Here is a 238,244-nt window from a genome sequence, read left to right as displayed (position 1 = left end):
GTTTAATATTTTTAAGTATTGTTGAAGTTAAGTGTATTGTCGATATTGAATAAACATTTTTTCTTTCTTTCTTTCTTCTTAATAGAAACTTAGATTATAGAAGCTAATCGCATTAACGGGGTTCAACAAATCCATGGCATATGAACTGTATTAAGACACAACACTTAGTCTTGTGTAGTTGATGTAGAGTCAAAATAGTGCTGATTCTGAGAAAATTTTCTCAAAAAGTTTAATTAAAAACCAAAAAATCTAATATTTATTATTTTTGACAACAACTGATATTTAATAAAGTCAGTTGTGTGTGTAACTACTCTTATACTTATCGATAAGGGGAAATCCAGAATCCCTGACTTGAACTAACTTAACGTTTTGTATGAAAGACAAAACTTCATGATGTCATTTCGATAAATCGGAAAACGGGAATCTCATTCAAACCCCACTGCTCTTTAAGGCGGTTCCACTCGCGTGAACTCCTTTGAAGTAAATGAAAGTACTAAAACTAGAGCAAAAAAAGTGCTACAATTATGTATGTTTCTTTGTGAAGTAAAAAAAACAAGTGCTGAATCCTATAATTCGTGTAAGAAAAGTTTTGAAATCGGACTGGAAAAAAAACAAGCGTATGGAAATAGGTGAGTGTGACGTCAAAACGCGTCCATTATAACATTTATGGGACTCTACGTGTTGTTCTAACGTGGTCAGTGACGTCACAAGATTTCTAATGTGTATAATATCTTAACTATTTTTCAGCTTTCTGTTATTATAATATTAAAAATAAACTCATGTTACGATTGTGTATCAAATACTTGTAACTTTAACCTAGGTATTTTATAAAGATGTCGATAAGGATGGTAAGATTAGAGAGAGATATTAAAAATATATAATATTTATTTATTTAAGACGTACAAAACAAAATATACAGTCAAAATATGATTTACAAATACAGTACGATGTTATTCATTTAAATCTAGTCAAAAATCCGTTAAAATATTCAGTAAACTTTCAGATACATTCTAATTCGGTCGTTGCCTACTTCGTTGTCCGCTATACATAAATACATCCCCTCGTTTGCCCTGGACAGATTACTGAGATACAGGTTATGTGGATTGGTAGAATTTCCTCTGTAACAGAAAAATAATTATGTCTTATCGATATCATTTGGATTGTAACAAATGAAAGCACAACCCATTAACGTTAAGCGGGGCTTATTCTCTGCTTATTCCCAAATGGACACGACAGATAAATATCTATCAAAATTCCCAACTGGGCACGAAAAGGTGAAAAGTACTGTCAGAAAAAAATGCGTATAACATAGTTTTTCTTATTTATTAAAGGCATACAATCCCTTTATTACACAGGTCAACAAAAAATCAAAATGAAAATGGTGCCGAGATTCTGATGATAGTTTATTATTAGGTGTGTATTAGTAATAATAAAAATATTTTTCTTTTTTATTTCCTACGTGTAGTTTTGGATCTACCCTCAGTTTTAAAATTTAGCTTTAATCGGTACTTTGGTTGCACAGTTTGTAGTGTTATCGGTACATTTTTATAAATACATTTATTTTAATATCATGTCTGCATTGCCAAGAAGTTATCTCAACAATCAAAATGTATTTTTGTTACATTTGTGATGTGTACACAGTTAAAAAGTTCGAAAATTCAGGCAAGATTTTATTAAAAGTGCTTATTTTTCTTACTTTAAGTCGGAAATTGTGGTTGTATTCAAGCCGTGGATACCCAAAATTGTTTGTATAAGCTGCTGTGAACACTTAAGACAATGTTTCAACGGTCAAAGAATCCGTAACATGAAGTTCAGAGTGGAGAAAGTGAAGAAAGAACAAAAAAAAACTAGTTTGAGCATAAAAAAAGATTTTAATTAATTTATTAAGTAAATTTTGATGGTCCATAAAATAAGAATATTAATAAAAGCTTTTGATTTCTTATGTTCGATGGACTATTTGGAACGATCTGCGTGGATTTTGTTCGTTGAAATTACAAAAAATTTTTTCGGTAATCACTAGTCCAGTAACTACCTACTCTGAAATTGTTAGACATGCCTTAAAAACTCAGGATGTAATAATGTCCATCAAAGGGCACTACCTCCACAGTCATCTCGATCAATTCCCAGATAATATTGGTCACTATAGCATGCTATAGCTAAGAACAGCGGGAGCGATGCCATCAAGACCTAAAAACCATTGTAAGAGAGGCACCATGGCAGATGGGATCGGCATATGATGGCTGTTTGCTGCTGGGGTATATGTAACGCGATAGTCCCACTACACCTCATTCACAAAAGTCGTAGAAAAGAAAGTTTTTGGGCACTTAAAAGTATAAAAAACGCTGATTTTTGATATTTTTCTATATACGTCAAAATCTCGAAAACCACACGTAGGAAATCAACAGTTTTGCTACTAAAGCAACCAGTATAGGTCCTCAATCAAAAAAAGTATACAGTTCCTTGGCACCAAAACCAGTGTTGACCAGTGTTATCATTTCTTTATATTCTCTACTTATGAAATTATAATTATCCATCTGACTGTATTTTCGGATTTTCTCTAAGCATAAGATGGAAACGTGGCCAGTTGGTAATTTTTGTTTTACCCTGTTCCTGATAAGTCCTTGACATTTGATTTCATAGGACGTGGATCCTATGTCTGTGTGATATCTGGTAAGATAAAATCACCGGAAATAAGTTTTCACCGGAGTAACGTTTATTAGTTGGATAGTCTTGTATCAGATTACATTATATGCAAGACTTTATCAGGAACCCTTGAAAAACCTAAATAATAAAAGTTATAGTGTAAAAATAGCATTCAATTGTTTTTATTAAGACGCAATAAAAACACTTACGTACTATCTACTCCACGCTCTTTAGGTACATTACGTTTACTATAGTCATCTTTGTTAAATAATTATTATCAAGAAAAATATTTCGAAGGTTATCATAACGGACACAAATACTCGCAATAACTTAAATTCCAGTTACAAAATGCGATATTATTACTGGGATATTCATATTATTCATACATTGCACATTTTGTAATTTTAACCAAACCCATTGACCTAACTTGATAACCCAAATAAATAAAGAGCAAGAACTGTTGTCGAATCTATTATTAAAGGTGATTTTTATATTATTTACATTGTAACTATTAGCCTAGGCGCAGACCATCGATTTTTCGTCGGCCGATAGTTTAGTCGGGCAGTTGCTCAGTATGGGCAAGTATGGAAGTGCGCACATTACACCGATTTATTTGGCCGATTCTTTATACAATTTAAAATCGGGCACAACTATCGGCCAGCTAAAAATCGGTGGTCTGCGCCTAGGCTTAATATATTAATTTGAAACAATTGACATTAATAGACAATCGCACTTAAACTAATACGAGTTTAGCTTCCACAGTGTGAAGCCTTTCGTGCCGTCGGCCGTCGCTCGATCTATTCACTTTGTAATACAAATCGATCGAGTTAACTGCGCACCTCACTGCCGTGACGTCACATCGATGCTCTGGTATGGACGGGGCACACGCGGGGAGGTGTGCAAGGGAGTCTAATTCCAGCGAAGTGCGCAATTAACTCGACCGGGTTGTACATGATAGTAGATTTTAAACTTTCGCGTTCAATTTCAACTAAAATATGCCGCGAGCAGCCTGTCTGCTTGTGACCAAGGCTGCAGCATAGCAGCGGAAACGTCAAGCCGTACATTAATGTTACTCATTCATAAATGTCGCGTTAAGACAGGGATGTTATGGATATCGTAACCGTAACCGAAACGTTCGGATATAATATTATCCCTATATCCGTAACCGTATCCATAACCGAAACTACATATCCATAACATCCCTAGTTAAGATCCGTGTCTTTCTATTTTACATACAATGTAGTAATCAACAACAAACCTGGATAGAACTGTGGTTTTGGAATCGGGAGCTGTGAATTCCCATCGAGTTGTAGGTTCTGGGTTGCCGTACAGAACTTTGCAAGAGAGATTGATGTTGCTACCAGGAGTGACTGTCATCTCCCTTGCCTCTGGTGGTTGTATGTATGGGGCCACTACACAATAATAAAAAAATATTATTTAATCGCCCCCGTTGTCTATTGATAAACACCAATCTAATGCCCGTTTTCACCATCAATCTTTAATTTTTAAGTGACCTTTATGAAATTCGTCTCTGAAAATCGTTTAACTAAAGTGATAGTTAGGGAACGGATAGAGTAGGCGCACACCGTTGATTTTTAGTTGGCCGATAGTTGTGCCCGATTTTAATTTGTATGAAGAATCGGCCAAATCGAATCGGCGTAGTGTGCGGACTCCCATACATGCCCATACTGATCAACTGCCCGACTAAACTATCGGCCGACGAAAAATCAACGGTGTGCGCCTACTCTTAGGGATTGATGGTGAAAACGGGCATTAGATCCTGAGATCCCGGGTTTCATTTCCAATGGGGGGAAATGAAGATGCAACTCTGAACGGAATAAGATGTGGAACTTGACGCCATAGTAACTTTTTTTAGCTCAAAAGTACCAATCCAGCAATGTAACACATTTAGTTATTGGAAGGTGGGATAGATTTCATAGAAACCCTGCCATCATCCTTTTCAGCTCCATTTAGTTGGTGATAGAGCTTTTTCTAAGGCCCACCCGCATAGATTGGTTGTCACCATAACAATAACAAAAGATTTAAATTGAATATGGCGTTAGATTGCTAACAGCTTCTCGAGTTCTGTTTATACCTCAAATTAAGAAACACTGATATCAGAAAAATAAATAAAGTAACATTTCTTACCTAAAACATTTACAGCGACAGTCTTCTCTGTTTTTCCAACTGAATTTTCCGCTACACAACGGTACTCGCCTGAATCTTTCCACAGCGCTGAGAAACTGCAAAATAAGATTGCAAAAATTCCCGTGTTTCATATTTCAGATTCTCAATATCAAAATTAGGCTTTCCATTTGTTATTTTTTTAATCTTGCTTTCTGTTTCTATTCACAAATTGCTACAAAATTGTATAAACTACTTAAAACAATGCTAAAATAAAGAAAATTTAGTTTCTGCCATGCTAATAAAAATGTATATAAAACTGACAAGTCAAGAAAACAATATTTTCTTTTATTTTCTTAACATTTTAACGATTCATCATCATCGACGTCCACTGCTGAACATAGGCCTTCCCCAATGATTTCCATATTGCCCGGTTGGTAGCCTGCATTCAGCACCTGCTTCTTAAATTTTTATTCCACTCTACAAAATTCACAAAAATCCGAAGCTTACCGATGTGTATAACGGTCATCAACAGTATGTCTATCATCCATAGGCACCACAACACCCCCTTGCGTGAACTCCCAATGTACCGAGGCCTCGGGTTCCGCGTCAACCTTACAAGGGAGGTCCACTGAGTCCCCTTCTTTTACCACCACTATTCCTTCATCGCTGCTAGATATGATTGGTGCATCTGCAGATTTGGAAGACTTTATTTATTTTGGTGTATTAAAAATTGACAATTTTAAATAACTTGAAAAAATCGAACTGAACTGCCTAAGGCGGGAATCGAACCCACGACATTTCGCTTGCCGGGTGACTGCTCTTCCATCTAAGCTATTTAGACACTGGATGAACCAGTCGACATTTTCAAGTGTAATAATAGTTAACCAATGGTGAACGAATGAGGTCAGTATCATAAAAATTCCCCAAGATATCAAGATGAGCGATAACTTTGACCTGGTTGTAATAGAACGCATCTATTGTAACAATTAATCCTTAGGTTAAACGTGACTATTCCCACCTCTCGTACCACAGCTGCAACTCCTGTGTAGCCAGGATCTACAGCTTGACCGCAATAAAAACCCAACCAGTGAAGGTCAAATTTGTCCCGAATCCTTAGGTTGTCAATAAAAAGGATTTGCCTGCAGACAATAGAGGGCCCCCGCTGAAAATCAGTTTCGAGAAGCCTTGGCGCGGTCTTGATGTATGCTGAGCCTTTTTGTCAGAGGGGCACAAGCAGCTTTCTGTCCATTTGTGTATCTCTTTCATTATGTACCTATGTCTTACCTGCTTATATGTCTTTCTTTTAAATAAAAACTATTCTATTCTATTTGAAAAATGTCTTACATTTTATATTAACAGAAATTTCTTTCGAAGCTTCGCCAAACATGTTGGTGGCCACACATCTGTAGGTTCCTCTGTGCTCTTTACTGACTACCGAGATCTTCAATTTTGCTCCGTCTACATACACATCACTCGGCACTCCCACAAAATCATATTCATTAGGGATTTTGTATTCCCAAGATATCTTTGGTGGAGGATTGCCTCTAAGAACTCTGCAATGAGGGTATAAAATAATTTATTATTAAGCACAGTTACAGTACATAGTATCATCCAATAAATATTTTTGCAATTCCATAATCTCGAACTTTCGTTTGTTCTGTTTTTCCTTTCTGGTAACAGCAGTCAAAGGGAAATATTGGTGACCATGTAAAAATTTTCAAGTGGTTCAACTTGGTATGTATGTTACGGTTAATGTGATAAATTGAAAATTATTTATAATAACCGGTTATTATGAATAATTCCCGACAGTCGCGGTGAAAGTGATAAATTAATCACATTTAACAGTGATTATTTTAATAATTCAACCTTAGTACTAACAAATTTCATAAAAGAGAACAACATCTTGTGTACGTGCTCGTGTATAGCCAAACTTTTGAACGTTTTGATATTATATATTAATATAATTTGGCATAATGAGTTTGGAATGTTTTTTGCATAATATTACTTTTCCATGATGCCTATAACATAATGTTTTGGTTTAAAGTGAAAAATAGGTTAAGGTGCGGCGGGGGTGGCCCTTGGGCCACCCCTAAGCCGCCTATTTAGTTTTATACACACATAAATGACCTCATATTAATCACATTTACCAAATCATGCGGTAATGAAGAATGTTCAATAATTTTGTTTTTTAGCTTTCTGTATTCTCTGTTAAAAATAAAAAATACACGTGAAAGAATTATTTCGATACGTCAATTAGTTTCCAAGATATTGAATTTTAAAAGTGCGGGCGGCGGCCGGCCCGCCATTTTATGCGCGTGACGTCATATTACAGTGACTGGCTCATATTTGTATGGGTGGAATCTTGCAAGCTGAATTAAGACCCACTTCCAGGCAACCGATTAAGCTGAAATTTCGCAAACACATGTGATTTGGATGACCATGCAATATTATGATGACATGGAGCTGATCTGATGATGGAGCTGGAAGGTGGCCATAGGAACTCTATAATAAAACGACTTAAATGCATCGAGTTTGGGCTCGTTCGTTTTGTATTGATGAGTATTTTAATTCTATATAGTAATCAGGGTCTAATGATGGAGCTGGAAGGTAATTCGCAATAAAACGACACAATCGCATCAAGTTTGGGTTTGGTTCAATTTTAATTTCTGTGATGGGTCTGGGTGTTAATAATTATGTATAATAAGTTTGTATTTACAAAAAAAATGTATTTAAGTAGGTATGTTTATATCCGTTTTCTAGTGAGCGGACACTGTGAATGTACGTCACGCGGGGTCACGTGACCGTCGGCGGGACTCAATATTTAAGCGAACTTTGAATGCTTATAAAATCATAACTACTGGGTATTTTTGAATGAAATAAAAACTAATGTATTTGTAAATGTAAAAGCACAGTAAAAGCTTAACTGTAACATAGGTTTCAAGTGATTTTGCATACCTAGTAACATTCTCAATTATTCATAATAACCGGCGATTATTCATAATTTTCACATTTATCACTTTGACCGTAACATGTACAAGTACTAGTAAATATTATATTATAACTTTACCGGCATTCTGTATCGAAAAAATCTCCAGGCTTGAGATCTACTTCATAATTATCAACATCTAGCTCTGGAGCCTCTGAAATGTAAATTGGTAGCACATAATTAGTATCATAATATCATACCTAAATGTTTCAAAATTTTCAAATTCTTTGTGATCAAAATACTTACCTAGTCCCGAAACAGTGACTTCAGCTTTAAATATTTTTGACTCGATTTCGTTACTTGCCTTACACTCATACAAACCAACATCGTTTAGTGTCATGTTTTTAATAACTAAAACATTCTCATCTTTCACAACTTGTATATTATCCGAAAAGTCAACGGAAGTATCATTATGAGTCCATTTTATTTCTGCTTCGGGGTATGCATCTACTTCACAATACAGTTTCCCTTCTGAGCCGTATTGGAACGTTTCGTCTGAAATTTGTGATTATTTTATTACCTTTTTCCCGCGGCTTCACGCTCGTGGATTCATAAATCGTTATCAATTATAGCGTTCAGAATACAGATGTGTAAAAAATATATTGTAAAGTTTCATGAAAATTCGTTGTACAACATCCATCCAAAGCCGCAGGCAAAACCTGGTTTACAATAAATTATTATTAGGAAAACTAAAAAACTACTGACATCAGTATGCCCTAGCTAGGGGAAGCCGCTTCATGGTTGTGAATAATTATCTTGCTAAATGTAATCTAATATCTTTTACATTACATAGTATCTAAATATTTTGTATCGATTGAGTCCAGATTGCTTACATTGTAGACATAATTAAAACCGCTTAGCTACTCGTATGCTGAAATAATGCGGATGATGATCATTACAGCAATATTTTATTAACCTCTGCATAACTTGTACTGAGGCTATTAGATTATAGAAACATCCCATAGTCAGCTTTGTAGTCTCAAACATTAATAAGTCCACAAGGTGGACCGACGACATCATAAAGGTAGCAAGGAAGGCGCTGAACGCAGGCCGCTGCCCGCTACCAACCGGTCAACATGGAAATCATTGGGGGAGGCCTATATTCAGCAGTGGACGTCCTATGGCTGAAATAATGATGATGATGACCCACAGCCTTCAATAGGTATCATCTGGTATCCTTCCGTTTGGCCAAATTACTTTTCGCCAAATTTCACTTCGCAAACAACTTATCGCCAAAGTTTCATTTCCCAAATGAACTTTTAGCAACTGTACTTTTCGCAACTAATTCATTTGGTCAAATTATCATTTGGCCAAATTTTACTTGGCAAATGTTTATTTAGCAAATGTTTTATGTTGCCAAATATTATATCCCAAATAATTTGTTTGGTCAAATTGACACTTCACATACTTATCCACCGTTACCCACAAAATAAAATTATAAGGCACATNTTAGATTGCTAACAGCTTCTCGAGTTCTGTTTTTACCTCAAATTCAGAAACACTGATACGAGAAAAGTTAAATTACTTTATAACTATATTTCTTACCTAAAACATTAACAGCGACAGTCTTCTCTGTTTTCCCAACTGAATTTTCCGCTACACAACGGTACTCGCCTGAATCTTTCCACAGCGCTGAGAAACTGCGAAATAAGATTGCAAAAATTCCCGTGTTTCATATTTCAGATTCTCAATATCAAAATTAGGCTTTCCATTTGTTATTTTTTTTAATCTTCCTTTCTGTTTCTATTCACAAATTGCGGCAAAATTGTATAAACTACTTAAAACAATGCTAAAATAAAGAAAATTTAGTTTCTGCCATACTAACACAATAACTAGGTACATAAAATAAATATATGTATACATCACAGGGGAAGCAAAAATCATTAATTCAATGGAAATGTTATCAAAAATGTATGTATAAAACTGAACATAAGCTAAGAAAACAATGTTTTCTTTTATTTTCTTACCATTTTAACGATTCATCATCATCGACGTCCACTGCTGAACATATGCCTTCCCCAATGATTTCCATATTGCCCGGTTGGTAGCCTGCATTCAGCACCTGCTTCTTAAATTTTTATTCCACTCTACAAAATTCACAAAAATCCGAAGCTTACCGATGTGTATAATGGTCATCAAAAGTATGTCTATCATCCATAGGCACCACAACACCCCCTTGCGTGAACTCCCAATGTACCGAGGCCTCGGGTTCCGCGTCAACCTTACAAGGGAGGTCCACTGAGTCCCCTTCTTTTACCACCACTGTTCCTTCATCGCTGCTAGATATGATTGGTGCATCTGCAGATTTGGAAGACTTTATTTATTTTGGTGTTTTAAAAATTGACAAATAACTTGAAAAACTGAATTGCCTAAACTACTTAGACAGTGGATGATCAAGTGTAATAATAGTTAATCAATGGTGAAAGAATGACGTCGGTAGCATAAAAACTCCCCAAGATATCAAGATGAGCGTTCACTTTGACCTGGCTGTAACAGAACGCCTCTATTGTGACAATGGAATCCTTAGGTTAAACGGGACTATTCCTAGCTCTTGTACCACCGCTGCAACTCCTGTGTAGCCAGGATCTACAGCTTGACCGCAATAAAAACCCAACCAGTGAAGGTCAAGTTTGTCCTGAATCCTTAGGTCAATGAAAAGGATTTGAAAAATGTCTTACACTTAATATTAACAGAAATTTCTTTCGAAGCTTCGCCAAACATGTTGGTGGCCATACATCTGTAGGTTCCTCTGTGCTCTTTACTGACTACCGAGATCTTCAATTTTGCTCCGTCTACATACACATCACTCGGCACTCCCACAAAATCATATTCATTAGGGATTTTGTATTCCCAAGATATCTTTGGTGGAGGATTGCCTCTAATAACTCTGCAATGAGGGTATAAAATAATTTATTATTATGCACAGTTACAGTACATCGAATCATCCAATAAATATTTTTGAATTCCATAATCTTGAACTTTCGTTTGTTCTGTTTTTCCTTTCTGGTAACAGCAGACAAAGGGAAATATTGGTGACCATGTCAAAATTTTCAAGTGGTTCAACTTGGTATGTACAAGTCCTAGTAAATATTATATTATAACTTTACCGGCATTCTGTATCGAAAAAATCTCCAGGCTTGAGATCTACTTCATAATTATCAACATCTAGCTCTGGAGCCTCTGAAATGTAAATTAGTAGCACATGATCAGTATCATTAATATCATACAAATTTTAATGTTTCTTCGTGATCAAAATACTTACCTAGTCCCGAAACAGTGACTTCAGCTTTAAATATTTTTGACTCGATTTCGTTACTTGCCTTACACTCATACAAACCAACATCGTTCAGTGTCATGTTTTTAATAGCTAAAGCATTCTCATCTTTCACAACTTCTATATTATCCGAAAAGTCAACGGATGTATCATTATGAGTCCATTTTATTTCTGCTTCGGGGTATGCATCTACTTCACAATACAGTTTCCCTTCTGAGCCGTATTGGAACGTTTCGTCTGAAATTTGTGATTATTTTATTACCTTTTGCCCGCGGCTTCACGCTCGTGGATTCATAATATCGTTATAAATTATAGCCAATATGATACGTTCAGAATTCAGATGTGCAAAAAATATTATGCAGTTTCATGAAAATTCGTTATACAACATCCATCTATCCGCGAGCAAAGCCGCAGGCAAAAGCTGATTTACAATAAATTATTATTAGGATTAAAATTTGATGACACTACAAAACTACTGACATCAGTATATTCTCTAGGGGAAGCCCCTTCATGGTTGAGAATAAATTTCTTACTAAATGTAATCTAATATCTATTGCATAAGAGTATAGAATACATACAAGTATGTGTTATGTATCGATTAAGTCTACATTGCTAACATTGTAGACATAATTAAAACCGTTTAGCTATGCTGAAAATAATGCTGATGATGATCATTACAACAATATTTGATTAACCTTTGCATCACTTGTACTGAGGCTTTAATAGTTTAGGCAAATAATAGAACATCCCATAGGCAGCAGTTGTAGTCTCAAACATTAAATTTAAATACCCACCAGGTGGACCGACGACATCATAAAGGTAACAGGAAGGCGCTGGACGCAGGCCTATGTTCTGCAGTGGACTTCCTATGGCTGAAATGATGATGATGATGATGATGATGACCCACAGTCTTCAATAGGTATCATCTTTAACTGGAAAGATCGTAGAAAATAAAAAAAAACCTTAAATATGTTACATAAACTTACTTTGAGGTGTTTGAAGCACATTAAATGTAAAGGTACGATTGGCGTATAAATCAATAAACTTTTCATCGTTTCCATCTCTGTTTTTGGCTTTACAATACATTGTATGGTTTTTTGTAACATTCACTGTTACATACGACAGGTAAATAGAAGGTATTTCCAAAAGTAGTTCCTGAAAACAAAGAATAAAAGTTTTCACCAAGTTTCAATCATAAGGTACAGAAAGAAATGTCTATTCTTTTTACCTCTGTAGTATACTTCGATTCTTCATTATCTACCCACACAATTTCAGGTTTTGGGTACCCAACAACCTTGCAGACTATCGTTGCATTAGTACCAAAGTTTATTAGGTTATTCTCAACTTCTAATATCTCCACCACTGGTTTTGACCATACTGGACTGCGCACTGAAATAATATGAAGTTATGGGATTATACCATACTTTCGTTCCCACCACTACTATTTCTATGTTCAAGGATCCTAGGATGTAAACCACCGATCCTCTAGTACAGTGTTTTTCAACCTTTTTCATGACACGACCCCCTTAGCATGAAAAAATTTTTGGCGACCCCTCGACCGTTCGCTTTTTTTTTCATGCGTTTTTTAATGTTGCATAGATGTTTGTAGGGACCGAATACTTAAATCCATACAACATTTGCATAATTAGATTTCGGATTAATTTTTTTTTACTGAAGTAGTTTTTACGACCTCTCGCGACCGTATAGAGGCTTGGACCCACAGGGGGTCGCGACCCACAGGTTGAAAAACACTGCTCTAGTAAAACCCAACTCATAACGGTCGAGTTAATTGCACACCTGGCTGCCGTGACGTCACATCGATGCTCTGGTACGAGCGGGGCGAACGCGGAGGTGTGCTAGGGAGTCGCATTCCAGCGAGGTGCGCAGTTAACTCTATCAGGTTGTAGTATATTTATGTTTCAGTAAATGGGTAAATGATATCTTTGAACCCAAAACGCGAACCAAATAATAACATTTCCGAGCATAAAACTTGGAATGGACATATTTCTACTACAAGGCAGAAGAAAGATTCTTACCCCCTTACTAACCCTTAAATTGGCACTCATTGAACCCTTGCTTCAAAAATGGTCAAATTTGGGATTTAGGTATTGTTTTGATAGATTAAGAAAAAAATATTTTCTTTTTGAAAAAAATTCAATTAGTATAGAAGTTATGACATGTCACTCAAAACGGACATTGCCAATTATTTAGCATTACATCCATGTCACTTAGGGCGGACATTGCTAGTTTAGGAAAACAAATGTAAAACAACTTTTATTAATAANTTTGAATTTGAATTTATGTTCTTATGTTTGAACCCAAAACGCGACCCAGATTACGTCGTTGACTTTGAAAACCTCGTAAGTCGGATTTTTTTTTACCAAAATCACTTTTTAATGTTTATAAATGTAAGAAAACCTCTCAACGCACATTTCGAGCTCATCTATGTATATTCGAATCGGATGATTGTAGTGCTATCTATCGCGTTCAATGAAAACCTCGTAAAATATTCAGGAGACTGTTTTTTGTCTCTCCTGAAAAATTTTGTTTTCGGTACCTACTTACTCCCTCGAGGTTTTCACTCCTCTACGACGATAATAGTATTTCCGAGCATATTATTATACAAGAAACTTGAAATGGCCTTATTTCTACTACAAGGCCTATGGCAGAAGAAATATTAGACTAAAATATGCTAGAAGTTAATCAGAAGACTTACCTTGTGTTTGCACATCTATCACTTTGCTTGTGGTTGTCATTTCTTTGTACGATGCATCTGTTCCATGGATCTATAAGGATTTAAATTTTAATAAAAAATATTTCTGTTATCCCTCTAACAAGTAGGTAAGTATTTATTTAAAAAAATAGGTAGGTTTTTACTAATTAACTCTTAATCTAAATTCTGCGAGCTCGTAGAGATGAAGGCCCTTCTCGATTGACGACCACGAGCCGGAAGACGTAGTGTGGGCAGGACTGGGTGGACCGACGACCTGGTGAAGGTCGCGGGAGGTGCCTGGGTGGGCGGCGCAGGACCTATCGTTGTGGAAATCCTTGGGGGAGGCCTTTGTCCAGCAGTGGACATCATTTGGCTGAAAATAACGAATGAATCTAAATTACATAGTACAGTACCTACTTATTATTATTCTGTGATAGTACCTAATATCTACTACACTGGCATAAAAATCGACCCACCCGCGACAAGCACTTTCAAACGTATGCATCCCCACTTCCCACCAATATTACTATACTATATTACCATTTAAAAGCCTAGTTCTAAACTTCATTTCATTAAAGGAAAGGTTTTTACCCCAAAAATGTGTCTGTAGAAGAATCCAGAGTCACTTCTTCAAAAAATAGGTAGGTTAGGTTAGGTTAGGTTAGGTTAGGTTAGGTTAGGTTGGGGTGCGATGGTGAGGGACCTCCCCGTGGTGCATCCCGGGCAACGTCCGCGTGTTCTGTCACGCGAGCGGCTGACTCCTCACCGGCGCGGCAGGTCGCGTCAACTCGGCCGGCCTGTCGGGCAACCCGTAACCCCCCAATGGAGGGGGGCCGGGGGCCCGGCTACGGAAGTCGGGACCAAGACAAGGACAAGTCTATAAAACCCCTAATCCTAAGGTCTGGCGGGGGCCGAGGGGATGAATGGCTGGAGGGCATCTAGCATGCTACCCCGTCGTGGAGGTGGGGCAGCTGCGCCCGTAAGCAGACACACAGCATGGACGCAAAGAAAAATGTTAGTATACCCCAGGAGGGTACCGGCAATGCCGGAGAATCCCTCACCGCCTCGGCGGTCTCGGCTCACGTATCTGGGGGAGCCGCAACGCGTTCTGTGCTTTCAGCAGGTGGAAAGGAGAAGGAGATAGTGGTGAGAGTGGAGAGGATGAGACCTCCTTCCTTTGATGGGACCAGGCTCCGGGCCATGTTCGGAGGTCCTGCACCGTCGAAGAAGCAGGTTGGAAAAACTGAGAAAGTCGCCGAGCGTGCGGTCGAGACCGCTCCGTCATCCAGTCGGAGCGCGACTCCCGCGCGATTAGGCGGCACGGTCACCGAGCGGGAGGACGGGGTCACCCGATTAGGTGGCCATACCGGAAGTGACGCCCCAGGATATGACTCTTGGACGGACGACGGCGGGTCGGACAGAATATCTGCCTGGTCCGTCGAATACACGGACGACGACGACGTTGTGTCTCAGGCAGATAGCGTCGATAGCTCCCTGTCAAGGGCGGGCGTGAAACGCTCCTTGCCTAGAGAAGAGGAAGAGGATGAGGAAGAGACTGACAAGGTACCTAAGCTGTCCAGTGGGCGGCGAGGGCGCGGCTCCCGCGGTCCTCATATTAAGAGACCGCGCGGCCGTGGCAGACCTCCCAGCACGGGTGAATATGTGGGCCTAAAGGCCAGAAAGGCTGCCGAGAAGGCTCTTCAAAAGGAGCTGGACAGGCAGGCCACACTATCGGAGACGGAGGATATGGCTGTGTCCTATTNATTTCAGAATTCAACCCCTAAAAGGGGGAAATGGGGTAAAAATGTCTAAAAATCAACATGAGTATTTATTACTGATACATGGCGTTGTCCGTTTTAAGTGACATAACATTTGTAACCTTGAAATGAATGAACAAAAATCGATATTTTTTTACGGTTTTGGCTCTAATCGTCAGTTTTATTCGTTAATATTCAAAAATCAGTCAATAAAGCACAAGAACAAGTGTAATACCCACAGTGTTGCCATATTTATCAACAGCGAAAACTTGACCTTGCTGTTGCAGTTATTCAACTGTCTTAATTTTTAAAATTCGCGGTTTTTTATGGAACTACTGCCCCGTGTTTCACATAAAATATCATGCTTTTTATAAAATATCCCTTGAAAGTCGATAAATTGCTTTAATTTAGATTCTGTAGGCAATTGTTTGATATGTCCTTTATAACGGACAGAAACCATTTAAGGGCTAATAATAAAACTTACACGCTCGTTGAACAGTGTTTTAAAGTGACGTTTAGTATGGAAATGTCATTTTAAAACAGTGTTCAACAACTGTGTTACATTTTATTAGAAAAATTACTTCTTTAAATACTTACATTGTGCTTGCACATCTATCACTTTGCTTGTGGTTGTCATTTCTTTGTATGATGCATCTGTTCCATGGATCTTTAAGGATTTAAATTTTAATAAAAAAATATTTCTGTTAACCGTCTAACAAGTAGGTAAGTATTTATTTAAAAAAATAGGTAGGTTTTTATTTATTAACTCTTAATCTAAATTCTGCGAGTTCGTAGAGATGAAGGCCCTTCTCGATTGACGACCACGAGCCGGAAGACGTAGTGTGGGCAGGACTGGGTGGACCGACGACCTGGTGAAGGTCGCGGGAGGTGCCTGGGTGGCCGGTGCAGGATCTATCGTTGTGGAAATCCTTGAGGGACCAGCAGTGGACATCATTTGGCTCAAACGAACGAATGAATCTAAATTACATAGTACAGTAGTTACCTAATATCTACTACACTGGTCATCATAAAAATCGACTCACCCGCGACAAGCACTTTCAAACGTATGCATCCCCACTTCCCACCAATATTACTATACGAGTACTATATTACCATTTAAAAGCCTAGTTCTAAACTTCATTTCATTAAAGGAAAGGTTTTTACCCCAAAAATGTGTCTGTAGAAGAATCCAGAGTCACTTCTTCAAAAAATAGGTAGGTAGTTACGCTTGAGTCAACTTTTATGGCTATAAAACTGTTAAGTTGGGATTAATCGATATCCATCTGTTAAAGAGGACACGTGAGATCATTATTTGCTTTTATAACCATAAAAATGCGTCTAATTGATCCCAGAGGTGAGCCCAAAAGACAATGCCGGAAATTGGCGTCTTTTTTTTTTCGCGCGGCCATCGACCAAACCTTGTTTTTTGATTACAATATAGTGTAATAAACCAAACTTACTATGACATGTATACCTCTAAACTCAGTCTGAACTGAGTTACGAGCATCAGAAGTTTGATGATTTTCATACTAGATTTGCTGTTTGCGCACAAGTTTTGTAAGAAATTGCAACAAAATAATGACATTGTATGTGTAAACAAACAATACCATCCATTAAAGGCTCCAGACATCAGTATGCAGCAGAATCAGTGCAATAAAAAAATAGCGCAATATTTTGTTACAAAACTTGCGCGCAAAAAGCAAATCTAGTATGAAAATCATTAAACTTCTAATGCTCGTAACTCAGTTCAGACTGAGTTTAGAGGTATACATGCCATATTAAGTTTGGTTTATTACACTATTTTGTAATCAAAAAACAAAGTTAGGTCGATGGCCGCGCGAAAAAAAAAAGACGCCACCTTCCATACAAAATCTGGCATTGCCATTTATTGTTGGGGCACCATGATTGTGTCAGTAGAAACTAGTTTTCCTGTAAAACGTAGGTGGGCCAATTTTTGTGATGACCAGTGTATTTAAGGGGTTACCTACGCCATATCGAATGACAAATGATCGAAAATCAAAATATCGAATACGTTTCATCGAACGATCAAAATATCGAACGATCAAAATATCGAAAAAAAAAAAAAAAAAAAAAAAGGTTAGGTTAGGTTAGGAGTCAACTTTTATGGCTATAAAACTGTTAAGTTGGGATTAATCGATATCCATCTGTTAAAGAGGACACGTGAGATCATTTTTGGTTTTATAACCATAAAAATTCGTCTAATTGATCCCAGAGGTGAGCCCAAAGTGAGGTCTTTTTTCAAGTTTTTCAAGTCACATTTATTGTATAGGTATGTTCATCGTTTATTAGGAAATTAAATGTGTTTTTCTTTAAGGATATTTATTGGGCTTTCAAATAACACCAATATTGTTAGGGCACCATGATTGTGTCAGTAGAAACTAGTTTTCCTGTAAAACGTACTAAGTAGGTGGGCCGATTTTTGTGATGACCAGTGTATTTAAGTACTATTCCCTTGAAAGCTTAACCGAAACTTAAATTATTAAGCCGTAAATTCTACTTACCAACATTTTAAATGAAGAGTTTTCTACAAACACATTAGTCAAATAATACCCCTCACGAACTTGACTCTCTTCGATGGTAAGCAGCTTTTTTTCGTTACTATCTGTCATTTGCAGTTCAATGGAAGTAATTCTGAAGTTGTAGGCATTAGGCGCGACTATGAGAATATAATTTTGACGCCCTGTAAAAGATTTGTAGGTCACTTTCGTACGTAGTTGGTTACGGGAGGTACGGCGGGACGTCCGCGGAAGGCGCCTTGGTCGTCTCTAGTACCCAAGGCGCCGACCACTATGCGGCAGAGGGAACACCCCAGATTTTTAGTGGGTTCGAGCCCCACTTAACCTGCCGTCCCCCGGCGGTAGGTATGGATAGGCCATTTTCCTGTGCAAACTAGGGCGACAGTTTGAGTGAGGCTGCGGCCAAAGCGTGGGGATACGCACGTGAACGACTTAACGGCACCTTGCGTGCTGCTACCCTAATCGCCACCCGAGGGACCCGTCAGGTTTTTAGTGAGAGCCCCAAATAACCCACCAGAAACCCCGGACCAGTGGATATGCATTTCATTCAATACATTTTTCTGACGCAAAAAGAAAATTTGTGTGCAAACTGTAAACTATACAAGCACTATGGAATACTGCGTCAGCAGTGCTTGCAAAGCTGAACTAACTTAGCTTAGCTCTTGGTCAGCAAACCGCTTACGCTCGGGTAGGTACTACAAACCGGTAGAGTTAACTGCGCACCAGGCAGCCATGACGTCACATCGACGCTCTGATACGAACAGGGCAAACGAAACACGGGGAGATAGGGTGCGGGCCCTTTAGGTTCAAAACGTCCAATTCAGACGTCCAGAACAGCTAGGGACTGGAATTCGCTGCCTGCTGCTGTATTTCCTGAACACTATAATCCGGGCGTTTTCAAGGCGAGAGTGAATAGGCACTTACAGGGCAGATATGTACTATCCTAGACTGCATCTCACTTAACACCAGGTGCGATTGCGGTCAAATACCTGCCTTGTCTAGCATAAAAAAATAAAAAAAAATTCCCAAAATGTCCAACGGTTTCAAAATGTTCAATTCCCGGAATGTCCAATTCCTAAAATGTCCAGTTCCCGAAAGGTTCAATTCCCAAAATCTAGTATGGGTTTGTTAAATAAGTCCTCATAGCCTTTCTTAAAAGTAAATGGGAAGGAGAATCGCATTCCAGCGAAGTGTGCAGTTAGCTCTATAGAATGTAGATTCGACGCCCAATAGTGTTTCTAGAAGCTAAAAGTATTTATACAGCTGTAAATACCTGGCATAGGCCTGGTGGTAGTTTCTTGCAAGCTATTCGGGATTCTAGTGGAGAAGCCATACTGGTACGGAACTTGACTCTTCTTGTAGAACGTCAAAGATGTAAGTCCTTGGCATCTGACACTTATCTGATATTCACCAGGTCTTAGATCTGCTAGCCGGACTACCTAAAGTTACATACAATATATAGGGTAGACATGATAAGTGATCTCACTCGATTATTCATAAACTATACATGATATCAAAAAACTGGTTACTGATCCTTCATAAACTATACAAGATATGTATAAAAAACTGGTTACTGATCCTGAAAGTGCTTCACGAGCTCTATTAAGTGGTATCAATAAGTTACATACTTATAATACACTGGATCTATCAGAAACTTCAATGTTTCCAGCTTCCATACATTTAGTATGATTATGAATAATCGAGTGAGATCACATAATCAAGAGCGGTTAGTTTAGATTAGGTTATCTTAAAAGGGTACTCAAAACGTTCGGTCCTTACCAGCGATTGTTTCGTATCCACAATCTTCTGTAATTCAGGATTTTTGTGTTCTGAATCAACTACTTGCAATGTAGGGTAGTCGCCAGAAATGGCTATCATAAAGTCTGATGTATAAGCATCCACGTTGACCTATAAACAGATTTTGTCAAGTAATAGAATTTGGCCAAGTTTTAGGAATAGGCGTTTTAGGCGATTATCACACTGCACCGCGCTCCGCCGCGGTCCGCGTGGCGACATAATAACGAATCCCGCGCGCAAACGCGTTGTCAATGTGGTGTGGTACTTGCATATTATTATAATGATTAAATCTGTCGTCCCGCGTACCACGGCGGAGCGCGGTGCAGTGTGATAATCGCCTTAATGCTATATTAGCTGAAGTGATAATAATTAACGGTACTTTGTTTAATCCTAAAAATATTATACATTACTGAAAGTTAATCATCATAGAATACATACCGTAAATTGTTTGTATCCGGTAAACGGTTCATGGTTGATGACGTCATTCCAATCGGCTCTAATCATTTCCTTCACATAATTAAATGCCTGTAATAATATAAGGATTATGTATTTCCAATTCCATGTTGTCCTTATTGAATAAGGTTATTATTAAATCCTCAGGCAGGCCTCCCTCTAGGTGGACTGACGATCTGGTGAAGGTCGCGGGAGGTGCCTGGATACGAGCGGCGCAGGACCGGTCTTTGTGGAAATCCTTGGAGGCCATTGTCCAGCTGCAGCAGTGGACGTCTTTCGGCTGAAACGAACGAACGAAGTAATTGACCAGACTATCTGCCATTAGGTATTTTCGATTTGTCTAGATTAAATTAAATGTAGATATTATTAAATGATAAACAGAGTGCAAGATCAATACTAACACGCGTTAGCAATAAGCATTACAATGTTGCACTTCATTGAACGGATGTTTGTATAATATCACTGAATAGGTACTTTATGTAATAAGAAGATATGCATGCATAGTGCGTGCATAGGTAGGTAGTTCAACGACACTAGCGGCCGCCCGCGACTTCGTACGCGTGGATCCCGTTTTACCCCCTTAGGGGTGGAGTTTCGTAAAATCCTTTCTTAGCGGATGCCTACGTCATAACATCTACCTGCATGCCAAATTTCAGCCCGATCCGTCCAGTGGTTTGGGCTGTGCGTTGATAGATCACTGTCAGTCAGTCACCTTTGAGTTATGTGTATTTAGATAAGCCTAAGTTCGTAATTAGAATACTCTTCTACCTAAGTACTCTAATATTATAAAGAGGATTATGATTGTTTGTTGAAAAATTCTCCGTTATTTCTGATGAACATAGGCGGTACGAAGTTCACCGGGTCAGCTAATATTATTCTATTTGAGAAAATATGAGAGTAAAAGTAAACTTAATTGAATTTGTAGGAAATGGACATACCTAGGTACCTAGTTAACCGTTGCTTAATGTTAATTTTTTAGTAGAAAGTTTTACTTAAGTTTTACATACCTTTCTCAAGTTAACGGCGTCAAACTTGAAGACGGCTCCGGAACAAGACCTGGCGATATCATAGTACACGTCTGCGTAACCCTGAGTCCTGGGTTCGGACCCTGAACAGCTGCCGCTCAGAAATATCACCACCTGGCATGAATAGGTGTTAAAGCCTGGTCCGTGAGCACAGCAATATAATTACGCGCGAGCGTTATGGATGGGTAGCTTGGGGTCATTGGACAAAATTCTCACGGACCAGGCTTTACCAATAAAGATGATACCTAGTTAAGTATTATTACATTAGCCATTAACGCCCGTATTCACAAACATTACTATGAGGTCTCACAGTGCGCGTAGACGCACAGGAACCAATCACAGAGCTCTATTCAACGCTGTGCGTTCGATTTGCAGCTTCACTTAAGCAAGCATCGTTTGTGAACACGGGCGTAAGTGTCGGATTCAAATAGTTACCCAACTGGTAGGTAACAGTTGAAAAAAAAAAAACATTTAATCAAAACATTTAATCAAAAAATAATTACCTGGCTCTGGGTGGTTCTGCACAAATTCTGTATATCTTTCAAACGTGTGATATCCTTGGCGAATGCGTCCGTGAACACGTAAACGAAGGAGTTCGGCCGACTAATTTCTAAAGCTTTGTGTATGCCCGCCAACGAGTCCTCTGGACATTGATTTCCTCCTCTGGCTGAGATGCTATGAAAAATGTCTACCATATCATCAGGATTTGTTGAAGTTAATGGCGGACCAATATCTGAAAAAACAAGTTTTGAATAGTTACCTTGGACTCAAGTTTTAACAATAATTATTACGAGTATTAGCAAAGTATGCTGGGCTAACTTGCTGTTCCCGCCTAAATTTTTTTTCCGCAAGGAAATTAAAAAAATAACTTTAGGTTTGACCTACCAGTATTTGGCCAACTTAAGCTTACTTACTTAGAGCAGTTGTTTATTTTATGGAAAAGGTACTCAAAAACGAAACTTTCTATTTTCTGCGTTATTAACCCTTAAATACCTAAGTCTTAAATTTAATACTGATTAATTTTAGTCGCTCCTTATAATTCATGAAATAAAATATTTAAGAACTTAAATCTCCTAATAATTAGTTATATTAAAACAAAAAAAAGAAATAGGAATGACTAAACAGATTTTGATGTTCACTGTCAGATAGCTTATAGTAAATTAGAAAATAATTCATTAATTTTAATAATTATCATTGAAATCTTACCCGGATCATTAAATGGCACGATGATAAAGTCGTTAAAATCTGGCATATTTTTCATTACATCAACAACTGAAGCTATATTTATCTTGATGATGTCTATTTCAACCTGCATAGAGTCAGTTGTATCGAGAACAATTGTGAAACTTTTTCCCGACACAAATTTTAGCGCAAAAAGCGCAAAATATATTACAAAACACTTCGAAATCATTTTGAATAGTATCTATAAATGTTAATTTTGTACGAATGCCAAGCTTGAATAAGTACTACTAGCGGCTACTTTTATTAGAACTGATTATTACAATGTAACCGTTAAATTAAGGGTCAGTCATCTCTAACAAAACTAATTATCTGTCGCAGTTTTACTCGTTAATTTGGTCCATCCTAATCCTAGTTTAAGTGACAGGCAAAAAAGGCAAACTAAACAACCTACATAATTAATTACATCCTAGTCTCATTTATAAGGAATTATACTATTTTTAATTGGTTTTTGCAACTTCCCTTTATATGCAACTCTGTAGTGAAACCAAGTTTATGTTTTGATAACCTTTGACTTAATAAATAATTGATTACTAATTATTTATGGTTGATACTAATAATAACTTATGATAATTAAGTCCCCAACTAATTAACTATGTAGGTACCTACTTACACTCCACAGCAAATAAATCGCACCACCCGCGACAAGCATTTTCAAACGTATGCATCCCTACTTCCCACCAATATTGGCACCATTTAAAAGCCTAGTTCTAAACTTCATTTTATTAAAGGAAAGGTTTTTACCCCAAAAATGTGTCTTTACAAGGATCCAGAGTCACTTCTTCAAAAAATAGGTAGTTACGCTATAGCCATTTTTTATGACTATAAAACTGTTAAGTTGGGATTAATCGCTATCCATCTGTTAAAGAGGACACGTGTGATCATTATTTGGTTTTATAACCATAAAATTTGGTCTAATTGATCCCAGAGGTGAGCCCAAAGTGAGGTCTTTTTTCAAGTCACATTTATGGTATATGTTAATCATTTAATAAGAAATTAAATGTGTTTTTCTTTAAGGATATTTATTGGGCTTTCAAATAACACCAATATTGTTGGGGCACCATTATTGTGTGAAAAGAAAATCTTTAAAGTTCGCGTTGCGGGTGGTGCGATTTATTTGCTGTCGAGTGTATACACTCCACAGCAAATAAATCGCACCACCCGCGACAAGCATTTTCAAACGTATGCATCCCTACTTCCCACCAATATTGGCACCATTTAAAAGCCTAGTTCTAAACTTCATTTTATTAAAGGAAAGGTTTTTACCCCAAAAATGTGTCTTTACAAGGATCCAGAGTCACTTCTTCAAAAAATAGGTAGTTACGCTATAGCCATTTTTTATGACTATAAAACTGTTAAGTTGGGATTAATCGCTATCCATCTGTTAAAGAGGACACGTGTGATCATTATTTGGTTTTATAACCATAAAATTTGGTCTAATTGATCCCAGAGGTGAGCCCAAAGTGAGGTCTTTTTTCAAGTCACATTTATGGTATATGTTAATCATTTAATAAGAAATTAAATGTGTTTTTCTTTAAGGATATTTATTGGGCTTTCAAATAACACCAATATTGTTGGGGCACCATTATTGTGTGAAAAGAAAATCTTTAAAGTTCGCGTTGCGGGTGGTGCGATTTATTTGCTGTCGAGTGTAGATTACTAAGGGTACCTACATAGTAAAAGTTTTTTCTTTATTCTTCAAACTGGGATTGAATTACAATACAAGTCAGCATGCAATGCAGTAATGAGTTCGAATTCTCGGGGACAAAATTAATTACACATAACTGCCATCCTACAAACAAACGCGGCATAATTATTTAAGGAGTAAGATAAAATTCTCGTTTTGAAAATGTCTTAAACAAGAGAGCATTATTTGCAGTCTCCTAAAAGCTTTTCTGCTCGAAACTTCGCAGCATGAACTTCTTAATTAATAAACGAAACTCATGCTGAGCTCAATAAAAACTAATCGTCTCTGTGGCGCTTCAATTAAAAATAAAACTGTCAATACCGAAATGTCAATATGACATTGACAAACATGACAGATTGATTGACGAGAGCAGTGTTGCCAGAAGGTTACTTTTGNGCGACTTCGTATGCATGAAAACGCGTTTTCGCAACATTTTTCATTTTTGCTCTGCACCTATTACTTACTCGTAGCGTGATAGTATATAGCCTATAGCCTTCCTCAATAAATGGGCTATCTAACACTGAAATAATTTTTCAAATCGTACCGATAGTTCCTGAGATTAGCGCGTTCAAGTAAACAAACAAACTCTTCAGCTTTATAATATAAAGTATAGATTTAAAATTATTCAGTTTTAGCATCCTACCACAGAATAAGTAAATCCTACCTACTAATGTTGTAAGTAAATGCGGAACTTTGTGAGTATGGATGTTTGATACTCTTTCACGTTAAAACTACTAAACGGATTTTTACTTACACTTGATAAACTTTACAGTACCTAGATAATATTTTTTATACATGAGAATAGCATAATAGAGGTAGGCTCAGCTTTTGCCTACGGCTTTGTCCGCTATATGTTTATATTTATTTATAAAAAAAGATAAAGTTACGTTAGTAGGGATAATTCATAACGATTTTGTCAAAAGCAAGTAAAGCAGATTTTGAAATAGTCTGAAATAGTACCAGTACCAAGAACTTATATTTTTTTCGTTATCCAAATGTTAATATTATTTGACATACGTTTAGGTGAATACCTAACTGAATAGTTTGGCAATTTGCCATTCATTCAGGTACTCCAGTCCTTCTTAAATGTTATAAAATTTTATGGCTTTTAAATAATTTTTGCCAGGGGGGACAACAGTCCTCAAATCATTGATTAAAAATCTAGTCCTGTTGTCTCCCCTAGCCTAGGGGGGCCAAGCAGGGGGGACAACAGGACTGCACCGAAAATATCAAATTAGCCCGTAATCCTGAATCCTGATACATAAAGTTAGCCAATTAATTTAACACAGGTACGACTGTACTCAGTGTTGCACTATCAAATGCAATTGTCGCGCCACTATGCCAGGGTTTTTATGTTCCTGGTCAGGCTATACTTCCCGTTTTTCCATTGAGCTGAAATTTTGCATGTCTACACAGGCATGCAAAATTTCGTTTCGTTTCGCACTAAATAATTTAATTTACACGTGTTTTCATGCTATGGCCAAGTCAATATATTTATGTAAAACGTTAAAGATTTCCTGGACTGGACTGGACTAAATCCATGGATCTCACAACTGTTTACCGTAGAACAACTGAGTAGCGAGAGTTGGTTTTTTGACAAGTATTGTTTTTTTGATGGGTTTGTATTACAGAAGACAGAACGTATGTGTACCTAATGGGATAATAACTGTTTAAAAACACGATTAGATAAATTTTGCTCTATGGATAAAAATCTTAATTATACGACCGTTTTATAATAATAAATTCTTTAAAATCACAATGATATCAGTATTTATTTACCTCTTTGATTTCCTGACTTGTTTAGACTTACAAAATTTAAATATTTATTATTAACTTTTTGATAATAATGTGAAATAAGTTACGAGCTCTTTGATGGACACAGATATTATAGATAACGTTTAAAAAATGGCACGCTCGTTTTCACACATTTCATTCTATTTATTTAACCTATCCATATTTATGTGCGGAAACGTCACAAAATCAGAATAAATTTTAATTTTTCCATCCCGCATCATAAAAACTAAAAAGTCAAAAGTAAAATTTAAAAAGTAAATATTTTTCATAAACAAGCTTTTGATGCTCTAAAAAGAATAAAATAAAACATAAATTCTTTCAAACCCATCAACTTATTACTTTTTTCAATTTAAAGATAAAAACTTGTCGCGGGATTTACTTGTATAAAAAATACATTAATTACGTAACTTGATTTTGCTAAAAGTGATCTGAGAAATAATTACCTTTTAAAAAAAATAAAACCGACTTCAAATGCGTGAACACAAAAAAAAAACTAAAAATTAAAAATATTGCGTATAAAAAAGTTCATCCCCAATTTTCCACCCTTGAGGGTGAAATATTTTCTTCAAATTTGCATGAAATCACCCTTTTGATTAATACCTATTCAACAAAAAAATAATCGTTCAAATTGATTTATAATCGGCGGAGATATTGCGTATAAAAAAGTTCATCCCCAATTTTCCACCCTTGGGGGTTGTTTTTTCTATTATTAAATTTAAATGGGACCACCCTTGAGGTATTACCTATACGTCGAAAAAAGATTTGTTCAAATTGGTTCATAATTGGCGGAGTTATCGCGTAACAAACATTAAAAAAAAAACATACGGGTCGAATTGAGAACCTCCTCCTTTTTTGAAGTCGGTTGAAAATAGGTAAATTATACATTATTTCTATATTATATGTATGATGTACTGTCTTAGATACGATACAGCTACGGATTAAGATCGTTTAGTCGACGCAGCGTTGAAATTGTAAAGATAAATGCAGTTTGCGCACTCACTACGCGACGTCAAGCAATAAAAACCTAAAATTCGAACGCCAACTTTTTGCTACAACGCTCTTAATCATTTCCACCCTGTATTGGTTTGATTAGGTTATCTTAAAAGGGTACTCAAAACGTTCGGTCCTTACCAGCGATTGTTTCGTATCAACAATCTTCTGTAATTCAGGATTTTTGTGTTCTGAATCAACTACTTGCAATGTAGGGTAGTCGCCAGAAATGGCTATCAGAAAGTCCGATGTATAAGCATCCACGTTGACCTATAAATAGATTTTATCAAGTAATAGAAGAAGATTTGAAATACTTTGGCAAAGTTTTAGGAATAGGCGTTTTAGGCGATTATCACACTGCACCGCGCTCCGCCGCGGTCCGTGTGGCGACATAGGTACTAATAACGAATCCCGCGCGCAAACGCGTTGTCAGTGTGTTATGCCGCGCGTGTTTTCTATACAAATCTTGCATTATACTTGCATATAATGATCAAATCTGTCGTCCCGCGTACCGCGGCGGAGCGCGGTGCAGTGTGCTAATCGCCTTAATGCTATATTAGCCGAAGTGATAATAATTAACTACTTTGTTTAAACCTAAAAATATGATACATTACTGAAAGTTGAATACATACCGTAAATTGTTTATATCCGGTAAACGGTTCATGGTTGATGAAGTCATTCCAATCGGTTCTAATCATTTCCTTCACATAATTAAATGCCTGTAATAATACGAGTATAAGGATTATGTATTTCCAATTCCATGTTGTCCTTATTGAATAAGGTTATTATTAAATCCTCAGGCAGGCCTCCCTCTAGGTGGACCGACGATCTGGTGAAGGTCGCGGGAGGTGCCTGGATACGAGCGGCGCAGGACCGGTCTTTGTGGAAATCCTTGGAGGCCATTGTCCAGCAGTGGACGTCTTTCGGCTGAAACGAACGAACGAAGTAATATAAACTGGCTCATAGAAGTGCATGCAATTGAGAGGGCTTTGACCAGACTATCTGCCATTAGGTATTTTCGATTTGTCTAGATTAAATTAAATGTAGATATTATTAAATGATAAACAGAGTGCAAATCAATACTAACACGCGTTAGCAATAAGCATTACAATGTTGCACTTCATTGAACGGATGTTTGTATAATATCACTGAATAGGTACTTTATGTAATAAGAAGATATGCATGCATAGTGCGTGCATAGGTAGGTAGTTCAACGACACTAGCGGCCGCCCGCGACTTCGTACGCGTGGATCCCGTTTTACCCCCTTAGGGGTGGAGTTTCGTAAAATCTTTTTTATCGGATGGCTACGTCATAACATCTACCTGCATGCCAAATTTCAGCCTGATCCGTCCAGTGGTTTGGGCTGTGCGTTGATAGATCACTATGTCAGTCAGTCAGTCAGTCACCTTTGAGTTATGTATATTTAGATAAGCCTAAGTTCGTAAGTAGACTACTCTTCTACATACTCTAATATTATAAAGAGGATTATGATTGTTTGTTGAAAAATTCTCCGTTATTTCTGATGAACATAGGCGGTACGAAGCGAAGTTCGCCGGGTCAGCTAATATTATTCTATTTGAGAAAATATGAGACTTAAAGTTAATTTTATTTGAATTTGTAGGAAATAGACGTAGGTAGTTAACTGTTGCTCATTTTAGGCTGAGTTGCACCACCTTATTTTAACCATACTTAACATTAATATTAACCGGTGTTTTTTATATGAAGTTTGACAGATTTTTGACTTTTGTCAAAGTTCAAGTAATATGGTGTAACTCAGCTAATGTTTCAGTTAAGTTTATACCTTTCTCAAGTTAACGGAGTCAAACTTGAAGACGGCTCCGGAACAAGACCTGGCGATATCATAGTACACGTCTGCGTAACCCTGAGTCCTGGGTTCGGACCCTGAACAGCTGCCGCTCAGAAATATCACCACCTGGCATGAATAGGTGTTACCAATAAAGATGATAGTTATTATTACATAAGCCATTAACGCCCGTATTCACAAACATTACTATGAGGTCTCAAAGTGCGCGTAGACGCACAGGGTGACACACGAACCAATCAGAGCTCAATTCAACGCTGTGCGTTCGATTTGCAGCTTCACTTAAACAAGCATTCGTTTGTGAATAGGTAGGTACCTACGGGCGTAAGTTTCGGAGTTAATTAAGTGCGATTCAAATACCCAACTGAATAGGTAACCGACTAACATCAAAATTGAAAAAAAAAAGAGAAATTCAAGCAATAAACGGTTACAAGTAAAAAGCAAGCAAGTTTTAATTAAGAAGAGAAGTTTTTTGTTAATTATGGTAATATGGGTAACTCGAGTAGGTACCTAATGTGTGCAAGGCAAATCGCATGTACCTACCTATTATCGAATCCAGTAGTTACTAGAAGATCCTATTTAGTATGAAACATGCTATTATGAAGCACAAAATAATTCATTATTATTTTTATCATAAGTATAATTAAAAGATTTCATTAATGTCTAAATAATTACCTGGCTCTGGGTGGTTTTGCATAAATTCTGTATATCTTTCAAACGTGTGATATCCTTGGCGAATGCGTCCGTGAACACGTAAACGAAGGAGTTCGGCCGACTAATTTCTAAAGCTTTGTGTATGCCCGCCAACGAGTCCTCTGGACATTGATTTCCTCCTCTGGCTGAGATGCTATGAAAAATGTCTACCATATCATCAGGATTTGTTGAAGTTAATGGCGGACCAATATCTGAAAAAACAAGTTTTGAATAGTTACCTTGGACTCAAGTTTTAACAATAATTATTACGAGTATTAGCAAAGTATGCTGGGCTAACTTGCTGTTCCCGCCTAAATTTTTTTTCCGCAAGGAAATTATAAAATAAACTTTTGGTTTGACCTACCAGTATTTGGCCAACTTGAGCTCACTTACTTAGAGCAGTTGTTTATTTTATGGAGAAGGTACTCAAAAACGAAACATTTTATTTTCTGCGTTATTAACCCTTAAATACCTAAGTCTTAAATTTAATACTGATTAATTTTAGTTGCTCCTTATAATTCATGTTATAAAATATTTAAGAACTTAAATCTCCTAATAATTAGTTATAATAAAACAAAAAATATATTAATTAGAAATGACTAAACAGATTTTGATGTTCACTGTCAGATAACTTGTAGTAAATTAGAAAATATTTATTAATTTTAATATTATCGTTGAAATCTTACCTGGATCATTAAATGGCACGATGATAAAATCGTTAAAATCTGGCATAATTTTCAGTATATCAACAACTGAAGCTATATTTATCTTGATGATGTCTATTTCAACCTGCATGGAGTCAGTTGTATCGAGAACAATGGTGAAACTTTTTCCCGACACAAATTTTACCGCAAAAAGCGCAAAATATATTACAAAACACTTCGAAATCATTTTGAATAGTGTTTATAAATGTTACTTTAGTACGAATGCCAAGCTTGAATAAGTACTACTAGCGGCTACTTTTATTAGAACTGATTATTACAATGTAACCGTTAAATTAAGGGTCAGTCATCTTTAACAAAACTGATTATCTGTCCCAGTTTTACTCGTTAATTTGGTCCATCCTAATCCTAGTTTATGTGACAGGCAAAAAAGGCAAACTAAACAACCTACATAATAAAATTAATTACATTCTAGACTCATTTATAAGGAATTATACTATTTTTAATTGGTTTTTGCAACTTCCCTTTATATGCAACTCTGTAGTGAAACCAAGTTTATGTTTTGATAACCTTTGACTTAATAAATAATTGATTACTAATTATTTATGGTTGATACTTATAATAACTTATGATGAGTCCCCAACATAATAATTAACTAAGTAGGTACCTACTTAGATTACTAAGGGTACAAATTAAAAGTTTTTCTTTATTCTTCAAACTGGGATTAGTATGCAATGCAGTAATGAGTTCGAATTCTCGGGGAAAAAATTGTTGAATAAATAAAAGATATTAATATCTAATTAATTACACATAACTGCCATCCTACAAACGCGGCATAAATTATAAGAAGTGAGATAAATCTTGTTTTGAAAATGTCATAAACGAGACAGTATATTTTTTTCCGTCTCCTAAAAGCTTTTCTGCTCGAAACTTCGCAGCATAAACTTCCTATAAACGAAACTCAACATGCTGAGCTCAATAAAAAAACTAATCGTCTCTGTGGCGCTTTAATTAAAAATAAAATTGTCAATACCGAAATGTCAATATGACAATGACATACATGACACTATGACAGATTGATTGACAAGCGAGATCAGTGTTGTTCTTGATACGGCAATTGCCGTAATATACGGCATTCAGGCATCTTAGGCACCATAAATACGGTATACGGCAGCACTTTGATTACCGTATCAAAATATACGGCAATTGAGTAAAGTAGAGTTTTTCATGAGTTTTAGTAAACAAAAAATAAATATTTCGTCTAATGGAACGCAAAAACTTGTAAACCATAAATGAAGTAAAAGCGCCACGAAAAGAAACGCCAAAAATGCAACCATATCTCCGAGATTTTAATGTCTAAAATCGTTATTTCCTCATTTTGGTAGATTCTTCACTTTTATTCGGGTAGGTTCTTGGACTAAATTATTCAAAACCTTAAAAAGTGAAGAATAAAATAAGTAAGTTTAAAAGTAGTATACGCATAGTACATAATACATCACTTGTATTTTTTTTAATTTAAACCTTCCAAATAAACATTTTATACAATACGGCAATTTTCTTAGTTTTCCTTAAAAATCCGGCAATTTTAGAATTAGAATACGGCAACCCTAAATTCGTCAGGAACAACACTGAGCGAGATTGTGAGCACAGATTAAGTAATTGTGAGCGAGACAGTGCATGCAAATTGCTCAGTGTAAAAGCGCAAAAAATATTGGATTGATTGTTTATTTTACAGTTTATCAATACTGTATAATGTCTTTCAATACTAGTAATTAAAAAACACGAACAATGACTTCAAAGTTACCTCCTTACATATTGCACGAGTTGCCCGATATCTCAGAGTATATCAAATTCCCTCTGCTAAGTGTTCAGCGGATAAAGGTCAGTCTTTCTGGATTTACTCCATTGGCAAATAGTCAAAACTATTAAAATTATGCTATAGTTGCATTTGAGAATCATTAAATCGGAAGAGATGCTGTTTTAACCATCAATTTTAAGTCATTTGCTGTAGAGTTCACTTGTAACCTTGCTTATTACATGAACCAATGATTATGTGGTAATTTAATACAAATCTGTCGCATGCATGTGTAACAATACAATGAGGTAGTAATCACCGATTCTATGTTTATCTGCCAACTAGTACTAATCTGGGAAAATGCAAATTATATTGTTTTTATTCATCATTTATTAGAAAAGTCCTAGAGTTAGTTCTAAGGTAAGTACCTAAGCTAATTTCAATTGATAAACATGCAATCTAAACTTGTTTTACCGGTTTATAATTAACTCACATAATTAGGTACTAATTTCCAGACTTTCAGTGCCAAATGAATCATTGGCACATCCTTTTGAATTTAATCAACCATGAAAAACAACTTTTATTTATGTACCAATTTAATTTAGAGTACCTATTGTACTCTAAACTTAAAAACTTATACATACTTATTAAATTAATGTGTTAAATTGTTATGAATGATGAGTTAAAAATTGTGTCTTAAAAAAATCATAGCGATAAGACCTCCTATTTGTACTTGTCCATGTGTTTCTTTTATTTGTTCTTGTTGTGGTGTGCATTAAAGTTCTATTATTATTATTTTTCAGAAATCACAATTTAAGCAAACTATCACGTAAATCAATTTTATCATATGCCTAGATGACATAAATAAATGTCACCTAGCACTTATAATTTTATTAACATTTAGTATTTTAATGTTTCAGTATACGTGTTTCGATGTTTCAAGAACGTTGATAGCGTTTGGAGCCACAAGCGGGGGCATCTACGTTTTTAACAGATGTCCGTGTGAATTTATACAGCTTATACCAAATAAGGTGAGCATATTAGTATCAAGTTTTATTTTGTTTCACTTCATTTGTCTAAAAGTAAATTATAGAATTCTCAAGCAGAATTATTAAGAAACATAAAATTTGTTCACTACATGTTGTGACGAATTTGAATTGGACTCTTATTTTCTTTAAACTTTTTAGAATAATAAGAGTTTGCATCTCAGTGCTATTATACTTTCAAGATTTATAGTAAAAAAGTTCAATTCTCCAATGCATTAGTTAAAGTTACAACTTGTATAATTTCAGGATGGTGCAATAACTCGGCTAGCCATATCAGCAGCAGAGAAACACATAAGTTTTGCGAACGGACGAGGTATTGTTACGGTAACAGCATGTGACCAATCATTGAGTGGTGGTCACTCTGCGGTGACGTCAAAAGAACACCAGGGTAACGAAGTCACTGCTATGGTATGGAGTGCTAACAACATGCTGTTCACTGGTGACGATGTGGGGAAAATATCTGTGCTGCAATTGCAGAGCTTTATTGTAAGTTCTTTTTCTATTCAAAACACTAAAATTTATAGTGTGTTCTAAAAGCTTAAAATATTATTTTGGTGTATTTATTTAAAGCTTTTAATGTGATTAAAATTAATGTAATGTAATTATTTTATATGTTTCAGGCTAAAACAATGTTCCAAAGTTCATCCCAAACAATAATGAGCCTGGATTCTCGTATTTGTCAGTTAGATATCAAAGCATCCATGTTGCTAGTGTCCACTCTTACTCGGTGTTACATTTGCGACACATCCCAAGAGCAATACAGGCAAATAGGACAAAAATTAAGAGACGGCGAGTACGGCGCCTGCTTTTACAACAAAGAAAAAACTCCATTTAACACAACACATACTAACCAAGACGTTACCGAAGTAAAAAGGTACAATATTGTTGATGTTGACACAGGTTTTGCTGTTAGCAAAGAATTAGAAAACACACTGATATACTGTGCAAGACCATCTTCCCGGTTATGGGAAGCGACAATAGATGGCACAGTTAAAAGAACACACCAGTACAAACAAGTTTTAGCCAAAAACCCTATGACAATCGTGTCACTAGAGTCGTATACAAATGAAAATATAAGCAGAGAAAGTATAAACGTTGAAGGAGAAAGTCAAGCAATAAATTTTCCAAGGATATACAGCGTTGATAGTGCCATATTTTCGTTTAAAAGAGATGCCCTGTATTTCCTGAATCTCAACAATGTTGATGACACTATGTGGTTTACGTACAAAGATATAATTGACTGCAAAGTGTACCACGACATGATATATTTATGGCTAGCGAATGGCTCACTTGTCACACTGAGGTATATGAAACTCCAAAAGTTTTTAGTCAAATGTTATATTGATGAGAAATATGTACTCTGCACAGAATTATGTTCACTCTTTAGGGATTATTTACTCGAAAATGATTTGTCTGATAAACTGCATATCTTAGTTGGTTTAAGAGATAAGTTACAAAACAAGGAAGAGTTGAAAAATATTGATGATGTTCTAGAAAAATTCGACAATCTGAAGACCAATGAAGCTACGCAAATGAAATCTGGTATTTATGTTGTCGATAATACTTTTCACCAGTCTACTCTCCTCGAGGAAGATGTATCGAGCCAAAAATTTAACGATGACAATATGTTTACTACTACACTTTCGCCAGAAGCTTTGCAAGCATTCAAAGATCTCAGCGTAACAGTCTCTGACAAATTTAGTTCAAGCAAAAAAATATTGAAAGAGAAATGGGAAGATTTTGAAGGAAAAATGAAAAATCTCAGCGCAGAAAAGCATACAATCCAAGAATTGAGACTCCCTAAACGAATTATACCTGATATTATAGCTGATACCGAATATGAGCCCAACTTATTAGATGATGATATTATCTACAAAGAATCTAGTCAAAAAGCCATAGAGATAGAGGACATAGACAATAACAGCATAGAGCAGGACAAAGTGTGTAAATCATTGTACCAATACTATAGGTTAAGTTTAGTGGGTAAGGAATCTGAACGACCGAATTTAGTTTCTACTATCGAGAGCTATGCCTGTGATATTAGACAGATCTACGAACTTATGCTACTTTTAGAACAATACTGCGTTTCTGTGGGAGACGCGGATGAATCTAAATTTGTTTCAAATAATATATTTTTAATCTATTTATGCTGTAGCAATCGCAAGAAAGAATTATTAGATTCTATTATAGAAGACGAGGAGTTGTACAAGTATTTTGTGGATTCGTGCATATCTGTTAATATGAAGACGCAGAAGTTATCGAATATAGGCTGCGAGTGTGGTTTTCCGTTGCCATATACGAGGACAAACCAAACGCCAGTATTTTCCGAACTGATTGACGAGTTCATAGAGCGGCAATGGTCGAGTCAATGTCGCGAGCAATGTTACGAGACGTGCAGGAGAATGCCATATCTGTGGAGGAAAATATTATACCTTCGGAGGAACGAAGATCTGTTGAATGTGCTGAGAATACTGTTGCAGATGCTTGATGAGAGTTTGCTTCATTCCTTTTTGCCTCAGTTCACGTTAGAGAGCTGGGATAGAGCCATTCAGTTGTATGCTACGTTGCACGCGAATATGTGTTTGAATTGCAATAAAAAGTTTCATCATATATCTGTCAAAGATATGTTGAGTTGGGACGATTTGGGGGCGTTGATCATAAAGTCTGTGGGAGGGAAAAATGCGGTGAACGTGTTAAGAAAACACGCGAAGTTGATTGACCTCGGAGAGCTGTCTATGAAGTTCTACCACACGGCTATGCTGGTGGCTATGTATGAGAAATACGACGTGACGATCACTAGTCAATTGACAGAGACTTTGTACAGCGCGTATGAGTTCGAAGATTCTAGAGCGGCTGTAAGTTTTTTTTTCATTATTATCTATTCTATAAATACAGATTTCTAAAATTTTGGTCTTCATAGTTATAATAATATGTAGTGTACAAAGTGGTGATGGTAGCTAGTAACTTTTTCCAAAGTCAGGTGTTTCATTCTGAAAATCACCATTTTTGCTAAAAGATACCACAAAAGATACTATGAATTTCTAATTAGAAAAAGTACCATTAAGGCGATTATCACACTGCGCCGCGCTCCGCCGCGGTACGCGGGACGACAGATTTCATCATTGTATGCAAGTACCTCAGTTTGTATAGAAAACACGCGCGGCACAACACACTGACAACGCGTCTGCGCGCGGGATTTTTTATATGAAATCACGCGGACCGCGGTGCAGTGTGATAATCGCCTTTGTTAGTCTAAGTTAAGAATTGACTTTCCCATTGATGAGAAATTTCAGCTGATAATTTAAAATATGCAGATACTTAAACAAATATTGTACTATTTCCAGATCTGCAGTCTTCTTCGAAACACTGTCAACGGTCAAATAAAGAACACAGCCGTACCACTTATAGTTGCTGCGAAAACCGACCATTGGGGTCTCACACCACCCCACGATGCAGTCCCAATAGCCAGCGAAAGTTCAAACGAAACCGAAACCGTATGTAACAAAATCAAAGATATCTCCTTCCTAGATATAGTAGATAACTTGTCAGATATATACAAACACGATACAGATTGTACGCTCTGTGGACTGCCTTTACAAAATGAAGTGTTAATACAAGATGGCGGTCTGTGGGTCTTCAAATGTGGACACCTTTTTCATGGAGCGTGCTTAGATGTTAATAAAATTAAGCTGTGCCCTACTTGCCCTAAATGAACGTAATTTGTTAATACATTTATGGGATATTTGTGAAATTTGCGCAAACTGTAAGGCTAAATGTTTGCATTGCGTTTGGTGCAAGAAAAAGTAGGCTTTGAAGTAACATTTTCGCAAATAAGTGCGGTCCCTTTTCCATAAATAGGGTATTTTATTTGACACCGCCAATTAATTGACATACTAATACTAGCTTGTGACGTCACTACTTTGTCAACTTAATTAAACTAACCAAAATTAAAATGCAACCAAAAATCTTAATTGACAAGGAATTTAAAATTAATTAAGTTTTTAAGACCAGAATGAAGTTTATCTTTAAAATAGTTGTGCTTAAGAATTATTGGCAAATGGTGTCAAATACCCAGCTTGGTCAGTGAAGTGATGGAAAGAGAAATATCAATATGATGAATGATTCAAAGGTATTGTATATAAAAGGGAGATATCTTGTTTGTGCTTAACCTTGTAGGTTATAAGCAGAGGATTAGTACACTAAAATCAGTCTTGCCTTAGTAACTCGTACTTAATAAAACTGCTTATTATTTAACCGCGATGATATTTATTAATAACGATTGGTACTCTAATACAAATTCATTTATAGAAAGCTATTTTACATGTCCCAGTATTACAATATAGGCCAGTGCTGAAAAGAAGCAGCGTTAGAAAATCAGTCACTATTTATATTTATAAAATAAAACGAAAACAGTAAAATTTGAACATGAATTTGATGAATTTCCAGCGGCCATAGTGCTGTTTTGAAGTTTATGATTGATTACCCTATCGATTTGTTTTTAACACGTCTTTAATAAAACGAACATGCAGCTGTAAATTAATATGCTAATTAACAACTCATTTACAACATGACGAAATAAAACCTAAAAATCTATTTCTTTCATGTACGAAAAATATAATTTTAGTTAAAGATACTTTAGTCAATAGTTCAAGTTAACTGCCGAATTATTTAGAGAAATGTAGGCTGTTGCTTTCTATTACTTTCTGTAATATTATCAGTATTACATTTAAAATTGAACAAATAATGATAGATAATGAGATCACTCAATTAAATGGTATTTACGACCTTATTCCGTTGACTTTATGGCAGAGAGCTTGATAAATATTTACTAGACATTGGAATGTATAACCTATAAATATATCTATAAATAAATATATTATGTATAACCGAAAACTACCATAATTTTATTATGATATTAACCTTGGCTATGTAATTTTTTTTATTGTTAAATTGTGCCATTTAATGCGTTGCTGGGCACATTTGCTAATGTATTGATTATTGATTATGAATTTATTAAACAACGATGGTAATAAGCTTTCCAATTGTATAATTGGGTAGAAAGCAATTTCTTTGACATTCACATAATAATCATGTCTAGTCCCAACTATTCTGTAAAGACTGATTTATACGTAATTATTAAGTATTTAACTAAAATTTAAACTTAATTTTAAGTGATCAAATTGCATCGTAAGCTCTTGTTTACTATGAAACTGCTTGTCAAAACGTGTCAAGTGACAAGCCCCGCCCACCAACTTAACAGAAAAAATTACTAAAAATTTGGTTACCTACTTATCTACTTAATACGTGTAAATCAGCCTTAGAGTAGGCGCACACCGTTGATTTTTAGTTGGCCGATAGTTGTGCCCGATTTTAATTTGTATGAAGAATCACCCAAATCGAATCGGCGTAGTGTGCGCACTCCCATACATGCCCATACTGATCAACTGCCCGACTAAACTATCGGCTGACGAAAAATCAACGGTGTGCGCCTACTCTTAACGTTAAGTGGAAAAAATCGAAACTAATAATAACCCAGTATTGGTAGTAGCGCCCTCCTGTTAATTTCATGTCTGGGACACTTTAGTGTTATCCAACTATAACAGGTTTTGTACTCAACATTATTCCTCCCATGGTCTTCCTACAATTTAAGTTACTGCCCTTTTTAATAAATGTAAGTATGGGCATTGGACATGTATGAAAGTGCGCACATTACACCGATTTGGTATCGGCCGATTCTTCATACAAATTAGAATCGGGCCCAACTATCGGCCAACTAAAAGTCGGTGGTCTGCGCTTAGGCTTTCATATTATATTATGTACTCCATATTGTTAATATGATATTGCACCAGCTTACATTTACATAGGCTTCAAATGTTAAATATAAGCAGTTTTAATGGCTTTTCGTCTTGGGTGAAGCAATTTGTCATTATTTTTGCGTTAGAAGGCACCGTTTTAAAAATCGCTCACAATAATTAAGAACGCCTTTAAGCAAACATATTTTCGCGACTCTATGGTATTGTTCGAATACCGTAAATTATTGTACAATATTTCATATTTATTGCGACTAGGCTAGTGTATGTATTTGTAACATTTTTCCATGAGAACCCTGTACCATTATACCAAAAATAACATATTTATATACGTAATAGATCATGACGTGTACTTAAATTTTATAATTTTTAATTATCTAGTATAAACGCGGCTTATTTTACAATCCGTAGCGAAATGCATTGTTTTGTAAATATATTGTATAGAGCAAATATTTTTGTAAGTGCAATACTTGTAACCATATCGTACTGAATTACCTATTCTGATACTTACGTGTTTAATATGATATTTGAATGTACTACCATTAATAAATTTTACTATCTAAATGCAACTGTATTTTTTAAATTAATTTTTCACTTAATGTTAGTACTTCCTTTAACTGAGTCAGCCTACCTACCTATACAAACTTGACTTTTAAAGTAGATATGGGATAATTTACTTAAATAAAATAACATTGTACTTACTTGTACTCGCTCCAGCAGCATAACACCCAATTTAAAACAACTTATCACTTCACTAACACACACTTTAGACACAAAATATAACAGAAAGTAAACTCCATACTAAGCGCGCTTGAGCCACGCACACATAGACACCGCTCACGTACGCGTTATCAAGACTGTCTTGGACGAATGCGAGGCGCGACTGCGTTCGCTTGAGTGACGCTGCTCACGCGTTTGTGAAATTATTTTGTTTGTGAGAAAATGAGTGAACAACAAAAAAGGGGTATTATAACATTTGTTAAGTAGATGGTTGCTTACACTCAACATTAAAAACTAAATTTTCGTTTTTTAAACTACCAGTTGATTCCGGGAGGTAAGTAAGGTATTTATTTGTATTTCAATAGTTCGTTTGACGTTGACAAATTGAAATCCAACTCAATTATTAGGAATATCGAAGTGTTTTAAAGAGGTTTTAGGAATTATTGGATAATAGTGTCAACCACCCAACTACATACTACGTGATACTACTTCCTTCTCGTGTATTTGTTTGCAAACTATTACTATAATAATAAAGTACTAAACATAACTACATAATAATATAAATATAATGTGGATATCTGTTATTGTCTTTCTTGCATAGTATTAAGAGTTACATTTTTCTATCACAACGAAATAAACGCAACACATGAGAATACAACCCTAGCGCGACGGCCGAGCGCAGGCTCGCGAAGCGAAGTACATACATGAGTTTACCTTCTGTTATATTTTGTGCTTTAGACGTCCGTTCACGACGGCGGTTGGGCATCGACTGACTGTCCGGGACTTGAATCGTAATAAGGTGAACTAGCGAATGAATAATTGAATAGAATGAATGAACTGAGTGATTGGTCGTGATGAATTCTTTGTTTAATTTGTAAAATTCAGGTAATACAGGCCAGGAAAGGTCTTTATATGCTTTTCTTTTTTTTTTTTTTTTTTTTTTTTTTTTTTTTTGTTTTTGTTCTCGAGCAGTGGTGTTTTGTGCTTTTCTTTTTTTTTTTTTTTTTTTTTCTCTTTATTTAAGGAGCTTTGTCAAGATGACAATGTCGCTCCATTAGATACAAACTTTAGGTACAATATATCTAGGTAATATTTTAGGTACAATGTATTTGTGTCTTATTGTCTAAAATTGGGAGGCTAAAAAGCTAGAAAAACACAGNAAACACACTGATATTTTTAAGGTATTTTTAATATACTTTCGGGTTTTGGCACAATTTTTAAATGATGTGACCTGGTTTACACTAGGTAATAAAACCTAAACCTACCTACTTACACATTTGAAAGATTTCGAATGCTAAGTTACACTGGTACTGGAAATAACAAACCGATTTGTGAATTTAAACTAAAAAAATAACAACATCGGGTTTAAGTACATTTCGTAAGTTAAAACTGCCTAAGTAACACTTAGACCATTGTACAATGTATGGCAAGTCGTTCGTTTGAAATCAATCTTAAATAAATAGAAACAGGGAAAAGTTACATCGAGATCTACACAGAACTAAGTGTCGACCTTTAAATAACCGCAACTAACGTTTACACCAAAATATCGCTTATTTACAGGAATCAACATAAAAATAAATAATTTAACCGCACTGTCTAAACTTACACATTTACTAAGAATAATACACACTACCTATTACGATATTCACGTACACATTATTACGCATACTATATTAACACTACATTTCAGTATTACTGGCATACAGCTTAACATACAGAAGAAACAAAAAAAAACAAGTTTTATAATTAGAAAAATAAATAACAAAATTTAAAAAATGGCAATCAACGACTTCGAGAAACAACCTAATTTGATTTTACAAGAAATATCTATACAAGTTGCTATTCAATTATCATTAAGTAGATATTATGCTTGTACATGCTACAGCTTAATTCTATAATCTACTATATAAATTGCACGATTTGATAAAGCGAATATCTTGAATAAATTTAAAATTATTATACAGAACGACAGACATGACAGTTTATTATTGTAAGTAAAGATTCAAACTAATTATGGCCTGTATTATATGATACGACGCTAAAACTAGACTCAAAACTAAATTTATAGATATATTCAAGATCATAATAGGCAGATCTCAAATATTTGACCAGGTAAAAACTCCTATGTCCTACTTAGGAGCTTTTAATTCGTGAATTAAGTGTCGATTACATAATACGGGCATAACTAAGTATGTTTGAAGAATCTATTTTATTTTACTGTCTGTTTGTCGTTCTATATGGTCAACCCACAAAATCGGTGGGTTCATGTGTCAAAGCAATAAAATTGTCTTTACTAAATATCAATGAAAAGAATTGACACAGTATAAATTGACCACCTACCCTCTGGTTCTGGTTACATATTCATACACATTAGGTGATTTTTTTGTATTTTCAATAACTAGCATTTTTACAAAAACCGTCCATTACAATCGAGAGTGATTATGTACTATAGGTATGTATTAATTTCTTAGGATACACGACCACGAGGTCGTAATAGCTACTTACTTCGAACAGATCTATTCTATGAGTATTTATTTATTTATTTATTACAATCATTATGCTTTAATAGATCTCACTGGATTTTAACAGTTTTGTGTTCAAAACACTTAAAATTTTCAAGCCTTCCGCTTCAAATTTTTGGTTTGATACATTTTCATCGCTTAGTTCTAGAGCATCTACAATATTACAACGATTAGTTCATAATCTCGAGCTACTATTTTACATGGCCACACAATATTGATTCATAGTTAATAACTTAAGCTACAACTATAACTTACTTCATTATTTTAGCCAAACATTGATATAACCGTTAAATATTTATCTACAAGAGGAATTGTACTTATTTACAAAATCCGATCATCCAATTTATATGTCGCCCTAGTTCTTAATGAAGTAAAGTCAACTATATACATTTGTCTAATTATCTACGTGGTTTAATACATGTTTGGCACTTTCATGGGGTATTGTGTGCCGCAAGCCTATTTAATGACAATAATATTATTAGCCGATTTTTAGGGCTCCATTACAACAAAGATACAGAATGTACACCCGTTTAAAATCGTGATAAAAATATAACATTTCATTGTCGAAATTTAAAAAGAAAATGAACACAGGGTGTACGTCCCATTTTCTTAATTCACTAATGGAATAATCTCAAAATACAATTGTACGAAAAACGAGAGATCCAATCTAACTGGCTAAAACTGACTCGCTAGGTCTAAAGCGAGTTCTCGCGTCTACTAAAATCACAAAAGATTACATGAATTTAATGAGATAATATAGAGATTCAAGTTTCCACATCCGTAACTTACGCTAAAGTCTTTGCATAATATAACACTCGACAAATCGGTGTAACTTCTAAGCTACCCACCGTCAAAAAGGAGATTGTCATCTCATTTTTGGCGCCGTTTTCAAAAAGACAAAAGAGTGTGACTTGGGGTTGTTCCAATCCAAACCTGTTGGAATTCGAACTGGCACACTCCACAAAATTAAAAAAACAACCGATTCGTCTGTCAGCGTGGTAGGTCTCAGCTTACCAGGGGTGGTGAGAGGGGGGGAGGGGCATAGGCGCGGCGTGCGGGTAGGGCCAGCCGCGCGCCGACCCTCAATCCTCCTCGCCAGGGGATAGCGGGGGGGAGAAACCGGGGTTCATGTAGTTCCCCCCGTTGGGAGGGGGGGAGGAGTTTGATGGGCCAGGGGAGGACAGCGAAGGGAGGAAGCCAAGCTCTCCAGCGCCATCGCGGCACCACAGCTGCCGCATCTCTTGTCGCCGCGAGCGCATTAGGTTCTTGTATTCCGATATCCGCATCTTCTTGCCGTCTACTATGCATGTCCGCTTTGGCCGAGGTCGGTACCTGGAAGGGTAAGAAAATGGTAAAGTTTAATACAATATAAGTAACTGCTATGGTCTCCAATGGGATTACCATGGCATCCATAGCCAGCAAAGCTATTCAACAGGGATTAAAAAATAAAGTAAAGGAGGAACTTATCATTTTCATCTACTGAAAATTACTTAAATTCATTACTCTGGACAAAAATGCTCATGCTCGTTCGTTCGTTTAAGCCAGTGGTTCTTAACCTTTAAGTCATGAGGGACCATTTTACCAAATTTCTGTCTTAACAGGGATCACCTCATTGAGTAATCGGTCAAAACCAGTTTGACTGCAAAAATCAGTTAAAAGTGGTTTTAACCAAGGTGTGCAAGTGCACTTCGTGGACCACTTGGAATGTCTCCAGGGACCACCAGTGGTCCGCGGACCACCGGTTAAGAACCACTGGTTTAAGCCAAAGGACGTTCACTGCTGGACAAAGGCCTCCCCTAAGGATTTCAATAAGTGGGCGGGGCACATAGCTCGTACAGATGGCTTATGCTCATCACGTCATAATTTGCTCTCGTTAGAATTCGAACGAAATTTGCAAATCCTTGGTTCGTAAACTATCTGACCAAGTAACCATAATTGAGGATCAACTACAAGTACTAGTGCTTAAACTCAAACTTCTTAACAGCGAAAGATTCTTACCTATAGTCAGGGTGCTTCTCCATGTGAAGTTTGGACAGCCGCGACTGTTCCTCGTAATACGGCTGCTTCTCCGCATTCGACATGGCCTTCCACCTGGCCCCCAATATCTTGGAGATGTTAGAGTTGTGCATATCAGGACAGGCCTTCAGGATTTTCCTGCGTTCGTCCTTGGCCCAGACCATGAAGGCGTTCATGGGCCGCTTGATGTGAGGTTTGCCGGCCTCGTCACGACGCGGCTGGCGGACTAGCTTCGCCTTGTCCACTTCCTCTTGGGGAGACTGGTTCCATGATGCTGGAATTGAGAAAAACATCGATTAAGATTAAGATTTCCTAATCTATCTTGGATATAGGACAATCAGGGTTTACTCGTATAGCCAGTTAGATGTGCATCACAAAATTAAGTCAATCTCCTAAACTAAGCAAAATCGAAGAACATACGAAGATGATTTGGATACACCTTGATGTAAGGAATCAAAATTTTAGCTTTGAACGTCAACTCCCTGGCCATACTGTATATCTAACCACACACTTCGTTTAGCTGTCATGACTGTGAGCAGGTAATTACTAACTGGAGTAAGTCGATGTCAGATATGAGGTTTATTCATAAAATATAGTTTGAAATAGTAACAGAACCGGTGGCTGTAAAGATTAAATTGTAAATAACATAAAACCAATAAATCATACACCGAAATATTTACAACAACCAGTAGCAAAAAACCATACAAAATTACTGTTCCAAATAGTGTCGTAAAGAAATAAAATACATGACGCACATCTCATTCATTGGATAATGAAACAGATAAACCTCTGTGTTTACGTCTTGTAAGTATTATTATTACCTACGCTACAATTTTATTAAAGTTGAACTACTCAATAGGAAGCAGAGTTAAGCCAGTTGTAAATTATCGGGCCTGAGAGCCGTTTAAAACAATCGTAAAATGAGATTATGAACTACTTGAACGAATAGCATTAAAGACGTGTGCTCTAGCGCAGCGTTACAAGACACTGAGGTGAAACGCGTGCGAGGGATCTGCGAAAAAAGTATAGTCGCAAACAAAAGTTTTAAATATTTATGATAACGTTGACAGCTTAGAATATCTTTCAGTAGGCCTAGACATAGAAATAACAGACATTTTTATTAATACTCGTGTAGACATGTGATATCGACCGACTTTAGTTTAGGCATATTTACGGCGTGACCTAAAAATATTTATCTACCAACGTAGGTAATTCATAAAAAGGTTAAAATTAAATTTGATTTGTTTTCTAAAACATCATTAGTACACTAAAATTTTGTACCTACCTGTAGGTAATGTTCCTTATTTTATTTCCATCTCAAGACAAAACTCTAAACTAAGAGATTAAATAAATTAAAAAATACAACATCCTTTGTACAAGATCACGTTTTAGAGAAATTCTTTATTTGTAAATCAACAGGTGTTATGGGATTAGTCTATTTTACGGCGCACGCGCACAGTTAAGGCTATTTTTACGATGACGAATTAATTCATTACAATATTATAATTAAGATTCACATAAACTCTTCTTTCTAAATATAGTTTTAAACTTCGTGCGGTTGTAAATTAAGGTTTTTATTTTGAAGTATTATTTTGTCATTAGAATACATCAGATTTGGATAATAAAGAAGTATCTGACGAATGGTTGGGTTTCTTTTAGCTATAAATTATAATTTTATAATAACAATTAAAGCAGTAGTTAATGTTATGATTTTTTTCTTTAGCAACTGACAAAATAATGACAAAAAAAGTCTTTCAAATCACCAGTCTAAGCTCTTCTTATTTAGAAAACCCTAAGTACTGATTAAGCCCCCTTATAATCCTCAGAATACAGAAATACCAGCTGTTTATTCTAATAGTGTCCTTACAATAATAAAGTGCAACTAAATCAAATTTTAGTGTCCACGCAAATAGCTCGCGCGACGTAAAACGCGTTTACACTAATCAAATCGAATAATGATTGCTACTATTTTATAACAAGATTCATAAAGGCACTTTTAAGCAGGGATGTATTGCCACTGTTAGTGTTCATCATCATCAGGTCATTCAGTCTTCACTGCAGGAGTACTACCTGCTTTAAGTACCTACTTGAAGCAAATTAATAATTTGATTTGAACTATACCACCTTATTCTACCCCACTTGGGTGAGGTCTTTGTCCTGCAGTGGGACGTATTACTTTGCTTTGCAAGGCATGTAGTTACCTATATTTAGTTTTAATTTTCTTCTAAAAGTTTTTCACTGTCATCCTCCATACTGGTAGCTGCTGCAGCTGTAGGTACTTATTCTAGTACTTTTTTTTTCAAACGATTACAACAATGTTGTGTAGTTATAAAATTTTTAGCGTTAAGAGTCGCATCTCAAACTAATTTGTAATTAGGCAGTTCGATTTTTTCAAGTTATTTATAATTTTCAAACAATGTTGTGTTCCGGCAGTTGGAGATAAGATAGCCAGTTCCTCTGTGGTTGAGGATTCCGGTTGAAGAACGCTTCTACCTTCAGCCTGATCATCACTCTCTACCCTGAGATGCAGACCAAGAGCTTCCTCATGGATAAAAAGATGTATTTTTTTTACAATGATAAAATCATTGTCATCCCCAACTCACTCCCATCACTACCAAATATGTGGGTCAGATGCGCATCCGCTAGCATTTCGCTGACGGATCGGGCCCGCTCCGATTAATAAGCGCGGATACGTCCCGCTCTCAGAGCGCATTCCGCGTATTAATTTGACACGCTGTTAGATAATTTATAACATCCTACGGCTGCTGAGATGCGACGGAACGGACTGTCGCGCGGATTTTTTAGACATCTTTTGTTCATCATCAAACTCGATGACTGGACACACGTGTAATAGAAAGAAATAAATTATGGGCATATTGTATCACCAATCAATTGACATAGGTACTTTTTACTATTTACAAAAATTAAGAATAAGACTAAGAAATTCATATAATAATGTTCATTACATATCAAATTTTCAATACATTTTCTTATTAATTTATTAAATTATTTCTTGTTAAATTAAATTGTCTGGTGTTCCCCATATTAATCATAACAATAGAAATCATTGTCGATTTCATATTTATAGTTTAAGCATAACTTTAGGCGCTTTTATATTTTGTGACACAACATGCTTTAAATCTACCGACCATTCTAAACAAACATCAAGTTAAAGTAGATTTTTGTTAAAAAATAAAATAAAACATTAATTTATCTTTTCTTATGAGAAAATAAATGTAATTCGTGTATTTTATTTAACCTGATAAGTAGGTACCTATGTATTAAAAATCGTCGGAGTTTACTTTTATCAAAGGAGCTTTAAACAGTTTGGCACTTGTGCGCCCGAGTGTACCGAGTAGGGATGAACGGAAGTCTGCTTGGAGCGATCTATTTCGCATTTTACGCGATCCTTTTGTCACAGCAAATGATAATTTACATAGGCCGAGGGTAAATGACCCTTTTGATTGTAGATTATAGTTAATGATTTTATGTTGACTAGTTGTTGGTAGAAACTTCATTTCTACTAACCACGGACAATCTTGTGTTTTGTACTAAATTACACTTAGGCCAAAGTTATAAAGTTGTAATAATTTTCAACCGGAAGCAGTCAAATCGCAGAATTCAAATTTTGCCTTCCCATACAAACTTCCATGGGACATGAAAAGGCATTTTTTTGCGATTTCCATTGCAGTAAATGTTTATTTTTATGATTAATTTATTAAAATTCTTGTAAGTAACTAAGAAAAAATATAATTTAGTGTCTACATGTTAGGTACTTTCACTGTTAATGTATAAAAACATTGAATAAATAAGTACACTTCAGGGCAGTATACAGGGCGGGCGGGCGGAAGTGGGCATCGCGAGCGCCATCTATTTCGCGTCCCGCTCGTCTTGTTGTAGAGGAAGCCGAACGACACTTGCGATTTTGTAACCATCCCGGATTGGGAATGAGCCAACTATTTAAAGTGCTATTTGTTTTATTATTCGCATGATGTATGGCTATTCGAAGTTTTGGCCGTTTTCGAATTTGTATGAAATATCAATAAAGAATAAATAAATGTCTATTAAAGAGATAACTCATGAGTAGTTTTTTATGTTTAGTAAAACTAAAACATTAATAAATTCGTATTTTTCTGAAAACTAATGAGCGACTGGGGAAATAGTGAACTTAAGTTTTTTAAACTGTTAATATTTAATGAGTCAAAAAATGAAAAATAAGCTAATGTTATAAGACCAAACAGCAATAACTAAACAGATTCTGATAACATCAAAGGTTTACAACGACCGACATACGCTTCTACTTCTAACTGAGCACCGAATTACCATTATAATCTTAAAACCCACATTACAAGAAAACAAATTACAATGGAGCCGAAATCTTAGGAATGTCATTAAGTAACACCCGTTTTAAACGCCACACAATATACAGGGTGGTATAGAAAACATTTTTTAGCTAGGTTCAGAAAAAAGTTTATTTTTTTTTAATAATTCTTAAGTAGGTACCTACTTGTTTAAAAAATTATGAATGAAATGTAAGAAAGCACCGCGTAAAATAATAACTTTCACATTAATTATGAAACTGAATCTGTTGATAGGTATTTAACATGACAAATGCCGTAATAAAATCACGTAATAAGTACCTACTTGCGTTTCATTAAGAAATGATTTACATTTACGTCATTCGTTAACACTGACACCCTGTATAACGTGAGCAATAAAAATAAATCCGAAAACTGGTACGACAGTTTACGAAGCCACATGTAGATTATATCAGGTATAATTAATTTCTTACGTATACATTGCTACATCTCTCAATTCCATACACTCAGATATCTGGGCAGGCGGTGGTTCTAGCACAGTGTAGCTAAATGCAGTAGACTTAGTAGGGAAAGTGGTTGAAAACACTATTAAATTTTACGTTTGTTGTAGTTTTTGATAGGTTGAATTTCAATATTTATTATATAAAAAATAACGTAATTAGAGATTGAATCGGGTTATAAGTGTTCTTTTACGATAAAGATCTTGTAGTTGCTAATAAATCATGCGGGCTGCGTTTACTTTGACCCGTTCACAGAATCATAGAATGCACCCAGTGTGAAACTTTTAGTAAAAAAAAAAGGAAACCGTGACATTATTACCCGTCTTGTTTTTATAATTCGGCCAATTGAATTGAAATAATCATCATAATTTCAACCATAGGACGTCCACTGCTGAACATAAGCCTCCCCCAATGCTTTCCATGTTGCCCGGTTGGTAGCGGCCTGCGTCCAGCGCCTTCCTGCTGCCTTTATGATGTCGTCGGTCCACCTTGTGGACGTCCCACGCTGCGTTTGCTTTAAATTGAAATCACCCATTCAGATTTGGTTTTTGCTCAAGAACATGTTTTATCTTAGTAAGCCTACTGCGTTTGGTTACACTGTGGCTCCAGTGTCCAGAGTTATTACGGGCGCAGTGATATTTTGTCGAAATAACGCATTTTGTGTGAATTTAGCTGGAAACTGTGCTCGTAGGGTTACCATGCGTTGCGTCGGTAGAGTAACGGACACAATAATAAATTAGTTAACCCATATATTTCATTAAATATTGCTTACGCAGTTCGAGCTTTTGATTCTGAAAGTAATAACGTCACTTTGATGAGATTTTAGTCAAATTAAGAATGTCTATTTCATTGTATTGGATAAAAAATCGTACTTCTTTGTTTGTAAGTACATACTAGCTACGTGATTATTAATGGAGCTACGTAAAAAAAACTATAGACTGAAATCATGTCTGTAATAATGTTTGAATCCGACATCGAGTTATCAATTTGGTGTAACTTTTTTATCCTAAGAAACTATTTTTTAAGCTATGGCGCACTGTTAGGGTCACACACACAACCAGTGTCCTTAATTAGCTGCTTAATTTCAAACTCTATTGCTATCATCCAGAAAATATTGGTAGCCCTAACGTCCCATATTGCCTCAGCATTATACCTAACTGTTCCTAATACAACGCGTATTAATTATGTTTTGCAATTAAATGCGAAACATCAAAATGCTTGGCGGCGATACGGGACATTTCTTCATTTTAGCATATCATGACATTATACCTATTTATCTAATTCCTTGTTTATTTTGGTTTCTGATATTTTGTAATACGTGAATCCAGCTCAGTTCAAATTGATTTTCATACTAAATTGTTGCCTGAAGGAATCTGTGTGACGTATTAGGATTATTAATATTATCTTAGAAAATCTTATCGGTTTATTCGTGTTACATTAAGGGGTCATTAATTGCACGTGAAAGTTGTGTAAGATGTACTTATACGAGTGTTTCAGAACAGTTTTCCATCGAACACTAAAAGTGTGAACTTATGTTTTATTACGTTACTTTTCCAGTAAATTGTTTGATTTTTTTCAAAGAATATTAACCTTATCAAGGATAATGTAGGCTTAGGTCTCAAGTTTTTATTAACTACATCGTTCGTTCGTTCGTTCGTTTCAGCCAAATGACGTCCACTGCTGGACAAAGGCCTCCTCCAAGGTTTTCCACAATGCACGGTCCTGCGCTGCCCGCATCCAGGCTCTTCCCGCGACCTTTACCAGATCGTCGGTCCACCTAGTAGGAGGCCTGCCCACGCTACGTCTTCCAGCCCGTGGTCGCCACTCAAGAACTTTTCTGCCCCAACGGCCATCGTCTCTACGAGCTATGTGCCCCGCCCACTGCCACTTGATTTTAGCAATTCTGCGAGCTATGTCGGTCACTTTGGTTCTCCTGCGGATCTCCTCATTTCTGATTCGATCACGCAGGGAAACTCCAAGCATGGCCCGCTCCATCGCCCTTTGGGTGACCTTGAGCCTTCTTATGAGGCCCATAGTAAGCGACCACGTTTCAGATCCATAGATCAACACTGGCAACACACACTGCTCGAAGACTTTTGTCTTGAGACACTGCGGTATTTCGGACGTGAGTATATTGCGTAGCTTCCCAAACGCTGCCCAGCCGAGTTGGATTCGACGATTGACCTCTTTCTCGAAGTTGGCCCTACCTAACTGGACTGTTTGTCCCAGGTATACATAATAAATTGTCAACAACTTCGAGTGTAGAGTCTCCAACTTTCAAAGGAGTGGGTGCGACACCGACATTAGACATGAACTACATTAACTACATAGTATCAAAGTATAAAAATCTCAGTAGTTTTCAAATCCCTTGAGTAACATACTGTATAAGTACCTAATCCTAATTTTTTCCAACTGTTTGGCAGCACTACTTATAAAAACATTTAGTTACAAACAATCCACTTACATCGTAATTCGCTTGTTTTAAAGCATTCCGCGTCTGGAGAAGATGTTACAAAGCTGTAACACTATTCAAATTATCTCGGCCAGATCAAAGGGAGAGTGACAGTGTGAGACATTATTCAATCAATAAAAAGCCTCGACTCTTTCAAACTTGACAGCTGGCTGTATAAACAATTCGATTAGACCGCGGACAATATTTTTGGAACTCCTGCGTCGGTGTGACGTAGGTGTGACGTCATAACAATCTGATTCACCTACTGAGTATCTAGATCTTATACACTCGGCATCAAATAAATCGCACCTCCCGCGACAAGCATTTATCAAACGTATGCATCCCCACTTTCCACCAACATTGGTACCATTTGAAAGCCTAGTTCTAAACTTCATTTCATTAAAGGAAAGGTTTTTACCCCAAAAATGTGTCTTTACAAAGACCCAGAGTCACTTCTTCAAAAAATAGGTAGTTACGCTATAGGCATTTTTTATGACTATAAAACTGTTAAGTGGGGATTAATCGCTATCCATCTGTTAAAGAGGACACGTGAGATCTTTATTTGGTTTTGTAACCATAAAAATTGGTCTAATTGATCCCAGAGGTGAGCCCAAAGTGAGGTCTATTTTCAAGTCACATTTATGGTATATGTTAATCATTTATTTAGGAATGAAATGTATTTTTCTTTAAGGATATTTATTGGGCTTTCAAATAACACCAATATTGTTGGGGTAGGTACCGTGATTGTGTCAGAAGAAAATCTTTAAAATTCGCGTCGCGGAAGGTGCGATTTATTTGATGTTGAGTGTAGTTTAGATTTATTAATTGCTTGTTGTTTTAGGAGGGATTTCGTTTTGTGGAAGATTCCTACCTTCGTTAATATGTTGGCTTTTAGACTTTAATTGAACCTACCGTAGGGTTGAACTTATTTGATTTAAGTATCTTTTCATATTACGCATCTATAACTGGCCCTAAACCACGGTAAACGGAGTTAGTGCTAAAGTGTTATTTAAAATTGACACCTTTTAATGACCTTTAACTGGTCGACAAACATCGTAAATCTGTAAACAATCAACGGCAATCGTAAGTGAAAGTTATAATTTCATCATAATTTAGATTAAGGCAGTTAGAAAATTAATGAATATTAATCAAATTCGTTTACATTTGAATTGATACAACAGCGCTACTGATGTTTTTCTTACGAATAACAGTAAATAACGCGCTATATGGCACCTGGCTTCTGGTCTATAAAGATAAATATAATGGTGGAAAATGTATAATACAGTAGGGCCAGTAAAATATGATAGCTTTTTTGGTGAAATCGCTCCCATTACAACTAGGTACTATTAGAGGCCGGTAGATCTATTCCCATAAATAAAACACTGAATACTCAGCTTTCACATTATGTTGCCTTATTTTTAATACAACTCGTCACTTAGCACAAAAGCGCGGGGAGTTATCACCGCGAGTCCCTCTATTCTAACGTTTGATTCTAGCGTGATACGACTATAACAGCATCTCATTGGCCACAACGATACTGTTATTTTAACGTTTTAGATTTTTCATAATTAACAGTCATAGGAATACAGTGACACAGTAAGTTTAGTTAGATGTGCCATCGTCTGTACCTGTGCCTGAAGGCATAGTGAAGCAATCATGCATCTAACTAACTATTGTTAACTATAGCTACGTATTTTCTAGGCTTTTCCAATAAGTAGGTATATCGTAGCCTCATCATTTTTTATACATATAGAATAAGGTAGGCACTTTAAGTGACATTCTTTCTAGCATGGTATATTATACCTAGCCTGTAAGTGCCTTTTCTCGCCTTAAAAAGGCCCAGGTTATAGTGTTCGGGAAAGCCAGCAGAAGGCAGCGAATTACAGTCCCTAGCTGTTCGCATTATAAGAGTCATGCCCGTTAAACCATCAATCCCTATTTTTTAAGTGACCCCTATTGTAACACATAACAGGAATTTTGTTTACATAGGGGTCACTTAAAAATTAGGGATTGATGGTTAAAACGGGCATTAGCAAAACACTTAGTGCGAGCTGGTGGAATGATAATCCAAAGTTTAATCACGCAGTTTTCTTTTCTCCCTGTTGCCTTGAGGTTACTAACTCTACTTCGTGTGTAGTCAATAAGTAAAATTGTGTCACCAACAAACCTGTTTTAATTGTTTTCCATCGTTCGCACGAGTGAGTCAGCGTTAATTGGAGGAATTTGAATTAATTACAATAACAAAATGGATTCTGTCACTATTTTATGGCTATGATGGAAAAACGTACGCGTGTGTGAAAGGTTGTTATTATGTCAATAGTAATGTAATTGATAAAGAATAATGTTATTCATGCATAAATTAGTTTCATATGACTAGAAACATTTTCACAGCTAAAGAGTTAAAAAAAAAACATGAGAACGTCTTTTGCATTATTTATTATGTATCTGATACGATAAAGGTTTTTCTACTTTACCTATTAGATTTTCTTATGAGTCATTGTAATATTTATTGTCTTAAAGACATTTGTTATTTTCCGCATTGTGAATATGGATGTATATTAAAAGTACAATGGGTTTCCACTTCCATTTGAGACAATTTTCCGAATGGTTTCTCGTTTAGAATAAAATCTATTGAATTTTCCGCTTTTAGCACATTGGAAAATTGCATGTACTCGTACCATGTACCATGGGTCTTACCAAAGTGCATTGTTCAATAATCCTAATATAGGTATTTGTAAATAGAGGATATTGTAATATTAGTATTGACTTTGTTTAAAGATATTTACAGGTGCTATCGGAATTAATTAAGTGCATTCTTACTTTTTTATGCATAACAAGGCAGGTATTTGACCACAATCGCACCTGATGTTAAGTGGGATGCAGTATAGGATGGTACATATCTGGCCTGTAAGTGCCTATTCACTCTCGCCTTGAAGATGCCCGGATTATAGTCTTCGGGAAAGACAGCAGCAGGCAACGAATTCCAGTCCCTAGCTGTTCGCATTATGAAGTAAACTGTAAAGAGTAGTTTTCTAGACTAGATATAACTAAATTACTGCAACACTAAAAGGCTTGATTGATAATAATCTGGTATTACTGCACCAAAAATCACAAATAGTACAGTAACTTGTTCTTCAACAAACATCCTGTAAACTTTACAGTGTAAAGTGTTATTTAAAAACTAAAAATATTGAGTCTATTTATTTACTGTTTGAAGTTCATCGACACATTTGTTTATTTCAAGCACCAGATATCAATTAAGCCTCTTAGTATTAATAGTAGCATTGAACTCTACAAGTTATTTTCTATTAGATGTGTTGAGAGCGAGATGCTTCTCACGCCATATTGTTTGGTTCGAAATTAGGAACGACTTTACTTTGTACAGTTAGCGTTACAAAGCTTGTGATACCTACCCAAAGTAGCCAAATAGTTTGCAACAGGTCTTTGTAACAATTGGGATAACGTTTTGCTATCAACTTTTTGGCCAGTTTGGGTGTCACGAACTACACTCGACATCAAATAAATTGCACCTCCCCGCGATTCAAACGTATGCATCCCCACTTCCCACCAATATTGGCACCATTTGAAAGCCTACTTCTAAACTTCATTTCATTAAAGGAAAGGTTTTTACCCCAAAAATGTGTCTTTAGAAGGATCCAGAGTCACTTCTTCAAAAAATAGGTACCTAGTTAAGTATGGCTATAAAACTGTTAAGTTGGGATTAATCGCTATCCATCTGTTAAAGAGGACACGTGAGATCATTCTTTGGTTTTATAACCATGAAAATTGCTCTAATTGATCCCAGAGGTGAGCCCCAAGTGAGGTCTTTTTTCAAGGCACATTTATGGTATATGTTAATCGTTTATTAATAAATTAAATGTGTTTTTCTTTAAGGATATTTATTGGATTTACACCAATATTGTTGGGGCACCATGATTGTGTCAGAAGAAATTCTGTAAAGTTCGCGTCACGGAAGGTGCGATTTATTTGATGTTGAGTGTATTTTACGCTGACTGTACCCACACATTACTACTCTGAAGCATTAATATCGAAAAAAGTGAAGGCATTTCGAATGCCTTTGCTGCAAAAAATGAATCAAATGACAAAGATGGCTTTAAAGCGCGGGAATTCCACCCCGCAAGGTGGACCGACGACCTCATAAAGATGTATCTATACTAATATTATAAATGCGAACGTAACTCTGTCTGTCTTTCTGTCTCTCTTTCACGCCTAAACCACTGAACCGATTTTAATGAAATTTGGCATAGAGATAGTTTGAGTCCCGGGAAAGGACATAGGATAGTTTTTATCCCGGTTTTTGAAACAGGAACGCGCGCGATAACGTTTTTCTGTGACAGACAAAATTCCACGCAGGCGAAGCTGCGGGCGGAAAGCTAGTAAATAATAATTAAAAGATACATACCATTAACTCCAGGGTTGTACTCCTCCTCTTTGGACATATACTGCGGGCTCTCCTCCATGGGAGGGTAGGGCACGAATCTCGGCAGCATGATGGACGAATGCGCGGGCGACGGCGAGCGCTGCTTGCTGAGGTTGAGCGGCGCATCGGGGTCGGGGGGCGGGGAGCGGGCGTTGGCGGTGAGCTGAGCCAGCTGGGCGGTCGCTGGCCAGGGCGAAGATGACACCACCTGGAAGATTTGGCGCTTTAGAATTTGAAACTCTTCAAGGCGAGAGTGAATAGGCACTTACAGGGCAGATATGTACCATCCTAGACTGCATCCCACTTAACATCAGGTGTGATTGTGGTCAAATACCTGCCTTGTCATGCATAAAAAAAAACATCTAAGGCTGAGTTGCGCCACCTAACTTTGACCGTGACTATGACGATAACCGGTGTTTTTTGTATGGAGAATGACAGATTTTTGAAGTTTGTCAAAGTTAAAGTAAGATGGTGCAACCCAGCCTAAGAGTTTTCTAGCGACTTGGCCCATTTTTAGCTCCGTCCACGGAAGTCTTTTGAAGAGGCTTTTAATATTTAATGACACATTTTATTCTAAACAGCTTGTCTATCAACTTAGATGGAGTCTTCCGTCCAGTGACTTGGCCCACTTTTAGCTTCGTCCATGGGCCAAGTCGCTGGTTTGAATTTTTAATTCCTTCAGTGACTGAGCCCACCTATAAGAAATTAAACACCAAATCAACATCTACTCTAGAATCTTAGAGTTGGGCCCAGTCCAGTCACTGGAAGAAAAACTATATAAAAATTCAAACCAGCGATTTGGCCCGTAGACCAAGCTAAGAGTGGGCCAAGTCATTGGAAGACTCCATCTATGATAGATAGGTAAGCTGTTTAGAAAAAAATGTGTCACTAAATATAAAGAATTGACACTTCGGGTTAAGGTAAGTATTACTTAGGTACTACGTTTATTCGTACGAAAAGCAAAATTAATTCAACTAACAACGAATTTCGACTTTCTCTTCTTCATTTTGTAACATTCAATCTAAACTTACTTTTTTACTGATTTATTATGACATAAATTTTTTTTATTACATTTAGTGATAAAAGTACTTTTGAGTGATTGTTATTTATTTTGTTCCAGTTTTGTCCAAACCCGAAGAACTAGTTGCCCAACATCACCTAAATCTTCTCTACGCATTATGCTAATCTCCATATTAAATTACTTACCATAATAAAACTAAATCAGAACTACACAATAAAATTGTCAAACACAATTTGTTATATAAAACAGCCGCGGGCAAAACCTAAATTAACACGAATAATGTGAGGAAACCGACACTTGAAACTTTTAAGAAAGTTGCAAGTTTAGTCCACCGGTCTTGTTGAACAATCGGACTCATCTTTACGTAACTATCTATTACTGGGACCATCAAACGCAATGTTTATAGTCAAAACTCGATGACAAATGGTGGAAGGGTACACCGAAAAAGTTAATTATAATTTTACATAACAAACACCGGTTTAGGCTTGGTAATTAGTACAACAACTTTCATTTCGAGCGCTTCTTCAAGATCTGTAAGGTGTTTTGCGTGATGTAACACATGCTTTAGTTACAATCGCTGACGCTCTAGAAACCATCTTGTATTCTAGTTTTCTATCGCGCATAATTATAATCAAATACAATTTACATAACAGTTATTTAGAGATCATTTTGGTAATAAGGACTTGGATTTAACAATGGTAAGTCTATCTGTTCATTTCTACGATCAATTCCCATTTTGTTGCAATCTGAGCCTTGAATGCTGACCATTTGTTCTCCAAACAATGCTTTGAAATCGGGTTTGGTAAACTTGTCTTTATTAATAGTTGTAACATGATCGTTGGGTGAAGCAAGATTCTTTTCTCATGCCACGGCTGGTGCATCTTGGGTTGCATAATTAGTATCAGGTGAGGTAAGAACTAATAGATGCTCTGATGATGTATAATAGACGTTACCTAACCGCAGAGATGTTAACGACCACTGTTCGAGCGAATTGTAAGTTGCGTACGCGGATTTGCAAATGGACACTTAATTGGTTACATTAAATGAATTAGAACAAATGCTCAGTCTTGATTAGCGATGGGAATCGCTTGGATTAACTACAAAATTTTGCACTTGTAATCAGTTATGATGTTCCTTTCAACAAGCAACCGACTTGCTTTGTCCTTTATATTTTCCTTATCAAAAAAGTCTTATCTAATCTTACATTTGGAGGCGCCGCGCGGCGGTGGCTGCGGTCTCATCTGCTCCAGTAAGTAAAGGCAGCAGCGCGAGCGGCGGCCCATGCTGCCCAAGCCGAACCAGCTCCTGCTGCTCAGTGTCTACAGTCCCCTGACTTACGTTTGGAGGCGCCGGCGGCGGCTGCGGTCTCATCTGCTCCAGTAGAGGCAGCAGCGCGAGCGGCGGCCCCGGGTACATTCCATGCTGCCCGCGCCGAACCATCTCCTGCCTCCGAAGCTGCTCCTGCTGCAGTCTCTGTATCTCCAGCTCGGCCGTCACATTGCCGATGTTCTGAAACAAAAGAATTCAAAAATTCTGTACCGTTCTTTGTTAAATGCTTACTTACAAGTGCTACATTTATGATTCTACTAGCTTTCCGCCCGCGGCTTCGCCCGCGTGGAATTTTGTCTGTCACAGAAAAACTTTATCGCGCGCGTCCCTGTTTCAAAAACCGGGATAAAAACTATCCTATGTTCTTTCCCGGGACTCAAACTATCTCTATGCCAAATTTCATCAAAATCGGTTGCGAGGTTTAAGCGGGAAAGCGTAACTAACAGACAGACAGACAGACAGACAGACAGACAGACAGAGTTACTTTCGCATTTATAATATTAGTTGGGATGTAATAGATTCCGGTAAAGCGTTTTTACTTAGTTTTTGACGCTGTTAATATGATAATAAACATATTCTTGGCGTTATTATGAAACTTTACATGGATGACCACCCTCATTTTGTATAATAGTTTTAGCTACCGATAAATAATTTACTCGTACATGAGTCTTGTTTCATACTTCAGGACCACGTTAATAAGGCACTTGCTACAAATTACGGGACGTTTTACATGTTTTGAAAATAATTACAAAGGTACAAATGAGAGTAAAAAATTGGTTTATAATATTTATACTTACAGGGTGTATGAAAATAGCGCAGTAATAGAAATTATGTAATTAGATGTTGAAGCAGCAACTTTTTACTATGATGATACATCGAAATCGTTAACTATTATATCGATACTTTGATGGATGATCAAGTAAGATCACGAAAAAATGAATTTAATTTCGTCATGTGGAAAGTTGTTGTTTAATTAGCATACCTATAAGACCGCATCTAGTACAGTTTTGAGGAGTTTTTTGTACACCCTGTAAGTATGTAAATAATAGAGCGGTGTGTAATGAATCCTGAAACGTTTAGTGCTCCCAAGAGTGTTAAAACAAAAGAATCCGACGCCGACTGGTCCGAGACCTCGCGCTTTCGGCGATCACTCTTAACGAAAGATCTTTCCTCGCGAAATTCGTCCTCATAAAATATTACACACTTAAGCCCCATCGCGACAAAGAAAACGCCAAAATGCCCGCACAAATCAACTGACGGACGCGCACTAAATCTCCACGGCAGTAAAGCAAAGTTCCAAAAAGACATACCGATTAATTGCCCGAAGACTCGTGACGAATAACACCATATACATTTTATCGGCTCTTCATTAAGACTGCATTGAATTGTTAATGGTTGTACGAGTAAGACGTTATAAGGTGACGAAATTGAAACAGCTCGACGATGGGAGCTTCCGCGCGAACGATCGTTTTGATGCAAATATGAAAAGAGCACTTTAGCATTTCTTTCGCAGTCTGACGCGAGGCATCCGAGTGAATCATGGCGGTGGAGATGAAAAAGAAAAAGCACTAATGGAAGACAAAAGCGAATGCATAAATAAACATGACATAATCGCGTGTACGAATAAAAAGAGCGGGCCTGTAATAGGTATCCCCGCGCGACGCCAGCGCCACCGGTAATCGACCAAGTTTTTCCATCGGCCTGACAAATTGCCCTCATAACCGAACGGATTAAACTTTTTATTAAAAACAACAAACTGAGCATAATGTATGGGCGTAATCGGCAAGGGACAGATGTTCCCGAATAACGTACGCGATTTATCTAATGTAAAAAGACTTTTATTTAATAGCTCGGCGGAGATGTCCTAGCAATTGGCGCTTATATTTTACAGCCGACCGTCGTTTTGGCATTTCGACCGCGTTTTGATAGCATTATTAATGTTCGGGATGATATAAAAATGAGATTTTTGATAGAGGTGACCAGCTGGCGGCTCAATTTATTGTTGTGGGGCACAGGTGGAGGTGGAGCGGGGATGATGGAGTGGCTGCGATTAGAGTGCGACAATGGAAGTTCTGCCAATTGAACAGTTGGGCGCGATCACGTGCACGCGCCGATGTCCGATCAATAAACATGGCGGCGGTATAAATAAACCGGGAACACATACGTCACTTGTCACAGCATCCTTGGCCGAGCTTGTTCACAGAAATGACGAATGGGCGTACAATGTATTAAATTCTATAAATCCTCATTAAGCTATTACCAGAACCGCTGACGATGGAGATGAAAGCATGGATTAGAGAGCACATCAAAAACAATAAGCCGTGGAATATATTAAGGACAAAGACATCCGAAACGACGGCCGGACATGCCATGACATAATTTATAAAGCCGGCGCCGATATCAAAATAGTGCGTTCCGTGGGGCAGGCGATTCTAGCCTTTTGGTGGTTGGGTTAAGACTATTAGTGCGGTAAAAATGGCGAGATTAGGCGAAAATGCGGGACGGTGTGTAATGAAACAGACGTCACATTGACGTAAGCGATGCAAGATCTTGGGTGAAATCATAATATTTACTGTCACCGGTGGACACGTCCTCGTTTCTGGATAGATTATTCTAATCGTAGAATTGGGTTTTGAGTAATTCAGATGTATTATCGCGTTGTGTAATCCACTAACGAAGGCTGGTGCCAGTGGTCTACCGTGTCTGCGAGATATGATGGAGTGACCAATAAAACATTTTGTAATTTCTGCTAATTCTGCGACATATTATTTAACTTCAAACTATGTATAATTATAATCAATTAGAACATTCTCAACGTGAGGAATATGAATATTAATAACGTGTAGTGAGATTGAAAGATTATTTATTTCTGAATGGCCTAGAGCTCTTTGATATTATTAATATGTGTCATATCTTATTTTTGAGTCTACTCCACTCATTTTGTGGAGCTTTCAAAAGAATTTTATTGTGTCATTTAAATTCTTTCTCATTTGCTCTTTTAATGCAAGACAGGAATTTTAATTTGTGATGATCCTAATTAAAATTAATTTTGCTAAATATAGCAAAGGCAATTAAAGTGAAGTAAAATGTTTAAAAAGGGCTCGATGCTCTTTGCACTTGCGTAATAGATTGCACTGGGTTAAACTTTTATGAGATTGCTACGATCGTTTTCAAAACATTTTGAACCCTACTCTCTTAATTTTAAGGGGTGTTTTGGTTTTTTTTATTGTGTGTCCCAAGCGGCATGCACTCAGATACAAAAGTGTTGATAATTTGAATAACGCGGGACAAAAAGGGATTACAATCGGCCTGGGTCGCGCAGGGTTGCCGCGGAGGGCATTACGGACAGCGATGACATATCAGGATGAATCGCTAATGCATAGCCCTGGACAGGGGATGTGTGGAGTCCCCAAATATACTCAACTTATTTTTCTATAATTTGGAATTAAAAATTTGAAACAATCAGATACCTTGTGCTAACAAGGTAATTTGATAAAATATTATAGTTTGTCATCTTATCATATCTATCTCATCATTAGTTTTTATTAATTGCTAGATGAGTTATTGTTTTCCTTATAGCTTTTCGCGTAGCATATTTGTAGATGCCTTATCAGATTTATCTTACCTATTAAAAGTTTCTGTGTGGGAAATATTATATCAAAAAATATCTGAGTCTACACTCAGAAGAGAAGTCATCTGAGCATTTAAAAATTAACCTTATAAGATAGTGTTTGTAAGGCACTAAATAGATTTACGTTAAAAAAAGAAAAGGAATCCTACAAGATAATTTATTATCATAATAATTTACTGCTCATTTATATCACTAACAAGAGAAAGAATACCCATAATAATTTCAAAACAAAAAAATAAATATTTAAGGGTCTCCACGCCACTTTGTTCCAGTTTAAATGCATTTTAATATCGACAACAGATTGCACAATAATGCTTTGAATTAATTACGCCGCTGAGTTGCAGTATCGGCGTGTTTTGATGCGCGTGCGTCGGCTGACGACCCATGGGAATTGTTCTTGTACATTTGTAATTCGTTTTGTGTTGCCAAAAACAGTTTGAGTTTAATAAAAACAATGAGTACTTATCAAGCATCTTCTTTTACTATCATGTGGACACTTTCCCCGGGATAAACTTGACCTTCACTGGTTGGGTTTTTATTGGCGGTCAAGTTGTAAATTCTGGCTACACAGGAGTTAGGCAGTGGACAGATTTTATTTGACATGAATTAACAAGACTAACTTACCTACTCTTTTCTTTGAATAATTAGATACTTAAATTAATACCTACTTACCCAATTTTTATCTTTGCTAAAAGGCGAGTTTTAGATTGTATTTTTTGACCACTAAACTTGTATTGTTAACCACTTTGGTTTATTTCCCCCTTAGGAAAAAAACCGTAAATTATATGGTATATCGAAATTGATAACTAAGGCTGAGTTGCACTTGCACCATGTTACTTTAACTTTGACAAAAAATCTGTCAAACTCCATACAAAACGCACCGGTTATCTATCGTCATAGTTACCGTTAAAGTTAGGTGGCGCAACTCAGCCTAAGTATCGTAGAATCTACTTAGTCCACTTAAAAGTATTTCCTTCTGCAAATATGTATTAAAAAAAGTTGAAAGCTTCGAAAAATAATCAACTCCTACAATGTAGAGAATAACTCTCACCGACAGTTTATCCAAAACGCCAATATTTCGGCTGTCAATACGCAAAACATGGTTTTCACAAAATCACTGTTACAAGCCAATTAAGCTGTCAGTGCGATTGTGAAATTGCAGCAAAGGGGAACGCACACGGGTGCGTGCGATCAGTATTTTAAAGCTGTATTTATTTTCAAAATTAAGTTATGAAATAAAAAAAAACTCTTAGAGATACCACAACGGTAAAGCTTTAGATATTGAAGTTTTGTAGATTAGAGCTACCTAATTATTTTCATAAAAATATTTAATACGAAGTAAGAGTGCAAGAGCCCGTAAACCCGAAATATTGCGATTCAAATGCAATCGTACCTATTTGGGCGAATTTTATTAAAATTGAGTTTAATACATAATTTAATTAGCCGTATCTGTGTAGTCAAAACAAAAAATCTGCCAAGGTAAAATACCAAACATTTTTCTATATTTAGTGAAAAACTAAAACTAATGAGCTTTTTTGCAGTGTTATAAGCACTATAATAATTACGCAACAAAGTTTTTTTTTACTATACAGTGTACACCCATCTTTACAAGTTTTTCGCCTTCCCCGCGGGGGTCATTTATCGCTACATAACTATATTTAGGGTCCAACAGAGGGGTAGCATTGTTTGTTTGTCTGTCATATCGCTAATTGAAGAAACTCCATACAAATTGTGAACTTGTACCAAAATAGATTTCACCCTAATGATGTTACGTTCAATTTGATTTCAATACATCAAAATTGGCAGTAATTTTGTTGTTATTTTACTTTATAGGATCAAATTGAAATGTAGGTACGAGAATCTGAATTCTTGAAATTGGTTGTTAAATTAGGCATTTGTGTAGTTTAAGTGGACTATGATATTATAGCGTTATTGAAAGCAAATTTTGTTAAGCATTCATTCAATAATTCATTGCTTGTAGGTATTTGTGTCTGTCTTGTTGGTAATCCTAAGTAAATAAAATTAATCCAATGATTTACAAAACAGATAGAACATAATTTTTGAGGGAGACATATTAATTTTAAGGTAACTAAAAAATAGCAAGTAACGTTACTTGCTTTCTTTTGTTACCTTAAAATGCAAGAATTACCTATTCAGGGCCCTCGCTCACGGCGACTTTTTGTAGCGATGTAGTCGCGCTCGCGCTGCTGTAGCGGCGTTAGTAGCGCGTTGGCATCACTTCTGTAGTGCGTTGCAAATGCGACTAACGCGCGTTAGAAGCGATGCTGTAGCCGTGAGCGAGTGCCCTTATTCTCATATACGTTAGGTACATTACATCACGCGTTAATTACACTTCTATTGATTGGCACGTCTACACTTAATCTTAAATCATTTTCCATTACTTCGATTGCGGTTCTATTCAACAATACAGATTTCCACTTGACCATCGATTCAATGCTGGATGATTGTCAGTTTCTGCTAAACAGATGCTATCGCTGCCATACTGCGCACGCTGCAATGATTATGCACAGTTTGCAACGTAAAATATGATTGCACGATGACTATTGCTTTGTCTGAGCTTGTTAATGTCTTATAATGAAAAAGGTACATTGTTGTGAGGAGGAAAATGAGATTGTTATTTTTAAAGGATGCTTTAGGGTCTAACTGAGTTTTTATTATGTTGGAATCACTAAAATTCATTTTGATTATGATTAAAAACTTAGTGGCTTGGAAGACGGCCTTGAATGTGTTTTTTCTACATAACAAATCAATACATTACTAGTTTTTTCATTTTATCGTCCGTCCACTGCTAAACATAGGCCTCTATCAATGATTTCCATATTGACCGGTTGGTAGCGGCCTGCATCCAGCGCATTTCTGTTACCTTTGTGACGTGTCGTCGGTCCACCTTGTTGCGTTTTCATTTTATATTACATTAAAAAAAACAGAATATTTCTGTTGTAAATGAATTATGAAGATAATTATATCGTTGCCATGTTTTCGGAAATCAAATGCAAATAAAAATTAAACAACTCTAAACGTAGAATCAAGAGACTCCCAAAAAATCATCAAACCTCCTTCTAAACAGCAAATAAACAAAAGGGAATCACTTCTCACCCCCAAACCACAGAGCAGAGTGCGTTCGACGCGTGCGCATCGATGGAGCCCTCGACTTTTGTTGTCTATGGTTGCCGGCACACAATCGTGTCGGTCACGTGTCGTGATCACATCAACGCTAATTTGGATGTAGTTTTTTTGGTATTGTTTGAGAGAGCCAGTCTAAACAATGGGAAAGAGAAAATGCTTTCTTGTATTACTCTCGTTCCCACTGCTGCAACTCCTACGTTGCCATGATCTTCCACTTAATTGTAAATATACAAATCAGTAAATGCAAAGTTCTTCCCAAAACATCAATCAATCATGTTTAAAAAATTTATTATGTTTAAAGGTTTGTATTCATCATACTTACGAATCCGCAACCTTAAATAAATGAAGGACTTATACATTCATGATAACATAATAAAGAAATTATTAAAGAGATCATAGAATTGGCTAAAATTATCTGTGGACAAGGTCCACCGCTAGTGACGTAATAAATTTAAGAAAAACTACACTATAAATTATGTGATCAATAAAAAAACAAACTACCTGATTTGCGATCAATAAAAGAATCCTCAAGCCCTTCAATAAACAGAAGTGTCGGGGCACGTGCCGATTACACGATAGAACCAATGCTCCGCTAATTTGGACAAAGCCGCGGGGGACGACTAGCTAGCGGACAAGTGCCACATTCTACTTTCAAATTCAAATTCTTTATTTTTTTGTTCAAGTGCCACTTTGATGTTCGATTGTTTTACATAAAAAATAGTAAGGATTTTTAGTTCATTGTGTAGTGACTAAACAATAGCAATCAGTCGGTCCGTTCGAAAATTCATTTACCTAATTATTAATATTAAAAGTTTTTTAGTTGTCAAAAATAATGAGCAATGATCACAAATGAAATTCCAGTAAATCAAACAGTTAACGCAGTAATGGAATATAACTGGTTATAAAGGCAATAATTAAATTATAAACTACAACAAACATTAAAGAACTGAGATAGAGGTTATAGGTCAGAAAAAGTACCTTTTAATCAACACTATTTTTAAAGTTAACTAAAAATAAGATACGCTAAAGGTATAACAATAAACTTAAAGATTAACTTATAAAAGACTTCATAAATCAGAATTAAGCTCCCGCACAATGCGGCATCTGTTTTTAATTTTTTACGAACAAACTAACAAAGCGTTGGTGACATCCGGGAGACGCCATTTAAGTTATTAGAAACATATTTGTTTACTCATTTATTTGTGTAAAGATTTGGCATTTAACGGTATGGTTAGCGCCATGTTTTAGGAATATCATGATGAGATCAAGTCAAAATTATTTACAGTGTTTTGTTTTGTCGGAGATAGAATATTACCTCTGACAAAGCAAAACACAGTAAGTATTCTACTTCTACTAGAAAAATACTCCAATAGATGTTAAAAGTATTCATGGGAATAAAAATAGCTAATAATTACATGTACGTAATGAAGATGATCTAACTTTCAGATGGTACAGACGACAGCACATAAAGTTAGCAAATTAAGTATTTAACTAAGGTAGAAGTAATGGTTTTGGCCATCATTATACCCCGGCACCGTTTGGTCACTCAAAATTTTAACCAATAAGTAACTGGCCAAAACATATTCAGTAGCCACAAAAGGAGTCTCTACCTATTCTATGTGCTATTTTGTAAAACAAACGTATAGTCAGACTTGCAGTCTATTTTGTCTATGTATAGTCAATAAGTGTAGCTGGCCAAAAACATGTACAGTAGCCACAAAGGGGAGGGTCTCTACCCTATGTGCAATTTTGCAAAACAAATGTATAAATCTTAACTTTCTGTGCTGTCATCTATACCTAGACAAAAACATGGCCCTGAATCGCTCCACGCACCGCACTGGCCACTCTACCGTGAAAAATGTATCAAAACAACATGACGATAAACAAAGCTACCAAATCCGGGGGGACCGCCCTCCCAGCTCAAACGGCAAAACATCCCCAACCCCCCCTCCACAGAATACGAAGGCACAGAAGGTCCTATCACGCGTACATCATAGTCTAACATAACGGTTAGGTTTGATTTAAACGGAGGCAACATAACCCTGAACTTGACTGGCACTAAAAATGCACCATGTTTATAAAAATCTTTAAGGCTGTGTTGCTCATCTTACTTTAGCTTTAACAAACGTCAAAAATCTGTTATACTCCATACAAAAAATACAGGTTATCGTTATTGTTAAGGTCAAAGTTAGGTGGTGCAGGCAACTCAGCCTAAGTCTATGAAGAAGAAGCGCCAAGTTTCTCTTTTATGTTTTCGAAATATTTTCTTCCCGTTAAACATCTTTTCCACTAATCTTTACGATGGAAAGAATCCTATCTTTTCTTATCTAATTTTGTATGAACAATCATTGACCTTATGAGTCCGTGATAATGAAGTATTTGGCAAGATTGTAATAATCACCTTAATCCTTTAAATCGATTGGAACTAGTGTCAGTGATTAATCTATACTATCTATACTTCTATTCTAATATAAAATGCGAAAGTAACTCTCTTCCACGCCTAAATCACTGAACCGATTTTGATGAAATTTGGCAGGGAGATAGTTTAAGTCTCGGGAAAGGACATAGAATAGTTTTTATCCCGGTTTTTAAAACAGGGACGCGCGCGATAAAGTTTTTCTGTGACGGACAAAATTCCACGCGGGCGAAACCGCGGGCGGAAAGCTTAATATAGCGGAGTTACTGCGGGTAGTTCTACTTTGTACCCTCTACCCCCCTTTCTCGCCTGTCTTGCCTCTTACCTCTCTTGCTTATTCCCGCTGCTCGTCCTCTTCAGTATTTCTTTTATTCCTTCCTCTTATGTTTATTTTTGTTTTCCGTTAGCCAGCGGAAATAATAGCGTTGGGAGTTTGTGGACATGTTTTAATTAACATTTCATTAATTATTATGAAGATGATGAACTTTATTTAAAAATATGATTTGCATCAAGTGTTGAACTTAATGTGAACAATAATTAAATTAGGTAGGTATGAGATATTTATTATTCTTTATGTTATATTTTGTATTCTGGGTTACAATCCTGGCCGGGCTAAGATGCGCGCCATGATAAAATCTTATTGATGATTTTAGACGACAAATATATTAGTTTATCGACAAATGTATTAAAAATCGATATAAATGCATCGATAAAAGTTTATCGTGGCGCGCATCCTGGGCCTATAGGCGTGACAAACAACTTAATCATCTCAAATTTTCTAAACTATTCGTATGATGTATTAATTAAAATAAAAAACCTTCGATTTCTATTACTAATAGGCCTTCTCCATAAATTATTCTGCGAAATTAATCCGAGAGAAGTAATTTGTCAACAAATGATGACATGTGAAAATATCTTTCAACTAAGGGTTTTAGAAAATTAATCTTTGGAGTTATTTTAATCTTTTAATGAGGATTCTAAAATAAATCTGCTTGTCGATAGTAGATGAATGTCAAATGATTAAAAAGATTACGGATTTTCCAGAAGTGTCGTTTTAAATATGTATTAGTTCATACATATGGATGGCTTGTTATTAATGATTTAGCTTCATTGTTGTTTCATTTGGTTTATTAATTGCCTTTTTTAGATCTGACCTTATTTTCTTAACAAAGTAGGTGTTATTAATAAATAAAAGATCGTGATATTTGATAAGGTGACTAGTTTAATAAATGATCTTTTATTTACTCAAAGAAAAGGAAACATCTTAAGAAGTGTAGATAATCGTATCTCTTTAAGTAGGTTTAGGTAGTTATTTTTGTTCGTAACAAAAACAGTTTTCTTTCTTCTTTTCTTTCAAAACTTTGACCATCATCGTATTCGTCTATATTCCCCACAAGAAAATAATGCAATGGGAAGAGATACTCTACATAAATTGCCGTCGTAAATAGGTATTTACTATAACTTCTTGAGAATCAAACACTATGCTAAAGTTCATTAAGCTACAACCACACAATATTTTATACTTATTGTGTGTCCACATAAATAAATGCATGTCCACACAATCCCATCCCCTCCCAAGATGACCTTTTGTCGGCGCAGGAGTGTAGTGCCGTCATTATTCCGTCCGCATTGAATGCAATTTACCTCGTTTCTCAACGGAGCGAGATAAAATAGCGAATCGTAGGTTTAAAAATAAAACTCCGTTCTATTAATTAAAACGTCTAACCTACGCACTTGCGGTAGTGATGGGACTGGCCTTTTATTCTTGCATATCGAGTAGTTTAATTTCAGTCCGTTATGTCGAGGATTTACTTTCAATCGCGTTGGTAAGCCTTGTAAGTAGCGAATTTTTCTAGAATATAAATATAAATACTATTATTATGGCTCTTGGATTACCTAAATCTTGATTCTGAAATTCTCTATTTTTGTTCGTGTGTATTGTATGTTATTAAAAGAATGGTTCAGCAATAATATTTAAGAAGTAGCAATTTTTCATCTGATTGATGATAAGCTAATTACATGGATAGATACGACAGTAAACTTAAAGTTAGGATGTCGTGCCCTGAGTGCCAGAGCAACTGCAGTCAGGAGGATTTGATGAATGCTGCTGACAACGCCACTCTTGTGGCGGAGTTTTGTGCTGACACTGTGTAGGCTTATAGTCGACACGAAAAGAAGAAGNTAACCTACACACTTGCGGTAGTGGTGGGACTGGCCTTTTTTTCTTGCATATCGAGTAATTTAATTTCAGTCTGTTATGTCGAGGATTTACTTTCAATCGCGTTAGTAAGCCTTGTAAGTAGCGAATTTTTCTAGAATATAAATATAAATACTATTATTATGACTCTTGGATTACCTAGATCTTGATTCTGAAATTCTCTATTTTTGAACGTGTGTATTGTTTATGTTCTTAAAATCATGGTTTAGCAATATTATTTAAGAAGTAGCCATTTTTGATCTTATTGATGGTAAGCTGCTTATAATTATATGGATACGACGGTACACTTAAAGTTAGGATGTCGTGCCCTGAGTGCCCGAGCAACTGCACTCAGGAGGATTTGATGAATGCTGCTGACAACGCCACTCTTGTGGCACAGTTTTCTGCTGACAATGTGTAGGTTTGTAATCGACACGAAAAGAAGAGAAGGGTAGGAAATAAATGTCCCTTTTTCAAAATGGCTTAACATGTTCCTGAACAGACTGCAATTGCTAATTTAAGCATCAAAAGTTCATAATTGATTACAAAAGAGCACGCTCAAGCCAAAAATCTCTAATCAGATACCGGGACCTTATCGATACCAAATCTTAAATCGATTGCATCACATCACCCACCTGCCCATCACTTAGCTTCACCCACCTATACGGTTTTAGATCACAATGTTCATTGAGGGAGTATTTTCGCCGAGCAAACAAATCTATTCGAGTCCGGGTTCCCCTGGCCTTGTTGGTATTTTTGCAGACGAACCAGATGTTTTGCAGGAATTTTGACTTTTACGGACAATTTATTGGGAATTTGCATTAATTTTGCTTTTCTTTAATTTCGTCATTTTGAGAGCGAGAGCGCGGCATTGTCTGTTTTTTTATTTGCCTTTTTAGAGGACGCCGGACTTTAAGTCATCTCAAAGTAATAAGATGACCTAAAGTCCGAATTACTTATCAAAAGTACAGGTGACGTTACTTCAAGTTACAAAATGTGGCCATCATAGGTAGTTTATATTAAGATCTAGTTTGCAACAGAAATATCTTATGTTCTGTCGACAGTACAAAAGATAGACACGTGACAAACCTTTGATCCAAAACTTAAGTTGGAATTCTGGAATATCAGAGTTTAGGAGACTATTTTCCTCTTTAACATGACATCTGTTTTGTAATTATGAGGTTTGTATAAACCTCCAGAGGCGTTTAGCATGGCTCTATAAGATTTAAGAGCTTACCCTATGAAGCACTTCCTCAAATTCCTAACTGTGATCCTCAGAGATATATTTTTACCACATAATACTTTAAAACTCAATAGAAAATACTTTCCATATTAAAAGTACATATAATGTAGTTTCCGTTCAAAGCAAACACGGCTACTTTCTCCAAACAGAAATGTTATTATTTATTAACATTTCACTTACACATAAAACCTTTGCGTTAAGCTTTGTCGACATCAATGGCCGAAGTCGCGTAAGTGCGAAGCCGCACGAGAGAAAAGATTAATAAGGCTTAGCGCACACTCGCGGCACCTGTCTTTTGTCGCTAATGGACGCCGGCCGTAATCTCACGGGGGCAGGTGAGGGTGAGTGGTTGCTTTTGCACTATGATTGTTTCTGTCATGAAAATAAAAATATTTTTANTATTTTTGTAAGGAAAATCACAAGGGTCCTACCAAAAGTACATGAACTTAAGTGTGCTACCAAAAGTACTTCTCAAAATTTAAAGTTTTAGAACTTGTCTATAACTAGTTTTACTTATCTCGAGAAGTTACGAATAACTCGCAACATCTTAAATTAGCCCAACATCCGAAAAATTAAAAGTTATATTCCGGTTCCAGCCAGTTTGAGCTGGTTCGAGCTAGAAATAATTGGAGGAGACTCGAGCTAACCGGGCGGATGCGGTAACAAGCGGGCAAGGATGGGTAACAAGCCATGAGGGTAGGGCAACAACGGCACGAGGGAAATCTTGGAAAATTGCTTCATTTTTCGATTCAAACTCAAGAATATTATTCAGGTAAGTAACTACATTTATTTGCTTGAATCATAAATAGTCTACTCATGAGTGTCTTTACTGTCACTGACTGACAACTGAGTTCGACTAAAACTGTTTTGTAAATTGACGAATATACAAATTGAAATCATCAAGCTTGAAAATTAAATTCATGACCAAATCGTAGAGCGAAGTCTAAATCGGATAAAGATTATCGGAAAGAGAAAAATCCTGGAAAATTCCTGAAAATATTTAGGTTGGACACTCTACGCGTTGGTAACGAGAATGCAGCCAGGCAATAAGTAGAAGAGATGCGCCGATCCTTTGTGCCGACTCTTTGGTATTGGATCAAACGTTGGCCAACTTAGTTTGGCCAATCATTATTGGGACCAACTCAAAAAGTCCTTATCCATACTTCTTTTCGCACTGTTGCGGTTGTATGTACGTTTAAGATGAATGGACGCGTTTATCAAAAGGTCGGAGTCCTTAGCTCTCCCCTTTATGGTCTGATGGTGTCAATTGTTGTCTATTGGTGACAATCTCGGCTTTCCAATAAGAGGCATGTTCGCTCATTTGCGTCAGCTTTTACTCAATCCACAGATCAATCTTTATCATTCAATACAGCTGTATTTGTTTGGTATTCAGAAAATTGTTTAGTAGGAATTATTTTTGGTATCATTAAGTTATTTATGTGTTCATGCTACAATAGAATAACAACTTTGACCTAAAACATTGGATATTCTTACTTTTCTTTTTATTTCTTTCCAAAAGTTTAGTCTAGACAGTCCGTCAACGGATTGCTTTTTGTAAACAGCTTAAAGCCGAGTGCACACGACACGGCGACGAGTGAAGCGCATCCATCTCACGCTTGACGAATCATTGTATCGAACACCCACTAATGTGTAGCGTGCCTGATTTATCGAATGCCATTAATTTTGTGTTCTCATTTCAAAAATTTGAATACAAATGATTGTTTACACAACAACGTTTTAAAGTGGCATCCCAATTTTTAGCGGCCAGATATTTTTAAAAACTGAAATGTTCGTGTCAAGAAAAGTTTAATTGAAAAATTTAAATTTCGAATCAGAAACAAAACACGAGGCTTGTAGTTAATAAAAGTGATTAAGGATGTTACAGAGTGGATTAAAAGACGCTCGGTTCATTAATAATTCGATTGAAAAAATAGACAAAAGCAACATTGGAAGAGGCCGCGTTGAAATCATAATGCGTTCTGACAAAGCTTTAATAAACCTATCAACGCTTCAGATACGCTTTAATATCTAAGCGTTTGAAGGAATTATTATAACTCAATCGGCGGCTGTTCCCCACGTGCGGGTATTTACAAAGATATTAACCTTTTGCCGTCAACAATAACCGCTGCGTGTAAATATTTGGGTAACAATCCCACCGGACCGAAATACCTAACGTCTTTTTTAGTTCACGTATAAAACGTAGGCACTTGCCGGTGGAAGCACAGTGGAAATAGGCAAAGAAGATTCACTAGAAATCCTCTAAAAGTTGAACATTAATTCGGATAAAAAAGTTAATTCAAGCTCAAAAAGTTACGGAGAATGTTACACAAGAAATATTAAAATAAATATAGGCAGCCCAAATGTATAATTATTACTATATTAGGTTTTTGGCAAGACTCTAAAAATAATAACTTTTCACAACATTTTCTCATTATTTTTAGTTTCTAGTTTTGTATATACTCTATTGTCATTTTTTGACGTTTTTATTGAACAATACGGGCCATGTGTAGAAGAAAAAACGTAGTTGTGTTTTAAATTTTGATATTTTTTCTTTGCGGTCGATACCAGCCAGTATTTAAAAACTTTTTTACTTTCGTTGCCAGGTGCTTGAAGAAGTTACTAACTTTAATTCTATTATGGTAAAATAAACAACAGTCTTTGTGGCTACCGAAAGACGGTACAATAAATGTGCGCGATCGAACACTTAATAAAATAACAAACATGGCTGGTCAGTGTTACTGAACGGATCCAAATACTTCTTTTAACTAAACACTGGGCCTTTGTCTAGTCGGTACAGTATAATGATAGATCTGTTACATTTTAGTAAGTACATCTTTTTGGATCAGGAAGATTACATCTGTTTGAAGATCAGTGACCGTTATTAGGAAGATGGTACTTGAAAAGTACACTTACGCCCGTATTCACAAACATTACAGTCTCACAGTGCGCGTGGACGCACCGGGTGACACACGAACCAATCACAGAGCTCTACTTTAACGCTGTGCGTTCCATTTGCTGCTTCATTTAAGCAAGCATCGTTTGTGAATACGGGCATTTATATTTCTGTCATACATAGTGAAATAATTTAGCCAGAGAACGAAAATAGAATAGTCTTTAATGCCAAATACCTGAAAAATTTAAAAAGGCTTTCATTCTGCGACGATTTTTAAATCTATTCAGACTTAATGTGGTGGTATGAATGTTTAATATTTAATTAAATCATAAGAGATTGTAGCGTTTATCAATATTAGCTTTGATGAGCTTTTGTATTAAAAATACGTTTCAACATGCTATTCTTCTTCGATTTTATTTATGACGTTCGTTCGTTCGTTTTAGCCGAAAACGTTCACTGCTGGACAAAGGCCTCCCCCAAGGATTTCCACAAGGACCGGTCCTGCACCGCTCGCATCCAGGCACCTCCTGCAAACTTCACCAGATCATCGGTCCACCTAGTGGGAGGCCTGCCCACGCTACGTCTTCCGGATCGTAGTCGCCACTCAAGAACTTTCCTGCCCCAGCGGCCACCAGCTCTTCGAGCTATGTGCCCCGCCCACTGCCACTTGATTTTAGCGATTCTGCGGGCTACGTCAGTCACTCTGGTGCTCCTCCTCTTCATGACGTAAGCAAAAACAATTGCAAGCGTTTCAAAACACAATCCTCGTCTCCACCGCATTACCTTTATCTTTACATCTCGCGAATTTAAAACTCAATAAAGTCCCAGATTTGTCGGCGCCGATATCGGCCAAAATGGCGGCTGTCATTTTAAAGAATCCCTTCTTCCGTCGCCGGCGAATTTAATAACATCTTCGCTTTCTTTATTAGTTATTTTGAAATCTCTTTTAAGTTAAAGTAAGTTTATTGCTAGTCCGATCAGGAATTTCAATCTCACATCCTGAGTTGGCCGGCTTTGATGTGACCGATACAAAACAATATCGGCCTAATTTGTATTGGGTCTTGGTTGTTTTTTGAGGAGCAGGATCGTTCACACCTTTTTGAATGGTGATTCTTGGAGTGGTTGTACAGACGGGATGATAAGTTTCGCTTGCGTGTACTAAATATGCGATGGTATACAATGGGCGTGTTTTCATTACAGATCCGATGGGACATTTTTGCTGTAAAGTAGTACCTATTACAAGTAGATAAGATGGCGGTATTTAGCATGTGTTGTCGTAAGTCCGTACTTTAGCAGCTGCTGCGGTCACTTTAGTAATGTATTATGTCAACGTGAAATTGAGAACTCTTGTCAGTTTATAATTTAACGCGTTAGATTGTAAACTAACAGTGGGTTAGATTAGGTTAGATTGTAATTAAACTACGTCAGATTATAATCTGACAGAATTCACAATTTTACGGTGACATATACGTAAGTATGTCTTAATGGGATCGATAAACCGCAAGAAGTTAGTGGCTGGGATTCATTCAAATTGGTTCATTATTTATTTTACCAGTATACAAGTTCTGGGACTGGGTTAGGTATGGGCTATTTTAGTCCAAGTAATAAGTTTGGACTAAGAACTGTTTTTGGACCTATTCCCGTATCGATTTGACATCGGCGAAAGGTAGCTTGATGAGGTTGATACTTGAAGAAAAACAAATTTAAAACAACTAAGCTCGGACAAACTTTATAGAATTTCAATCCAACCCAATACACACTAATCTTATTAACTGTTTATAACCCCTAAATTATGATTAATTTAGGGTTAGTTGATACTAAACCATACATTTCACTTTGCCCCCTCACCTGTGAGCACAGTTTGTATGCTCGTGTATGGATTGTATTTTTATTGTATGGCCCGGACTGCGATGGGCGGGCATTGTGTTTGGTCACTGGTTCGAATCCCGACGCCCATTTTGCGGATATATTCGGGATGGATGTACCGTTAGAAAAAAAGTAAGTTTTCAATTATATGAAGTGTTATAGGTGTAAAATGTACTTAGATTTAATAATTTGTTTCTGAACTACCTTGCTCTACCTTGATGTTCTGTGAAATAAATATGTAAGAAGAGATATTTGAACAAATACAAGTAACACGTGGAAATTTTTACAAAAAAGTTACATTGTTTTTTTTAAATATTTACACTCAGCAAAATATTTTGGAAATAAGTACGGTGTACGGTCTATGTAGGTACATAGATGTACCTACTTTTTTGAAAAAGTCAAATAAAAACTGATTATTATTATTTACTACTTAAAAATTTACACCGTACTTATTTCCAAAATATTTTGCAGAGTGTAGATATTCAAAAACAAAACAATGTAACGTTTTTGTAAAAATAACTAAGTACCAACCAACTAACAAACATCGTGTAAGGTTAAATTGATAAGTTATAAAACTTTTTCAGCTACATTAATATAATTTTTAATTGAAAATAAATACAAAAACCTTTTTTGCTATCGCTACAACTACTTAACGTGGAAGTAATATTGACTAGTGGTAGTTCAACTGAGCCCTGCGGATCGCAGACAAACTTGAAATACATTAGTTGCGTATGTTACAGTGTTACATTTGATATCGATATCGAAATGGCTTTAAAATGTAAGCTAATGGTTAAAATTATACTAAAAGTCAAGATAGCAATCGTTCGAGAACCACTTTTTGCCGATATTTAACCACATGTCATTCAATATGACAATTAGGTAGTTATTGTAACTACGGATCTAAAAAGGGCCCAAAGGGAGATACTGGCCATTAACAAAAAAAAAAATAGAATGAACGTAATTGTTTTAAACAGTTCTTTTTTCAAATTTTTCCAAATATAAATTCAAAAAGTGCTTTGTCACTGCCAGTATTATTTTAACCTTACCACTGCTTCGGGACAATAATAACCAGTTGTGATAAGAAGCAGTACGAGAAACTCAGTCAGTTTTGGGTATATGCAGAAAAATCTCATTTGATGATATAAACAGATTATAAGCAATCTAATATCTGCNTTCACTAGAAATCCTCAAAAAGTTGAATATTAATTCGGACAGAAAAAGGTAGTTCTACCTCAAAAAGTTATGGAGGTTTTTACACAAGAAATATTAAATAAAGGCAGCTTATAAGTATAATAATTACATTAGACACTAGTTTTTTGGGAGGACTCCAGACTCCTTAAATTACTTAAACTTTCTCATTCTATGTTTCTAGTTTCGTTCTCTATTGTCATTTTAGATGTTTTATGAAATAATGCTGGCCATATAGAAGAAAAAACGTAGTTGTGTTTTTAAATGATATTTTTTCTTCAGCGGCCGATGCCAGCCAGTAACTAAAAACTTTTTACTTTCGTTGCCAGGTGCTTGAAGAAGTTACTAACTTTAATTCTATTATGGTAAAATAAACAACAGTCTTTGTGGCTACTGAAAGACGGTACAATAAATGTGCGCGATCGAACACTTAATAAAATAACAAACATGGCTGGTCAGTGTTACTGAACGGATCCAAATACTTCTTTTAACTAAACACTGGGCCTTTGTCTAGCCGGTACAGTATAATGATAGATCTGTTACATTTTAGTAAGTACATCTTTTTGGATCAGGAAGATTACATCTGTTTGAAGATCAGTGACCGTTATTAGGAAGATGGTACTTGAAAAGTACACTTACACACGTATTCACAAACATTACAGTCTCACAGTGCGCGTGGACGCACCGTGTGACACACGAACCAATCACAGAGCTCTACTTCAACGCTGTGCGTTCCATTTGCTGCTTCACTTAAGCAAGCATCGTTTGTGAATACGAGCTTTAGATTTCTGTCATACATAGTGAAATAATTTAGCCAGAGAACAAAAATAGAATAGTCTGTAATGCCAAATACCTGGAAAATTTAAAAAGGCTTTCATTCTGCGACGATTTTGAAATCTATTCAGACTTAATGTGGTGGTATGAATGTTTAATATTTAATTAAATCATAAGAGATTGTAGCGTTTATTAATATTAGCTTTGATGAGCTTTTGTATTAAAAATACGTTTCAACATGCTATAACTATCGATTTACAGGAAAATAATTCGTTCGATTTTCTTTATGACGTTCGTTCGTTCGTTTCAGCCGAAAGACGTCCACTGCTGGACAAAGACCTCCCCAAGGATTTCCACAAAGACCGGTCCTGCGCCGCTCGCATCCAGGCACCTCCCGCGACCTTCACCAGATCGTCTGTCCACTTAGTGGGAGGCCTGCCCACGCTACGTCTTCCGGCTCGTGGTCGCCACTTTCCTGCCCCAGCGGCCATCAGCTCTACGAGCTATGTGCCCCACCCACTGCCACTTGATTTTTAGCGATTCTGCGGCCTATGTCAGTCACTCTGGTTCTCCTCCTCTTCATGACGAAGCAAAAACAATTGCAAACGTTTTAAAACACAATCCTCATCTCCACCGCATTACCTTTATCTTTACATCTCGCGAATTTAAACCTCAATAAAGTCCCAGATTTGTCGGCGCCGATATCGGCCAAAATGGCGGCTGTCATTTTAAAGAATCCCTTCTTCCGTCGCCAGCGATTTTAATAACATCTTCGCTTTCTTTATTAGTTATTTTGAAATCTCTTTTAAGTTAAAGTAAGTTTATTGCTAGTCCGATCAGGAATTTCAATCTCACATCCTGAGTTGGCCGGCTTTGATGTAGCCGGTGGTTGAAAACAATATCGGCCTAATTTGTATTGGGCTTTGGTTGTTTTTTGAAGAGCAGGATCGTTCACACCTTTTTGAATGGTGATTCTTGGAGTAGTTGTACAGACGGGATGATAGGTTTCGCTTGGGTTAGTAGTAGTTTCGCACGATTTTCCTTCGCACGAACGTGCGAAACGTCCTCTTTTAATATTTTTTTTTTTTTGTAGGCGTTTCGCCTGGATGTATTAAAAGTATTAAAATCGCGTGCGAATCGACTCTTTTTTGAACTAGTAGTATGCGATTACTAGTTCTCAAAGGGGTTGATTGGCACCCGTTTTTAATACTTTTGATAAATCCGGGCGAAACGCCTACTAAAAAAAATTATGATTGAAGGAAAATCGTGCGAAACTACTACTAACCCTTTCGCTTGCATGTACTAAATACGCGATGCTATACAATGGGCGTGTTTTCATTACAGATCGACGGGACATTTTTGCTGTAAAGCAGTACCTATTACAAGTAGATAAGATGGTGGTATTTAACATGGTGTTGTTTAGTAAGTACTCTTGGCGTCCGTATTTTAGTATGGTGTCACGGCTGCAGTTACTTTAGTAATGTATTTATGTCATGAACGTCTTAATGGGATCGACAATCCGCAAGAAGTCAGTGGCTGGGATTCATTCAAATTGGTTTATTTTTTTCTAGTTTACTATTATCAAGATTGCCTTAGGTATGAGACTATTTTAGTCTAATTATAAGTTTGGACTAAAAAATGGGGTTTTTTGGGCTTATTCTCGTATCGACTGACATCGACGAAAGGTAGATAATGAGGTTGATACATCAAGAAAAACAAATTTAAAACAACTAAGCTTGGACAAATCCATCCAACCCAATGACTACACTTATCTTATTAACTGTTTATAGGTAACCCCTAAATTAATCAACTAAACCATACATTTCACTTAACCCCCTCACCTGTGAGCACAGTTTGTAAGCTCGTGTATGGATTGTATTTTTATTGTATGGCCCGGACTGCGATGGGCGGGCATTGTGTTTGGTCACTGGTTCGAATCCCGACGCCCATTTTGCGGATATATTCGGGATGGATGTACCGTTAGAAAAAAAGTAAGTTTTCAATATGAAGTGTTTTAGGTGTTAATGTACTTAGATTTAATAATTTGTTTCTGAACTACCATGCTCTACCTTGATATTCTGTAAAATAAATGTAAGAAGAGATATTTGAACAAATACAAGTAACATGTGTGGCCATGATCTATGTACCCACTTTTCTGAAAAAGTCGAATAAAAACTGATTGTTAAAAATGTACACTGTACTTATTCCCAAAATACTTATTTTGCAGAGTGCAGATATTCAAAAACAAAACAATGTAAAATTTTTGTAAAAACATAACTAAGTACCAACCAGCGTTGCCAGTTTTTTTTTTCGCCAAGTCGGGACTTTGGTACTTTTTGAGTGAAAAAACGTATATAATCAAAGGTTTTCAAATATTTATCTTTTTATTTGACTTAAAATTACGTTTACGTGACAATAGATAGCAAAAGTAGCCATAGAAAATGTATTTTAACAGAAAAATAATGTTTTAAATCAGTATGGCTAGCATGAAAATCTTTCGAGTTCAAATCGCCATCAAAAGATTTAGTACGAAAACTACAACAATGGTTGCACTTGCACGAAACTTATTTTGAGTATCAAAATTGTCACGTTATCGTTTAATTTGAAGGTTGAGTATCGAATTTTATCGGATACGCAAACGATTCGAAGACGAAAGTTGTTCATGCTAGAGGTACAGATTTACTCTATCATTAAATTCGTCTTTAGAATAAAAAAAGAAAAAATATCGAAATTAAAAAAGTTGTATTATTTACAATAATATGGCGTTTCAAACAATAGTCTGGTGAAGTGAGTGTTTCTCTCCGAAAAGCGGGACCGAGCCTGTCCCGCGCGGGACATTTAAATTTGATTAAAAAATCGGGACGTCCCGCCAAAATCGGGACGTCTGGCAACGCTGGTACCAACTAACAAACATCGTGTAAGGTTAAATTGATAAGTTATAAAACCTTTCCAGCTACATTATTAAAAAGTTTAATTGCAAATAAATACAAAAAGCCTTTTTTGCTATCGCTACAACTACTTTACGTGGAAGCAATATTGACAAGTGGTAGTTCAACTGAGCCCTGCGGATCGCAGACAAACTTGAAATACATTAGTTGCGTATGTTACAGTGTTACATTTGATATCGATATCGGAATTGCTTTAAAATGTAAGCTAATGGTTAAAATTATACTAAAAGTCAAGATAGCAATCGTTCGAGAACCGCTTTTTGCTGATATTTTAACCACATGTCATTAAATAATATGACAATTAGTTATTGTAACTACGGATCTAAAAACAGCCCAAAGGGAGATACTGGCCATTAACAAAAAAAAATAGATTGAACTTAATTGTTCTAAACAGTTCTTTTTTCAAATGTTTTCCAAATATAAATTCAAAAAGTGCTTTGTCACTGCCAGTATTATTTTAACCCTACCACTGCTTCGGGACAATAATAACCAGTTGTTATAAGAAACAGTACGAGAAACTCAGTCAGTTTTGGGTATATGCAGAAAAATCTCATTTGATGATATAAACAGATTATAAGCAATCTAATATCTGGATAGTATACATAATTATATTATTATAATTTCTGTTACTAGAGGACCAGATCATAATTTTCGATGAAAACCATTGATTGAAATCAAATGAAATTTCAATAGGAGGGCCCATCGACAAAAAAATAATCGCTTCTCAAATAAAAAAAAACTCATTATCCCAAGCTTTTCAAAAAGAAGAAACACATAATCCCCTCAACAAGACAAAAATTTCAAAGACAAATAAGTCATTATCTCAAAACGTGAACATCAAAGGACCGATACCGATGAAGAAAGAAAATTGCAAAAGAGAAAATATCCGAAATTAATTTTCCTCTTGTAAAAGATACATCTCTTTGATAAACTTTCCACAATAATTTATGCAAGCGGTCAGCTCAATGGGGGCTTTTTTAATCTTTAAATGACGCTTCTTCAGAATAAGATGTTTAGGATCGACCTCTTTATGTACGTTCTTCCAATACGTAATTACTTTTAAGTAGATTTTTATACATTTTTTGCCGTAACTGTGTTCTGATATTCATTTGATTTCTTTTTTTACAGCTTCTTTTCAATAAAGCCTCTTTTATGGCGATTGTTGTCTCTCAACTGTCGATTCTGAGAAACAATTTGCCAACGTTATCAGTGTTCCAAATTAGGCATAAACCTGGCATAAACAACGTACTGTTATTATGTCAACATTATCAAATATCTCCTAATCAGCCAGTACAAATTCGTAAATCGAACGTGTAAGTCTACACAAACATTTATTACAGCCAATCGCTTTGCTGGCGGAAAACAAATAAACACGCTCACCTAATTTGCAAAACGGCTTAACGCACAATCAACGTCAAAAATTCCAAATTCGAACTCCTTTGATTCTAGAACGATTATGTACCGAACGCTAATATAACGGCCAATTTAGGAAGACCTCCCCCACCTCTCTGTGTCCTCACGCGACAGAAGAGGAAAACTGAGTGAAATGAAACGTCGAGGGTCCAACGTAAATGGACGTCTTTAAATTCAAAACAAGCAGAGAAATGTAAACAGACAATCAGTAACAATTTTAAAGATGGAATTCGAACCGGGCGGGGTGTAATTTGGCAATCGCTTTGAGTTCAGCTATTTGACTGATAAAGGAATATAAAGGCAATGAAAGTCTGTGGAAATAAATATTTACTATTCACGAAATTTTCCCATTTGTTTGATTGAGTTTCTTTGTGTAGTGTAACAAGCTATAAATGAGGATTTTCTTTAGGGGTCAAAGCCAAAGGAAAACTGTTTTAATATTTGAAAATATGATCGTTTTTCAAAGGCGGAATATCAATATTTGAAAGCTTATTAAGTAAAAATAACTGGAAAGTTTTTTCATTCATTTATTTTTATTTTCAGCGGTTATAAGGAACAGTAATTTGACTATAATGAAGAATTAAATTCTTGTTTACTTCAATGTGAGAGTTAACCCTCTTTCATTCTGTATCAGCAACGTAAATTCCAAACAGACACCGTAAGAGAGCCAACCTCAAGACCGACGCTCCCGTTAATTGCCATTTTCCGCTCTATGCCAAAGTGACAATCAACCCTAATTCGGGCNGAAAAGGGTTAACCCGCTTTCCGCTCCCGCGGCTTCGCAAACGGAAAGAATCGGCGCAAACAACGCGTTTGAGACCTTAATCTGTTTTGTTAATTCCCGACGTCTCGTTGGCGCGTTTTTGCCCCAGAATGTTTAGCTCCTGTTTGCGTTCGGCTGTGGAGGGTTTGTTCTCGCACAAATGGAAATTCCAATTTGGAAGGCTCCGATTTGAATTTAGAATGTTTTGTTTTTTATTTATAAACAGATTTTTTAAAAATATCGAGTAACTTGAAAATGATTGAAATGAATCTTTTGCTTGATTGTACCTGATTGTGCCGCGACAACCAACATCAAGATAAAATAGTCTTTTTGTTTATTTATAAGTAACAATATAGCCTGACCAGGAACATAAAAACCCTGGCATAGAGGCACGTCAATTGCATTTGATAGTGCAACACTGGGTACAGTCGTACCTGTATTAAATTAATAGGCTAACTTTATGTATCAGGATTCAGGATTATGGGCTAATTTAATATTTTCATAAATTAACAAAAAATATTATAAAACAGGTAAACTGGTTTAAATAAATTAAATGAAACCATCAATCGAGCAAGTAGGATTTTATTATTATTCATCAATAATCAAATTCTAAACTTGAATATTCAACTACAATGTCTGCTCATGAACGCTTCAAAATCGGTACTTCTTTCCCAATTCCATAAAATTCAACACTTACAAAGTGACAAAAAACTTTAAAATAGGTAGTTGAAACAAACCACAGCTAATAATTTTCATAGTTGACTGTACTATACGATAAACATGTCAGTCAATTTGACAACCTTTGTCGGAAACATTATTCAATGAAAATATTGTCCGAACCCTTAGTATTTCTCTTCGACAAATACTTTAACACATTGTAAACCACTTTTCTTTCACGACTATAAAAATATTTTAGCAATTTAATTCACAAAATCAATTGCGCACATTTAAAATAAAGTTTGTTTACACATTGACAACAATAGACTGACATGTAAGGTGACATGTCAATGAAGTTTTCAGTTACTGTTGCCATTAAAAGAAATTAGTACCATTAATTTTCCGCAACATGGCGAGGGTTTTTATGTTCCTGGTCAGGCTATACATAATGAATGGTCAAAATAGAAAATCAATAAACTTATCTTCTTCTCATTGTAGAGAACTTTATCATCTAAATATCCATTGAACTCTACCCTAAATCAGAATTAAACTGTCGTTAATTCCTTACACAGTAGCGTAGTTACGTCATCATGCAAATTGCCGTCCCTTCCCAAGCACAAGACTGTCTTCAACTTACTGCTAATTAAACAAAGTACGTCTTTATGATTCGCCCGTTACGTAGGGGCGGCGTATTTGAATAAGCACAAATTGTCAAAGAGATTTTATCTAGTTAAACAAAGATGTACCTTCTGTTGGCTTTTGCCCCCGCCCGAGGGTGCCTATTTAATAGGATCGGCTAATACGCTTGATGACAACCCTGTATTAATAAACACAAATATCTCTATCCCTTTCTGGGTGGAGTGAAACGTATACGCGTGAGCAGGATCAACATTGCGATTATGGCTGCGGTAGGATTATGTTAGAGTATTCTTTGTGCGGTTATTATTCGGATTTTGGTATTATTGCGTGTTGTTTTGCGCATTACAGATGTACTGATAAGGCTGAATGGGCGAGGGACTGAGGCTTAGTTTTATCGAGGCATCAATCGATTCATCACGCTTTGTTACTAAGTTTTGGGATACACAAAAGGTTGCAATCAGAATTTTTGCTACGTAATGAATTAGGAATATACAATGCAATATTATTATGTTGGTAGAGTCNGCTCATGAACGCTTCAAAATCGGTACTTCTTTCCCAATTCCATAAAATTCAACACTTACAAAGTGACAAAAAACTTTAAAATAGGTAGTTGAAACAAACCACAGCTAATAATTTTCATAGTTGACTGTACTATACGATAAACATGTCAGTCAATTTGACAACCTTTGTCGGAAACATTATTCAATGAAAATATTGTCCGAACCCTTAGTATTTCTCTTCGACAAATACTTTAACACATTGTAAACCACTTTTCTTTCACGACTATAAAAATATTTTAGCAATTTAATTCACAAAATCAATTGCGCACATTTAAAATAAAGTTTGTTTACACATTGACAACAATAGACTGACATGTAAGGTGACATGTCAATGAAGTTTTCAGTTACTGTTGCCATTAAAAGAAATTAGTACCATTAATTTTCCGCAACATGGCGAGGGTTTTTATGTTCCTGGTCAGGCTATACATAATGAATGGTCAAAATAGAAAATCAATAAACTTATCTTCTTCTCATTGTAGAGAACTTTATCATCTAAATATCCATTGAACTCTACCCTAAATCAGAATTAAACTGTCGTTAATTCCTTACACAGTAGCGTAGTTACGTCATCATGCAAATTGCCGTCCCTTCCCAAGCACAAGACTGTCTTCAACTTACTGCTAATTAAACAAAGTACGTCTTTATGATTCGCCCGTTACGTAGGGGCGGCGTATTTGAATAAGCACAAATTGTCAAAGAGATTTTATCTAGTTAAACAAAGATGTACCTTCTGTTGGCTTTTGCCCCCGCCCGAGGGTGCCTATTTAATAGGATCGGCTAATACGCTTGATGACAACCCTGTATTAATAAACACAAATATCTCTATCCCTTTCTGGGTGGAGTGAAACGTATACGTGTGAGCAGGATCAACATTGCGATTATGGCTGCGGTAGGATTATGTTAGAGTATTCTTTGTGCGGTTATTATTCGGATTTTGGTATTATTGCGTGTTGTTTTGCGCATTACAGATGTACTGATAAGGCTGAATGGGCGAGGGACTGAGGCTTAGTTTTATCGGGGCATCAATCGATTCATCACGCTTTGTTACTAAGTTTTGGGATACACAAAAGGTTGCAATCAGAATTTTTGCTACGTAATGAATTAGGAATATACAATGCAATATTATTATGTTGGTAGAGTCTGTGATGTAAAGTAGAAAAGACTTTTAGTTTTTCAAGTTTAAATCATATTCCTATATTGCTTATTATTAGAATCACCCAGAAATACATGAGTAGCATTTCATTATTATAAACAACTTAAAAAATCGAAGTAATCGGGAGGAATCAAACCCACGATTATAATTTAGTTAAGCGTCTTTAAATGCTAAGAAATTTTAACAAGCTTTTCATTATGTTCAAATAAATATGCCCAGTGACAAAAAAGTTCAGCGATCTCTTTTGTAAAAAAAAAACTTATCTTTCCCCCTGTTATCGTTTCGTAATTGGAAGTCGCGTTCGAAAAACAAACACGAATCACTAAGTAATTAAACAGTGTTGCCACTGATCAACGTTTTTTCGACAAAGCCGCCGCGATTGTGCCGCCCCCAAGGCAAACTATCATCAATCCCAATTAAACGCGACCCTCGTGAGAAAAACCACACAAAACGATCAAACGGATACAAAAACCACTTTTGAACCCCCCTACTTTTTAAATACGGAGATAGCGCCATTTTTGCGTCATTAGTGGTGACATGGCGCGCTGCGTCATGGAGGCACGATTTGTCTATGGTTATCGCATTTTTTCAACGCGTCGCTAATCGCACACGCACAATATGGCGAATCCCGGCTAATGTGACGGAAGAAACTTGGACTGATAAGCTGAAAGCGAACGCTGGATGGACACTTTTTGTTTATAATTTTTCATGTGCCAGCCTGAGGAGTGATGATGTGTGACGCAACTGTCTTAAGTTACGAATTTTAGTCTAAAATCATGTGCTGAGCTGGCGTTTCTAAAAGCAGAACCATTATGTAGGACCTAAAATTAAGATCAGTTAACTTCCACGTATCCGTGGATGGTCCTTTGTCCAGCAGTAGATGTTATTCGGCTGACACGTAATTTATTCTACGTTTACATTTCAATCCAAAAAAAAAAAAATCAGACAACGCAGTCATTCATAAATCGATAACTAACGTTAAATAGGTACCTAGGTAAATTCCATTTACAAAATATTCGTGCAAATCCAGAAACAAAAACATGCTGTTCTGTTTGTCCACAAAGCAAAGCATTGCGCAGTTAGCTGGTTGGAAAATAAAATAAAAGCTTAACGTCAATATTTTTAAATGTCACATTTGTACTAAAAAATAATATTTGTAAAGCGAAGACTGAATCCAGCCAGTCATAAAACAGACCTTTGAAGGGAATAACAAAAATGGCCAGTTCTAAAAAAAAATAATTGCGTAAATTCAAATTTGAATTTGGAAAAAGAACGCCGCGCACAATCAGAAACAAAAGGCACGCGCTGTTGAGCCCCGTCGGCGAGGCAAAGGCAGCGTGTCAGCCAGTCGGAAGCCGTCGAGGCCGCAGAGCCATTGCCGTTGTTCCGAAGTGCACTTGCTCGCTAATTGTTTGCAGAAAGGGTTCCTCGAGTATTGTTTGGATGAGTTTTTTTACGGTCTGCATAGGAAAATATTTTTTTAATGTTTGCCATCCAGTTTTAGGGTAGCCGGGGCCTTGTGAGCTTTGAAGACCTCTAGTATTTTAAGATGAGGTATACCTATAAGGCTCTTTTCTGAATTGAGTGAATTCAATCTAAAAAGTTAAATAGTTAGAAGATGGACTCGCTCCAGCCAAACATCTCCATTCAGATACCGGGCCTGAGTCTTGTAAACAACTCTCGTGTTAAACAACTTCAATATTGGCAACTAAACTGTTATTTAATCCGTCATTTTAATTAAAGAAGCTTTCAGACAACACAAAAAGTAAACTTTCCATGTTTTTAAAAGTATTCACGTAAAAACTATTAAAAAAAAGTTATGTCCGTAGTCCTTTTTTGCCAACGCTCCCCTCTCTTGCGCATTTCACAGCGGCAATTTTTCTCTAATTAAAATTATTCCGATTGTCGTGCACGTTTGCGGTGGCGTCGCGTGCCACTTACTGTGAGCCCCGGCCTCCTCTCGTGTAGTTTTGGACCCGTGTTTTTATTTGAGAGGCAGTTCAGTGCGTATCTCGCTTTTGTTTTTTTTTTATGTGAATTTTCATTGGTGATTTTCGGCTAGTTAAAGCGGAGAATGTAGTCGTACGCGAAGCGGGGTTACCTACGCCATATCGAATGACAAATGATCGAAAATCAAAATATCGAATACGTTTCATCGAACGATCAAAATATCGAACGATCAAAATATCGAATGCTCAAAATATCGAACGTTCAGAATATCGAACGATCAAAATATCGAAAGTCGATATAGACGTTTTTATTAAATTTCATCACGCATCATTTCTTCAAGTTTATAAATTTTGAGAATAATGTCCGTGGGGACCTATTATAAGCCTAGCCTGTCCCAAAAAGGATTTAGTTCAGAAATGATGCGTGATGAAATTTAATAAAAACGTCTATATCGACTTTCGATATTTTGATCGTTCGATATTCTGAACGTTCGATATTTTGAGCATTCGATATTTTGATCGTTCGATATTTTGATCGTTCGATGAAACGTATTCGATATTTTGATTTTCGATCATTTGTCATTCGATATGGCGTAGGTAACCCCGCGAAGCGTGTTAGTGGACGGATTTTTTTAATGGTTTTTATGAATTTTGTTTATGTAGGTATTTATTAAGCTATAAGGTGACACGACAACCCTTGGTCTAACAGGATTGAAATATTTTCCTCAGTTACTTGTCTCATTTTGATCTTCAACACTGAAGAAAAGAACTAAGGAGGCGATGATAAAATTTCTTTCAAAATTTTTAATTTCACCAACGTAGAAATTAACTACTACTCAGTGTATTTAAATTGAAAACTATTGTAGAATGATAAGGTAGCTTCATAATTCATTTGAATCTTGAGATCTTTCAATGATGCGAGTTCACACAAAACCTCTAAGCCGTAATGTCCCTACCTCATTTTCTTTAAATAACCAAACTCCTCGGCCGAGGTTATAAAAATGCCGTATCAAATATCCCGTCTCATTATTTAAATAACAAAACGCAGATATAAAGGCCCTAAGCATTCCAAAATGTAATAACAGAACGCGTTCGAGCCAGTGAGAACGAAACGCAACGCTAATTAACAATTTGGGTTTAAAAAAAACAATTTTCATCTCTTCTCACCTTGTAGTAACTCGATTCGGGGAATTATTATCTCACTAATGCCCGCTTGAGCACTAGCTCGTAATTTGTAAGAGATATGGAGACCGGGAATAACCGGTACTAATCCAAAACCGACGGTATTAAGTAAACTAAACGGCCAGTTCGGTGACATTGTTCTTTTTAAACAGACGCCATTTTGTATTTGAAGAATGCGTTATCGCCGCCCCATCTCGGCTACTAATTACCACTCTCTATCCACTTCGGTACATGAAACTTGATCATGTTCATTATTAACGATATTCTTACTCTAAGATGACAAATGGGATAGAAGGAATTCTCCTGGAACGTAACAGCTGACAGTAATCAAGATAAATATTTTTAATGCTCGATTTTATCTGAAATACGAAAAAATAGTTCAGTAATTAATTCCATGTTTGAAACCGAGCATCGCCTCGCACATTCTAATTATTGAAAGTAACCTGCCTGTATGATAAATGAGGTAAAGACAACCCGACATTGTTCGGCGGATAAAGGACCTTTTGTTTATGGTAAAGACAAAACCGAGGCTTGTTGTCTATTCCCCGCTCGCTCATTCTTTTGTCGACCGGCGAGCTGCATTGTCGTTGCGTCGGAATCATTAAATGTGCGTTCAACAAAAAACGCTTGCAAATATTTGCGAAATTCTCACGGCATGAAAAACGTTGCATAATTTAAACTCTTTAGCCCGCCGCCTTCGCTAATGCAAATCGTTTATATCAAATGTTTATATTTGAGAGATAAAACGGTCGAAATATATTACGGTTATAACTTTATACGTGTTTTTAAAAACTAGTGAGGCAATAAAAATGGTAAAGCTATTTTATTGCGCGATTTAGATTGAGAGGTACCAGTTTTTAATAAATAATTTTTCAGGTCGCATCTAATGTAACGGTCACGGAATGTATGAGAATTTACATGTAATTAATAAATCTTGTATTGGCTAATTAATTTGGGAATGGATGTGTTTTAACACGATATTTTGGCTTGTCGATTGTGGGGACCGGTTTTTCAATCATGGGAAAGTGTTTAGCGCCGCGCTTACCGGGTGTAATATGTACGAACATGTGGTAGGCTGTCGAGAACTCAGATTTATTGGCGTTTACACTGTGATAAACAAAATGCTGAGAATATTAGAACGTTTATTATACCATGTCGAAATGTAAATGCGGTGGTTAATAATGTCACATAATTTAACTCAACAGTATATCAAGAAAAAACATCGCGAGGNCAAATAAAAATATACGTGTCCAATATTTTTTGATATTAAACATTACGGACTAAAAAAATTTTTTTAGGCAACTAGCCTATTGTCATTTTTATGAATAAAGATATATGAAGAAAAATTGGGTGCTTTTTTTCATATCATTTTTTCCAAAACTTATCGATACATCTATGTGAACCGTACGAAACATACCCATCACTAGTCACATTCGTTTGACAGCCGTCATTCTAATCAAGCTATATTGGATAGACTATAATTGTCATAGTCGAAAAACAATCGATATGAATCGATTCTTACCGATAAGATTCATTTTGGCAACACTGAATTGAGTGTTAAAGACAGGAAGTTGTAATTATCACATAAAGTACTATTTAAATTGGATTTTTATAAAGGCAAATTGATACAAAGTTACACTAAGTGAATACTTTAAAAATGAATTAAAAATTTTTGGCAAATTCATATTTTCATTAGCAGCTTGTCCACGCCAGGCCAGAAATGAACATTGTCCTTTCCATTATTTTCACACGCTTTAAAACCGAGAATAGCATAATTTATTTCGATTCAAAATAATTTATCGACTCTATATTATACTTACAGAATACAACTATTTTCACAATCATGATTTTCCAATTAAACTTAGGTACTCTTGTTTATCTAATAATGATGATACGTGACTTACACTTAGTACCTACGTAGTGCTAGATTACGTACGAGTACCTACATGATTTCACGGCATTAATACGAGAGTTCTTATCTTGTATTATTTGTAAATGATCAAGTAAATACTTACAACAATTTTTTTACATTTCAGGCTGATTTTGAACAGACAAATCAGTTTAAATATCACATAAATGACAGTTCCATAAATATCGGTATCGATATATCGACATCGAATCCAGCGCGTCCCTACTCGGATGAGCTGCGCGCGCGCATCACAAAGCCTCATTGTGCGCCCATATGGGAAAATCGCCTGTTTTGTCGCCCCCATTGTGCTTGACGGACGGACGGACAACTGAAAAGACGTTGAATGCTTATGCAAGCAGGAAGGACTGAATGCGGTTTATGCTAAGCGCTCGCCGGACATTTGTTTCAATACACCGAGATATTTGTTAGACTTTGTTGTATATCGATGCCGTGTTGAGATGTTTTGTTTTGTTAAGGCGCGAGACACGATGTGTTTAGTGAGTATTTGTTTGTGGAAATTAAGAGTAAGGACTTTGAGTCATACAGGGTGACTATTTATGTGAATACAACAACACAAGACACAACTTTATTTCAATTTTATTTCAACCTTTTGCTACTTTGGGTGTCACGAACCATTTGACGCTGATTGTATCTTCTAATTTAACTTTTAAGAGTAGGCGCACACCGTTGATTTTTAGTTGGCCGATAGTTGTGCCCGATTTTAATTTGTATGAAAAATCGGCCAAATCGAATCGGCGTAGTGTGCGCAGTCCCGTATGGGCATGTATATGCCCATAACGATCAACTGCCCGACTAAACTATCGGCCGACGAAAAATCAACGGTGTGCGCCTACTCTAACAATAATATTATTTCATATTTTGGTCAGCAAGTAAATAAATATTTGATTCATTCATTCAATACAACATATTTTATTTTATGTCATAATGTTTCCTCGATTTTTTACCGGGTGGCTCTATAATAGGCAATATTATGATGGCGCCAAAAATACTGGCATTACTGGCTATAAAATATTGCGTGTATTATTTTTGCCGATCGTTATCAAGTTCCGTACTAGCTAGTCCATAGGTTAGACAATAAATTACATTAATTGGCCATAATGAGTTTTAAATTCAACTAGAAAATATATTGCACTACAAACATGATTTTTAGTAACAACTAGCGGCCGCCCGCGACTTCGTACGCGTGGATCTCGTTTTACCCCCCCTTCATCTATCTTACGCGGTTCAGATTTTTCATACAAATGTTATTTCCCGCTAACTCCCGTTCCCGTGGGAATTTTGCAATATCCTGTTGTAACTAAGCTTTAAGTTTACTGATGTACCTGCATGCCAAATTTCAAGCGTCTAACTTAAGCGGTTTAGATTTTTCATACAAAAGGATTTTCCCGCTGATTCCCGTTCCCGTGGGAATTCCTAAGTAATCTATAACCTGCCCAGGAGTATGAAGAATAATTGTACCAAGTTTCGTTAAAAACCGTCGAGTAGTTTTTGTTTCTATAAGGAACATACAGACAGACAGACAGACAGACAGACAGACAGACAAACATTTTACTGATTGCATTTTTGGCATCAGTATCGATCACTAATCACCCCCTGATAGTTATTTTGAAAATATATTTCATGTACAGAATTGACCTCTCTACAGATTTATTATAAGTATAGATATCTTTTTTTTTTTACATAAAAGCTAAGTTTGCTAGATCATATTTCTGTTCCATGCTAATTTTATCTCTTCAACATATGACCTCTTAGACATTCAACTACCAAATACGCGTTTTCTGCACATAAATAACTAATTTCCACCTACTGAAAGACTACACAATGACAGTTTTATCCCATAATAAAGACCAATTGGCGAATCGAAGTCATTGGTCGTAAAACCAAATGCTGTGGAATTTTGAGCCTAGTTGTTAAAGGCGTAAAGGTCGGTGTTTTAATTTATTCAAATGGGCAGAGTTAATAAAATAAATAACGATAGTAGATAGTTCACACCGCCGATGTCCAGTCCCACGCTTCGGTGACAGCCTGCTCATACGATACTTCCAACTTTATGGATTGTCCATGGTTTAGGAAAAATACGTCGACAAAAATTTAAAGATTTTTAATTGCAAGGTGAGGATTTGCAGTAGAGTCTAGTTTATCAGTTACTTAAATAAAGCTTTAGCCTAAAAACTTAGTAATTTTAAAACTCCATTTCCCTCCCCGAGGTGGAATTTTGATAAATTAGTGCATGTAATTTGGTGCCAAATAAAAAAAATTTCTTTCTTTCTTTCTTTCAAATTAAGTCAAAATATGTTTTTTTAGGGTTTATGTTCCCCACTACAGGATTTAGTAAATATTTTATTAATCATACATTCTTACTTACTTACCTCTTTTAAGAAAGCTATACGAGTAAGTAGTTTAATTTATTATTGTCACAATATTAATGGTAGGTACCACTATGTAGCTGCAGATAGGTAGCTAGTTTAAGTTAAATAAAACTAATTTTCCAGAGCAGTGCTCAGAAAACACCATCTCAAGCCCTCTCTATTAATAAATCTCTTCAAATTTAATATAGTAATCAGTCACAAAATTAAACAAGAATCTGCCGCAATCAATCAGACGATTTAATCTGTTTCTATAAATTATAACTTTATAAATGACGTTTATCACCGATCTTCGCCATTCCTACCGTTACAAAAAAATTCTGAGGTCCTACTTAATCGAGCCTAAACACCTATTAAATATGAAAAATCTTGTCAGGTAAAGAAGTTAATATTATTATGATTTATCTATGAGTTGACCGGTATACTAACGTGTTATAAGAAAACTGATCTTATCAGTTTACAATACATCTAAATCATCAAATGGGAAGAATCTTGCTTAAATGCTTAGTTTGGTCGCCTAATCAGAGATTTATTAGTAAAGAATGCATTTAGAAATGGTCAAAGATAGTGACAAGATGGGATGATTAGGGGAAATTCTTATTTAAACACTTTAGTTGCTTTATTAAGGTTTTCGGCGCGGGCGCACGTATGCGAAGAATGCGCTGGAACGTAACCCGACAAGTTTTTGGTACTGGGCTACTACGAAAAGTTTACGTAGTTTCGGGTTCACCTGTCACCGTCATTCACGCTGGCATATCGCTTTGGGTGAGAGGGATGGTAACATTCGAAATTTTGGATAACGTTTTTCGAAATAACCCCGCTGCTTTGACGTAATGGGTCAATTCTCAGTCCTGTACTCCCGAATACGGAAGAACTTGGCGTATTTTAGGTAGCATGTATTATCCTGATAATAAGGTTCATAGTCCTCTCAGACTACTTTTTGATTTCTCTAATTGAGCCGAGAGCGATTTCCGTCGATATCGAAGTAGGAAAAATGCTTATTTCGTACTTTTCGCCATTGAAAATTACGTTTTTATTCTAGCGATATCGGAGATATCACTTTTCAAAGGAGAGTCAATAAAGAGAGAGGTGTAGAGAAAAATCCTTTGTTAGGTTGCATACTTAGCGTCAAATAGTCACCCAAAGTGGCCAAAAAGTTGAGAGCACAATCTACTAAGGGTTTTTCTTTACTTAAGTTACACGTTAAAAAGAGATTTCACGAGAATCATTTTATATCATCTTCTATAGATGATTACGTTGAATAACTAGTATCAAATATCTCAAATACTTCTATGAAATCTGATGAAACTAGCTTTAGAATGTATGGGTCATTTTCCTCAAACTGGACTGAAATAAAACACTTGAAACTTTAAGTATCATTAATACATCACTGTTTATTAACAATTGAGTAAACTCTCCGGTTACCCACTAACTTTGTGATGCATTTTTAAACTGCACTCGAAAGTCAACCATAACTTAATGACATAAGGTTCATAATAATCTGTTTTGTTAAGTTGTAACTCCTTTAATGGGCTTACTTTAGTAATGCAATTAAGGGAGCGATTAAAAGTAACTCTGGTTAGTGTGGGAACACTGTGTTAATTACTTTTTGGGACTCGGCGATGGCCGAATGTCCCGATTTATCTGGCGATAGCGTGGTCACTGTAACGCTTGAGTAATGTCACAGATTAAATAATAGTTAATGATAATGTTTTCGGGGTTGAGAACGGTATTTGTCTTTTTTAACTTTACATCTACTTTTGTTGTTTTTTACTGAGGTAGAAGAAGTGACTTTATAAGGTAATCTAATAAATGAAAGCTTCTCCAAATGAGTTAGCATCAGTTTTTTCAAAGAACAGAAACGTTTGAAGAATTGCCCAGAAAAACATAAAAAAATAAATCATTTCTTTTGTCCGACGCGCAAAAAAGTAAATTAAAAAAATGATTTTTTTAAGTAGTTAGGTACATCTTACCCATTGATAGCTGTCTGTAACCGCTTCTCTTACCTGAAAAAAGACAATATAAATATTCAGACACGGTAAACTATCCAATCAATCAATAACGTTAAAAAGCATAACTTTTTCATTCAAACGACAAAAACAGTCGACAGCTCATCAGACTATACATTTTTATTGAAAAGTAGCTCCTATTCCAGCCACATAAGATGTCACATTTTTTGTTGTCATATAACGTGTTACAAATGAGTTTTTATGCGCCGGTCAATTGACCGTCGTGTCGACTGGCCGTCATACGTTACTACATTAATCGCGTCATTATAAAATCTTCTTATTTTCTTCATAAAGTGCCCAGACTGAAAACTAGGCAGCCTATAATAAAATCCCCATGTCCGCGGGCTGTATAAGCGCCACTAATGAGCAATATTCATAATATTGTGAGCTCAAAAGTCTTGTTAGGCCCACATACAGGGTGTCGCTTAAGGAGCGGCTCTATTAAATTCTAACGCCGTGGTCTAGGCCATAAGCGGAGCGGTAGTCAAAATGTAGTTTTTTCAAAGAGCCTAAAAAAGGTTACAGTTACAGAAGTTACAAGTTTTTCCTTTTACTATGAATACCGACTTGACCAATCAAGAATTTGACAACTGCCTGCGAAATCCAGATGTGACAGTTACATTTATGAAATCGCTTTGCTCCACGGTCTTTTTATTATGAATGTGCTTGGATAAAGTTATATTTGTGACAGTTTTGATTCCGATATCACTTTCGCTTCATGTAGCGACATACAAAAAAACCGAAGCGAAGCGATTTAGGAATCAAAACTGTAATGCATGTAATGTGACTTTGTCCAGAGGTCATCTCAGAGAAGGATCGACAGATTACAGTTCGACATCAAATGCTACATACCCTTAGTTGTCACAAGTTATTACACACGATAGAACCCGTAACACAAGCATATTAATTGCTTACTTTGGGGCTAGAGCGCTGTGTGATATTGTCCAAAGATATTATTGTCCAATTCTAATGCTTTGCTCTGTAGTAAGCTTTGTAACAGATTTTTAATTCCTTTTTTCTTTTGCATGTTTTAAACAACCAAGTCCGACCGCCAAATATTTTCCCACGCCGCTCGTGACTTGCGCCGGTCGGAGGCATAACGGTGCTCGCACATTACTCGCAAAGCCTCACATGTTGCCCTCTGAATGCACAAAGACGTATAATAATCATAAGGCGGTTCGCAATTAAAAAATTTAAGGCACTTTGTAGAGCTGCCCTTTGCCAAGAAGTTTCATTTCCACGCGCAGTTTAAAAAGAAAACTTTATTTTTAATTTTCAACCCCAGCCTCTTTGTCGAGACGCAAAATAATCGACGATTATGTAGTTACGTATAATACAGACCGTTTATAAATTATAAACGTATTGTAATAGTTTTTGCTACTATTGCCACCCAGGCACTAAATAGATGTAATTTAATAGTTTACTAGTAACATAAGATAATATGATCGTGTGTACAACAGTGGCATTTCAAAAGCTTTTTTCGCGTAATAAAATATTAATTAAGGCTACAAATTTATGTATAAAAAAAACTTCATAAGAATAATTAAGGGGCGTACAAGCGACATGCCATGTTGTTATTTAATGTAATGGCCGTAATTCGTCTCTTTACATTTACCTAGCAGGTTTTTGTCTTGTTGTTAGTTTAAAAATCTTTAAGTAGCCTTTTATTACCTACCGCAAAGTCAGCGTCATTTTGTATTAATGTGAAATAGCTAGAAGTATTTTTATAAGTCTAAAAATAAACAGATGGTGAATAAAATGGCAGCTCATCAAGTAGGGCTAAATATGTATTTTGCTAAAAGATATTAAGGCGATTGCTGGCACGAAAGTTATGTCACCATTTTGTATAGTATTAATGTAATTTACACAATATTACACAGAAACATGCACATTTAGAAAACCTATAACTATACTCAACATCAAATAAATCGCACCTTCCGCGACGCGTACTTTAAAGAATTTCTTCTGACACAATCATGGTGCCCCAACAATATTGGTGTTATTTGAAAGCCCAATAAATGAACTTCAAGAAAAACACATTTAATTTTTTTATAAACAATTAACAGATACCATAAATATGACTTGAAAAAAGGCCTCACTTGGGGCTCACCTCTGGAATCAATTAGACCAATTTTTGTTGTTATAAAACCAAATAATGATCTTACGTGTCCTTTTTAACAGATGGATAGCGATTAATCCCAATTTAACAGTTTTATAGCCATAAAAGTTGGCTTAAGCGTAACTACCTATTTTTTGAAGAAGTGACTCTAGATCCTTCTATAAACAAATTTTTGGGGTAAAAACCTTTCCTATAATGAAATGAAGTTTAGAACTAGGCTTTCAAATGGAACCAATGTTGGTGAGAAGTGGGGATGCATACGTTTGAGAAGTGCTTGTTGCGGGAGGTGCGATTTATTTGATGCCGAGTGTATTATCATGTCTCTTAGTAAAAAATGTTTTAAAAAAAATATTCTAACGATTCAATCTTTCATTTAACAAGCAAATACGCGTCTCTTGAGCTACGGATGCGGATGTCAAATGTCGACAATATTAGAATTTTATTGAGATTTCTTCAGAAATAAAGGTAAATGGTGTTTAGAGTTCCGTAGATAATCGTGAGTCCTAAAGTCTTGTTTTTGAAGAACGGTTATATTCATAAAATGGTAATTGTAAAAATACCAAACCTGTGTCAGGTCAGGTTTCATGGGACGCTTCAGGCTTGTATGTACTTAGATATTTATGCAGGCATTCTTCCGGAGGCAATAACCGGCGCTATCTTACTACGCATGTCTCTCCGCATTTATTATAACGTCACTTTTACTATACGGAACCATATGCAAAACTCTCCGTAAACCCTGTTATACAGGTGATTTAACAGTGTGACTCACCTACGCCCTAGCGTCTAAAGCCCTCTGTCATCGGCGAACGTCAACACGCAAAATGGCGACGACACGGCCCTAACGACCCACCCCGTAGACAGATTTGTGTGGACACCTATTTTGGTGACATGGAAAACTGTGTTCGCCACTCGAATAATAAAATTTTATTGCTTATTTTTGGGCTGTCGTAATTTTTTTATGTAGGCGGCCCGTGGCTACTGATGGCTAAATGTTAAGTGTCAGTGTAAATTTGGCGCGAACGCCACTTTGTTGATGTACACATTAACTACATGTCGTTTGCTGCGTGTTCTGGGGGTTACGCACGCTCGTAAATGGATGTAATTACATTTTTCGCCACTGATACATTTTGTAAGGTGAATATGCAAAGCATTTTAGTACTTATACTTACGTGACAGCAATGAATAGTACTAGACTGTCACCCTGTATTTTAATTCCAAGATCTAATGACTACAAATCCAGCCCATTCATCATGTCTCTTCTATGAAATGATACGAATAACAACGTGACATGTGTAAATGTATTATTTAAAAAGTTAAGAAACCTCTTCATCTCATTTAAAAAATTAGAACATAATCATGCCACTCACAATTTAAAAACAAAAATTCAAGATTCGAATCTACTTTCCCGCGCGAACTATTTCAAACAGACACAGATTAACAAACATCAGAAGTGTCAGTTCGCGGAATCATCACGGAATAAAGCGATCGGTTTTGCAACGGATAGGGATACCGGGAAACGTGTTACGATCTGGGTCAGTGATTCTCAACCTTTTTAACAATATTGGACGTAAGCTTCTAACCACAAGTTACCTTGGACTTTTCCATACTGTCTAGATCTTCTATTTGTTATTTATAAAAGAAGCTATTAAGCATTATGTCAACCTAAAGATACTTTATGAAGACTGGCCATTATTTAAGTGACCGTTTTTTCTGATTATAGCTAGTAGAAACATTTTGCTCAATATTTGGTCACTGTATCAGAATTTTTCTATTCGATTCGTTTTACGTTTGAGATTTACTATTGCACCACAAATGTTGGGAGTCTCTGATCGAGACGGATGCTCACCCAGCTCTTTATTATTCCAATAACAATCCTTAATGAGTGCTCTGGTCAAACGTAAATAGCGACTTCATACATTTGAATGATGCGAATGTAAACTCTGCTCTATGGGATAGTCTGTGGAATAGGGCTGGCAATACCTATTTTTGCAAATGATTTTTTTATGGGACAGGAGGCAAACGAACAAATGGATCACCTGACTATAAGTGATTACCGTCGCCCCTATCCGCCCCTATGGGCAACGCACTTGGAACTCCCTGGAAGCACTGGGTGTCTACACCCGTAGCTTCCAGGGAGTTACAAGTGCGTTGCCTGTCTAACTTCTTACTTAGGGCTCACATAAAATAGTAGGTAAGAAATGTAGGCATGTAATGTTATTTTAATGAACAAAACAGTACTGATTATAAATTATTCTATGATTCCGTGTTTCATAAGTAACCAATAAATTAATCAAACACCTACACGTTTGCTATAAACTATCGTTGGAGGATATATTTTACGCGAAATTTAGTTGTCAGTTGTAAAATATGCAAGCTTTCCTTGAATGGCAATAATTAAAATGTTACTAGAACTCTAATAACTGACAATAAAATCGAAAACTTAACATGTAGCTTTAAAGTTATCTAACTTTTATTCTGAGCTGGTGGTAAATTAATGAAGAAGAAAGTTTACTGTGGGAATCCTTGGGCCGGCCCTTTGTCCAGCAGTAGACATGGCTGAAACGAATGCACTAGGAAGCAATGAAACAGCTTTCTGGGCACGTGTTTAGCTTGATATTCTTTTGTCTGTACCTCAGGTCAATCAACATTTAATAAACATCAGTTTTTTTTATACGCAGCGTGTGACGTCCTCCCACAAGGTGGACCCACAACATCATAAAGGTAGCAGGAAAGCGCTGGACGCAGGACCAATATATCAACATGGAAATCATTGTGTGAGGCCTGTGTCTAGCAGTGGACGTCCTATGGCTGAAATGATGATGATGAAGATGATGATTTTTTTTAACAATTGGTATTCACCTTGAATAGATATTAAAACACTATTTTTACCAATTTCAGTGTACTATTACAGTTTTACCAACCCTATACAGCCGCGGTGGAGATCAAAGATCCACCTCGTACTTTGTTTACGTTTACGACACACGCCGGACGTCTATTGTCTCTGGCAGATGGTCATCGTGAATGAGGATGGTTTTATAGACAACGCGGATTTGGAAGGGTTAGATTTAGACTTTGATCTGTGTAGGAACGGGAAGACCGGGTCATATCGGACGAGAAGACCGGTTAAGAATGATTTTTATGTGGTGAAATGAGGTGATCTATCTACTTTCCAAATAGGAATATTAGATTTTTTTTTCAGAAATTAAAGCACAAATATCATGATCATTATTTTTGTCACTGTTTACTGTATAAAATCGTTTTTATAATGTCAGAAGTACCAACTGATCTCATGTAACAGGTTTTGTTATTAATTAGAATGTTTCGGAAAAGTTTATCTGAAAAAAAAAATCAAAAATGATGACGCTGAAAGTGCTATTTTCTATGAAAAGTTTCAATGGCAAAATATTCTGTATGAAATTAGTTTTGTATTGTATGACTTCATAAGAATTCTAAAATGATGATGTCATGTAAACAATAACTAATTGAGTTATAATAATTTACATAATAACCTGACTACATAGTCTACAAAGATATAAGTATAACACTATTTATCAGTTAATTAAAGGAAAATCAATCCAAGAACTACACGAGCCGTCTTCCATTACTGTTGTCTTAATCCACAAATCAATTTAACTTGTAAAAACAAGTCGTGATTACATTTCTTTGGAAAACGTTTTTATTGGAACACGAGCCTCCATTTTGATTACAAAAGTGATTGAAATTCTTAAATTACAAGTCTTTGATTTCGGATTGACTTTGGAAGTTGTTTGACTCGTGAATACTCGTAATAAATAGGCACTGGTCATTTTCTGTTTATCTTGGTAAACGCTTCAATTGCTAATGGAAAATGTTAGGTAATGTTATTTAACTTGCATACTCATTATAGATTTAATACTGTGATCGAAACTTTGAATTATTACTTGTTAGTCGTTGGTACGATTACTCTTAAAATTTCTATGATCTAATAAATGATGTAGGTAACTAAACCACGGTGCATAAACTGCAAAAAGTCCTTTAATATAAGTCCTTTAGTACAAGATTTGCTTAGTTTGGGACTATAAGCGTAGTGTAAAACGTCCAAAGCTATTTATTTATTATTATTATTAAGTATTTATCTATATATATAAAAATGAAACCCGTTTCGCGTTGTCACGGCATCACGTGTGAACGGCTGAACCGATTTCGATAATTCTTTTTTTTAAATGTTTGTGGAAGTCCAAGGATGGTTCTTACGGAAAAAAATATTAAGAAAATCTCTACGCTAAGGCGGTACGAAGTTCGCCGGGACAGCTAGTTTATTATAAAAGGACTATGGAGTTTAGTACCTACTTACTTTCGTGTACATTTCCAATGTTTGGTAAAGACTTCGATGAAAGAATGGACTCTCCTATTGTAAAAATAATGAACTCCTGAAAATTTCGTGGACGTCATTTTTTGCTCGTACCTAAGTGTATAATAATATTAGCAGAATAAATACATGACTTTAGTGACCTTTTATTCACATTCGCCGTAAATCACGGACATGTAACAATAATGTCGTTTAAAATAAAAATTATTTTGTCTCTCTGTCTTTTTGGATTCCGTGCAAGGGTTGTCAGAAGATGCAATAGTCTGAGAAGTGATACATAATCTGTAGATTTATATAGATCGTTTCCTTTTAAAGTTTATTTCAGTAGGTTACTAGTATTTTAATTGTTTCCAATCAGTATTAATTTCAAATCTAATTCAATTATAAGTAATTACTAATTACTAATTACCAGTTTTGAACTTAATTATTTTATTACTTTCAGATAAGACTTAATAACATTTAGATATACATAGTTTTAGGATTGCAACATTTTCACATGTCAATTATTGTCAACCCTATGCGCTCGCGCATATTTCACTCAGCAGCCGCGCCGAACTTCCGAATATTAGAAATAGGTGGCAATAACGCACAGAAACAAATGAGGACCGCGGTATAAAATGCTTGGGTACAATAGCGCTCACTAGTGAGGAGCTAGTGGTTGGAGCAACTAGAGTACACGATTGTTACGTTAAAGATTTTGGCTGAGTTGCACCACCTTTGACGGTAACTATAATGATAACCGCTGCTTTTTGTATGGAATTTAACAGATTTTTGACGTTTGTCAAAGTTAAAGTAAGATGGTGCAACCCAGCTTTAGTGTTTGTATTATGAAACATGAGACTAGGGCAGCGCGACTTTCTTGTATTTTTGGAATTTGGATATTTTTTTGGAAAGGACCAAAAATACAGACCATTGACGTTAGAGGATGGAGTTTCGGGTCTACTTAAAAAAAAAACATGAATCCTATATAGTTATTTTCAAGTAAATATTCTTCGGTAAATTCTTAGCACCGTTGGAATTTTTTTTTACTGGGATTAAATATTTTCCATAAGTGGCTATTCAGTAACAGGCAGAACTGTAGTAGTGAAAGAAAAAACAATTACAAATTCAAGTCATTTATTTTTTTATCTCCACACGTACTCGAGTCCGGTACTACAAGGCTCATCACTAGTGCTCACTAGTAAATCTCCCCGGTGACGGAATTAAAAGTCGAATTTGAGCCGGCCGCAATAAAGCAGGCGGCGACGGACAAACGTATCTTTCGCAGTAGATGGGTGAAATTGGAGAGCTAATAGTGGAACACAAAGGGATATATTGAAGTCGAGCTTTTAAATAATACGAAATTCTATGAAGTGGTGTAGGTATTGGGAAGGCCTATGAAGATAAAGCTGATGATTTCTAAACTAAGATCTAAAATTAATAAACGTGTCATTCAGGTAGATAGGAGAATGGACGTAGAAAAGGGAAAGAGCATCAGTGGTATTCAGAGATAACTAGTACTTACTTAAGTAGATGCCACATGGGAACCAAAACTAATGAACCTTCACCATCGTAAGAATTTTATTGTAGATCCTGTTTATAAAGGAGTGCTTATTTACTCAAAAAGTCAATAGCAAAGAGACCAAATCCGGAAAACGAATCAAAAAAATATTTTATAATCTCCACCCAATAACTACTTGTTTAATAATCTGTGCAAAACTGGGATGTTTACTAAAAAAAACACAACAAATCAGCGTGGTCAACTACACACGATGGGGCCACAAAAAGTAATGGCCGCTTAGTAATAGCCACCCCTGACGCCTATTACATAAATCGGAATCGCGTGAAAACGTTGATCACCTCTGCCGACAGATACTTTTTAATAATATTGGACGTAAGCTTCCAACCACAAGTTACTTGGACTTTTCCATACTGTCTAGAGCTTCTATTTGTTATTTAATAAGAACGCTATTATGTAACAAAATGTTGACCTAAGATAATTTATGAATACTGGCCATTATTTGCATGACCGTGTTTTCTGATTATAGCTAGTAGATACATTCATATCAATATTTGGTCACTGGACCAGAATGTATCAGAAGTTTTCGATTAGATTCGTTTTACGTTCGAGATTTACTATTCTAGCATTGCACTATAAATGTTGGGAGTCTCTGATCGAGACGGATGCTCACCCAGCTCTTTATTATTCCAATAACAATCCTTAATGAGTGCTCTGGTCAAACGTAAATAGCGACTTCATACATTTGAATGATGCGAATGTAAACTCTGCTCTATGGGATAGTCTGTGGAATAGGGCTGGCAATACCTATTTTTGCAAATGATTTTTTTATGGGACAGGAGGCAAAGGAACAAATGAATCATCTGACTGTTAAGTGATTACCGTCGCCCCTATGGGCTTCCAGGGAGTTCCAAGTGCGTTGCCTGTCTAATTTCTTACTTAGGGCTCACATAAAATAGTAGGTAAGAAATGTAGGCATGTAATGTTATTTTAATGAACAAAACAGTACTGATTATAAATTATTCTATGATTCCGTGTTTCATAAGTAACCAATAAATTAATCAAACACCTACACGTTTGCTATAAACTATAAAGTGTTCGTTGGTGGATATATTTTACGCGAAATTTAGTTGTCAAGTTGTAAATATTCAAGCAAGCTTTCCTTGAATGGCAATAATTAAAATGTTACCAGAACTCAAATAACTGACAATAAAATCGAAAACTTAACATTTAGCTTTAAAGTTATCTAACTTTTAAAGTCACCTTGCTGTGTTAGTTATACCTGTATGTAGTGGACTGTAGAAGCTGGTGGTAAACCATATTTTATATCTTATAGCTTAATAAAGAAGAAAGTTCACTGTGGGAATCCTTGGGCCGGCCCTTTGTCCAGCAGTGGACATGGCTGCAACGAATTCACCTAGGAAGCAATGAAACAGCTTTCTGGGCACGTATTTAGCTTGATATTCTTTTATCTGTACCTCAGGTCAATCAACATTGAATAAATATCAGTTTTTTTTTGTGAAAACGCAGCGTGGGACGTCCTCCTACAAGGTAGACCCACAACATCATAAAGGTAGCAGGAAAGCGCTGGACGCAGGACCAATATATCAACATGGATGGAAATCATTGGGTGAGGGCTATTTTTAGCAGTGGACGTCCTATGGCTGAAATGATGATGATGAAGATGATGATTTTTTTTAACAATTGGTATTCACCTTGAATAGATATTAAAACACTATTTTTAGCAATTTCAGTGTACTATTACAGTTTTACCAACCCTATACAGCCGCGGTGGAGATCAAAGATCCACCTCGTACTTTGTTTACGTTTACGACACACGCCGGACGTCTATTGTCTCTGGCAGATGGTCATCGTGAATGAAGATGGTTTTATAGACAACGCGGATTTGGAAGGGTTAGATTTAGACTTTGATCTGTGCAGGAGTGGGAAAACCGGGTCATATTAGGTTAACAATTATTATTATGTGGTGAAATGAGGTTATCTGTCTACTTTTCAAATAGAATAATACCTATTATATTTTTTTTTAGAAATTAAAACTCATTATGTTTTTCATTGTTTACTGTATAACATCGCATCATAAAGCCAGAATTACTAACTGATCTCATGTAACAGGTTTTGTTATTAATAAGAATGTTTCGGAAAAGTTTATCTGAAAAAATATGAAAAATGGTAACACTGAAAGTGCTATCTCTATGAAAATTTTCAATGGCAAAATATTCTGTATGAATTAGTTCTGTATTGTATGACTTCATAAGAATTCTAAAATGATGATGTCATGTAAACAATAACTAATTGAGTTATAATAATTTACATAACAACCTGACTACATACTTAAAAAAGATATAAGTATAACACTATTTATCAGTTAATTAAAGGAAAATCAATCCAAGAACTACGAGTATACGAGACGTCTTCCATTACTGTTGTCTTAATCCACAAATCAATTTAACTTGTAAAAACAAGTCGTGATTAGATTTCTTTGGAAAACGTTTTTATTGGAACACGAGCCTCCATTTTGATTACAAAAGTGATTGAAATTCTTAAATTACAAGTCTTTGATTTCGGATTGACTTTGGAAGTTGTTTGACTCGTGAATACCTACTCGTAATAAATAGGCACTGGTCATTTTCTGTTTATCTTGGTAAACGCTTCAATTGCTAATGGAAAATGTTAAGTAATGTTATTTAACTTGCTTACTCATTATGGACTTAATACGGTGATCGAAACTTTGAATTATTACTTGTAAGTCGTTGGTACGATTACTCTTCGAAAATTATTTGATCCAATTTGCGATAAAAGAACCTAAAGGATGAGTAGTTATGTGCATTGACAGCAAAAATCCTAAATCAAAGACTATGGAGTTCAGTCGTTTGACATTTATCTAAGTCCGTATGTTTAGTACAGTCAACTTAATTCTACCGCCTACTTTCCGACGTTTTGTAAAGTAAAAATAATTAGGTCCTGAAAATTTCGGGAAGTCATTTTCTACTTATACACTACCCCTTATTAATAAAAGTTACATCCTAGTTGAACTCTGACTTAAATTGTCATTTAGTATGGAAATGTCATTTAATCCAATGTTCATCCTATAGGTGTAACTTTTTATTTTTTAATAAAGGAGTACGTGTATTTAATAACATTAGCAGAAAAATAGATGACTTTAGTGACCTTTTTATTCCCATTCGCCGTAAATCACGGACACGTAACAATAATGTCGTTTAAAATAAAAATTAATTTGTATCTCTGTCTTTTTGGATTCTGTGCGAGGGTTGTCAGAAAATGCTATACATAGAATCTGAAGTATTACTTTTGAGGACTCTTGGGGTTGTGTTCTTTTAGTTATTGCTATCAGTGCTTTTTTATTTATCACTATTGCCACTACTAATAATTTTAATATTCAATATTTTCAAATTCAATTGATAGTAATCACTAATTTCAAGCTTGTTTATTTTATTACTTTCAGATAAGATTTAAAACATTCGATACAATATTGTTTTTATTACACCTGTCAACTGGCAACCCTATGCGGGCGCGCATATTTCACTCAGCAGCCGCGCCGAACTTCCGAATATTAGAAATAGGCGGCAATAACGCACAGAAACAAATGAGGACCGCGGTATAAAATGCTTGGGCACAATAGCGCTCACTAGTGAGGTGATAGTGGTTGGAGCAACTAGAGTACACGATTGTTACGTTAAATATTTAGGCTGAGTTGCACCACGTTTGACGGTAACTATGATGATAACCGGTACTTTTTTGTATGGAATTTAACAGATTTTTGACATTTGTCAAAGTTAAAGTAAGATGGCCCAGCTTTAGTGTTTGTATTTGTAACATGAGACTTTTTTGTATTTTTGGAATTTGGATATTTTTTGGAAAGGATGGACTCAAAAATACAGACCATTGACGTTAGAGGATGGAGTTCCGGTTCTACTTAAAAAAACATGAATCCTATTTAGTTATTTTTAAGTAGATATTCTTCGGTAAATTCATAGCACCTTCGGTGATTTTTTTTTACTGGGTTAAATATTATAATTGTCCATTAGTGGTTATTCAGTAACAGGCAGAAATGTAGTAGTAAAAGTAAAAACGATTACAAATTCAAGTAATTTTTCTTTCATCTCCACACGTACTCGAGTCCGGTAGTACAAGGAACATCACTAGCGCTCACTAGTAAATCTCCCCGGTGACGGAATTAAAAGTCGAATTTGAGCCGGCCGCAATAAAGCAGGCGGCGACGGACAAACGTATCTTTCGCAGTAGATGGGTGAAATTGGAGAGCTAATAGCGGAACACAAAGGGTGTATATTGAAGTGAGCTTTTAAATAATACGAAATTCTATCAACTGGTGTATTGGGAAGGCCTATGAAGATAAAGATGATGATTTCTAAATTAAGATCTAAGATTAATAAACGTGTCATTCAGGTAGATAGGAAAATGGACGTAGAAAAGGAAACGAGCATCAGTGGTATTCATAAATACCTAGTAGGTACCTTACTTAGGTAGATGCTACATGGGAACCAAAACTAATGAACCCTCACCGTCTTAAGAATTTTATTGTAGATCCTGTTTAGAAAGGAGTGGTAATAATAAATCAAAAAAATCAAAATTAAAGAGTCCGGAAAACGAATTAGAAAAATATTTCCACATCTACACCCAGTAAATATTTAATAATTTGTGCAAAACTGGGATGTTTACTTAACCGATTGAGTCCCAGACGGCATTAATTAATGTCATAACAATTGATTATCTATTGTGTCTAGATTCGCGGAGCTTGAAGGATTAAAAAAAACACAACAAATCAGCGTGGTAAACTACACGATGGGGCCACAAAAAGTAATGGCCGCTTAGTAATAGCCACCCCTGACGCCTATTACATAAATCGGAATCGCGTGAAAATGTTGATCACCTCTGCCGACGGATCNGACAGATATATGACGAGCCGAATTACTGCAGCGGTGCAAGTAATGGGAGAATGGGCAAAGCTGTCGCATTATTTACTCAATAACTTAATTAAAGGGTTAATAAACAATTAAAAAATAAAACGCCGATAGAGAGCAACAGCTGTACTTTTTAGATTCGGAATCGTACAATTAGTTTGACATACAATATTCGTATAGAATGAGGGCTATCGTTTTTATACTCAACAGTTGGCACCCCTGGCGATTGACAGGACCTTAGTCTACAGTCATCGCCATCTTGATGAGTGCAAATGCGATAGTCCTCCTACCACTTTCGCGCTCACCAGTTGGCGCCACTGTCTTCGCTACTAGCAAGTGACAGGACCTTACTCTACAGTGGCGCCAACTGGTGAGCGCTAAAACGATAGCCCCCCATTGATATCGAATGCATAAAAGTCTTGAAATAAACTCTGATATAAACTTTTTTTACGCACAACAAAGCAGGTATTTGACCGCAATCGCAACTGGTGTTAAGTGAGATGCAGTCTAGGATATTTAAACAATGTTTAGCAGAATTCTTGCTTTTTACAGGTTGGTCGACTATAAAACAGAATTTTATTGTCACCAATATTACTTTTTATTCAGGGGTGGTCAGCAGTGTAAGTATAATTGTCAATTTGTAATTGTCAGTCGTGACAATATAATAAATCGGCGGATTGTGGCAAAATGTTGATCACCTCTGCCGACAGATCTACGATCGCTCAATTGCTCTAGCGGTACAAGTTGAAGGAGAATGCGAGTTTTTGAATCGGTCCAGTAAGAATAATTGGCGATTTATAACTGTTAACTGTGACAGAATAAATTGGCAGATTGTGGTAAAGTTTTGATTGTCTTAGGATTGTTGAAGGATGAATATCTTGCAGAAATGCAAAATAATAAGAGAATGAAGTTGAATTGTTAGAGCATTGATCTAAGTGAGAACATTCAATGAGACGAAGGCTATAATTAGCTTTTTCAATTAGGTACAATATTTTTTTTAAGAGCAGGTAAAACGTGTTTTTAAGTAGTTTGAATGACTCGAATGATGTAGGACTTACAAACATGTAACATTGATGATTAACATGTAATTGGACAAAATACAGTCGAATATATTTTGATTGTACGGCTCTAGCTATTATGACAAATACATTTTTGAATCAAAGTAAGATCAAAGAAAGTTTAAAAGTAGGAAATCAGAAATATTGTGTATCTGTAGTCGTGTAATATTGCATTATATTTAAATCTATAGTTTCATCTGATTGTAAGATCTTTACACCCCTTGACAAGTTTACGCATCCGGTGTTTGGGGAACAATTGATCGATTTAATACATTCCATTCCACGGAATAATATTGTACTTGTATTTTTGCTCTAATTCTACGAATCTTGTTGTTTTTTCGCTCGTAAAATAACAATTTAGTGGGTTCTATCACAATGAAAGGAAATACAGTAGCTACGATTTGCTTGACTTTTTATCTTACAGTAAAGGTCTTCACAGTCGAAAATGGGCTCTTTTTAACTTTTCTGGTGCTCTATTTTAGTTATCGTGATGACAACGATGAAATAATGTTGATTGGATAGTGATAGTGATTGATGACAGTCGATACCATGCTGCTTATTTTGTCAATCGAGAATTCGAGATTACGTAGAGTTAATAGGTACGTTCGAAAATTCAACAACAGTATTTGTCGGGCTGCAGGCGGTTCAGTATTAGTATATGTACGGACGACAGCACATCAACCTAAACACAGTGGCGTCTTATCTCGTTGCATTACAGGCTATTTTGCAACAAAAATGTATAGGTTGATGTGCTGTCGACTGCACATAGTATTAGCTATTGGTCTGCTATTCACTTGTTTTCGACATGATAAGGTAATCAATTGGATAATGCTAACATTAAAATGCGCTACTAACCTATGTATTTTTACGTCCATTTGTAAACTAGAAAGCTCACTTCACCTATTTCCATTGTGTGCCAACTTCCTCAGGTTTTTATTGTCTCATTTCTGATATGATTTACATTTCCGTCTCTTAGCCGGATAAATGTTGTTCTGTTTATGTGAACGTGCTACAATATATTTTGTTTTAAACACATAATATGCTTTGTTTGACAAATACAAATAAATTGATGCGTTCCTAAATTCTGAGCACAATCATGACCTGGAATTTGCGGTGTTTTATAAACATTGGGTGTATCAAGTACCTATTTATCTAACATTTAAATTGGGTAGTGAATATGATTAAATTATTATTCACAACAATTTAGCTAGCTAAATAAAATGCTAGAATAATTAGGCAAAATACTTTAAAACTGTCATCTATTTCACTACTTTTGTTTTGTTTATAAGTTATTTTGTATTTCTTTTTCATGATCATTTTCTAAAATTAAAATTTTTTCGTTCTTTTTTTGCGGTTGCAATCCTCTTTTCAAAATCTCAGACGCAGCCCGTACCAAGGTACGTCAATAATCGCGACAAAAATTATCGCAATCGATGGTGTTCGCATCACGTGGTAGAGGCATTGACGGTAAGAACATTTTCGGCTGCGCTCGCGTCACCTGACGGACGGACGGTATCTGACCTTTACAATGAAAGACGCCGCTGTATCTTTCATGCGGGTCCGTGGCCGAGTCCCCCAGTTTTCGACGCACCCGTGGTCGACGCCCCCGGTCAGTTAAATTCGATTTGAAGCAATTTTTAATCAAATGTACAGTCAGGCACAAAAATGTTTATAAACGAATAAATATTTATTAGGCCAGTAGAATTAAACACAAAAATGAATCTAATGAAATGAAAATAATTCCTACAAAAGTTTTTTGTTTCTTACTACTGCTGGTTTTGGGTTAAAATTTTGCTCTCAGATTGCATAAATAGCGTCAAACATGCATAGTTTAGTATAATAATTAGCTTGTGAAACATTTTTCGTTGACTGTACTTAGTGCAAAAGCCGAAAAAAATATGATATTAAATTTATTTAAATCGGGGGAGTCCACCACGGGTGCGTCAAATACTGGGGGACTCGGCCACGGACCCTTTCATGCCGGCTTTGCTTTCTCCGTAAGGGTGGGTGTCCATTGCGTGGTTATCGCGGGGTATAGTTTAGTGAATTGTTCATTTTAACATCATCCACTGAAGGAGCACTACCCTCTCTAATTTACTAGAGGCGAATGGAGGATTAGGTCTTTACTCCCCCTACGCTGGCCAGATTGGTTGTGGAAACTGCTAGTTATTATTTAAGGTTAAATATGCGCAGTATTTTTATAGCTTGGAGATTGTATTCTTTTTTCATACTATGTCTAGTATTGGACTGGAAAAAACTAAAATGGAATCGAAAGCTGACGAATTAAATTTTAGCAATCCCATATACATGTTCATATTGAAGATACAAGTCTACTATTGCAAACGTTGGTAAGAAATACAATTATAAGCCATAGCAATTCAGAATGCCGTAGCGTAATGCATCTACTGCAACTGTAATCAAAACCAAGAAGTAATTTCTTAATCGAAATTGAAAACAAGTCAATAAAATGATAATGACATGCAAATACTTATCAATTAACGCGAGATTTCTCAATTCAGTAATTCTATGTTAACTGTTCTAGCTGACTAGGTAATATTTAGATACTAAGAGCTTCTAAAACAGTATGTAATATACAGATATTGTACGCTAAATTTTTACTGTTGTTTTTTAAATAACTATTTTATTTCCATGTTACTTAAGTGATTTTCGAAACAAACTTGACCTTCACTGGTTGTGTTTTTATTGGCGATCAAGCTGTAGATCCTGGCTACACAGGAGTTGCAGCGGTGGGAATAGTCCCGTTCGAGTAATTTTATCAAGATCCAAGTCATTGCAGCCAAAATAGCATTAAAATTTAAACAGTGAATTCCAATTTAAAGAAAGAAATTCATCTTCTTCAATCTTTTTAATCTAAAAATTGAAAAGCAAATTAATTGGCACGTATGAATCTTTTTTCTGATACTGTCACTATAACAAATATCAAGCTGAAAGAGAGAGTTTGTTGAAAAAATAATTTATTTTTCAGTTATCTTTCTTTTATCGCTACGCCCATCTGGAGTGTGGGCCTTATTTGGAAAGATTAAGTAACAGGTCCGATGATAAATCAGTGTCGAGCGAATGTAATGCGAATATTGAGAATATGCGAACAATTCAATGGGAACGGAAACAATCGCATTTAATTAATTGTTTCTTAATTACCTTTAATGTGTAACTTTGGAATTAATGGGTTTTTAAACATAATACAGATGTAGAGTGTTATGGTTCTTATAAGGTGTTTTGTGTTTTAATTAATTAATAACTTAATAATGTTAATAAAACAAGTAAGATAAATCAGGCTTTTTAAAATACTTCAATGCATACATAGGTTGGATATTGTCAAACTTTATTAGTCAGAAAAATTAATTTAATTACGATTTTTTTTTAAGGAAAATGTATATCAGTAATAATTTTCTATAACAAGTCTTGTAGTAAGTAAATCCATTTATTGAAAATTCCCACGTCACTGAAACGGCTAAAACACGAAAAACGGCGCTTGAAACAACGCATAGCTTAAATAACGCAATAAATATCGTCAAGTATTTTAAGAACTAAAGCCGAATAATGGGCATAGTATCCCCGTTCCGAAACACGGTCGACCACCAACAATGGTCTGGCAATTAATAAAAAGTTAAAACATTTCTTTTTCTGGAAAAAAAGAAAAATAACCGGGCAAGTGCGAGTCGGCCTCACGCACCGAAGGTTCCGTACTTCCATACAAACTTATAGTTATGTTTAATAATATGAAAGTACCTACTTGGTTTGTTCCAGAAGTGTTCGAGTAAAAAACACGTTTTTTGTATAGGAGCCCCAGTTGAATTTTATTTTATTATGTTTCTAGTGTTATAAACGGCAACAGAAATACATCATCTGTGAAAATTTAAACTGTCTAGCTATCACGGTTCTTGAGATACGGTCTGGTGACAGGCAGACAGTAGTCTTAGTTATAGGGTCCCGTTTTCCCCCTTTGGGTACGGAACCCTAAAAAGAAAAAGAAGTTCCAACTCCCGCGCGTCAAACGGAACGCATCACAAATAAACGCTCATCCGCGCACTCGGCAAGAGATCACGTTCCGTGCATTATTTTGATGTATTCAAATTTCGAACACGACCGCCATTTTGTTTCCTCAAAATTAATTGTGTCACGAAGTACGTGAGAGGTGCTTTACCGTAAAGTGAGTCAGAATCGTGAACTGGCCACTACTTGTTTGCAATACATTTACTTCCATTGTACTTTGGCTTTTCTTTCTTTTCGAAACCTACAGATGGTAGTTAATTAATATTATTTATGTCAATGACTTCTGAAATTCAATCTTCTGAAACAAAAGTCATTTATCGGATTTGATGGCTGTAGAATTGACTTACTCATTATTTGGACTTGAATCTGTGCAGCACTGTTTGAATTGAGGTTTAAGCCTCATTTCATAATTTAAAATTGAAGATGATGTATAGCCTGACCAGGAACATAAAAACCCTGGCATAGAGGCGCGACAATTGCATTTGATAGTGCAACACTGAGTACAGTTGTACCTGTGTTAAATTAATAGGCTAACTTTATGTATCAGGATTCAGGATTATGGGCTAATTTAATATTTTCATAAATTAACAAAAAATATTATAAATAGGTCTATCTATCTATCTATGTCAGNACGTTCCGCGCATTATTTTGATGTATTCAAATTTCGAACACGACCGCCATTTTGTTTCCTCAAAATTAATTGTGTCACGAAGTACGTGAAAGGTGCTTTACCGTAAAGTGAGTGAGAATCGTGAACAGTGTGCCTAACATGAGTTTACGTTAGGTGTGCTCGCTAGCGACTGCGTAAAAAAATGACATTAATTGTATGACATATTGTGCAGCGCCCCTAGCGGCTACTTTCAAGAAACAAAATCTTCATAGCGATTTTTGACGTACTCGCTAGCGAGCACACCTAACGTTAACTCATGGTAGGTATGCTGGCCACTACTTGTTTGCAATACATTTACTTCCATTGTACTTCTTAGTTTGGCTTTTGTTTCTTTTCGAAACCTACAGATGGTAGTTAATTAATATTATAATTTATGTCAATGACTTCTGAAATTCAATCTTTTGAAACAAAATACATTTACGAATTTGATGGCTGTAGAACTGAAATATGCCTTACTCATTATTTGAACTTGAATCTGTGCTTATGTTTGAATTGATGTTTAAGCCTCATTTCATAAAATAATGTAGTCGATGTATATTCATTTCGCAACTCCTGGCTAAAAACAAAATCCTGTTCGCAAGAAAAAAATAAAAAATAATTTCTAAATTCATNAAATTCAAAACTCGGAAAATGCAAAAGAAAGCTTCAATCCGCCTTTCAAGAACAAAATACTGAACACTTTTGTGTCGGCGGAGAAAAAAAAAAGGAAAATGAAAAGTCCGATTCATCCCGCTCGCCGGGATCTATTCAGCAACAACTTATTAAATAAATTAACCACAAGTTGCTAGAAAAGGAAAAACTAAGCGGTTCTCTCATTTACTCGCGGACAAAGCGGGTAATTCCTTAAAACCCGGCGGTATTCTGTTCCGCTCAATGCGGACTGTAGCGGAGAAAGCCCGCAAAAATAATTGGAAAGTGACGGGAATAACCCCCGAGTAGGGGTGCGGGAGATGAAATATCGATGATATTGGTGCTGTCGAAAAATATACAATAGCAAAATAATACACAACGAAAAAATGTTCCTTAACTTAGTAAATAAAGGAAGTCAAAAATGTATTAATTCAGTTCGAACAAAACAATTGAGTAATAAAATAAGAGAAAGTTATTACATTTAGGTATTATGAGTCATTTAACTTTTACAAAGAGATCAATCAGTGTAACCATTAGGTACTATATTATGTTATTGTATTGTGTAAAGTTCACGGGTTGCTTACATTATAATATTATGCATGCTGTGGTTATCGTTTGTGTGGGAGCAGTTAGCTAGAGACCTTTGGCTTACTTAATTTTTTAATTGTGTTTAATACTGTATCTCATGTTGATAGCCCAATAAAATAAATAAATAAAAATAAATAAACCATGGCAGTCAGCGGTTATGTAATATCCTCAATGTTCTTGTAATTAGGACATAATTAAACTAAACGAAAGTTTAGTACAAGTTTCGTTTCGTTCTTCACTGATCAAAGTAGGAATCCAGGCGCAATAAGATACGAAAGACATATTTCATAATACTCCTACAAAAAATGCGTAGTGTAACTAAATCAGTGGTATGGGCATTCAATCGTCAACCACCGTGGCGTACGGACACATTATTAAGCGCGCTATGTAGACAAGCGATGTGCGAGTGTTAACTAGAATTTTACAATTAGATATCGACATCCTCGACAAAACAGCGCCGCACTAGCCGCCTCGGGAGCGCGGCCCACATTCCAAGTTTTCATCATTCTCCTTGCCTTCCCCCGCATTGTGTCCGTGGGAACCTTTATTGCCTCCATAGAAAACCGTGAAAGCCCAAGAAAAGCATTTGTGTACACTCGCCTCAATGGCGCTGACAAAAGCCGGCTTCAGCGTTGATTCCGTACAGGCATACCGGTTTCAGGGCTTTTCAACATTTCCCGATTCGGCCAACTCTATTCGTACGGTCTTGTTTTGTATCGGTAAATGAGTTTCGTATTCGAGAAAGGTTAATTTACTTTTCAGTTATTTGTTGCGGCCCTTCACGTAAAAGGGTCGGTTTATATTTGGGATCTTAAATAACGGTATTCGGAGATAACGTTTTATCCGGATTCGGCGAATTTTGAATAGTAAAAAGCGGTTGAGTTGTTTGATTATACGGACTGGGTCATGGAAAATTTCTTTACCGCAAATATCTATTGATTTTACTGATCAAATACTATAATATTTCTCACGAGACTAAAACTGACTGACCATATTTTTCTACCTTAAATGACCAAATGAGTTAGGATAGCTTTTGCTTAATCTTATTCTTGCTAAAAGAAAAAAAGTCAATAATACTATCCCCATCTTTTTATCTCACTCTTTACTTTCAATTCAAACAAACTCCGTCGCCTAACTTTCGACGTACTCCTTTATTAATTAGTACCCAAACAGAATTAAGACAAACAGCTAAACTTGAACGTTGACACAATTTCAAAAACTCCGGACTTCTTGGGTAACTAACCGTGCACTATTTAATTATGGACACCCACCCTCCTATGGAAGGGGCAGAAATTATTTCTCAAAGGCTTCCTTTATGAAGTAAAACTTTTTATAGTACGGCCACTGAAGTCCACAGAGTACACTAAAACGTCTCCATATTATTCCTTTGAAATGTCTCTGTAATGGATGCGAATTTAAAACATATTAATGTTTGTTTTTCGTTTCTTTTGGCCACTCGAGTTTGCTGAGATGGTTATGTGGAAAGTTTTGCGAGTAGTTAGCTGTGCCCGTGACTTTACATGCGTGTGATCTTTTTTAAAAGTAAAGCCGTAGCTGTTGAATAACTATTCAATCATAGAGGCCTAGAATGCGCGTCGCGATTTTATCGCGCCATTTTATCGATGTTGCGGGATAAGCCCATAAATTGACGTCTAAAATCATCGATAAGATTTTATCACAGCGGGCATCCTAGCCTGGCTGGACTGTAATTCATAAAAAATGTGACTGGGTTAAGAAAAAAGATCAAGCTGAATTTCAGGATCAAATAAGTAAGTGAATCCAAAATTGTAGATTAGGATTGTTTGTTGGTGAAGTGACAAAAATGAAAAACTCACACCATAGGTTTTCCATTGCTCCTGAATAAGACCTTGTATAAGACACTGTAGACTTTTACATGAAGAGATAATGTAAAAAATAGGCTATCTGCATAAGTAGGTATCTAATTACAATAAATGCAGTCAGCTAAATACGTTGTTTATAATGACACTAACATGAATATTTTTTACCAATACCTAAGCATCAGTAATTGTAAATTGTAAGTGAAATGGACATTGGACAACAAACAAAAACTATCATCTTTTTTAATCTACTACAAGATATAATAAACGGTTTTGCTTTTAAAAAGCGACTCAAAAAAGATCAATTTGCAATATTCATACATTTTCTGTTCGTCTAAGTTTAATTGTATATTTTTTAGGAGTATGCTTATTAAAATGCAGTCGTATACTTCTGAAGGACATAATACTTACTAATTACACCTTTTAAACAAACTTTAATAAGAATTCCTTGAGCCAAGTAAATTATGATAAACAATCTGATATGCTTTTTAAATTTGAAAGCATTTGAAACTTGTTTTAATTAAATTATGAAAATTCTTACTCTCAAATAAGGGAAAATGGTATTAAGCTGATAGCGATAAAGTAACTCTGGTATGCAACTACATTCTAATAACTTGACTAAGCTGACATTAGTATTAAGAAACAACTTAAAAATAAACAAAATTAAGCCTGGATTAGTGACTTTAAAGCTAAGTTTTAATGAACTCCAAAAAAGATATAAAATAATGAATAACGTGATGTTTCGTGACAGTTACATTCCACGCGGCCACGTAGATTCGATATCACTTCGCAAATTTTCGTTGTTCAAGTCGATTTTTATAAAGATTTTATGTTAGTAAAAAGGAATCTGATTGTTACTTTGTAACATTTACTGCATAGGAAATACAGGTTTTATTTCAATTAAGTATGCGCAGTACTTTTGACCAGTACTGATATAAAATAACAAGTATGAACGTCATTATACAATGATAACTCTTTTACAAACTTACAGTAGTCCAAACAGTATTTCATACGTAACTAAAAACGACTCCTTTCCGAGTTGACACCACATTACAACCAGCTCACAGTGTTTAGCAACTAGAAGCTATTAAAATTCTAGTTAAGAGCGCGGCTTTTAATTTGTGCTTAACATGTAGGTTTCCTGCTAAGGGCCTCAGCACACGAGAACAAGTGCATTGCGACAAATGTATGCAGACTGAATGTGAATATAGCCAACTTGATTTTGTCGTCGAATAATGGCATCATTGTGTCATGCAGTTTTTCAGTCATTTTCTAGACTGATTGTCGTCTGAGTTCTATGATTGAATATGTTTCGTGAGTATTGTAACTATTGTAGTTATACTTTATGAAAACAATTTATTATGCCATTTAGGAGTTTTCTTAATAAGACTTTCTCATGTTGCTGTTTTTTCATGTTCTGCTGAAACTACGAAAATGTAAATAATTTTAGTTACGAACATCATAGAGTCTACAGTTGACAAATAATCACGAAATAATTGTATTTATTCTGTGACGATGTGCAAGCTTAATTATTCTGGATTAGGTATTCAGAATTTAATGAAAGGTACTGTAGTTGAATTAGCCCGTTGCGAGGTCAAGAAAGTCCAAAAGTCGTCCGTGTACTAACACCCTTAAACCCTGCAAGTGATGTATGGAGTTTCGTATTGGAACAAATAATGTAGGCTGCACGTCACGCTTGACTGATAGTGCTGTCACGGGCTAATCGAGAATAGCTCGATTGTGCGCAAGATTTATCGATTTGCGAACAGCATTTTGTATAATTCATGTTGACATGTTAACTACAAGTTTATGTAAAATTATTTTTGTTTTAACCGACTGCAAAAAGGAGGAATTTATCAATTGGACTGTAATATTATTTTATTAGCTGTCTATTGTGACGACGTTTAGTTTTCCCGACTGCACCAGAAAGAAGGAGGGTTACTCATTCTGTAAAGGTTACGGTTTAAGAACTTTATTTCTCATAAGAATTAACAATAATTCACTTCCTGAGAAACATTTCAATTTAAATTATTGGTTTACTTCATTGTTATTTGTAATACTTTTAGCTGGAACAACTGAACTTTTCATTTGCATATCAGTTGTTACAATATATTAGTAACGCATTAAAACGTTGCATCGGGATATAGCGGCCACTATCTAAGCGTTCGGATACACGAATAAAAGGTAGCGGGACACAAGATTGAGTGAAATGGCTCAAATCATTAATTTACAAGCGTTTGTATTTTTGTTATTTATATTCTATTATTTTGCATAAATACTATTTTCTTGACATTTTATCGATATATGTTATCCTCTTCTTACACTACATTATGATGTCCAACGCTAGGAGAGTTTGAGAGGTACGTATGCTGGTATCTCTTAAACTCTCCTAACGTTGGACAACGAACTTTATTTTACCCCAATTAACGCCCCATTATAATCATGGAGTCCACAGGAAAACTTTTTTGTCGAAGAATGTTTTTGTCAATGAGTATCATTGACCATTGTAAAGTTAGAAGAGTTTTAGCGTTTTTCGTTAAGTCAAATTATAGACATACTAGCGGCCGCCCGCGACTTCGTACGCGTGGATCCCGTTTTACCCCCTTAGGGGTAGAGTTTCGTAAAATCCTTTCTTAGCGGATGCCTACGTCATAACATCTACCTGCATGCCAAATATCAGCCCGATCCGTCCAGTGGTTTGGGTTGTGCGTTGATAGATCACTATGTCAGTCAGTCAGTCAGTCACCTTTGATTTATCTACTTTTTTTTAGACTTACTTCTACTTTTTATGGTCAAGAAAAGACCCGCTCCCGCTTCGCCAGTGCACATGGCCGGGTCCGATCCCTAACGGTAGGCAGCGGGTAATCTGCCCCAGCGCACGATTTCACCTTTGTCGCAGTAGCGACATGCATTAATGGTACAATAATCTATGACTAGCAATCAACCTCCGTATTTATATGAGCCACTTAACTTTTATATCTTTGTGTATTAACACTGTTTATGTCCCGCTTTTTAGGTTTTTTTTATGGCAACGAATATGGGATTTGGTGTTAAAGAGGTTATTAGATTTTAAGGTGTCCAGTTTAATATTTACAAATGTTATTATACGAAATAGAAACGAAGATAAAACTCTTTATTACAACTTCGTCTATTTTTAGATAAAATGGCCTTAATTGACTGACATCTTGTCATTAAATCATTTCTAATATCATATTGCACTAAATAAGCTTTAATACATAAACGAATGCAATTTCCTTTATTAGCAACTTTGTTAAATCGAATCAGGAGTCGATTCGAACTGTTGGTTTAACCGGTCGACTTATCTGCCGTAATAATATTCCGATTTATCATCGTCGATATCGATGTAATTGCGCCCAGCCCTAGCTCATAAATGGAAGAATGTGTTGCAAAATTTGACGCAGCCATGTCGGCGGACCGGCTTGAAAAGCTAACGGCATTTTAATTTTGCATCGGTCTCGTTTTCCATATGTAGGAGAGTTTTCTTGACATTCTTAGGCTGTGCACACGTCTATCGAAGTAAATGTAGGTGTGAAGTTGAAAACATAACTCTCGTTAGCGCAGTCGGGTAAAAAGGAAAAATATTATTGTGTTTAATTATCTCTGTTTGTTCAATTATGCTTTAGAAGAACCCAAAATAAGAATCTAAATGTAGATTACAGTTAAGTAATACACATACAATATTTTTCCATTTGATTAAGTAAGAGTTAGTTTAGCATACTGTGTTTTTGTTTTGTTTAACTCTAGTATATGTATAGCTTCTTTTAAAACATGTCTCACATCACAAAAATTACACCAACTACGTGCTTACGCCGAGAAATAAGTATCTACTTAATTAATCAATTAAACCATAACGTAACCCAAAATACGAATCTAAATATAGAGTTGCTATTTGTAGAATCTAAATACACGGATAAAACCGTTTTCCGTTTGATAAAGTAAGAGGTAATTCTAAAAGATATCGCTATTTATAAAACTTAACAATTAAAACATGTCACACCCACGGTTTGTAATTAGATCGGTGTATTTTATATTAGTCCATGACGCATCGCACATGCGCAGAGAACAATCTACAATCGCAGCTCTGTCAGCGAATAGAAGAAAATCCCGCCACAAAGGCGGGCCTGTTTCCACCGAGCATTGTGCCAGAGCGAGACGGCACCACCTCCCCTCCCGCTCCGACAAAGACGCCGCGCAAAAGAGATAGGCGTCACAATAGACAATTGTTATCCCTACCACTAGAATTTGTACTGCCCTAGTCCCAACCAGCACGCCAGTTTCGCTCTAATTTCACAACAAATTAAGCTTAGATTCGCGTGCACGATGATACGGCTCAACGTAGCCAATAATTCGATTCGCCCGTTATCATTGGGAAAACAATGGTACAGTGTAGGTATAAAGTTAACGATGCGTGCAGAAAACTCTTTGGACGATTAAAATGGGCGTGATTTGGACGCGTCGTATCAAACGAAACGATCATTCGTCATATTTCAAGTGTTAAGTGGCATCCTGTGTTAGGGAAATGCATTAACGTAATTTGGCGTAGTGCATTACTTTTTAAAATTCTTTTTCCTCTTTTGTCAACGTGCCAGTAACTTTTAAATCGTAAATCATCGTAAACGAACACATTCCACAGTTTAAATCGCGGTAACTTAATCGAGAAATAGAGGCGGCGCGGCGGGGTTGCCATGTGCAGTTTATATTTTTAATTTAAATCAAAAAGGTTGTCACCGTGACCGTCGGTCCTTTAGTTTTCTTTCACTAACTAATTGGTCTGACATGACTCACCCCTGGATGTCATAACAGCATATATTTTTAATTTAGGTCTTTTTTAAGCGACTCGTTGACACGACACGCACTTTTTGCGGTCGGGCGATGTAGTGAAAATGACAGACACCTTTTAAAGAACTGCTTTAGCGTGATGCGCTATAATGAAGAAACGTGGTTTCTGATGTTATTTAAGTTTATTGTGAAGGCAAATAATACTCGTATTTTATTTTAATTAGAATAATCATTTACAAGTGTATTGCTTTTTCAAAAGTTTTAACATTACAAACTCGATTAATATGAACTCTAATTATTAACAATCAATATACCTGGCCTAGGTTAATACTTTAAAACGCATCCTGTTAAAAACTGAACCTACCTATGTACCTACCACTGGTTACGTTTTCGTTAATGAAGTTTATAGAAATTCTCTCAAATGAATAATTGAAAATTCAAGATTAAAAGATGTCTGTTATCTGTATGTTTTCAGCAACAGTAAAGCTGGAAGTAACGTAATTAATTACCCGATGAGAAAAGTGCGCTTTCTTTATATTTAAAAATGGAACGCATTAGAGAGCGCATCTAACAAAGATGGCCACTGGATAATTTATTTGTTTTTAATTTTTAAAAACGGAACGAGGAAGCGAACCAATGAGACGCGTCCCCGGCTGATTGTCAATTAGCGACATCAAACGGGCTTTTTGCGAATTAAGCGCATGTTTTGTGTTCATTTTTTGTCCGTCCGCCGACGGGCGCGGGCGTTTGATGCGTTTTTCCGTTTGGACGTTTCATTTTCATATTTCCGCTGTCTGGGGGAGGGCTACAATGCTTTATACAGTTATCGGGCCGCGTTGCGAATGTTTAATCCGAATGAGTGCTCGTTCAGTTGATGGGGAGCGCTTACGAGCTATTATGGATTGGCTAATTAACTTCCAGTAATAACTAATTAAGAGGTACTCGTTTCAATGAGTACATATCAGCACGATCATCAAAATAAATGAATAAATTTATCTATTATTATCTTTAGCGTCATGTTTTATTTTAATAAATAATTTGACGATAAGCATTCTTCTCTTCATGCCGCCAAGCCCGTCGAAGCGTAAATAATTAATGGTTATTTTAATTGTTTCTGAACCAATTACCATTTTTAGGTAAGACGGTAATCATGGTTGTATACTTTAGTGCCAAATTCATTTACTAATTAATCATTGCGCGTTACTGATTGTTACGCTTGCTTACTTGGTAAATTGACCATTACCGTGCGCTTAACCTGTACACAACCCAATAAATCTTCTTTGCACATTTTCATAATCATTTTGAATTTTAAATATGGAAGCTAGTGTGTTTTCGTTAACAAAACACGACGGGACTGGTGCATTTCAATAAGAGTTCGATTTCCGAACGCACTAAAACAAAACTGTCTGGCACACAAGAACACAACAGGAAGCCGGTGAAAAAAGAAAAACAAACCGGCCAGTATCGAACGCGCCTATTCGCAATCCGGAACGGAGTCAACAAAGGGACGTTCTGTATTTGAAAAAAGCGCGCGAACGCGAGCGGCCGCCATTAGCTGCTCCCATTTGCAGAGCTGTATAGACCGGCCTCTTCAATCTGTACAGGCAACAATACAGGGCTGTCATTGCTTCCATCTTCCAATCAACAAAACGAAACAAAAAAGATAATTGCTTCGAACTTTTTAATTAGTCTTTTTCAATCTGGAAAAAGCTGGAAAAATACATAATAAAACTCATAAAAAAGTTCCGATTTGTCTGTTGAACAATAATTTATATTATTTCAATCCAATATCAGAGGTAACTATTTGTACGATGTTACACGCTCATTAGTGTAATGTATTCGGACAAAACTGACACGGTTTTTGTATTCATCTAAATGTAAATGTATGTTTTTTATGGAAATATAAACGAAAAAGAAAGACATTAATATACTATAAGTAGTGTCTGCACTCTGCATGTCCAGTACGTAATATTTATATTACTGACGAGGATTTTGTGAATGACATGAAATATACTCACTCAACCTTAAAGCACACAATGGCTTAACACGCAAAGTTAAATATAAACATTTGTCATTGTATTAGGTACGTTTCTATCAAACAAACCCGGATGTAACTACAAACCGAGGGTACTTAGAGCCAGCCCTGAGGGGCAAGTATTGTGATGAGAGTTTTTATCGCCGATTCATTAGTACGAGTCTTTGTAGGCGCTAGCTCGATGGGAACATTGATTTGACGAGAGATCTTCTTTGCAATTTATTTGCTGTACTCTTTGAATACTTTGTTTTGCTATTTTAAAACTCTTTGAAAATCAAATCAACCTTAAAATGCTACAAAGATAAAAAATGTAACGTAATATATCTATACTACACCCTGTATTTATAATTACGTTTTGTGAAGATATTGTCATATTTAGGCGAGAACATTGGAGTAAAACAAAAGAGACAAATGAGAACCTCCTCTTTTTATAAGTCGGTTAATTACTTACTATTCATTTCACAATAGGTACTTATTGGTTATGTTCCTTCTTTCCTTTCATGTGTACATACTTACATTGTTTAACGTTATATTTTATAGGTACTTGTGGTCTATTGCATTATCATTATTAGACACGTCGTCTAGTCTGAGAAAATCCTCAGCCATTTTCAGAAAAACAAATTCGTCGCCGACATTTTATTGATACAACCTGAATTAATAATTAAGACCGCTACAATCAAGTAAACTTTTAAGTCCAAATGAGATTTGCGAACAAAAAGCTTTGTGAACTCAACCGGAGTCCATTCGGGTACAGTCGGCCCGGAACAAATCTAATTTACAGAAAGGGTAGACAAAAAGGTCGAGGCACAATAAAGAGGCTCGTTTTGGTGAGCTACCGCTTTGTGATCTTGTGTTTGGTAATGTTTTACAATAAACAAACGAGATTTTGTTTAGCCGAAGTGAACATCGCTTATTTTCAAAGCAATGGCAAAGATTACTTTTCTTTGGTTTAGTCTTAAGACGTTTGTAAATAGGTAATTAGAAAGGTATAGTATCACAAAAACGTTTCATTCGTCATTTCAGTCACAGGACGTTCACTGATGGACATGCCTCCTCCGATGATTTCAATATTGACCGGTTGGTAGCAGCTACCATCCAGCGCCTTCTGCTACCTTTATGAAATCGGTAAAAACGTTTTCCTCTCGTAAATTAGAGAGCGAGAGAAACAATCTGTAGAGGAAATTACATGACCTGATGATGGTAAAGATGATCCCAAAACTAAGTTACTTGATGGCGTGTACAGAATTTGTTTATGGCAGCTTTATGAACAAAACGCCATCCAACGATCTAAATATGTCACAGATACGAGTACTAAACAACAACATGCAAATGTGTATCATACATCTCAGCATACAAGGTCAGTCTGTCATCCAAATAAGCCATACCCTCTTGAACTTTAGATTTACAGGCATCATTGTCAACGTCCGAGGTCGAATTGCTCAAACTGTCAACTCCATTTAAGTTTTAAACAATAAGGCTGAATTGCACCACCTAACTTTGACCGTAACTATAAGCCTAGGCGCAGACCACAGACTTTTAGTTGGCCGATTGTTGGATCGATTTCCAATTTGTATGAAGAATCAGCCGATACCAACACCTAATCGGTGTAGTGTGCGCATTTTCATACATCTCCATACTGATTAACAGCCCGACTCAACTATCGGCCAATTAAAAATCGGTGGTCTGCGCCTAGGCAAAAGATAACCAGTGTTTTTTTTTGTATGGAGTTTGACAGATTTTTGACGTTTATTAAAGTTAAAGTAAGATGGTGCAACCCAGCCTAAGTTGAGCGAATGGTAGAGGCCTAATAGGGAACAGGCCCTCGCTCCTTGGACTGGGGCGTGACCTCGCATACAGAGAGGGACAACAAAGGTGACAGTAATTAGTTGGAGTTTATGAATTTTTGATTTTGTTTCTAATTTTTGGATTTATATTTTAACAATTAACATTTAACAATCAATTTGTTTCGTAGATGAGAATGAATTCAGGACTGACTGCATCCTACATTGCATAACATACCCTATATTTTGTGCCCGGTAGGTAATTCGAGGCGACTAAGTGACAAATATGCGAAGATCAGGCCTTCCCCGAATGTTTGACAAGCTTGAGGATAGGATTTGGATTAGAAGTAAAGTAAATTGGAGAGAAAGGTGTTCCTGCAGTGGACTAAATTTCCTATTGAAGATGGAGTATTTAACCTGGTTTACTGGGGTCGAAATACGAATAGAGAATTTTGTAAAATAAATATTTTTTAATTTTCACACAAAATTAAGCACTGGAGCATATTGTGTAGTTACAATATCTGCTATTATACAAGAAAATGGATAGTGTGATGTGCTGTCTCTGTACTTAGTAATAGCGACGCGTCGTCGTCGGTTCGATTCCCACCTTAAATAATTGGATATTTCAAGTTATTAAACATTCAATAAATTCGTCGTTATTTGACATAAAGTATAAAAACTTACCTTAGCATGCTCCTGCTGCGCCAACAGCTGCTCTCTCACCATCTGAAGCTGAAGAATCATCTCGGACAGCTGCCTCTCTTTCTCCAGCACGCTCTCGCCAGCCAGCGCTTGCAGAGCCGCCGCGTCGAGCACGCCCCTCCGGTCGCTGGGTCAAGAGAAAATGGTCAATTTAGCGGGTTTTTAAACAACTTTGAATCTTTTAGAAGAGAAAGATTTTTTCTTGACAAAAGGGCTGCGTTTAGTCATAAAGGCGGTGGAAAAAGGATGAATTTCATAAAATCAAACCGTGGTGAAATACTATAAAAGGGATGAGGATCAGTTAAATGGCATAAATACAGTGTGAGTCACGTTAAAGTGTACATATGAAAATGGATGAAACTAGACCTATTTTTATCGACAAAAAAGAGGTCAAAAATTTTTTGAGATTTTTTTTAAATTTTTTATAGATTTTTTTTTCTTCCAATTACTAATTGTAAAGAAAACGTAATAACTTTTAAACTAAGCGGTATATCGTGATAAAATAAAAACAGTAATAATGCTAAATAACAGGCAATACTAAAAAAATACATAAAATACACAAAAAAGGCCAAATAATAATAAAAAATTATACTTTTTGAAAAAATTCTGCTTTTAAATTCGTGTTTTTTTTGTTATTTGATAAATTTCTCCAAAAAATGCCCCTATAACCGGTGGTTTTTACTACTTTGTATTATTCTCTATCGTATTACCTTCGTAAAACCAAAAATCGCATGTCTCTGTCCCTATCACAACATTTGCAATGATCGTTTGAACTAAGCCTCTCCGAGCGCGCTATTCAACGCTTCGTTAACAACGAAACTGAAAATGGCTCTAGATTTGTAATTTTGATAAAGACAAGTTAAATTTCAAATAAAAACAAAAGATTTCAAAGTAAAATAAGCATTTTAGTTAAAATTAAAATTTTCTCTACCTGCAGCGGAGAATAATGTTGTGGCAGGCCTTTGTTCAAACGCTCATAGCAAATGTTGTGATAGGGATAGAGACATGCGATTTTTGGTTTTACAAAGATAATACGATAGAGAATAATACAAAGTAATAAAAACCACCTGTTATAGGGGCATTTTTTGGAGAAATTTATCAAATAACCAAAAAAACACGAATTTAAAAGCAGATTTTTTTCAAAGAGTATAATTTTTTTATTATTTGTTGGCCTTTTTTGTGTATTTTATGTATTTTTTTAGTATCGCCTGTTATTTAGCATTATTACTGTTTTTATTTTATCAGGATATACCGCTTAGTTTAAAAGTTATTACGTTTTCTTTACAATAAGTAATTGGAAGAAAAAAAATTCCATAAAAAATTAAAAAAAATCTCAAAAATTTTATGACCTCTTTTTTGTCGATAAAAATAGGTCTAGTTTCATCTATTTTCATATGTACACTTTAACGTGACTCACACTGTATAATAATGAAGTAATTTAAGGCATTTTCTCTCAACGGCTAGGGGTAGTGAAGCTAACGGTTGCTAGGTCAAAGGAAAATGGTCAGTTTAGTAAAACTGTTCCTTTAATTGAGAAGATCTTTTTAGATTAGAAGGGGCAAAACATAATAAGCAGTAAGTACCTAAGTATTTATTTTTATCTACCCTTATGATGATTCGAAGTGAAGATTTTATTATGGATAATTATGTGTAATGCAATTTAGATATTATTTTCATGAGAAATACGTTTGTAGAATTGGACTTATTGTACACGGATTTTCGTCATCATTTTTGTCTTCCGCAATGATTTTCGTTTGTAAAAAACAAGTAACAAACTTTGAACAACACATTTATGAATAAATTGGCGATTCTTTTTAATTAAAAAAACTTTTGTAGTATAGGAATTAAAATATATTTCGAGTGATTATAGTTTAAGATAGAATCGTAAACAAATTATTACTTTGAGAATAAAATTTGAAGTGTATATTATACTAATTAATAAAAATACAAAGATAACGGAGTAAAAAAATATACAAAGTTCTATTGGTTAAAATTAATTTTAATTCAAAACCAACAAATGAATGAATCTCCACGAATCACCTGTGAATACATTATGTCATAAAATATGGCATTAAGATGTTTGGAATTATTAATTAATGAATTTATATGTATTAAATAATTATCTATGGCACAATCGCGATGCTAACTATGTTTTGTAATAATTAATAGTCTATCTTTTGTGGTGCCAAGAGAAGTATATATTTAGCATTATTGGCAGAGAATATCTTGCATTATGTTTGTTCAAACACATGCATAATTTTCGCATAAAACAAGCGAGGTTGCGATTTGGGTCATAAAAATTAGGATTACTATAACGCATAATTAAAGCTTAGTGAACTAATAAAAATAGATAAATAGTTTAATTTTAGGATCTTTTATCTGTGTGTGTGTGTTATTTAAGGATACAAATAACACTACTTGGATTTCAGTCTATTTACATGTAGTTTAATAGTATAAAATCTTGCTTAGGTACATTTCATAGCTATTAGTTATCATGACAGTGATATTATTATGTTGACCCCTGTATTGGATGCAGTCCCATAAAAAGGATAGGTCTTAGTTAAATGAACTATCTAACTGGGAACTGAGGGTGGACCCTAAGGAAATATTTCATTTTTATTTATTTATTTATTATAGAAAAATATAATGTGTACATACTTTATACATACATAATAATAAAGACTTATCTAACAATCACTGTATCTGCAATTCAAAGCGGATTATTTATCTCATTGTTTACCGATTGATACGCATTTTACGACAAATACAATACAATGTAACAGTTGACGCGTACACAACCGTTAGTATAATCAACATCAATAATAGATACACTTTTGCAGAGAATACAGTTTAGGACATACAGTTCAAAACTGTACACTTAAACATAGTGCTGACTGTACATTGTTCGTAAAAACTGACAAACAGATCGATGGCGGATAGCACAAAAACAAGCGCACTTGCATCAGAGGACATATCAACAAACTATTATGTAGCCCTAGCGAGTTACTTTATCGCGCCACGGTACTATGTGAACTCGAACGGTTTAACGTAAAAAGGTAGAGTTAGATTCCATGCAGTTTAAGCACTAATATGAATCGCAAAGTTGATTCGGTAAAAACGTGTAACTAATTTATACGCTGTGCGTACACATGGTTTGTAACACTACAGTATTTAAACAGTATTTTATTAAGCTCTCCTTACACGAAAAGTCAAGAAAAATGGAATATGTTTTACATGAAAATTCTGTATCCAATATTATAACCTAAGAAGCGATTATGGTGCTGAATTACTATAAATATCTGTATAGGATGTGTTCGATAAGAAGTTTTTGTTTTTTTTAAGCACTAGTTATCTATAGGAAATCGTTATAACATAAAAATCAACCCCACTCTTTGCAACTATTCTTTCTGTCAATTGTCTTCTATTTAATTAGATTTATTAGAGCGCTATTATTTAGTAGTGTCTTAAACCTTTACGTACAGTGTATTAGCATCAAAAACTATAACACTATCGCTCTAATATCTCAAAACTAAACATCCTTGTTACATCCCGCACCAAAAGTACTGATTACGGGCCTGCATTATTAATACGCCGGTCCGCGGCTTCCAAGATGTTATGACGTAACCCCACTCTTTGCAACTATTCTGTAAATTCTGTTTGTGAGCATGCCCGCTTTGATGAGAGCGAGTTCGGTTTGTAAATACTGGAGATGCTCTTTTAGTTTTTAGGTGCAGTTGAATAAAATAGTGAATACCTAGTAGTACTACACGCAGGCTAGGACTATTCCAAGTCTTAGTTATAATATTGGGTCAAAAAACTTCAAACAAAATGGATCTTTGTTTGTTAAGTGTTATTCGCGTTGCACTCACTGACTGGAGGGAAGACGACCTTTAACTTCGTCGAGGAAAGACAAAAAAAGACTAAAGTCCGTGACATAATGGTACCTATCTACTAAAACTAGCTCGCTGACACTTAAAATAATTACTTTAAAAACTCGTAATCACGCGTAAGACTGTATCTTGCTAAAATGGCGCCCAAAGGTACAGTCAACATCAAATAGTTCGTGACACCCAAAGAAGCCAAAAAGTTTGCAACACGTTTGTGTTACAATTTGAATAATAATAATAGTCTCCATCCATAGCCCAGTAACCAGTCCATCCATCCTTCATCCATATCCCTAGTCTATTCTCCAATAACTGCAATAGCTCCTGTGCACAGGCTGGGGATGGTCTCTGGCTACATCCCATGATAGATCCAGCATGTGCACCACTTTCACTTTTGTCGATTATTTTGCGCTTAAGACGGCCTCTACGTGTTGGATCTGTATCCCCACGCAAGCCTTATAAAGGACAGGGCCACTTTTGACCCGTGAGCTCTAAAGCGTACAAACATAATAATAATATCATTTATTTCAGATAAACAGTATCCATATCCAATAAGGTTGTGTTGTTAACTTTGCAGACTTTAGGTATGACGAACTATTTGATGCTGACTGTACAACAAAACAAGATGGAGACACGCGTACAGATTTCGCTGACCGTTACACGTGTTAACATACAATGCTGTTGTTATAAATTTTCCTTTATACCGAACTACTTTCTCGGCTCGGCATTGCGTCCAAAAAATAATTGGAACTCATTAACTTCGATATTTGTCAAAAAAACAAAACCTTCATTTTTCACTCGTCTGATTGGGATATCTTTTATAATATCAGTGCAGTGTGTTTGACGAAAAAGTGCGCGGTAATCAAATTGTCCTATAACAATTAAAGAAAGTGCAATAATATTCTTAAAACTTAGGTGCCTAATTATAACAAATGTCATTAAATTTCATGACGTAGAGCATTTTTGGAATGTTGAACAAACGTATGAATTTGTTAATATGTAGTTCAAAATCCCTTAAATATAAGAAAATGACCATTATTATTAAGTCACTTCTTTACTTCTGACTGTGCAGCGAACAATTTAATATCTACAGGAGAAACCTTTTTCAGTATATTGTCAAAATGACAATCAACACATTCGATTGCACTCGCCTTGTCAATATTAACGTGCCCTCGCTGAATTTAGCTAACTATATCAAAATGCCGCACCTTAAATTAACGTGTGTTGTATTGTACAAAAACCGCGTTGCGAACTCCAATACAATAGAGTTGTATGGGTTCAGTAGAGTCAGTTCATTTTCACTGTGTTCTTTATTATTATTGTATTTTATACGTTTGATTTATTATTGCTATATTTTTTAACCCACTTTATTATAGATCAAACGATTTTCTAGTTTTTGATAATCTAATTTCAAGTTGCTTATAGAAAAAAAAAATAGAAAGATAACCAGCCAGGTTCTTTTGACTGTAAGTTTTTTAAACACTAATTTTAAAAATAGAAGAACACAAAACTTTCGTGTTTTTTTTTTTTCATTTTTTGTCACCCGAGGTTTTATTTTTGTCTCCAGCCAGTACCTATATTTTTATGTAACACACCTACTGATACTACTACACTTGTTTGTATTAAGCCAATAAGATGCCGAAATAAAAGTGGTATCGATCGTGCAACACTCGTCCTGTCACTCAATAGTGTTGTGCTTTATTTTCCTGTTCAGTGATATTGTCACTTGATATTTGTGCTATTGTTATGCAAATACTGGTATCTTATGCAGTAAGAAATAGGGGCTATTTTGCAATACAATTGTATTTTCTGACGTGCTATTGGCTGTACTTATTCATTCAGTAATAATGTGAACACTAATACAAATGTGACGCAAGAATAAAGGTGCATTTTTTTTTAAAACGATGTATTTTTTTTACTATTACGTTCGTATTTATTATTTTAAGTCTTTGAAGTATTTTTAAGGATTTTGAAGTCAAATCCCATTGTTAAATCACTTAGGCCTTCTTGAAAAGACATTTACTGGGACATGGAATAGGTTAATAGTTTAGAATAATAGGGATACACAGTAGTGTATCCCTATTATTCTAAACTAACCTATTCCATCATTGTGTGATTGCGGTCATATACACGACTTCTGCTGCGTAAAAAATGTCGTAAGTAACCAATATCAAGAAAATATTAAAATACCATTTTTAAAAGTATAAAATGTGTTACTTTCTCAACTCTAATTTGAACTCTATTGTCCACTAAACTCCCCTAAAACAATACATTAGTGACATTAACTAGTAAGTTACTTATGAGGGGAGAGGGGAACTAATAGAGCAATCGGCTACCACTCGATTTGGAGATCGAATCATCCGATTATTCCGACTCGGATGACCCAATCGATTCTTTTCATTAGTGATGTGTTTTTGAAGCGAATGTTTTGTTAGTTTCTAGTGTAAATACAGGGTGATAAGGTCAGGACTTAAAAACGTAACATTTATGATATACCAACATTTACTCGTATCCGCGACTTAGCTTAATTTTAGCATTTAGGCTAATCTGATACTAGCTATAACATTGTAGATCTTGATAAAAAATATTTTCAGTAAAAAAGTAACGAAAATACATCCATCTACAATGTTTTTTTCATTTAAAATATACTCGTGAGTATAGAAATTAGCTAGACGTGCCATCTTCTTGACTTACTTATGTGATTAACATAACTAATAATTTACATTCACTTTGTAAAAGCTTCATAATTTTCATTAATGAACATTAGTTTTTCTCCAGGTATGTAGTACCTACTTAGTACTACTTACAAAATTCCGGCCACAAATTTATCAAAAAATAACTGTTGGAACACTCAATGTTCAATTGCCTTTATGCACCGCACGCCTGGTCATTGTATAAACAAAAGTTACTTTTAAGATTTAGTAAACAGAAGGATGCAAATCGGGTCCCTTAAGGGTTGTCTGCTGCAGGGGTGGTGTCATTAAAATGGATGCCAAGGGTTGAGCTGACATTATACAGGCCGCTCTGTATGCACGCGGAACATGTAAATTTTTAGCTTGTAGAACAGGTTTGAAAATATAGTGCAGTTTTATAATGTTTAAATTAGTAGCTACATTTAATTTAGTTAAACTGTAATGCTATAAATATCTACATATTTAAATAATTATAAATTCAAGTTTTAATATAACGAAAGCCATTAACTATATTTAAGGGTTAAATGTAGGTAATCAAACAATTTAATAGCAAAAAATTAAAAATAATATTTTCAAAGTACGCTTTCAGTATTACCGGGATAATAATTTTTCTAAAACCTTAACATGAATCCAAAAAATATCAGATTGCTATTTTTGATAGTTAACATTGAAATGGCAATATTTATTAAAACCACATTTCAGTTCTGATAAAAAAACAAACACCCTGTATGTATACCTATACGTGACAAGTTTAAAAAAGTAATTTTGTAAAGCTGCTGTCGGCACCCGCGCCACCTGACGGCCTCATAAACAGGTTGTAAGCGAGTCGGCGACAGGGTTCCGTACAAATTGTTATTAGGATCAGTTATGAAAAGCACGATAAGGATTTCCATGACTGTTCTATATTATGGGCTCTAGTCTGGTTTACTACTACTGCTACTAGTAACCCAGATTAAAAAGATTTAAGGTGATGGCAAACTTCAGACAAAACTGCTATTGAATTGTATAAGAAACTACGAAAACACTCACAATTGAATGTTACCAGAGAGCTTGTAATTTAATTTTAGTGGTGTAAGTATTAATATGGTGTAAGATTCGTTGGTTATCCTTAATTAAGAAAATCTTTTTTTTTTACTGTAGTTTAAGCACATTAAAAAGATATTTGTTTTGAGACTCAGCAGAAAAATGTTACGAAAGGAAATTTTCCAAGAATGACACATCCTATTCATCAATTCGCCTTTTCTCGCTTTTCCATCCGCCCACCGAACTCCAAAACTCAATAACCTAACTTCATTCTTTTACATTTGAAACTTCTTTGATTTCCTTCCCTATTCGATTTTCTTTGACGTATTAGAACCTTCATCAAATGCAAAAATGATTGCCCTTGCTTCTGATAGGGATTCTTTTTATGAGTTTTTTAATAGGTATTCTCTTTTCGGAATTAATTGTGATATAATTAGGAAGAAACCACCGCCTTTGTGGGAATGACAACTTTTCAATTTAAAAAACTGAAAACACGGTTTTAATTATTAACAACATAAAAATCCAAAAATCATCAAGACCCTGGACATCATCTAGCATTAAAGTGCTCGAAAAGACAAATCCGACGAACCCAAACTCGACGAGTTTCCGCCGTTTCGTTTAGGAGTTCTTTTGGCCACCTTCCAGTCCCATCATCAGACCAGCTGGTACCAAAATATTGTATTGTCATTTCTAATCTACATAGCCAAGTTTCATGATGATACAAGACTTAGAAGTGCGTGTAATTCAGATTCTAAGATTCCATTACATAGTTAGTTACATACACGACGACCTAATAAGAGCGTGTTAAAAACGAAAAAAGGACAATGGGCAAATTGGTACCCGGCTCCAATAGATATGTGTCTAGTATCGTTTGAAAGGTCTTACCAAGATGAACAACTTTTACTATGACCACCAGCCTCAGATCTGGTTGTGTACGAAGATATACATACTTTTTTGCAGAATGGTACCCGGCTTCAATAGTTATGTTTGTAATGTCATTTGAAAGGTCTTATAGGTGTACCAGAATCTCATGGCAAACNTAGAGTTACATTCTATGTAGTTTAAGCACTAATATGAATCGCAAAGTTGATTCGGTAAAAACATGTGTAACTAATTTATACTCTGTGCGTACACATCGTTTGTCACACTACAGTATTTAAACAGTATTTTATTAAGCTCTCCTTACACGAAAAGTCAAGAAAAATGGAATATGTTTTACATGAAAATTCTGTATCCAATATTATAACCTAGGAAGCGATTATGGTGCTGAATTACTATAAATATCTGTATAGGATGTGTTCGATAAGAAGTTGTTGTTTTTTTAAGCACTAGTATCTATAGGAAATCGTTATAACATAAAAATCAACCCCACTCTTTGCAACTATTCTTTCTGTCAACTGTCTTCTATTTAATTAGATTTATTAGAGCGCTATTATTTAGTAGTGTCTTAAACCTTTACGTACAGTGTATAGCATCAAAAACTATAACACTATCGCTCTAATATCTCAAAACTAAACATCCTTGTTACATCCCGCACCAAAAGTACCGAGTACGGGCCTGCATTATTAATACGCCGGTCCGCGGCTTCCAAGATGTTATGACGTAACCCCACTCTTCGCAACTATTCTGTAAATTGTGTTTGTGAGCATGCCCGCTTTGATAAGAGCAAGTTCGGTTTGTAAATACTGGAGATGCTCTCTTAGTTTTTAGGTGCACTTGAATAAAATAGTGAATACCTAGTAGTACTTCACGCAGGCTAGAACTATTCAAAGTCTTGGTTATAATATTGGGTCAAACAGCTTCAAGCAAAATTGACTTTTGTTTGTTACGTGCTATTGGCGTTGCACTGCAGGGAATTCGACCTTTAACTTCGGACTCCTATTTAATTTTATTCGTCGAGGAAAGAAAAAAAAAACTAAAGTCCGTGACATAATGGTACCTATCTACTAGAAACTAGCTAGACACTTAAAAATGACAACCTTAAAAACTCACAATCACGCGTAAGACTGTATTTTGCTAAAATGGCGCCCAAAGGTAGGTACAGTCAACATCAAATAGTTCGTGACACCCAAAGAAGCCAAAAAGTTCGCAACACGTTTGTTACAATTTGAATAAGGTTGTGTTGTCAACATTGTGGTCACTTTGGATGTGACAAACTATTTGAAGCTGACTGTACAACAAAACAAGATGGAGACACGCGTTCAGATTTCGCTGACCGTTACACGTGTTAACATACAATGCTGTTGTTATAAATTTTCCTTTATACCGAACTACTTTCTCGGCTCGGCATTGCGTCCAAAAAATAATTGGAACTCATTAACTTCGATTTTTGTCAAAAAAACAAAACCTTCATTTTTCACTCGTCTGATTGGGATATCTTTTATAATATCAGTGCAGTGTGTTTGACGAAAAAGTGCGCGGTAATTAAAATTGTCTTATGAGAATTTAAGAAAGTGCCATAATATTCTTAAAACTTAGGTGCATAATGATAACAAATGTCATTAAATTTCATAACGTAGAGCATTTTTGGAATGTTGAACGAACGTATGAATTTGTTAATAGTTCAAAATCCCTTAAATATAAGAATATGACCATTAATATTGAGTCACTAAAGTCCTGGTTTTCACTCCTGATTGCAGTGTACAAATTAATATCTACAGGAGAAACCTTATTCAGTATTGTCAAAATGACAATTGACACAATAGCTCGATTGCCTTGCCAATATTAACGTGCCCTCGCTGAATTTAGCTAACTATATCAAAATGCCGCACTTTAAATTAACGTGTGTTGTATTGTACAAAAACCGCGTTGCGAACTCCAATACAATAGAGTTGTATGGGTTCAGTAGAGTCAGTTCATTTTCACTGTGTTCTTTATTATTATTGTAACGTTTGGTTTATTATTGCTATATTTTTAACCGTACTTTATTATAGATCAAACGACGATTTTTGCACTTTTCTAGTTTTTGATAATCTAATCATCACATTTTAGGTCTAATTTCAAGTTGCTTATAGAAAAAAAAAATAGAAAGATAACCAGCCAGGTTCTTTTGACTGTAAGTTTTTTAAATACTTACTAATTTTAAAAATAGAAGTTTACAAAACTATTGTGTTTTTTTTTTCATTTTTTCTCTTGTCACCCGAGGTTTTATTTTTGTCCCCAGCCAGTACCTATTTTATGTAACACACCTACTGATACTACTACACTTGTTTGTATTAAGCCAATACGATGCCGAAATAAAAGTGGTATCGATCGTGCAACACTCGTCCTGTCACTCAATAGTGTTGTGCTTTATTTTCCTGTTCAGTGATATTGTCACTTGATATTTTTGTGCTATTGTTATACCGATAGCATAAATCATAGACGGCATGTCAAGCAAACACTGGTATCTTAAGTAGTAAATAATAGGGGCTATTTTGCAATAAAATTGTATAGTATGTGTTGTTGACTGTAGGTAATTCATTCGGTACTGCTGAAGCGTGGCGTGGTGTAATGTGAACACTAACGTAAATGTAAAGAATAAAGGTGCGATTTTAAAATGATTAATTTTTTATACCATTACGTTAGTATTATTTTTTCTAGAATATTTTTAGGGTTTCCGACATCAAATCATGTAAGTCTGCTGGTGATACAAAAACAAATTATCAAAAGGCTAGAGGGATAGTTTTTTACTAAGCAAGTATTTAGCACCCTAGATTGCTTTTCACTTAGCATAAGGTGTGATTGCGGTCAAATACTTCTGTCTGCTGCATAAAAACGTGTTAAAAAGGCGATATAAAAAAAATTATAAGTTAGGTATAAAATGTGTTGCCTTTTCAACTCTAATTTGAACTCTATTGTCCACTAAACTCCCTTAAAACAATAAATTAGTGACATTAACTAGTAAGTTTGTTATGAGGGGAGAGGGGAACTAATAGAGCAATCGGCTACCACTCGATTTGGCGATCGAATCATCCGATTATTCCGACTCGGATGACCCAATCGATTCTTTTTATTAGGGATGTATTTTTGAAGCGAATGTTTTGTTAGTTTCTAGTGTAAATACAGGGTGAAAAAGTCAGGACTTTAAAAACGTAAAATTTGTGATATATCAACATTTACTCGTATCCGCGACTTAGCTTAATTTTAGTATTTAGGCTAATCTGATACTAGCTATAACATTGTAGATCTTGATGAAAATATTCTCAGTGAAAAAGTAACGAAAATCCATCCACCAACAATGTTTTTTTCATTTAAAATATACTCGTGAGTATAGAAATTAGCTAGACGTGCCATCTTCTTGACTTACTTATGTGATTAAAACAACTAATAATTTACATGAACTTTGTAAAAGCTTCATAATTTTCATTAATGAATATTAGTTTTTCTCCAAGTACCTAGTACTACTGTTGCTGGCAGTTTGGCCAGCAATCCTTTTTGATAATTGTTTATGGTTTTTTACTTTTTTTAATATTGTTTTAGATTTATGGATTTTTGAAGTTGCTTTTTGTACTCTCTCGTGTTAATGTTTTGAGCTGCAATATACCTACTGTTTTGGCCCTTTTTTGGAGTTTCCTTGCTTCTATAATACGGCCTATCACTATAATACAGTCCACTCCATCGTTTTTAACAACTACTTACAAAATTCCGGTCACATAATCAAAAAATAACTGTTGTAATACTCAATGTTCAATTGCCTTTATGCACCGCACGCCTGGTCATTGTATAAACAAAAGTTACTTTTAAGATTTAGTAAACAGAAGGATGCAAATCGGGTCCCTTAAGGGTTGTCTGCTGCAGGGGTGGTGTCATTAAAATGGATGCCAAGGGTTGAGCTGACATTATACAGGCCGCTCTGTATGCACGCGGAACATGTAAATTTTAGCTTGTAGAACACGATTTTAAATATAGTGCAGTTTTATAATGTTTAAATTAGTCCCTACATTTATTTATTTAATATTTAATGCCAAAAAATCTACATTTTTAAATAATTTATAAGTATAAAAATTCAAGTTTAAATGTAACGAAAGCCATTAACTATATTTAAGGGTTAAATGTGATTAAATAATTTTAATAGCAAAAAAATTTAAATGATATTTTGAAAGTACGCTTTCAATATTACCGGGATTATTCATTTATTATGTGACTATAATTTTTCTAAAACCTTATTATGAATCCAAAAAAAATATCAGATTGCTATTTTTGGTAGTTAACATTGAAATGCCAATATTTATTAAATCCACATTTCAGTTCTGATCAAAAAACAAACACCCTGTATGTATACCTATACGTGACAAGTTTAAAAAAGTAATTTTGTAAAGCTGCTGTCGGCACCCGCGCCACCTGACGGCCTCATAAACAGGTTGTAAGCGAGTCGGCGACAGGGTTCCGTACAAATTGTTATTAGGATCAGTTATGAAAAGCACGATAAGGTTTTCCATGACTGTTCTATATTATGGGCTCTAGTCTGGTTTACTACTACTGCTACTAGATACTTTTAGTGATTTTGTGACATGTTATTGCGTAACAGATTAAAAAGATTTAAGGTGAAGGGTAGCAAACTTCAGACAAAACTGCTATTGAATTGTATAAGAAACTACGAAAACACTCACAATTGAATGTTACCAGACAGCTTGTAATTTAATTTTAGTGGTGTAAGAACAATTTAAGTATTATTATGGTGTAAGATTCGTTGGTTATCCTTAATGAAGAAAATCTTTTCTTTTACTGCAGTTTAAGCACTTAAACTTATTAAAAGATATTTACTTATTTATTTTGAGACACAGCCGAAAAATGTTACGAAAGAAATTTTCCAGGAATACCTGTTATTCATCTACTCACCTTTTCTCGCTTTTCCATCCGCCCACCGAACTCCAAAACTCAATAACCTAACTTCATTCTTTTACATTTGAAACTTCTTTGATTTCCTTCCCTATTCGATTTTCTTTGACGTATTAGAACCTTCATCAAATGCAAAAATGATTGCCCTTGCTTCTGATAGGGATTCTTTTTATGAGTTTTTTAATAGGTATTCTCTTTTCGGAATTAATTGTGATATAATTAGGAAGAAACCACCGCCTTTGTGGGAATGACAACTTTTCAAATGATACCTACCTTTGAAGGTTTTTAAAGAAATTGATCACTTGAAGACAATGTCAGGGAATTTTTGCGATCAAAATTCAAATTGAATGCTTTCTAGGAAATCGAACGGTGATAGAAATTCGGAAAAATGATCTTTGATGTCGGTTTGGGTTTGGGAAATTTGAAATAAAAAATTGTATAATTACGAAAAACAAAAAAAAAATGGACGGCACCAATATCGGATACAAATAATAAGTTACAGTAATAAAGTTTACAGTTAACAACGTCATTATTGGCGTTTATTGGTTAGGTACAATGTACTCGTATGATTTCTTTTATTTTTATAAATTTGAAAACAATGTTGTTTGACTGAAGCGCTGTTAAGGCGACATTTTTTTACTCACTTGGCTAAAAAGTTTAAAATACATTCACAAAATATCTTTTGTGATACAAAGTATCCTTTGTAGCAACTTGTACGAAACAGATAAAGTCACCACGACCAAGTACAGTTAACCACACTAACAATTAGAACATTTATTCCTTTGTAATAAGGTTTCAATTCCAATGAAAAGTCAGCAACAACAATAAACCCGTCGCTAGGGCTGTCTACATCATCGCGCATCAACTATTCACGAGCAGGGTTGCCGCCGACACAATTTGTGACAACAATAAAAAATCCCTTAACGCGAGACAACGGTAACTGCTGGGTTATTCGTCTTGCTCGCCCCTTGTCGCGGACGTTGGATTTCAGAGGATATTACCAATTTTCCAAGACACGAGAATGACTTAATTTTTCGACATGATCCTTCTAAGATCTTTTTCTTACAGTCCATGGGGAAAATAATGCCGTATGTAGAGTTGGGAATTTTCCTGTGTCACGGATTATGATTATCCCCTTGATACGGAAGGAACATTTCCACATTAGTTATCATCAGACATGATTAGGTAATGTCTCTAAAAATTATTTGACCCCTGGGACTGCGGGTGTCTATGGGCGACGGTAATCACTTACCATCAGGTGATCCATCTGCTCGTTTGCCTCCTGTCACATAAAAAAAACTGCATCACAAGAAGTCATGACAATTTCTTTTATCCGTATTACTTTTCCTTATTTACTTTTTTTCATTCTATTGATTAAATTATTTTTTAATTAAGTTCAAAGTTTTACTTTAGCTTGAGTCAAACTAAAATTAAGTCTTGGAAGTCTCATCTTTTTAATACGGAGTGAAACTTATCCACACAATCCTTTCCACAATGCTCATTACTATTTCACAGGGCGGTCGTCTGTCATGCCGCTGCGTTTTTATCGACGTGCGGGAGTCGCGCGGCCGCCGTGCGGGGATTGATGGCATTTTAAATCAGGTTAAGGTCAAGAATGGAGGCAGTATTGTGTATAAAGAATGCATTGAGTATGTATTCAGGTAAAAGTGAATCATGCTTCAAGATCTTGGGATGAGTAATTGTACACAAGACGTAAAAGAGGGATTTACTTAAAACAAAAGCAAATAGGTACGCAAAAATGTACATAAAATAGAAGAAAATAATAAAACGGAATACAGTAGCAAGCTTGTTAAGAATAAATAGTCCAATCAGTAAAATTGCACTTTCACAAGTTGTATGGACATCGCAAACTATTTTCCCGCGTCGACATTCCATTTGTATTTCAAACAGCCGCCATTTTGCAACGAAAACATTTCAGCCAGAACCGCTCACCCAATATTACCCTTATAAATAAACTGGACTCCGATTCTGTGATCAATAAAAATACATCCGGAACGTTCGCATGAATTCTTCATTTGAAATTGTATGACCAGCCATGTTAGGGCATTATCATTTTTAGTGCTCGCCACACTGGTATATTCAGATGGAATTTTTGATGCACTGGCGACACAGCCGCGCTGCGATTGGCCGCCCTGAATATTGTATGAACCAATCACGGGACTGCGCCCGTTGCATTCCGATTTCAAATGTACGCGCGGATAGTGTTGTCGGTTGGTCCACTTACATTTCGCCCATTTGCCGCATTTGAATACCCGAAAATAACTGGGAATGATAACTGGGTAAAACATGGTTTAAAAATATAAAGCTAGATTGAGAAGAAGAAAACATCAAATAAAGGCATGTAAGAGTATGCACTTTTGTCGATTTTATTTTTCACATGCCTAGAGGTAACTTAAAATTCATTTCATTCATACAACTACAACTATTTCAAGTTACACTAATTAAAAAAAAAAGAATCAAAAATATTTATTCAATTTAGAATTTTAGACCACAAGTGGCACTTTTTAGTTATTGGTATTCTACTATTCTGCATTCACCACATCACTACGTACAGTCGGCGACAAAGTCAGGTACGAGTATTTCGCAATGTAATCGAACCACGGCATAATTTCGTTATTTCGAAATCTGATTAGTCTCGTGGACACGCTGAAGTAAATGATTCGACGATTAACTGCATTATTGAATAAACTGGACTTGCTTGACAAAAGTTATTTGATAGTCAAATGGATAAACTCAATGAAAGCAGAAATCTTGCGAATATCAACGAAAAGGTTATCAACGTGACGTAGGCTTTTCGATTATCGTGTGGGTGACGTCACAATCACGAGCATAGACAGACAGACATCATAAGTTGTCTGTGGCACAATCGAAACCGTAGCCTAAGGTGCTTCAAAAAAGGAATAATAAGTCTTGAAATGTTACATATGAAGAAGAAAAAGTAGATAGATTAAAAGAGTAGAAGTTACAGTGTGTACTTATAAGATTTTTATGTCGATATTAGAAATTGATTCTTATTTTTAAACATTATAATAATGTTTTATTCTTTACAATGTTATAATGCACCAAGTTATTGTTGATTTATAGTCCGCTGACTATATTTTGGTCATTCGCTAAAAGTAATAACCGATAACCTATGGCTTGGCCGAAATTATTGTTCCTTTATTGTTTGCATTACTTATCTGGCTTAATATAAATAGAATTAGATCATTTGGGTGAAAACAACCTGATAATGTTATGACACATTTGTGTTGTCTACAATAATGTGAAAANAAATAATGCATCGTTTGAGATACAAACCATTTTGATACGACTCGTAGTTTAGTTATTATTCAAAAATTTCACTAAATCTCTTCTCCTGTAAAATTGTGTTTTGTCGATTGCGGCTTTATTCCAGGCACCCATCGACTTATATTACGCGTCAAAATTAATAACGATAATTATATTTTATTTTAGAACAGAAAATTTTCAAACTAACTGTACCCAGACCCACACTTAAGTACATCTTACATAATTAAAACAATATGACCACAATCAGTCTTCATATTCAATAAGCGTTTAAATAGACAATTCGCACAATGGCCGCCATTGTCACAACCATGTGTGGGGCAAATCTAAGCAGAAAGCCATTTAGTCATTGGCCATAAAGAGTTATTGTGCGCACAAAGCTTTATTGTCTGTGGTCCTTGTCGATTGTCTTGCGTTTGCGCATGACATGCCTCGTTGTGTCACATCCAGTTATTATTAGGTGTGCAGGTTTGCCTTGGCTAAATTGTTTTGTAAAGATACGTTGGTAGAAGATTCCAGTAAGGCATAAAGATAACATAATATTTTTCAGTACTATCACGATATAACCATCAGAATATTTACTACTATCAGTAAGGTTGACTGATAGATTGCAACGGAGGGAAGTAGATATTGTAATTCGAACTTCTTCTACATTGTTCTGATTAAATTCGTTGCGGGTTCCAAGACAGTTAGCTAACCCACTAGATTTCTTTACTCTAACTTCACTGGTTAGGTTCATTGGAGGCCAAGCTGTAGATCCTGGCAATACAGGAGTTGCGATGGGAACTAGATGTGGGAATAGTCCCGATTAATCAGTTAGGTGATATGTGAGGTGATGATGAACCAAACTTTTTACAGTTGAAGAGATCATGGAAGATTACAGAATGTAGTTCTTTAAAATGAGTTTTAATAACATATTTCACGGTCACTTTTGCAGCAGCATGTATCAAACGTTAAAATAAAATTTCGCAATGATGGATATCATCAAAATAATATTGTTTATACTTACAGTTGGCGAGATTCTGTAAATAGTTTCAGTTGGAATAACCTTGTTGCATCAGTAAATTATTTGAGCAAAGAATCGCGTTGGATTTAAATATAAATCGTTGCAAATTAATCGTTTTCATGAGGTGTATTAGGTTTCAGATATCCATCTCCATGGACCATGGCCTAGTATAGTTAGAGGTGTTCTGTTCCAGTCCTGGGATAAATTTCCAGCTGGGAAGCAAATTTATGAATCATATTATGACATAGTTACAATTTGGATAAGTCCTTATGAATTTGATTACAATGATAGTATGAAAATATAATTTCAGATTTCATGATAAATCAGAGATGACAAGTTATAATACAAGAAGGTGACTTAAAGATGAAGCTTCACACAGAGCAATGTAAATTTTGCACCAACGAATACCTATTACACAATAATGTCGATATGAACAGAGTACGGAGCTATTTTAACATCGCTAATGACCACGACCACTAATCCAAGAGATTCTTGCACAAAAAAAGGACACTGCAACAGGTAAATGAATAAAAACCATTTGATGCAACATGACTAATGTGCCGAACAAAAGGCCAGCGCTAATGGGAAAAAAGTTCAAAAATTAAGACGCCAATACATCGTGAGGTTTACAAAAACATTGTTGAAGTCTAAAGGCCCCGGGTGAGGCATCACTCATAACAACAATAAATAAGATATTCACATTAACTAATGTTGCCGGCCTCTTATAATTTGAACAGTTACATTGTGCTTTCAAAATATATATCACTGTACAAATTACTGCTCGACTATTGTTAGCGTTTTGGTGGGGCTGATGAGGGTATAGCCCAAGAAATAAGTGAAGACAGGTTCACGATTGTAGCACTCTTGTCATGCTTATGCGATGTAAAGTGACTTGTCATTTCTGTTTTCCTAAAAGTAGAATAATTTCCCTTTTAACAAGTTGTAGTTTTACAGCGGAGTGTCTTATTTCATGATGTTTTGGTATGGCAAAAAAGATAGAGAAATTCATAGGCAATCTAAGACTTTTCCTGTCTGACTGAACCTGATCTCGAAAAGAAGACTTCAACTTCACTCCACACATCCGTTGATAGCATGCCAAACTCTTACACTGGCTGAATAACGGTTGTTATAATTAAACAATCTTTTTTACACCGCTTCAAGTCGGAATTTAGCCACTATACCACCCCGAGCTCCATAACGAAGATGGATATTTTATTTTATTTATCTAATGCGATAAACTCTACATTAAACTTACTTGTGTAAGTCTAAGAGATTGTTCTCTTATACCGCTTGAAGCTGTAACTTAGCCCTTATATAACTTCGAACTCCATAAAGGAGATATTATGTATTTTATTAATTTATCTGCTGGTATCTCAAACTGTACAATTTAATAATCTAGTGCTATAAACTCTATTAGACTACACAATCTCTTATACCGCTTAAAGCTGTAACTTAGCCCGTATACGACTCCGAGCTCCATAAAGGAGATGGATCGGGCCACATTACGCCGCGTCTTAATCCGTCGGCGATTACCTTCATAATTAGTGCACCGCCCCAGGACAATGGGTGAGCATTTGTCTTAATATATTTGAAAACAGTCATAACCATTGTTTTTGGAGTATACAGTCGTTTGGACAATTGGTTTGAACAATAAAGTTATTACTTTGGTCTTAAGGAGAAGAATAAAGTTCATTGCGGTAATTTTTTTGTCAAAAATGTATTTTTATGCAATACTTAATCTAGCTTCCCTAAGAGGAACCCTTTATTCGACAAGATAGTGATAGTAACACAAGTTTTTATTTACCTATGTGAATTCAATAGAAAAAGACCAATTAACAGTGTCATATTCTCACGGACCAACGCGAGCGAAGCTGTAATAATAGTTCTATAACAATCCACTTTTTAGAACATTGCAATTTGATTAGTTTTACACCATGTTACAAAATACACGTTTTAAATCACTAATGTGATTAATTTCAACATGAAAGCTTGTTAAACAAAGTCACATGATTAGATTCCTGGAATTCAGTAGACGTATCTACCTACATACTTAATGATATTTGTGTATGGTTTTTGACTTTCACATTGAAATTGAAATTTACAAGTCAATATTTACCAGAGTATGTAACAGAAATTAGCTACCAATATATCAAAAAGTCAAATCAACTGGCGAATTAACAAATAAAGGTAATATAAAAGAGATATAACCGCTGTAATGCTACGGGGAATGACACTTTATCTATACATTTTAAGATTTAGGGATGTCGTGTAGGCAACTCAGGGAGAAATAAGTATGCGAACATCAGGCCTCTCCAACCCGTCTGGCCAGCGCGGCGTGAGAAGTGTAGGCCATATCCTCCGTTTGTTTCTGATACATTAGAGAGGGTCGACCTGTAGTGGGAGACTGAATGACCTCATCATCATTTCAGCCATAGGACGTCCACTGCTGAACATAGGCCTCCCCCAATGCTTTCCATGTTGATCGATTGGTAGCGGCCTGCGTCCAGCGCTTCCCTGCTACCTTTACGATGTCGTCGGTCCACCTAGTAGGTGGACGTCCCCCGCTACGTTTTCCGGTACGCGGCCTCCATTCCAGAACCTTTCTGCCCCATCGGCCGTCAGAATGACCTGATGATGATGAATAGAAGTTAATAGGTTCACAAACCAGAATCTAGTTTCCACTGTATACAAAACAATGTATACCATAGTAACTGAACTAACACATCCGTGACAACAATCATAATGTAAACAAAGGCAATTAATTATATGAATTATAAGATAAAGGGGTTGATAAGCCGCGTAAATACAAATATTGACATAGTTCCACAGTGACACCACCTTAACCTCTTATCGCCTATTATTAAACTATCTGGATCTAGCGTTATTGTCACCTAGAGTGATATAGACGCACTAACTGGGCCTATTATACAGCATTACACCACTAAATTTAAAACTGACGTGTAGTTTTTGCTAAATAACCTTTTATACTTCGTTATCCTCAAAGTAATTGCATGATTTTTCAATATTTGAAATTTCAAATTTTCTTGAGGCTAACATGTACAGACACCATGTCAGGCTAAATATTGTGGTATCTTAAATTATGTTGTTATCATCTGTACTATTTAGTTTTTGTGTTTGTATATCTGTTAAATTGTAAGGGGTAATCTCGGGATCTACAGAACCGATTTTGAAAATTCTTTCACCAATAGTAAGCCATATTACTGCTGAGTGTCATAGGTTATATAAAAAACCGAAAAATTTCACGCGGGCGAAGCTAGTATTCAATAAAAATTTAGTACCAAAATATTAGGGCAAATTAATATTGTTCCATTAGTATTTTAATATTAACTTTTAGACTTAGCTTAATATTCATACCGAAAGCAATCCCATACAACTTCCAAGACAGCACTGGTGTCATAAAAAAACTTTGCTAATTTTGACACTAAAAACAAAATGGACGGAAGCTAAACAAGCTCTGCTCGTAAATCTTCGTCTCATTATATGTACCTCGTAATAACAGTTCGCCGGAGATGGTCACCGACATAAACCCAACTAACGCCGTAGACAATTAGTCGGCGTAATAATAGAGAACAGTGGCGGCCGACCTTCTGCAAGACGGTTTACACGGCGCGATGTCGAAAATATGGTGACACGATTTGAGTAATCGTATCGTATCGTTTCAGCCAAATGACGTCCACAGCTGGACAAAGGCTTCTACCTGCTCCTACTCCTTCAAAGAGGATTTGTTAATGTATTTTTGTAAAACAGCCATCAAATTATATTTTTCGATAAAAAATGCAAAGAAAAATCTGTGTTCAGCATGCTTAAAAGTGATAGACTCACATAAAATATGATAGGTAACTCTAGTTACTGATTTAAGAGTTCTTTCAAATTAGACGTTTTGAGACGGGCGTTTGTCGTCCGTTTGCAGGACCGCACACTGAAAATTGTATGACAACTGCGTTGGAATAAAAATGTCAGTCAATTACCAACAGAGTGCGCGGTCTTGCAAGCGGAAGACAATCAGAAGAAGAAGAAGAAGAATCATAAGCGTATAAAATATACATTTTTGAAATTCCATTATTCCAATGTCACGTTTTACTAATACTCATTCTTTCCATTAATTTTTTTATCAAGAATAACGTTAAAACCAAGACACTATATTAATATTATATGTATCTATAACGCATCGCATAGTCCAAAGTCGTATCGAATCGCGAGACTCGTCACGTAACGTGACATACGATTACACGACACGTCACAACATCGTCCCGTGCAAACCGCACCCTGAAGTGCGTTTACAAGCTAAATTGCACCAAGATAATTACCGTCCGGTGCTAATCTGTGTTGTGTATTAGAATTAACTGTGTTTTAAATGTGGCTACTGCTAACAATAAACAGTAACGTACGGAGTTAATTGTCTTGTAGCGCTGTTTTAACACCTATTTGAGTTAAGTCTAAAGGAGCAAGACAAATCGCTTGATGTTGTGGGAAAGATATACTTAGGCTGGGTTGCACCATCTTACTTTAACCTTAACAAACGTCAAAACTCCATACAAAAACACCGGTTACCGTATACCTACGGTTAAAGTTAGGTGGTGCAAATCAGCCTTAGTCGAGTTAATGATAACCCAATCAACGAATTTTCGTACATTAATTGCCAAAATTCTTTAGCAATCATCAATACTATTGCATTTGATAATGTCTGGATAATTTGAATATCATTCCACTTTGCAATACAATTTAAAAAAAACGGCCATTCTGGAAATCATTAAGGGAGGCCTATGTTCAGCAGTGGACGTCCTGTGGCTGAAATGCGTAATACAACAAGTAACTAAATTGCTTTGTAAAAAAGATAAAACTTATGCTATCACAATTTACTACGTCCATATTTCATATTATATTGTACGCAGACCAATCATCCTCTCTATTAAATCTCAAAAGCGTAAGGATGAAACCAAAAATAAACCAGCAAAATTAAACTACCAAGTGTTACATAAAAACCGCAAATAAATCCCTGGCAGCATCAAAATGGCGATAATCCACACTATTTTAGTTTAACGCTCGAACAGTACATTTACTGCCATCTTATAATTTACAGCGAATGAAAATTTATGAAGCGAACTCTTGCCTACACTGTGGTAAGGTTTTGCTTAAACTGTCAATAAACTTAATGATCCCCCGTGGGTTAATGAAAAGCGTTATCGGGTGCGCTACGGGTTAAATGATTTCCTAATAGGTTTTAATTATCAGTGTAATGTTCGCGGTAACTTTGTCTTGGGATATTTTGCAAGAAACCATTAAAGTTACGGTTTGCTTCAACGTTTCCCAGTCTAGCTTAAAGGCTTACCAATCACATTATAGTAGGTACATTTAAGTAATTATAGTTGTTCTAAACCTACTTCATAACTGTCTGAAAATTGGACATCATCTAACCAGTATTGGCTACATAAGAAAAAAAAAGAATATCCCAGATAAAACCTAAAATTCCTGAAAAATATGTAAATAACGGCTCAAAACCAATATTTTTCAAGAATTGCATATAATTTGATGCTAAATAATTTTTTTTCGTTCTTCCAAAAACATGATTTCACGACTATACATCGTTTTCATGAAATAATTTGATAACGTCTCGCGTCTGAATGATACAATATCAGCTACATTAAGAAAAATATTATGTTTATCATGTGACTCATCACAATACTGTTATGTATTAATGTTTTCACAAAACGATTTCGATATAATTCTACCTACTTATGTCTCTTACTCTCAAATGAGATGCATACTACCTAAAATTAAGCTCTTGTCGCTGTAAGGTTTGTAGTAGTGACTAAGTTTCTTGCGCTGCTTCTTCTCAGCACTGGCCCATTTATTTTCCCGAAGCAGTGGTAGGGTTAATACTTGGACGTGTAAAGGTGCTTTTTAAAAGCGTAAAGTATTTGCAACAATAAATTAGTTTTGTGAGCTTTTTAGTACAAAACAACACTCAAAACTAGGTTAAATCTCAGTAATAAAGTCTGTTCTGTGATTGGTATTATTATTGGACAAATTAAATATCTTAATCTTGAAACTGAAATACCCAAGTTTTCAGCTTCATTCTGTAATACCTAGGACACATACTGCCCCGTCTGCTGACACGACATCTTAGTGCCGTGCCTATCATTTTAAATGGAAACTAAGCAGGTAGTTAACTAATAGTCGTTTCGTAGTTTTATAGGGTTTGCGGTGGTCCTGTACATTGTTTTTAATGAGCTATAACACGGTTAATTAAATACCAAACGACCGCCACTCGGTTATATTTTACGGACGCGTTGACGTATGCCGTTAATAATGTCGGAGTCACTTCGAGTTCGGACAATGGCGGCTTTTGTTTGTTTAAGATTTGTTTAAGTTTATTTTATCCCAACTAATATTATAAATGCGAAAGTAACTCTGTCTGTCTGTCTGTCTGTCTGTCTGTCTGTCTGTCTGTCTGTTACGCTTTCCCGATTAAACCTCGCAACCGATTTTGATGAAATTTGGCATAGAGATAGTTTGAGTCCCGGGAAAGAACATAGGATAGTTTTTATCCCGGTTTTTGAAACAGGGACGCGCGCGATAAAGTTTTTCTGTGACAGACAAAATTCCACGCGGGCGAAGCCGCGGGCGGAAAGCTAGTGTAATCATAAAAGACATTGAAAGACACTTTTTATCTTTGATCGTCAAAATAACTCTTAAGATGAGTTGCACCATCTTAATTTAACTTAAACAAACGTCAAAAATCTGTCAAACTCCGTACAAAAAGCACCGGTTATTGTTATTGTTACGGTTGAAATATAGTGATGCAAATATTCAGCCTTAGAAACTTTTTGTAAAAAAAAACCTCTCCGGATTCTTCGAATTCCAAAGCATGATTGAAACAGATCAGACAGAAGGAAAGGTATCTTCATTATCTAATCATAAAATAATATGTACATATTTTCCAAAACGTTTTTAGACTACGTGCTCGATAAAGCAAATTAATATTTGATGCCTACTTTATTAAAATGCAATCAGATCTTTAATTAAATAACATCATTCGATACGACTACGGAACAACAAATCTTTGTGACATAACACTTCAGGAGCATTATTTTAAGATGACAACATTCTTATCACTCCCATTGACCTGTAAAAATACTTGATAAAGGCTGCAACAGATAAAAAGATCATTCTAGGTTCATTTTGTAGGTAGACAAATAATGTAGCAAATATTTATACATGCATCTCGATAAATGATTTCCGTATTATCGTCTCGGGTAAAATAACAATCCGATGATATCGGAAATTGCCGTATAGGTGACCATTTATTGTCAATTAGTTGATAAGGTGCTGGCACTGATTAGTGAATAATCGATTTTATGTTCAGTGATTAATGCGTGACTTTTCCGATTTACTGATTCTATGATACTATTTGTTCTCGATTAGTAGCTAGTTAGACTTTGGATACAATTGATCAGTCTTTATGATTATGATGTGTTTGATTCATCTGCCGTGTTCTGCCTACTTTATGATTTGAAATTATCGTTGTACAGTAATTTTGACGTTAGGGTGTCGCGAAATTTACTCACGATCTTCTTCACACCCGAAGGATTAATTCCATATAGGTAGGTCTGTGTGCTTACCATGAGTTTACGTTAGGTGTGCTCACTAGCGACTGCGTAAAAAAATGACATTAATTGTATGACATATTGTGCAGCGCCCCTAGCGGCTACTTTCAAGAAACAAAATCTTCATTGAGATTTTTGACGTACTCGCTATCGAGCATACCTAACGTAAACTCATGGTAGGTACACAGATAGGTATTAAACGTCAGTAAAATACGTATGATATAAATATTATTTAACTAAAAAGAAACAGGTTCTGGGAGTTCCATATGTATAATCCTATCTGTAGGCTCCAACTAGGAATCAAACCTGGATTCAACATTGAAAAAATTCATCAAAACATGCTTAAAACACTTACTTGTTCTGTTTAACCGGCGTCGTCGACGGCGTAGGCCTCTTCTCTTCTTTGATCGTGCTGTTATTCATTTTGGAAGTCAGCCGCTTCAGCACGTCATCCATCGACCGCTTGTGCGGCGCCGCAAGCGACAAAGCGCTGTTGTGGTTCAACAACGAGTTATTATTGTTACAGAGTCCCAACACCTTGGCCTCAGCACCTGGGCTGCTGCATTCTGAGGAGCCCCGCCGTCTGTTCAGATCGCTGACTTGGTGGAGCCCTAAGAACGACGATGGGACTAGAAGGTTGTTTGTCATGTCTAGATTTTCGAACCGCTGCTTCTTCGTCGGTCGCTCCTCGTCGAACTGGTCTTCTTCGCTGATGGAGGTCCTGGTGGAGGAGCAGGGGGACAGCTTGAAGTGCTGCTCCGGGTCGTCGGACTCGTGGTCGAAGTCGGCTGGGCCAGCCTCTGGTTTTTCGTCGGCAGCTCCGTCTTGCAATTTAGAAGGCGGCGATTTGCGTTTAGATGACATGTTTCTGGAAAGAAAATTCAATGGTTAATCATTTGAAACTACCTTGATTATTTTAAAAAGAGACAGTAGCTTAAAATAACAGGAATGCTACAAGTAAATGTTTACAGTTCATAAAACAGAATTTGATGTTTTGAACATGACCGTAAGTACTTTAGTAAGTTTACTTTATTAAATTAGTAAGGCTGAGTTGCGCCATCGTATTTTAACTTTGACAAACGTCGAAAATCTGTCAAACTCCATACCAAAAAACACTGGTTATCGTTGAAGTTACGGTCAAAGTTAGGTGGTGCAACTCAGCATGAGACTTCAATGTTTAAATCGTAATAGCAAGTGTAACCAAACCCTCATAGTAAAAGTATTGATTACAAACGTATACCTAAATAAATAGTACGAGTATTTTCTATCGGCCATTTTCTTAGTAAAATGCAATAGACACAAACCGAACTGAGACTGACTTTAATGCAATTGAACGTGTCAAATGAGAGCCTAAGCACACAATTAACCAATCTACAATTAGTGTTGTCAAACAGCGGGTTGGACGTCAGCCGTAGAGCCGTCGCGGCGTCGGTTGACACTCGGTTCGTTAGGTCACGTAATTGGCTGTTAAATGTACTGATTGCTTCTGCTACTTGGCTCAAGGTGTCCAGAGACGCCAGTCTAAGAAGATCTGTAGATTTGGCGGATTTTGGCTCTTAAAGGTACAGTAAATAATTGTGTGTAAACTAAATAGGTAACTGTGTAGATACTCGTAAGTTACTAAAATTTTAAGTTATAAGTCTCTCGTGGTAAGCAAACTAGACAGTAGGTACCTGAACATCATTTCTTCAAGGGTGTGACGAGGGGCAGTTATTCCATTCTAACCGCTTACTTTGAAATGTAAGTACCTAACGCCCGCCAATAAATTAGACTTGTAGACAGACATCTACTTTTTTATTTCTTGTACATAATAATATGTATAAGCTTACGTAGAGAAAAAAGCCTTTATCTTTATAAGCTCTATTTTAATGATTCTCTATTTTTTCCATTTACCTAAGTAGAACAAAGTTGACTGTATATAAGAAAATCGCACCTATTTCAACTACTAGATGTATCACTTAACCTTCTTCGGTTGATGTATTTGTATATAACACGACTTGCCGTCGTCTGTGTTGGAAGTATACTAATAAAAGAGGGAATTATTTGAATTTAAACACGGTTTATTGACGTCCACACGGACGGAGAGAGCACAGAGAATACAGAGTTGCATAGACAAAAGTATGTACTTTTTAATTGAGGCAAAGGGCGGTGTTTACATAAATCCTGCAGTCTGTACAAACATAGTAAGTTCTAAACTAGCGAATAAACGGTCATTTTCCTCAGGGTTCACACTCCTCAACCACAGCAAAGCATCGACAGAGCTACAGACGTCTTATTACTTGCGACAACAGTGAAATCAGGGCTGTCTCCGTCTGGAGCTTTGATGTCTGTTTATCTTCGACTTGTACTTAATTAAGTGTTTACTGAATTCAATAACGCCATGTTGATTTTGACTTTTTTGGGAGCTGCTTTGACTGCAAATTGTGTGTATAAAGATGGAAAGTTCTTGAATTCAATTTGATTTGAAACTAAAAAAATTAAGTAATTGAAAATGATAACAATTAATTTTGTATTCCAGGTGTCTTCAAGGAGAGAGTGAATAGGCACTAATGACAGAAATGTACTATTCTAGACTTAGGCTGAGTTGCACCACCTAACTTTGACCGTAACTATAACCGGTGCTTTTTGTAGGGAGTTTGACAGATATTTGACGTTTGTTAAAGTTAAAGTAAAATGGTGTAACTCAGCCTTAATCTCACATAACATCAGGTATGATTGCAGTTAAATACCTGCTTTGTATTGGATAAAAAAACTAATTCTATAAATCAACTTTTGAAGAATTATAAAAACTTTACAAATACATATCTCATTGCTAACTTTAGGTAATGTCAACCAAGTTGTTACTTGTTTTTTTCGAGACACGAATGATTCGATTTAACAGAAGCGAAAATCGATATCGATTATTCGTTAATATAGGCCGGGACAAAGTGCAGGAACGTTAAAAGGCCCGCTAGCACAGTGACGCGAATTGCATTACCCTCCGGAACAAAGAGGGGAACACGGAGCTACGACCCGTCTGAAAGGGAAGAACCTAGATTAAAATTAGTATTTTTAAAAAATAAATAAAAAATGGAATGGACTTTTTGTGAATGATTTTAGAATTCGCATTAAAAGCACCTTGCAAAATGCCAAGTTACTACATACTTTAAGCGGAACAAACATCATATTATTTTGAAATTATAATAATTGATTATTACTACTTGTCTAACCATTGTTCACATCTCTTTTACTTTATGATAGATTGATTAATCTGTTAACAAGGTATAAACAGGCATTTAATTGTTTGTTAATGTTAATTGTTTATTTTTATTACTTGAATTAGCTCATAATGACTGACGCCATAGAGAAGAAAGACCACTACTTACAGATTTGTAACTTAGAATAAGATTTTCAAAATTGATTATACTTTTCGTAGCTTCATGTTACAGATTCGATTTCCTCGGGTTGTGGCGCAGTGGGTATGATGAGTGGCCAAAGCAGATAATTTGAAACTAAATAGTAAGTAGTAAGTAAACGGTAGAGTAAGTATCTAGATAAGTAGATCATTCTTGTTGAAGATAAATTAAGTAAAAAAACGAAAATTTCAAAAATCTGCAAAATCGAAAATTTGCGGCATAAACGGCTGTATCTTTTGATTGCGTTAGCTTAGAAGTTTGATTTTTTCACAGCTTCAAGGGACAGTAGACCTGAGTAATTGATATAAATTTCAGCTTCATACCTCCACGCGTTCCTGAGAAAAAGGGTCTTGACAGACGGACGGACAGATCCTATAAGTTACAAAGTGATCCTATATAAGGGTTCCGTTTTTTCCTTTTGAGGAACGGAACCCTAAAAATGGTATCTATGGTGGTAATTGACTTAGGTACCCGTGAATGTTATTAACTTTGTTTCATGTTGTTTCATTTTCTTTCCAATCTATTGATTGTAAACTTCTTGTAGCTAAATTGAAACATTCTGAGTAAATTAGCTATACCTATACCTATTTAAATAAAATTATTGCATCGTCACGTAACGTAGCATATAATAGTATGTATCATGGAAAATTTAATCCATGAACGTAACTATGTAGTTAAATTTTAATTTGCAACATTTGACTGACAGACAGGTCATGTGCGCTTACGTCCGTATAAAAAGTTATTTAAATATAAATCACTATTAATAAATCTGTTTAGTTATGGGGGATAAACGAAATCTTTCCGAAATAACAAAACAAATTAAAATCAAAACTAAAACAGAGCCCAGCTGATTTCAATTTAGCTGGGGCGTCGACAATGACGTAAGCAAATTGGCGGCAAATTGTTTTGGCTGAACAAAACGACCCCTCCGGTGTCGCAATCGAATGAAAAATCATAATATCGCATTTTCTGCTTAGTTATGTTTGTTTAGTAGTACAGGGTTGTGCCAAAGATATTTTTTTACTTTAAATACATTGACATCTTTTTTTTAATACACTGACAACGACTAGAAATTAAATTGAAAAACTAACTAAATAACAATACATGTTCGCATGATAATTTTTTACTCATGTGTCACGACATAATATATTTTTTCATGAACATGATTTTTTCCTAGTGCTATGTTCCTACTAAACTGTTATTATAATTTTCTAAAAGAAGCTTTAAAATGTAAATCATTACACATAATCACTTAATTAATCAAGAAAAATTAACGTAAATTCATGAATTGATTAATAAAAAAAAATCTATTGTATTTTTTTAATTTTCCAAAATACTAATTAAGAAACAAAAGCCTCACATAATTAATCTAACAATCTGTTAAATTAATACGCGTGCTTCAACCCATTCAGCATAATCGCGCGGTTGACCGTGCCGTGACTAATCAGNCTAATCAAGTTGCGTATCGATTACCAGCGATCTATTTCGACAATGCAATTGATCGACATAACTATCACCGGAATAGTCTACTGTGGAAGATGTACGTAAATAATAAAATATCCAATTATCTATCTTAAACTGACGCCCGGGACGCCCTACTCGAACAAAAATTGGCACTTTAATTGGTCTTCGAAACCCCTAAGTCATTTAAAAATACCTATACAACGATACCCCACACGAGGGGGTAGAAGATGAAAAAAAAATTCATCCCCAGTTTACATGTAGGCGAGCTACCCTAAAAATTTTTTTTTTTTTCAAAATTTTATTCTACCGTTTTGTCGGCGTGATTAGGTATTATACATACCTCCACAAAATTACAGCTCTCTAGTGCCTATAGTTTCCAAGCAAAACCTCGGACGGACAGACGGACAGACAGACATGACGAAACTATAAGGGTTCCTTGTCAGGACTATGGAACTCTAAAAAGGTTTCTTTAAAATATCTAAGATGATTACACCAAATGTATTGTCATCATCATAAATGTTTACTAAGAGATTATTTTAAGAATTGATAATTGCTGAACGGTCCACATTGTAGACTAAAACATGACAGGTTTATAGCGTTAAAAGCAGGCATTTACTATTCTGGTATTGTAAAAGTGAATGGGCTATGAAGACCGCTGCCTATTAACTCTTTAAAAGAAATCTAGAGTTACTAGTACACCCGTAACATCTCGTACGCTAAAATAATTTATACAAGATATTCCGTGCATCCGTTAGAAATTAATCAAGCTGGGACGTAGTGACGAGTGTCCAGCCGTTCTATTAATAAAAGGAAATTGGTCGCCATCTTAGAAGCAAGGAGGTAGGGTCATATGGATTAAGTCATATGGGCTTCGGAGATTGGTTTCTAATCGGTCAGGACATGCAATATTGCTAACTGCTCAATATTTGATTGCAGTAAGATTTTTGATATATTTTTATTTTTTATGACTCAAAGAAGAACGGTCACGCCCCATACAAAAAAAACCCAGACCCGACAGAAACGAGACATACATCAGTTTTTTTGTCATGTCTTAATTAGTTAAATTATATATTTTTTATATTCGAAATCTATGTATAACACCAAAAATTACCCTTTGTTTTTGTTTAGGCGTTATACAAAAACTAATACAAAATGCCTATTTATCACCATTATTGGTAAATGTATGTACCTAAATGTCTATTACAGCTGCTATGGAATGTATCTAGGTGACCTGGAGATACAACCGAATTATACAGGGTGGTTATACATATGGAACGATAAGTGATCTCACTCGATTATTTCTAAACTATACAAGANAAAGGATGATGGGCATATTGGGCGTTAAACCAACAGAAACAAAAAGTATACTAAATTAAAGCTTAATACTAGTACTTCATTTCATAGTATGACAACAATCCTGAAATACGCGGGGATACGGAGATAGAGGTCGTTGAATATGCAAAGTTTCCATAGTATTTCACATCACATTAGGGTAATAAAAATAGTATTTGGTCAATTAGATTGCTTTTATCGATCATATTGAGAGTATTGTATCATATCTTACTATCGATTCTATCGATTTAGTAAGTATGTATACCGAATAAATCATGATCGATTATTCGATTACAATAATCGATTATATTGCTGAAAATAAGGAATTGAATTAACAATCAAATGATAGTAATGATGGTAATCAATAAAATCGATTAATCGAATTGTTAATCGGTACATCGATATTTGGAAATATCGATTAATAATCGATCCGTGATCGATTATGCGACAACACTACAACTTAACTGCTAGAAATCCCCTTGAAACATGACTGTGTTCATGTCCTTTCTCTAAATGGTACCTAGGTATGGTCCTACGCTTATAATATAGAACATGGTTTAAGTATGTACCATTTATTGGCCCCACTCCTGAACTGTTGGACATAATGATGGATAAATAACCTAATGTATTTAAAATGTAAGTAGATAAGTATATTAATTAAAAATATTTTTTGTTTACGCAATAAAGCACCTATTACACATTATGTCAATTTCCAAGCAAACCCGGGAGTTTTTGGTAGTTATTTATATGAAAATATATTTCTGATATTAAGTCCTAACAAATAATAGTAGTTATATTTCTGTTGGTTTTACGCCCAGATTCCATAGAAAAGTGCCCATCATCCTTTATGAGTTAAATTATTGTTTATTTGAAAATTGAAAATCTGCCAGGTTAATTTTACTTAAACGTTTATTATTTATTTATTTGACATTATAAAACTTTGATTCTCGACATGCCTTACTCCAAATCTTAACTTTTCGCCAATCTATAAACCATTTCAATGCATAGGAAAAGAATTTTTAATTATCAGAAGAATAGCTTTTAAAATAATGAAAGAACAACATTGGTTTATTTGGTAACTTAAAAAGAAAACAAAAACGAATTAAAAAAAATCAGTCACTGTTTTAAGAAAATTTTTGGCATTTTCAGAACGTTAGAAACATTTTTTTATTATTGAGTCACAACCCTAGCTCAGCTGCGAGTTGTATTAAGGTGTCTTCGTACTATGACGCGCACTTACCCCTTATAAGGAGGTGCGCTGACGTCAAAATGTGGCCGATATGTAAAGCAGCCGGTCCCATGAAGAAATTACGCGGGTATGCAATAGCTTTCCTATCCTGATGATAAGTTAATTATTTAATTGGACCGTGTGTGGTTCCGTAGGTGGTTGACTTAGCAACTATCTTCATTTTTCACTCTAAGATATCACAGCAAAAAGTCCTACTATTATTAGAAATGCGAAAGTTTGTGGATGTTTGTTACTCTTTCACGTAAAAACTACTGAACGGATTTTGATGAAACTTTACAGTATTGTTGTTTATAACCCAGAATAACATATAGGCTATAATTTATAACGATCTGTGACAAAATAAATTTCACGCGGATGAAGCCGCGGGCAACAGCTAGTAATGAATATTTTCATGTATGAAGAGGTCTGAATAATATAAAAATCTAAATGAAGAAGAAAATCCACCACAAGGAAATCTATGATTTTAAACTTTCGCGTTCCATTTCAACTAATAGAGAAACACATCAAGCCGTGAGTACACATGTAACTCATATAAAAAATGTCACGTTGAGACCCGTGTTTCTCTATTTTAGTTTAAGGAAATCTTTTTTAAAAGAAAAATCGTTCAATCATTCTAAATTTTTTTCTTAAGCCAACATTTAAAGGTCTTGTAGGCGACTAACCATACAATCAAGCTCATACAGAGTGTCGTATCATACAGTGTCATATTTTGTCACATTTTTAATCCAAATCCTACGAACTAAGATTACTTATACGGTTATAAATCGCCTGCTACGTAAGTTTACACCTACAGACGCTAAAAAGATAAAAAGCCTTATTCTAATTCCGAACGCTACCTCCATTTTCCACTCAATAATGACGTAAACTAATAAGAAAACAATTTCTAAAGGAGCGCAAGAAATATACAAATCCAATAAGCGCGGTGCTGACAATGAAAAATAAGATTTAAATAGAAAATATTGTGAGCGCACGTAATCAAATGAAAAGCTCTGTCGAGGAAAAACGAGAAGCTTTCTTCGGTGCCGATAACTGAATTATTTCTATTCTATAATAAGTTTATTTACAATGAGAGAAAATGCTGCGATGCGATGAATTTTTAATTTTGCAGCTTTTTCTCTAAGAACACGCAGTCACGTTTTTTGAGTGCATGTTTTAGAATCATTTAGACGTGGTTTTGACTCATTTTCACTTAGATGGTCCAAAATAATTATGAAACATTTTTTTGCACTTCATGGTTAAAATTTTGGATCGGATTGTAATATTTTTCTTTTTTGGTCAAAAACAGTAAAAAAAGGCGTAAAGAAAGAAAAAATCCAAATATCCCCACAGGTGGTATTCGGCCGGAAATTAAATGTATAAGAAAAGAAAGAAATCGAAAGAATTGGCAATGAACACATTGACTCAAAGACCTCGCAAATGACACGTCATTTTGACATGTCAAAACAGCGCTGCAGTCACACAATCGCCCTCTATTGGGCTGGGGAATTATCGGAATTACAACTCCCTACGCAAAAACTCCGAGTATTACAAGTCTAATAAATGTTGAAGATATTATTGCTGGAAGTGGTATTTACTATATTTTTGGTTTAAAAAATGCCAGAAAAAAAATAGACTAAGGGAGAATATTCGCATATTCGTCCCTTAGTCGCCTGTACAATTTCCACGAATTACTGCGAGTATAAAACTGTAACTCCGACATACTTTTTTCATAGGTACTTTACACCTACAATCCTACATACTTTATCGTGAATCAATTTACTGTTGGATAGTTTATTAAATCAAATGCTAAGGATACATTTGGGTTCTTTGTAACTTCATCGTTTTACACAATTTATTTTATTTTGTGTCTGCAATATTATTTTGCTTTGTGTTTGAATACGGTATCTGAATAAAGTATAAATAATATCTTATGGCTCATCCAGCAGGGAATATATCTGGGTGTAACATTTTCTTGGTGCTGACAATGGGGGAAATTACCCATCGGGCGCGATAGGCCGCGACGGGCGGGCGGCTAGTGTTGAGGCGGACTTCCGGTTTTTTTTCGTGACTAGCTTTTTACGATTGTAAGATGTAAAGTAGTTTAATTTTACATAATCTTAAAAAGATAATATGAAGACACAACAAGGTCAACCAGTTAAAAAAAGGATACCTAAGTATTATATTTTTCTCTTTTTCCGGGGATGAATGACCTCATTAAAGTAGTAGTAAATGGATAAAATTAAATTCAATAACACTCTTAACTCTTTTCATCCTAATTCAAAACTTTATTTAAGTCAACTTGTACTATGATTCGTGAAGTAAATTTTCCAACTTATGCATTGAGCGAAATACATAAATATGTATGTATAAATAAAGAAAATTATAGTCCTACTATTATATTCTTGCGGGAACTAGAATTCTTTCTGAATTATGTGTATTTTTGTTTATTTATTATTACTGTTTGATTTACTGTATTTTAACACTATGCAATAATTATGTTCATTCTTAAAAGTACGCAAATTTTGACTTAACAAGGAATATCTTACAGAAGCCGTCTCCACCCTCTTTCTTTCCTCTGAGGGCAATGTCGACATTACGATTACTGCAAACAATGCAGTTAATACGCGTGAACAATGGCCCAATCAGGGGTAATGGCCCATTCGGTCTTAGGGTAGGTAAAGGTAAAAATTGCCGCTAAAAATAGATATTAAGGTTTGGAGACAGAAAGATTAGGGACTACCAGCTGTACGTAAATGAAGCAAGATAAGGATGTGAATTAAAATATTATCGTCATACAGGGTTACCATGTAGACTGTAGAGCAAACTTTGTAATATGGGTAATAGACCATCATTAATTTTACTCATATTGAACAATGTCCAATCAGGGAAATGGCCCATTGGGTCTTAGGGTAAAGTTAAAAATTGCTGGCCAAGAATAGATATTAAGGTTTGGAGACAGAAATATTAAAGATTGCCAGTTCGATAGAAAGATTAGGGGTTGCCCGCTGTACGTAAATGAAGCAAGATAAGGATGTAAATTGAAATATTTTGTCGTCATAACTTAGTTACCATTTAAGGCAAGCTTAACATGGGTTAATAGACCATCAACTTTACCAGATTTTACACATTGGAATCTCAGTTGGTCAGTTGTTAAAAAAGTTGTCAACGCATGGCACACTATAGTAATTTTCATCATCATCATCATCATCATTTCAGCCACAGGACGTCCACTGCTGAACATAGGCCTCCCCCAATGACTTCCACATCGCACGGTTAGTAGCGGCCTGCATCCAGCGCCTTCCCGTAGTAATTTTGGATCAGTAGAAATACATTTTTTTATCCATAACGAGGAAGCTCTTGGCCTGTATCTCACCTGATGGTAAGTGATGATCAGGCCGAAGGTGGAAGCGAGCTTCATCCGGAATCCTCAACCACGAAGGAACTGGCTATCTTACCTCTAACTGAACACAACAATGCTGTTAACATTGTTGTTATGGCGACAGACTTAGGTAAGATGGTGGTAGCTAGACAGGTGGGCTTAGAACAAGCCCTACCACCAGCATTTTTAAAAAGTCTAAAAGGTTAAAGATTGGAAATTAAAAGACACATATTCTATGTTAAGTTTTTGTACATAATACAACAATCTTTGTAACTTGCATTTTTAATTATTACTTTCTTATTATTTCTGTTTGTCGGCCGTTTGGTGTAGTGGTTCAGAACGGACTACTATGACGAGAGGTCCCGGGTTCGATTCCCGGCCGGGCAGAAATTGAAATGATGAATTTTAATTTCTGTGACGGGTCTGGGTGTGACTATGTATAATATTTATGTATTAAAAAAAAAGTATATAAGTAGTATATCCGTTAAGCTAGCACCCATAACACAATCATTAAGTTGCTTACTTTAGGGCTAGCTGGCGCTGTGTGAAATTGTCCAAAGATTTATTTATTTATTTATTATTATTTATTCTGTTGCATTTCAAAAGAGAGCGTTATTCTCCAAGTTTCCATTCAAACTCTACTGTAACTAATTATGTATTTTTACAGCATCCCGAAAAGGAATGTTTCAGTTTTCAAGCCCTGAATGGGTTCGCAGTGACCTAAGGACGCGCGCACAATGGCCGCCCTCATCAGGGCCTCTTGTCTGCGCGTAGTCTGTATACCCCTTAATTGTTACGTCTTGTATTGACGCCGCTTTATTTAGGGGAAAAATTACTGTTTTCGGAAGGTGAGCTCTGTTTTTTGGAATATTTGAGTGATTCGTCTAAGTCTGTTCTTAATGTTACTTTTTTGTAAGGTCTACGTATTTTAAAAATATTATTTTGGTTGAGATACATTTGTGTGTGTTTCACAATTGCACACAGTCACACACAGTTTTTGTTTTTTTAAGTGATAGTGATAGTTTTTGTTTAAGATTTCAGTCGATGAAGGCACTTCAAACAATTTAACTTCACAAAGCGAAATGTAACAAACTAAATACGGCAATCAAAGCTACGATCAAACCGCGCTGTTTGTGAACAAACAAATAAAAAACCGACAACTTTAATGGGAAATTACCGAAAACCGTATTGCAGGGGAAACATCGAACAAGGATAAACATACAGTACAAACATTCAGTAGGGTTGCTGTAAGGAGGACAAAATGTCCTCGTTAGTTATGATAAGATTAATAATTTTGCAACAAAATTTAGTCTACTAACGTTATCCTGTCCAGAAACCGATACAGACACAGAAGCACAGGTCAACATCCAAATGCGGGAAGCGCAGTACTGCAGCGCACTGGTGGACAAAACGTTGTGGAATCTAGGGATTTCCACCGATTTTCCAACGAAACCAGTACTTTGTCCACCGGTGGACTGGAAGAGTTACCGACACAATGAAACACAGGGAAGCGCCTGGATGCGGACAGCGCAAGACCGTTCGTTGTGGAAATCTTTGGGAGTGGCCTAAGCCACATCTGTCACTGTGGACGTCCTTGGGTTGAAACGACAACGACACAACAAACTTACTGCTTCTTTTTATACTGTGGTGTAGTGGAGTAGTGCCGCCGAGTCAAGAAGGCTCGCTTCCGCGCGGCTTGACGGCAAGGAAAACATTCGATAGCTTTTCTGGTGCTTGAGCATTTTTATCCATTCTCCGCAGAAGTTTTACTATGAACAGATTTGTAAGTGCTGAAACAAAATGTACAAACGCTTTTGCGAGAATTTTTTCCATTTTTCTCTCGGCGTTTGCTGCTTACGATATTAATTCGTTTTCAAGTTAAATCTGTTATGTGTTTTCTCCTTCTGTCTAATCACAGTTACTAGTTTTGTTTTGTTACGTTGAATAGACTGTATGATGACAATTATTCAAGTTCAAATCTAAATTACAATTTACAGTCCTCTGAACGCATAGTCAATGATTAAGAATACATATTTTATGACTAGGTATATTTAGCAGTAAAAATGATGCTGACATTATTAATTACATAATATAAAGTAGTTTTACAACGCTGCAACTCCACCCATTTGCCTAAAAAAGAAATTGCCTTCACCGCATCATACTTTTTTAATTTCCCATCAACCACTGTCACATTGTTTACATCATTACCCTCGACTCCCCTCCCGTTTAAAACAAACAAGTGCGCATCCTTTGACATGCAACACAAACAATTGTCCAAATCATAAACAATGGTTCGCATCGCAAATATTATCTGCTACCCGCTCAAAGTATCCCTATATAATGAACCATTCATACTGCCAAACAAACTCCAACCAACCATATGCAATAATTCTACACGACCCAGAACACCACCATCAAGTCCCAAATCCCAAAAGCGTCACAAAGGAAACTAAATCTAAAACAGATCACATAAAACACAAATTCAAATGACGAATCAAATAGACGTAAATCCTTGAGCGTCTGACAAAGAACAGAAGCGATTTCACGACATCAAAGTGGAACACGACATATTACGCTTCAAAATAAACACTAGAATAAATACGTCGAAATGTTTGTTCCGAATATTCGGCGTCGGGGGTGATCATAAATTATCTGTTAACAGAGGGTAGTTTCCGAAACCCTTTTGATGGTTGAGGATTAATTTGCTGTTTGTGCGTGCGTTTGTGTACAGGGATTTGCAATTAATACGAGCGATATCGGAATAGGCGTGTACAATGTAGCAGGTTATATCGTCGCCGTGAACGCACAATAAACTTTCTAACGAAGTACGATTGTTGCCACTGAAATTCGAGAGGTTAAAAATGGTAGCCTATAATTTGCACATAAAACACATCCTAATGGCGCCGTACGTGATCACTTATTCGGCGGACTCACAAAGAGACATCTTCGTCTGAAAGCTGACTCTGATTTAAATATATTATTCTTGTAATAACGGGAGCGACCGAGGGACCCATTGAAGTTGTAGAATACATTATTTTAATTCGTACCACCTCTTTGTGACCCCATCAGGGAATTAATGGATTCAAAGCCTTCTCTTCCGTTCGACAAAGAATAATTTGCTAAGTAAATGAACGGGCAGACAATCCTGTTACGATCCGAGTTTTGTTTCGATGGAAGATTAAAGAGTGGCGGATCTGTGAAAGGGGCACCTTTCAATCCGCCCTTTGTGCGCGTTATCTGTGTTAATTTTGGGTCAATGAAAAGCACACAGAACAATTTCATTATTAGCAGTGACTTGTGCTTTCGCTAAAGCTCAAGCAAAATTAAATACTTGGTATCGAGCAAGGGGTTTGGTACCCGTATTGCGAATATTTTCTGTTCCTTAACTAATCGTAAAATGTACGTCACTGACAATATCTGCTGCAAACTTTATATTAAATAACTTATTATCTGTAAATAGTAATAGTTTTTATCAAACTCTTGTTATGTCTCGTTAAGTCGTACCTATAACCCTTCTTGTTGAATAGAAAATCTTTACCAGTAAAAAACTAAACTGGGAAAAGAAATTTTAGGCAGTTCAATACAAAGTTCTGTAAAATAAAACCAAAATCCAATCCCAATTAACAAATACGTCCATTCATCTGTATTTGGTTTCCACTGCGAAAGTATCCAAGTTTATTACTTAGTCATCAAAACGGGAGTTGTCGATGCATAGCTCTATTAAGATATTGCATTTCAGAATAACATTGGAGCAATAATCTAAATTGAAATAGGTTGTCCAAGTGTACGGACCGGTCCGATTCAGTATTCATCGAGAATGGAGGAGCTATCACGAATTATTGTCGAATCTCAAGGGTGTTTTGGGGGAATTCGGACATTAGTTAGTCTGTTACGGAGTTACTATGAGGGTAAACGTCTTTAGGTGAAACGAGATATTTAGTGTTTATGTCATTATCAATACTACTAGGACTATTATTATGAATTAGTTATTTCATTGTCATTATTATTTGAATTAGTTATTTTACAAGCTTTTATTTATGGGTCGATTCTCAATCCATGTTGGCAAAATCTATTATCCTTATAATTATTAATACTTTTTTCTATTTAATTTTATCTTTTTTGCTTATCTTACAACCTTTCACAATAAATTTTTTCACTGCTTATTTCAAACATACTTTCAAGCAAGTGAGATTGAGGTCAAACGCAAATTCAGAAACGTCATATAAAAAGTTACTACAAACACTCAACATTAGACCTCATACGCAAAGTGGACATCCAAAGAGCATCCCTTCTTGAATCGTTGGCGACATCCGAAGGGGAACTAGTCCCGGGTCGCGGTCGCTTATTGTCGACGTCGACGTCTTGCGACATCGAGCTGACATTGTGGCTCACTCAATGGTCTGCTGATTCTGAGATCTTGGCTCCAATGAAGTTTAGACAAGGAAAGTTAATGGACACAATTGGAGAAGTCTTGGTCAGCAAGTTCTGTAAAACTGACTGAGAATAGGTAGGCAGTTGTTTTATCAAGATATGAGAATAAGTGAGTTTTAAAATTGGAATCAACTAAGGTAGACTTTGAAAACAACAGTCTTTGATCTCCTACAGATAGATGAATCAATCGTCGCAATACAAAATACACGTTGGTACGTTTTTACACAAGCACTCACTCATAATATGATTATCAATTGGTATAAGTTACAATCTTTACGCCTCGCTCACTCTGCCACGCTTCTGCTGTGAATCAAAGCTCAAGCGACGTGTTTAACAAAACTATTTTCAAACGAAAGCATATCCTACATNCACGATCTGCTTCATAATTCACTGTGGTGGTCAGGTCCATCCTGGCTGTCAAAACCAGCTAATTGTTGGCCCAAAGGCAGGTTTCTGACATGTAATGAGGAGCAAGTTGTGCGTACTGAGGAGCGCCATTCAATTGTACTGATGACCGACCAAAAAACTGATGAACAACAGTACTCAATTTTTGACATGTTATTAAAACGTTTCTCATCGTTAGAGAAAATAACTCGTATCGTTTCCTACATCCGTAGATTTCTACATAACATTCGTTCAAAAGATCCGAGTCAACGTCTCAGCAGCTCAATTCTAACTNCGGGCAGACAATCCTGTTACGATCCGAGTTTTGTTTCGATGGAAGATTAAAGAGTGGCGGATCTGTGAAAGGGGCACCTTTCAATCCGCCCTTTGTGCACGTTATCTGTGTTAATTTTGGGTCAATGAAAAGCACACAGAACAATTTCATTATTAGCAGTGACTTGTGCTTTCGCTAAAGCTCAAGCAAAATTAAATACTTGGTGTCGAGTAAGGGGCTTGGTCCCTGTGTTGCGAATATTTTCTGTTCCTTAACTAATCGTAAAATGTTATTTATTACGTCACTGACAATATCTGCTACAAATAACATCTTCAAAACTTTTAATTATTTAACTTAATATCTCTTAATAATAGTGTTTTATCGAACTCTTGCTCTGTCTCGTTATATCTCGTATAACCCTTCTTGTAGAAGAAAACATTTTTACAAGTAAAAAACCAAACTGCCAGACATTTTTAGGCACTTCAATAGAAAGTTCTGATAAAATAAAACCAAAATCAAAACCCAATTAACAAATACGTCCATTCATCTGTATTTGGTTCCCACTACGAAAGTATCTAAAGTTATTACTTAGTCATCAAAACGGGAGTTGTCGATGCATAGCTCTATTAAGATATTGCATTTCAGAATAACATTGGAGCAATAATCTAAATTGAAATAGGTTGTCCAAGTGTACGGACCGGTCCGATTCAGTATTCATCGAGAATGGAGGAGCTATCACGAATTATTGTCGAATCTCAAGGGTGTTTTGGGGGAATTCGGACATTAGTTAGTCTGTTACGGAGGTACTATGAAGGTAAACGTCTTTGGGTGAAACGAGATATTTAGTGTTTATGTCATTATCAATACTGCTAGGACTGACTATTGTGTCATTATTATTATGAATTAGTTATTTTACAAGCTTCTATTTATGGGTCGATTCTCTCAATCCAATATGGCAAAATCTATGTATAATGCTCATATTAGTGCTGTTTTTCTATTTTATTTTTAATTTTTTGTTTCTCTTACAACTTTACAACCTTTTACAATCTATTTTTTCACTGCTTATTTCAAACTTTCTTTCAAAAAGTGAGATTTAGGTCAAATGCAAATTCAGAAGTTACTACGAGTATTACTACAAAAACACATAAAATTGGATCTCTTACGTAAAGTGGAGATCCAAAGAGCATCCCTTCTTGAATCGTTGGCGACATCCGAAGGGGAACTAGTCCCGGGTCGCGGTCGCTTATTGTCGACGTCGACGTCTTGAGACATCGAGCTGACATTGTGGCTCACTCAATGGTCTGCTGATTCTGAGATCTTGGCTCCAATGGAGTTTAGACAAGGAAACTTAATGGACACAATTGGAGGGGTCTGGTCAGCAAGTTCTGAAAAACTGACTGAGAATAGGTAGGCAGTTGTTTTATCAAGATGTGAAAATAAGTGAGTCTTAAAATTGGAATCAACTAAGGTAGAATTTGAAAACAGCAGTCATTGTTCTCCTAGAAACAAATTAATCTATCGTCGTAATAGACAATACACGTAGGTACGTTTTTACACAAGCACTCACTCGTATGATTATCAATTGATATAAGTTACAATCTTTACGCCTCACTCCACCTCACTCTGCCACACTTCTGCTATGAATTAAAGCTCAAGCGAGGTATTTAACAGAACTATTTTCAAACGTAAGCATAGCCTACAAGCCTGGTAAAACTTACATGCTTAGACCTAAGAATGACTTTGTCATGAGAAGGGGCACGACATAAACAAAGTCTGATTACCCCACAAACAACGCTCACGAACACATCAAGGCATTGTGAGACGACTCAGAGAGCATTACCGCCAATTATCATTACAACCGCAGCGCTAACTGCCACAAAAACTTACAAAATTAACCCGAAAACACCGCTAACCGCTCGCTTAACGAAATGTTTAGCGCATTACTTGACAAACAACCGCAGATTGTGATTGTGACTCCTTGGAAGGGTTAATAATGGCGTGGGATTGTGACGGATTAGAGATGGGGCAAAGCAAGTATGAGCTTGACGATACTCGAGTACGTTACCCTTTTAAGTCAGCAAGTTGCAGTACTTAAGCTTAGATTTAGGGTAGGTAGCACATAGTGACATAATATACGAGTATGTGATAAAATGATTATAATAAGTTATTAGTCTAGTCTAGTAATGTTTTTAACAGAAGTTTTAAAACTTTAGACATTTTGTAATTAGGTAGGCTTCCTATAAGTGCAAGCCATAGCCTAAGCGGTCACAGGAGGCCACGGTAACAATTAATTTCTATTGTGTTTCGAAAAGTCTCGATTCGCGAGTACTTGAAGGGCTTACAGCAGGTATCGTAGGTAATGTAGGGCCTAAAAGTAGCGTCGAAAAATTTTTTCAGCAGCAAATTATAATATTCTTCATTTAGGTCGCGTTTGTGTCTTGCCTTGTTACATATATTTAACTGGTTTATTTCGAGACTGGATGTTACTTGCTTATAAATATAATACGTTAGCAGCACACCACTAGCCTCAGCTTAGTAACTTAGTTAGAAAGCGCAGATTGAGCCATTGTGTGCTCTCGTAAACAAGGACTTGGATTTGGCTCTGGAATTGATGTGTGATGTCGGCTTGAATTAGCACCAGCGACTCGTTTGTATGGAAACACATACAAAGGCTACCGAATGTATAGTTTTGGGTTATTTGATTAAATGCTATTGATCGCGGATTCTACGATTCTCTTGGCGTACGTCACTATTGGATTTCAATACAATGCCAGGCGTCATTAACAGTTAAAGTTTAGACAGGTTTATTGAAAGGTTAATGTGATTGTCAAATGTAATTTTATAATTCATGAAGAACATAGTTTTTAAGTATTTAGAAATCACGATTGCCTCAGATGGGATATACATCAAGGTATGGGACGACTACGAACTACGAAGACATTTTGGTCTTCAATTTCAACTTTATTATGATACGAGATAGTGTCATTTGTCTATGGAATACTACGTTGGTCTTTATAGTCTTCGAATATTGTTACTAAGTCATTAAAAGGCGTTAATTACTCTTGCTTTGTATACCTTAACCCTCAGTTTGCATGGTGACTAAAACTTACGTTAATTGTAAGGTGGAGACCCAGGGACTCCATATTTCAAATGAAGAAAAAATATACTAATACTTATAAAAGTAATATATTTTTTATTTGGTAACATAATATGGTTAATATACTATGAATTAGAAACAACAGAAATGGAAACATTAATTAAAATTCATTTAAAATATAAAATTTTCATGAAGTCGTAAAAATGACATAAAAATCGACATAGGCATTTTGTACCTCTTAAACTTAGAAAAAAAATTAACCAAATTTTTTTTTCTTTCTAAAGTATGTGGGTGGACAAACAGTCTTCNCGATACTCATACTTGCTTAAGTCAGAAGTTAAAGTACTTAAGCTTGCATTTAAGGTAGATAGCACATAATGTACGAGTATGTGATAAAATTATTATAAACTATAAGTCTAGTCTAGTGATTTTTTTAACAGAAGTTTTTTAACTTTAAACATTTTGAAATTACGTACTTCCTAGTGCATCAAACCCTAAGCCATAGCCTAAGCGGTCACAGGAGGCCACGGTAATTGATTTCTATTGTGTCTCGATTCGCGAGTACTTGAAGGGTTTAAAGTATCGTAAAGGGCCTACAAGAAGCGTCAAAAATTTTTTTCTTCAGCAAATTGTATGTTTTTATAATATTCTTCATTAAGGTCGCGTTTGTGCTTTCCCTTGTTGAAGATATTCAACTGGTTTATTTCGAGACTAGATGTTACTTGCTTAAAATACATCAGCAGCACACCACTAGCCTCAGCTTAGTAACTTAGTTAGAAAGCGCAGATTGAGCCATTGTGTGCTCTCGTAAACAAGGACTTGGATTTGGCTCTGGAATTGATGTGTGATGTCGGCTTGAATTAGCACCAGCGACTTGTTTGTATGGAAACACATACAAAGGCATCCGAATGTATAGTTTTGGGTTATTTGATTAAATGCTATTGATCGCGGATTCTACGATTCTACTCGTGGCGTACGTCACTATAGAATTTCAATACAATGCCAGGCGTCTTTAACAGATTGAAAGGTTACTGTGATTGTCATATGTAATTTTATAATTCATGAAGAACTTATAGTTTTTAAGTATTTAGAAATCACTATTGCCTCAGATGGGATATACCTACGTCAAGGTATGGGACGACTACGAACTACGAAGACATTTTGGTCTTCAATTTCAACTTTATTATGATACGAGACAGTGTCATTTATCCATGGAATACTACGTTGGTCTTTATAGTCTTCGAATATTGTTACTAAGTCATTAAAATACGTTAAATTATTTACAGAAGCATCATATAAAGTTGTCTTAATAAATTCATCTTCGTAAGCCAAACTAAACAAAATTGACCTTTTATTTTTCGGATCGCTTTGGCTAAGAAAAATAACCTTTGTAAAGCTCTAGAAGGATTAACCTCGATCGAAGATTTGGGTCCCCTTGCTCAAACGGTATATTATAGGACAAACACAGGGCAGACCGCGGCCCCTGCAAAAATAATATGTGGCTGGCGCTAAATTATTCACAAAGGTGTACTACTGGCTCCCGGGGCAACCTTATGAATAATATATAAATCATTCGATATTATCCGATGTCAACTTTTGGTGTTTTCCTATGGTAATTTTTTCTGCTTACTATAATTTAGTGGGCTACCAAGTGGAGGTTTTATTTTTTTATGCAAACACGCACTGCCTAAGCTTTTATGGTTAGCCGTTAACTTACTCTAATTTTATATTTGCGAGTTATTTATGCGACAGAGCGTGATGAAGAGATAAATTAATAAAGCCAAGCTATAGCGTGACTGAACTGAACATTGAATTTTGCCAATGATAGAGACAATCTAGAGAAATTTGTTTGAGTATAAAATGGGAATCCTAATCTTTTTAATCAGAATGCAAAGACTTCATAATACTGTATAGGCACATTTTTAGTCTCAACGAAGAAGCTCTTGGCCTGCTGACTTGATAACAAGTGATGATCAGACTGAAGGTGCAAGCTTTCAATAAGATTTTGGAACATTCAGCGTCAAATAGTTCGTAAATCCCAAAGTGGCCAAAAAGTTGACAACACAACCTTATTCCAATGAGGGCTATCGTTTTTATACTTAACAGTTGGCACCCCTGGCGATTGACAGGACCTTACTCTACAGAGGCGCCATCTTGATGAGTGCAAATGCGATAGTCCTCCTACCACTTTAGCACTCACCAGATGGTGCCACTGTCTTCGCTACTAGCAAGTGACAGGACCTTACTCTACAGTGGCGCAAACTGGTGAGCGCTAAAACGATAGCCCTCATTGTAACAAAGACGTGTTGCGAACTTTTTGGCTACTTCGGGTGTTTCGAACTATTTGACTCTTCTCGATTTTGTCCAAAACTCTACCTCGGACTTTATTTCGTGGATGTTTATTCTTGCATTTAGATTTAGCCTGTTCGGTTTGGATTAGGTTTATAGCATTTTCAAATGGGCAATAAATCTTATTCGATGGTGAGTCACTGCTCAAAGAATAGTGCAGTTAAATCTATAGTTGCCAATGTTATCATCAGTTCAGTACCATCCCAGACACCTTCATAAAAAGGCTACATACATTGACAAATGTAAATCAATTCAAATACGTGTATAGAGATGAAGGAAGGCTCATCGAGCTAACTAGCGAGAACATAGCTTATGTGCCGTTTTGTCTAGAGTGGAACGGGCAGCTCTTGACTGTACTAACAAATTGTATAAATCAAATGGTATGCTTTTTTATGCAGAACAAGGCAGGCATTCGACCGCAATCGCACCTGATGTTACGTGAGATGCAGTCTAGGATGGTACATATCTGCCCTGTAAGTGTCTATTCACTCTCGCCTTGAAAAGGCCCGGATTATAGTGTTCAGGAAAGACAGCAGCTTTCAATAATTTTAATAAGAAAAAGTTTTTTTAAAAGTTCTCAACTGTTACAGTCTTTTTAAGACTTTGTAACAGTTGAGTATTACTGGAGATCACATTTTAGGTAAGAACTGAACAGCGATTTTTACCGCTAGCTAGAGTAGCATGCTCTAGACAGATTTAATTATAATAATTGAATTAACTCCAAGATAAAAATAGGTTGTCTGACAAAAGCTGAACTTGCATCCTAATATCAGATGCGAGTTGCAGCAAACCAAACACGTTTCTGCGCCGGCGGCGTTGCGTAAGCCGCCGTATCTTGGCCATCTTTGTCGCGTAATAACCGAGCTTCCTTGATTAGGATCGAACAGGTTTACCNGGTTTACAGATTTAGGGGGATGCCACACGGTGCGGTGCGGCGCCTCACCGCAACCATTTTGCCGCATCACTGTACACACAAACACAAGTCGTTGACATAGCCCGACGGATTAGCAAGCTGAAGTGGCAATGGGCAGGGCACATAGAACGCAGAACTGATGGCCGATGGGGCAGCAAGGTTCTGGAATGGAGGCCGCGTACCGGAAAACGCAGCGTGGGACGTCCACCCACAAGGTGGACCGACGACATCATAAAGGGAAGCGCTGGACGCAGGCCGTTACCCATCGATCAACATGGAAAGCGTTGGGGGAGGCCTATGTTCAGCAGTGGACGTCCTATGGCTGAAATGATGATGATGATGATGACTGTACACATGGTGATATGCGGCGCCGCAACGGCAACGTCTCTCTCAGTCGAAGTGCGGGGTGTACCTGCGGTGCGGCGCCGAAACGCACCGTCTGGCATATCATTGACTTTAACATGCAGGACGCCGCACCGCGACCGCACCGCACCGTGTGTCTTCTCCCTTATTTAACATTCCCGAGACTCCGATTCGATTCAATCGATTAGGCTCTAACAGATGGCTAGAAATAAAATTGACGATGAGAAATTAAATATCAATTAAGAACGCAAAAAGTTGATGATTTTTAAGAAAAAATATCGATTAAACGGCGCCTAATCTTAATTCTATACTAAACTCTATTACGATTATCGTATCAGTTTTCAATTTACAAGTATTCTGTACTATTAATAGTACCTTATCAATTAATTATATCAAAATGAGCGCGGTTTTTATAAGAACATCTTTGATGCACATGCCAGTAGCGTTTTAGTTGCTGTGGTTATTTTTTAACTTTGTTTTAATTAATAATTACATTCTAAAAATGATCGCTTAGGAGCAAAAATAAAGTCTTGTTTTTTGGAATCATAGAACGGGCGTTCTTTGCAATATTTTTTCTATATAAACAACCTGTTTGGCCAGCTGGGGAGTAGGTAAGACCAAACTCCATTGGCCCCATCCTCCTGCATCATCATCATAATCATCATCTCAGCCATAGGACGTCCACTGCTCCCATGCTGCACTGAACATAGGCCTCCCCCAATGCTTTCCATGTTACCCGGTTGGTGGCGGCCTGCGTCCAGCGCCTTCTTGCTACCTCTATGATGTCATCGGTCCACCTTGTGGGTGTGTCACGCAGTCCTCCTGCAGTGGAGTCTAAATGACCTGATGATGAAGATGGTATCATCTTAATCCATCTCCAATAAGTTTTTAATCCATCAACTTTTTCCATCTCACTCTCANCCCTCGTACACATAAGTCGCTGACATAGCCCGACGAATTAGCAAGCTGAAGTGGCAATGAGCAGGGCACATAGTACGCAGAACTGATGGCCGATGGGGCAGCAAGGTTCTGGAATGGAGGCCGCGTACCGGAAAACGCAGCGTGGGACGTCCACCCACAAGGTGGACCGACGACATCATAAAGGTGGACCGTCGACATCATAAAGGGAAGCGCTGGACGCAGGCCGTTACCCATCGATCAACATGGAAATCATTGGGGGAGGCCTATGTTCAGCAGTGGATGTCCTATGGCTGAAATGTTGATGATGATGATTGTACACATGGTGATATGCGGCGCCGCAACGGCACCGTCTCGCTCAGTCGAAGTGTGGGGTGTACCTGCGGTGCGGCGCCGGAACGCACCGTCTGGTATATCATTGATTTTTAATGCGAACGCCGCAGCGGCACCGCTCCGGCGCCGCGCCGCGACCGCACCGCACCGTGTGGCTTCTCCCTTATTTAACATTCCCGAGACTCCGATTCGATTCAATCGATTAGGCTCTAACAGATGGCTAGAAATAAAATTGACGATGAGAAATTAGATATCAATTAAGAACGCAAAAAGTTGATGATTTTTAAGAAAAAATATCGATTAAACGGCGCCTAATCTTAATTCTTTACTAAACTCTATTACGATTATCGTATCAGTTTTCAATTTACAAGTATTCTGTACTATTAATAGTACCTTATCAAATAATTATATCAAAATGAGCGCGGTTTTTATAAGAACATCTTTGATGCACATGCCAGTAGCGTTTTAGTTGCTGTAGTTATTTTTTAACTTTGTTTTAATTAATAATTACATTTTAAAAATGATCGCTTAAGAACATTAAAAATAGTTTTCATTTTTTGGAATCATAGAACGGGTGTTCTTTGCAATATTTTTTCTATATTATCAACCCGTTTGGCCAGCTGGGGAGTAGGTAAGATCAAACTCCATTGGCCTCATCCTCCTGCATCATGATCATCATCATCTCAGCCATAGGACGTCCACCACTGAACATAGGCCTCCCCCAATGCTTTCCATTTTGCCCGGTTGGTAGCGGCCTGCGTCCAGCGCCTTCCTGCTACCTCTATGATGTCATCGGTCCACCTTGTGGGTGTCTCACGCAGTCCTCCTGCAATGGAGTCTAAATGATCTGATGATGAAAATGGTAACAAATTTAGTCAAATTTGTATTAATGTATGTAGTAATGGCCTAGCTTAATCTACTTATTGCTAAGCGCATAGTATAATAAAATCATGTCTAGAACGAGTCAATGATTTTTCGTATGACTTTACCGATTTTGGCCTGAATAATATATTTTTCTAAGTTATCTATGAGTGGTCCCAGTTGCCGGAAGAAACTTATTTATTTTTTACGGATCCGGCGACTGGGACCGCGGTCCCAGTTAATTGCGGTCCCAGTCGCCGGAAGCCTCCATCTTAATCCATCTCCAATAAGTTTTTAATCCATTAACTTTTTCCATCTCACTCTCGCACCCATCTCAAGGTGAGCAAGAGAATCCGAATCCGAAATGCCTTCGGCATAACTTTCATTGTCTACATCGACCTGTATAATTTAGTATAGCCATTAATAACCCCAGACGTGTTGCCGCGAAACGTCGGATTTATAGTTGGGCGATAATTAAGACATGATTGTTCCCTCAGCTTTCACTCGCGTTGAGCTTCTAACAATGTTGAGCTACAATTAAGTTCTATACACGAGAGCGTAGCGTGAGCGCACAGACGGGCGGTTGGAACTAGACAGTTTGATATTTATTTGTTCTAGTTAAAGTCAGCGTCAAACAGTTCGTGACACTCAAAGTGGCCAGTTAAGGTGACAACACATCCTTATTCCAATTTTAAGAAAGACGTGTTGCGAACTTTTTGACTACTTTAGATGTCACAAACTATGTGAAGGTGATTGTACCACCAGAACCAGAAATTGATCGGCCAGATCTCTAAATATTACAATGCTAAAAATAGGTACCGCTAAATATTACAGCAAGTCAGCTTAACATTTGCATGTGTGCTGAAAATTATTAAATAAAAGAGAACCATTTGCAGAACATGTACCTAATTAATTAGACAATACCAAGAAAACAAGAAACCATTAAGATTATTTCAATAACTCGTGTAAGATAAAAAATATCTACCGCAATCTTTATGTTATATAATTTGCGCAGTTTACACAAATTAATATTTGGGTCACTTTTAATTGGATACAAAACAAATTCACATTTCCAGCTTATCACTGAGAAGATTCTAGTGCATTAAAATAACTATCCTGACCATGACAAATGAAAAAAGTCGGTGAGCAAATATGACACTCGCAAAAATGATGAATGTGTCACATGACCTAATTCCATAAAAAAACAACGGCTAAGATAATAATTATTCTTATGTGATTATTGTCCCGTGAAACTGTGACATGCACGCAATCCATCATTGGCAACGTAAAAATTAAATGTCAAGGTGCAATGACGTATTGTTACTTACATAAGTTAATTAATGTCATCATTATTATGGGTATTTTATAAAAGTTGGGCGTGCCTTTGAAGATTGTATGAGCGGTTACCGGAACATTATGGACATGAAAAATTATAATTACTGTCAGCATTAATTTTTTAAGTAATCATCCGATGGTACACTCATCAGCAGGTTTAAACAGCTTGAATAACTTTGAACTTTACTTATGATTTAAAATAAATTGTAGCTTATAATTTTATTGTAGGTTTATACGGTGTCTACTTTACTTAAAATAATAAAATCGTTTCAAATATTCTACGTCGAGAACATCACTCAGTAAATAAATAGTACTACGCACTACGTAGTCTTATTTTAAAAGCGCGTGGTAATTACAACTTCGAAATTCGTGCGGTTAAAAAGCGAGCGTTTTTTTAACCGCCCGTTTGCTGCAACTCACCACCGTCTTGCTTGAACCCAATAAGTGTGAGATGAGGTGGAATAATCGATTCGACAAACAAGAGGGCGGCTCGATTCATCGCGACACTATCGAGACATCGGATTAGAATCGATTTCCGTGACGTCTGTGTTTGTTATTGGCATTATGCGTTGAATGCCTTTGCGTTGGTTTTGTAAATAAAAAATCCACCGTGTTTTGTTTCCTTTTACAGTCAGCATTAATAAATAGTTCATGCCACCCAAAGTAGCCAAAAAGTTCGCATTACGTCTTTGTTACAATTAGAATAAAGTTTGTGCTATCAACTTTTTGGTCATTGAGTGTCACGAATTATATGACGCTGACTGTAAGTATGAGTATTTTGCTCAATTATTGACCTTTGTATAACTAGAAAACCTAGATAGAAAAACATGTCTTCATTCCCTTAATAATACATTTTCTAAGAAAATACCTTACGATACGTACCAAAGCTCTTAAAGCGATTGGTAAAAGAAATGTTTGACCTCATATAATGACATTATTCCACAGTAAGGCTTCGACATCAAAACGCTTCATCAATGAAGTTGATTACGTCACATCAAAGGTCCGACAGAGCATTGTGTTATTTGTAATAACTATATTTCCATCGGTTTTCTCTGGGGATCACCGTTGGGGTTCGCGGACGGAACCTCACGGGTTTATAGCCAAGATCAAGGTTTAGAATATTAACGGCGATTTAGCTGTGAATTTTAACAAAAAAGTAAAAAAAATAAAGTTAAGAAAATAAAAAAAGTACGCAAGATATTTTTTCGACGCTGAACGTGCAAAAAAAGGTCAAAGGTCATCATGAAGCTGACCTCAAAATTAAAAAATCTATTGATTACATAAATTTTGGAAATTCCTACCCGATTCACGCTTGACAATCATGCATTTTGTTGCCGCTGCCTTTGTTGAAAATTTACTCCTATTGTCATAATCTTAGGGTAAATTTTTGAGCATGATGGATGGATAAGATCGACAGGTGTGACTGCACAGCCATCTCTTTCTACAGCTAATTGGACAGAGCTGTCACTATTAGCCGATGCGCTGTCAAAGATTTTGAGACGCACGTTGATAAGATAATTATAATAATATGCACGTAATGACGTATAGATTGCCGATGTTTGAATAATAATATGATAAGCAGCTATTCTCCATTACAATTTGGAACCTAGAGTTTAGGATGGTTAGTAAAAAATGGTCTTACAATGACTAGCTCGGCTCATGTGTACAAAATAGCACATAAAAAGTGTACAAACTTTACTAATTGTAATCTTTGCGATACATCATAGTATTCAGGAGTTATAATATTATCTAATGCTATCTTGATTTTTTTTCTACTAGATTTTTTGGAATACCTACGTAAGATTGCAAATCATGTAGGTATCACAATGTTAGTGATTACAGTTACAGATGGACGTTTGGTACCTAACATTTCACGAAAAATGTACTATTTAAACAGATTTGACTAAATAAACTGTAATATTGGTTGTACATAGTTATAGCTCATGATTATCGTTAAAGTACGGAACTTTCACTTCACATAAACGAAACAGCGTAAATAAATTAGAATTAATTAAATTACATTTCTTAGAAAATATGAATTAAAAAGTGGCAAACGAAGTGACATCAAAGGCTTGCCCATTCGTGCGCACCGTCGCAGGCGCATTGGCAAACGAACAAAAACATTGTTTAATGCGTCTTATTAACGAAAGATTTATCTCCTGCACTCTCCAAAATACATGGACCGAGGATCTTTTTGTCACACTCCGATTTGGCGCGGACTTTTTAATTCGCTTGTTATTTTTATGATGAAATTAGGAAGAAATGTTTATTTTGACGTGCGTTATTTATTCTATACTTGTTATTTATGACGGTTGGGGGTTTAAACAAATCCTACATATACATAATACTTGTACTTGTAATATCACCTGGAAAAATATCGTCCAAACATTTTCGTACAGCACTACAAATTATCACGCTAAAAAGTTATAAAAAGGCGATTATTTCAAAGAAAAAGAAGTTATTTCTTACCAAGCACCAATTTTATGACATCTTCATAACATTAGACATAGTTCGCTGTGATCTTTTTAATAGCAAATTGACTTCATAGCAAAGCATCCTTTATGTCATCGCAGTATCGAAATTCTACAAAGCTTTTAACAAACTAATAGACACTGTTCTATTTTTTAGCATAACTATTTATTGTCTGGGCTCTTAAGAGCCGCCGGCGCGGGCGCATCACTCCTTCAGTTGTAGTAGAAAGAAACGCAGAAGGATTTGTAAGAGAAAGTAACGTAAAAAAGACGAATAAACGTCGACAGAAGTGACCTTTTACAAAATGACAAATATCTCCAATGGATTTGGAACCTTTGTACTTTCCTTAGAAGGTGTAAAACCAATTGACAAAAATTCAATTTGGTGTTTAAAACTAAGGTTAAAGTTCGCGTTTTTGACGTATTATCTTATGACTTGAATTCTGACTGCACAAAATCCTGATTATAATGGAAACATTGGTGGATCTTCATTGGTATAAAACCTCCACGACATAATATCTTAATACTAACAACAATAAGTTTTAATACTAACAGCCTAAGAAAGCAACCAATTCTGGTTCACTTTTGCATCAGTACCGAGCTTACTGATCGATGTTTACCGAAACATTGTTTACTTTACCGTGACAACCGCAGAATTAAAACACAAAACAATTTTAACATCACTTGCGGATTTATCAAAAGAATTATTTCAATACAAATGGGATGACTTGGCAGCGGTTCTGAGACAAAGAAATGACAAATAAAATTATCGAAAACTAGTAACTGGTGGATAAGGATGAGAAAACGTTTGACAGGAATTTTCAAACATAAACTTTCAAAACTGTTGAAAATGTATATGCTGTAGAAGATATTGATGGAGCTAGTCTTACGAATTAAATCTCCATTAACAAGTAGACTACCTACAGACTATTTTTAACAGAAAGGCGACTTCTAACTTTAAGTAATATTAGTTTAGTACCTACAGGGCTCAAAAAGTCAGTTGAAGAAATGTTTTTCATGGTCTTTTAATTCCTTTTATTGAAGCTAATTAATTCTGCCTGTAAAAATACACAATTATGGTACATAATTCAATCAGGATACGTCTTTTGCTAGTCCTTCAACGTGTCACCACTTCCCATCCCTAGCGACACTTGCATACATTGTCACAAATATGATACACGTGGGCGCTTGTTCATAGAAACACTGTCATATAACTCTTCTATTATGATATTGTTCCAATGACAGCACGAGTCCGTCCCATCTCTTTGTTGGACTTTGATGTTTGCTTTGTCCATTGATGATGGCTAAATCGTTAATTATTGTTTCGGTTTATACTGTTATTACTGATTGAAATGTTTAGATTGGTAGGATACTAGTTTCTGGGAATTCGTGCCGTATTTGTTGATAATGTTTTGTGTAGTCGCGTGGTAGGGCCTTTAACAATTTGAAATTTCCCAGTTTTATTGAGCCGCACTGTCACTTCAGGGAAATATTTTCCCCAGGGTTGATTTAGGCAAGCATTGCAAATTGATTTATTGGTAAGTATTTGTTTTTGACCTGTAACACAGGCTTATTTACCTAGCTCAGGCTCCGGTCTCACACACTCATTAATGAGTTTTCTTTAATGTATTGTATCCTGTATTTTTGTGTGAGAAATAAATCATTATTATTATTATCATTATTATTTTTAAATTTCTTAACTTCGAATTTGTATGTTATTACAATTATAGTGTATGTCAGTTGTTTGATGATGTCACCATACATTATTGTTGTGAAGTGAATACCTTATCAACAAGCTTCAGCATAATTGAAAAAATGTTAAAAAAATCTTGATCATTACGGAAAATTCTGCAACAACTTCCTGTAGGTTTAAACTTTTCATGTAAACTTCCTATTGTGAAGTCGAGTTCTTTAAAATAATAAAACTTTTCACTCAACGCTCGTTTGTTATTAAAAATAACAGTGCATATTTCACAGACATAGGAAGCGGATGTTGATACATTGACTGTGTGTCTGTCTGTTTAGAATCAAATAAAACAACACGCTTACTTTCCCGAATGAACTGAATTAGCTAATCGTAAAAGATTTATATGGATCAAGGCTGCAAAGATATGTAAAGAATAGTATAATTCGTCATTTACATCATTCCATCTTATGATAACATAGACATTGTTTATACGATTAAAACATAGTAATTCGTTGTTATTTTGACGTGCGCATACGCAAGGACAATGGAAATCTATTGTGTGAAGCCATCTTGCTTGTGACATTGTCAAGAATTCTAGATAATCATTCATAGTTCGTTTATTTACTGTGGGCTAACGCAAAACTTGTAAATAGGGATGTTATTTGTTACTCAATATGCAAAAACCACGATTTTGATTAAACTTTACAATGCAACTTGCTTAATTTAAAAGCTAGTTTTACAAAAATCTTCGCGGACGAAGTCGCGGGAAAAGCGATAGTGATCGTGACTTAATTGCATTGAATCTTTAATAAAAAAAATATCTTAATGGCTTGTACATGAAAATCAACAGTATAAATATCCAAAGTGCATATTATCATTATGCAAGATAGCCAATACAATAAACTAATTGATACAACAATTAAATTATAAACAAAAAAAGTCACGACACACGACTTTACGAACAATGACAAAAATAAACGATAACCAGATAACCCCACAACAGTGTTTTCACAAGAAATAGGAAACGACAATCGGCGAGATAACCTAGAAATTACATTATTTCGCAACAATAGTTCTCTATGCCTTATCGGTTACTATACGAAGAATCAAGGTCTATTAATTATTCTATTGTAGTCATAGTAGAGATACTATTTTATAAACTTCAGCAAGTTAGAACTTTGGTAATACTAATATGAAGCAAAAAGGAAAATTTGGATTTGACAATCGTTTCACATTTTCAACGTAGGTAAATATATTGTTTTTGCTTTCACATTTCTCTTTGTTTTCATTAAGATACACTATGTTACCTACAAAAACACTTAATTTCGGGGCTCTCATAATTAAGTAATTCAAGATTATATTATTTGTTCATGCAATAATATAAGATGTTTTCGAAAAATAAAGATGTTATTACACGTGACTCGGTACAAAACAACTGTGCATACATAATTATCTGCAGTAACCCAAATTTAGCATAATTTAATTGATAAAGCAGAGATTGGAAACAATAAAATTGACACAAAACAAAAATTTTGTTTATCTTCGGGTCAGACAGACGATTGTCTGACCCATATTTATTATGTTTTAAATTAAGACAAACATACCAGATAAGAATTAATAAAAACGAAATTAAGGTGAAACATTACGAAAAAACAAGAAATGGAAATATGTATTTACTAAACTTACAATGAAAATTTTTGTCATCTTTTTCTTCAGCAATTCTACAACAAATTTTCCTTTGTTGAAATTACTTCACAGTATCTTGTATTGAATTCTAAAACCTTCAGACAGTGAGATTTATTTTAAACTGACAGGGAAGATGGCCAGATTGAATAACATCATCTACTAAGCCTCTAAGAAATTTCAGCTTTCAATACAAAGGGAACCTTTTTAGATTCTTTAAAATGTGACCGGTCAAGCCCAACGGCCGAAAACGTCTACCGTCAACAAAAGCATTGTGAGGAAGATGTAGCATTAGCCTTTGTCGTTACCAAAGCACGTGTGACTACCTCACCTTTTGTACCACTATTTGCATACCAACTGGTCCTATACGATATTAATCAAAGGTTTTATTAGTGAACATCAAAGAGTACACACAATGCTAAGATCTCTTATAAGGTACCCTCAATACTATTGTTAGTTTTGATTTATGAGCCGCCACTGTTGTTGGGCCACTCGCATTGTGTTGTCAGTTTTTGTTTGGCCCTCGCCGACATTGTGCCAACCCCTCGCTGGACCATGGACGTCTACCGTGATCTCACTTTGATGCTCTAACGTACAATGCCCTGGGCCAGTTCATTTGCATTTTTAGATTCACTGATTTCTTTAAGTTGACCTTGAGCAGTGCTTATCTAATTGGAATAGGAATTGTGCCTTTATTGATATACTCGTATCTTTTACGTGCCAAAGTTGATGATAGTTTTTATTCTTCTCTAGTAAAACTTGGAAAGAATTATATTAATAGTTCTATGAGTAAGGCTCTATCCACTTCTTTCCCTCCCTTTTCTGGCAGACAAAGCTGATGTGGACAGGGCTGACAATATTTCAAGTTCTATTGAATAAAATTGATTTCTATTATTTTTCTATTAATCTTATAAATAGACGCCTAATACCTGATAGTGTCTTATTTTTGCAATATCAATTTGATTTTTTTCTTTAAAAATCTTCCAAACACTTTTTTTTANTAAGTTGACCTTGGGCAGTGCTTATCTAATTGGACTAGCAATTGGGTCTTTATTGAAATATCCATAACGTGCCAAATTGTAGTTTTTTTATTCGTGTCTAGTGAATCTTGTACCTACAATATTCCTAAAATATTTTTATGAGTTAAGCTCTATCTTCTTCTTTCACTCCCTTTGCTGACATACCTACAAATATTATGGTTAAGGCTGATACATTTTCTTGACCCATTTAATAAAATTGTTTCAATTTATTTTTCAAAAAATCTTAATAGATAGACGCCGAGTCTTATTTTTGCAATATTAATTTGATTTTTTCTTTACAAATCTCCCACTTTTTTTTCCTAAACATTATTGGCATGTCGACATTGTTGCTATCCAATCACGCACTTGTATTCGCTACTTCTGCGATGTATTATCAAAACAAATTTCGAATTCCCCACCGTCCTTTGTCCTCCGACTTAAGCCCTTGACCGCGTATTGTTCCTCACAAAAGCTGTCTGGGATTGAGTCCGCCCGGTCTCTTGTAATTTTCATGGTTCAATCCACGCATTCACGCTTTACATCTCTCGCTTCCAAATCATTACGTTCCTTACCTTTGTACGGCCTTTATTACGCAGTAATACTTCTTTGTACGAGCATTTCTTTATTAGACACCACATTGCGGCTCCCGTTCTTCGATTGGCTCTTAATCTTTTTTCACCGCATGTTTTGTCAGTATGTTTGCGTCATCAATACTAATGATTGCAACAGACAACACAATAGTTATTGTTGTGTTTTAAAGGGTTACAGATTCTACATCGTCATTAGATTTAGTTAGACCGACGTTTTGGTAAATAATAATGGTTGTAGTCAAATAAATCACAACGTGATTATTTCTTTTCAACGTGCTTAATATTACAAAAAATAGAAAGAAGTTTGGGGTTATAAGCGTAACAGCAATAGTTTTGTAAGAGATCGTTGTTCGGACGATGTTTTGTTCATATCGAAATTGAAGTCATAAAAGTTTCATTATAATCTCCTCGATAGCAGAACAGTCGTATGATTGAGCACTGCGCGTACGTAGTGCGCACTATCTTGAAATTATAAAGGGGAGTGCACACTGACTGAAACACGTTTCGATTTTATACGCAATAAAAATGTTACCACGACATTAATGTTTTGATGGCTTTTATGAAACCACTGATAAGCTAAAGATACAACTTATAATAAATTCGAACTTATATTGTATGACGCGTTTAAATAAAAACGACATGGCTTGTTGATGTAGTTACACGAAACTAGTTTTGCATGGGACGTGACTAAAATCCACATAATCTATTGATGTGGAGTAGGTATGTAGGTACTTAGCCAAACAACTAAACAGAAAATGATGTTCATTTAGTGCTTATTATAATTAATAGTTAACCCGGCGCCAATGACGTGAAAATAATTGCAAAGACGATGACCCCGGGTCATATTGACCCACATTTCATCGATAATTTTTCAGGAAATTGTACAAGTAATCTTAATTTTAATTACTGTCTATGTATATAGAGTTCTTTACTGAGCTAATAAAACAAAAATAAAACGAATACATGAAATAAATAATTTTTTATGAATTTTTAAACAAAACATGAAAAAATCATGTATAGAAACACATCTGAGTCTGTATTTTTTGTTTTTGGTAAAGATTTTTAGTATTAATAGGAATCAACAATGTTATATAGTGAAAAAGAGATAAAATCAACTTTTTATATGCAGATACAATGAGATCAGTCTTCTACTTCATCATTCAGAGCCATGGAACTGCTGCAACTGGTGCAGTGTGTAATCAAATGGTCTGGGGATGTAAATGTGGCAAGACGCACTTGCCGGCGTCGTACTAATGCAAGTTCGATATTATCCGAAGACTGAGTCCCCATTACTTGCGTTTTTTTCACATTCGTTGCCATTTCTAAGTTCTGGCTATTACAGCCTGAAATTCTTCAATCTCGGAATCCGACTCTTCCAGCAACGCTACATTCTTGCTGGGTCATTTAACAAAGACATTTTGACTAGAACTTAAAAAAGAACAACATAAGCTAGCACTAAACACAAAATAAGCGAATAAAAGTAAGTCACAAAATCACCGCGCCACCGATGACGCCGGGTCATAATGACCCGTTTTAATTTGAAGCCTGTGTATCTCGCTACGCAAGCGGAGTCATAATAAGTTAACTAACGGAATAGATTTAGGGAGGTTCTATCTCCAGCTATACGAACGCTCGAACCACAAAATGGACGCAAAAAAAAATTATGAACGTTTGAAAATGCCTCGGGTCAATATGACCCAGCGTCATTGACGCCGGGTTAATTTCCACTAGTAAACTTCATAAAACTAAATTCACTGTAAAAATTTCTGGAATTGTGCCTTAGTTGATAGCTGTAACAGATCCTGCGCAGTCGCAGCGTGCTTCATCCCCAGTGTGTCCTGTCCCTTATTCTAAATCCGTACACAATCCAGTCATAAAATATGGCTCCAACAATAAAACAGGAGTGCTCGCTCTACTCCACACTGGCGAAAGTGCTCCATATTCTAAGAACGATGATTTTATTACTGGGAACAGCTTAATTCCTTTATCCACAAATCTATAGTGATCCTAAAATTTTGGGCCATTTTTAGGGCACACATGCCCTAAATATAACTTGCCCTACTACTGTTTCGGGACAACATGATAATGTCAGCTGGTGTAGAGAAAAAACAATACTAGAATGTATACTTTTAAATGCTTCTTTTGCTTTCTACTTCGTGAAATTCAAAACTGTTTTCTTGTAAATTTGTAGCTGCAAACCAGAGTTTTTTTCTATGAATGCTTTATTATTTGGTTTACAAGTGAAATAATTATTTGTACTGTTCGAATGATGTTAGTTACTTTTCTATTTTTTCTTTTATCAAAACGAATTTACTTGCATGTACTGCAACGATCGTAAAATACATCAAAACAATGGCACTGATTATTATTTATAAGTATTGTTGAAATCGTATCTCATTAAAAATAGAGTTATCACTACAAAAGATATGTTGTCACTGACAAATATTACCCATAAATTAGCGATACACCACTTGTTACACCAATCAAAAATATAACACAAAGAATTTCAGAACAAAAGTCTGATCATGCGACTGCAATAAATTCATCCTTCATCGTAATCTATTAATTCGCTACTAACACAGAAATCGTGTGTTCTCGTATACATTAACATGCTTCTACCAGTAAGAATCATGAGATGTATCTGTCAGCACTAAATCAACCCAGAACAATGTTGTTCATACCAAAATTACCACTTTATTGTTGTTTTTATAAATTATTGCATACATATGATCTCTTTTTCTTTTGTGCTGGCACCGGTAGCATCCATCATGCTTGCTGTATTATTGTTTCAGTCTTCGGAATGCGGGGGAGTGAGAGGGGAGATCACAACATTAGTCATAGGATTTGCTTTTGTTTCATGGGAATAGTGGAGGATTAGGGGCTCGGAGTGGTATGGCGTTGGGCTTGACGACGGAGTTAATTTCGAAGAAAAAATATTTGAAGAACGTAAACATTGCAATTGTACGTCCAGAAGTCCTATTAAAAGAAAGGTCTATAAGACAGGGACATCTCGATTCACGTAAAGCACATTCTGTTGCTACTAGAATATCCTAGTGCTCAACGTTTTCCTATTACAATAATTATAATTTAATAGTTAACTGTTTTGTTGGCCAAACATGGTTTAACAGAATTACAGAAGTACCTTGTTGCTAAGGTTGTTTACGAAGATTAGCAAATGGAATTAAATAAATTATAATAATTTTCAACTGTCTATTAGGTACTGCACGAATATGTACGTAATTTTTCCGCCTTGAAAAAGGAAATATTTTGTGTCATTGATTCAAGTGTTTGTCAGTCAGTATCAGTTAAAAATAAAATCGATCCAGCGCTCCGTTTTCACATTAAAGAAGAACAAACACACTTTCACATAATTAATTACATTAAAATGGATAGTAAGAATTTGCGAACTTTAAAACCTGTTTTAAAAAAAGCTACTTATAAACCAGATAAACATGTATATGTAAAATATAATTAAGCAACCTTACAACATTAAACCGTCAATAAAACAGTGTTAATAGCTAAGAATAATTAAATCTGCGTACATTAAGAATCACGGACGGGCATTGACTAAAATACCCATCTGAATGAGAGTTATAATATTCGCGTCCACAACCAAAATAAACCAAAAGCTAACGGAAGCCCAGTGTATATTATTAGATACGACAATTCTATTATTTTTATTCGTAACACATCTTGGAGATCTGCTCGTAAATCTGTGGTGGCAGACGTTTCCACCTCTAATAGAATGGAAATAGAAGGACATAGGGAACTGAATGAGCTACCTCAACAAGGTAAAATCAATATTGTTCTGCCCAATCGAGAAATTTTGTAGTTCTTCCGTGAAACATTAGAACTTCGAAGGCTTGAAACAACCGAATGATGAAATCCAAAAAAATAAAGTAATTCAGGGGCATGTTTACGTATTCATTCACTGCCTACAATTTTGGGTCTATTCTGTACGTTAGAATGTTTTTGAATTGAGAATCAGTTTTGAATTGAAAATCATATTATGAAAATTGAATTTCAAAATAAAAATGAATTAAGATGATCTTTGTTTTTATTTACATCAAACAGCAAAATGATGTTAATCTAGAATACAATCACGAAAATATATCTAATCCAACTGGAACCGAATCACAATATCTTTTTAACTGAAATATTTCCATTAAAATAAAAGCTTCTACAAACGTAATAGATTCGAGACAGACGTCTTACAATTAGGGATTGCAATCGAATATTCGAATATTCGAATATCAACTGGAACCGAATCACAAAATCTTTTTAACTGAAATATTTCCATTAAAATAAAAGCTTCTACAAACGTAATAGATTCGAGACAGACGTCTTACAATTAGGGATTGCAATCGAATATTCGAATATTCGAATATTCGAATTTTTATTTCAAATTAGTATTCGAATAGTAAATTTTCGTGTATTCGAATATTCGAATATTACAAAAATAAACAGAAAAAATAGTAAAAGGACGACTTAGTGTTTGTAAATACAGTCGGAGGCATCAAATACATATCACCCGCTAAAAGAATTAGTCATGATGCTTCCGACTGCATTTGTGAACACTAAGTTGTCTTGTTTCTGTGTTTTCTGTTCATTTTTACGTAGTTGTGTTTTTTGTTTTTTCAATCATATTTTTATTATTCGCAACTTTGATACAGATAGTATAAAAGAGGCGATGGAGCGAAACCAAAGTTCCAAATAACTTCAAAGAGACAACTCTATTGAGCAAAGTCAGCTGACGATGCTGAAGACGGCAGACGGTAACGTCAACAAAAGCCGAGGTTTTGGGTGAGATCGAAAAGATTTATGGACAGCTATATACCTCCAAATTTGTTAATAGCTCAGGAACAGACGCAAGAGCTAGGTCAACATCCCGTATATCAGCCTATACGAGATTAGGAAGGCTCTCAAACAGCTAAAGAACAACAAGGCACCAGGTGCTAACGGGATAACCTCAGAGCTTCTGAACGCAGGTGGAACACCGATACTCGTTCAGAGACTCTTTAGCTCCGTCTTACTTCAGGGAACAACGCCAGAGGCATGGGATAGAAGCGTGGTGGTGCTCTTCTTGGACTATGACAAGGCCTTTGATTCGATCAAGACTTAAGCACTGCTGCAGTCTCTCCGACTATCGGTATATCGAGGTGCTAAAATGCCTGTACAGAAACGCTACCATGTCGGTCCGTCCGAGTACAGGAGCAAAGCACGAGGGCGATTCCTCTGCGGCGATGCGTGAAGTATGGATATGTTATATCTCCGAAACCGTTGACCGCTGCATTGGAAGGCGCTTTCAAGCTCCTTGAATGGAAAGGATTCGCCATAAATAACTATCAATGGCAAATACATCACTCAGCTGCGGTTTGCTGACGATATTGCGGTCATGGCAGAATCGCTTGAAGACCTCGGCACAATGCTCGAAGACCTTAATCGAGTCTCCCAACAGGTAGGCCTTCGGATGAACATGTACAAAACGAAGCTTTTGTCCAGCGTCCATGTTTCGGTTGGAGCTCAATTCTGGAGACTGTTGACAAGTATGTCTACCTCTGACAAACGATTCGGCTAGGTAGATCAAATTTCGAGAAAAAGGTAAATCGTCGAATCCAACTTGACTGGGCAACCGAGAATAGAATAGGCCTTATAAATAAGCTCAAAGTTGCACAGCGTGCTATGGGGAGGGCTATGCTCGGTGTTTCTTTACGAGATCGAATCAGAAATGTGGAGATCCTGAATATTTCTTTCTTTCTTCTTTCTTAAACGAACTATAGTCGCTGACATAGCCCGACGGATCAGCAAGCTGAAATGGCAATAGGCAGATCACATAGTACGCAGAACTGATGGCCAATGGGGCAGCAAGGTTCTGGAGTGGAGGCCACGTACCAAAAAGCACAGCGTGTGACGTTCACCCACAAGGTGGACCGAGGACCTCGTATAGGTAGCGGGAAGGCTGCTGCAAACCGGTCATTGTGAAAGTCATTGGGGGAGGCCTATGTTCAGAAGTGGACGTCATATGGCTGAAATGATGATGATGATGAGAATTTTATAACTGTTTTAAAAACTGTATTGTTAAATAGTTAAAATATAGTTCCCAAAGCAATAAAACCAGCCATAAAAACATTGGTATTTTAAGTACTTTTCATTTTTTGAAAGTATTCGAATATTCGAATAATATTCGAATATCACTGGAAAAATATTCGAATATTCGAAATAGAAAATTATCGAATATTTGCAACCTCTACTTACAATAAAGCTAATGATCTTGCTATTGGATTTATTTAAATATACCAATTTGATTTCCTCAGTCAGTGTCATTTATAAAGACCACTTGTTTGACTTTTCTTGCCATTATGACCGGGGCATCTTTCATCCGGATCTCCATTATACAGGGTGTCATTGAAATCATTGGCATTCTTTTGAAATAAGATTCACTCGTGATACATTCCCCAAATACGCGACAATTTCAATGAGTTTTTATTGTATTTTTTTATTATTTATTATTTGCATTAGTTCTCTTAAGAGTTTAAAACGATTGAAAGTCTAGCACATTAGACTATACATTTTGCTGCAATGTAAGTTCTATTACATCGAAATAAGATGCCACAGTGTTAAGCTTGATGTGCTGTTGTCTGTACAAGGTTTTAATTATTGAAATTTTACTTCATTGGATTATCTCATTTTTGGAGAATGTATCATGTGTAAAGACTTATTTATTTAATTAAAAGTTATTTTAAAAGGATCGTTAGTTCGATTCAGTAAAATGACGTCCATTGCTGGACAAAGGCCTCCCCCAAGGATTTTCGTAAAGAACTGTCCTGCGCTGCCCGCATCCAGGTTTTTCCAAAGTTCTTTAAAAGGATGCCAAAGATTTGAATTTCACCCTGTATTTATATCGTTCCGTTCATTGTTTCATAATAAAGCATTAATTTTGTCAACGGCCTCCACGCTTGGACGGTGCTCCAGTATTAGAACTTCCGTTCGCGTTGGAACAAAAAACATTGCAAGCTGGGCGATGATGGCCGAAGAGTTTTGGATTGTTATTTAAATTAAACTGAGTTTTCTTTCTTCTTTGTAAATTTTTGGGTTTCTAGATCATTAGTGTGAAATTATCCTTTTGAAATAGGTAGGTACCATGTAGGACATGTTATCCAGACACGAGTTCTAAATTTAGATTTCAAAATTATTTTCAAAGAAACTAAGTATTAAATTGCTTTCAATGAAACCATTCTTATAAGATAAAACTATTCAACAAGGAAGGAAAATAAAATATTTGCAAGAAAATACTATAAATATCTTGGATCTATGAATAGTTTAATGTATTAATGGAATATTTTCACCTGTCATTGAAGAAAAGCAAAAAACTCACCTGTCGTATCTAAGAGCCGTATCGTATTGCAACACTTTAAGATCAAAGCGAAAGTGCATTGACTTAGAATTTGGACTAAACACGAAAGTAATGGCCGACAGGAATGAGCGAACTAAAGTCATTATTGTCGAGTAGGTAATCCAAAACCAACACATGTGTCACATATCGTCCAGGGTTGCGCCACATGTGAAGAAAAAAGACAAAAATCTGTTGTCACTACTCCCTAAGGTACGAACAATGCTGTATTCAAATCCTGTTGGGTTCCAACAGCAATTTTAAACCTTACCAAAAACTAATAAGGCAGATATTCCTAATGAAGATGGAGGATTTACGGGCGATTTCACAGAAACAGGCCCGTTTTGTGATGATTTTTTGCTCAACCTTCCGTAACCTTTAGCCTGTGACATGGATTGTAGATTAGGCATATTGTTGACCTTTTTTGCCGTCGCTTCTGCACGTGTAGTCTTTATTTTTTGTCGGCTTTTTGTTTTTGTTGATTGTACAAGATTTGCATGTGTACGAAACTTCGGATTTCGGTTGGTGGGAGTTGGGATTGAGGCTGTCGAGATTTTGAATGCATTTCAGATTGAACTTGAGCGAGCTTATAACGCAAAAGGATTTATAAATTATACTCTTACTTATCGCTTTATTCATAAAAATCAAAACAGTTATTTAATTTGAAAATAAACACCTTTGTTTTTTGCCTCTTTTCTAATTGACAGAAATTATTACAGATTTATTAAGTGCTTTAGTTTTTCGCTTTTCTTATTAAAAGTTGTTAGTTATTCGTATGTTTACTAACCAATCTCGAAAGTGCGTTATAAAATTTCTCCCAGTACATTTGAACCAAATCAAAATGTTGTAGACATTTTTATATCACTCGTTACACTAAACCGAGCGCCACTGGTACATATCTGGCCAATAAATTTAGTCGGTCATAAATAGAACTATAAAAACATACAAGAGATACATTAAGACAATGTTTCGTTTGCCCACAATGAGAACATTATAGTTTAATTGATCCATACAATCAGTATTCTGTTGGTTCTGCCCACTGTGGAACAAAGATGTTTATTCTCTATGGCCCAGACGTCTGCCAACACTTGACCAGAGACAAAATGCCTTTGTAAAGTCTGTGGCGGAGGCGCCATCCGTAATTCAATATGGTTTTTGATCAATTAGATTTTTGTGATTACAGAGGTATTTTAATGAATGACGTAAGACTGATGAGCTGTTTTTAATTATGCTGATAAGTATTAATATTATCTTTTTATTAAGACTATAGTATTGTAACCAGATGTGAGAGTTTATTATATGAATTTTAGTAAAAAAAATTATTACATCCAGTTCATTCATTGAGTCAGCTAATTGATATGTGTTTTTGATAGATTAAACAATGAAACTGAAAACCGTAACGAAATAAATGTAAAATTACGAAATTGGAACAGCAGTTTCATGCTCACTTACCTTAAATTTATTCGGGCACCCATGTACTCCGTTTAAGAATTATTGATAAAGATTTATAAAATCAATTACCTGAAACAAAGTACAAAAAATATTAGACAATTCAATAACAAAATATGTAAATCGAATTACCCTCAGATACCCGACACTGATTCCGACAATCCAATAAAATTAATAGTCAAAGCTGCGCACAGTGGGCAGGCCACTCGAAAAAATCGGCAAAAACGAATGTTTAGAAATTCGATATTTTTTCGTGCCAGCGTTCCAGATGCGCTAATGCAACGCATGTGTTCAGTTAATCTTTCAGTACAATGCGCTTGAGTGCCCTACGAATCGTTGTCTTGTCCGATTTTATTTCTGGAATCAATTCTGTGGCTTAGAAGCTTTGGGATTGATCGATGCTCTCTTGTTTCTCGTTTTGTACGTATTGATTCATAAAAGCGTATTACTAACACTGCAATGCGAGTTGATTTTATTTTTCTTTGTTTTTTTTTTTCACGCGTTGTGTATTGGACGAAATAGAAGACAGATTAATGATAAAGTATATAAAAAGCAAATAAATGGATGATTCACTTACTTTAAAATATAATGATGAACTATGACCCGTAGCCTCTACTAAAAGGGGTTTTCCGGCTGCTCTGACTTACAAATAAATCAGACTTGACAATTTATCATTTCGAAAGAATTATCAAAATATAGTTTTTTTAGCAATGATGTCTAGAGACGTCACTTTCGTTCGTGATTGCTACATCTTGATACTTCTTTAGAGTGAAAACAGTGGTACCTACTCTTTAGGGAATCAGTAACAAAAAACTAATACACATTGTTTACAGCCACTAACTTATATTCAACCTCCCCTTATGAAGTCAATCCATCTCATGGCATCATCAGACCAGATCATTAACCGTTAAATGTCATTGGAAACAATGGATTTAATGACTGTAAAACGAACTGTCATCCGATATTTTCCGAAGTTTAGTGACAGTAAATCTTTCGACAAAGCTGTAAAATGGGGATAGAGGAGTTTTGGAGTCCGCCCTATTTATTGTAGAGTGTACGGATGACAGCACGTCAAGATAAACACAGAAGACTCTAATGTAGTTGTGTTAAGGGCGAATTTGCAACAAATGTGTATAGTCTGTGAGTTCTCGTCTGTACATACGAATACAACAGGCCTAATATTGAGCAAAGAGTTAAATGAGAATAGAAGAATGATTGTATGAAAAAAATTAAGAAAAACCAATGTTATTTTCCCAATTTTCCGTTACAAAGACAACTTTACATATTAACTTACGCTCCAGCGGAAGTCCCGAAACAAACGCGTTTGATTGTTATTATTAAAACAGTTTTCCATAAAATTGTACTATCGCTCATGTAACTCCGTTATATTTATCATAAAGAGTTTAACGAGTTTACGCATCGAACGATAGTTAAATATTCTCAGGACCACAGTGTAAGTAAATACAGTAGTATCAGTAGGTAGTAAAAATAATGTTTAACAAACCCGCAGTAACAATAAACTGGCATCTTTTTGAAGCATTTGTGAGTTATGTTTTAGAGTGAATATCGTTGAACACAGTGTCTACTCTTCTCTCACTCTCTACACTTCAGTTTGATAGGGCATAGGGCGTAGTTACTTTAGGGTTCAGTATTTTTTTTAGGCAATTGGAAACTGCACTACGTCAAAGTATTCAATGAGAGAGTCTAAATAAAACTCAGCACGAACGTATTTTTAAGAGAAAACCGAGGTAAGTAGTCTAAACAGTTACTTCCAAGCTTTAAGTAAGAGATACTACTTTTCGTATTTATATTGTGACAGGATGCAGGACTATGGGCGCGTTATTGTAAGAACAATGTGTTTTCTTTTCAACGAATTTAACCTTTGTCGTAAAATTCAAGTTTCATCATCTTTATGCACGTGTTATAAAAATCATATAGGCACTTACTCCTGTCTTATATTGACTACAAAGTTCATCTGTACTACCGAATCATAACAATATACTGTAAAATTGCGATTATTGTTATCAATGTCCGGGAACCCAGTGTGTCGTCGCCTAGTCAAAGTCTGGACCAAAACTCAATTACATTTTGTTATAACGTCAGATTTTTCCAGAAACGCAGAACTTTCTATAAAAGTTCCCATCGGAATTCTCTAATTAATTCTAAATCAATCCCGGTACAATTCTAAAGCAATATGTCAATCGGTGGGTTCCGTCAGGCTTTTTTCTTTCTCAAACAAACAGACATCGTGACGGGACGTGTTTACTTTCAACTGTCTAGAGGTACAGTCTGCAACAGAGGTAGAATACAAAATGTGCCTTGTTACCATTGATATAATGATTAATTTGACAAGCTAAATGTATGATGATTGTATAATTTGCTTGTATAATTATATATCACATCGGTCGTTGTTTGCGCATTATCTTGATTGCTGCTGTGCGGGCGTTTTTATATTGTTTTAAGCTCAAATTTTTTGCTACTATCCAGTTTTTTAAGAGAGAGACAAGGCAGAATAATTTGTCTTAAAGCAGTTTTGAATTTCTCCGCCCAGAAACCTTTTTTGTATATTCGAATGCCGATATTCAAATATTTGGAAGCTATAATTAGTGCAGATCTTTGTACCATCAAATCTACCTTGCCATACAAAACCCTTTCTCACACATAACAACACGTAACCAGAGCACGTGTTTCTGCCCATTGTAGATATTATAATGGGCATTTCCTCCCAACAGTGGGGTCAAATGTGCCATGACAATTGTACAGGAAACTCTTTATTTTCTATCCCGCGACGAGACGAGCAAGCACGTAGATCGTACCTGCCGATTGAACCAACAATAAAATTGATATGTATAATATATATTACAATAGGGAATAATGACAAAAGTATTTGAGCAAATAAACTTGAGAAAACTTTCTAAAAAAATGAATATAAGTAAGTAAAATACATGTTTATTTGTTAAAATAAAAACATATTTCAAATTCTACAGAGACGAACACAACGTCTTAAAATTAAGTCATCTTGGTCTATGTTGACGATTTGATTATGATTCGTCTTGACAGACCCAACGATGTTCACGGCAGCTAAAGCACTTATCGCAACTATGACCTAAAATAGCCCTCTAATCCACTGCAGGTCGAGGGGTCCCCAATTCCCCTGGTGCCCAATCGAGGGGTAATCAAGTAAAAATAGGGGACTGGACAAAAACAAAAGTCAAGTATTTTCTTCGACTTGAAAGTTTATCAAATTCTTTTTCTTTAGTTCACCTCCAAAATGATCCCCAACAATAGTGCTTCCTCAACATTCAATCGCCCTCAGTAATTGTCGTGTAAGTGAACAATAAAACACGTGCTAACAAACAGAAGGGTTCGGGTGTCAAACAATAGGGCGAGTGGAATCGAACAAGTTTTCTTTTGTCGATCAGCGCGTATGGTCTATGTGACGAGATATTGAGTCTAGAAATCCTCCTTTAATGAATCGAATATGTTTAATAAAAATATGCAGATATTTTCCTGTATCTACATATTCTTATTTAAATATCTTTGAAAGTAATCTTTGACACACTGTCTGATCTAGTTTACAAAATGTTACTGATAAGGACTTTAGTGCACAGTGGTCACTTACTGATTGTTTTTGAGATATGCTAAATAAAAGTCGTCCAGTTGCTATTTGAAAATGTATAAATATATGATTTTAATCACTGTGCCAATTGCATAGCAAAATAAACTTAACCAAAAATATCTTAGTCATGGTACCACTGGTACCACACCCTCAAGATATTCCGTCCCACTCGTTTCTTTCAGTCTGAAAGAAACGGAAGACCGTTGTCTAAAATGGACAATTTGCACAATGCTTAGAAGGGTTCCGTCTAAAGGGCACACACTATTGTCGCCAGCAATGAGGTTTATTTAGCATAAAAATTGGAATAAATTCACTTGGAGGGTGTGAATTGTAATAAAGGGTGATAAAGTACTTGGAACTGACGGAAATAAAACGTATTGTTGCAAGGTCATTCATAGTAAGTCAACTACATCCGATTAGAAAAATAAATAAGATTCCAATACAATTCTTGTACCTACTAGAAATATCCTATAAAATATGATTGTAATGAGAGAGATTAGAAACGAGTGTGGATAAAAAAATACGTATGTTTTGAAACCGCATTTATAGTTCAATAACTGTATACGCTACCAGAGTATAGGCTCTATTTATCTTTTGGTTTTTTATTTTTATTATTTTCTAACTAAAACAAACCTGGGCAAATCTGTTTGCATTTACTCTACATATTACACAATGTAATCTCCAATGTCGTGTGCTTATTATTTTATAGTTGTTCATAATGCAATTAAAACCGAACCTCATTAAAGTTGTTACGTAAAAATCACACCCATATAATGAGGATAACTCGTAATTATAGTCATTGACAACGTCTCAATGCTACAACTTTATTACATCTGATTACAATACCTAAGTACATAATAATAATAGTAAAACATCGTCCCGACGCACTTTAAAGTTATTTAGATATTAGCCGAAACAAAACCTGATAGTGAAATAAGAAATAGTGAAGTACGAGTAGTTGTAACTTACATAAGTTTTTCTTTCATGAAAATCAGCATATTAAAATGGTTTTTCACCTTAAGTCNAGTTTGCCTCTCAGATGAGGGGACATGAACCTACGACATTTCGCTTTCCGAATGATTGATCTGATTACTGAGTTATGCTGATAGCTGAGCTATAGATTTACCAATATCTCCGTCACACAGTGGTCAGAGGTGAGACCAGTCTTACAAAACCACATAGCAACAACAAAAATTGATTCATACCTACTCATTAATTCCTTTTGCCAATCCGCACAGTGCTCCGCAACCCAAAAACCGCGGGACAAAATAAAATTCTCTTTCAATATCTAAGTACGAACGTTATTCAGCATTTCTATTACATATGTTATTCACAATGGGACGAACAAAGAAGACGCGGAGACGTGTTGGGAATTAATAAAAAAATCGAGGGCATACGTGGGGTGGGGTTACGCTGCTGTGTCGGGATGTATTGTGTTACAATACGGAGTCGCTACGTGAGCGACCTGTTTAATTTTGACGGGTGTCGTCATGATTTTTGTCTGCAAATCGGTTGGGTGTTGCTTGTCAATCAGTTGGTACGGACGATGGCACATCTTGGTAGATACTGTGACATTTAATGTGACTGTAATAAGGTCGACTTTATAACATAGGTAATTTGATAATACTTTCGACTGTACAAGTAATTTAGTAGCGCTACAAAAAAGTTAAGCACCGTTTATAAATACGTTTTTTTGCTCCAGCACATTTATCGATTTCCAATCACACAGGATTTTAATCATTCACCTAACCATGCACTAACAATAATTATCAATTTGTAAACTTAGATAATTTATCGGTCCTAAATTATACAGGCTTACATAAATACTTAGCTCTTGTTGATTTTTGATGAATATTTAAGATACTGAAGTTACTTAACTATAATTTATTGTGGATATCAGTATGTAATCGACAATCTTAACTTAATAAATAGTAGTTTAGTGCGGGTCTCATAATATGACATAGTTACTTATTGCGTGGCATAAAATTGCGAAATTACCTCTAAACATCCTCGTAAACCTACTTTTACATGGTGACCAACGTCTGGGAGATGTTTATAGTATCTACGTAATATTTACTTAGGTGTTTATTATAATTACGTGCTATGAAGTTTTCTAGAACTTTGCGTTACAATCAAAAGTAATCTTTTAAGTCTTTTGAGACCACGTGATTTAATAGTTCGCGTCATAAAATAGTTTCTAATTTATATTCCTCTTTGCGCAAACCCCTAAAGATAAACTAAACAAAAAACAAACTAGCTTACATCTCTCACCTCAGGCTAACTAAAAATTACACTTCAAAACGTATCAAGGTAAGTACCTACCTATAATATTTTAAATCGTAAACTTGTTAGAGCTTCATACCCAACCGAAACGTTAGATTCGACATAAAGTTCTCGTAGACAAAACCACATCCTATCGATATTTTTCGAATCCATAAATTCGTTATTAAAACTAACCACATCTTCTCTTTACGACTACACAGTAACTTTGACGTTGCCTATTTAGTATTTTTGTTTGGTTAAATAGTTTAATTTTTTTATAACCAACCATCCGGTGTTCTATGGTTTACATTCGATTGGATTTACGACTGTTTTCATTGCGGGCACTGTTTAATATAAATATCTGAGACGGTTTCCTGTTGGTTAGTAACAGAAATAATATTTATTAAAAACAATTGAATGTATCCTAGTTTCTATTTACTGCAAGCATTCGGATAATGCGAAGCTTACCGGCTCTAAGGTTATCTAAAAGTAATATAATAGCAATTTATTGTTAACTTTATACGAGCTTCAAGACCTTAAACACATGCTAGAGATACTTGCCTTTAAAAGCCTTGCTTTATGCAAAATAATAGGGTAATAAAATATTACAGTTTAATAAATATTAAAACAAAGTTAAGCTCGGATTCGGCTCCTTCATATGGAGGCAATAAACGAGATAGCTTTGATAATGTCCGAAAATTACATGGTGCCTGAAACAAGTGAAATCCTTGATCATTAATGTATTATTATAATAAACAATGCCGCCATAAATTCGAAGAAGTATTTTATAAATAATATAATTGCACACCCAGTGGTGCATCGCTTAAAAAATTGTCTGCCCAAAACATATAATTACTGTATAAAAAGTGACCATTAACTGATATCTGTCACCGAGCGCGAGCGGAATTACGCCTCGCTCTGTCGGTAAGTGTGGATTTTATTCCATAAATAAACTGGAATCCATTTAATGATATTTATTGCTTCTAAGATCTCTAGATCTGGACTAAAAAAAGAAATAAATGATTGAAAGACTTGAATTGCTAAGTAATTGAATTTCTTCAATGCATAATTTAAGAATCAGAAGTGGCCATCAAAACGTAAGTTACAAAATGGTGTACTAAGTTCGGAGAAACTTAAAAAACCCGAACACAAAATAACATTTTGTAAGTTAATAAACGCAATAAAATGCCATCTAATGGTTTCCAGCAGTGACTGACTTTCGTAATTCACCCGTAGATGCTTCAGTCGTAATCCCAAACGCGTATCGTTAACAAATTGACACATTTTTATTGCTCAAAAACTGAGGTCATTAAAAGAAATTTAAGGTCGAAATAAACGGGTACCGCGGCCGACCAATTTCGACAAACAACAGATCAATTCACGTTAATTTACCACCTACTTAATTTAAAATTTTAAATGCGGCAATTTGGGCGTCAACTTGCCCAGTCAACAATACGGCGGGTTTAAATTTTGCGTTTATGGAAGCGGCAAGAGAAAAGGATGGCAATTAACAATTGTCACATGGGATTCGGGAGACAGTTAGGCGATTTACTTAAAAAAAACTCTTTGTTGGAGGCTGTAAGAGGCTAATTAAGAAATCTTGCACGATTCAGGATCCTTTAAACAGTTAAAAGCTATTTACTCAAAAATTCTTAAAAATTAATAAAAATTGTACTTTGTCTTCGAACAACTAACAGAATCTTTTGGACATGAATACAATTATAACGCCAAATGATATTCAAAAACAAAAATAAATGTGTTATAAAGATCGATTAAGTGAAATGGGCTCCAAAGTGGTTTCCAGCTGATACATTTAAAAATAACTTGTAAGAAGGCAATAAATATAGTAAAGACAGTGTCGTTTTAAGGGAAAACGATTCTGAAATCTCCAGTGGTGAACTCATTAAGATAATGTTGAATACATAAATACTAGATTAGCTTAGTTTGACCTCTGAGGAATAGATAGTTTGAATAGGATCATAAGGTAGTTGTTTATTCTCTTAAGAAGATTATGGAATTTTAATATAAATAATACTGATGCTTAAAAGTGTAGTTGAAACATTGTTGATGATCTGAAGTCAATACACTGGAGACCGAAGATTTGAAGTGATTATTAATTTGTGATACACAAATTGAATGCAGTGTAAGATAATAAATTCTATATTAAAGTTAAACGAAATAATTTGAATGTAACTTACACAAAGATGATCCTCGTGAGATTCCAATCACAAGATCCCAAAACGAGTTTAGAACTTCAAAAGTTTATGATCTATCTCAGGGTACAATAAAAATGCTTTTAAGTCAAATTAGATCATCGCTATCTTGACAATAGATACGTAATAAAATTAGTCCAGTTCAACGTTCTCTACACTAATTTAATATGGTAATGATCATGAATAAAATATATCTAAACGGTTCGCGATAAAATCCATAGATGCATTTTGTCGAGAAGTAAAATTTTATAGATCCTTAAACTTTAGGTTTAAAACTTTAACTTTAGGTTCACTATCTGTTCCTTGATTTCCTTTTACCATAATAAGATTATTGCCTAACTTAAAGATAGTAGGAAGTTTTGGTTTAGTACCTGTCTTTAAGTAGAAGCTATTGTGTGAATTTGCAAGAAGGCTATTTTGCCTCAGAATAGAGATCGCATGATTTTAAATTTTCTTAGAAATCATTATACCTAAGGTTGTCCGTGAAGTAATGTTTCACAGATCATGATTAATTTGTAAAGATAGCAATATCAATTTATTCAAGAGTACGGTACATATTAGAGTACCTTCATCACTTACTGTCTACCTACCTACCGATAGGTACCTCGAGCTAAAGCTCGCTCCGTTTTAAACTGTTGATTTTACATTAGGTATTTTGTATTACAGATGTTAATACCTACCCCGCTTGTATTAATATTCTTAATCAAAAGCACTCAAAAGTCAATGTAGGACCTAGGTAACAGCCATCAACACCACAATGGTTAATTGAATCCGTAATGTAAAAGTAAGTCTTGAAGATGTTCGAAAAACTTTTATTATTTTAAACTTACCATACTTGGACATTTTAATTGACCGCCATCAATTAAAATTTGCATTTTCTTATCTGATCATAAAATAAAAACAGGCAATAACGCAAGAGTAGATTAAACTTATTAAGTGATATCACAATAATCGGTCCTTCTCGTCTCATTTCGTACAAAGTTACTATAAAAACCACAATATGTATTGTATAAGAACCAGTTTTAATTGAATGGTAACTGCGAAATGTTCTAACGCGCATCAAAAAGATACCACAATCTTCTTTGCGAGAGGGGAAGGAGTAAAAACTTTTTGTCCAACGCTGACCGTTACCGGCCCACTGGGCACGTTTTGACATGACAATTTATTTTGGAAGTTATGCGAAATATTGTGCAATTTCTTATTTAATATTAAGTATTTTAGTTGCATACTTACTTAATGCTGATACTTTCAAAGATTTTATTAACCTGTTTAAACTTAGTGAAGCTCTGTCACTATTTTAAAAAGAACCTAGTTTGAATGTAACAAAACATTTTCAAAAGCTGTAATTGCTTAGAAATAATCAAATCATGAACTTACCTTCAGGTGCGTTATCATTGTTCCTTTCGCTGTGACTGACATGAGAAAAAATCAGCTACGAAACCGAACGGTGAAACGCAAATAAAATAAACTGAACTAGAAATAAACACAGTCTGTCCAATCACATAGGCTCTTTGGCATTATTTCCTCATGGTCTCCGTCCGTAAAAAAAAACCACACACACAAACAAAACACAAATAAAAAACAATAGTTCTATCACTGAGTCCGCGGTAACAGTTCGGGCGCGCGATCTCGAGCGTTCGCAGTCGGAATCGGAACGCGCGTACGTCCGCCGTTCGCGGGCCGTCGATACACAATGCTGGCAGATCGAAGCGGGCCGACAATACGCGCGCGCTACAATAACCGCCCCCCGCCCCCCGCACACGTGCGACAAGGACGCACCGACCTAATGTCACTGCCCTGCGAACAATGCCGTCCTTCGGCGGCATTTGCTTCCACAATTTGAATCAAACATACTTAATTTACAGCTAATCCTGAAAACTGAACACATAACCTACCAAGATCCATCAAAATTTATATGAGTTGTATTTAGAAATGGTCTTACAATCAATTGTCTATGCGGAATAACAGCTTTCATCCCGCGGAATCTATACAAAGCCATCAGCCCATCCTTTTCTAGCGGGCGATGTGTGCGTGCCCGAGCGTGCTCTTTCCCGCTCGCGCGCATTCTTCGCGGGCTAGGCGAGGCGCTGTCCCTCTCTAGGCTCCGCCCAGGCGAGCGTCTTTAGCTGATCGCACAGTGTGCGTGGAGCGGTGAATAGCCGGGCATTGTGAAATTTTCGCACACCACAATGCGACTCAGGTGGGTGTGCGCTGAATCTATGAGGGCGTTTAAAAAGTCAATACAATCTCTGTTACATTTGTATTTGAGGAGAAAATTTTCTTTCTTTCCACAGGCTAACTGGGCGTGTTGTTCTATTGTGTCGTGAGGCGTGGCCAAGAAAACGGTCTATTGTGTGACGGGGTGCGATTGTGCGATTGGCGAGTTCCATTGTTTGGGACTATCTCACCGGACGAGTTGCGATTGTGAAATATGACGCCCGAATTATTCATATTTTTAGCTCGTACTTTGTCGTGTAAAAAACGGACGACACTGAAGTAACAGCTGCGCAAATTCTTGGCGTTATCTATTAATATCCTCTGGATAATTCTAGCCAGCGTAAAGATAAGGATTGCATGCCCTTTCAAGTAAATAGTTCGCTTTAATGGTAATTAGAAATACCTTATCGTTGTTAAAAGTAGGAACTGTTGAAGTAGGTTGTCACCTAATTAAAGTAGCAACTAAATTATTTTTACGGTCGTTAATGTAAAGTATGCACATGCATAAACATGAATTTTCTACGTTGAATGCAGGTTTAAAAGAAACTTCATAAATACCAAACCGTAAATCTGAATAGGGAAAATTTCCACGAGTATGCTTTTGGCAGTGTCATCGTCATTTTCATGTGTTTAAGGTTTGTATTTACAACATGCATTATGTTAATGTAGGCACCTGTTACGGCTTTATGAATATGTAAACGTTAATACGTCGCTACAACATCGACCGGCGGTTCTAAGCACGTGTGATCGTCCAAATTTTATCTCTGTAATTATAAAAATTATATTTGTTAATGGGCTATTTTATTTGCTTTCGGAATCTGTAGCCGCATTACATCTAAACTATTCCTACGTTACAAGAAACGATCAAAGCTATCTGATAACGTAATAGAACTGGAAATGATATTTTGAAGGCATCGTAATATTGTTAACAAGATAATATCGTGACATGAATAGCTGGTTCTTGAGCTTTGAGCACTTAACAAATATTTCGACATCATTACTGATGAAATATAGACGTGTATTAGCAAGTTGTGCATAATATTTTTGTAAAACCATTGGTCTGTGAAGACGATAAGATAAGTGATCGACATAAAACTATGTTTAAGACAACGTTTAGCTACAAGTAAGAATGTTTAGTAACACAAAGTAGGTACTACAAAACTTAATAGTCGATATTGATAGTAACAGAGGTGGGTATTTCACGCCTGACAGACTTGATTAGGTCAGACCATAAATTTACGTCGGCATTAATATTGATATGATATTAAACGCTCCAGCGTCTTTAGAGGACAATATGACCCACATTGAGCGCAGCGCAGGCGTGGAAGAATGTATGTCTCGGGGTATCACCCCCACCCGTGTGGGGGGTTATACTCGTATTATCAGGGGGTTCCCCCTTCCAGGCTTTTATTAGCTGTGTTTCCTCGGAAAATAGCTTTTTGTGTTGCCGTTTAGTACTTGTTTTGTATGACGTAATGTATTTCTTTTTTTTTGTAATTCGTAATGTTTGCTTGCTTTTCTTGGAATGATGTCTTGATTATTCATTGTAATGTACTTTTTTGTATTAGGTATTCATAATCTGTGCAAATTTTTATAACACTGCTATGCTATCAGCCGTATTTTACCATAGAAGGCCACCTTCATGGCCTAGCAAGAGCATAATGCCATAAATCGAGTTACCTTTTAGTTTAACTGATTTAAATTTTGTAACGTAAAACAATGTGTCGAAACGTCGAACCTTTTTGTTTTCCTTTCTTTTAGCCTAACCATTTTGTTTGACCAAATTTTTATCTAATCTACCAACTTTCAGATCTCATTCAAGTGACAATATAAACTACCAGAAACACTTGATATTTTCATCTAGAATTTCAAGAAGCTACATAGGTACTACACATGTAACGTTCCAGGTGAACATAACAACCCGCCCAAAGATTATCGACGAAGGAAGCCGCGGCAATTACTTGATTGCTTCTGTGTTGTTCGGGGCTACGCCATGTTTGCGGCTCCTTTACAACTTAGTTTGGGAGCTATTGATGATTGTATTGAGTTGTGTTCCGTTTTGTATTTACGTTTGAGATTGAGAACTTATGTAAATTGGAAATCGTGTCTTTGTTTGTATCGTGAAGATTAGGTTGTTTAAATTATTTAAATGTAATTATAATTAAATCATATTTATTTGCTTCCCGTCGAGCTTTTTGGAGGCTCCGAATTTTTGAGATAAAAATTTCAGTCTATTAATCCGTGGTTTAGTCATTACTACTTCCTACTGCTGATATTTCGCAAAGTAATAAACATGAATATATGAATAATATTGACCATCGCAACATCAATCAATATCACTTCATTACATACCTAACACAAAATTTCCAAATCCGTAAACCCAGTATCCATTTAAAACGGCCCGCTTGAAAAATAATCCGTCTATTTCTTTACGTCAGCTTGTCTTACAGAGCCGGCTAATTGAACGAAAAAAGCTAAACCTAAACAGAAGCGGAAACGCCACAATGCGACGAAGATTGGATTCAAAGCCGATCTTTAAATAGATAGCGCGGACGCGCAAAGTGACGCCAATTAGTAGAGGAGAGGTGCCTCTGTAGATGTTAGGCCTTTCGTCCGTCGGTTGGGCTAACACGATTGACGCTCGCTGCTAAATCGGTCGGCTTGGGGCCGACAAAGTGCGCTAAAGGTACTTTTGATTGGAATGTTCTGAGTAAAGCAACTTGTGCGGACGATCGGGATGTTTATTGAGTGTCTAGGGACAATGTTACATGTTTCAGTTACTTGGCAGCGCAATGTGGTCACGAATATAAATCTACCATAGGTATCTAAAGGCACTATTTTCTATGTGATGGGTTTTTTCTCTGATAGGTACTACTCTTGCACAGACGACAGCACATCAGACTACCCATTTTTGTTGCAAATTTGCTTCTATTACAACTGCGTAAGACCCCACAGTGCTTACCTTGACGTGCCGTTGTCTGTACTTCAGTAACTTTAAAGTTGATAATATTTTTAAAAACTATACCATAAAATACAAAGTCCTCATCTCTTTTCATTTTATTAATCTTTGTATAAACCATGAAGATGTGCACACAAAAAAATCGAAGAAGAAATAAGAGTTTTTAAGCTTTTACTAAAGGGTATGACTGCCATTCTTAATCCCTACGCATCCCTGACAGTATTGGCAGTAATAACGAGCTCCCACCTGTCAGTGTCAACATGGTAGATGTAAAATGCATTGGTTCTGTATCACTTATCATGCATAATTTAATATCGTCCGTTCAAGCACTTTACGATAGAGACAAGCTCAGTGTTAGAAAAGCAACTAACGTAGGCCATAGCACAGTGATTAAAAACGACAACTGTTAAACGAGATATCTTTCCGGAATAATTTCTTTTAACTTAAAAATGGTTAGTTTTATATAGTCTTGCAATTGATTCGGAACTAATTTATGTTGCCAATTAGATCCTACTTGTATTACCTAATTAATTTCCTTTCATTGAATCATTGGAAAGAAACATAGCAATTACTTTTGATTTGACAACTTTCAAATTTGGAGTGTGTTATTGATGACGACTTATGGTTAAAGAGGCAATTCATAGCTTAACTATATCAATATGAGTCCCATAAATTATTATGATCCCCAATTTATTAATTGCTCAGATGAAACATTCTGATGGGGTTGTAATTACAAGTTCATTCAAATTTCACATCTAACTATCAAAACACTGCATCCATTTTCCTACAGCCATAACCAAATGACACTCTCTGAAATACACATTCGTTTAATTCTAATTCACTTGCGAAGTTGAAGATTGTTCCGCCATATCTCATGGATTTAATACCCCTCGGCTTGATAACGAGTTCGTTTCACCCTTCCCCTTGTTTTGTGTCTTCCCATAACGCACACATAGAGTTTGCTTTGAGTTTATCTTGTAACTTAAGTTATAAAGGTAATGTAGATGAAGGGTTTGGAATCTGTAGGTGTAGCAGAAATTTGTGGTTTGTAAGTGCCAAGATGGATATATTGAGAATTTTAGAATATCTAATTTTAATAGAATAGAGTAGTAAACGTTTAATTTGCTGCCACATGAAAATACATAGAACAACAGAGCAGACATTACAGTATCAGTCATAAGATAATAATATTTGAAAAAGAGTTAAAATCAGGTCTGGTGCTGGATCTTTCGAAATACTTAGCACTTTAGGAGTAAATGTATTTGTATAGTATTATTTTTCTATCATACAGATTTTCAGCAAAATCTTGAATTAATTACCAGTTCTTAATTAACGGTACTTAGAAAATAAGGCCTAAATCAATAGCTTTCATGTTCCCCACTCTTTACTTAGTCTCACCCCCATTGATTTATCTCAATGTGTAAAGTAATAACATTTGCTTGTGCTGAATATGGAAGTAATAGTGTGTGTTGATTATCATACTTACGCTCCACACGAAATATTTGATGAATTTTGATGACATACTCTTACAAGCAAGTTGGGCTTTGATCTTTCGTGCCGTCTTTTAATTATGTTGTTATTAAATTTTAGTTTCACTCTCAGTGATATGTTATGATGTAATGTCAGCACGCCCATTATCAACAAAGTTTCCGTAGTAGGTATGATCACACTTAATTAGAGTTATTAAGATTGTTTACATCTTTATAAAATTTTACTTGAAGTTTTAGAAGGAGGGATCATATTCACAACTTTTGGATACATGCAATCGAAATGAGAGCAGTGAATTGATAATTTCCTCTTTTTTTTTTAAAAAGAAGACATGAAATTGCGAACACCTAACCAACCAGTAAATACTACAAAGTAAACTTTTAAGATTGTAAATACTCGTAGTAACTCAAGAATATTGTCCATTACAGCAATATGGCGATGTAACTTAGGATTACGAGAAACATTAGATTTAAAGATAACATTAGTGCATTTTATGTTCGACCATTGAAGGTTATCGGGTTTACATCTTATAAGAAGACTCACAAGCAGCATTACTGACCATAGTACATAAGGCTACATTTTGGTTGCAAAATAGCACTTAATTCAACTAGATAAGATGTTTCAGTATTAGCTCGATTGGCTAAAAAAAATTGTTTGGCTGATTCTACTGTTTAATTATCCCTAAATGTTTACATCCTTTTTGCCAATAAGTACCTACTATACCAATTAATTAGATGTTTATAATTATTTTAATTTAATAACCAAGTTTGAAAAAAGTTCTACGTTCAACCCATACTAACATAAATTACGTATCCACAGTGCAAAATGTCTAAATTTTTTTCGATGTATTTTATTAATTAAAATATTATGCTCTTTATATTGTTTATTAACGTATTTCCCATCTAAATGTCTATTAGTATTAATCATTATACCAGCACCTGTTAAACAAGGCTGCAAGATTTAAAACTCGGGTGTCCTTTTAAAATCACAGCATGAACATCGCTCATGTTCATTCACTTACTTACTTTTCCGTAAAACGTAAAAATATCCTACCTCAAACGGGCCATTAAGCGAACTAATCCTCATTTGTACGGCCAGTGGCGCCCCCTACAATATTTCGTCCTTATTTTCGTCTAATACAGATGATGTCCGTTCACTTAGTGTTTTAAACGATGCTTTTACGGAAAAAATAACCTGCCATTTCCATTTGGGGCACTTAGGGAGTGATTTTTTTAAAAAGAATTTATTACCAGTCCGAATCGTTCTAATGTGTTTGGGCTTTTAAAAATATCGGATCCGCTTTAAGACGTGGATTTTGTTCGTTAACGGTAATAATGTTAGGACAGTTTGCGATGAGTGTAAATTAAAGACTTTTCGTTCACATAGATCGTTTTACTTAGCTTAATTACTGTGTTAAATGTATTTTTTGTGCTCTGACAATATAGTTCAGATTCTGACCTCATCTTTACTTTTACTAAAAATGCGTGAGGGTTACTTTTTATTTCAGTTTTAACAGCTATCATGTATTTTAAAAGAACACCTCAAAATATCCTGGCAAAATAAACGTTGCTCATTACCATTAATCTCCTCAGGTCGTAATTAACAAAGAGTTTTCAAACTTTAGTCAATTGACATAAGTGAATAACGATTAATTTAATTTCGCTGCCGCTTGTAACCAATATATGTTTTACATTAATTAAATACATGGAACTTATATGTAGGGGATTAATTAAATTAATTATTGAAATATGGGCATTAAATTTTTTTTTTAAATATTGCACCTTTTGGTTTCTTTAGAGAATTTTTGCCCAAGAAAAAAACACTAAGCACCACTGGGCGTAGCGTTCTACAGGTGGCGACGACAATAGGGTATTGTGCGGTGGGCGTGGCCCATTGTGTCCGCCGACCAATCAAAGCGCTCCGTTCAACAATAGCGCGCCGAATTGGAATGCCGCGCGGTTCTATTGTCGGATTGGCGACGTCCGCGTTCTGCATTTGAAAATTTCTTCATTGTTTGAATTTGAAAATAGAATACGTGACGTAGATTGGGCAGGGTTTGTACGAGATTAAATATCATTTGTTTTTTTTATCTTGTGTGTTAAAGTGACACGATTATGTAAAAGGTTACAAATAGGAATTTGAATAATTTAATATTTTATTTCACTGCAACGTACTCTCATATCAAGTAACTTTACTCTTGTTAATCAAATAGCTAGTTAGGTATCTATTTAAAAGCTGAGTAAGTAAGAGTTCCAAAGACACGTAAAAAGCCAAAACGCTCAGAACCTTTCGCCCCTGTCTGGTAGTTTAATTAAGATGCAATAGCCCTGTGTCCGAGCCGGAAGCGACGGTGTCACGGAGTGATCGCCCCCGTACCACGAGTAAGGAATGGCTAGCGATACGATTTGCGAAGTGAGGTTCATTTCATGGTACGAGGTTTCGATGTGCTTGGGAAATGAGCTAAATTAAGTTGAGCCATTAGATCCTGCATTTAACTTACCTTATATTGATGGTAGCAGTAATTATTATTATCATATTTTTAGAAATTTGCTAAACTTACGCGCTTTAAGTGCTTTATAATGCCTGCTTGATGATGAATTAGTAGTCTTGAGGGGCTTGGTTTCGATTCTCTGATGGAGCACACAATTACAAACACACTTATGGAATGCTAGACTATCCAATAAGTAGGTACCTATGTAAGATGATTTCATGCAAACCGGATTATAATGCATGGTGTTTATTTTCCCATGGCTATTTGTACAAAGCCGTCAATAAGATTCCCATGGAGGTTAGTTATCAATAAATTTATTACAAGCGATTATCGCTACCGTTTCTTCTAATCTTAATTCTTACAACCATTTTGTGTGTCATTATAATTAGCATACTTAATTTAGATAACAAACACTTAAAACTATTATAAATTAACAATAAAGGTAGCTTAGTAGGGTTCCGTAATTTTTAAATAACTCTATATGCACCTTACAACGTATCGTAACGTATCTTTATTTAAGTTAAACTACTTAAGTAAAGTTCACCTAGTGATGATAGAAAAATATTGCCAAATGATCCCAAAAAATTTAATTACCAGTCTTTTTAAGATAATCTTAATAAAGCAAATTGATTCCAATACTTCTATTGAAACCGCACAAAGTACCATCTCTTCAGTCTTTTCATTTCGAATAAACCCATCCACGCACACTAGGTTAAATTTTAAAAACAACCGTCCATTTTACGTGACCTCCCCTGCCCTTCTCTTTAATACTTCTTAATACGACCATGGGAGTTTAATATGAAGTGGTAGAGGTCTTGCTATATTGGTGTTCGGATATCAGTCCTGCAAGGTTTTCCTTTGCGGTCGTTAGTCTCTTATTTGCTTTGGAATAGGGTTGAATTTAAAGTTTTTAGGTTTTACCAAATTTGTATTATGCTGCGGTGTAAGTTATGTGTAGACCCCCTTTCCTCATACTACCCACCCCCTACGTCTTGGAACTGCTTAGTCTTGCTCCTATAGACATTTTGTTTGCCTTTTATTCTTGTTAGCTTTCATGTAAGATAACGTATGTGTAGCGTTAAAGATACAACGCTTGCTTTTCGGGAAATGTTTTGTGTGAATTAGTTAAGTCAGTTTTCTAATAAAGCAAGTATTCAGCTAGAAGGTAGATCTAACTGAAGCATGTCATACTAACGCCTGTCATATTCACAAACATTATTATGAGGTCTCACAGTGCCCGTGGACACACAGGGTAACACATGAACCAATCACAGAGCTCTATTTAACGCTGTGCGTTCGATTTGCTGCTTTACTTAAGCAAGCATCGTTTGTGAATACGGGCGTAAACATCGTATGTAAGTGCTACTCTGATATTGTGCTTCGATATTGTCCCCAAAAGGCCCTCAGATTCATAAATTTGCAATCGAAAACTTTTTTCCCAAAGTAGAGTCGACAATGTCAGAGAGCTATCAATTTTTATTGCAAAATCAGTCTTATTACAACTGATTAAGATGCTACAGTTTCTAGTTGTATTAAACATCTGTTCACACTTGAGACTGCAACTTAAGATGTTGGGGTTCTTATAAAAAATATAAATTGCTTTGCCATGTCCAAAAGACGGATGAAAAGTGACAATAAATTGTTTGGACATTTAACGTTTAAATTTTGACCCTCGAATTAGATTTTTTTTGTGATGGTAGTTTGTACATACAAGGGATGAAGTAAGATTTACTTGGTTTCGGCCAAATGACGTCCACTGCTGGACAAAGGCCTCCCCCAAGGATTTCCACACGATCGGTCCTGCGTTGCCCGCATCCAGGTAGGTACATACTTACTACCCGCGGTCTTTAAGAGATCGCCGGTCATTCAAGACCAAGATTAACTTAGTTCGATTATTATGCATAATATCTTGAATCAATCTATTACTAATATTATAAATGCGAAAGTAACTGTCTGTCTGTCTGTCTGTCTGTCTCGCTTTCACGCCTAAACCACTGAATCGATTTTGATGAAAGGCATAGGATAGTTTTTATCCCGGTTTTTGAAACAGGGACGCGCGCGATATAGTTTTTCTGAGACAGACAAAATTCCACGCGGGCGAAGCCGCGGGCGGAAAACAAGTACCAAATAAATACAGAGTTATTAATACACAGACTGTGAACAATGTTTATAATCTCTCGTTAAGGAGGTCCTAGTTTGAATTCTTGGACGGGACAAAAAACAGAACTATGTATTATTGTTCACAAGAGCTCTTAAAATAATCAATACGTCAATTTTAGGGAAATTTCAAAGCATCATAACGATTCTGTCGTACGTTTAAGTGTTACAACGACATTTAAGTAGGACTTTAAATTATGCACTTAAAATTAAATTAATGCAAAATTAATTATGTATCCCCAGACCAGAAAAACAGTTATTAAACTTAAATTATTATGAAGTAATCATTTACAGTGGCAGAACGATTATGTAACCACAAACACTGTTGACTCAGCTAAGCTTGTCCCGTCTGTTGGTGGACATAATCCTCAAAGGAAAATTTTAATCGGCCAACAACCAGGCTGTTAATTGAGGCACAGACGCACAGTGTTAGGAACGTTCTGAAACGCACTTGGAACTCTGTTGAAACTTAGGTCNTCGATGACCTGGCAACACTGGGAGTTACGGAAACTCAAAATTTTGGGACATGGGTGGTTTTAAGGAATTGTTTCACGGGATTGGGTTAAGTTAGAAAAAAAGTAAAAATGGGGTTCGGCGCGGAAAATGGTCCAGATTAAGGCAAAAATGCAAAATTTTGGAAATCCAAGATGGCCGCCAAGCGTTCACCCGTTTTCCTAAAGGAACTAAATTCTCCATACAAATTGTATGCAGGGGGGCTTAGCTAACGTAGAAAAAGGCGAGGCCGAAGGCCGAGCGATAGTTTAAAGCCTGTGAGTCGCCATAGATTTATTTTTAATGCGTCAAAAACGGACAAGAGCGCAGTGACAGCAGTAAGGCGAGGCCGAAGGCCGAGCGATGGTTCAAATCCCAACAGTCGCCATAGATTTACTTGTGTTGCGTCAAAAAAGCACAAGAGCACCGTGACAAACGAGAACGCCCCCTGTAATTTTTGCGAGGCCGGAGGCCGAGCTCCGAATGCGAGGCCGCAGGCCGAGCGCCGCGTAGGGCGAAGCCCGGAGCGGCCAGCATCGCAGATCTAGCTTTTGTAGCCCGCGTAGCGGGCGACCAAAGCTAGTTTTTAAATAACTCTACATAGGTAGACTTCTTACAACGTAGTTATTCAATTTATTTTCATAACCTTTATAAATATTGAATTTTGTTTTTATCCTTGAACATTTCACACTACTTATTATTTAATAAGTTTATCTACGAAAGTAGAAAAGTACCTAAATTGATTGCCAAATGACCCAAAAAAACTTAATTAGCAGCCTTTTTAAGATAATTGTAATAAAGCAAATTGATTCCAATACTTCTATTGAAACCGCATAAAGTACCTACCATCTCTTCAGTCTTTTCATTTCGAATAAACCCATCCACGCACACTAGGTTAAATTTTAAAAACGCAACCGTCCATTTTCACGTGACCTCCCCTGCCCTTCTCTTTAATACTTCTTAATACGACCATGGGAGTTTAATATGAAGTGGTAGAGGTCTTGCTATATTGGTGTTCGGATATCAGTCCTGCAAGGTTTTCTTTTGCGGTCGTTAGTCTCTTATTGGACTTGTAATAGGGTTGAATTTAATTTTTGTAGGTTTTACCAAATTTGTATTATGCTGCGGTGTAAGTTATGTGTAGACCCCCTTTCCTCATACTACCCTCACCCCCTACGTCTTGGAACTGCTTAGTCTTGCTCCTACAGACATTTTGTTTGCCTTTTATTCTTGTTCGCTTTCATGTAAGATAATGTATGTGTAGCGTTAAAGATACAACGCTTGCTTCGGGAAATGTTTTGTGTGAACTAGAGTTCATTTTGGTTGATTTTATAAGTGTGTGTGTAATTTGCTTTATACAAGGAACTGATGGGTTATCTTAATAATTATTTTTATTATTTAAAGTACTTAGGTAGAGTAGGTAGTAGTTGGTACTGTCTAGGGTTCGATTCCTGCCCAATACAAACATTTAGGTACTTCTCTGTATGTAAAAGTCACTTTTCTATTAACATGTCTTATATTTACGATTAGCTGACCCGGCGAACTTCGTACCGCTTATGTTAATCAGAAATAATGTAGGTAGGTACAAAAAATATCTTTTAAACCTTCAAAAGCACACATAATAGAAATACCATTCATATCATAAAAAGAAAATCGTAAGAACTAATTTCTGTGCATGAGTTGTTTGTTCATGGTTGTAGTTATTAATTTATATTAATTATTATTAGAATCTTAGCTATACATAAGTAATGTAATTAAATAATCTGTCTAGGCTATCTATGTTTAAAATTACTTGTTACGTTAACCGATTGTTCCTGGGCGAGCTGCGCCCTCTACCTCAACTGGCATCCGCAGAATACCAGTGGTCGTGATGCGCTCTCTGCCGTCACGGCGTATACTGAGCTGATGCCATTTTGGTGCTTGTAGACGTTCTGTTGTCTAGTTTTAGTTATTATCTTGCTGTGTACCTACTTGCATCGAATAAATATTTTTCTTTCTTTCTTTCTTTCTTAATGGTGAAAGATTTTTCAAATTGGTTTAACAGTTTCGGAGCCTATATTATTCCCTTCAAACAAACATTATAATGTAGGTGCTACTCTAACAATGCTTTGATATTATCCCTAAAAGGCCATGAGATTCATAACTTTGCAATCGGAAACATTTTTGTGTTTAAAGTAGAGTCGACCGGATTTCAGACAAATGTTTGTTGCAAAATCGGTCTTAATACAACTGATTAAGATGCTACAGTTTCTAGTTGTATTAAACATCTGTTCACACTTGAGACTGCAACTTAAGATGTCGGGGTTCTTATAAAAAATATAAATTGCTTTGCCATGTCCAAAAGGACGGCTGAAAAGTGACAATAAATTGTTTTGACATTTAACGCTTTTGACCCTCGAATTAGATTTTTTTGTGATGGCAGTTTGTACTAGGGATGAAGTAAGATTTACTTCGTTTCAGCCAAATGACGTCCACTGCTGGACAAAGGCCTCCCCCAAGGATTTCCACACGACCGGTCCTACGCTGTCCGCATCCAGGTAGGTACTTACTTACTACCCGCGGTCTGTAAGAGATCGCCGGTCCTCCAAGACCAATATTAACTTAGTTCGATTAGTATGCATAATATCTTGAATCAATCTATTACTAATATTAAAAATGCGAAAGTAACTCTGTCTGTCCGTCTGCCTGTCTGTCTTGCTTTCACGCCTAAACCACTGAACCGATTTTGATGAAAGGCATAGAGTTAGTTTGAGTCCCAGGAAAGGACATAAGATAGTTTTTATCCCGGTTTTTGAAACAGGGACGCGCGCGATAAAGTTTTTCTGTGACAGACAAAATCCCACGCGGGCGAAGCCGTGGGCGAAAAACTAGTACACAAATAAATACAAGTACACACTCTTATTAATACACATACTGTAAAAAATGTTTATAATCTCTCGTTACGGACGTCCTAGTTTGAATTCTTGGATGGGTCAAAAAACAGAATTATGTACCTATTATTGTTCACAAGAGCTCTTAAAAGAATCAATACGTCAATTGTAGGGAAAATTCAAAGCATCATAACGAATCTGTCGTACGTTCAAGTGTTACAACGACATTAAAGTAGGCCTTTAAGTTCTGTACTTAAAATTAAATTAATGAAAATGAATTATGTATCCCCAGACCAGACAAACAGTTATTAAACTTAAATTATTATGCAGTAATCATTTTACAGTGGCAGAACGATTATGTAACCACAAACACTGTTGACTCAGCTAAGCTTGTCCCGTCTGTTTGCGAACATAATCCTCAAAGGAAAATTTTAATCGGCCAACAACCAAGCTGTTAATTGAGGCACAGTGTTAGGAACGTTCTGAAACGCACTTGGAACTCTGTTGAAACTTAGGTCAAGCTTAGGTTCTAGTGATATTGGTTCAAATATTCAACTATGAAACGCACTGGAGATACGATTCAATCTCAAGTTCAGATCCTGGACTAATATTGGTTCAAAAATCACCCTAACTATTGTTTTTAAAATTTCGTGATAAATAACTTCATTATTTTTGACAGGTTTTAACGCGATACTCGGTTAGGTAGTAATGAAATACCTTTTTGTATTTACCTGATTTTCGACCGGGTTGCACCGGCTGTGGCCACAAAGTGAATAACCTCTAGTAACTATGTATTATCTAATTTGTGAACCAAGACTGCATTAGGTATTATGAAACGCTCTGTAATTTTATATCATAAACAGTTCATTCTATGGTATACAATAATACATTTTATCTNTTTTATCTCCACATTATGTAGGTACTAATATCAAAAGAGGATTAAAACCTCCGCATTCCAAAGGGCTGGTCAGTTCCATCTCCAAATTGGAATTTATTTGATATCCAAATTTTGCTCATAAGCAAAGATGCCGTCTTAGGGAGGATAATTGCACCCTCGGAGGAGGCAGGGGAGTCAATGAGGGTTGTCTATGTGTATTAATACGAGATCATTAGGGGAGGCTGGGCTCGATTGGAAAGGTACCGTCAATGAGTGAAAGTGTGTTGGACTCTGAGACAATTAAATGCAGTGACTGAGTTTCTTGCGCTGCTTCTTCTCAGCACTGCCCCAATTATCGTCCCGAAGCAGTTGTAGGGTTAATACTGGGACGTGTAAATGTGCTTTTTAAAAGCCCCTTTGCAAAAAAAAAGTATTTTTTAGTGAAAAATATAATTTAAAAAAAAATTCTACATACTTTAAAACAATCATGATGAATTATTATTGTTTGTTTAATTACATTAATCTGTTAAATGTGAAGTAAAGGACTGTATTTTAAACAATGTTCATTAAAAATATTATGGAAGCCTCAGATTAAATTAACTGAAACAATGACTCTAGCAATCGCAAACCTAAATCTTTTTTTGAGTTTGTGTCCAATTTCAAATCAAATCAAATTAATTTATTTGTTAAAATGTAGAAAAAAAATTAATACGACATAATACGTGAAAGAAACACAAAAATAATAGACAATAGTGTATTTTCACTGACTTAGCATCGTTTTAGAATTCAAACCTTTATATTGCGAGATTGATTACGTAAGTCGTGTTGATTTGTAATAAAGGGCTTTTTTGCAAAGTTCATAAATGCTCATTATTTTAATAGAAGCCTTTTTAATTTGATATTTCAATAAAGAGATAAGCCTTGCGTAACGCTACATGTGAATAAACGGTCACAAGAAAGCGAAACAAAACGCACGAGTGATTACAAGTGATTCCATTGCGAGGAGGGAGATGGAGCCAAAAAGTAAAAAATGGAAGAAGACGGAGGAAAAGAGCAGTTGGGTCTTTGTGTGCCACCCCACTGCGGTAGCGATAGCAAAACAATGTAAAAGTAAAAAAAAATTTTTTTTTCTTTAATTTTTTAAGCTGACTCATAAACAGAAGTAATTATTTTCGGATACGGAATGACGGAATGGAACGCCAGCACCTAATTGGAAATAAGTATGATTAAGTTATTAATCCTTAGAGAGGAGGCCTTTGTCCAGCAGTGGACGTCATTTGGCTGAAGCGAACGAACGAAGTTATTAAAATAATAAGTTTGCAGTATGTCCGTGTAATCCCTACTGACAACACAGGTATGTCATTAAATTCATAATTTACTCCTGCAAGCTTTATGTGACCGAGTAAGTTGTATCTTTTTTCAGTTCGGATTTATCTCTAGTACCTACAAAGCAGTATAAAAGACACAAAAATGTAAAACAAAAAAAAAGCATATTACCCATCGTGATCTTTCTTCATTAGAATCTTTATTTAAAGCTTTTAAATTAACTAGGTACACGGTAAAGAAATTATACATCAATTTATACACTAGTCAATAACTAAATAAATATATAAACTGACCTTTTTGCTGTCTTTACAAAACAGATAGAACTTTGTGAAGCTCGCTGTTGGGGAGGCAAAATTAAGAGACACTTTGTGTTGATTCATAAAGGAATGCGCACATTATACGTATAAATACCCAGTCGCAGTGTGTATACATCTTTAAAGAAAAACTGTAGCTAAGAGTTGTATACTTTTATAATAATTTAGGTTGGTGACGTTTTTCCAGAATACTGTAGGTACGGTCGGTGTCATTTTATTACACATAATAGAGAAAAATTGTTAGGAAATGTTGATAGGACATGAATTGAAATAATATGAATATGTGTGAGATTTACGCCCGTATCCACAAACGTTACCATGAGGTCTCACAGTACGCGTGGACTCAAAGGGTGACACAGGGACCAATCACAGAACTCTATTCAACGCTGTGTGTTCAATTTGCTGCTTCACTTAAGAAAGCATCGTTGTGAATACAGGCGTAAGTGTTGTATACTTTTATACTCAGAATNTTTTATCTACACATTATATAGGTACTAATATCAAAAGAAGATTAAAACCTCCGCATTCCAAAGGCTGGTCAGTCCATCTCCAAATTGGAATTTATTTGATACCCAAATTTTGCTCATAAGCAAAGATGCCGTCTTAGGGAGGATAATTGCACTCTCGGAGGAGGCAGGGGAGTCAATGAGGGTTGTCTATGTGTATTAATACGAGATCATTAGGGGAGGCTGGGCTCGATTGGAAAGGTACGGTCAATGAGTGAAAGTGTGTTGGACTCTGAGACAATTAAATGCAGTGATACCTACATGGTTCATTCAGCGATGGTGATTTAGACAGGTGAAACATTTCGTTTCATGAATACAACTTCCTAAGAATAAAAATATTGAGGTGTAAAAATCAATCACTTTTTTGTGCTTTCATCCTTCTAAAATAACAATTAATAAACTTTCTCAATTAACCTAAACAATAATTTCAAATACTTATTACTTTATTATTTATTAAACTTTGTGAAAAATATTACATGAATTGCATTGCGTTTATAAAAATTATACGACATAATACGTGAAAGAAACACAAACATAATAATACAATATATTACCATCACTGGCTTAGCATCGTTTTAGAATTCAAGCCTTATATTATTGCGAGATTGATTACGTAAGTCGTGTTGATTTGTAATAAAGGGCTTTTTTGCAAAGTTCTTAAATATTTATTATTTTAATAATCTTATAACTAACATTTTCAATGTATCGCTGTTGGTTTCTATAAAAAAAATAGAAGCCTTTTTAATATGATATTTCAATAAAGAGACAAGCCTTGCGTAACGCTACATGTGAATAAATGGTCACAAGAAAGCGAAACAAAACGCACGAGTGATTACAAGTGATTCCATTGCGAGGAGGGCGGGGGGAGATGGAGCCAAAAAGTAAAAAATGGAAGAAGACGGAGGAAAAGAGCAGTTGGGTCTTTGTGTGCCACCCCACTGCAGTAGCGATAGCAAAACAATGTAAAAGTAAAAAAAAAAATTCTTTAACTTCGTGAGCTGACTTATAAACAGAAGTAATTATTTTCGGATATGGAATTACAGAATGGAACGCCAGCTACTAATTGGAAATAAGTATGATTAAAAGTTATTAATTGGAGGAGGCCATTGTCCAGCAGTGGACGTCATTTGGCTGAAAGAAGTTATTAAAATAATAAGTTTGCAGTGTGTCTATGTAATCCCTATTGACATACACAGGTATGAAATTAATATCATAATTTACTTAATTACTCCTGTAAGCTTTATGTGACCGAGTAAGTTGTATCTTTTTTCAATTCGGATTTATCTCTACGAATACCTACACAGCAGTTTATATTTAAAGCTTTTAAATTAACTACACGATAAAGCAATTATAGATCAATTTATACACTAGTCAAATAAGTAACAATAATTTACCGACTTTTTTGCTGTCTCTACAAAACAGATAGAACTTTGTGAAGCTCGCTGTTGGGGAGGCAAAATTAAGAGACACTTTGTGTTGATTCATAAAGGAATGCGCACATTATACGTATAAATACCCAGTCGCAGTGTGTATACATCTTTGAAGAAAAACTGTAGCTAAGAGTTGTGTACTTTTATAATAATTTACGTTGGTGACGTTTTTCCAGAATACGGTAGGTACGGTCAGTGTCGTTTTACCACACATATAATTAGAGAAAATTGTTAGGAAAATGTTGATAGGACAAGGACATATTAAATTGAAATAATATGAATACTTACGAGTATGTGTGAGATTTACGCCCGTATTCACAAACGTTACTAAACGTTACTACGTTACAGTGCGCGTGGACTCACAGGGTGACACACGGACCAATCACAGATCTCTATTCAACGCTGTGCGTTTGATTTGCTGCGTCACATAAGCAAGCATCGTTGTGAATACGGGCGTAAGTGTTGTATACTTTTATAATAGGTATTTACGTTGACGTGACGTTTTTCCAGAATGTGATACAGTCAATTTTCTTTTTAATATAACGTGTAGAGTATTTTTTTATAAAGAGCTTTTGAATTGAAATAAAGGAGCTAAGTAAAGTTCAAGAAAATAGTCATCATTTTCGAATAATGACCACGTTTTCGGAAAACGAAGACCGATGACCTCAAAATAGCGCTCTTTAGCTTTGCAATTGAGATGTTTATGATACTGGATAGTTTTTGGATTACGATATGAAAGAGTGTAAAAATGAATTCACTCATATTCAGAAAAGTATTTTTAAGACTTCTATAGGTAGTTTCAAAGAAAAAATGTAAGCAATCCTCCTCATTTATAATTTTAGCGTTTTTCTCCAATCTAATATTGACACTGCAGCGATCCGGGGAGGGGAGCAAAGCGAATTATGATAATTTATTGGCCATTAAGCATCATTAATTAAAGCCATCTCGTCTAATGACGCGTGTTTTGGCCACAGTCGGCTGGTAGGAAATAGGATCTGGTTGGCTTAATAGTTTGTGGGAGGGTTATTATTTAAATAAGATAATTGGTTGATTTTAAGCATGTTTTAATAAGGCATTATATGAAATTGCAACTTAGGAAAATGATAATTTTTTGCATGAATAGGTATAAATACTGACGTTTTGGTTTGAGGCTATGGGAGCAATGTGTAGATAATTAACATCCAATGATATTATTATTTTCTTATGTTTCATTCGTTCGTTTCAGCCGATAGACGTCCACTGCTGGAAAAAGGCCTCCCCCAAGGATTTCCACGTAGACCGATTTACCTAGATAATATTTTCTTAAGAATACTATACATAATATATGTATAGTAGTAAGTCCTGTTAACGTGGTAAGCTAAAAGCTTGTGTTATGAGTACCGCAATAGTCGAGCGGTGCGGTGGGATTAAAACTTGACCTGTGGTTGAATAGTGGAGAATGCCACCCGGCTTTAAGTCCGCTACTACTGTACAGTGAAAACCCGGCGTTTCTAGGATCTAGACACCGACAGTAGACTATTAGCCTATTGTCGCTCATTGTATTTTCTATACTAGCATAAACACTATTTTAACGAAAACCATAATTTCGATCATAAATAGACCCATTTAACGTAACACACGTCTACCAATAAATATGATCCCTATAACATGTGAAACAATACTATATTAAGCATAGAAGCATTTCAGCTTCCCCGCTAAGTGACAGTCGCATAAAATGCTTTGAAAAGTGACAGCTGACAGTTTACGGTCAAGAAAAACAACAAACAACAATGTAACGCCTGTTTAATTGAATAAAGGCGGACGTCTTACCTTGAACTAAGCTTTCCTTTATCCTAAGTTTTGGGTTTGGGGACAATGTAAGATATAATAAATGCTAAGCTATACCTACATTTGATATTGAGGGTGTACTAAAAAGTACTAAACAGTTTTCCACAGTTAAAAAAACTATTTGCTTTCGGCGTGATAAAAAACATGTTAGTCGGTAAATGCGCATACTAACTACTTTCTTATAAGACTGATAAAATGTGCAAATGTGGGTCTAGTTCACAATTTAATTTCAAAAAGTCCAAAATATGCGACTTTTGCCAGAAAATGCCTCTCACTCGTGTCTACAAGGCCTGTGTGTGCCTTTAAGGTTGTCAAAATCTTTATAAACCTGCCCTTGTAATCTCCACAATCGCCTCGCTTCCACTACACCACTGGCTTAACCGCTGTTGTCTTATTGGAAACCAGATTTAACTCAGACAATTGACTTTGTCGGCCATAAGTCAGACACAAACGGACGCGGTGTCATTGTGGGCTCAGTATTTATTAATTAACACGGGGACATTGTCTTGGACAACCGGTTTGTGTTCGAGTGACTTTGGGCATTGTTAATCGGGGATTGAATTTGTGTAATTATGTTAGAATTATAAATTAGGGGTAAGTGTCAGAAGTCGACGGTAACTTGGCGAAAATTTTCAGGGAAAACATCGCAAGCAACATACTCTAGTAATGTGCTAGAAAAACTGTAAACGGTTTTTTTTAAGTTTCTATTTAAAAGGTGTTCAATTTTGGAATCGAACCCAGTACCTGGCTATAAAGAGAGTCAAAATATCTGATGGTAGGTATGAAAGAATGGTACTGCTAACTGCCTACGAAAAACTGTTAGTCCTATTAAATTTAACGATCAAAAATATTTTAATCTTTGTTAGAAGTATGTATTGATTATAATATCTAGGTAGGTATCTTCATTCACAAAATGTTTGTGCTGGGAATCGAAATCGCGATCTTCAGTCACTGCACTGCGGCAAATCAGCGAACTAGCGATCTCAAGCCACCACTAAACCACACGGTAAATCAGCTGTCAAACATAACGTCATGTTTCATCCATTATTAGTAACTCATTAATACCATGCTTTTGTAAAATTAACTAAAGTTACTACCTTTCTTCCAGCTCAAAACGGCTACTCACTCACGTCCTGAATACCTAATAACTGTAAGATCAATTATAATGTAATTGTTAGTGCCTATCCGTCTTACTCCGTCGGACTTCAAAGAGGATTGTTCTAGATAAGATACTAATGGATCCTGAGTTGCATTGTAAATGATGTCAGAGTAACATCGGGGCAGGGTTGGCAGTCTATAAAAGATTTATTGTTACCATTATCTACATTAATATTATAAAGGAGAAACTCTATTTAAAAATCCAGTTACTTGAGTTTGACCCGTGAACCAAGATGAAATGGGCCAAGTCACTGGAAGACTTAAGAATTTGATTGTTTGTTTGTATTGAATGCGCTTCGAAACTAAAAAGATCTTTCGCCATTTGAAACCTTTATTATTTCTGATGAACGTAGGAGGTACGAAGTTCGCCGGGTTAACTAGTAAATATTAGCTAGGGAAGCAAAGCTATATGTAATTAGACAACGGGCATAAGAAATAAGATGATAACAAAAAGACCAAGTTAGTATTTTTGAAAGAACTGAGTTTCTTCCGACACTTTTTTCAGCAACATTGTTGTTGTTGTGTTTGTCTTATTAGAATTATAAGCAACATGTTTTAGTACAAGACTTGTCATAGCTGATACAGTTTACGGATCTTCAATAAACTAAGTTTTAAATCCATATTATTATAAGAGTTAAATCGAACCTTAAGCTTTGCTTTACAATGAGCCTTGCAGCAGCCCTGAATTGTGTTCTGACATCCGCGTCTATACCGGGCAAGTGTTCCGGGAACGGCACACCACGCGACAACAATGCTCTCTTGTTGTTGTTGCGTTTGTGTCTTATTGGAATTATACGCAACATGTTCTTGTATAAGACGTAGCTGGTACTGACACTGGTAAAGTCAATGTTGGAAAAAAAGTGATCGTGGTTCTTTAAAATAGTCAGTTACGTAGCCATAGTATTGATTTGGTATAGCGAGCTTACTCGTTTGGATGTGACTCGTTGGGAACAAGCGTATTCAACTCGTAAAAGGTAAGTTTTTAAACAGTAAGAGTGGAATTCATGATTCAGCATATTGGTAGAGAAGCAACATATTATCATCTACCTCTCTGTTCTATAGATTTTGAATCTTTTAATCTCTACGACCCTTAGAACATTCAAATGATCCAAGGCTAAAAATCTTTTAAGTTATTTATACCCTTGGCACAAAACAAGACCGATTGTACTTGCAACAACACTGCCATCTCCCAGCATAATCATAATAGATCGGGGTTATCTATGACATAACTTTATGAAGTGGGCAGCGCTATTAGCGGGACGCGCGCTGTTGTCTATAGTTAACCTGTCACCTGTCACATGCGCGCGAAAACATGCGCGTGCGCACCGACATCGTTTCCGCTTATTATTGCCGCGACGTCATACGCTTTGTTTCAGCCGGGTATAGTGGGGTGGGTGATTGTCACTTATTTTACTTTGATGAAATATTCAGCTACTGTTCATCATCATCATCACCATACACGTCACCAATAGGGTAGATCATCATATAGGGTGGTGACCTGATCCACCCTATATTGGTGACGTGTCCACAAACGAGACTAATCCCAGTTTTTCTTTCCCCCCACTGCAATTCCTAAACATCCAGGATCTCTTTAAACCTTCAACCAATGAAACCCTCATCCAGTAAAGCTTGTGTATGATAAATATAGGAGGAGTTCGAAATCTAGCTAACAACTTCCCTCCGTTGCGGGAGACAAACGACTCAAAGGGTATCATTATCATCATCAGGTCATTCATTCTCCACTATAGGAGCTCGATCCTCTCTTATTGACAGGCAAATGGACTGGGGTAATGAAAGAAAGACGACAAAAAGTACGATTATTATCATCGTCAGTTCATTCAGTCTCCAATGCAGTAGCACAATCCCCTCTTTCTTTACCACAGAAAAATTGAGGATTTGGGCTACACTCCCGCAAAAAGATAAAGGTATTGGTATAACCAATACCGACCGCATAACGGAAAACGCAGCGTGGGACGTCCACCCACAAGGTGGACCGTCGACCTGATATAGGTAGCAGGAAGGCGCTGGATGCAGGCCGCTGCCAACCGTGCGATGTGGAAGTCATTGGGGGAGGCCTATGTTCAGCAGTGGACGTCCTGTGGCTGAAATGATGATGATGATTGGTATACCCTTCTACATAAGCCAATGCAAGCCATCCCCCCTACAGTATTATCGGGCTCGCACACGCATAACGCTATGAATTATTGTGATCTATTCTCAGCCTGCTCTCTTAAGAATGGACACTGCTCGCTATAGCAAAGTATACTATGGATCGATGTATTGACATTAGAGAGGGAAAGGGCAAATTTAGAATGGGAATGCACCGTCTGTTCGTGTTCAGACGCTGATTTATCGTTTATGGATTTGTTATATCTGTTGTGCGAATATGGATATTAATACGCGGTCTAACAAAGGATGAATGAGGTTTGATATTGAATTTCAGAATTTCAGGCGGTTCGTTCAGTCTGTTTGTTAATGAACACTGGATGGTTGTTTAACTTCGGATTTGTTCACCACATCAAAAAAGTGTTAATCTTTTTTCAGTTCTTGTTAAGTCTACTCTTCCTATTCACAAGTAAAAATGTAAAAAAAGAAACGAATGTGATTTTTTTACTGCCTCATATTACGGGACTGTACCTTTCGTTTCCATCTCTGCAACTCCTGTGTAGCCAGGATCTACAGCTTGACTGCCTCAGATTGCAATATTGACTTGCTTTGGAATGCATCACTTTAATGTTCACGAAGATGGCCCCTATCCGTACCATTATCAACGATACATTCATCACACCCTCATACTTTCTCCAAAGATTTAAAACCGTTTTTCATCATTCCCACAAAATATCCTTCATTACAATCCATTACTCACATTAATAAATCCCGCTGTCATGGCTGACTGGGATTGTGTCCGTAACCGGAGCGTCATCCCTCAGCGCTCATTACGCTGCGTGCGCGCACGATAATATTTTTTCAGCGCGCGACCGGATGCGCGTCGCGAAATGTCCTGAAGCGACGCGTCCGGTGGCGGTTGATTTTGTTTTGTTTGTTTGACATTATTGGAATGTTATTTTTGGTTTAACTGTAATTAATAATGATTTCAGTCTAGTATCACATAAATTGTTGAAAAGGACAATGGGCAAAATGGTACCCGGCTTCAATAGATATGTGTCTAGTATCGTTTGAAAGGTCTTACCAAGATGAATAACTTTTACTATGACCACCAGCCTCAGATCTGGTTGTGTACGAAGATATACATACTTTTTTGCAGAATGGTACCCGACTCCAATAGTTATGTTTGTAGTGTCATTTGAAAGGTCTTACCAAGACGAACAACATTTACTATAGCCACCAGCCTCAGATCTGGTTGCGTTTGAAGATAAAGATACTTTTTGTGTAACCTAAGTATCATACAGTATGAAGGGGGACGCGCTCGGGGCAGGGCACCGACGAGATGGTCGGACGCGGTGAGGAAGACGGTGGGCGGGAGTTTGCATCATGCGGTCCACACAGCTTATGACCGCAGTCTGTGGAGGAACACTATCTGTGGTCGCGATCCTCATCAGTGAGGGACCGAGGAAGAAGAAGAAGAAGTATCATACGTGTTCATCGTATGGTACTTTATGCGAGGCAGGAAGAGTTTACTGCTCCACCATCCTTCCTTAACTCTATAATTATTGATGGGGATAATTGTGAAATAAATGTTTTTATTTAAAGAAGTACTACCCCCTTATTAATAAAAAGTTACACCTAGGAAGAACCTAGGATTAAAATGACATTTCCATACCAAATGACAATTTAAGCCAGAGTTCAACTAGGGTGTAACTTTTATTAATAAAGGGGTTAAAGTTGTATTACTTCTTAAGGGTTTTATTTTATTATGGGTTGCTAAAGCGAATAAACCCACAAGACCCAATAAGTCCACCCACAAGATGGACCGACGACCTCATAAAGATAGCGGGAAGGTGCTGGATGCAGGCCGCCACCAACCGGCCATTGTGGAAATCATTGGGGGAGGCCTACGTTCAACTGGACGTCCTATGGCTAAAATGATCATGATGATGATGATGAAAGCGAATAAAGGGCTAATAGCTTGGGTAGTTCATCGTAGGTACAATCCTTTCCTTTTCAATGCTTCTTTTAGTTATATTAATAGATTGTAGTCATAATACATACTCGTATACATGGATGATTGTGTTATACNATGGATAGTTAACACTGTGGCCGTGTGTACTTATTTCACTTACTTATTTTTTACTTGTTTAACATCTCTTTAAAAAATTACATAATTTTACCCCAAAAATGGGGGTGTCACACAGCGCTAGTAACACTAAAGGGGGTAGAGGGGCGCGGGAGGGGAAGTATTTTGGACACAAGTTGCCGCGTAGAAATGTTATCGAACACTCCTTCTGGTTTGTTCTGTATTCTGAGCTTTTATAATAGGTATTTACGTTGGTGACGTTTTTCCAGAATGTGATACAGTCAATTTTCTTTTTAATAGATTTTTTTAACGTGAGCTTTTGAATTGAAATAATATGAGTGAGACAGGAGCTAAGTTCAAGAAAATAGTAATCATTTTCTTTAGCTTTGCAATTGGGATGTTTATAATATTAGGATAGTTTTTGAATTACGATATGAAAGAGTGTAAAAATAAAGAATAAAATTTTCACTCATTCACATTTACTCAAATTTTAAAATGTATTTTTTAAGACTTCATAAAGAGGTAGTTTGAAAGAAAAAATGTAAGCGATCCTCCTCATATCATTTTAGCGTTTTTCTCCAATCTAATATTGACACTGCAGCGATCCGGGGAGGGCAGCAAAACGAATTATGATAATTTATTGGCCATTAAGCATCATTAATTAAAGCCATGACGCGTGTTTTGGCCACAGTCGACTGGTAGGAAATAGGATCTGGTTGGCTTGATGGTTTGTGGGAGGGTTATTATTTAAATAAGATAATTGGTTGATTTTAAGCATGTTTTAATAAGGCATTATATGAAATTGCAACTTAGGAAAATGATTATTTTTTGCATGAATAGGTACGGACGACAGCACATCAACCTAAACATAGTGGCGTCTTATCTCTTTGTAATACAGGCTATTTTGCAACAAAAATGTATAATACTGTACAAACACTGACGTTTTGGTTTGAGGCTAGGGAGCAATGTGTAATTAACATCCAATGATATTATTATTTTCTTATGTTTCGTTCGTTCGTTTCAGCCGAAAGACGTCCACTGCTGGACAAAGGCCTCCCCCAAGGATTTCGACGTAGACCGATTTACCTACCTACATAATTATTTTCTTAAGAATACTATACATAATATATGTATAGTAGTAAGTCCTGTTAACGTGGTAAGCTAAAAACTTGTGTTACGAGTACCGCAATAGTTCGTGCGGCGGGATTAAAACTTGACCTGTGGTTGACTGGTGGAGATTGCCACCTGGCATTAAGTCCGCTACGGTTCAGTGAAAACCCGGCGTTTTTAGGATCTGACCCCACACCGACAATACACTATAGGCTATTGTCGCTCATTGTAATTTACTATACTAGCATAAACACTATTTTAACGAAAACCATAATTTCGGTCATAAATAGACCCAATTAACATAACACGCCTCGCATCAATAAATATGATCCCTATAACATGTCAAACAATACTATATTAAGCATAGAAGCATTTCAGCTTCCCCGCTAAGTGACAGTCGCATAAAGTGCTTTGAAAAGTGACAGCTGACAGTTTACGGTCAAGAAAAACAACAAACAACAATGTAACGCCTGTTTAATTGAATAAAGGCGGACGTCTTACCTTGAACTAAGCTTTCCTTTATCCTAAGTTTTGGGGTTGGGGACACTGTAAGATTATAATAAATGCCTACTAAACTCTACCTAAATTTGATATTGAGGGTGTACTAAAAAGTACTAAACAGTTTTCCACAGTTAAAAAAACTATTTGCTTTCGAAGTGATAAAAAACATGTTAGTCGGTAAATGCGCATACTAACTACATTCTTATAAGACTGATAAAATGTGCAAGTGTGGGTCTAATTCACAATTTAATTTCAAAAAGTCCAAAATATGCGACTTTTGCCAGAAAATGCCTCTCACTCGTGTCTACAAGGCCTGTGTGTGCCTTTAAGGTTGTCAAAATCTTTATAAACCTGCCCTTGTAATCTCCACAATCGCCTCGCTTACACTACACCACTGGCTTAACCGCTGTTGTCTTATTGGAAACCAGATTTAACTCAGACAATTGACTTTGTCGGCCATAAGTCAGACACAAACGGACGCGGTGTCATTGTGGGCTCAGTATTTATTAATTAACACGGGGACATTGTCTTGGACAACCGGTTTGTGTTCGAGTGACTTTGGGCATTGTTAATCAGAAATTGAATGGGTGTAATTCTGTTAGAATTATAAATTAGGGGTAAGGGTCAGAAGTCGACGGTAACTTGGCGAAAATTTTCAGGGAAAACATCGCAAGTGACATACTCTAGTGATGTGCTAGAAAAACCGTAAACGGTTTTTTTAAAGTTTCTATTTAAAAGGTGTTCTATTTTGGAATCGAACCCAGTACCTGGCTAATAAAGAGAGTCAAAATACCTGATATGTACTGCTTACTGCCTATGAATAACTGTTAGTCCTGTTTAAGGATCAAAATATTTTAATCTTTGTTAGAAGGTATACCACCTATGTATCTATCTAGGTATCTTCATTCACAAAATGTTTGTGCTGGGAATCGAACTCGCGACCTTCAGTCACTGCACTGCGGCAAATCAGCTGTCAAACATAACGTCATGTTTCATCATAGTAATTCATTAATACCATGCTATTGTAAAATTAACTAAAGTTACTACCTTTCTTCCAGCTCAAAACGGCTACTCACTCACGTCCTGAATACCTAATAACTGTAAGATCAATTATAATGTAATTGTTAGTGCCTATCCGTCTTACTCCGTCAGACTTCAAAGAGGATTGTTCTAGATAAGATACTAATGGATCCTGAGTTGCATTGTAAATGATGTCAGAGTAACATCGGGGTAGGGTTGGCAGTAAAGAAAATAACTTTATTTTGGCAACAACAAATTCAGGCAACATAGACATACACAAAAAAAAAAAACTAATTGCCAAAAAAGGTCACCCTCTCAGTAACATCTTGACAGTGGGTGCCTTTTATGCAGCGTTACACAGCAAAAAAAAAGAAGAAGAAGAAGAAGAAAATAATAATAAAAACCATAATATTCAATAAACTAGCTGTACCCGCGACTTCGTACGCGTGAAAACCCGTTTTCGCAACATTTTTCATTATTGCTCTGCTCCTATTGATCGTAGCGTGATGTTTTATTCCTTTCTCGATAAATGGGCTATCTAACACTGAAAGAATTTTTGAAATCAGACTAGTAATTCCGGAGATTAGCGCGTTCAAGTAAACAAACAAACAAACAAACTCTTCAGCTTTATAATATTAGTATAGATTTATCAAGTATAAATAAAATAATCAGTAAAAGATTACAATATCAGAAGAAGCCATTACAATATCAAAAATGTGAAATAGAGTCTGTCTCTATGTTTCTTTGTTTATAGGCAGAGATTGTATTGCGAATAAATAGAATAAAATAATAACTACGCTTCGTAGCACCATTGTAAGTCTCGAATAAGCAAAGCTGAGTCTCTTCCGACACTTCTTCTCAGCACCAACCGATATGGTGTCTCGAATGATGGAAGCAGGGTAGGTAAGTTATATTGGAACTTTTACAATTATGTATGTAATCTGAAAAAGGTCTGCGTAACAAAAAAATGATTTTTTGCTTTAATGTTATAAATTTAGTTATTTTCAAGGCTGGTATTGTTCTAAACATCGAAGTTCAACCGATTGCAGATTGAAGAATCCATGTTTGAGTTACAATCAAATCTTAAGCTTGGCTGTGTTCCGGGAACGGCACACGCAACAACAACGCTCTCTTGTTGTTCCGTTTGTCTTATTGGAATGATACGCCACGGTTTGACTCCAAAACGTATCGCAGGTGATAACTGGTCTAAATTGATAAACTAAGGTTTAACCATGTTTGATTCAAATCTTAAGCTTGGCTTTGCAATGAGCCTTGCAGCAGCCCTGAGTTGTGTTCTGACATCCGCGTCTATACCGGGCAAGTGTTCCGGGAACGGCACACGCGACAACAATGCTCTCTTGTTGTTGTTGCGTTTGTGTCTTATTGGAATTATACGCAACATGTTCTTATGTCCGTGCCGAAGCTGACATCAGTGCAGTTGTTGACGAAAGAGAACCTCAAAATTTATATGAAATTGTATAAAAGATAGAGTTTAAACAAATCAATTGTACCTACCAAATATGTTAAAAATTAAAAAAGAGCAAGGCAATAATTACCAGTTAAGCAAGAGATGTATTATAGTGATTGCTGATAGATTTTTTAAGTTTGAAGAAAAATTCAGCTAACTACCAGCAAGACTCATTGTATCCGACGCTTTAATAACGAATCGACGCTTAACATTTTTCCAATCAATTTTTTTAACCTACCAGTCAATCAATTATTTTCCTTTTATACATTTTTCGGCATATCAATTAACCTTTCAAAACTCTATGAGACCCTTTAAAACTCCACTTGATAAAAAAAAATTGTTATTTATACCCTTGGCACAAAACAAGACCGATTGTACTCGCAACAACACTGCCATCTCTCAGCATAATCATAATGGATCGGGGTTATCTATGACATAACTTTATGAAGTGGGCAGCGCTATTAGCGGGACGCGCGCTGTTGTCTATAGTTAACCTGTCACCTGTCACATGCGCGCGAAACATGCGCGTGCGCACCGACATCGTTTCCGCTTATTATTGCCGCAACGTCATACGCTTTGTTTCAGCCGGGTATAGTGGGGTGGGTGATTGGTCGCTTTTTTTAAGAATATTAGTAATTTGTTACTAATAATCCCTCGTACTAAGCTATGCTTGTGTCACGAGTTCGATCACGATAATAGTCGAGCGGCGGGATTCGAACCCGCGTTCCTCGGATCACGAGTCGGCCAGTCCGACCCGACTAGTAAGTGGCTTATTATCATCATCATCATCATAACACGTCACCTATATGGGTATTGAGGAGGTCGGGATCATATTGGTAATGTATACTTATCCCAGTTTCTCTCTCCCCCCACTGCAATTCCTAAACATCCAGGATCTCTTTAAGCCTTCAACCAATGAAACCCTCATCCAGTAAAGCTTGTGTATGATAAATATAGGAGGAGTTCGAAATCTAGCTAACAACTTCTCTCCGTTGCGGGAGACAGATGGCTGGAAAGACATTATCTTCAACGTCAGGTATTCATTCTCCACTACAGGAGCTCGATCCTCTCTTATTGACAGGCAAATGGACTGGGGTAATTAAAGAAAGACGACAAGAAGTACGATTATTATCATCGTCAGTTCATTCAGTCTCCAATGCAGGAGCACAACCTCTTACCAGAGGAAAATTGAGGATTTGGGCTACACTCCCGCAAAAAGATAAAGGTTTTCTTATAACCAATACCGACCGCGTAACGGAAAACGCAGCGTGGGACGTCCACCCACAAGGTGGACCGTCGACCTGATAAAGGTAGCAGGAAGGCGCTGGATGCAGGCCGCTACCAACCGTGCGATGTGGAAGTCATTGGGGGAGGCCTATGTTCAGCAGTGGACGTCCTGTGGCTGAAATGATGATGATGATTGGTATACCCTTCGACACAAGCCAATGCAAGCCATCCCCTCTACAGTATTATCGGGCTCGCACACGCATAACGCTATGAATTATTGTGATCTATTCTCAGCCTGCTCTCTTAAGAATGGACACTGCTCGCTATAGCAAAGTATACTATGGATCGATGTATTGACATTAGAGAGGGAAAGGGCAAATTTAGAATGGGAATGCACCGTCTGTTCGTGTTCAGACGCTGATTTATCGTTTATGGATTTGTTATATCTGTTGTGCGAATATGGATATTAATACGCGGTCTAACAAAGGATGAATGAGGTTTGATATTGAATTTCAGCCTTTCAGGCGGTTCCTTCAATCTGTTTGTTAATGAACACTGGATGGTTGATTAACTTCGAATTTGTTCATATCAAAAAATGACTAACTTTTTTTGAGTTTAAAGTCCTTCCTCTTCATATTCAATGGAATAGTGCAATGAAAAGTAAAAAATTAAATGTGAAAGAGAAATGGATGTGATTTTTTGACTGCCTCAGATTACGGGTCTATACTACCTCTCGTTCCCACCCCTGCAACTCCTGTGTAGCCAGGATCTACAGCTTGACTGCCTCAGATAGGAATGGTGATCAGAGGTGGAATTGTGTAAATCAATCGTAATCATTTGACAGTTCATAGCGTACGATTATTCTGTCAAACGCTTTGTTTATCGGACTTTACGTACGTTTTGAACTGTCAAATGATTACGATTGCTTTACACAATTCCACCTCAGCTTTTGAATACATTACTTTTATGTTCATGAAGATGGCCCCTATCCGTATCATTATCAACGATACATTCATCACACCTTCATACTTTCTCCAAAGATTTAAAACCGTTTTTCATTTCCACAAAATATCCTTCATTACAATCCATTACTCACGTTAATAAATCCCGTTGTGACATGGCTGACTGGGATTGTGTCCGTAACCGGAGCGACATCCCTCAGCGCTCATTACGCTGCGCAAGCGCACGATAATATTTTTTCAGCGCGCGACCGGATGCGCGTCGCGAAATGTCCTGAAGCGACGCGTCCGGTGGCGGTTGATTTTGTTTTGTTTGTGTTTGAGATTATTGGAATGCTCTTTTTGGTTATTTATGAGTGCAATTAATAATGATTTCAGTCTAGTAGCACACCATTGTAGAGGTTTTTTCATGTGCTATCAAAATGTTTACCCATAGAATTAGTTGTAAGGGTTTACTACCCTTACGTCCCTTGTTTGCCAACTCTATTGACCAACTACTTATTTATTGATTTACCAACCTTCTAAAAGTAATTGGGTTGACAGGACTAAATTAAAACAAATATGTGCTATTTACCGATATTTAGATTTCAGACCCACACTTTGAAATTATTTTGAATATTTTATTTCAATATTTGGAATTTTACACCAATTACGAGTATTAAGATCTTGAATCTAAACTTGACTGTATTTACTCTTGAGCTTTGTTTCAAATATAGATTTGAGTCACTATCAGAAAGTTAAGTTACCTAGGCAGTAATTAATTTTATGCACTATCATTTTTTTGTGATTTCCCAAAAACAATCTCGGAACCTTTCATCTACGTTGCGTGCATCTTTTATCTGCCTCCAAAACCATTTATTCCCGCCGTGAGGTCACGTCACGTAACTTGTTGCACCGTGACAAATGTTTGCGATCATCACCCCTATTATTTGGGGTAGCATTGTTCGTAGGGTTCGCACTTGCAAAGAGTTCAATTTTGCTTTAATTTTTGTCTTTAAAAGCTTTTAAGTTACTTGATAGCAGATAGTTTTTAAATGAAAGTAATTAAGTATAACGCTAAATATTTAATTGCATGTTTATAGTTTATTTTAATTTATTTTATAATTTCTGTATTCAACTAAAAGTAATTAACTATGGTATCTATTTTTTTTTTGTAAAACATGAAATAAATATTACGAATAAAAAGTTATTTTTCTGTTTGATGTTTTATATGGATTTATACCAAGCAACGTCCGTTATTTGTTTTTTTTTTTTAGTTTTAAAAGTTTAGCCACAATTTTTTTTTATTTTAGTTTTGACAAGTCTGTCATCGTGTACTTAATATCACATCTAATGCTGTCTCCACCGATCGGTCTATTTGTCTCGCTCAAGCGAACTACGCTGCTGTTATCTTTTTACCGACAAGTTTTAAATCGAATTTAAACATACTTGTGGCAGCCCTATCTAAACAGTAGGCTTGGGTAACAAGTCGTCCACTTGTTGCTCCCCCACAATGGAGGGTGAGGAAAATATATTGGTATTCAAAACTTACCGGATCGCCGGACTCACGAGTGTGACGGTGATAGGTTTGCTTACCTGTAAAAGAAAAAAATATTTGAGATCTGGTAATATAAATAGTGATGTTAATATTCGGTCACATTAATTGCCGAAGTGTCGAATATTGACTGCGGCATATACAGACCCTAGACAAAGTTACAATGGTCAATGGTTTTAGTCAATATTTCGCAGAGTTTGTTCATTCTTTTCAACCCAAATAATGACGTCCACTGCTGCCCACGCCTTACCCAAAGATTTACTAAATACGCTACACGCATCCAAATGCTTCCCGCAACCTTCACCAGATTATTGGTCCATCGAATAGAAGGCTTGCCTATACACGTTTTCCAGTCCATTGTCGCTACTCGATCTTTTCTGCTCCAAAAAGGCCATCGATTCTATGAGGACATACTGAACAAGGCATGTAGTCAAATATTCGTGATATATTTTTTCTGTAACGGAAAAAAATAAAAATATTGCCATCGATATAATTTAACAATAATCTAGCTAGTTGTATGTTGTTATGTAATTTTCGACACAAATCCTACCTCATGATGGCAAAATAAACATTTTATCTTAAACATTCGTAAACATTCTCACAGCAGATCTTCTAAGAATCTTGTACAAGAAAACAATACATTCGCGTATTTCAATACACACCAATAGATTTAATACAAACCCACATTTTAGCGGCCATGTTGCAAACTTGCAACAATGGCTGTGGGCCGAACGACTCAATCGGTGTAGTCTTGTCCACACGGCGCTTGCTCGTAACTTTGCTTGCTTGTTTCAAATAGCTCTTTTGGTTGGATAAAGCGATGTATGTACAAGCTAGGTGTTTTGAATTTATCTTTAAGATTTGTGCTTTTATCACATTGTTAAAGAGTAAAGACTCCTAAGTGTATACCTAACTAAGTAACTAGTAGTTTACACCGGGTGACGACGATCAGTAAAAAAAACAATCAATCTCGTTAAACCATATATTCAAATATCCAGTAAGTAGGTATTATAATATTTATTGTTGAAGCAATTTCATATTAACAGCTAGAAACGTCAATAAATAATCCAATAGAATTTTACTACGATCTACAAATACCTGAACCTATATAATTGTCTAAATAATGGTGATGTTAACGTCTCGGCTGCCCGCACCACCACTAAATGTCAAAAACATGTAGTTATTAGATAATTACCTGGACATCCCTATTTCCTAATTTTATATTAGAAAGCACATCTAATAAAGATAAGCCACCTTGATGTGGACAAGCATGTACAGAGATAAAATTGGGGTAAGAAATTGTACTGAAGCACAGTGTTTTGTACAATCGTTGAAGCTGAAGAACCTTTTATACGTTTTATTATTCAGTGTCCATAGTGTATTACTATGAACACGAAAGTGTAAGGTTTGATTTACTTTGTCATGACTCATATATAACGAACCGAATATATAACGAACCAAAGTCGCTGACATAGCCCGACGTATTAGCAAGCTGAAGTGGCAATGGGCAGGGCACATAGTACGCAGAACTGACGGCCGATGGGGCAGAAAGGTTCTGGAATGGAGGCCGCGTACCGGAAAACGCAGCGTGGGACGTCCACCTACAAGGTGGACCGACGACATCGTAAAGGTAGCAGGGAAGCGCTGGACGCAGGCCGCTACCAATCGATCAACATGGAAAGCATTGGGGGAGGCCTATGTTCAGCAGTGGACTGAAATGATGATGATGATGATGATGACTCATATACCTATACAAACGTGAAGGTGTAAACGTACAATAAAAAATATCACACTTTCGATTGTAATTATTCTATCCTGTAGGCGGGCACACATAAACCTTTGGAGCAGAAAAGTTCTCGAGAGGCGACTGCGTGCCAGAAGACGTAGTGTGGGCAGCCTCCCATTAGACAGACCGGCAATTTGTTGAAGGTTACTGGAAGCACCTGGTGACCTGGATGCGAGCAGTGCAGGACCGGTCGTTGTGGAAATCCTTAGGGAGGTTTTTGTCCAGCAGTGGACGTTGTTTGACTAAAGGTTCAGCTAAACCAACGCGATCACGCGTGATCAGCCGGCGTGCAGCGATGGCGAACAATGCATTTAAGTCTGATCGCCATCGCTGCACGCCGGCTGATCGCGTGTGATCGCGTTGGTTTGACTGAACCTTGAGACGATCGAATGCTGT

The 238,244-nt window shown here is 36.0% G+C and overlaps 3 protein-coding genes across 4 annotated transcripts; 1 reads left to right on the top strand and 2 right to left on the bottom strand.

The window, feature by feature from the left end:
• Positions 1–892: 892 nt before the first annotated feature.
• LOC114359084 (hemicentin-1-like) lies at positions 893–22,790 on the bottom strand. 2 transcript variants are annotated; one of them, XM_028313341.1, is made up of 17 exons: positions 22,519–22,790; positions 21,816–22,045; positions 21,295–21,426; positions 20,273–20,359; positions 19,817–19,945; positions 19,311–19,476; positions 18,023–18,201; positions 16,098–16,167; positions 12,259–12,419; positions 12,017–12,185; positions 11,019–11,267; positions 10,864–10,936; positions 10,435–10,643; positions 9,874–10,054; positions 9,302–9,396; positions 3,902–4,055; positions 893–1,118 (listed from the first exon to the last, which is right to left on the bottom strand). In XM_028313341.1, the coding sequence occupies exons 1-17, from the start codon at positions 22,721–22,723 to the stop codon at positions 989–991; spliced, it is 2,619 nt and encodes an 872-aa protein (XP_028169142.1). In that variant the 5' UTR covers positions 22,724–22,790; the 3' UTR covers positions 893–988. The 2 variants fall into 2 exon arrangements, with proteins under 2 accessions (XP_028169142.1, XP_028169135.1); XM_028313334.1 differs by lacking the exon at positions 16,098–16,167 and adding an exon at positions 13,747–13,816.
• Positions 22,791–31,988: 9,198 nt separating this feature from the next.
• pink (WD40 repeat domain-containing protein pink) lies at positions 31,989–37,805 on the top strand. The gene is made up of 5 exons (XM_028313401.1): positions 31,989–32,081; positions 32,916–33,026; positions 33,288–33,527; positions 33,662–35,896; positions 36,386–37,805. The coding sequence occupies exons 1-5, from the start codon at positions 31,989–31,991 to the stop codon at positions 36,752–36,754; spliced, it is 3,048 nt and encodes a 1,015-aa protein (XP_028169202.1). The 3' UTR covers positions 36,755–37,805.
• A 2,937-nt stretch (positions 37,806–40,742) lies between these two features.
• On the bottom strand, positions 40,743–203,618 carry Sox102F (transcription factor Sox102F). The gene is made up of 7 exons (XM_028313376.1): positions 203,314–203,618; positions 151,853–152,365; positions 126,120–126,264; positions 58,181–58,351; positions 55,804–56,029; positions 44,092–44,383; positions 40,743–43,425 (listed from the first exon to the last, which is right to left on the bottom strand). Exons 2-7 carry the CDS (start codon positions 152,359–152,361, stop codon positions 43,176–43,178), a joined length of 1,593 nt encoding a protein of 530 aa, XP_028169177.1. The 5' UTR covers positions 152,362–152,365; positions 203,314–203,618; the 3' UTR covers positions 40,743–43,175.
• Positions 203,619–238,244: the final 34,626 nt, after the last annotated feature.

Source organism: Ostrinia furnacalis, unplaced genomic scaffold (assembly GCF_004193835.3).
Source record: "Ostrinia furnacalis isolate ACB-3 unplaced genomic scaffold, ASM419383v2 OfSCF0312, whole genome shotgun sequence".
NCBI classification, from domain to species: Eukaryota; Metazoa; Arthropoda; class Insecta; order Lepidoptera; family Crambidae; genus Ostrinia; species Ostrinia furnacalis.
Note: the sequence above shows the minus strand (reverse complement) of the source record. Positions and strands in the feature narration are given on the sequence as shown.

Bases quoted from the DNA above. Each gene is read 5' to 3' on its own strand.
- LOC114359084 (XM_028313341.1), bottom strand. From the start codon at position 22,723: ATGATTTCGAAGTGTTTTGTAATATATTTTGCGCTTTTTGCGCTAAAA. The intron at 20,360-21,294 runs GTATGTAAAACT...ATATTATTACAG, and splicing joins ACGCCGTTAACTTGAGAAAG to GCATTTAATTATGTGAAGGA. The intron at 10,055-10,434 runs GTAAGACATTTT...CCAAATCTGCAG, and splicing joins AATTTCTGTTAATATTAAGT to ATGCACCAATCATATCTAGC.
- pink (XM_028313401.1), top strand. From the start codon at position 31,989: ATGACTTCAAAGTTACCTCCTTACATATTGCACGAGTTGCCCGATATC. The intron at 32,082-32,915 runs GTCAGTCTTTCT...TTAATGTTTCAG, and splicing joins TAAGTGTTCAGCGGATAAAG to TATACGTGTTTCGATGTTTC. The intron at 33,528-33,661 runs GTAAGTTCTTTT...TATATGTTTCAG, and splicing joins TGCAATTGCAGAGCTTTATT to GCTAAAACAATGTTCCAAAG.
- Sox102F (XM_028313376.1), bottom strand. From the start codon at position 152,361: ATGTCATCTAAACGCAAATCGCCGCCTTCTAAATTGCAAGACGGAGCT. The intron at 126,265-151,852 runs GTAAGTGTTTTA...CTCTTGACCCAG, and splicing joins ACGCCGGTTAAACAGAACAA to CGACCGGAGGGGCGTGCTCG. The intron at 56,030-58,180 runs GTAAGTCAGGGG...CAAATCTTCCAG, and splicing joins CGCCGCCGGCGCCTCCAAAC to GTGGTGTCATCTTCGCCCTG.